The sequence below is a fragment of the Poecilia mexicana genome, unplaced genomic scaffold, assembly GCF_051168715.1.
Source record: "Poecilia mexicana isolate PSO_F unplaced genomic scaffold, ASM5116871v1 scaffold_13, whole genome shotgun sequence".
NCBI classification, from domain to species: Eukaryota; Metazoa; Chordata; class Actinopteri; order Cyprinodontiformes; family Poeciliidae; genus Poecilia; species Poecilia mexicana.
The window spans coordinates 15,298,608-15,536,937 of record NW_028263382.1 but is presented as its reverse complement, the minus strand read 5'-3'; the positions used below and the strand labels follow the sequence as shown (position 1 = coordinate 15,536,937).

Sequence of the window (238,330 nt, the reverse complement as noted above, 5' to 3'; positions counted from 1 at the left end):
TGACTTTAAATGTGCTACCAAAGTTACAATCAAAAAATGAAAACATCTCTCTTAAATGTTAAAAAATACCAGTGTCAGGAGGAAGCCTTTGTTCTAAATCCTGGAAAATTAACTCAGTAGTTTATTTCCTACATGTTTTTGATGCCTGAACTTCAGTATTACCCAGTTAGCTAATGAGAAATTGTTCATTATGAGCACTGATGTATCTGTCTCTTTTCTTTGTGTGAACTTTTCTGTGGAGACAAGAAGACTGGTACTGTTTGTGATAGAAAAAAATGTAAAAGAGGTTTTGATGTCTGCGGGTCCAGAGTCGAGCAAAATGCTTCCAAACTAATTGTACATTCAGTTGTTTTTGCTAAAGCCTGCAGAGAAAAGAAGGGAAACAAAAAGGACTGAGATGAACAGTTTCATTTCCTCTTGTTTGAAGTTTATTGTGAAAGTACTAAAAAACTGGATTATCAACTAGAAACTTTAGAATACACACTACAAAATATATATGTATATATTATTCTCAAAACAAGTTAAAAAAATATATAAAATCAATATATATCATATATCAACATAGTGCTTGAAGCTATTTCATCTGGCTGGATGTAATATCAAAATTTTCACCTGAAAAATATTGTGAAAAGAAAAAGAACGAGGTAAACAAGAAAAACAAAATGCATATAAGCTATAAATGAATCTGTTTCTGAAAGAAACAAACTGTAACAGGCGATACCTTTGAGTTTTAAACAGTCATAATGGTGCTTAATTGTTTTTATTTATTTTTCTGTCAAATTATAAATGTGTTCATTTTGTATCCATCTGTGGTGGCTTATCAAACGAAAGCTCTTAACATGTTGTTTAATTTTTGTTACTTCTGTGTGTCGTTGAGCAGTTCTGCCTCTAGGTTGCACTGTTGAGTTATGATTTTGAGTTGAACCTTTGAATGAATTTTCAATGTGACCACTGTGGATTATTCTTCATCCCCCTGGAAAAGATTTAGCAGATGAACAATCCAGTGTCTGACTAGGTCTGACTTACTTTATCTGTACTCCAGCAGGTAAATTATAGACTTTTTTAAACTGAAACCATTTTTTAAAAAATCCTTCAATTTGAAGTTTGAAGAAGGAAAGACTGACAAGAGAAAGTATTAAGTATTTTTCTTTTTCTTCAAATGATCAATGTTTGGTTTTATTTCACTCCTGGAGTTTAGTGGACTGCTTCTTTAACATGGGAGACTGTGCTGTGTTGTCACTCTGAAAGATCACAAGGAGTCAGGGTCCCTGGGCACAGATTAAGCCTAATCCTCAACTCAAAAGCGTCTTCAGACTCTGTCTACAAATAAGAGGAAACTCGATTCAACAGGGAAAGTCTGTGTTTTTGAGAGAAGCAGTAGATCAGAAGAGAAGTCAGTCACTGAAAGCTGCTAAATGGAAACAGTATCCTGTGAACTTATTGCACTTCTGAGTTCAGGTGATCACATGCATTTATTCAAACTGGTAACAAATTCATCTAATTACATTCAGATGGTCTGGCAATGTTTGTGATTTCAATATTTATTATTTTTTTTAAATTGCTGACCCGACTTCATGTAGATGATGCAAAAGACTGTATTTAAAACAGGTCAAGAGATCCAGTGGTGCTGTAGTTGAGAGAAACGTCCAAAGATTTCGTATGAAAACAGCAGAAAAATGGTGTTTTTAAATGGAGAATTTCACAGAATAGGGAGCAAATCTAAATTATGGAATAATTTGTCAAATGATGTGGTGAAAATCATCAAACCTTTATATTTATTGAGCACTTCTCAAACACAAACCCAGAATATGGTTGCACAATGGAACACAAGCATTGGATTTTTACCCAGGGTGGCATGGTCTGGGGGGCAGCAGCAGGGAAAGTAAAATGAAAATAAATGGCCTGTCATTTCCCCAGTAAACCTTTTCCATTAGTGCGTCTCAGAATGTGTGGTTAATATGAATGTTTGTCTCTTCACATGGTGTAACTGCTGCTATCTTTTAATTTTAAAGTCAATGAAAAAATGTAGACCTCAGTCAATAAAAGTCCCAGGAATGATATTAAAATATCTGGATTTATAGATGACTGCAAATACTTTAATCTAATCTGGTGTGTTTGGATACTTTATCTGTTAACATAATTCAAATAAAGATGATGAAGAGTGGATCAAACCTCCATACCTACAACATCAAAGGGCCTTTTAGGAGCTGATCATCACACAGACATCCTGTACATTTATTTCACAATAAATCGAGGGTATAGTTTTTTAATATAAAATCTTCACGCTAATTTATCACCATAGGTTTACATCAGTAGTTTCTATTTTTATCTACAATAAGCTATGCTTGGATTTAGGAAAGTATGGAGTATTTGCACACTTTGAGGTTGAGACTTTCTTGCATGTTTTCCATCCCAGCCTGTGGCGATGGAGTGGAAATCCTAAAGAAGTTCCCGCACAGATCATCCACAGTGATCGCCAGAAGAACGAAAGGTGAGACTAACATCTTTTCCATGCACTTCCCTGCTCTCCAAGTAAAGATGGCCTGACAGAAACACTCCTCATCTCAGACAGAAAAAAAAGAAAGAATGGAATCCGCTCTCACACAATGGCTGCCCCCATCTTACCCCACAGAACCTATTCCAAACATCCTCTTCCCTCTTCCACTCCCCCCTTTGATCATTTTCCCTCACTTTTTTTTTGTTATATCTTTTTTTCAAAATCGCCTCATTTCAGATGCATTCATACATTTCCAATATCTTTATGTATGAGTCTCCCTCCTTCCTCCTCACCTCCCTTTGTCACCTCTCCCCTCCTCCCCCCATTCTCTCTCCTTCTCTCCTCCTCATCCTGCCATCCCTGCTTTCTTCTTTCTTCCTCCCCTCCTTCCCTATCTGTGCCCCTCTCCTCCCCTCCCTCCATCCCATTACTGTAATCCATCACTCCTCCATCAGCCACCATGCAAACAGGCCTCCTGGTTGCCACGGCAACCACCTCCGGCCCGGCAGTGCGCAGCCCCTCTCCGATTGGCTGGCAGGACCTAGGCAGTCTCAGTCTGTCTGGGAGATGTGGTAATTGGCTGGGAAGACACGCACACAGACACACACACACACACACGCACGCACACACGTTCACGCACAAATGACACACACAATTCAATATTCACACAATATTAAGCACACATTTAAACACTTGTATTAAGTCTGGGCCTTCGATGAATATACAAACATATTCTGCTGGATATTAAAACACACATACACACCGCATAAACATCCTCAGAGATATGAAAGCGAGACTGGGGTCAGAGTAATGAAGCTCAGAAGAAGATGGGCTCTAGGCTCTGTGTGCGTGCGTGCGTGCGCGTATGTGTGCGTGTCTTTGTGTGTGTGCAAAGTGATTTTGTGTGAAAGTGCACACATGTCTGAATTCGAGGCATTTTTGTGTGGGTTTCTCTATGAACATGATGGCTGGAGTTGGGGGTGGTGTGCAAGATTTTGGATAAGGTTGGAGCTCTGCCAAAGGATGGATGGAGGATTTTCTTTTTTTTTTTGTTCTTTTTTGGAGAGCATAGTTAAAAATACCTATATGCTCTCCCTGGTATGAAGTGCATAGTATTTTTTTTTGTCTGTTCTGTCTACTGGGAGGCAGCAGGAAGGATAAAAATGAAACTGTTGATGGGCTTGACTTCACCATGCCGCCGTTGTACAGCCAAGTCTGGCCAACACGGCAACAGTGATGAATGTCTCATCTTCAGGAATACATCACAAATAAAAGCTGTACCTGCTCTGAATAGCAAAGCATAGTTGGCTCTGCTGGGCTTGAAAACAATAGAGGACAATAGGGCTGCTTTGTCTCCTATTCTTAGATTATAAGGTAATCTCAGTGAAACATTTTCGTTCCTTTTTGTTGTGAGTTAATAACCAATTAAATTTTTTTTCAAGAGCATGAAGAGAAAAAGGAAAGCAGAGTTCTGTTTAATGTGTTTTAGCAGAAGAGTGTTTAATTTAAATAAGAAATTATCATTTGTTATTCAGTGTTGAGAGCTGACTTTGAACAGACTGCTTTGATAGATTGTGATCTGCAAAGTGGAAAGAGGGGGAAAAAAATAGATGCTTGTTGACCTCGGATTTGAGTCCAGACCTGTGGCTGTGTGCGAGACAATAACTGGGTGAACTTACCTAAATAAAAACGTCGGTAGAAAATGGAAAATAAGAAATTAACAGGCTTGAATACCAGAGATGATGATTTTCATGCTATTGTTGTGCAGGCAACAATATGTATAAAATGATTTAATTGCTCTTATTTACGTGAATAAAATAAGAAACCAGAGGATCTCAATTTTTTCAACATTTTATCTGTCTCATTTAAGAAATGTGTAAAAAATAAAATAATAATAATAACAAAAGTTATATATTGCAGCTTAAATAAAGGTGATCAGTTCACCTTTAGTTTCTGATCTGGTGGGTGCCAATCCATGGCTTTCTAGACGGAAAGGAAAGGAAAGGAAAGGAAAGGAAAGGAAAGGAAAGGAAAGGAAAGGAAAGGAAAGGGTAAGGGTTATTTGTCTTTGAACATGAATCTATTTTTATATTTCTAATGCATTTTATAATTTCACCTTATAACTTTCCAAGATAATTTAAAACAACTAGTTTTTGAATATTGATTAAAATGTTGAAAGAAACATAATTGTTGTTAAATTGCAAAATACTAAATGACATTTGATTAAAAAAAAAACATGTAGGAATTAATTTGGCATAAAGACAAACTGTGCAAATTTTGAATTTCTATCATTTAGTAACAGCTGACTAGAGGCCAAGCACGAAAAAAGGTTTATCATCAGAAATTTGACTTTCAGTTGGAAAAAATGACTTGAAATATCTCATCCATATGAGAGAAGAACTGACTTTTCATCTGAAAATCTGACTTCTGGGTACACAGGAGCAAACAAAATGGATACAAAGTAATGAAGAAAACAAATAGTTAAACAATTAGAAAAAAAAGAGTATGTAAAGCATAACATAAGCATAAACACACAATTACACAACAAAGGTTTGAGGCTCATTTTTCAATTGCAATTTTTAATGGAAAAAAAGAGTCAAGGGAAGAGAAAAAACTGGGTAAATTGAGAAAGCCAAATGAATTCACAGAGAATGACTGACAGCAACGATGGCAGCAATGCAGTCACAGTCCACACCTCAAAGCATTCCCAGCTACCAGACAGAGAAAGAGACCGGGAGCTGGAAGGGTGAAAGGGGGGGGGTTAAAAAATGTCCAAGAAGATTTCATCTTCCTTCCCAGGTAGAAAATACAAATTAAAAATTGCTCTGCATCTAGTGTTGATAACAACATACAATCACATTTTTTTTTTTAAAAATGGCAAGAATAAAAATAAAAAGTGCAATCGCACCCACACACTTACATACTTACAATTAGTTTCAGGGTTTTTGAGAAAGGAAACAAAAAAGTGCAAGCAAGATCACAGAAGAACAACAATTTACAAGAAAGTCAGACAGTGGCCCAAAGTCTCGTCGTCCAGCAGCCAAAGACCAGGCCGAACCGTGGGCCCTGTGGATCCGGGTGTGGCTCCTGTCGCCCCCACCCCTCACATCTCCTTCACATTGGTTTGTCCGTTTTGTACAAAGTGAAGGCTCACATTTTATCAGACAATCACAGTCCAACATGGCTTCCACACCCTCCCTAGAGAGTACAATCAAAATGAGTTTGACTCCACCACGCTTATCCCAGTGCCGAGAAAGCTCCCAGTAAAAAGGCTGTTTACTCCCCCCTGACATTGTCTTTACTCACCATTCAGAAGACAAACATTTTCCAGCTAAGGCTTATCAAGAAACATTTTCACTCAAGCACACTTCAAGTCTAAATGTTAGCTCTGACTTGTTGATGATGATGAAAGAATAGGCTATTGGACAGCACGTTTGTGAAAATGTTCATCCGGTTTTAACGACATGAAAGAGAGCTATTCAAGTGCAAGGTGTGAATTCTGTAAGTACACTGAGGTGAATGTAACCCCGGTGCAGCTTTCTGAGCGCTAGGTCAGTTTGCCCTTTCTACAATTCATCATTCTTTTTTTTTTATGAATACATGCTGCCATTTCATCCCAACTTTTGTCCGTTTTATGCCCATTGTATAGCAACCTTTTCTCAAGCATATGGAATGGCTCTTTTGGGGGCAAAATGAATGTGCGTAGATGGACATAGACAACAACATCGGTAGCCTACAGGCTACTTGTTAAGCTTAAGTTGATGTATTGATATTAGCTAGCTAGTCATCTTTTAGCTAACTTTACATGCATCCAACAGCTTTACTCAACTCAGTCGGTTAGTTTGGGGGAAAAATTGTGAAAAGTTATTTCCATTTTGCTGGTTTGCTGCCATGATTCTAACACACCTGTGTAGCTCTGCGCAGCAGCAGCAGGTCTCCTTCACTGCCGCACAGGCGTAAACCCGGCGCGCGCGGTAGCGCTCATGTTGCGTTTAAAGGCGGCTCGGAAAAACAGGTTACCACATGTTAGCAAGGGATTAAACAGTTTTAACTGCTGATAAAAGTGACAGAGGACACAGATATGGGAAGTGTGGAAGCCCGTACTGTATCAAATTGACACAGGAGTAACAGAAAGTTGGCCATTCTATGGTAAAAACCCAGCGCATACAGTGTTCATGTTTGTTTATTTTTTTATTTTATTTTATTTTTTTTCATCTAGACGACTTCCCACGCCCCAACCCCACCCCGCAATAGCACGGCGCGCCCCACAGTTTGGGGACCTCTGCATTAAACTATTATTAGATCACAGAATGTTACTTTTAATCATCTGTCACAATGGGAACAAAATGCCTTCAGGATGGGTAAGAATCGACATTTTCCGGAAAACTAAACCTTTCCTAGATATGAAACCATACACTCATAAGGATGAAATAGAGATGGGATGAAATGACCAGCATTGCATAATATGGTGCCATGCAACTGGTTCATCTTAGAAACTTGTTTTTCTTTAAAATAATAATAATAATAATAATAATAATAATAATAATAATAATAATAATAATAATAATAATAATAATAATAATAATAATAAACAGCTATTTTGGTTCAGTTTGCATTTTCACTAATTCTGAGTCATGGGTAGGATTCCCACTACCACACAAAAACACTCCTGAGGACCAAATGTGTCCACACTGTGTAATATCCAACAACACAAAAGAGGAAAACAAAAACTCTAAACATAATGATAATGAATGAAAGCTTAAGTAGTATCTTAATGTGTCATTCATGCACCACTGGATTTTACTCTGATCTGAAGTGGTGGCATAACCTTTCACCTGCAATCCTACAGTTTGGGTAAAACTTGCACAAGCTGATGATTTAATCAAGATCAACTTTAATTAAAGCCAGCAAATTTGAGTGGTATGGATTTATACATAAGCATGGAAAATATTGCGTGAAATGGTAATTTGCCGACCTGAAGATATTCTCACATTTACAGCTATTGTTTCCGAGCTTAAAGCTATCAGACAAATCAATGTGGTTCTGCTCCGTTACAGCAAATGATTTGGAAATGCTGAGCGACTCTTTCTCACTCAGCACTTTGCCCATCAAGAGTGGCCATTAAAGTGGCTTTTAAAAAATCCAGTTAAACTGTTTATAGATAAAAACAATAGGACCTTAAATTAGAGGAGAGCTGTTTAGTGCAAGCTTAAAAAAAAAGCTTGTTAAGGATACTGAGGTCATGATGAACATGGTTAGCATACCAACATATTTTGGCCTACTTCAGGGATGTAAAATATATCACAATATATATTGTCATTTTATTCTCAGTGTGTACAATATTAACATTGGGAAGGACTCATTAAGTAGCCAAGTTTGCTAGCTATTATATTCCAAGATAAATTGACTCCAGTTAATACATTCAGCCTGTTGGATGGGGCTTTAGTGCACAGTTCACAGTGTCCAAGATGTTAAAGAGCTCAGAAGGTATTGGAAAAATCAGAACGTCAGGAAGAGTGAATTAATACTGTAGCTGCATGGTTTCCTATTTATGAAGTCTTAGTCAATATGGCTTTCTAAGCCAAAAACATAATAGAAAATAACATGTTAATGTATTGTGGTATGTGAATGTTATACCCAGGCCAACCTACTCTGGATCTATTATTTATTTTTAATAGCACAATGCCTTATAAAATTAACACACCATCCTGGTCTCACTACACCTTTGGTAATGTAGCACACATAATTTGATCACCACATAAGCCAGAAAGCCATGTTTGTTTAGGATATCTCATACTGGCAACAAGTATGGAATAATAACATTACTTATTGTCATACTAGGCTTCTAGACACTGATATCCAAATTGTACTGATGAAGATTCACTCACCATAGCATTCTGAAGGCTTGAAACTGAAAGTGAAACTCATAGCTTGACCTATGCTCTGACTGATTTGGCTAATAATTATCTGACCACTCGGATTTACTCATAAAACCTTGAGATTTGCTTCCCATTTAGTCAGCTGATCCTTAAATATAATAAAAAATAATAAAATGGTGACATCATGGCAAAATGTACCCTGTCTTGTCACAGTGGAACACCGTGAACTTCACACTTTTTGAATTTCCATGCACTACTGAGAGCAGGAATCCATCAGAAGTGCAACATGTACTTCGATTCATGAAAATGGATTTTCTGCTTTGGTCTATTAAGTGACTGAGTAGTCACTGAAAAATCTTTCTTAGAAACCGTAATAAAATACATATAAGTACTGCACTTTGGAGAATTCTGACTGGCTTTAGAGTTTTTAGAGAAAAAAAAAACTCTTAAAACTTTGGTTTAAAATGTTGTTTTTACACTTTTTATTCCTATTAACAATTTGTAGTGAGAAAGTCCCAAACGTCTGATATCTTCTTAGCTAGCTTAAAGTTGAAAGTGATGTAATAATTTGGTACACTTTTGAACATTAATTTATTCCTTCAGTGAATGAAGAACTAAATGAATCTGTTCTCTCCAATATTCAACCTTATAGCAGATGACCATGACCAGCTACGTAACACCACAGCCATACTGCGCTAATTCATATGCATGTTTACATCAAGGGCTTGCTTAAATTGCATTTGTAATCACTTGTAATAACTTTATACTTCTTTCACTTAATCTACATTGTCACAGCTACAAGGAAAGATGCATCAGTCGTTCAAAAGAGGCCTGGCTGTTTTTACCTAACCATTAAACTGGTACTTAACAGCTCTGAAAAACAAGCCATAAAGCCACAGCCAACAGATGGTCAAGAATTGCTCTTCCAGTACAGTGGAGGGGCGGGGGGGTATTTTAAAGCAACATAATGATACAAAAGATGTCTCAAATTCACTATGGAGTCTTCTAAGAGGGTGCAGGACAAGAGCAGTGCAGCTAAAACAGTTAAAAAAAACCATGGCACAAAAATGAGCAAAGGTCACCTTAATGACAACTGAACAATTAAAAAATGTAGGTAGTAACCATGTATCATGTAAAACAGTTTTTTGTTCTGCTCCCGATTTGTTTAAGTTAAATAATACATCTTGAAAATATGGCTAAGCTATCCACGATGGGAAAAAACAGAAGTGTTAACTTCTTTAATAGGTAAATAACCTACAACCGACAAGTTTGTTTCCATTACATTACCCTAAACCTTCATACTTCAGAACCTAACTACCTTGACGGCTGTTTGTCATGTACGTTTCAGTTGTTTAGGTAAATTAGACTCACGGATGCTGCGAGTCTCGTTCATCCTCTACAGGCTACTGTCAGTGTTGCTGCTTTATACAGAAAAAAAATTAATAATCTTTTGAAGAAGTGCACTGCAGCCACTGTAGTGTTGTTTATTTACCATTCAGGCTCAATAGTCTATTACTGGATTGAACTGAACTGAATAAGTGCTATGACTATGACAGACAAGTTGTCAGGACTACTCCTTGCACCGGGGGAGGCAGATCTTCAAAGGAACAAAAACAGTGAAATCAGAATAACGAAGCATTAAATTCATAGTTTTGTAGCAGTTTAAGTCTAACATATTATCAAAAAAAAAAAAAAAGAAAAAACAGTGAAAGTTTCTGGAAGTCAGAAGTTGTAGATGATTTTAAGTTGACTGTGACAACCCTGATGTCCTATAACCAATGACATCTCCTCCCTTTTACTTGAGACGAAAAGACTGAAAAGATGATGACTGTGTGGGCGACTGTGGCTCAGTAGGAAGAGTAGATAGTTGCAATCTGAAAGTTTTTGATTCCAGCTTCCTCCTGGAAGGCACTTAACCCCAAGTTGCCAAGCGATATGTGTGTTGGTGCATGAAAGTGTGTGTTAGTGAGTGTGGCGCTAATGTAAAGCGCTATGCTTGGCGAGTTTGGCTAGAAAACAAAAATATAGAAAACATAATAAAAAAAAGATGATAAAAATTCAGTCCATTAACTGTCTGGTGACCAGAATCTGTTCATTTCCAGCTTTACAGGCCCTGACCAGTGCTCAGATTCTTGGAGTCTCAAAAAGCCATTTTTTCCGCATTCAGTGAACGCATCTTGTCCAAACCCTATGTCACCCTTACAAAAACACTCTTCAATGTGGGAGTTGTCACTCAGTCAGAAAGTCAGAGAAAGCACAAAGGACTCATTTAAAAAGAAAATCAGCCTGCTAAACCTGATGTCAACAAAAATAAATAAATACATAAATAAAACAACAAGGATCAAAAATCAGTTTGTCCTAATTAAGTAAACTTCAAACTGTGTGGAAAGATATAACTGTGCAATCTTTGTCAAATTCAGATTTTCTGTAATCATTGCATTTGTTAAAGATGAGATAAAAAGGATCTACACACTTTAAAACAAATTAAAATTCAGCCTAAATTCAGAAGAAACATATAACAGCTGATGTATAAAAACAAAAAAGCTAGTGCAACGTCACCCAAAAGAGGGCTGTAAACACAGCTACGTGCTGACAATACGCAGTTATGATATGAAATATACCTTGACTGGAGGATTTAGTGTCCCAAATATGTCGCAAAACATGAGGGAACTCATTAAAGTTTACAGAAAAAAATTGCGTATTTAGCAATTTAATCTGTGATGAGTGGAACGGTGTGAATAGTCAACTAATTTCAAAATGTTTGGCATCTTCCCTTTACTGCACTCCAAACCAAAAGCTCAGGGTTAATGTCAAAAGTGTCCTACCAAGGTTCATGTCTGGGATAGATTTCTACCCAGGGTATGCAGTTTCAGAACATAGCTTGTCTTGAATAAGCTACTAGGCTGTTTTACAGCTATAAAGCTTTAAAGGGAAACATATTTGTTTTCGTATACAGTGTATTGTGCGCCAGACGATGTCCACATGTGTAACACTGTGAAATGTTGCACAATGAAATGTGAATTTTTGAACTTTACTCTGTACTTCAGACTTACAGCGGGACTTGCATCTCAGTCAGTCTGCCTACGGTGTTAAATCTTCCGTTTCTACATTCAGATCACTCGGTCTTTGACCTCTTCATAGATCTAACTGATATTTGACTGGCCACAGTCACTGGCTGCACTGCTCAAAGAAATCCACTAAGACACAGGCACAAACAGAACAAAGTTACAATGGGCGGCTAAAGAGTTTGTATCACAAACACATTATTGCGAATTAAGTGTGCTTTCCTTTCCATTTCAATTAAAAGTCCTTTTTTTTAAAAAAAAAAAATAAAATAATAATAACATGCAAATGAACACAAATAAATAAAAGGAATCATAGAAAATGTGTTTTCGGGCCTCGGCATGAGAGCTGCATATTTCCACACACCAGTCCTACATTCTGAGATCATAGACAACACACCAATCACCAGAAGTCTTACAGTCTTGCACTGGCTTCACAGTCACGGTTTCATGGGAGGAAAGGTTATATGCAGGTCAGGTAAGGGCTCGCCAGAGATGCTAAGCCAAAACTGTTATTTTTTTTCAAATACACAGTTTGATTTGAATGGAGGGGCGGGGGGGCGGGGGGGATTGGGGTAGATCCTTCTCTCCATTCATCCAGGAGCCAAAACCATGCACTAAAAACCTTCAGTGTCAATTTCCAAAATGCACCATTAAGTTGTGGGAACCTCATGCACAGAAAGAAGAAAGGGTGAGGTCAAAGGTGGTCTGAGTTTCCTGACCGGATGCCTCTTATTTACCACTGAGCCGAGTCTTTTCATGAGTGTGTGGTTCAATAATCAAATCAGATTAAATTCTGTACAATTTACTCCCTGGTTGAAAAAGACATCCAGACAAATACCAGAGGAGAGTTCAGCGTCTCTGCAGCTCTGCCGTACACAAAGGAGGACAGAGAGAAGAAAATAAAATTTTGGTTGAATGTACATTTCACAGTTGGAAAAACACTGAGACGCACTGCTCCATGGCTCTCCACTGCTTCATCCTCTCTCGAACATGTCACCGTTTTATTAATTTTCACTCACTACTTGAGAGAGTCACAGCTGAAGATCATTAGGGCTCATCCGAGGGCCCTTATGAGGGTTCCTGTGGAGTAGTATGCCTCAGAAGTGCCCTTGGCGGGCTGAAGTGTGTGTCTTGCTGACAAACTTATTGCCGGCTGATGAATTCCTCTGCTGAGACAGAGGAGAGGGACGCTGGAGTTCGGGTCAAGCACAAAAGGGAATTTCAGGGGGCAAAAGAGGACGGAGTGTGGCTTCGCTCTGGAGAGTCGCTCGAGAGCAGGCGTAGCGCTGTGGGTAATCTGCGTGCTCCAAAGGTCACAGGGGCAGATTGCGAAGACTCTGCCGACGAGCAGATCAGTAAAACGGGAGAGGTGGAGATGCTGAAGAACACGGGAGGAGCGACAGAGAGGTGGTTTGGGAGAGGGCCAGGGGCCACGAGGACGTGCTCTGCAGATTAAGTCAGGGTGATGTAGGCTGAGGCCTTCTCCTTCAGTTGTCTCAAACACAGATGACAGCTCCAGCTCCCTGTAAGGCACACAGATCAGCGACATCACAGATCAGACGTTCAATCACTGCGATCGTAAAGCCTGCTGGATTAATCTCTTGTTTCACACAGAGAGCCGAGTAACACTGTAAATTAAAGCTCGGCGAAGAGACGTGCACACGCTGCGTCTGTGATTTTGTAGATGCGGGGGATTTAACAAATAGTTTGGTTTGCAGTGACATTCGAGACTTTGTGACGTCTCTTAAAGACCTTGCAGGCCAGAGCTAAATTTTACCTCAACTTTAATACTTCCAAGTGGCTGGTAATCCTGCCTGAAGACGCAGAGAGCACTGAACGCAGCGCAGATGCTGAAGCGTGCACCATGTAAGTTCGCCATCCGTGAGACGGAAGCCTCGAGTGTTCACCTCCAGCAAGAGGCTGGCTTTCAGAACTTGCTTCTTCTAAATTAAAAGGCATCGCATGTGTGTGGGCAGAGCTTGACACTGTTACCAAGCGTTAAACACAAGTGGCACTGCTGGTGTATCTTCAGCCACTTTTACCATGGAAACAGGTTATCTTTCCACGACTCATTTCCATGACAACGCCATCAAACATCCTGAGGCAGCCATCTTATGTAGAAAAAAATGACAGTTTGATTTAAATAGATGTTCCTGCACCATTAATGGGATCATAGACACAGTGCCAAGTCTCTCTCTCTCCCGCTTTTTCTCTCTGTCTATCTTTCTCTTTCCCCTCTCTTCCTGTCTGGTGCATTCAGATTAAGACGATCCAGCAAAGAGTTGCTGCTTCCTCGCTGTTATATTTTCCCCTTCGTATGAAAGCATAAGACAAAACATGGCTGTTCTCCTGAGAGCAAAAAAAAAAAAAAAAAAGACAAGACGTTTATTCTGCACTGATGGCTAAAATGTTCTCAGATGACGGCTCTGGTTGGTGCAGTGTGACCAAAACCAGGCCTGTGAACTCCTTCGTAAGCAGCAACACTCGACTACAAGACTGTTTTAATGAACCAACTGTTAGCGCGTACCCTCTGGTGGTTCAGACATGGGAGGACTCAGACAGTACATGTGGTAGCCTCTGTCGCAATCGTCACAGAACAACAGCTGGTCCTACAACACAACAGAACAACAGATGTTAACATTAGTAACATGAACAACTTCGAAACGATAGCTGCAGGACTCAACAGCACAGATTTAAGTGTGTTGGGTTATTTGGGAATTGTAAATTTGGGTTGATTTTAATAAGCACTGGAAACAGTGTGGGCTTCAAGGAGGGAGTTAAAGTGAAAAATTAAGAAATGGCTAATTTCCTGAGTTTGTTTTTTAAATCCTGCACTCCAGCAACACACTGGAAAATATCTGCATTTAGACTCCTGTCTTAATTATTTCTTTGTATGTGCAATTAATGCTTAGGAAACTGTATCTGTCCTGGATCAAACACTATTAACATCAGCAGCTACAAGCTGATAAATTTGTTTTCTTACAGGCTATTGAAGCAACATTTACATCCACTTAAAAACTGATTCTATGGAAAGCAGAAACAGAATGTTTACCTGAATGTCTTTAATATGTGGTAGAAATTTAATTAATTAGTAAAACTGTGAAAAAAAAAAAAGATTTGTAATTTATTTTACAAACACAAGTACATCTTTAAAAAAATCAATTCTAAACAGTTTCTCGCTCTGGGTCAGTAGGCTAAACAACCATGTGGAAAAACACTGAGTTGACATTAACAGCCTGCACAAGGGGGTAAGCTACAAAACGTCATGGCTAAAGAAGCTGACTGTTCAGACCTCTGTCCTAGTGTGTTCACAGAAAGTTGAGTGGAAGAACAACGTGTGAGAGGGATGACTGCATGAGAAGATTGTCAAGATTTTGTGGGGAGTTTCAACAAGATTGCTCTGATTGGAGTCAGCACAGTAAGAGCGATTATGCACAGATGACTCTTAAACATGAGCTACATTTTTGCATTTCTTGTGTAAAGTGACCCCTGACCCAGACACATTGTAAACGTTTTATTTGGACTACGGAGGAAAAAAAAAACTGCATTGTTTATCAGCAGTCCAAAGTCTGCTTTTCAGAGAAAACTAAAATATGGTTTTCATTTGGAAATCAGGAGTTTGAAGTAAGAGTGAAGCGACACAGAACCCATGATGCTTGAAGTCCAAAGTGACGTTTCCAAAGTCAGTGATGGTTCTGGAAGTTATGTCGTCTGCTGGTTCTGGTACACTGGGTTGTCTGAAGTCCACACCATCTACCAGAAAAGCTTAGAGCTTCTTGTTCCTGACCGGTTTAGTGTAGATACTGATTTTATTGCCCAGCTGTTCGTACCTCCATACCTCATCGCATTGAAGCAGTAATTTATGCACAACCAAGTGTTGAGTTCATAGAATTGAACATACTTTTCAGAAGCCTGATATTTTCTATTAAAAATATATATTTTGTGTTGTTTATATGTAATATTCAGATTCTCTAAGGCACTAGACTTTGAGTTTCACTATCTGTAAGCCATAATCATCAAAATTGCAAGAAACAAGAGTTGAAATATTACATTCTGTGAGTAATTTATGGAATGCATTAGTTTTACCTTCCATTCCAAAGATAAAACTAATATTTAAATTAATTGCACAATGTTGTGGCACATGTGTTGTGACTCAAAACTTATGTTTTGGAAGGTTTATACTAAGGATTATGACTCCAAATATAGATTTTAGTAAAATATAAATATTACATAATACCAATTTTTAATAAAGAAGTCTCATGGGAAACTGTACCAAGTCACAGAAAAGACTGCTGACTTGAAATCTATATATAAAAAAAAAAAATCTTGATGTCCAAAGAATGCTGTGTCCTTCCATACTCCATGTTAACAGAAAGTTAAGGAAGAAAAAAGCATGGTGTGGTTTTAAAAAAGTACACAAGCAACTGGGACCACAGCCGTGGGAGGACTGTGAAGCAAAACTCATTTAAGAGTTTCAGGGAGATTTACAAGATGTGGACCAAAGCTGAAGTCAGAATTTCAAGACGCAGTGATGCATCCAGGAGACGAGCTGCAGCTGCAGCATTACTTGTTTTAAGTCACTCCTGAATCAAAGGCTTCAGAAGCATCTTACCTGAGGGACAGAAGAACTGGACCGGTGCTCAGGGGCCCAAAGTCACCTTTTCAGATGAAAGTATGTTTTGCTTTTCATTTCCAAATCAAGATGCCAGAGTCTGGATGAAGAGTGGAGGGCCGCAGAAGTTTCCACAGTCAGTGATGTTTAGGTGAGCCACGTCATCAACTGATTTTGGTCCACTGTGATTAATCCAAGTCCAAATCAATCAGAGCAGAGCCCCTCATGGTTTCTGCTGCTGACAAGCTTTTTGAAGATGCTTTTTGGACTGCCAAAGTACTGTCGCCTGCTTTAGTGGCCATAGTGGAACTGTGCTGGATCAGACAGCAAACTGACCTGACCCTACGTAAAAGCTGTGTAGGTGAGACAAGAAGAAGAGGAGAGACACAAAACCCAACTAAATATTTTAACTGCAGGCTGCCATCAAAACGACCTGAGCTTAATTTACACCTCAGCAGAGCTAAGGTGGTTGTCACACTATATTGATGCAATAATTGGAGCACGTATTGAACGCATTTAGCTTACACTACCTCAGTATAATTTTTAGTCAATTTTTATTTGTTTTTCAGCAATATTTTAACAGTACTAATTCATTATGTGTAAACTATTACTATCAACAGAATAAATGATTGAAATATTTCACTCTGTGTGTAATGAATCTATATATAGGCTACAAAAATTAATTAACTTTTAAGGGTCTCTAATTAATTCAGATGTGCTTGTACACTGAGTGTACAGTGTGCATGACTGTGTATTATGTGTGCATGCGTGCGTGTGTGTGTGTGTGTGTGTGTGTGTGCAGCCACATGTGTTTATGTAGCATAATGAAGGGATCCTACGTCATTCTCAGAGGTGCCACACAGGCTGCAGGACTTGCACTCGATGCACTGCCAGCGATAAGTCCTCACCGCAGCCGTCATGTTCACTGTGAACTGCAGACAGGACGGGTGGCCTGGGTGCACACACACACACACACGCACACACACACACACACGCGTACACACACGCACATACAAAAACATAACACGTGCACACAAGCACATGACCACACAGTTTTTACTGTCATTGCTTCTGTGTTTCTAGGAGAATCATTCACCATCTATATTATTTGTGCAATCTCGATTGTGTCATAGAAGAGAAATTGCATTCAATATAATAATGAAATAATGAAATAGCCAGTGTTTAACTTAGAAAGTTATGCATTCAGAAAGTAAATTTTAAAAAAAAAAGTCATTTCAGCAAAAGTAATGCATTTTTCCAGTACTCTAAAGCTTATTGCCCACATTTTATCCTTTCACTTCACAGGCAGATCCCAAAATACTTGAATATGATGAAAATCTCTGCGCTTGCTGTCACTCATTCCAGAAAGCGAAACTCATTCTGTATAGATTCATCACACATAGAGTGAATTCTTCAAGTCTTCATTTCTTGTAGTTTTGATGATTATGGCTTACATAAAAACCCAAAATTCTGTGTGTCACGAATTTAAATACTGTGAAAAAGTTCATTATTGGAAACTCATTGTGTCTCAGCATAATCAGCTAATTAACTCAAAACACCTGCAAAAGGATTCTTGAGTCTTTAGACGGTCTCTCACTCTGGGTCATCTGATGACACAATCATGGGGAAGACTGCTGACTGGACAAATGTCCTGACGACAGTCATTGACACCCTCTGCAAAAGGTCATTGATAAAGATAAAGAAGAGTTCTTTATTCAAGCATATTCATCAGCAGTTGGGTGTCATAGAAAAAGGTGCACCAGGAAAAGGGATAACAGAAGCCTTGAGAGGATTGCCAACCAAAATCAATGTAAGAATTTGGGGTAATTTTCCAAGGAGTGTATTGAGGCTGGAGGCAGAGCATAAGAAGCCACTACACACAGTCAAATCCTACACATAGGTTACCGTGTCTTACCTGGACTAAGGAGAAAAGTAACTGGACTTTTGCATAATGGTCCAACTTCCTCTTTTCAGATGAAAGTAAATTCTGCATTTGATTTCAAAATCAATGTCCCAGAATCTGGAGGAAGAGTGGAGACGGACATAATTCACGTTGCTTGAAGTTCAGCGTATGTTCTCCCCCATTAGTGATGGTTTGGGTGCCATGTCATCTGCTGGTGTTGGTCCACTTTGTTTTCTGAAGTCCACAGTAAAGAGCCACCATCTACCAGAAAAGCTTAGAGCACTTCATGCTTCGTTTTCCTGACCAGCTTTGTGTAGATGCTGATTTTATTTCCCAGCTGGACATCATACCTTCCCACAATGCCAAAGCTGAGCTTGACTGGCCAGGAATTTAGTCTGACCTGAACTCCACAGAAAATCTAGGGAGTATTGTCAAGAGGAAGATGAGACTCACCAGACCCAACAATGCAGATGTCCTGAATGCGGCTATCAAAACAACCTGTGCTTCCATTACAGCTCAGCTTTAGGTTTCAAGTTTGACTTGTAAGCCATAATCATCAAAATTAGAAACTCAGGCTTGAAATAATTGGCTTTATGTACAATTACAGTATAACAATTTCTAAAATGAGTGACAAAATTTTTTTGATTTTTCTCACAGCATTCAAATTTTTTAGATGCACCTGTGTTTTTCTTGGTTAACTACAACAGACATGGACACATTTTTTGGCATCCCTGGTAAACATTTGAAAAAAGGCTTTAAAAGTAAGTCATCTTTTATTACAACGGAAAAATATATAGATTTTTAGAAAAATGTAACTTCCAATGACAGTACTTTTAAGACTGAGGAATAATAGTTTTTAGCCAAATTGCCTGTGGTACAGTTATTGGCACACCTCACTATGTATATAAATGAAATAGAACTGAAGTGTTTTTATGTTCATACTACAGTCATTTGAACAACAGACCACAAGCGGAGCTCAGTGTTGGAGAACTGCAACAAAAGCATCTCTGTCATCTAAATGCCAACCACTGGGAATCATGCCTCCTACCATCACAAATGTAACTTTGTGGAGTCAACTAAACTGTACTGGGACTTTGAACTGAAACCATTTTCTCTTATTTTCTGAGCAGAGACTAAAATTTAGATTTTTGACAACAAACAGTAGAGAGTTCAAGTAAAACAAAATAAAACTATGTAGACGTAACCCTCACCCTCACAGTACTGCATGGTGGAGGAGCCATGATGCTGTGGGTCTGTTTCAATCTTGTTAAGAGTACAGGGTATTGTGAAGTCGTTGAAAACCAGGACACTTTCGCAAAAAAATCTGGTAACTTCTCCCAGTAAACTCAATGTGGGTCATCAATGGGTCTTTCAACAAGGTATTGAACCTAAAATATGGCAAAAGTTACACACAAATGGTTCAGGAGGTGGTACAGGCAATTGGCAACTGTGTCATTTTCTCAAAAACAATTAGTTGCTTGGGTGGGATTTTTCTCCCAAGTGAATAAATTCTCATTTAAGTGGAATTTTCTAAATGTTTGAGTTTAAGATTACACTCTTACAACAAAACATAATTTTTTAAGGCTTTTTACACAATATTACCAGGAGTGCCAAGAAATGTGGCCAGTGCTGTAAACTTTTAATAAATTTTACAACTCCTTAAGCTGCCATGACCTTCCATGTTAGCGGTTTTACAGAAAAGGGACCATACCAATGCTTTTTCATTAGCCCATTCACTACAGTTCACAGAAGTAATGTTTGTTCACTGATTTTTTATTTTTCAGAATAATAAAATGATGGACGGAATAAATATATATGTCTTTATACAGTACATGCAGTCAGAGATAGATACAAAAGTTCTGCACCAATTACACAACATTTTGTGGTTTTACATGCAAGCAAAATATACAATAACTTTCAGTTGCAAAACATGTTTGATGATGGGAAAATAACACAATCATTTATTATAAAAGCATCAGTCATGAGCAAATGGAAACATCCACTCTCAGAGATGTCAGTAGACTTATGTAACAGTCAGTTATTATAAAATGACAACTAGGGAAATTTGTTGTATTGTACAAGGTTGTTCAAATATGGCATTTCACTGGATCTATTTATATAAAATAATCTAAAAGTATTTCCCTCTTAGTACTAGGGAGCAGGATGTTTTCAAGGTTTCTAGCTGAACATAAGTCTACTAGCCCATATCCACGTATGAAACTATAGTTAGGCAGCTTTTTGGCAGCTTTGTTATTGACTGCATTGTTAGATCCTCATTTGTAAGTCGCTTTGGATAAAAACGACTGCCAAATGCATGAACATGAACATGAAAAGTTAAGCCTGAAATGATTCGTACATCTGGCAGATTTAGACGTAAAATCATTTTCAATCAATCAGAAAGTTTGTTTCTGACACAAATTGAGACATAAATCTCTAAAATGTTAATACAGCAATCAAACCTTTCTTACAACATCCTTTTTACATGTCTTAGCTGGTATTTTTTGTCTGGTGATGAGCTCCAAGTCTTTGAGACAGAAGGCCCTTCTTACCATCATCTAATCTCCAGCACAAAATCTCAAATCGGGATATTTGCTGGGCCACCATGAAACATTAATATTACTTCCAGTCAGAAGAAACATTAACTTTAAATCTAAATCTGTCAGTTGTATGGATACATTTGTATGTAATTTGAGTTTTTAAATGATAATTTGATCAGGGGTGTGTGATGTTAAAAACCCCTCATTTGTAGGACGGTTACACTAAAAACAATCACCTCACATTCTCAATAATTTCCAATAAAAACTCTGACTTGCCGTAACTGGGTAATTGTGACTTCATAGCCTTTCAGCCAGTACGGCAGTGTAATTTGTATATTGTGTTCTGGGAATTTATATGTGATATTTTAGAGCATGCGCACCTTGTTTGTAGAAAACAAAACCAAACAAAAGAACAGCAAAACAGAATAAAAAACTTTTGTTTATGTTTTAGCTTTCTTTCAAGCAATCTGATTTCACACTGTAGAAGAATCAGATATGTAATCACTAGAAATAGCGCGGTCACAAAAAACGCCTCAGAAGATTGAAAACATTACACTATAAAGTTATCAGAGACTCGATGTTCTGACTTTTATTTAAAGGGCTAAAATACAAAAAACAATGGCATGGTCCTTTAGTTTTTAAAGGGATAGTTCAGATCTTTTTGTTGAGGTTCCATAAGGTTATTTTCTATAATAGATCCCTCACCTGGACCAGGCAAATACCAAAATATAGAACAGTATTTGTAGTAGGTTTTAGTTAACTTTTTTTTTTCAATAGACTGTTGTTAACTTTGTTGCTGTTTGTCTATGCTAAAGTTAAGTTATTAAGACCAAGAATGGCAGAGGAACATATTATCCTCATTGCACAAACAATGGCCAAACACAAACTTTACTTCTCTCTTGGTGGAGTTAGAGCACTTTGACGAATTGATACGTCCCACATCTTCAAACCATTAAAAGAAAAAAACTTAATCTCTTGTAAACGTGATTAATATCAGCTGACTTAGTGCTGCATCCCACAAGTATAATTATTTTTACTTTCACATGTTTTATTTTCTAAAATCATCTGTCTGACATATGACATCTGTGTAGGACAGATGTCATATGTCAGACAACAGGGGAACTGATGATAACTTCACAGAACCTCACTTTTAAAAATCCAAGCTAACCCTTTAAGATCAAATTGGCTAAATCTCGTACTAGACGAAATACACATTTTTGGAAATCAAACATCTCCAAACTGTGGGTCATCAGATGGCTGCCTTCCTCCTGCCAATCATTCCCTTCTGCGGTGTCCTACCTGAGCGTCCACAGTCCGCACAGGAGATTAGGTCTTCGGGACAGCCCGTCTTCTTTGAGCCTCCAAGGCAAAAGTCGCAGTAGCCATTGGCAATCACTGAGCCGTCCGGTGCTTTCTTAGCTGAAAAAAGAAGAAAAAGCAGGCACTCTAGGTTAACTGCTCTCCGGAGAAAAAGGCGATGAAGAGCAAACTGTAAACTCATAAGTTAGAAATATGAAACGTTGTCCTGGGACAGGGACCCTGTGTCAGTCTCTCGACAGTAAGACAGATTGAAGACAGGTGAAAAACTAAAAGAGATCCACACAGCAGCCATCAGCGGGATGTGACAAAGGGTACCATGGAGTGTTACTGAAAGACTGTGATTACAGACAAAATGCTGAGATGTAAGACAAAAGAGAAGAAAAGAGACAAGCCACTAAGCCTCTGCTGTCCCGATTGTCTCGTTATGTTTGCTTAAAACAAATGTAAGTCTTCACAGGAACCAGGGACTCTCCAAACCAAAACTCATCCAGGAAGTGGTGCCTCCTGGGGGGAGGGGGGGAGCAGGTAAATAATGTTGGAAACAAAGACGAGGATGAGCAAGAAATGTAAAAACAGAAGGCTGAAGAGAACCGAGTGTATTTATTCCTGACGGAAAGATGCAGCGACAGACCTGGCAACACGCTGAGCACAGGAAACAAGTGCTCTGTGTGAATCTGTTTCATAATAATTATTAACAAGAGAGAGATTCCCCCTGCCTGCCAGACTGCTGTGCATGTACAGTATGTGGGCATGTCTGTGTGTATGTGTTCCACATGTAACCCCCAACCATCTCGCTTCCTGTCTCTCTGATGCTGATTGCATAATCCCTTTAATGGAAGCAATCACATAACTGCACTCTGTTGTGTATGGAGGCTTTCTTCTCCAAGATGTAATGCAGTGTACTGGCCCTTTAACAATGAGTCACCAAGCAGGATGGAGTCAAAACGCAATAGATTTCACATTTGTCAAGTTAAAAGCAGAAACTTCAGCCTGGTGAGCCTCTAATACCGAACCCTCTGATTCAGTACTTTGTAGAACCACCTTTTGTCTTCAGTCTTTTGGGCCTTGCACAACAACCGTAGTAAACTGATCTGAGCACAGACACGCAGTTGATTTTAAATCTGAAGACTTTCTTTCAGTGATCACTATCCTGTTGCTACTTTTTAATTTCCCTTGAGTTGTTCAAAGCTATGGATATTGTTTTACAACCTAACTTAGCTTTAAATTGCTCCACAACTTTCTCCGTGACCGTGCTGTGTTCCTTGGTCTCTGTGATGCTATTTGTTCACTACAAATCTTAGCCATCTCAACAAAAGAGCCTAATTTATAGATATTAAATTACACAAAGGTGGACTCTATTTACTGATTTTGTTTATTCTGAAGGCCATTGTTTAACTTTAGGTCCATCAGAGTAAATGTGTACCACACAATTATCTATTCTCAAATAAAATGAAGTTGCGATCGCAACTTTTAATGCAAATTCAAACATCATTCACAAATTTTGCACGGACTTGCAGCAGTTATAGCAACTACTCTGCAAATCTGACCAACCATGGAAGTGGACTTCAGCATTTTCTGTATTTCCTTCTTTTCTGACCAATCACTGCAACTCAGCTGAATTTTGACCAACCCTGTTAGCCTCCTAATTGAACTTCCTGTTTTAAATGCTGAACCTGCAAGATGAGAGCATGAATGATAGATACTAAATGGTAACATTTGCCTTTTTTTTGGCATTTTGAGATGTTCTGTAGAATTTTCTTATGTATACGGTACATGTTAACTTTAATAACCAATATGGGATTCTTTTTTTGCGCTTTGAAACCTCCTCAGGATATGATTTTATTTGTGTTAGGGGTGCTATTTCAAGACAGTACCTGAAAATGTCATTTTCACTTTAAATACTAACCATGTTAAAATCCTCTTTTTTGGGGAAGTTTATGTGAAGCAGTTTAAACTTTTTTGTAATATAATGTTATGGCAATAATAAACTTTTTTTTTTTTTAAGGTGCCACAACATTAGTAATTTAAGGAACAATAATCACAAAAAAGCACCTCGGCATTCTGGAGGGACTGATTATATACAATACTGCGTAACGATATTGATAAATGTCTCAATAAAATGTGATGAATGACTAAATATAGTCAGTGAAATGTGCTGACAGAAATGTTGTGGGTTATCCATTTCAGGATGGAGTCATGCTGAGGAGAAACAAACCATAAGACTGAAACACTCCAACACCTGCATGTCAACAAAACTACATTTTTGGTTGGTCCACAACATACCTTACCAGTCTTGAAGATTAGCAGATTATTCTAAGAATAAAATGCACACCTTAAAAGAGTAATTCTATTAGTCAACCCAAACATATGCTGAATTTGTCTCATACTTTCAGTGCTGAATAATTTGTAATTCTGAATGTAACACATACAGGAGGTTTTCCCCCTTTTAGCCTCTTTCAGGCCTGTTCCAATTACCTGAAGGAAACTGATCATGTCAGCTGTGTGTCTAAATGAGCACCCCAGTGCTTGTCTCTAATAAACTCTGACAACATGTCACCGATCCCTGCTGTATACAGTCACAGTAATGGATAGGCAACCACTGGCGTTTGTTTGCCATACGCTCTGCTTCCCCCCAGAGAAATCCCACATTTCTTGTCAACATAAATAAATAAAGAATTGTGCTGTCCAAACTTTCCTGCACTGTATGTTTTTTTTTTTGTTTTTTTTTAAATCATTAGTTGATTCAGCTGCAATACAGGGGACAAAGCAAGCAGGAAATGCTCTTCCTGATTTGCAGCTGCAGCTTCTCTCCAGGACATGAACACACTAGGATCTGGTCAAAAAGTCATTTTTAAGGAAGGTTCCTCGCTGAGTGAAATGACCCAGAAGTACTAAAGTGGTAGCCATGATGAGTGCTGTTCAAACTATCCAAATACTGAGGAAATGAGCTCCAGTGCTCCCTTTATTATCTCCTTCAGCAATGCATTCACTGGCCAACACTTTCTGAAAGCAAAAAGGGTGTTTCTGTCCCACAATGCTTTGCAGCTGCATCATTTAAATCCTCTGAAGAAATCTTGTAATGCAGTCAGACTATATGGGCAACAAATAGGTAAACAAATATGAATACAGTGAAGCGTGAAGCATCAGCCTATTGTATTGTATTTCATTTGCAGCTTCTTTGCAAATGTTTAATTTTTAATGATTACTATATTTTGCAGTAGCTGTAAATGACCATGTTTCATATCTTACACACTGAAAATTAAGATACTTGACGTTCACAGATTTTATTAAACATGACAATTTCAGCGCTGCCAATAAAAATCAGATGAGGTTGAATTTTGTCCATGTTGCTTTACAATTTTTCCAACAAAAAAAAAAAAAAAAAGAAAGGCTACAAAAAGGAAGTCTCAGCATTGTTACATCTGACCTGGTGTTCAACATAAGAGATTATACTCAATAAATTCACAGGCACTTTGTTCCCAATCTGCTGACTGCTTCACTTATATATAAATTAGCAGAGAGGATCCAGATAGTTCATATTTGTGCATTTTACCCGAAGAAGTAATTTACAACGTGGTGGTGACAGCAAAAGGAAATAATCTAAATACAGGAGAGAAAAAGATTATGTACATCTAGAGATGATGGTATAAAGTCGTAACCTGATCAAGAGTCATAAAACTGGCTAGCATTCTATTAGCATTGCTGTGATAATTGAGTAGTTTGTGACAGCACCGACCCAACAGTTCTTGCCTTTATGTGTGCGTGTGTGTATGTGTGTGTGTTTTTGTGACCTTTTCACTGAAAATCAAAGGTGTGTGTCAGGTGCTGTACTCTTAATTTGTGAACAGCGCCCGGGAGCAGTCCTTCAATGATCAAAGAGGAAAAAAAAGAAAAAAGATTGCCTGTAGACTACCATGTTCAAAGTGTTGGCTAGCGAAATCAAAGGAATACTGCATGTAAGAGTCACACTGGGACAATATATCTTCCTTGCATAATATCTGCATATTTTTTAATAAGCTCATTTAAAAGAAATACATAAAACATGTATTTTCTTTATCATGAACAGCTATTTATATTCTAGACTTCAAATAAAGTGTACAAATCTGAAAACAGTATGTGATTATTGTTCTTAGAAGTCTATTTTTTTTTTCACCAGGGGAAACGTTTACATGCTGGTAATCATATTACCACCAGGTGGCGGTAATATTGCTTGCCTAACAACATAATCCTTTTCTGAGCATTTTTGTGCGACAAAAACAAAGGAGGAAAAACAAACAAATACTACATTTACTGCCATCTTAGATTTATTGGGAACATTTTTGAAAGTGCAACAGAACGTTACGACAAAGCACACAACTACCCCAGTGACGGACCAGTGAAAAAATGGTCTGTCAGTGGAATGGCTCTGCACCCAGGGCAAAGTTTTATCAGGGGGCAGAATGAATGTGTGGGGAAAACCTTTCTGTTGCTCATCAAAATTTCTATATCAGGACTTTAGCAACACTGGGAAGCATTGGGAAATCAACTTTATTAACAGACCAATATGTTAACGACTTGAGTCTGTGTTAATTTTGGTGACAACATTTTCACAATAGCCATTTTTACATATAAAAGCAAGTTACAAATAAAACATCCTTAATCCATTCTCTATCCATTGTCTTTACTAACATTTCCATGTAGTTTCTCTAGGGGGTAGGAAGGTTTTATTAGCTCCTCCTGCTCAGTTCTGGAGGGAATAAATGACTGTAATGCCTAATTGCCATCTTTGGGTTTGGGGCCGTATGCTGAACTGGTCGCCAATGAGACTGAGTCTGTCTGAGGTGAATGGCTGTAAGCGTTCGATGCCAGGTGTGGAGTCGTGTGAGTGAGTCAATACTTTTGCTTTGCAATTTAGCATAATGTGTAATCTTAGGGAGCTGTAAAGGCGAATGGATCTTCGTCCTTCAGATCAGACAATAATAATAACATGTAGTCTTTCACTTAATGTCACTGACATCTTTTAAATTAACTTACAGTCACAGCAATACGTTTCACAAGACCTAAGAGTAAACAGATCAATGCTTCTATAGCTCTTAATAGTACTAATAAGATGCAGTTTTTTATCTAAATGGGATTTATTTCCATTTTTATGCATGGAGGCTGGAGGTGCAACAACATTAAATGCACCGAGGCTAAAGGAGCTGCTTATGAAAGGGTTTCACTCCTGGGGTCTTATGAGGACAGGTTTGCGCAGAGTGTACCGCAGCCACTGCAACACAAAGTGATTTTATGTTTCTCTCAACGCTTGAGAGAAACATTAAATTTACCACAAGACTTGAGTTCAGTATTTTATTTTGGAGCTATTTATTAGCCCCATGTGAGTAAAGTTCCTTATAACTGAATTATTAAAAGGATGGATCACTGTGGCCCTCTCTTTATATGTGCATGCTGCGTATGCGTGGGGCAATGGGAGGGGGCAATATTGAGAAAAAAAAGTGTTTTTGATTTTGAAGCAGCATATAAGTATTTCAAGACAAAAAGTATTAGTTTTTTTTTTTCCAATTTTCTTTTTTTCTAACTTTTTGTACTTCCACCCTACATTGAATATTAAATTGTTCATTTTGTATAGACAAATAAAACTTAACGTTGCACCAGAATAGAATGCTGCAATTAAATAAGAATCCCTCCAATGGATCCAATCAGAAACAATCAAACTTAATATAACTGAAAGAAAAACCTTCTTTTGAGGCACAAATCTACGTAAAAACATGGAACCACTCCTGCCAGGGCCACAGAAGAACTGTGATCAAATTTCTTTTTAAAAAAGCTGCAAAAATGGTTCCAGTGGAGACTTCATGCATGAATGTGTGTTTATTTATTAATAAACCAACAGAACCAGACGTTGACTGAGAGTAGCAGGAGGATGCGTAAAGCTGCAGGCAGGGCTGAGGTACGCAGGCCTGAGGTCAGTATAAACATATTTCTGTCTTCTTGCTGTGGTCAAGTACATTTCTTTCATCTTACTGTTTTATTTGGACTCATTGCTGTTGATTGGAGCTCAGATTCCCTGGTGGAATAAAACAGACACACACACCCATGCACACACACACACATCTAAAACACATTCCGTCTGCTTTCTGTCTTTTTTATCTGTCTGTGTGTATCTTTGTTTGCTTTGCCTCTCCCTATGTGTGCATGCTTTCAAGGCCCCTAGAGAGTGAATCAGCAGGTCCTGACGTACGTGAGTGAGTCGGGGCTGCCCGCTGGCCTGCCTGCGCGAAAGGGGGAAAAGAAAAAGAAAAAAAAAACAACTCCCATCAATGATTAAACGCTTGTGGCCATGTTTCAGAAGCCGCCTGCAACCACAGACACACTAGTGCTGCCAAAGAGAGGGAGGGGAGGAGAAAGAAGGGTGGAAAACAGTAACAGAGGGAGACAATATAGAGGAGTGGAAACGAGGGGGGAAAATAGAGACGATACACATGGCAAGAAGAAAAAAGAAATAAAGTGACCAAGAGAAAAAAAGAGTTGAATCTGTACTCTTTTTTATATATATATATATATATATATATATATATATATATATATATATATATATATATATATATATATATATATATATATATATATATATATATATATATATATATATATATATATATATATCTCCTGACAATTCCTTCCTGCTTTACCCCCATCTCCAAATTTTTCTCCTCCTTTACCTGACCATCTTCTCCTCTCTCTCTCCCCTCCTCTGCTCTCCTCTCTCTTCTTCCAATTACCAGGAGGAGTACGAGCAGAACCGCACACTTCACAGCTTTCAAGTGTTGGAGAGAAATCCTCCTGGGAATTATCCAGCAAGAGATGAATTCTCAAATGGTCCCTTCGACTCCCCAACACCAACCCTTCTCCCCATCAGCCTCCCCCCGCCCCAACAACTGTCTCATTTTCTCCTCTTTTCCTCCTCCTTGCTGCTCCTTCATTACAATCTGCTGTTATTTTGCTTTCGAGCTCTTGTCCCTGAATCCTTTTGTTTTCACTCGTGTCTCATCTCTTTCACTGAAACAAGTGTTTTCTCCTGTTTTATCTTTGTCAAATTACAAACAATATCATAATTGATGAGCATAGTGCAGAATATTACTTTAACAAAGTCTTTATGAATATAGCTTAGAGGAGTGCTAATTTCCCTGCTGTCTGACCTAATTCATTAAAATATTGCCGTCCTTTCAAAGACTTTCAGTAGGAAGGAATCCATTTAAAATAGCCCAAATTATCAGATCTATTTGACTTGAAGCTTTTATTATCTCACTCTTTAGTTCAACAGGTTCATTTGTGAGTCGTGCAGCTAATGCTGTTCTACTAGACCACCGAATGGGAGTCACACCAAAACTGCTGTGCAGAGACAAAATAGTGCATGAACAACACAAAGAAGTCATTATCCTGTGTCAATATGTTTAACCTCAGAAATTAACCCTGATTTTGCTGATAATCAGTTTTTTTTTCCCTCCAACATCTCTCTGACCTAATATTTAAAACTCATGAGGTCAAGAGCAAATTAGAGGAAGAATCTCAGAAATATTAAATCAGATCCGCATTTGCAATACAGAGCATGTGCAGTTCAGGGGCAACTCTGAAAAATCTACTTATTTCAAATAATGTTAATAAACATGAATATATTCTCAATGAAACCCTATTAGTACAAGATGCTGTGGATCAGAACGTGCCCCTCATTAACCAAGGTCCTGTTTGTGGTTTGTTTTAAGCCGCAGGAGATGTAGCAAACATGAGGAAGAAGATGACGTAGTCAGAGGAAACCAAAAGTAAATTATGACCATGGTGAGACATGGTGATGGGAGCATCATGCTGTGGGCTTTTCTCTATCAATGACAAGGTGGTCAGGCTTGATGGGAAGATGTGTGAAGCTAAATACGAGGTACGTCTGGAAGAAAGGCTGAAACGATTTGGTGCTGGAGCAGAGGTTTACCGTAATGACAGTACACATGAAACAACATTATGATCGACAACCTTATTCCCTTATACCATTACTCTCATTATTTGTTTTCTTCTTGAGTGATAAAAGCTTTATGGCCCTTTGAAAAAATATAATTGAGCAAATTATCTAAATGTGTTCTATAAATTGAACCTTTTCATGATCAAAAAGCTAAATTTTATTCCTAAATTAACCTTTTACAAAGTGAATATGCATTTTATAGAATAAAGATTTGCATTTATGGAAGGGATTATAAGGAAAAGCATAAGGCTTGTGGCCTAAAGAGAAAAAAGAGACTCCTTGTTCCATAAAAGTTTCATTCTGCTTGAAAACTCACAGCCTATAATTTTTCACCACTTTCAGACTTAAATACAGTTTTATGTTATTTAAGTTATTAAGAGCCAATGAAGCCTAAATAGTCCCATGTCAAATAATAATCTGATGATGAACTTTCTTTTGCCAATAAACCAACAGCGTGACAGGACTGTTAGTATCCAAGTCAAGGGTTATTCTTTTCTATTCACACTTTTTTACCCTTAACGTTAGATATTATTCAATTTCACCTATTTTGGGTTGATATGGCTTGTAAACCTCAACCATGATGAGTCATATTGATCCCAAAACTTGTTAAGCAAAACAATCTAAAATTTGGCAGATTTGTTCCCCCCTGAAGGCTGTAACATTTCTTTGGACTTATTATTGTCTTATGACTTTTGTACTTCCACTGAAGAAGTGTTAGCTTTGACCTTTCTGCTTGAATGCGTTGATGTTTCTCACTGTCTTCTAAATTACTTTTTTTTATAATTCATTTCAGTTTTTTTCCATCTCTGTGTCTGCTGCTTGATTTTACCTATAATGCATAATATCTTAATGGCATTTGCGACTCTAATGGACTGACTAAAGTAATTGAATATTTTTTTGTGTGTGTTTTCTTTCTTTCTTTTTTGGTTCTCTGCAGTTATCCAAAAGTAAGCAAAGCCATTACTGATTGTAGCCATTTTGTTCTAGCTGTTCTTTGGACTCAGGACTGCAGGGCTTCCAGTTTGGCAGGTGGAGATGGAAGAAAGAAATGAGGATGAGGAGTAAGAGGGGGGAAATGGCAGAAGCCAAGGTAAGGGTTTGAGTGAAAGTGAAAAAACGAGGAGGAAGACAATGAGGAAACAAACGGGAGCGAAGGAAAGGAAACAGGAAAAAAAAACTGTCTCCATGTTGTGTCGAAGCAGCAGTGTGTGAAAACACACACTCTGCACTCCTGTCGCCTCGCTGCTTAATGAGGAAAGCCTCTGAGGGGTAGCGCACGCAGACACAATGAGAGCACACACATGCACGGCCAAAATCACACACATACAGTAGGGAGCACACGTGCACACACAGAGATTTACAGCGATGCCTTTGCATAATAACTTTGGCTGTCCAGTTTTACTTCCGTCCCCTCCCCCCCACCGCTGCTGCTTGCTCTTTTTAACATCTCTAACCCCCTCTGCAGCCACACACACACATACATATACACTGTATACATGTAAAGTTGAGGATGTTGTTGAGAGGACAACAAGGGCTGAACGGATGCAGAGGAAACCAGCAGCACATACTTCACATTCACACTGACACTATCCCAAATGCTTAGGGAGACATTTCCAGATTTTTTTTATGCAGACAAGGAGACATAGATGCAGTCAGATGGAAACCGTCAGTCACAGATGAAAAGTCACTGGCTTCCTTCCTCCCTCTCGCTCTCTCTCTCTCCCTCTGCTTCTGTCTTCTTCCCATCCTCTTCCTCTTTCTTCCTCCTCACAGTTTCTCATTATTGCTTCTCCTCTCTCTGTTTCTGATTCCATCTCTTCTACGCTTCATTGTGCTTCTGTTTTTTTCTTTACTTTTCATGTTTCATCTCTTTCTTCGTTGGGTTTTTTTTGTTTTTTTTGCCTGCTCCTGCTTCACTCTTGGAGAGGAAATTGGAACTCTTTGCTGCAATCCATCTGTTGTCACACTAATGCTTGCGCCAGTGCCACCCCCCCATACCCGTCCTCTGTTTTTCCCTAAAAACCTGCTCCTTTTATTCCCCATCTCTGTCTTCACCACACCCATCCCAACCTTCAGCCTTTCACATGCGCCGCACAAAGACACAAGTATTACCTCCACTCGTGTCCACTCAGCAGCTTGCGTAACTCTCGGTGCATTGTGGGACTGGATGTGTGCGTTTGTGTGTGCAACGTGAGTCGGTGTGCCGAGATGACATTGCAAAGTAAAGAGGACGGAGGCTGTTTTGGTGCATAGTAAAAACTTGATATATGGCTGCACTGTAATCACACTGACCCAAGACAACACACGCCTACACACACATGCATACACACCATCTATCTATCAGGCTCTACAGCCTCCTGAATGTGTGCGCATACAGTAAACAGACGCACGTGCAAATAAATGGCCCACGCACACAGTCACACAACCTCCCCATAAATCATGCATGTAAAGAAATCAGCCTTACAGTGGGACTATGTGTCTGTGTGTGATTATTTTGTGCAAATGTGCTCACATTTGCAAACTCTCAGAAAGAGCCACTTAGCCAGCACAGACCAGTGTCCCCGTCGATAAAGAGTTAAAATGCAAATTATTAATCCTATTTGGTTCCAGGGGAGAGAACCGGCTGGGAATGCGACTGTGAAATCTTGTTTGAATTGCGCCCAGCCTCTCATGGTCCACTGTTCAGCGTGTCGGCCCTGCACCATCATGTGGAAATGTCAGAAATTACCACTTGGGACAAAGCAGAGTGCATAAAAGGGGGAGAATTTCAGACAAAAAAAAAAAAAAACTGGAGGTTGAGGGGGTGAATCACTGCATCCCATTTTTGAGAATATTCTGCTCGGAAATATGGAGTTTTTGTCAGTGGAGCAGGTTTCTTTGGTTTGCTTCCATTCATGTGTTTATTTCAAACAGATTTTAAATGCAAGTGGCAACAGTTCCTGCACCAGGTTTGGCAAGTTTCCCAGGAAGAACCAAATTATTACTCCACTGTGAAAAAAATGTTTTGAAAAAATAATCCCCATCAGACCAATTTTCTGTGCTCTAGTAGAGATAATTTGACCGGTAACCAAGGTAGTGCTGATTCTTATCTCTTTCAGAAGGTTTACACCAATTTCTTTCATTCGCAGACAGTAACAAAACAAGAAACAGATGTAAAGTACGGCTAGATTAGGTTGGAGGCTGGCCGGCTGTGGTTGTGCGAGCTGAGGGCTTTTCCAAACACGGCCAAGACAACTAAAGAACCGCAGAACAACCAGCCGGCAAGCCACAGCACCACATCATGAGACAGAATACCAAATGAAGCAGACTCCAATATTACGCTGCCTTTACCAGTCGGAGTGTCAGGGGGGATCTATATGATGAATCATGAAGAGATTTTTCCTGGTCCTCAACTCTGTGCGCCTCGCTCTGCTTCCCTCTTTGTCTGCTTTCCCTCACTCCTCCCATTCTTTATGTTATTTTTAATGAACTCCTCTGAGCGCCTCTCTCGCTCTTGTCTGCTCTTGAACTTCTCAGATTCTGCTTTTCTTTATTTCTTCTTCTCACTATTTCTGATCTTCCCATAACTCTCCTCTCTTGCCCCTCTCCTCCTCCTCGTCCTCCCTTTTTTTCTCAATCTGTCTCTCTTTTCAATGTACATAGCTGTGTACTCTTTAGGAGGGAGCCCTGGCGGTATCTATGGCAACCGGATTGCTAGGCAACAGCCATTTCTCCCCTTCCTCTCTCTCGGCACTGTGTGGCAGCAGCAACAATTAACCAATCAAAAGCGCAGAGGGAATGTCAGAGTAAGTGAAAAGTTCAAAACAAATCCATGTCTGAGCATGGGCTACAAGTACGCATCCAATCAATAAGTATCGGCTGTTAAGGTTATCATGTCTGACTTTACAGAGTTCTTTTGAATGTATCCCAGGCCTTTTATTTAAACGTAATCAAAATACCCAAAAGATGTCTTGTAGATCCTTTCAAGGATAAGTTGTGACTATTTGTCACAGATAAATGGATACTAAATTGTGGCACATAAATGACAGTTGAACAAGTTTTACCTTGGTTTATTCTCAATCAGGAAGAGTTGAATGTTTACAAAAATATGCTGGCTGGAAACAAGAGAGACATGTTGAGAAATTGTTGATTTTCAGCTTGATCAACCATGACTGGCTGGTCGGAAACCCAATTTCACAATTGATCAGTGAACCCACCACATTTGAGCGCATTCAACAACACTCTTAGGTGAGGATGTTGTTACAGAAGAATCAAAATATTTGTTTTCATCGTCAGTGAGCTGTTTAAAAATGAAGCCATTTAAAAGAAAACTGTATTTTGTACAACACACACACACATATATATATATATATATATATATATATATATATATATATATATATATATATATATATATATATATATATATATATAGCAAAGTTGCTCAGCTCTAAGCTTTCAACTTCTGCCTGTTGTGGATTATACTGGATTTGGAAACATAAGCAGTCTTTTGTAAAGGTCTACATACACTTGAAGTCAAAGTTTTAGTAATTCCACCCCTGGCAACTTGCACTAATACCTAAAATAAAATGTTAAAGACACTTTTAAAAGCACACATTTGTTTTAAATTATTGGCAAAACCCTCTTTCAGATCAACTTCTCCTTCAAACAGTGCCGCGACGAACTCTCTGCTCATAGTGTAAATAATAAATAACCCTCAGGAAGGCAGAGAGGCTAGAAAAAATATAGAAAATATTGTGAATGTTGGTGAATTTTAAGTCAGAAGATTATATCCACTTGTTAAAAAAAATTTTTCCTCCCTCTCTATTTACAAATCAGACTGTTTGCCTGTTTTTGATCTCTTAGGATTAGATTCATTATTATTTAGTGATCGCCATAATAATCAGAGAGGGAGTTTTTTTAGTTATACATTCCTGAAGTCACATTTTATAAAACAGGTTAACAGTCATTTGGATTTTAAATTAAATAAATAAAATTTTACTGTAAAATATATATAAAATCCATTTTTATGGTCACAGTACATCACATAGTCCATACATATTCTTTATACTGTGTGAGGTATTATACAGTATATTACTCCAAGTGTTCAATCATTTGCCTTTACCTTAACATAAACTTTAATGCTTCCCCATTCTGACAAAATCTTTTATAAATGTGTTGAACTGCTTCAGCCACAACAGCAACATCTTCTTCTAGAGGAGCATTTCTGTGGTCAGACACTGATGTTGGACGAGGATACCTGGCTCATTGTCTCAGTTACATTTAATTCATATGATGTTCTGTCAGGCTGAGGCCACGACTCTGCACAGACCGGTCAGGTTTTTTTACACTGATGAATGATGGATGACCATCATTCATCCATGATGGTCATTCATCCAACATGTCATGTTGGAGCTGAATTTGTTATCTATCCCAAACTGCTCCCACAGTGTCAGGATCATTAATAAAATGTGCTGGTATACTTCTGTCATTGAAAATACAGCATCCAAGCCAAATTCCCAAAATTTACACTTTACACATAAAAGCGCTTTTCTTCTGGCAACTTTTCTCCTGACTCATCCATTTGATTGCTAGTAAGAGGCATGATTCAAGCAGTGGCAGCACACTTTTCACCACCACATCCAATGCTCTGCATTGTGCTTGACAACATAAGGTTTGCGTGTTGCTGCTCAGCCATGGAAACCTGCTGACTGCAGAAGGTTGGTGACGTCCGTGCAAATTGTTCCTCAGTATCGAAAAATGTCCTCTGTTTGACTGTTTGTAGACAGCTGGTAGAGGACAGGGACGCCATTTTAAAAACACAAGGCAGAAAAGTGAAAAGGAGGGGGGACATAATAACCCTCAATGTTGAGAAGGTACAGAGGGAAACTGACCTTCAAAGGGCTCAATTACATGTCGCACACACACAGATAGGCACTGGAAGTTGGGCATGATTGGCCGTATGGTACGTTTGCACAACTAGCTGGCAGAATCACACACACAAAGATGCTAATGCATGTGTATGCAGAGTGTGTGTGTTTTCCAAAGCTCACATGCAAATAAACACACAAGAATTCAGAGTGTCCCTGCTGCTCCACACTGTAGGACCGTCTGTCCGTCCAGATAAAGTGGGCTCTGAATCTCAGTTCTGATTTGAGAAAGGGAGGGGGGTATTTAATGACAACTGCACCCCCAGCCTCCTCTTCCTCTTTCCTATCCTCCCGCCATTTTTGTTTTCAATATACTTTGGTCTCAGTCACACCAGGATGTCTCTCAGTTTGTAACCTTTTCCTGAGATTTCCCTAACATTCCGATCCATACCTATAAAACCAATTTACAGGTGTGGCGCTGCAGGTCCGACCTCGAGCAGAAGCACCCCCCGCCACCGCCACTACTACATCTCCACAGACACCTCCTCTTTGTCTTCTACCCCCACCCCTCCCAACATCACATCAATGCCAAAAGAGACCTCCACACCTCCACCTTACCCTCTCTCCCTCCCTCTACACCTCCAACCTCTTCTTCTCCTGTTTGGGAGCAAAAGGAAAAAAACACTATATGTGGTGCAGTCATGAATTTTAATGCCACTGCTCAGTCTGAGTAAACACTACATTGGCTCGCATTCAGATATATATATGGGCGATGTTCATAATGGTGGATGATTTCAGAGACATTAGACGCGAAACAAAGAAGAAAATAATTGTGAGGGGAGCCAAAGCTGATTGATGAAGCAAAACACGGGGAGACAAAATGGAAAATGGGAGAGGCAGGAAGGGAAGGAGGAAGGGGAGAAGAAAGTAGTGAAAGATGGACCAAGAGAATGAAGGAAAATCTCATCTCCTTGTGGAATAATCCGCCATTTATCACACTGATGGTAAGGAACAGGAAGGGAACGCTTCAGAAACGATCTCACAGCTTCTGTGATAAGTTTCTGTAAGTAGCAGCTCACACTCCTGTTGTGGTAGCTGCATACATGCTATAGCGTCTAGACAGCCAGGATATAGCATAAATTATGCATGCAGGTTTTGCTCTGAACTAACAGATATATTAATATTATTACACGTGTGGCGATATATAAAAGGGTGGACCGCTCAGCAGATTGGGTTAATGCATATTGACGCATACACATTCACATCAGCGCATACACACTCAATCGCACGCGCACACGCCTTGCAAGTAAATGTGCACGCACACACACACACTGCCACCCTCCAAAAATGGCTAAGCTTCCTTTTTCATTTCAGCAGAGAAGATTGCATTTTCTGAAGCAGTGTGTGTGCGCGTGTGTATTTCTGTGTCAGGAGGGAGTGTGTGTGTGCGTGTGTGTAGGTGTGTGTGTGTGTGTGTTGGAGGGGAGCACATTAAGTGATTCAAATGCTGTCTCTCTTGCACTCCTCCAGTGAAGAGACCCAGAACTCCAGCCTGACCATATAAATATATATTTATATAGCCAGGGTCAGTTTGTTGTTTAGGACAGGCCAATTTAAAAGCACACTGCCAATTAAATAACAGGCAGCACAGCTTCAGCCTGGACAATGTTGCAGTGCAGCATACATAGAACAGATAGGGTGAGTGTGTGTGCTTGTGCACTGTGCGTTTATCAGCTCTGAGCAAATTGCTTGCTTTTTAAGACCTTGCAGAACAAAGAAAAGAGATACTCCTTTTTTCAAAATGTCTGCAACTATTTCTGTTGCCTTTCCGCAAAAGAAAACTGTAGCAATTTCACTAAACATTACCAACCAAAGCACAACTTCTCTCCGGATTAATAGATTCTGTTTCCCTTAAAGGAGTGATCAAAAACCAACAAAGCATAAAGACACAAGGTACCGTAATGGTGAACACAATCCACAAACCGACCCAGAAAACGAAACATTCTGAAAGATAAAGATTGTGTGCCGATTTAAGCCTGCAGCTGACATAAATGGACTTTAGGGTTTGATTCTAGACTTCAGCATTTAGCAGAATCTGTGTTCTTGTACGTCACCAGAAACATTTCATAGTCTAAATCAGTCAGTACAGAAAAAAACTGCTAATTTCCATACATCTCTGAGTTCTACTCAACAGAATACAAAGTTCTGTGAATTCTAAGTAAATTTAAAGAGATGGTTCCAGATATACATCGTTGGCAACATTTATTGGCATCCCTGGTTAAAACATGCACAAAAACCTTATAGCAGCACAATAATCCCACCATTAAAAATTTTATTTGATTGGAATCTTAATAATGAGTGAGATTTCTAAAAAAAAAAAAAAAAAAAAAAAAAAAGCTAAAACTAAAACATCAGGTGCATCCTACAAGATTCTTAATGCTGTGTGATATTCAGTATGTTTAGCTACAAGCATGCTAGGAACCTACTAGTACGACCATAATAGTGTGGTAAAAATAATTTTCAACAGGACTGTAAATTACAAGAAATTAAACTCAGCTCAACACCACAAACATAAGAGTTTTTATCCTGTTGACAGCGCCAGAACAATATCTCTATCACGTTAGCCTAAAACTGGCCTAAGGGGAAGAAAGCATTAGTAAACAATATGGTGGATATTCGTTTACAACCTCATGATATTATGCACCAGTGAACTAATGGACACTTTGTAAGCTATTGAGCCATGCTGAGAGCGGTAAATGAAAACATACACACACTCAGGGTTTAACTATAAAGAGCGCTATGGATTAAGAGGTCTGTGACAGTATTACTGGTGTTTGTTCTTTAGAGCTGGTGAATGTTGTGTGAAGAGTCATTTGTTCTCTCATTAAGCCGGTATGTAACCTTGCAGCTGATTCAACAAGGTTAAAGCATGTTGCATTGATTAGAGTCTTTTTTAAATTACTTGAGGCATTACACTTTAGATGCATCTGGAGATACATCTATGATTTTGTTTCTGTGCTAATCCAGAAACTGAAGAAAAAAAAAAAAAAGCAAATATGAGCTTCAAAATATTTGAAGTTGGTAAATCTAACCCTAGAGAATATGCCTGGCTCCCGGTGTGCTGAATGCTATCTTACGATAACACACCAGGTGCTCAGCCATAGAGCTGTAAGTAGTGAAAATGTTTCGTTGTTTAAATATCTTGGTATTTGATGATACATTCACTTGTAATCTTTTGAAAGCCTGGTGATTATTTTTGTTCACAAAAATGCATCTGTTTTTGTGCTTGGAAAACATACAGCCAGAGCTCGTTGTTATCGTCGTCATGTTCTTTAAAAAAAAAAAAAAAAAACTGGTAACAGTATATAATACTGCTCTGTGTTTTGTAAAAGGGCCAAAAGCAAATTTTATGAGCTGGTCAATTGGACCAGAAGAAATTACAAGAACATTTCAGATTTTAGATACATTTGGCATTATTTCTAAAGAGTCTTTAGAGTCTAAAACATTTAACGAGCAAAAACATTAAGAAATTGTGATTCTGGCAATAATATTCTTCCAGAGCTTCAGTTGCCCAGACAGTGGAAACTGCCACAAAGAGAGAAAAGTCTAGTTATTCTTGCTTTAAAGTGGCTTCAGAGCAATTATGTCAAGAATCAATCAATCAATCGGTAACGGATGTTTCAATGTGTCCTTTAATACGGATTAATTCCATGCTTGCTTAACTTGTGAATTTAAAAGAAAATCAAAGTTAAAAACTCAACTAAGTAGACAGAAAGACGTCTTAGGAGAATGAAACTAAGCTAAAAAATAAACGCTGAAAAAGCTGCCTATGAAATTGTCGGCTCAGTCGATCTAAATATAATGTATTTATTCTGAGTCATTGTGGTTCAACGGTCATTAAGGTACATTATTGTTCATTTAAATGAATTAAAGATACTTTGTACTCATGCAAATTCCAGTTATTAAAAGATGTATGCCACAGTGCCTTGCAGAAGTTTAATATCAATTATTGATACATCTTAAACTTTTCCAGATGTACTAAGTTCAGTTCAAATAAGTACGGATGATTTCTGAAGGCAACTGGGAGCTGAATTTTATTTAGTGCTACCAGATTAAAATTGTCGAAATATGTAAGCCACACTCTTCAGATTTCTATTGTAAACATTTTTGAATGTCATCTTTCAATTTCATTTCACTTCACAGTCAGGCGTTATTTTGTGTTGGTCCATCAGATAAGACCCAGACGGAATATGTTTGTGGTCGTAGCACGACGGAGGAAGAACATTAAAAAAAAATCAATACGTTTGCAAAGCACCATATGTGAAGAGATTAGATTTTAAATATGAATTTTTGGATGCTCAGTAACAATAAATAGCATGACACAAAAAGCTGAATTTAAAGTCATACTAATGACAAACAATTGTTTGAAATAAACTTGGCTGCAATTCACTTTGAACGTCTTTGAGGCAATTGCATCTAAGACATTCATTTGATCTTGACTTGCTGTTAAGGAATACTGTGTGAATTGATAACCTTCAATGTCCAAATAATAAAGGACATTACATCTCCTACCTACAAACAAAATGCAGCTATAGGACTGACTATAACCAGGCAACACTGAATTTGATCAGAGTTGCTGAAATCTAGAGTGAAGAATCGTATTTTTCATCTTCTTTACACCAGATAAAAGGCATGATTTTTTTTATGTCTGTAATTTATTCATAAATGGTAGTTGTTGCAGACATTGTTGTTTCAGTGAGCGCTGTCTCAGAGGGTTACTATTGCCATCTCTCAGCAAGCCGGTTGCTTGAATGGCTTTTCTCCAGGTATTTTGGCTTCCTCTTACAGTTTTCTACACCTTTGTTGCCCTGTAATGGACAACGGCTTGTGTATGCGTTGCTGTGTTAATGGTGGAAAAACAAATTACTGTTCTAGGAAGACTGTTTATCCTCCGTTGGTGGCCATGTTAACTAGCCTGAGCATTCATGACGTTAGTTAGCATTAGTATAGCAGAGAGCAAGGGGAGAGGGTGTGAGCAGCACATACACAAAGTTGATTGACGGCGCTAAGACATTCTTCCTGCCTCTGATTGATTGTTTCTGACCAACAACACATTTCTGTATGTCAGGAGAACCACGAAGAGGAGCTTAATTTTTCACAGATTAAGTGTCTCATGTTATGCTGCCAGAGCAGTAATAATTTAACAAATATGTAAAAAAACATTTTTTTTTTATAAAAGTTACATACTGCAGTTTTAACAGGTACTTCTCTCTGTTGCCCACTGACCTAATCAACAAAGAGAAGCCTCTGCGAATGAAAAATTATCTGGTTAACACCTAACATGGCATAGAAAGAACTGAGGATGCATACACTGAGGATTTGAGTGAGCACTGTACTCAACCAAAACACTTCTTCAGGAGAATCATTGGGTCATAATATTCTGATTTGGAGACATTGTTAGAACTAGAGTGAAATCTCCTGAACCAGAACTTCTTATACATTGATTCTTAATCCTTTATTCACATGACGTGAATAATGGACAAGGACGGACATATTCAGACGGCAGACTCACGCTTGTGGTTGCTCTTGCGTTGGAAGGGAAGTGTGTGTCGCTCTGAGTCCTCTTCACCCTCCTCATCTGCCAGGTGTGTGTGAGTGTAATGGTAGCTCAGCCCAGGACGGTTCTTATATCGCTTGCCACAGACTGCAACACACCCATATGATTTGTGTAAGCTTTGTTTCGAATAATGTCAAAGTTGGAAAGAAACCATGCATTTTCAAAAAATTTTATTTTTAGGACATAAACAAGTCTTCATTATTGGTAAAAGTTAATATTTTTTAGTAGTCAGTATGCATCAATGTAGCCACAGACAGATGTGAAGCGTGATCAGCAGAGCTGATTTTACAACAAGATAAAAATGACACTACAAGGTTTTTGCCCGAAAGCAAGAATATGTACAATGACATTCTTTTAAAACAGTAACAAGGGGTGGAAGGACAACTCATGCTACAAAATCCTCACCAAAGAGAAGTTTTTCTCATAAAAACCCTATGCAGAAGTTATATCATCATGTGAACATTTCTGGCGAGAGAAGCTCAAGTTATTATAAAGGATTTAAAGTGAAGTGCTTTAAGCTTGACAACCTGTTGTATCTGTGTTAGACATTCTCATTTTGAGGTGAGAAAGAAGGACGTTCTTGAGTTGCAGTGTTGTGTCGACACACTCGGCTGGCAAAGAGTTCTTGCCTATTGGCTCATTTACATTATCATTAAAGAAACCTCAGCGTTTTGGATATTCCGTAAAAAAAATAGAAATGTTCACAGAGTGACAAATGAGATGCAAATGAATCCATAAACCATATTGTGAGCTGTGACAACAAAAGATGGGAATTATGTTTCCCAAAAATAAGCTAAATCTAATCTTGTCTCAGGAACAAGAAATGTCCTTACACCCCTAAAAATAATGTAAAATAATAATAATAATGTGTGTGTTTACAAAGCTGTGTTAATATGTGTTATGGTTGCTAATTTTTTTCCTCAAAAGCTCTTTTATTAGTTACTTCAAGGCTGGACTACCACAGCTATTTTCTATACAGAAGTTCACAAAATGCAACTGAAAGCCTTCATCTGATGCAAACCACTGCAGCAAGATAAAAATGAAAGGGATCATATTTCTCCTAGTTTAGCTTCCCTTCATTGGCTTCCTGTTAAATTCAGAATAGAGTTTAAGATTCTCATTGTCGCATCTAAGCCCTTAATAATCAGCTCCATCATACATCAGAGATCTGATTGTTCCATATGTTCCTAACAGAGAACTTCGCTCTCAGACTGCAGGTTTACTGATGGTTTCTAGAGTTTCTCAAAGCACAACGGGAGGCAGATCCTCCTCTCCTGCGGAACCAGCTCCCAATTTAAGTGCTTGAGACTGTAGGCTTAAAACTTTTCTTTTTGATAAAGCTTACAGCAATGTTTACCCAGTCAACTGAGGTGAGGTAGATCTTTTGGCCAGATCCGGCAGGAGAGAATCCAGTCTTTCAGGGCAGTCCTCTACGGCTCTCTCATGCCTCGTTCACACAGATAATTATCTTGAACAATCTCTGTAGTTATGCTGTGGCCACTTTCCCTCACTTTCTTCTTCTACTCTCCAATTCGCATTATTTGATGTTATTGCAATTGCTAAATTGTTGTTTTCTCTCAGTTATTTTTTTCTCTCTCCATAGACGCTCCACCTTGTCTGGCATTCTGTTTGGCGGTGGTGCCTTCCTGGAGGACAGCATAGGTTGAGACAATGCTGTCAACAACTAGACATCCTGCCTTTTCTGCTGTAAACTTTTAATATTACATTAACACAGAAAGTACTCTTATATCATTTATTCCGTTTCTTTTTGGTGCATTCTGCTCTGTCTTCTCAAACCCCTGTGTCAGATGTCCGCTTGTACTGAGTCGGGTTCTGCTGGAGGTTTCTTCCTGTTAAAGGACAGCATTTCCTCTCCACTGTCACTACATGCATGCTCAGTATGAGAGGTTGCTCTAAAATCAACCTGACACAAGAAATTGTCTGCTGTCACTACATGCTCATCCAGGAGAAGTGAATGCTGCAAGTCAATGACTCGATGCAGTGTACTGGATTAGATAAAAACTATTTTAATTAGATTAATAAACTGATCTTAATGCACTGTTTGATCACTAGGATAAACCAGAACGCATGTGTGATTGAATTGTAGTGCCTCGAGATGACATTTGTTGTGAATTGGCATTATGTAAACAAACTGAATTGGATAAAAGACCCAACGCTCACTGTCACAGACGTAAGGCTTATCTCTGTCTTCAATGGCAGGCAGCTCTTGTCTTTTCCTCATTCCTCCAACACCATAGGCCTGTAAATAAACACCCACACAAACACACAAGTAAGAACTCTCATGCAAACACATGCAAAGGTAGACACATAAATGTTTGAACTTCCACACTCTTCACATGTGGCTTGTATGAATGAAAAAAAAATATTTCGAAAGAACATAACAGCACAACCCTCACGAGTGTGTTCAAGTGTCTCTACACGCAAACACACACACGCACACACACACGTTAGGATTCTAATCATCTGCTCTCAGTGCAAAGCTACACTTCCAGCAGGAGGGGGCTGATGACACCTAGCAGGGGAGCAACAGTTCCAATTAGCAACCCTGGTGTCTGTGTGTGTGTGTGAGAGAGAGAGAGAAACAGAGTCTGTGTGTATGTGCTGCATGTGTGTGGGATGATTTTCAGAATACATTGTTAACACTTGATTATCCTCCCATAGGATGCGCAAAAAGAGTGGGAAAATAAGACCTCCGTGCTCTAATCAAAGTTGTAAAAAAACAGAAGAAAAAAAAAAAAAGAGGTCATCCCAGCGTGATTTAATCTCTAGATCTGTTTGCTTTTAATCGGGCCAAGTCCTGCGTTGTCAGAGGAAATCTCATTACATTAGTGTGGTATGCAGAGAACTGACAAATGATTACATGTCACACTGTGAGAACGAAGACTCCAGTGTACTCCAGTTTAGAGCCTGGAAACACAGAGGTCACTGTTTGTCTCATCACTGTTTAACTCTGAGCTCTGGCTGGCCTATTTCTCTTATGTTGACCTCACTTTCTCACACAGACAGCCAACCAGGCGCTCTGTAATCACATGAAAACTGACCACGATGTGGAAACTTGGAGAAAAAAAAATAGTCTGAAATCATTGCTGTCCTACCCGTGCTTTGGTACGGTTCTTGCGCTTCGGTACGTCTTCCTCCATGTCGTCCACCTCCAGCTCATGAGGAAAATCCCCAACAAGCAGCTTCTATAAAAAGAGAGAAAGGTGGACTATCATGAAGGACTCTTATCCTCGCTGCATCAACAGAGCTGCAGCACAGGTCAGATCAACCTACACAGAACAAAGAAATGACAAAGTGTAAATTACTGCTTTACTGCAAGTACACTGCTGCCTCCTTTCTACAGCAGATATGCAGCATTCAAATCTGCAAAAAGCCTTAAAATACATGTATATATTTTATCACACAGGTATACCCTCACACTGGTACAAAAAAAAGGAAAATGTATACATTTCATTATTTGTACATTGAAAAATGCCTTAAAAATAAATGTACTAAAAAATTTTTTTCCCCAATTTATATTATTTTCATTTACTTTTTCAAATGGATTTAAGTTTTTAGAAATTTCGAATTAGTAATTATAATTTCCGGCTTCACTGGAGTATAAATATGACATGAAACTTGGGTCCATTTCTTTTAGCCACTGGCAGTTCTTCTGGCAGAACTCCCCGATTTATCATGTACAAGATGGTAAGGAAGGTAAGAAATTTTTTTAAGTCTCCAAAGCTCACTGAAATAGATCTGCAGCAGAAAGAGGTTTCTTTAAAAACCACTATCTAGATTCCAGAAAATTTACTACATGCCACAACTAGAACCATGCAATTTGATTAGATGAGACTATAAGTTAATTTCACTTCACTTTGGTCGAAAACTATAGAACAAATAAGTGGATCTGTGATGCTGTTGTCCAGTGGGCGACGGAGGTTGCTACAATCGATAGTAGCCACACAGGCACACCCACTAAAAGGAAACAAACGCACCCAGTATAACACTTTCATTCTGTTGGCTGAGAGGTTGCCAGGCGACGGTACTTTTTTGTTCCAATCGCTTGCAGAAAAGAATTTGGAAGCGAAGCAAGCGGAGATTTGCTCTGAGGAAAGACAAGTTTTGAGTGTGAGGAGAAAGGTTTGAGAAAGCACAGCGAGTATTAGAAAGAGAGCAGAAGTTTTGAGTACAAGCACTGCAAGTTTTGAGAAGACATGAAGTCCTGCTTTCAAGCTGAAAATGTAAGCACAAGTATTAAAAGTTTTGAGTAGAAAACACATGAAACTAACTGATGGGATCACCATTGAGTCTCTCAACAAGAAAATAGACTCAATTGATCAAATCAGCACAGAAATATTACTTCAGACAGAAAATCAACCTTTCCTCTGTGTTCATCTGAACACCTAAACCTAAACCATACAGAAAATGTAGATGAGCTGAAGAGAAGTGAGCGAAAGAGGGGATCCAGGGTTGTATTTGCTTTGTGTCATATCACTTCATCCCACTCTTCCTGCTACATGTGCTACACCTCACAGTTCAGTTTAAAGTTCAGTCCCAGGTTTGCTTTTATCTACTGAGTTGGATCAAGGTCAAAATGTTGGAGGGACAAACTCAGCCTCCTTGGTGTGAAACAAAAGATGAATATGTGGAAAAGAACCTCATGTCCATTATTATAGGATCTGTGATGCTGTGGGCATGTTTCTCTTCAGAAAACCATTAAAGATGGCATCCTTAAAAATGGCAACATTAACTATTTAAAATACCAGGATATTGGGCCTTTCATCATGAGTGATCTAATACATGGCAAATTCAACACAGAATTGGTTCAACAGACAAAAAAAAAAAAAATCAACGTTCGTTCATTGTTACAATATTTAACAGATGTACATCTTGTTTCCTCTCTGCTTATCTTTTTTTTTTAAATCATGTTTATTCATTAAGTTCCTTCCATTCTCATGATTTGGTGTTGATTAACACCAAAACATGAAGAAGGCAATAAAATAAGGAAGCCTGCTTGAGCTTTTTTCACTCTTAGTTTGTTCTTTTTTAATTGTGATATTGCGTGTAGCTGCCTGATGATCAAGAAAAGAATGAGGTGTGAATTAAATGTTTTGAGACATTAATATTGATGCACTATAAAATGTGATTTTTTGTTTTCAAACTATTGTGGAGATACAACACAGGATCACTGAGAGAGGAAAGTACAGATATTAATTATAATTTAGCAATTTCACCAACTTCAGGTAAAAAAAAAAAAAACATTCTCAACTTTCCCTTTTCTATAACTATTTCATGTTTAGATGGAAGGCAGTGGCATGTTGCTGAATGAAAAACATTCGGGGTAAACCACTGGTTCTGTGACTTGGCTTCACTTCAGTGAACTAGAGCCAGCTGGTGCTGGGAGCTCACCTTGACCCTAGTTTCTCAAAAAAAAACCTTCCTGCAGTTAAACTGGAGAACTCAAAAACAAGTTTAAGTACAGAAACATTAAGTGTAACATCATGAAATCAAGTGATGCCACCTTCTCTCACGTTTGATATCTGTTGTCGTGTGCCCTCAGTTAAACGGACTCAGAATTGGGTTGCAGATTATCTAGTGTAAAACGAGGGTAGTTGCTCCATAAAAAGAAGGATAAAACCAAGCTCCAGATGCAGACACATCCTGTTTTAGGTCAAGCTCCAAAAACATGAGTTCTTACGCCTGCTGTAAAAGAAATTGATGGCCTCTTTTATCAGACTCCTGTGCGTCCTAAATATCCACCGTCTGTGTAGGGCCCATTCCGCGAATAATCCCAGCATTGGGTGTAAAAATAGTTGAGTGGCCCTTTTCAGATGTGTGATTTCTGTCACCACTTTGGAACAATACTGGCTCATGATCTCATGATCAGTAAAGTAAATGTGATAAATGAACAATCTGTTAATGTCAGACTCCTTATAAATGGAGAACAATCGTAATGGAGGAGGAGTAAAGCGTGGACATGGAGCTTGTGGAGGGCACAGGGTAGTGCCAGCCTGGAGACAGGGGAAGCCCTGGATTAGAGGCCTTAAACACAGAACCAACACTCAAAGGGGCAATGCAAGCTTTTATCTCTAAAGTCCTAATCAATTAGCCCTTCATCTGGGCTACTTCATAAGGCTATGGGAAATATTCTAGAGTTTATTCTAGGTATAAACAAATAGATTTTTTTAATGGGTGTTTCGTACGGAGATTTTCAGACTTCTCACCGAGTGGAAGTCTGAAGCACGTGCCTGCACACAGAGAGCCCGCAGGGAGCGATCAGAGCCACAGGAGGCTGTGTCAGCACCAGAACACATTCTCCAGGAAACAAAGGCAATAACAGACAAAGACGCACAAACATAGCCAGATAAAAAGACAGAGATGCTGTACTATCAGAAACAACACAGCAAAATACAAAGAACAAAACAGAAAAGGAGAAAAACTTAGAAAAGGAAGGAAAAGGACGCAGAGCCCCACCTGACATTCACTCATTGGCTCCTCTTCCTTGGTCTCCACCTTCTTGTCCAGCGTCTCCCCAGCAAGCAGCGACTCCAGGACAGGGCCGTCTGGGATGCCCCCCTCCTTCTTTAGAGAGGTCTCATAGTCTGGACATTTGTCAGACAATCAATGTTAGTTAGCATATTTCAAATAAAAGTGAATGTGAACAGGTGAGCTGATGGAAACTGGAGTTAGCTGGTTCAGGAAACAAGGAACGTTACTTCTGCACTGTGCAGGCATTAAAAACAATTAACTGCATTCTGAAATTATAAAGGCGGCTTGTGGATTCTCTACTACAGAAATGTCAGTTCCTTCTCAAAAACAGGCAGCAGATCAGTGAGGATTTGGGTTTTTACTGTGTGTTTATTTTGGCTTCTGTTTCTTGTGAGTCTCTGTGTTGTCCCATCAGCCCCTGATTGTTCCCAGGTGTGTCTCGTTCCCTTGATTATGCAATATGGAAAAGAGTGTAAAAGTGAAATCAAGTCATGATATTGTGTAAAGAGGTATATGAGGGTGATTTATTGTTTTTGGTTAGTGTAATAAATCCTGAAAATGCGCTGCCCTGTCTCTTACTCACCAATTTTGAATTCGATAGGTAGAAGCCGTGGGTCCTCCAAGATGTTTAGCCGTCTCTTCTTGCGCCAGCAGCGAGCAGGATACGTGTACAGCTGACCTGGAGCATGACCTGAAACACAGGATGTTTCACAGCAGGTTAGAAAAAAGTAGCATAAACCTAATTTAACTTTTAAAACATGACTGAAATAAAAGTTTAACTGTAAGTGCTAAACTCTCAAAGCACAAGTTTCTAGTGGCAGCCAACAAACACATGCACATAACAGTATTCCTCCTAAGAGTAGTTGGTGCCAACGGCGCATCGTTGCCTACAGGGGTGTCTGAATTGCTGCCAAAATACATTGACTTTACAGAAAAAGAAGAAGCGCCGAGGAAATACCCTTTGGGGAAAGCTGGAAACTTGTGAGAGGGAGGGAAAAGAGAAAACGCCTTGGAAGAAAAAGGTACCACAGAGGGTTGAACGTAAGAAAGAGAAATGGGAGAAGGACGGAAAAAATTGGGAGACAAATGAGTGGAGAGCTGTAAACACACCAGGGGTCTGCACTTTTGACCAACAATTATATGTAAGGCGATGGTTTTAAAATTAATTGCTAGTTTTTGTATTTCCTCTGTTGTTTTTTATGGATTCTTTGTGGGATGAAAAATTAATCATGATTTATCAATTATGAAAATAATTGTCAACTAATTGAATATTCAATTAACTGTTGACTGAAATGTACAGACTCAAAAAAAAATCCAAGAAATTTGCTGAAAGAACAACACAGTCAGAGCAGCAATTATGCTAGCCTGGTTTAAAAAAAAAAAAAAAAAAAACTGCCCTTTGTTTCACGGCATTTGCTTCATACAGAAGGTCTGGATTCTCAGAGCTGAGAAACGATTACTTCTGGAGGTGTGGACTGTGTTGATGTTTTAAACGTTACCCAGTTCCTAACATACAGCTATGACGTATGTAATACACCAGTTGAACAGCATGAAGTTTACAGAAAATTGCCTGCGTTGCAAATAACCATCCTCCACTGTTGGAAAGAAGTCCTGGTCCGATCAAGGCAGCTGTTGTTGTTAATTCAATATTTGAAAGCATGTCCAACACGCACTGAATGGCTTTGTTTACTTCCTCCACTGCTATTGGTAAAACTACAGGCAGACTACAATTATAAACCATCGCAGCAAATAGATGTCATCATTCACAATTTCTCCTTCTGTTCATTGGTTGGTCCGCTCAAAACTCTAGAGGAGGGAATCCAAGTTAATGTGTGAAAGTCCAGACTGTGCTGCAAGTTACTTTTTTTTAGCAGAGTTGGACAAGAAGGCAATGTCCAAGCTACAATTATGTCAAAGCTACACAAAAAATGTATACATTTTCCATTTAAGTAAAAAATCTTTTTGTCTGTAAATGTGTTTTACCTTGAACTCCTCAATTAGCAGGTTTAGCTTCACCTGGTTCAAATTCACTTTTTCATACCAGGCCATAAGGTTTGGATTTTTTTTCCTCCCTTAATAATTAATACTTTCATTTGAAAACTGCATATTGTGTTTACATATGTTGACTAAGATTTAAATTGGTTTGATATTCTGAAATAATGAAGTGTGACAAACATGCAAAAAAATTAGGAAATCGGGAAGGGACATAAAAATCAGGAAGCTATAGATAATCAAATTTGTTTGGAGAAAAATAAAACAAAACTTAAAGGCTGAAATAAAATAGCTGCGTAAGGGTGCACAGACCTTTTCAAAATGCTCTCTCTATTTGTATATTAGTGCATAAATACATATACATCCCTGGAATCTATGGCCCTCAATAGTAATTAAGCTCTAAAGCTGGTATATATAAAAATGCTCAAGTAAGTTTTTTGAGGTTTAGGGCAACTTTATTTTGTCAGAATCAATACAGAGACGTCTGGACTGTAAAGGTTGCGAACATCTGCACACAAACAGATAATACCTGTAAAGAACAGTGTGGAGGGGCACACACACAACCACACACACCCATGCACACACACCTGGTCCACGGTGGTTCTTCTCCATCCAGATATAGCAGTTGCTCTGGGCCACGCCGGTCTGCGAGTCCAGGAAGGGCAGCCGCATGGAGCGCTCCGCACACAGGCGGGCATTGTAGCTGCGACAGTGTTCAATGGCCTCCTTATAAAACTCCTCTCCAAGACTGAGAGTCAACACAGAGAGAGGGAGAGAGCAGGAGGAAGCCCACAGACAGGCGGCAGCGGAGGAAAAACCAAACAGGGAGAGTTTCATCATGACTTTCAGGAACATGTAGAGGGCATGGTTTTTATATCGGGGTGTGTGTGTGTGTGTTCAGGCTTCATGTTGCACTTACAGGGGACACGTGTGTGTAAGTCAAAAGGGGCAGTGGATACACACACAGCATATATGCGTGTGTGTGTGTGTGTATGTGTTGCCGTGGAGATGCCCACAGTCCTATCAGCGGATGAGCTGGCATCTACTCTCACATGCTCAAGCTGTACAGTAAAACAATACTTCCTCGCTGGAGTGCTGTCTGCACTGTATTTTCCACACCCGTAGAAGTGAGAGTTTGATTAACATTCAGCGTAATATTCACTCCCAGCCTCCCCTCCCAGCCACCTACCTGTTTTTGATGACTGCACCTCCAGATTGCCTGCAGGGGGAAGCAGAAGAAGAGAAAGAAGAAGGGGGGAAAAAAAACAACAGATGTGTGGTGAGTCACTCGTTCACCCCACCCCAATTTTCTCCACATTTTGTTCAGCTTTCCAACACTTCACTTTCACTTTTTTTTTCTGCTCATTGAAATGTCTCTTTCCATGTTTAACTTTCACACTCTGCCTCTATCTGTACGTCTTTCCTCTTTTTTTAAATTTTATTTCATTATTCTTCGCACTTCTCTCTCTGGTTTTCTCTCTCCTGTTAATCACTCCTCTCCAGTGTCTTCCTGCTGAGTGCAGACATCAAGGTCACTCAGCTACACAGACTGTAGATACAGGACACACAAAACCATACACACACACACACACACCCCCACACACACACACACACACACACGCACACGCACACACACACACTGAGTTACAGTGCAGAGCCAACAGCGGCTTCACAAAAATAGTGCAGAGTAGCTGCTGGTAGTGATTTGTTCGATTTTTTTGTGTGTTTTTTTTCTATGTGCCATCGCCAAAGAACAAGACTGACTGATTTCTACACAAAGAGAGCTTGCTGCAGATGTGGATGTGTGAAAAATTTGGTGTTTGGCTGAAAAGGGTGTGGTAAAAGTCGTAAAAGTAAAGAGAACCTGAAACAAACGAGGATAAGGCATCTTTTGTGTTCAGATGCACTGAAGCTTAAACGTTTAAAATCCTCAAACATGATTTGTAAAGGTTTTCTTGTGGCAGTATCGGCTTTCGTGGAGAAGAAATGAGCAGAGAGAAAAAGGGGAGACACATGTTGGGAATCTAACCCCAGACCTGAGTTTATGACTAACAGCCTCTATTTATCGAGTCCCTGCTTCAACGCTACAGCACACGCTGTCCCTCAAATAATTTTTTTTTTATCTAACAAAGATAACCTGAGTAAATGCAAAGAGCCGTTTCCAAATGATGATTTAATTTATTAGGAACAGAGAAGCTATCCAAACCATGCTGGCTGGGCCAATGTGAAAAAGTAATTGCTCCCTTAATCTAATAACTGGTTGTTGTACCCTTAGCAACAACAACTGACATCAAGTGTAAGCAATAACGGGCTATATTTTGCATCACTGTTGCTAAGCCAGGTTGGTTTTGAAAGCTTTGTCCTCTTACTAAATTAAAACATTATTTCAAAACTACATTTTGTATTTCCTCTGGTTTTCTGCGTCCGATAATTAAATTGCTTTGATATCCTGAAACGTTTTGAGTATGACAAACCAAAACAGAGACAAAAGAAATGAGCAAGGGGCAAAACTATTTTCCACACCACTGTATCATGAGGAGGGAAATAAACTCAACTAATTTCTATTCTTTAAGGGAGCAAGTCAGAAGAAGGTGTTGTTGACACCAACACACAGCCCAAGGTTATTAAAAGCCCGTAACGGGACTCTTAATGTTACGAACATCATCACGAACAAAGTTTCAATGCAGGTTTGGTGGAATCCGGTGGAAGCGGACAGGTTTAATTGGCCAAGCTTAAAAGCAATCACTAATAATTGGTTATTATTTACTGGGATGTATTTGTGAATAAACCAAGCTAAAACACAAAGTTTGGTTCTAAGCACAACACAACAATCAAACAACGAAGATTACTCTTCGCACTTTTACGCAGTTAATTTGCCAGTTCGATTAGATCTTAAACTTAAATGTTAAACAATTTAAAATGTTTGAATTTATCTTTGTTAAAACTGTTGATTCAGATTTAAAATCCTTAGTTTTTTTGTGTCTTAGGCTGGCTCTGTGATATATACACCAGATCAGTGTTAAAGGTATAAAGAATTCAAGAAATATTTCAATGTAGTAATAAACGAAGTCTCAGTTATTGTCAGATGAACCTTATCAGAGTAACTGTCTGCACTTCATCCCTGATACTTGTCATCGATCTACTCCAGGTTTTACATCAGCTGCACCACAGAAGCTGCAAATATGAATTTAAAGTTATTTTTAATTAAACAAAGAAGTTTATTTCTGCAAACAAATTAAACATTTCCCAAAAGATAGTAAAATAATGTACAGGGTCTATGACTCAGGTAATGACAAATATCTACATTATAGCTAAATCTTAGGCTGGAAATTCTTATTATTTTTATTGTTACTTTTATTATTATTATTACACGGAGATTATAAAATATATAGGCTTGAACTTGTCTTAGCAACAGAAACATTTTTGCCCTGAAGCAACTAAAAACTATAATATTGTTAATTTATTTATTGACTAAAATCTAATATCCTCCCTTCTAGCTCAAAGCTCCAAATTTCTGCAAAATTACACAGAAACACATTAAATATTTTTAGATCCTCTCTAATTAACAGATAAAAAGCAACTCAAAACCAACTCAGAGACTTACAAAGTCTCACTGGCACAGATAATTATTTCAGTCTGATTCAGTTTAGTGCCACGCTGCAAACCAGAGCATATAATTACAACCAGTAAGGAATAAAAGCTAAACTGACTAACAAAAACATTTTTTTTTTTTTAAATCATTAAGAAAGCTTGTGACACTGTTGAATAAAATCAGCAGTCCTGTGTGGAAGTACAGCTCAGCCGTCACACCGAACAGATGCTGGAGCGGCCTGACAGCCTGAGCGTGGCAACATCACAATCTCACGAACCCGATCTGCAACCTGGAGGGTCATCACTGACCACACGCATTAAAGGATGTGACTGGACCTCAATATGCTGAGCTGAGGTCCACTAAGGGGCCACAACACCTTTTGCTGAGGTGAATGCACTTTTTGACAAAAATGTTACCACTCAGCTCTCAGAAATGAACTTTAAGCATCACATTTTTTTGGCCAGGTTGGAGGCCCATAACGGAAACGTTTCTTTTTTTTTTCTCACTCACTCCAGTGAGGCACCAGGGTTGGTTTTTCCCAGCCAATCAGACATTATTTTGCAGAATTAGTATTAAAACTTATGGATAACCAGCACCCTCCAAATGCCTGAATGTATAGTAGGTATGAACAATCATTCAAATTAAATGTATAGAGTGCAAATATAGAGTGCCTGCTGTTTGCATGTAAATAACAATAAGTATGAAGAGAGAAGTCCAACAGACATGCAGATGTGCTCAAAAAGTCCCATAAGCATGAGCCCAAAAATTTGGAAGTACAAAGAGAACCCTCATGAATGAGAGACATGGACTTCAAGGTTGCTCTAGTGACCAAATGGAAATACCAGACAGAGTTAAAAGGGAGGGGGAAAAGGAGAAATATTCCAAATGCAAAACCGCTCACCCCTAAGCTCCTGATGCTTCCCTCCTCCCTCCGCATCCTTCTTCCAGTCCTCCTTCACCTCCATCTCTCCCCCCCTGCTGCCTTCAGAGAAACTGGCATAACTCAACCACCCCACACCCACCCAAGCCCAACTCAATAATAAGGTGACAGCTGAAGAAAATGGCGTCTTTCAATTTGAGTCCCTCCAATCTCATTATATTGAGATAGGGAAGTTGCATGACTGCCTGTGAGGAGGCTTCAATAGGAGCCGGCGAGGCAGACGTGCAAAGAGGGCAGAGAAAGTTAAGAGACAAGGCAGAGGAGGGAATCTAATCTAATCTAACCTGACTATTGAGCAAATAGCAGGAAGAGTTCATCAGAGTTTGAATACCGGTTTAAAAAAATAATCATCTCAAGCTTTTAGAGTTAGTTCAAATATTCAGCCAGGTCTGTGTCCGAACAGCTGAAAGAGCAAGATCAGCAAACATTCCCTCGAATGCAGTCCCTTGTTGTGTTGGCTGGCTTGCTAAGTAGCTTTAACCTGAATTGCAGAGGCATAAAGCTATTCTTAGAGCAACAAGGGGGCAGCCTGATCCCTAAAGGGGCTGCAGGTGCAACACAAATAATGCTTTAAAAAATGCTCATGGCAGAAGGGGTTGTTTGTTATGTGAATTTGCAGCCAGAAGATTTCCGGCTTAGCGTACTACTGTCTGAAAACAAGGTGAACTGGAAAAGTCTGTTCTGCACAAATGTGGGAAAATATAAGAGCTGTGTTCCCCCAACAAATACTCTGCAGAGTTCCCTGAAAATGCAGTCATACCCCTTACATTTTGTCTTACCCCTGAATTCAAATCTATTTTGGGAACTTAATGTGTTTTGTCATCATAAGGTAACATAAATATGGAGAAAAAGTTAATTAGAAAACAGTCAACAGACCCATGTTGGGGCGATGCAGAGATCAGGTGTCAGAATCTGTTTACAAGACAAGTGTTGGTCATGCACTTCACAAATCTGGCCTGTATGGAAGGGCAGCAAGAAGAAAGTCGTTGTTTTATCTGTGATCTTGTTCTTTTGGTCTCTACCTAAAGCTTTTAACTATAGATGTACTCATCACTGTTCCTCATCCTGGTCACTTCACACTCAGCTGCAAACTTTCCCCCCAAAATCTGGAGATCACGATCTGATGAAGCCAAAAGGATCACATTATCTGCAAAAGGCAGAGACGCAATCCTCAACCCATAAAAGTCATGAACAGAATCGGTGACAAAGGGTAAAATTGTCCAACTCCCACCAAAAAAAAGAGCCTGACTTACTACTGGCAATGCAGACCAAGCTCTGACACAGACATCCAGGGACCTAACAGGGCCCAGAGGGATGCGGTCAGACACCTTCCCATGCATCCTGCAGGACCCTGCTGAGCTGGTCCGGTGTTCCACGACCAGGACGAAAACCACATTGTTCTTCTTGAATCTGAGGTTTGACTATTCTACAGATGCTCCTCTCTAGAACCCCGAATAGACCTGACCAGGGAAGCTGAAGAATGTGATCCCCCTTTAGTTGGAACACACTCTCCAGAACCCCCTTTTTGAATATGGGAACCACCAACCAGGTCTCCCAATAAAGGGGAACTGTCCCTGATGTCAACATAATAATTGCAGAGTCGTGTCAACCAACACAACCCCACAACATTCTGAGAAACTCTGGTTTCCTTGTGAACTTGCCACTGAGGAACCCACTACAACACAACAAGACCCAGTGGCAGCAACGCAGTGAATGGCAGCAAGTGAATGGAAGGGAATGGTAGACCTGAGGCCTAGATGAAAGCATATCTGCGTCATAGTGGCTCAGTCAAAGTCTAGACTTAAATCTAGACAAAAAAAAAAAACAAACTGATAGACGTTCTCCATCAAATGTTACTGAGTTTGGGTTATTTTGAAAACAAGACTTGCGGGTGATGGGGAGGCTAAAAACAAAAGCATGCCACACTTTTCAGATTTCTCTTTTTATTTTATTTCCATAAAATGCATAGAAGTCTCAATTGGAATTTGACATAACATTTAGTGGTAGATATATATTTTTGCCCAGGACTGTATAAAGAGGAAGAAATTCACAAAATATGGAAACATTTATTTGACATTAACCAAGCCAGAAAATGCAAGTTGATTAAAACGAGAAGGTGACTGGGGAAGTGAACATAGAAACTCCCACAGCTGCAGCCTGCTGGCTTGTGGCCACTGTGGTCCTACATGCAGAGCACTTGCTGAAAACACAGACCACAGAGAGCGCCACTGAGAAACCAAACTGCCTATCATCAAACCACACAGCTGATGGAGGAAAGCCAAGACCGGATTTTAGACCCAGGCACACACAGAAACGGCTAGCTGATCCCTCCGTCTGCATGAAAACTCCTTCTTTACAACGCCGAATCACTGAGAGGGTTAACGAGAAAACTAAAAAGTAATCTTAAAAGAACATATTGTTAGTTTTTTCTTTTTTTCCCCTGATGGTGGAAGCTTGGATTAACAATAACAGATACAACTTAACTACTCCCAGACAGAGAGAGGTTTAGGTGCAGCGGCTTTAGTAATGAACTGGCAAAGAGCCAAATCTCCAACAAACTGGAGCTGACTACCAAAAATGTCCAGGCAGACATGACACACATGACAATTATGTGGCTCCGCACTTTGCAAGGACACAAAAACACAAAGGACACCTGCACACGCGTGCATGATTGCACAGAGTGACGTCCAAAAAGTAAAGCATCCCACCAAATACTTGTAGGAGGAGGCATGCAGATACAGTACAGATATGAACCTCTGAGCACATCCACACATGCCAACTCAAGATTAGATGTGGAAAAGGAATGAGAGAGCCTGGAGCATGCAGACTGTGTGTGCGTGTGTGTGAGGATGAATCCTGAGCCCACACTGAGCTGTCTGCCTCAGCCTCCACTGAGCAAACAGCGGGGAGGGAGAGGCCTACGCTACAGCACTGAGGAAACTGGTATGACTGGGAACACACACTCACACACACACACACGCATACACATAAATAAACGTGCCTCGTGCAGCTGACAGTCACCAGCAGACACAGAGCCATCCTAGAAAGCACAGCCAACCCACCAGGCCCACCGAGCGTAAGCCATTGTCTGAATCTCTAGGTGATCCCTCAAGTCCCATCCAGGAGAAGCAGCCCACTTCAGCTCACACTGAGTTACATCCACATACGCATACACACGCACACACGCACTCAAGGAGCAACAGTTTCTCACTGTGCTGAAATTAACCATACCAATTAGCTGCCTCTTTGACCAATAGGGATACAAAGGGCTCCCCCTAGAGGTAAAATCGCATCATTGGAAGACTCAAAAGAGAAATATAAGAGAATTGGGAAAATTAGTGCCCAATTACGAGAAACGTCCGAGCCAACAAAGGATTTCACTTTAGTGCGGGGAAATGAGGTGATTAAACTGGAAGTGAATGAAGTGCTGCACATGTAAAATAGGCTTTATGAGGGCTGAGGACAGATTGCGTACTGATTTGTTGCTCCGACTGGTCTTTTCCTTGAAAATGTGTGTGTTTGGGTTTTGTTCCAGTCAGACCAGTAAAAACACTTAAGTCTGTACACCTGGCCCACACACCTGTTTCGTCCACTATTGTCCATCTGTGTAGTCACTCATGCAGACACACACACACACACACACGCACACACACACACACACACACACACACACGCACGCATGCATTTCGGCCCCTTCAGAGCTTTATGTGAGCATGCACAGAGGAGGGCTGATATCAGGCATCCCACCACCACTCTGGTGCTCCCCTCCCCCATCCCCGGCCTTTCCACGGCTGAACTTAACAGATTAAACTATGCAATATCACCCATACCAAGTCACCCCCCCCACCCCACCCCAATTCAATTTCTTCTCCACTCTCCTCCTCTCTCAGTCAAATGATTTCTCTTTTTTTTCCCCCTCTCTCTCTCCTTGTCCACTTTCAGAGAGAGAGAGAGAGAGAATGTGTGTGTGTGTGTGTGTGTGTGTGTGTGTGTGTGTGTGTGTGTGTGTGCGTGCGTGTGTGTGTGTGTGTGTGTGTGTGTACACGTGTGTGCGAGCAAACACATTCCCCTGCTCCTCTGATGCTGGGCTCAAACTGGCACACGGAGGGAAACGGTGGCTTAAAATGTTCAAACGTGCACTAATAAAGCTCCTGTGTGAGCGTGTGTCTGTCAGAGGGAGACAAAGAGGCCACACACTCGGTTTGACAGTGACAGACAGACAGATGGACGGACAGGAGCGGGTGTCTGTGCAGGAACGAAACGTCTGCCACAATACCAGCTGGAAAACGTCAGTTTCCTCGAATCGCTGTCACGGCACCGGGTCGGCCTGTTTGCGTGTGTAAATGTGTGTGTGCATATTTAAACTCAAGAGCAGTGACAGAGAGTAGCAGGCCAGACATATGTGCAGAGTTGGGCCACAGATCATGTCATTTCTGTCAGGGCTTTGTGTTACCTGCAGAATGGGGTTTTAATGAGAGGTGTAGGGTTTCCCACATGGACCTCCTTCTTTGTCCACTGGGTGTGGCTTCTCTGGGAGTCCCTAAATCACAGGGTCTGTTTGTGCATAAATCCACATGCAGGCTACTGTTGGCGCACACCTCTTTATGCGTCCTGTGTGCAATGCTCTCCTGGTCTGAGCGTGTGGGTGTGTTTGCTGTAGCCCATGGCTGGCTGCAGAGTGTGCCGAGGGTAGTACATCAGGGTAAGGCAATCTGCCTCTGAACAGCTCCTTCAGGTGAGATTTATCACCACTGCACTTGGCCTCTTATTATAGCGATGGATTCCCAACCTCTGATTCTGTGCGTGCACCTCTCTGTGCTGGCAATGTGTGTGGGTGCGTGGGTGTGTGTATGTGTAGGTGTGTGCGTGTGCGTGTGCGTGTGTGTGTGTGGTACCCTACCAAAACCCACCCCCACCTCTTCACCTCAGTCTGCATCCCTATTAAAGCGCTGCAGAGAAAATCAGCCTTTTTTTTTTGACTCCACCCTCATAAACTCCTCAAATGGACCCAAAAGAAGCACAGAGGAAATAAGAGATGCTCCAGTTTTATAGAGCGACTAGATTCACATGTTTACATTTAAATATAGAATTTCTAATTCTACACACTTTTTATCATTCAGCGTAGTTTTTGGTATGCCGGTATGCCAGTTGGTTTAAGTACCGAGTATAAAAATATTATAGATTTTCAGCATTTACACATTTAAAACTAACAACAAGCTTATTGCTTGTTGTTACTGAACTGATAAATCAGTGATTCTTGAGAATAGGGACAAAATGGGTTTTAATTTTCCCATATTTTTTTTTTATTATTTCTCAACCTTATGTATGCAAATATGACAAATAATGTTTAGAAAATATGAAGATGCTAAGGTACAGGCTCCCAGTTGCGAATTTTTTTTTTAAAAATTACATTTTTAATCGACCTGACCCAGAACTTTGTCATCACCATCTGACAAAAATAAATCTAAAATGATTTTTAAAATACCCCATTAGTGATATTTTTACTCAATTTACAGACAAATGCTTCTCAAGAAATAAAATAAATATTATTTAAAACAAAAAACAAGAAAAAGTCCATCTGATGGAGTTGACAGTGCATGACGGAGTTGACACAGAACTGAAGGTGGTGACAAACTAGTGAGTAAAATGAAAAACTTGGTACATGTGAAGTAATGCAATTCATGTAAAATACATTAAAATGAATTAGTTGCACAATTAAGTGAGATTTGACAACAATTTCACTGAAAGAGTCAGAAAAACTCTGACGGAGTTGACATCTGACGGAGTTGACGAAATGCCAAACTACCTCAATTTATATGATGTTATTCTGAAGGAGGCCATATTGTAGCTCGTCAGGTCCATGAAATCTTTACAGTTTACCAAAATTAAGCTTTTATTTCGCAAAATTTCATCAAAGTTTTGTAAATTGTCAGTTATGGAGTTGACACATCATGGTTGTGACAAACAACTTAGGAATAAAACAGAAGAAAAAACTAAAGAATAACTTAAGCTAACCGGAGCTAACTAGCCCTCCTAGCAAAGGAAGAGAAAAGACAACGTCATGGGGTCCTCAGAAGTTCTGGTGCCCCCCAATAATGCCTGATTTTTTTACATTCTTTTCATTTCTGACGGTGTTGACAAAAACTAAGGACAAATTTCAACGGAGTTGGAAAATATCTAAAAATTATTTTTAATTCAATTTATCGATACTTTTATAATTATTTATATGACTACTTATACTTAATTGTCATAATATATAATTTTAGTATTTCTTTAATTGTTTTAAACTATAAGAATGTGTTGAGTTCTGCTCCTGGACAAGGGCTTTTACAGGCATCATCCACCGACTACAATGTTTAAAATAAAAAAATATTCAGCAAAAAAGAAAAATATACATTGTTGTGCTCACATGACCCAGGTTAGTTTAGTTAGATATTTGAAAAAAATATATTTTGTGTATATTTTATTCAAATTTCATGCTTTATCCATAGGACCTGTTTTGTCCCTATTCTCAAGAATCACTGAAATATTAGTTATGTACTAATGAAATTACATGAAATAATATGTGGAAACATTTTACATCTTGATTTGGTTCATTTTCAGGCTGAACTTTCAAAAAGTGAACCAAACAATAGAGAGAATGCCATGCAGAGGCGCTGACGTGAAGTGTAAGCTGTGTCTCTGCACGAGATGCATGAAGTGGTTTTACCTCCTATCCGTGGCTCTAGATGGATTTGTATTTTCACCTGTTTTTGCAAACTGCCCCAGGGTTCACTTGCAAGCAAATCAAGACCCACTCCAAAGTTCAGAGGACCTTTCACATTTCCCCCAAACACAGCAAACTATCCAAAGAAATACATTTCAATATATTTTTAATGGACCAAACGTTTCAGTGTTAAAAGGCCAAAATACACCAGCAAAAACATTTAATATAACCCTACCTAAATTTGAAGGACAAGTGTTTTATTGAGCAGGATATTATCAATCTAGCTGTTCTTATTTGCTAAGAACTGTTTATTTTAAACCAGCTAATCGGCAGTGCACAGCAACACTTTTGTGGAGAGGAGGCTTTGTCTTTGCACCATACAGCTTGAGGAACCTCTGCATACTCCCATCTTTTTCTCTGGCATCTCATTAAAAAGTATTTAAGCTTTCAAACATTTCAGGCAGTTTTGAAACTGTAACTTTTAAAATTCTTGGTATATCTCAATATGAGTAATTCACCCCTTCCTTAAGCTAGTGTGAATAAACCTCACAGGCACCGTCAGTTAAATCGTTGCAATTTTGCCCTTGACTTCAGTTGCACTTATATTTACAAGAGTGATGATTGCATAAAAAGCTTCAGAGGTACACTTCCTTTTCCATACTTCAATTATTATAAGCTGCGGAGCTGCTCAACCCGATCTACAGACTGCTGGAGGGGACGGGGGGTAGGAGCAATATGGACCTCAGAGTGTGATGGTAGTTTTTTAAAAAGCTGTCACTGTAAACTCTTTTTGGAGAAACATGCTGATGTGACAGTCTGTTAAAGGTGTTAAATCCAGAAAATGAAGTAATGATACACTAGGTGTGCATGTGAGATCCTAACAGAAATAAGATTTTAAGCATTTCCTGCATTATGACCCAGTCTTCCAGCAGACCGCCAACATTTTCAGGCTCCACTTATTCCGTGTGAGATCGAGTCTGGAACCTCAAACAGATCAGACAAACCAGCTTCCTGTAATCCAGTTAACCTTCCTGTTTGTGCTGAAGCACCTCGCTGCTCCTCCATGTCGCTGCATGTCGACATGGCGGAGCGGCAAACTGACCAGATTAGATACTCCTTGATGTTGGATTCACGAAAACAAGACCTCTAAAAAAAGAATAAATAAATAAATAATCTGTATCTTTGTTTTTCACCAAAGCAGGAAGTAGTTAGATTTAGTCGGTTACGTTAACTTAAGTAACTTATTAGAAAAATTTTATTTTTAGGACTGGTTTTACTTCACTATACATTTTACTTGTACTTGTAAATGTACAGTGAATAGTATATTCTCTGTCACTGCAAGTACTTTAACCTGTTCTATCACTACTTTTACTTAAGTAAAAATATGGTAAAGTATTGCTACCATCCTCTGACTTTCACATGTAAAAAGATTTCACAAATCATAAACTTTGTTTTAAGAAATTTAGAACTTTGGTAGATTATTCCAGTACAGGTTTAACTCAACCATATAAATTATATTTTTATTCTTCTCCAAGGTGATTCTAAAGTGCTCCCTCTTTTGAGCTGTAACAAACAAAATGAAGATTTGATGATGTCAATTTAGATTTTAAAAATGCTTAGGATCATCCATGTCAGCTTTGGTCACTAGAGACAATCAAATGCAGCTCAGACTTTTTAAAGATTGCCCCGAAAGTTTATACTCAATGGGAAGCTCAGAAGCAGATGCTAATTTTAGTATTAATAGCAATTAGAAACAGAGATTACAGATCATTCCAATTGTGTCGCTGCAGCAATGTTTCTTTTTGCTTCTGAATCGGCACATTTCTGTGCGTTTGGAGCAAACATCCTGGAAATTTGGAAGAGTATTTCCAGGGGAGGAAACAAAGACAGTAGAGGAAAGTAGTTGATAAGTCATGTTCTTTATATTTTAGTTTACCAAAAGTAAATAAAGTCGTTTTGTGGCGTTGTTAGACGTCTAAATGTGGACTGATTTTAGCCTAGTGCCCAAAAAAATGTTAAATAGAAGGAACGGTAGCCAGCTTTAAACTCATGACCCTTCAGCTAGCTGCCTGTGTTTTTGTAACAAAGCTATGTGTCAGGATAGATACTCTAGAACAAATGATATATAAATCAAGGGCATGAGTGTATTGTTAGCAGTTATTTTTTTTGAAACTCTGTTCCTCTTTCCTGCCGTGGCTACATTCTGTCAGAGCTGCATCCTCGCTGTTACAAACAACTTTTCCACGGTGGTGTGTGGTGTGTTCTGCTTGGAAATCACAATTCTTCATGCACAACCCCAACAAACGTGAACATGGACTCTGATGATGATATCATGGAAGCATCTCATAGTGCAGCTGAATTGTTTCACAACACTGTAGACTAAATGGCGTGCTTCATGCTTTCTGACATTTTTGCATTTTTCTCTGTCTTTTTGAGGACCTTATGAATTTTTTATTTAAATTCTAAGTTTAGACCACTTTGGCTTGGCCTAAACCTGGCATAACTTAATAGGTTTTAATCAACTATGACTATTTATAAATCTATTATTGACTCATGTCTTATGTATAGATTAGATATTGAAATTGGGTCTAATGCTCACTTGGAAAATGTTTAATTTTAATTCATCTTGTGGTGTAAGCTTAAACAAGAATAACAATCCAAAATAAACAAGCCAAAATATGACCTACAGCAACACAGCGCCGTGGAGCAACAGCCACGCTGATCCAGAAATAACGTCAGTATCAGGTCTGGTGATGGCATTTAACTAGATCGGACCCAGTTCTCTAGGAATGAATCAAGAAACTGTTTGGTGCAGACTGAGAACAAAATAGATTTGGTTTGAGCTATCCCCATCTTCTCCCACCACACACTCCTCTTCAGATTTACACGAACATTCATGCTGAATTTTCCTAAATTTGCTGGCTGGAAAGCACGCAAGGTCCCTAAGCAGTGGAGCTGACTGACAGTCAGTTAGGTAGCACTGGAGAAATAGGTCATAGCGCTATAAATACTTATCTATGCTTCGCTCTTTCTCCCTCTCTCAGCTTCTTTCGCTCTTACCTTCCTAAAAAAAAAAAAAAAAAAAAAGGGCAACTACAACATATAGAAAGTCTAAGTAATGGAGATGATGAAAGGAGAAACTCGGAAAAAGTAACCCTCTTAAAAACATCAGACCTCAGGCTCGCTCCCATAAGATTACAGAAAAAGAAAACTCGGAGAGGAGAAATGAGTGCAACAGTGTGTGTGTGCGTGTGTGTGTGCGTGTGCGTGCGTGTGTACCGGAGGCAGAGTAGAAATGAGCGAGTGAGGGAATGAGAGGGTGAGACTGGGAAGGGGAAAGAAAGCTCTAGAACTGGCAGGCTGCGGCCTGAGCCATCACACTGGGCTGTTTGCACACAGAGCCGGTTATTACATGGAACTCATTTAGCTGGGCTCAGTCAGGCAGGGCACAAGTAATATTATATAGGCCCTGCTGCAACTGCCTCCAATACAGCAGCACGCGCTTATCTGCATCTGCCCCTTCTAACCAGCACAAAGAAGTAATATCGCCGAGAGACACCGCGCATCCCCACATTCTGAGTTCTGGCTGCTGTGAAGCCGTAGAAATGAATTTAATTGCGCTTTGTTCCATTTTTAAAGATTTTAGTCATTTTCTAATCCGAATATATTGAGACGGGATATTTATATCCCATCTCAGAATGTGAAACATTATATAATAATTTGGTAACAGTAGACTATAAACCTTTCCTGTCAATAGATTTGAGTCTAAATCCCCCTAAAAAGCTCTTAAGTATAAGCTTTCTAAAAGGAATTACAGGGATCTAAAAAAAATGGATATAAACTGTCCTCAGTTATAGTTTCTGCTGAATATCAACACAGACATTGATCCAGGATGGGGAGGAGTGATTTGGAAGTGGTGGGGGTTTAATGATTTGAGCCAAAGAAGGAGGTAGAGAGGAGGGGACCATGGAAAGGAAGTGGCTGAACAAAAGGAAAACAAGTGATGAGGAAGAAGGGAGGTAAAGATGCAGATAGGGCAGCGACGTTGATGTGAGGAAGAGAGGAAATCGGATGGAGAGAGAAGCAGAGGGAAAAAGATAGAAAGAGAGATTAAACGTTTCTCTAATCCAGCCGAGCGACAGACTGGTAGGGAAATGCTCAGTGGATCCACTCATCAGCCGCTGACAGACTCGGCCCAAGATTGTTTAGGACCCTAAGCACACACTGATTTGGGAGGCCCTCCTCCATTTAAACCCATCTTCCACCGCCACTGAAATCATGCAAACAGAGTAAATTAATCACCAGGTTAGACTAGTCCACATGTTATTTTAAGCTTTCATGTTTGTCTAAAAAGCAACAAAATGACTCTTTGTTGAGTTTTTGTAAAAAGTACATAGGTTTTATGAAGCTCGTGTTTTAAAGGAAGTGTAGAAAGAACCTGTTGAACAAGTAATTAAAGCTTTTGTTTAATCCGACAAAACACTCAAAAACAGATGCTAACTTTAGCGTCATCAGTGGCTAACGGTTAGCGGATCATGGCATTTCCACATTTATTTTTTCATTTTATACCTGCAAATAAACTATTTAATATCCATCTACTTAAACTACTGTGCATGTTGACATGTTGATTTTTCCATGAAGTCCAGTATTTTCATGAAACATGTTGGTAAAAAAAAATCAAATATCAATTATTCCACATACTTGTGTTATTTTATTTATTTTTTTTAACTTCCCGAAGGTTTGGTTTTAGTTTATTTGGGCAAGGTGATTCTTTTGAATCTGACAGACTCAGATCACTCCTCAAATAAAAGTGAATAATTTTTGCCGGAACCATGTTTCACCACAATAAACTGTAGTCAAACATAGTAAACGACTAGAAATCACAAACTGTCCAATGCTAACTTTAGCAGGTACAAAACTTTCTGAACCAGATGGCTCCATTTTGTATCTGAGGACGTAATGTGCGACATGATCAAAACTGCAAAGGTCCAAAACAGAGAATGGAAGAAAGACCCACTCCCCCTCTCTACAGTTTCACAGATCAGTAGTACAATCATGTTGACCATATAAGAGATTATGCTCTGTTTGAGCCTTACATCAATCATTTCACATGGTTTGTTAAAGAAATATGCCATTAAACAAACTACGGAGACACAATTATTGACTTACTCATTTGGTCTGACGGTCTTGTCTAATATGCAGCTTTTCAATACAGACTTGATAGAGTGGGCAATAATTTTAAATTGCTTTATAATTGATATTTAGGAACTTCACACCCCTGTCAGACCATCATGTATCTGCCTTTCATTTCAGCAGTGTTGGAAGCCATGATGCAAAATTACGCCTGACTACACACTGAGTCTGTGGCATGCACAGCTTGAAAACTAGCCAGCCAGGCTGCCATAAATTTGTTTTGGCAAGTTGAAACATTTCAAGAGAGCTGCAGCTCCCACACGCGCTGTTTATGTCCACCACTGCTACAGAAGAGACGTATTTTCAATTCAAATGCTGCAGTAAGACCTGTCCAGGGTGTATCCCGCCTCTCGCTAAAAATGTCTCGCTGTAGGCAGGCACCAGCACCCCTCCTGACCTCTCTAGGGACAAGGGTGTACAGAAAATGGACAGACGGACGGACGGACGGACGGACGGACGGGCGGGCGGATGTTGCAGTAAGGACACAATAAAAGCAATGCTCAATCTCGCACAACAGTAACGCATCTACACTTATGAAGAAGCTCCCAGCTCAGCATGTCAGATGCTTGAAAGTGAAAGAGAAACTAAAGCTTGACTTACGTTGTGACTAATACTTTATTTATCTCACCAAATACGGACACTCATTCAAATGTCTCTACAGTTGAGCCTTGAATGTGAAATAAATCAGTTAAAAAAATTAAATGAGACGTTGACATCATGGCAGACGTATGATGTCTGCCATGATGTCAACGTGGCATCACGCTTAGCACACATTTGAAAGTGTGCTAAGCTCATCTTGATGGAGCAGAATGTGGTGGCTTCCCAATATGCATGCACTACTTGGAAGGGGAAGACATCAATTTTAATATTGTTTTTGGTACAATTGAACTACTTTACGTAGCTCATGTACTAAAGCAGCATAGATATGGTGAGGTTGTGGCTCTGGCTAGAGACTATGTTGTTCTGTACACTGCAAAACCTGTTTATCTGGCATCAATAAGACATTTTATCAGTGAATTTATTCCTGAGCCTGAACAATCTTTAAAGAAATTTAGGGACCGAAGAGGCATTGTTTCCGCCCCAGGCTCGCAGCCAGCCACCCTATTAGAGCTGACTTTGAACCCAATCTCGCTGGTTGTTTGGCCCATTTTTAGCAGGATAGGCCTCTAATTTGTGAGCCTCTTGTAGCAAGTTTGTTTGGGGACGTGCTAATTAAAAGGGTTTGTTTAAAAGCCCATTTCAGTGTTGTAACTGGAACGTACTTAAAGCCATACTGGGTAACGATGGCATTTATATAGCCAAGGAGATGTTAAAAGGGGCTTCGATTGCTGCGGCTGAGTTGTCTAATACATACATTCAGCTTTGCAGTTTCACAGAGCCCACACTGATTCAGTGATCTAACATCTCTGCAGAGCTGATACTGGCTGACAGCTTGTGCTGCCTTGTTTTGTGCCTCGTTTTTACCTCCTTTGTCTAACTTAAAGCACTTAAAAATCAATATAGGACCACCATTTGAAAGTGTGCTGTTGTTCATTAGTCACTGGCCCTCAGTCTGGCATTTACTCTGCATTCCCTGTGCACCTTTTTTTTTTAACCAACCCTATTCTCCTTCTTTTCTGCTCAACCTCTGCTCCCCCTTTGACTCCATGCAAATCAGTCAATTTAATCCCCTGACATGGTCTCACCGAGGGCCTCTGGGAGCAATCTGGCCACACTTCTGCTTTGCTTGAACGAGCATACCATGGACCAAAGACGACTTAGAGGAGGATGGCCGAGGAGAAGACGAAATGTTTCGTGTGCTACTTCCCACCCCCTTTCCCTCCTCGTTTATGTCCAAATCCTGGTGCAAGATTATCATAAACAGTTTTATTTATGACGCTGGTGTTAGTTCTGGCATAAATAATGCCCAGGGTGAGCTCCTTTTTCTGCAACCCCTCAAGCAATATTGTATCCCAAAAAATAGATATTGAACAAAAGGGTTATACAAGTTGGGTCATATGTTCGACAACGTGAAGAGAAACCTAAGAATCCAGTTTTTACATGTAGATTAGAGGTTTAATAAACAGGGAATTTGAATTAAAGCACCTATAATCACTGTAGAATAATTCAATGCATGTCAGACTAGTCAATATATTGTGCTTTTCACACTCTCTTATATATGCTGCTGGCATAATTGTGTAATGGCTTCAAAAATTGCATATGTTCATTGTAAAATAACAAATTTCTGCAGCAGATTAAACGCAGTTCAGAGTCTTAAAAATCAATCTTGAATCAGATAGTAACTTTTGCATCAGCTTTAGTCTCTTTTGTACCCCATTTTTAGGGAATATAGTGGACAGTGGACATATTGGGTGAAGGCAATACTTCCACTATCAAGATTCTCTGCAGCCTCAATTTATAAGATGTGAATCAAACACCAACTTCCGCAAGAGCAGCAACTCGGCGGGAACAACACATTTCAACAACTGAGCACACCGCTGACTGGCAAAAATAAAAAATTAACAACTTGTTCAGCTAAGCCGGTGGTGCCCCCCAGTGCCATCCTGAACATAAAGTTATACTCCCAATATTACAAAACAAACCACTGTATGGCATTTCTTTGGCGTTTCACCAAAGAAGTCATCTTGTTTTCTGAACAGTGAGACTGTTGTGTTTGATCGGCCCTGACTACCAGCTGGTCATAAACTCTAAACTTTGATCTTTTTCCAAACATGTCATACTTTAGAGCTCTTAGGCTGTTGACTGAAGAATACTCAAGGAATACTCCAAGTTGTATTTTGCCACTTCAAAGTAAGCCACAGCTGTGAAAAGCTCTTTGAAAGGAAGCTCTACTTGTTTAAAACACGTCTAGATGAAGTTAATTCCTGCTGCAAGAGAGCGAGAGAGAGCAACACTTTCCGCAGGGAGGAAGAACAGAGGAAGGCAAGGTTCCTGTTTAAGTCCTTTGAGTTTTAAAATTGTCTAGTATGTTGAATTTTAAAATGTTCTTTGTGGAATTTTTAATGATAAATAATGAGCTACATTCTCCATTCAAAACAATCAGACTGCAGTTTTGGGAATGCTAAGCTAATTGCTAATACAAGATGCAGTGGAAAATTTAAAATGTGAATTGTGTAACCGTTGTGTCTTTGCTTTAAAATATTTCTAAAACCCTCCTTTAGAGTGAATTTTACACATCCAGTTTGATGTCTTTGATCTTGATATGAATAATTTATCACTGCTCAAGGCAGGCAGGAAGGCTACAAAAATATTTAAAATGCTGTTCATACATTTGTCTTCTTATATTATAGCTTTTAAAGAAAAAAAAAAAGAAATTTGCCTGAATCTCTACAGGTGGAGATTCTGGAGTTAAAATTATTCTAGTGAAGAGGGAATATTTTATTTCTGGGGACTGGCTGGTGTTTAATTACAATAGCAATCAACCAAAAACACTAAAATACCCTGACAGCCAATCAGAGCAGCCCTCCAATCAGCACCATAGCACCCAGGTTTCCTGCCTGCTGTGAAGTGATATTCAAAGCAGCCACATGTAGGCTGGCCGCGCGCTGGATCGCACGAAATGTCTCGTGTCTGCACATCAGAGTGAAAAGCAGAGCGACTATCCATATGTGTAATCTGGTCTCAGGTAGTTACGGAACTGGCACATGCGTCCGATGTCAGTCCCTGCTGCCGCACACAGCTCTGCTTCCCGAGACTTTTCTTTGTTTCAAACTGCTTAAAGCCGGAGCGGCTTGGAGCGCTCCAGCACATCACGGTTGGCTCGTATCGGAGCCATTGTGGAATATTTTGGCTGGATTAGTGTAAGCACCCACTGACAGGAGCACATCCGCTAACCTTTTTGGCCGGGAGCCCATAAGGCGGGCAACCTCTGCATTTCTCTGAGATAAACCTCATCATCATCATAATAATAATAAAAAAAGAAGTAGAACCACTAAAAACCGATGCGCAAAGCGGATCTCCATAAAGAAGCAAACGTGATGCTGTATGCATACAAGGTTAGTGTAAATGCGGCTTAAACGCGCGTAGGATGAGCGCAGCTCTCTGACCGGCGTATTTATCCCGCCTGTCCATCTCCGAGGCGTCCGGAAGGTAAAGCTGCATCCTAAAACCAGCAGCTGTGTTTACCTCCTCTTGGTCTAGAAACAGTGCTCAGTTCAAGCTGCTTTAAAGCCATCCAGAACTGCGGCCAGCCCGCCTCCACAGCCTGACTGACCGTGATCTTGGCTGGTTACACTGGCAAGGGACATGCCGGGTCACCCAAACCTACCTCCAGCATTCCTCCATATCCCTGCACACACACACGCCGCTGTTGGATCAGGGGAATGGTTTTATGAACTGCACCGGAGCGCACATACAAAACACTTCCATCCCCAAACCGAGATCCTTAAAATGCAACTTTTCTGCTCACTCGCATCCCCTGACATTATCCCAGTGTCTGCTGTGTGCATTGTATGTATATAGACATGCTGATGATCATGCTGAGAATTATCTGTGATTTATTATTTTTTTCCAAAAGCGCCGAGGTTGCGCTGACAGCATGCACAAACACACACGAAAAAGGCGCAAAAGCCCACAAGATGCCCGGTACTTACGATTTGAGGGGGTTCTGCACCGCTGTGGCCATTTTGGTATAGTATGATAGAATGCAACACCGCAGAGCCCGGTATTGTACATGTAATGTAGCAGCTATTTCAATTTCATTCATTCTCTGGGGCTGCGGCTGGACCGAGCCAGCCAATGGGAGACGGGAGCGCTCAGTGACAGCTTCGGGGAAGTGTAGTTTTTTGCGCATGTCTGCTTGTCACACGGCGAAGCGGTGGGCACTACAAGTACCAGAGGGGATAGCGGTGCCAGTGGACCACAAGCCCGCCTCGGACCTGTAAGGGCAAAGCCATCCCCCATCCCAATTTACAGAGAAAGGGGGGAGGGAGGGTGATCGTTTATAGAGTTATGTTGCATGGATGACTATGAATCTATTACTGTCTAATCTGGTGATAAATTAGATTACTAGAATACTTTTAGCTTCCAATGTAAGTTTTAATTAAAGAGGTGGTAGGAGTGTATATGCAAATGAAGGAAATTATCTATCTGAAAGGTTCAGCCTGGAAACTCCTATTACACATATTAAAGTGTTAAATAATACTCTGCGGTTTACAGATAATTAAGACATTTATTGGCACCCATTATAAAAAAGGGGGATATGCCTTAAAATTAAATCTTTTATTTCAGTAGCATAAGAAAATTATAAAAGTCCAGCATTTAATTTGAGTCCATTTCCTTTCAGGAGTAAGATAATTCTCTCTAAATTTATTTTTATAAAATCACCTGTGGCTGTGCTGGCTCTTCCGTCTGTTGCAACCTAACATCCCGCTTTGACATGCATAAAAGCTTTAGAAATTAAGTCGTGGACACAGCACATAGATGTTAGATTTATAATCTGGTGCAACCCTCTGTAATGCTGCCCTGGGCAACTGCCCTTATAGCCCATATTAAAACCCACCACAATTGTTGGTTCCCTTGATGTTTATAACAGATTCCTGTTGTGTTTTGACAACAAAACAGAAATCTTCTTCGAAAGCATGTGATCTTTGACCTTTCCACTGGGCACAGCCACTTTACACAATCCAGAGTCCCCAGTCCTTTCTTATGCTCTTTACTCTCCAGCTCACTCTTCATAGCGAATTAGATATCTGTGTTAGATGGTTGATGTTAGTCTGATGAACCATTTCTTTGTCGATCTCATGATATATTTTGGATCATAATCCATCTGAAATTTCCAGTGATCCACAATCAAATTACTGGTGGGGTCCACTAGATTTTCTTTTCAAATTTATCTGTTTGTCATGGTTTATGTACTTTAATAAGTTCCCCGTGGCATTTTGAAGCAAAACTGCCCAACAGCATAATAGATCCTCCACTGTACCTAACATTGTGCAAAATGTCATTTTCCACATATTCACTCTTTGTTTTGAACCAAATTCACCTGGAAAGTTTGTTGCGCAGACATCAATCTTCAGTATCATGTGAGTTTATGTAGCTATGAGCAAACTTTAAATGTTTATATTTGGGATGGTAGGACAGAAAAGCAATTTTTCTGGTATGATTCCCAAAAAACAGTTGGCCAGATGATGTCTAGTAGCAGCTATGGGGACTAGGTGATTCCAAAATATTACATTTTGCTCTTATTCTCTAACAGTGACATTTTTAAGATCCCATACAATTCATACCAACTGATAATTTAGTAATAGAAAATAATAAAAAAAAACATTATGTGTCTGCTGTAAAAGATAAAAAAAACAAAACAAAAAAACATTTTATACAAGTATGCCAGGAGTACCGATAAAGATAGCTGACCGGTGTATATTAAGTGATGACACATGAATTGACCATGCTTTATCTCATTATCTATGAAGCCTGGCATAGGAGCATCCTAAATTATTAACTAATCAGAGGTGATGGCTCGGGTCTAGATCTGTAATTGATTCTTTCAGACATGTGTCTGCACTGGATGAGCCCCAAGCAAAACTCTCTTCAAGCTCTTCACTTGATCCATATTCTTCCTTGTATGAGACATCGTTTTTTTGTTTTCTGGCCTCTTGATGGATCTGAACAATTTCATTTCATGAAAATTGCAAAGCAATGTGTTAGATGTGTAATAAAGAGGAAAGAAGGAAGGAACGGAGACCTGACATAGTGTCGATGTTAGATTTTTCTTTTTTTTTTACTGTATGTGTCATGTTCGCAGCAGTGGCGCCGCTCTGAAGCCATTCGGTGACATGCGATATTTATAGATCTGTGCTAACAAATATTTAATGAACATTAGCAACCAGTTCTAACATGGCGGCACTGCTCCAGTAAAATAGTCTTTGACAGCTAAATGAAAACTTAGATTTTGCTTTGGTAGCTATAATTGTGGGGGAAGGTTTTTGTGAAGCATTCATGTTTGAAATTGTAAATCAAACATTACAACTTAAATTGTATTTTGTCGCCATTGATAATTAATTTACTTTTATGAATAGATGTCAGAGGAGTAAACATGTGGACCATCTTTTTCTAAATTTACATGTTGCCATAACTTGGTGTCTACAGTTTTGTGAATGGCAAAGTTGCCTGCTTTACTACATTTGTCCACAAGGTGGTGCTCAAAAACCGTGCACAAATGTATCAATGACGCTGTATAAGGCATATCTTTGAGGGATTTTTTTCCTTCAAACCTCTTTATGGCAGGTTGATGTAGCATTAAATTAAACAGCACTCTGGGCGTTCAATTTTCTATACAATCACTATTACTATACTATATTTATGTCCGTACAATTACGGATACAAATCGCGTTCTAAGTGGCTACGGCTGTAATTCTTACTTACGAGAACAGCTTATCACTGAACATCTACCAGTTTACCAAGCCTCTTACTATATGATCATTTTGCTTACCATACCGTACGGCGCTTCACTCTCTGTGGCTCTTGTTGTGATTGACAGTCATGCTGAACTTTCGCTTTGCGTTTTGGTGTCTCCGCTATGTTTTGAATGTTTAAAGGACGATGTCGGAAATACTGATGAAGGAAATGGATAGTCTGTCGGTCGGCCCAAAGAAGTCAGAGGAGTTGAGGGAGGGGGCCCGGAGCTTCCTGCTGGTGGACGAACAGGAAAACCTGAAGGTAAAGTTAGCCGGGCTAAAGCTAACAGCTAGCTGTTTGGCTAAAGCGGAGCTAACACTCCCTCTAATGGAGGCCCATGCCTCAAGCTGCATACAGGGAAATATTTCTCTCTCTCTTTTTTTTAATACATCTTTTCGAACATAAACAGTTCTCTTTAAATTTGCGAAGTTAGCTCCTTTTAACGATTCGCTGTTTCCAGCCATTTATCTAAACATGTAGCAGCGTTAAGATGTCTACTTTTAACGTGTAAGTTTTGATAATGCTCCAGAAATGTTTAGAGTGGTTTTAACTGCAGAAGGAAACAGAGCAGCATGTTGTCTTGTCATCTGGGAAAGCACCTAGTGAGTCATACTCTTCTGACCCACAGGGAGGCACTCTCACTTTGTTTTTATTACGTGATCAAAGTGCAGCTAGATAAGGACTTTCTTTACTTCTCTAAACATGTTAAAGCTCATCAAGACATCGATTGGAAATGCAACTGCTCTGACCCCACAACGGGATGAATTGGTTTCTTATTATGTTTTGTCCTGATGATTCTGTCATCCTCATCCAGACTCATTCTAATTGAGTAATAACTGGAGTCAGTGATCTCATGCTTCGACCTCACAGATACAGCTTTCTGCCTCATCCTGTCTTTCCTCTCCCAGGTGAAAAATGACGCTGAGTTTGTGGAGAGGCTCGGCTGTGCGGACGTCACTGGGGTCAAGGTCCTCTCCATCTTTGGCAACACCGGAGATGGCAAGTCCCACACGCTCAACCACATCCTGTTTGGGGGTGAGAGCGTGTTCTACACCTCCAAGTCCCCCAGCTCCTGCACAGTGGGGGTGTGGGCCGCTTACAATCCCTCCCTGGGCCTCATCGCCCTGGACACAGAGGGTCTGTTGGGAGCAGCAGCCAATCAAAACCAGAGAATGCGTCTTCTTCTAAAGGTGATTTTAAAGTTTTCTGATTGGTCTTAATACTTTAAATCTATAAACTTATCTATTTCTGCATGGCTAAGGACAGGCAGCACTACAGCTTGTTGTCATGTTGAGGTGTTTCCAGTAGCCATTACTTAGCTGGCTTTATTTGTGTCTGCCCACAAGCAGGTGCATCCTTTGCTACAGATAATCAAATGTACACTTTAGGAGTAATATGTCATTGCATTCTAGGGAATAAATATTTATTTTCTTATTTAAATAATTACATTAATTGAATTATTTATTTTCATATTTTAATGTGTTTCTTATATGTTGTAAAGGGCTTTTGTGGTCAAATAAAACCAATCTCTTTATCCGATTAAAAGAATAATCATCATAATAATCGATTAGAAAAATAATTGTTCAGAAGTTGCCTTGCAAGAGTTTGCTGTCCTCACTCAACAGTTTCAGTTTGGAGAACGTCTGCTGAAAATATTAATATCAGGGAAAACTAGCACTTGTAGGACTCCTGCACAAACTGACGTAGAAAATAAATTATTTATTGCTGTTTAGTTTGTGACACTAAAGTCCTGCACTACAATTCCTTGCAAAAAATATTCATACTCCTTGAACTTTTTCACATCTCTTCTTGTTGAAATAAAGAAAATTCAATGTGTTTACCATAATTTTATGACCCGGACCTACATGACTGCGCATAATTGTGAAGTCAAAGGAAAGTGCTGTTTTCATAAAATCTTCAAAAAGTACCCTTTATTTGTATTAACCCGCTTTCACTCTGATACACAAAATTAAAATCCAGTACAACTAATTGCTTGCAGAATTTAGTTTACTTGTAAAAAGAGTCAGTCTGTGTTATTTTATCCCATAGCTCCAGCAGAGCCAGCTATGGATTAAAACTGAGTTTGAGCTCAGAGGTTTGCTCTTAGAGAGAAAAATAGTCGGATGATGATGATACACGGTTATAACATTTTATCACCTTTATTGTCTGGTAGTGGGGACAGTGTGTTCTGGGGTCCCTGCTGGTTCTGTTTCACTAAAAATCAGTGTGGCTGACCAATAACTTATTAGTTTATTGTTTTATTACCTGATTTTCTTTTCAGCTGGTGCTATGCTATGAGTTCTGTTTTATATGTAAGGTAGGTAATTTTATTTATATAGCAGATTTTCAGCAACAAGGCAATTCAAAGTTCTTTACATGAATTAGAGGAAATACAACCAAAATAACAAAAGAAAGCAAAACAAAAACTACTCCACAATTTATAAGCTAATAGGAGTTTCTCTGGATAAACTAATAGAAAAAAGTATAAAAATACATATTGGTTCCCCATGTTTAATAAAAATAAGAATAAGTAAGTTATGAACTAGTAGAGGTTTCTCTGGATTCTTGTTCTGACTTTCTACGTTTGTTCTAGTAGTTTCACTAGGTCTTGCTCCGATATTAAAAATTTAATGCTAAGTGTTGATCTAAGATAATGAATAGATTCTCTAGATACACTAATAGGAGTTTCTCTGGATTTTAAGTTTGTTCTCATTCCTGCTCTGGATTGGGTGAAGTTTACAACTAAATGTTCCTGTTCTAAGCAGAATAAGAATAGATATACCAGGAGTTTCTCTGGATCTTTCTGTTCTTGTGATGTGATATTGTGATGCCTGCATTACAATAATCTTCTGCCATTCTCTCAGTAAGTGAACACACACGTTCTCTCGTCTTTGGCAGGTTTTGGCCGTGTCCGATATCGTCGTCTATCGCACGAGGGCAGAGCGTCTCCACAATGACATGTTCCAGTTCCTGAGCAGCGCGTCCAGGGCCTACCTGAAGCACTTCACCCGAGAGCTGAAGGCTCTGTCCACTCGGTGCGGTCTGGACGTCCCTCTGTCCTCTCTCGGACCCGCAGTCATCGTCTTTCAGGAGACAACACACACGCAGCTGCTGGGCCAGGGTATGAAAAACACAGTACAGAGCCTTGGAAAAATATTCATACCGCTTGAATGTTTTCGCATGTTGTCATAACCACAAACTTCAGGATTTTATGTGTGTGTTATTGTGAAGTGGAAGGGAAGGACACATGGTTTTCTACACTGCAAAAACACAAAATCTTACAAAGTATTTTAGGTCTGGTTTATAGCTTGAAAATGTTTTAGTGCGGCTTGAAATCATACAAAACTAACTTACAAGTAACTTTTCAGCAACAGATAGGAGCTTGTTTAAAGTTAATAATTACTTAATATTGATGAAAAAGTTCTAGTTCCGCAGATTATTTCACTTATAGACTTTTCCCATGTTATAAATAAAATAATATTCAAGTGGAACTAGTACTTTTTCATCAATTTTAAGAAATTGTTTACTTGAAACAAGCTGCTATATGTTGCTGAAAAGTTACTTGTAAGTTGGTTTTGTTTTATCTCAAGTGTACTAAGATATATTTTTTTTAAAATCCACTCCTTTAGACTCGGAGGGGCCCGGTTTTGCTGACACTCTCCTTCAGAAGCGTTTCCATGACTTGGGTTTGGGGACAGAGGCCTTCAGCTCGGTCCAGTACGTCGGCACTCAGACCATCACCCCCCCCACTGACTACAGCAAGCTGCTGGAGGCCGTCAGGCAGCAAGTGAATAACACTCACACGCGCTCCCCCCGCCAGCCTGGGATCGTGTTTCATGCTCTGGAGGTAAGTGGTCTTAGCGAGCTTTAGCAGATGAATCGGAAAGTGTGCAGTTCTTAGTTTTAATTGGTCCTCTGGGTTGATTCTCCTTACCTTCTGTTTAGCTTTCATCCCACTTTAAGTTCCACTTTTCCTCCCTCTAAGCTCTCGGCCTCTCTGCTTGTCAGGCTCTGAGCGAGCGTTTCAGTGGAGAACTATTAGACGATAAAATGACGCTGTACTCCTTCTTCCCTGATGAGTACTTCACCTGCTCCTCTGTGTGCCTCAGCTGCAAGTAAGTTGGTCCAACAGTCTGCAGACTTTACTGGAACACTTTTTGTCAAATGCTTCTGAAATGTAATGTTCAGGCATTTCTTTGGCTTGGAATACAGGATTTTTTATTTTTTTATTTTTTTGCTGCTCGTGGTGGTAGCATGCTGGAGTCTCTCTGTCATGTTAGTTCTTATTTGTTCATTTTGTAAACATTTGTTCGTAATTGTTTTGGTTGACATGCTGCATGTTTGGACAAATGTCCCGTCTGATCGTTGTTTTAGATGCCGTGCATCTGGAAGGATTCTTCCTGTTACTTTTTTGCTTTTGCACAATTATTATGATGCCAATCTGGGGCAACAAGGCATTGCTTTAAAACTGGGAGCAGCTGATTAGCATCTTAAAAACCCCAATAATGTCTGAACTACGACCCCAAATCCCAGAGAGGTTTCATGGTCCCATGTTCTCTTCCTTGGAGAAAAATGTCCTGTTGCCCTATCAACCCCACGCCAGCATCCAAAAGTCACCCAACACTCCATTACTTAGCAAGCTCTGCCCTGGTGGCAATTCCCGAGCATAATCTTTAGGAGAAAGCTTTGGTCACATAAAACATGCAATCAAGGTTTATCTTTATAAATCTCATATGTTTTTTGTTTTTTTATTTTATTTTATGATTTTTTTTTCTTTTGCCATTCCCTTCTAAAACCGTAATATTGAGTTGAAAATAAAATAACGGGTTGAATAGAATGAAACATTTCATCAGATCTGCCCTCATAATTTCCTCTAATCTTCTGTCTCTGCGCCTTCCAGCATCCGTTGTAAAAACGGCATGAATCACCTCAGAGACCGGTTCCCCCACATGGCGGATGGACTCTGCCAGTTTGCTCACCAGTTCAACAACAAGGTCCTCATCTGTAAAGTAAGTCAGCAGCACCACAGCGAGTCACTGCTCTCCCAGTTTCTGTTGGAAGGCCCAGTTAATTTACCGACTTTCTGTTTGACTTGGTTCTGTCTCCAGCGGTGCTACGAAGGAGGCAGGGAGGTGATCGTCGTGCCCAAAACCTCAGCTTCTTCTGACAACCCGTGGTTTGGGCTGGCCAAGTACGCCTGGTCAGGGTAAGACGACACACACACACGTGTTCTTCTCTGTTTCATATATAGCTTCTGATTATTTCTTCCTGTTCTTAACTCAGATACGTGCTGGAGTGCGCCAGCTGCGGCGTGATCTACCGGAGCAGGCAGTACTGGATGGGCAACCAGGACCCTGAAAGCGGCGTGGTCCGCTCCGAGGTCAAGCACGTCTGGGAGGATGTGAGGCAACAATATTACAGCACCTATAAATAAAATGACAGAACCTCCCCAGTTTATTTTCAACATACTTTAATCATGTTGTAGGTTTAACAGTCCAGACATGATCGGAATACGTTGATGTGATTCTCTTCCTCTCTGTTGGATCCCTCTGTCTTCTTTTAGTCCGACATGTTCCTGACCAGCCACCAGAACGCGGCTCAGAGGGTTCTGGACGGGATGAATTACGTGATCCAGTCGGTGTCTGAATATGGAACCGGACCCACCAAAGCCGTCACCGCCTGGCTCACCGACCAGGTGGCTCCGCCGTACTGGAGACCCAACGCAGAGATCATTGTGAGTCCCAAGAACTAAAGCAGAGATTCAAAACTGGCTCAGAAACAGGAACACAGCAACAGAGACCTTCTGCCATTTAGTCGCATCTCTCTGCTTCACACCACCTGGTGGAGCTTGCTTTGTCAGCTCGACTGTACCGAGCTGCGATCCCCAATGTTTCTTCAAATGTTGTAATGTTGTTGTTCTTGATATAGTATTTTTGTTGTTAGATGGTTTGGAAAGTTTGAAATTTATTATTATACTCCCAAAAGCAGTAGTAAAAATTTATTTCATTTCTGTGTTGACATTAAAAAATGGGTTTAGAATAAATATGAATTCATATTAGTCAACAGAAACCTGCCCCCCAAAAATGTAAACGCAATAAGAAAATTTATGTATTTATTTTTCATGTTTATGTCATTTTATTAAATGAAATCAGGCTCTATTCATCAGAAATCAGTTGATATTCTGGGATCGACTGGTAGTACTTCCATCCTCCACTAGGGGACTTTTGCCCTCTCTCCTTATTGCATTAAACTGCTGCATGAGAGATGTGGAGGAAATCACTCGTTATTCGGTCTCCTCTGCATTTAAGGGTGCAACAACAACACTTTGTTGACAACATGCCTTCATATTGTCATCCGTAGCTGACACAAACTCAAAATAGATCTTGTATTTTCAGCTAAAAAAATGCTAATCTCTCTCCTCCCTCCATTGTTTACGTTTGTGTTGCTGCCTGGTATTAAACATGGGACGTCTCTCCTGGAGGCACAAGAGGAAAGAAACAGTAGATCTTTCTACTAAGTAAATGGATAACGATAGTAGACTTGGATAACTAACTTTAATCTGATTACTGGATTAGAAATAAGACGTTAGATTAGTCATTACTGAAAGAATTGGAGAGATTAGAGCTACTGACATCCCTGCTCACAAAGCTTTTGCACTGATATTATTGAAACTTGTCCATCCACGTCTCCCTCCCTCCCTTCAGGCCTGTCATGGATGCAAGACGGAGTTCAAGGAGGCTGATCGGAAGCATCACTGTCGATCATGCGGCGAGGGTTTCTGTCATCCCTGCTCCAAATACAGGATGCCGGTGCCACAGCGGGGCTGGGGAAGCAGTCCTGTCCGGGTGTGTCAGCCCTGCCACGAGGGGCGAGGACCCACCGACACCAACAGCCAGGGTAAGACCCACGCAGCCAATCAGTGAGTCTAACACTATGATATGAGGGGCCGTTTAGGACAAAATTTACGTTTTGTCTCTCACACACTACCAAAAACTCTCGCACACTCAAAAAAATTACGTTTTGTCTCTCACACACTACCAAAAACTCTCGCATACTCCTAAAAAGTTGCCTCGCATACTCAAAAAAATTACGTTTTGTCTCTCACACACTACCAAAAAGTCTCGCATACTCCAAAAAAGTAGCCTCGCATACTCAAAAAAATTATGTTTCGTCTCTCACACACTACCAAAAAGTCTCGCATACTCCAAAAAAGTAGCCTCGCATACTCAAAAAAATTACGTTTCGTCTCTCACACACTACCAGAAACTCTCGCATACTCCAAAAAAGTTGCCTCGCATACTCAAAAAAAATACGTTTCGTCTCTCACACACTACCAGAAACTCTCGCACACTCTAAAAATTACGTTTTGTCTCTCACACACTACCAAAAAGTCTCGCATACTCCAAAAAAGTAGCCTCGCATACTCAAAAAAATTATGTTTCGTCTCTCACACACTACCAAAAAGTCTCGCATACTCCAAAAAAGTAGCCTCGCATACTCAAAAAAATTACGTTTCGTCTCTCACACACTACCAGAAACTCTCGCATACTCCAAAAAAGTTGCCTCGCATACTCAAAAAAAATACGTTTCGTCTCTCACACACTACCAGAAACTCTCGCACACTCTAAAAATTACGTTTTGTCTCTCACACACTACCAGAAACTCTCGCATACTCCAAAAAAGTAGCCACGCACACTAAAAAAATACGTTTCGTCTCTCACACACTACCAGAAACTCTCGCACACTCTAAAAATTACGTTTTGTCTCTCACACACTACCAGAAACTCTCGCACACTCTAAAAATTACGTTTTGTCTCTCACACACTACCAGAAACTCTCGCATACTCCAAAAAAGTTGCCTCGCATACTCAAAAAAAATACGTTTCGTCTCTCACACACTACCAGAAACTCTCGCACACTCTAAAAATTACGTTTTGTCTCTCACACACTACCAGAAACTCTCGCACACTCCAAAAAATAGCCACGCACACTAAAAAAATACTAAAATGTCACACACACACAAACGTTAACTTTCTCGCACACATACACTAACAGCTCGCACATTCACAAACGTTAACTGTCTCGCACACATACACTGCTACCAGCTCGCACATTCACAAACGTTAACTGTCTCGCACACATACACTAACAGCTCGCACATTCACAAACGTTAACTGTCTCGCACACATACACTAACAGCTCGCACATTCACAAACGTTAACTGTCTCGCACACATACACTACTAACAGCTCGCACATTCACAAACGTTAACTGTCTCGCACACATACACTAACAGCTCGCACATTCACAAACGTTAACTGTCTCGCACACATACACTAACAGCTCGCACATTCACAAACGTTAACTGTCTCGCACACATACACTACTAACAGCTCGCACATTCACAAACGTTAACTGTCTCGCACACATACACTAACAGCTCGCACATTCACAAACGTTAACTGTCTCGCACACATACACTACTAACAGCTCGCACATTCACAAACGTTAACTGTCTCGCACACATACACTAACAGCTCGCACATTCACAAACGTTAACTGTCTCGCACACATACACTGCTACCAGCTCGCACATTCACAAACGTTAACTGTCTCGCACACATACACTGCTACCAGCTCGCACATTCACAAACGTTAACTGTCTCGCACACATACACTAACAGCTCGCACATTCACAAACGTTAACTGTCTCGCACACATACACTAACAGCTCGCACATTCACAAACGTTAACTGTCTCGCTCACATACACTACTAACAGCTCGCACATTCACAAACGTTAACTGTCTCGCTCACATACACTACTAACAGCTCGCACATTCACAAACGTTAACTGTCTCGCACACATACACTAACAGCTCGCACATTCACAAACGTTAACTGTCTCGCACACATACACTAACAGCTCGCACATTCACAAACGTTAACTGTCTCGCACACATACACTAACAGCTCGCACATTCACAAACGTTAACTGTCTCGCACACATACACTAACAGCTCGCACATTCACAAACGTTAACTGTCTCGCACACATACACTACTAACAGCTCGCACATTCACAAACGTTAACTGTCTCGCACACATACACTAACAGCTCGCACATTCACAAACGTTAACTGTCTCGCTCACATACACTGGTACCAGCTCGCACACACACACACACAGACGTTTATCTCTCACATACACAAGACTAAAGTTGAACACACACACACAGTACTAAGACTCGTTTTTTGAATGTGTGAGAGCGAGACTTTTTTTGAATGTGTGAGAGCGAGACTCTTTTTGAATGTGTGAGAGCGAGACTTTTTTTGAATGTGTGAGAGCGAAACTCTTTTTGAATGTGTGAGAGCGAGACTTTTTTGAATGTGTGAAAGTTGTCACGGAAGAGGCGGGGCATAATTTTTGGATCAAACTGCGCATGCGTAGATCCTAAACCTTAAGTTTCGATTGTTGACTCACTGTATGTTCTATTACTTAGTATATTTGTGCTATATATATTTTAAATATATATAGAACGTTTAATTTTCTTGTAGATTAAATGTGCTATAGAAATAAATGAATCTGATTGATTGATTAAAAATAGCAAAATCGCTGTATTACAATCTGTCCACTGGGTGCCAGCATTACAGGAATTATTAAGAGGTCTTGTGAGAAATTCTGTTCCCCCGTGAAAATCTGTTCCCCCTGTGACGGGAGCGCGCATTGCAGCCAGAGACGTGGATCCGGTGAATCTGACCATTTTCACGGCGCTTCTGATCGATTTCTCGGTAAAAACTACTCATATGATCATATCAATGTGTAACTTTCAGTTTAATCGGCAGCTATCAAAATAAAAATACATACATAAATAAACGAGGTCCGGTGTGGAGGTCTTTTTTCGCTGTTTTGTGTTATTTTGAAAGCGAAGAAAATCGATCTTTTTTCAGCTTTTGTCTCGTAAGCCTGACAAATAAAAGTCAGTCAACAAACACAGGCTCCCAACACATAGTGTGCATTTATAATTTTTCATTTCTGATGAAGGAGGAAGGAGATTAATATACCTGCAAGATCTTTTACTTTGTTTTCAAAATATTTGCACTATCTTTGACATTTGTCCTTAACATAGTTTAATATAAGGTAGCTATTGAAAGATAGTTTCAATATATTTATATATATTTAAAAACACAAATATACTAAATGATACAACATACAGTGAGTCAAAAATGGAAAATTATAGTTTAGGATCTACGCATGCGCAGTTTGATCCAAAAATTATGCCCCGCCTCTTCCGTGACAACTCTCACACATTCAAAAAAAGTCTCGCTCTCACACATTCAAAAAACGAGTCTTAGTACTGTGTGTGTGTGTTCAACTTTAGTCTTGTGTATGTGAGAGATAAACGTCTGTGTGTGTGTGCGAGCTGTTAGTAGTGTATGTGAGCGAGAAAGTTAACGTTTGTGAATGTGCGAGCTGGTAGCAGTGTATGTGTGCGAGACAGTGAACGTTTGTGAATGTGCGAGCTGGTAGCAGTGTATGTGTGCGAGACAGTGAACGTTTGTGAATGTGCGAGCTGTTAGTGTATGTGAGCGAGAAAGTTAACGTTTGTGTGTATGTGCGCGAGCTGGTAGTGTATGTGAGCGAGCTGGTACTGGTGTATGTGAGCGAGAAAGTTAACGTTTGTGTGTGCGTGGCTATTTTTTTGGAGTATGCGAGAGTTTTTGGTAGTGTGTGAGAGACAAAACGTAATTTTTTTGAGTGTGCGTGGCTACTTTTTTGGAGTATGCGAGAGTTTTTGGTAGTGTGTGAGAGACAAAACGTAATTTTTTTGAGTGTGCGAGAGTTTTTGGTAGTGTGTGAGAGACAAAACGTAAATTTTGTCCTAAACGGCCCCTCATACTATGAGGTGATGTTTGTGACACTTTGCTTGTACTTTTCTTTCCGATAGTGAGTAACGTGGAGTCTCACGGTCTGATGGCTCGCAGGGTGACGGAGGTGGCTCAGTCCACAGTGGACATGGTCACCACGGCGTTGGACTACCCCCGCTGTGAGTCCTGCTATATCAGACAAAACAGATCAGTAAAACCTCATGTTTTCATGTAAATTTTTGCATTGCCAGGGAGCCAATATCTCACAACTTGTCAATATCCTTAAATAATGACAGCTAAAATATTTTATTATTTGTTTTTGTTTCTTTCTCTCTGATCAGCTTTCGTGAAGGACGTGGCTCGGCCAGACTACTGGGTCCCGGACCACAGCATCACCCAGTGCCATGAATGCAAAAAGGCCTTCACCCTGACCATGTCCAAGCACCACTGCAGGGCCTGTGGTCAGGGGGTGTGTGGCCCCTGCTCCACCCACATCAAGGCCGTTCCTTCCCGAGGCTGGGACCACCCGGTCAGGGTGTGCGACGGCTGCTTCGCTCGCACCGACACCCTGTGACCCCCCCCCGCCACGTTCGGAACAACTTCCCAGTCTTCCTCAGATGGTCCCTCTCAGCGCTGTGAATCCCAACGCTGCTGCTCCAGGAACCTGAGAGGGATCAACCCAACGGCACTAAGAAACTGAACTGGAATCAGCTTTGAGGAGCCTCAAAATGTGAGGAGCCTCAAAGGCCTGATATCATCACTAGGAGGGGTGCTAACTGTCAGCTCTGATGAAGTATCTGCTTCACTCTTATCTGCCTTTACTTTACAAACTGGTTCTGCATCAGACGTCCAATCCAGCCGGAGATCACTTTTTCTGCAGCCTCTCAGCATCAAGCAACGTTGAAACAAACTGGACAAGAAAACAAGCTGCACATTTAACTTTTAACAGACAGTTTTCATCATGTCTGATGTTTATCTCCTCAGTTCTCATGAAGTTGCAGCAGAACTTAAACTCTTAGACTGACGTTTAGATTATTGTTTCCTCCCTTCCTGCAGCTGGCTGCTCATACCTACCCGGAATTACTAACTAGTTAATTTAAAGTAAAAGGGAATTGTTTGGATTTTCTTAATTCCCCCAAGCCATAGGAAGCATCTTTTTTGGTCTCTCATTGCACAGAGAGCAGAGACTGAAAACCTTGGAGTTATAAAAACAAAGTTTGAGGTGTTCCTGTGGTTCACGAGGTTCACCTGCAGCAGCGTGTGCCTTCATGGGTATATTTCTACTCAATTAAACATATCATTAATTATGAATTTCTTTCACTTATTGCCTTGACCATCATTTACAGTTATATTTGCTATATAGCGAAAGCAATGAGAATAAAATCAATATCTTAGCACATTCCAGTGGGTTAAAAACCTTGAGTATTAGGGTAGATTTACTTTTCAGAAAGCTAATGCAGCTGCACTAAACCAGAAATGCAGTCTCACTTAGTCACATGTAAATACAACATTGAAAGTCTGGTTTAAAAACTAATCACTTTTCTTTGTGACAGATTCCTGCTCTAGTTTATTTTTCTGTGTAAAATGCAGTTTTTATTCAATTCTGGTAATTGAAACTCTTGACTTTGATCTTAAATAAAATAACTGACCAAATAAAGAAAAGAAACTAATTTTCTTTGTGTGACTGAATTTCTTTGCTTCGCAGATGAACAATATACCAGCATTTTAATCGCCTCTAAAATGTGAGATGATCAGAAAGTCTTAATATTGGTGAGAATCTTCAGCTTTTCAGCCTTTCAGCCCACGATACCAGGAATTTACTGCAATTCAATTTATTTTCTTAGTTTTGGTTATGATGCATGGCTCCCAGTATGATTCCCATCTTGGCAGAATAAAACTTTTCAAATGAACAGATTCTGTGTTTATATAACAGACAGCTGATTTGTTCACAACAATTACAGTGTTAGCCAGAACTGTGTTTTCTTCTGGTGACATTCTGTAAGTGTTAATGTTCAGACAATGATCTGCAGTAATCATTATTGTGAGTCAGCTCTGTATGTGACTCGCTTGTATTTGTAAAAAGTTTTGGCTGTGTGTCTAATTCACTTTTAATTAAGGGCTGCAGAGCTGCCTTTTCCTAAAACAGCATCCAGGTGACCTTTAAAGGCACCGATACACACATTATGCCACAAGGAAAACATTATCCAATTTGTGGTTTAAAAAAGTTGTAAACATTTTATGTTGTTTTTTTTTCCTAAAAGCATAACCTTTATCTCGTCCTTGAAAGCAGACAGACCCTTGTAAGAGTTGGATTCGTTTTACTAACTTTTACGCGTTATTAAACTTTTTTTAGATGTCATACAGCGTGATCTTGGTTTGTAGTACATTATCTGTACACAGGAGGGCGCTCCATGAACATCAGCAGCTCAACAACACAGGAGTAAATTTCACATGAGACCACCTGCTCCTGACTGTTCAGACTGTCTCGGTGGGTGGGTTACTACTAAGCCGTCCTAGTTAGAAGCCGGAAAAAGCCGCTTCTCTGCAGCAACGTGGTTCCAAAAGTTTATGCTCCCTTTAACAGTTACTTTGCTTTCTTTGAACAGACTCATTTGGAAATATGTGTCCACTCTACATTGCTGAGGTTCCTTATATCTATCTAACAATGAGGACATTTCTGGTCCACATCCCTCTTCAGGTGACTCTACAGATGTGTCAGATTAAATTTTGCACTCGGACAATCCAAAAGTTTCATTTTGTTCTTTTGAAACTACAGTTGATGTGAACTCACTATGATGCTATGATGATCTTCAACTTGCCTGGTATTTTGGACTGTACAAAACTTAATCCACCTTTATAAAAAAAAAAAACAGTTGCATGAGAAGAAAAGCCCACAGGAAAATTCAGTTGAACTGTGTGTAACAAATGTCACATCAAAGGCAGAAAAGTTTTTGAAATGATTCGTCATTGTTTTATTTTTAAGTTTTGAAAACCTGCTTATTTCGTTTGTGGACTTATGAGGATTGCTGTAGGAAATTTGGAAACATATACTAATGAAAAATAAAAAATAAATAAATGAAGAAAAGAAAAAGAATGATTTACTCAGATAGAAAATGTTTCAAAGAATCATCAAGAACAGCCTTTATTTTTAGGAGAACTGATCTCATTCTGATTTGAAAGGGGAAAACCCCCTCTGCTTGTAATAAACAGGTGATTTATATCAGTGCTGGGAGAATTTCAGCAGAAAGAACAATAGGTGGCGCACTTTCCCTCTGAGTGGCAGCTCAGCTGGATCCAGCCTGGTGTGTATTGGTCTTTTGGATCTGGCATAGCTATTTTTATGAATGCCTTTAAATTTAGCCTTTCTGATGTTGTGTTTATGTATAAATAGCATTTTTTGTGTATTTGAGACATCAAGAGATTATGTGTGTGCGTGCTTTCTTGTCCATATTCATCCCACTTTACTGTGAAACCTTAAATGTATTGAAATATCTCCAGTAAACATCAAATTATTATTATTAAATTTGACTAAAAGTGTATGTGTGAGAATGGCCTAGTCAAAGTCCAGAGCTAAATCCAATTCAGAATCTGAAGCAAGGCTTGAAAATTGATGTTCGCAGTTTCTCTCTATCTAATGAGGTTGGAATTTTTTTTTATTTTTTTTTTTTTTTGCAAAAAGGAGTGGAAAACATGAAGCTCCAATAAATTACACAGATGACTGTAGCTGTGATTGGACAAAATGTGACATATTCAAAAGGTGGTGAATACAGCAGAGCATGTTGTGCTGTAGCAGCCAGCTGTGCACCACGCACTTCAAGCTGCACTCATCGATAGTTCACATATGCAATTAATCAGAGTAATTACTTCTTTCAAGCTTGACGGATTGCAGGGTCACGTGGCTGTGGTTTTATGCGTTACAATTAGCCGTGTGGTCATGTAGCCATGGGGGAGGGGTTGTGTTCATTAATAGTGAAGAATTACCTACAGACGTCGCTACAAACGCTACAAAAATGTGTGTAAATTTAGCAATTTATACAAAATAAGTGTATTTGAGGGAAATGTAACAGTAAATGAGTGTGGGTCTATCAGTAAAGAGCATGGTTGCATTATATTCTGCTTATCAGACAATCTAGCCACAGTCCATTATGCAAACAGAATTACAGACTCTGTTCTTGTGCTGATGCCCTCAGACAGACACAAGCAAGCGGCCACTAAAAGCAGCTTGGAGAGTGGATGTGAGACTTTCCATTTAAAATACAACCGTGCTGCACAGAATTACACAGAGTCTCTGTTCTGATCATTTTAAAAACAATGTGCTTTGGGTGTTTACGCACACTGTGCAACAAAAATAACCTCCACTATCCCCCAGCACACACACACACACACACACGCACACAACAAATACGCTGTTTTCCTTGAAAATCCACAGGGATGATTTTTGTATTTTCATCTGTTATCGCTGTAATGAATTGTGTGTGAATGTGTAGCGGTTTTTGTTGATTATAGCACTTTTTCCTAGGACATAAATCTTTTACTGTGTCACCATGACAACCAGGTCTTTTCTTCTCCCTTAAAAAGGCCCACAGAGTGCTTTGCATTAGCATTTATATCTACTGAACTTTGGCATGTTGTGTCAGACTGTAGCCACAAACTTGAATGTTGGTGGAACAGTTGGTGCCAAAACTGCCACCAGCAGATATCAACATCTGAGGAGGATTATTTTTTTGTCCATCTTCTTTGCAAAATAACTCATAAAGCTCATAAATCACACAAATCATGTTTGCTAGTATCCCAGTGAATTACAATTCATACAATATAATCAATAATATGATAATTGTTCATCCCTACTCTAAACATCAATTTTCAAGTCAGAGATTTTCATTTGTATTTAGGTCTGAACTTTGACTGGACCATTCTTACACATTAGCATCACTTTGATCTATGTCTAGAGCCGAGTTATGACCAGCATCACTGTCCCTTATGAAAAAATGCAACCCCACAGCATGATGCTGTTACCACCATGTTTTATCAAGGAGACAATGTGTTCCAGATAATGAATAACAATGGTTTTCCAACAAACATAGATTTGTTTTGTAGGCTAAAATGTTCAATTTGGGTCTCACCTGACCAGAGATCCTTCTTCCACATGTTTTCTGTGCCAGTACTATAACTTCTGTCAAAATGGATTCGTTTTGGCTTCATGTTTTTCTTTTTACCTGCTTCTATGTTGAACCAGTCAGTTAACAGATGTGTGTTTTAAGGAACAACAAACTAATCTCTTTCTTAGTTTTATCATGCAAGTTTTCAAAATTGGGTTAAAATACTTTGTAAGAATCCAAAACAATATGTTGTTCTAGATAACTGAGCCAACAGCTGGAATATTTACTAATAAAAGCCCCACAATAAGATTGTGTTAACAGCTGGTATGCGATTATTAACATGAAGATGAATGGCGCCATCTTTACTGCATTAATCATCGTTCTGGTGTATTCCTGGTAGTGTTTGCCTAAATCTGAGACCATATTGCAGTGATGCAGGAATAAAACTAGCCCGAGGAGGCACAGATTGCTGCTAGTTAGGTACAGTTGTAAAACAAGCCCCATCAAAGCTCATTTAAATGATGACACACTGTAATAAAAATTTTACTGGAAGGCTCGTTGAATCAGTAAGAGTAAAACAAACACACACACACAAAAAAAGATCCAGTGCTCTGTAGCCTGCCCCTTTGTTACACTTTGGCAGCTCACACTCTTTCGCTGACCTGAGATCAGAGGCCGGCGGTCCGCTGAGAGTTAGTGCAGTAGAAAAAGAAGAAAAGGGTGCTTGTCTGGTTTCATTAGCGATCCGAGCTGCTGCAGCAGAACCACTCAGCCGAGGCGGACTGGAGGAGAGCCCCGATAAGACCGCGGTGCATTCAGGTGCTGTCGGGGCACACAGGAAGGAGCTGAATGAGTTGCTGTTGACAGATTCAGCCTGTCATCACTTGCAGTTTCTAGAATGCACCAGATTAATAATCGAGTGATCTTGCTGATCTTGCTTTTCTAGGCTATTTTAAAGACTGTTTGCAGATATGCTGTGTAAAACAGTTTTTTTGTCTTCACAGGGAGATTTTTAATTCACTGCCCTTCATTTGAAGAATATGCGAGTTCCTCTGTCTGTTGCAATACATTGCAAAACATTTGTTGTAAGTTAACTTAAGAAATGCAGAGTTCTGATCCTTGTTCTATCTGCAGTCTTTGTGTGTTTTTGTTAAAAAGTGTGACTTTCCTATTCATAGTATCTTTAACAATAAATATTCATTTACAGTGTGCATAAAACGCCTTTAAAAGCAGTTTTGCTCATGTTAAAGAAACAGCTTTGTGATATGGGGTTCTGTTGAGGGGTTATGACTCGCCAATATTTGAGTTCATATTAAAAATATTTAGCATCTTTAATTAGATATTTTGCACACCTGCAAAGATAAATAGGATGATGACCAATGAACAGTTAGTGAGTAAATTAATGAATGAATAAATATACTTGATTAAATGATTGTTGCAGAAAAATATGGTTGGCTTTGGCTAGCTGCCCATGAGGGAATGCCCAGGGATTCCAGTGAACACATACATTTTTATGACATAAATACTTACCGTACTACATACCAAGTAGATTTTCTGTAGCTTATTCTGCAGTCATTTATACACCAGTTAAAAAACTAATAATTCAGGAACAAATAAGATCAGATGCAAGCTTGAAAGTAGCATGAAAAGGTGAATGGAAATAAGTAATGTTTGGGTCATTGACACATAAGCAGGGATGATATTATATTACTTTATTTATCTTTTGTACAATGTAATTACAATACAAATATGTTGGTTTAAATACAAAAACTTCTGTAAATAAAGATTAAAAATAAACTCCACTGGTTCGCTTTGTTACCATCACTAAGCTAAGGTTTTACAATCAAGTTGATGAGGTCATTTAGTTTGCTTTGACGGAGAACACAATTAGCCTACATTTATAATTTGGAGGGCGTGCAAACAAGAGTCAAGGGCAAAAAATGGTCTCTGAGTGGACTAAAAGCATCTACTTTATGGACCAATCAATCAACCAATCAGATTGGCTTAATAAAGAAAGGAAGGTAGAGAAAGCAGTTTGCTCAGATTGGAAGAAATATTGATTGAAACCAAATTGGCCGAAGCCTGGGAGGAGATAAAATGGTACAAATTAGGTCAGTCGCCTATAAATTTGGATGATGGAAAAAGTCAGGCGGTCAGCCGCAGGAAGAGAGACGTTAAGTTCATTAAAACAAGGAGCAGATAATGATAAAAGTGGCAGTCCGTATTCATGGAGTGAAGCAGGAGCATCTCTGGTCGGATCATAGCTAGTAGAAGAGAGAAACCACCTGCAGAAAGCCCTTTGATTATAAACATTTCTGCTTTTTATTTAATGCTGGATCTTCTCAGTGGGACCCAACCTTACCACACTCAAAGCGTTACCTACTTGGTTGAAGTTCGAACTGCATCACGAGTTGCACAGTTTGAAAAATTAAAAAGGAACATTTATGACATTGCAGTCAGACAGCTGACATTTTGTTTTAAACTGATCAGAGAGGTGGCTCCACAGTGTTTGAAGCTGCAGAGTGTAAAGACACCAGAGACGCTGCTTGTGGTTGTGGACGTAATGATGAGTATGTCTTAGCTCTGAACCAAACCTGCCTCTTGCTTTTACATCCTACTCAACCTGTTTTATCTGCGTTTCTTCCATCAGACTTCCTTTTCCTTACTCCCTAAAGGAGCGACTCTGTTTCCTCTCCCTCAGTTCCTCACATACAGCTCGTTCTCCATGGCAGCAACATGTGCAGTCGTCCCTGTTTATGCGTCAGCTGAAACTTTGTTTTACATTCACTCAACATGATTATTTCCCGAGTCCCAAGCTCTCTGTTCACCCTGAAATCTGTTCAACAATACCTTGCAAAAGTATTTAAACCCCTTTGAACTTTTCCACATTGCGTGCCATTCAAACCACAGACATCAGTGCATTTTATTGGGATTTTATGTGATATGCCAAACAAAGCAGTACATATTTTTTAAAGATAACAGCTAAGATCAAAGCCTATTTGTGGGCTAGAATGTCCTAGTCAAAGTCCAGATCTAAAGAGAAGGTTGAGAAGCACTCTTTTAAAGAGGTGGTATTCTGTATTTTTCCAGGCACATGGTGCCATTTTATAGCACATTCAAGTAATTCTGTTACAAAAATGACATGCCGGTCTGGAAAAAATGAAGAGCCCACTGCAGTGAACCCCATTGAAAACCTCCTGGTTATTCCACCAAATATTGATTTCTGAACTCCTCCTGAGTTAAAACATTATCGTTGCTGTTTCTAAATGAATATGAACTTGTTTTCATTGCATTATTAGAGGTCGGAAAGCACTGCATCTTTTCATTATTTTGAACATTTCTCATTTTTTTGCAAATAAATACTACATTTTTGCTTGGAATTTGGGAGACATTGTCAGTAGTTCATAGAATAAATGAACAATGTTCATTTTACTTAAACATATATTAATAAAGAGTAAACACAGAGAAACAGATTATTTTAAGAGGTTTCTTAATTTTTTTTCCCCCCCCAGAGCTGTAAATATAATAAAATAACTTTTAAAATAATTTAACTTCACAATTTGGTGCTTTGAAATTGGGCTCCTACTCTTTCACTTTCCTTTCAGGATGTCGTCTCAACAATGCTCCTCTATTCCACCGTAAACAGCTGTTCTTAGGAGAGTCGGACTGAGTAGTTTGTACAATGAGCTCAGCAGACAGAAAGTTCCACCAGGTAGTTGATAATCGCTGCCGCCACTAGTTTAGAGGAGCTGAGTGGGACGTTTAGGCATCTAGGCAACCAAGAATGGCTGCCACAGGAGATCCAAGGATTTCTTTAACATGCATGGAAGAATCAAAGCAACTCTCCAGCTGTGTTTCTGACTCGGAAGTAACATTATAACATGATATAAAGCTAAAAAAAAAGCAAAATTTTACATAATACTGCTCTTTTGTAATTTTTGATGATATTTTGAAGAAATTTCCTACTTGGAATCTGCACTACTTTGTTTCGGTCCATCACATGCAACATGGCAAAAAGGTTCATGGGGGTGGGAATACTTTTGCAGCGCACTGTGAGTGTAGCACTACCATGATACGCAAAGAGGTGCGTACACAATCATTATTGTACATGAGGAGCGTATACCCTGTGTCAGCAGACATATGAGGATTTGTGAAATCTGGAATGTAGTGCATTGTTTCTCCATAGTTGCACAGTGAGGAGGAGCATTTTTCTTTTTTTCCACTGAGTTGTTAAAGTTCCTTGGGTTCGTTTGGTGAAGACAGACTGCTTGTGTGCTCTACTGTATGTGCTGGTTATCCTGAAGTGTCTCATGCCCTTGTTGTTAGGTGATTATAAAAGTAACAAGCTACACATCCAAGTGACACCGTCTTGATTTATCAGGCCTCAGCAGCAGTGAGGTGGAAGAAGCATGCGGCTATATACACCAGTCTGACTCATCCCAGTATGCAGCTGTAGTGGAAGTTGTGGTTATTTGGTTCCTGCTATATGATCAGGATTCCCACAGTGCTTTCCTTTCTCTGCTGTCATAAATCAAACACGTTGGGATAAATAACATAAACATGCTTCTGAAACTCGGCTTCAACTTACGGGTTTCAAGGTACATAAAACATGTTAAACTCAGAATACAATAAATAAAGCAATTTTGGCCATAAATCTGTACTAGTGGTCAGTAAGTCGTTTGGACTCTTCCTTTCAGGCATCCAGACTTCTGCCCCACTCGGCTGAGATCAGCATCGGTGTGTTACTTGAATCTTCTACACCTTCGTCCACGATGTTGCCAGACACCATAAAACCGCCAGGATAAAAAAAAATATAACAAGCAAACGTCCAAAAATATCTTTTTGGGTTGGAATGCATCCAAGTTGAGTCCTCTTTAAAAAAAAAAAAAAGAAACCACCGAGCCGCGTCCTCCCCACAGTGCTTTCAGTAGGACGAACATGCAGTAAATCTAGGGACTTGCAGCAGGGAAAACAAAGCCAGAGTGGAGAAGCGATAGCAGGAAGGAGAGAATGTTGACGGTTGGACTGAATGGATTCAGTTTGTGAAGTTCAGACAGCTGGAAACCTGATTCTCTCAGACTGCAGCCCAGCCGACTGCTGAGTTTGTCTCTATCTCACATGGGATTATGAAGAAAGAAATTAAGATCGTAGTAGCACTGACTCCAAGGCTGCCATAGGCTGGATGCTAGGCCGTCTGAAAGGTCCTGTATACCAATTAAGCAAAAATTCCTGGAATAGGTTCCCGTCTTCCTCGGGCTTTAACCCCAGAGCAAGATCTACATCGTTAAGAGACAGAGTCCAACTCAGAGCTCAATCTCAAAGGTTTTTTGCAGACTGTTGGAGAATGGGTTGGCTGTGGCAGCCGGTGCCTTGTTCCCTGTCGGTTGCGTCGCTCCTTTTGTCTCCAGTGCCGCCCACTTGGCTTCAAAACGATCATCGTCTTGGGAGTCGCTAACCCCTGGAGCGGTTAGTTGGCTGCCCTCTGGAGGCCAGCTCTCTCCACTGCCACCACTGACCGAAGTCCCGTTCTGGAGGTTCATTGCGGCTGCACTGCTGTGGGGTGGGAGGCCGTTAATGGCTGACGACAGAGGTGGAGTGGAGGAAAACGTAGCTGTGTTAAACCCTGAGGGGTGTCCGGTTGTGCCGGCCGCTCCTGGATAGGAGTGGTGATGCCCGACAGTGCCCAAGGGCCCCACTTTGGACCCTCCAGCAGCTGAGCCCATAGTCGGACCTGTGCCTGATGAGCCTGTGGCGGTGCAAAAGGCATTGGCCACCATTTGTGACGGTGTGATGCCTACCACTGGCACGCTGGCGTTGGGGTAAGTCATGCTGCTAGCCAGACCAGGCATGTAGGTCTGCATGGGCATGAAGGCAGGTTGGACTGGCTGGTTGGCAAACATCCCAACAGGGGCTGGAGTGGCATCAAAAGCAAGGGGGAATGGTTGCATTGCACTTGGAAGGGAGCCAGGGGGCCCGGGCAGAGAGCCCTGCATCATGGGGGCTCCGGACATGCTCGGGCCCGTCATAGTTGGGATGGACATGGACGGGAGAGACATTGGGGGGCCTGACACTGGAGGACCTGGTATTAGAGGAACAGATGATATTGACATGGGTGGGAGAGGCATTTGGGTTTGACACGGAAGGGCAGAAGGGCCAGAGATAAGAGATTTGGGCAAAGTACCGAGGGGCAACGGGACAGTAGATACTGGGACAGAGGACAATGTCGCCTGTGTGGATATATGATGACTGGTTACGGAAGGGGGTCCAGGGATGGTGGGTATGATGGGCCCAGAGGGAGGCGTCTGCTGGGCTTTGACAGCCTTAGAGACCTCCTCCAGCCATCGCTCAGCCTCTGAGGGGGTGCGCTTGTGGCCGCTCTGCAGTGCAGCAGAAACCGGAGGAGGGGAGTGGAGAGAAGGTTCTGGCTGCACCCAGGATGAGGTGGCTGGAAACACACACAAAAAGAGCTTCAGACAGTGGGAACAATCCATCTACAGCTATCAATCTTCTGCATTCCTTCTTACCCTGGACAGGTGCAGGCGGAGGAGGCAAAATTGGGGGCACAGTGCAGGTCGGAGGGCAATTTGCAGACATAGATGGGTTGGAGAAGAGCTCGTCTGATGGCTTGGCGAAGGATGTGTTGATCTGGCAACACAGTGCATTTATACTACTGTCACCCTCACAAGGCAACCCCATGTCCATCTCTGGCACCGGCAGGAAAGGGATACATAGGAAGCAGAGAGAACAAAAGGAAAAACATGCAGATGAGACAAGAAGAAGCTTGAGAAATGAAACAAATACTTGGGTTAATGATTCATTTTGCATGTTCAGGGATTAATAATTGTTGGTTACTAATGTAAAAGATATCAAAAGCACAAGATTTTTAATTGTGTATTTTCAAAACTGATCAGCTACAAATAAAAGCTATGAGGATTTTCAAATGTATTTACACCACTTGAACATTTTTTCCCATTTTGTCACATGCCAACCACAAATTTTATTGAAATTTTGTGTGATAGACCAGCACATAGTGATGCATTATGATAAAGTGTGTGTGGATACGGCTTTCGGCACATTTAATCTTTTAAGACAATTGCATTCAGCCCACCTTAGTCAGTGCATGGTAGAAGCACTTTTTTGCTGCTGAAAATTCTAACCCCAGTTTAAAATAGTTCACAGCCTCCAACAAGTTTCATTTCAGAATTACTTAGAGGATGTAATTTGACGCATGCATTTGCATGAACTGTATATTATTTGTGCTTTCATTCCTCACCTACAGAATGTGTTTAAACAGTGAGAATTGTACAGCTGCAGGCCCTGGATTACAATGGAGAATACCAATGGGTATTGGCGTCATATCTACCTTTCAGGTTTTCTTTTTGCTTTGTTTTGCATAAACCAAGGATATGTAAGTCTTCATCCTGCAGAGTTCAGAGGCTCCTATAGACTTCACATGTATAGGTGTGGAGTAAAAGTGCATGTTTTTTTTGTTATACCCCTGGCAATAGGAGGTTTCTGACTGGCTAGTTTGGTTAGCTGACTGACTGTACAGATCAATACTTGATATGTTTGGAGCGTCACCAGGGAGCAAATAAGCAATGTAATTGCCTTCTACCATTTAAGTGAGTATGAATGTGTGTGGGAGCACTTTGAAGGTAATATACGTTCAGAGCCTCCACCACTGTATCCATACATACTGTGAGCCATGGACTAAAGGTTTCTACTGCTGACGAGGGTCTCTCTGTGTCAATCAATTAAACAAATTATCTATCACTGAGTGCATATTTGAAACCATAAATAAATGGATAAAACGAATGGAGATGTCAAATGTCATTAATTCAGGGCTAAACAAGATTAAACTGAAAAGCTGCAGGAATATGCCACAGTAACTTTATATTTTTACACCCTTTCATTTAAACCATTTTTTTAAAAGTCAGTTTCTTTATGTTCAGCAGGTCACATGTTACTGATGTCAAGGTTAGGAGGAGACTCTACAAGTGGGCTTGGTAGAGCATTATTGCCTCGATGTTTTTATGAAACTGAATCAGACACAAATCTTTTGATTCCAACCAGCACATAAAAAGCAGATAAATATGGAAACAAAAAGTTCAAAGTTCCTATTTCTGAGGTGCCTTGAATGCTGCATTTCACACAAACAAACAAATAAGCCTCCACTCCACCGACTCAATAAAGGACATATTTTATACAAAGTTACTCTTCAATTACACCAGAAAAGCTTACTTATGTATGTAATAATATAAACACTGAAATGTAACCTAACTGGACCAGCAACACAAATGTTAAAGAAATTTGTCATAAAAATTGTGAAATAAATCAACATAAAGTGAAACTTTATGTATGTAATCATATGAATATAATTAATCCTCAGTTAATTTAAGATGGAAAGATCTTAATTAGATTATTGGTAAAATGTAACTAGTAAACCTGTGAAATATAATTCACAGGTTTGTCCGTAGTTATATTATCTGCAAAACTGAATTCTTTGAGATGCAGAAAACTAGGAAGATCAAAATCCAATCAGTACATTTGTAAAATATTTTCACAAAATCCATCGGTTTTGTCAACCCGTCTAGATGAAATAACATTAAAATATTACTGAGCTGAAATGGATTCTCTGGCTTCGTCCCACAGTCCAAAAACATGGCTGTTCTTTTTGTCTCCATGTGTGTTTGTGCATGGTTGTTTGTCCTGTGTGTCTCTATGTTGCCCTATGATAGACTGGTGACCTGGCCAGGGTGTACCTCACTTCTCAACCAATGGAAGCTAAAGCTATAGACAACAGATGAGTATAATAATGTAATGATACAAGAAGCCTAAATCATGTAGCATTTTCTAAAAGCTTAACCTAAAGAAAATCAGTTTTGAAGTGACAAATCTTCTGTTTCCAAGGTCACTGAGAATAGAATGTCAGCGGGTGTCTACGTTTGTCAACATTTGCAAGCCAATCTACAAAAATGTCCCAACTCACCAGGGTTCTTGGCCTCAAAGTCTGTTTTGCGCTGCAGAGTGGACGGCAGGTCATTGAGGCGAAGCGACAGCTGTCTCTTAAAGGGAGAGTTCTTCTGACTGAGAGCTGGAAATCCCCTGAACGAGCCTTGGCGAACCAGCTGTTCGATGGGTGCGTGGCGGCGAGGGATGGCATGGGGCCCACCTGGTTCTGGACGCTCCATCTGGGACGCCGTCCCCTCGGGTGGAGAGGCCGAGCCAGGAGGGAGAGCTGGGACGGCAGAGGGCTGATCTGAAGGAAACAACAACCTGTGCTCAGTGATGTATGAGACTCAAACATGCATTCCTGCAATATTTTCCAAATAAATACATTTGACAGGATTTTGAAGTGACTTTGAATTTATGGTGAGTGGTGAGGACTTGGAGTGGTCTGCTACCTTTCTTTTTATCCTGCATCTTCTCATCTCGCTCACTGCTGCTGCCCTGCTGGCTGGAGGATGAATTGATGCGGAAGGAGCCCTCGCGCACAAAGGAGGTGCGACTGGCATCGAAAGAAGCCGTCACGCCACACTCCTTCTCTCTGCGCTGCTTTCTCTCCAGACAGGCAGCGAAGGCACAGCCGACTGCATGGCTCAGTCTCTCGCCCTGGTAGGAAACATTTGAAGAAAAAAAAAACAAACATTGTACTGTGTATTAAGTCAAACGTTGTTTTGGAAGCTTTGTGGTTCATTCAGTCAACTCTGCAAACCAAAGTCATTAACTCTACGTCTTTTTCAGGAGAAGCTGCTTCCTCCTGGCATCCCTTTGCAGATAAACTGTACATGTTAAGTTTTCTTATCAGTGTAATGTAATAAATTATGTCCTTTTAAGGGCTGCAGCACAGTGTGTGCTTTTGGAAATTTCTCTTAACATGAATTTGAGGTTAATTTCCTTAAGGCTCCTCCCAGATTAACGGGAAGAAACAGTTGCTTCTGTCAGGTCGTTGGTTAATCCTGCAGACCAGTGTTGCTCATTTAAACCTTGAGCTACAGCTTCACATATCCACATACATCCTTCAGAAAGAACATCAGCTGTTTCTTTTTCCAACTTACTCAAGATAAATATATATTTTAGGAGGAAAAAAGCCAACACATTATTTAAAAGTTGACAAAAAATATCTGATATTTAAAAATAGGACATCAAACTTGATTATTTATTTATTATTGATTGTACCCTGAGACATTGTAGGTGAAAACTAGTCTACAGGGCTAACTTTGCAATATTTTGAGGTGTACATTGTCGCTTTTGAAATGAATAAACAACAACAAACACGGGAACTGTTTCTGATTATTTAGTCTAATGAAGTATAAAACGTTTCTGTCTTGCTTCCAGAGCTTGACAGTTTGATTCGTCAGATAATACATAGCACTTATTTGTTTGTAATTAGCATAGATGTAAAGGACCGGGTTGCATTCCCATTTGTGTCTAATTAAGGTAATTGGGATTAGGTTGTAAATCCCTCATGTTGTCAAACATGAACATGAATTAACGACATTTCAAAGAAACCAGTTCTATAGCATTTTCTCCACAAAAATGCCGGGTGTCTGTCGCCTCAGCAGCTTCGCCGTGCAGAAAGAAAGGAGACAGAAGAGGTAGTTTATCTGAAGATGGATGGGTAGAGATATAAAACCAATATGTGATGGAATCAGAGACAGAGACAGATAACCACAAAGGCTTCTGGTTAATCCCGTCCCCTAATCCTGCAGGTCTGTGCTCTGTCCTTCTCTGTGCAGATTATTAATCCTCTCAAACAATTTAAAGCTCATAAAAAAAAACCCACAAAGAAACACAGCTTCTCAAGAGATTTGAATTACGTAAGTCAGCATTGGCTTCATGCACTTTAAAAACAATCGTACTTTTAGATGTCGGCGCTACGGATGAATTGGGCGACTTTTCATAGCAACATTAGAGAATCCATCCTAAAATTCGTCTAATTTGCCCTTTAATATGACTTGATCAAAATATTGGAAAATAAACAATACAGTAAAAGAATAACCAAAACGTCTTGGTAAATAAAATAGTCCTACATTTCTACCAGGGCTATTTTCTAGGCTAAATTTATACCCTAGTAATTTGTTTTTTAACCAGAACTGTATTCGTTAACACCGACTACAGATTCTCTAAAGTCCAGTTTGTGATTTATGAAAACTTTGATTTGTAAAATGAAAGCTGAATATACGTTTTCAAAAAGTGTTTCTACAAATCCAATCTTGTGAACGCAATGTTGGCACCTCATCACGTCAGCTCGACGCATCAATAAATCCTGAGTGTAACCATCAATTTTCAACAGTGGTTACAAATATGATGTAGACTGGAGCAGCAATCTAAAATCAGTAGAATTTATATTTAAAGAAAAGTAAAGCAGGTTGGAAGAATTGCAGGTGTTTGACGCTGAGCAGCCTCACCGAGTCCTTCAGAGCCATGAAGCAGTGGCACATCCACCGTCTGGTGGTTCCATCTCTGCAGATGTAGGAGAAGGCCTTGTCGTAGTTCCGGTCGGGAGCGCAGAAGGAAACCTTCTCGATGGTCTGGTCCACAATGAGGTCCTGACAGAGGAAGTCAGAGGAAGTCAGGAGAGAGAGGCGGCAGGAATCAAACGGGACGTTCCACAGTAAAAACCAGTCAGTAGGCACCGTTTCATTGGATTGTGTGAGGCCTGAAGAAGGAGAAAGAGAAAATCCTGGGCCAAACTTGCCCTCTGACTGATCCCGATTACTTGACCTACTGCTTTAGGTCAATGCTTAACTCCATGAAGCTTCATCCTCTCTCATTGCAGAATATTTGCAAACCCGCTGATGACAGAAAAGACCACTAACCACCAACTAATGACACTGACCCTCTTTGAATCTTTGGGTCGTCTCCACTGCTTGCCCTTCTTTCTCTGAAAGGGTTATTCAGCTGCTTTCAGTCTACAGTCACTATAGATGAAACTAAGAGGGGGGCCCCTGTCTTTCTCTGTGTACATTAAGAGGCCCCCAGCTCAGCGCTTTGACTCGCACTCAAACACAGAAAGAGAAAGAAAACAAGAGGCGAAGGGGAGAAGAAAGGGAGCAGGGTTCACACACTCATCCACACACTTCCTTCCTCTCTTTCAGAGTCGGCGAGAAAATAAGAAGGGTAGAGCACAAGGAGAGAGGGAGAGAGAGGGAAGGAAGACTGGAAAAGAGGAGAAAAGGAAGGAGGGATGTGGAGAGAAAGAAGTGGAAGAATAGGAGTCCATTCAATATGGGCCAATTAGTGAATCAAAGGGGATGCTGATACCAAGGTGAAAGGCTGGGGAAAGACCAGTGTTTATGTGGTAGCGTGTGTGTGTGTGTGTGTGTGTGTGTGTGTGTGTGTGTGTGTGTGTATGCGTGTGTGTGTGTGGGTGTGTGTGTGTGTGTGTGTGTGTGTGTGTGTGTGTGTGTGTGTGTGTCTGTCTTTCTTCCTCAGCACACATCCAAAACAATCTGATGATGTTTTTTGTAAGAATTCATATTAGAAGAAGGAAAAAACTGATGTCTGGTTAGGAACAGCACTGCAGCCCATGACTCAGACTGTGTCATCGAGAAACAACTTTGTGATTGAAACCCAACATGCTGCTGAACAAGCTGAAAAACATAACAATGTTTCTGTTTCTTTGTATTAACTCACTGGGAAGGTGCTGCAGAAGTGCTGCGTGTTGCACACATGCATAAACGAGCTTTTTAGATTTGTTTAGATGTAGGTTTTAAAAAAATAGTTCAGACTGAGAAAAGATGATGAAGAGATACTGAGAGCAGGGCGAGGAGGAGAGCATGAGTAGTGATTGTTACTGCATGGTTTTAATAGGACACATTAATTGGTAAGAATTTATCCGTCACTGAGTGAAGAATTACTGTCTGCTTCTATTTTCATTTGCACAAGAAGAGAATCTCCTCATATTTACACTGCTAAAAGCTTTGAGCTGAAAGACATCATAAATCTAATATCGATTGACAAACATTATTCATATTTATGCATCAACATCTTTTGGTAACACTTTATGTGACGGGGTGTGCATAAGACTGACATAACACCTGTCATGATGAGGAAGGGGTTTTCATGAATGTTTACGACTGTTGTCACGAAGTGACATTCTGTAAATATTGACACTTTTAATGCAAAGTGGACAATTTTAATGGACTTTTAATGGAAGTTTTAATGCATCCTTGAATTAAAAGTGTCATCTTTTTTACTGAAAAATGCAAGGTTGATACTTTTAATGCACTTTTAATGCAAATTTGCATTAAAGGTGTCATTATTTATTGAATGACACGGTAACAGAATAACAACTGTCGTAAACAGCTTTACAACTATGCAGTCCAAGTCGTCTATAGGTTCAGTCTACTCCAGTTTAATTCAGTTCACTACAGTTTAATTCAAACTAATTATAATCCAACCCAACTACCTTTAGGTTAGATATATTAGTATATTAGTAAATGTCAGATTCCCTGTTATTATGCAAGTTGACAGTTTCCATTAAATCAAGATAATCATAAACTCCATTTGGAAATGATTGTGCTCTAGTCGGCAGTAACTCTTACATACCGTTCCTTTAAATGGCTCAAGCAACTGAGGTGTTCAACATTAACATTATTCCAACACTTAGCCTGGACAGGAAGAGAGATATTATCAAAACAATGCAAAGTGTAAGAAGAAATATAGTCCCCATCTTTGAGGAAACAAGAGCTGAACTCCAGTGTCACAACATTTAATAGCCTCTGCAGACACACACCGAGAGCCAGATCAAGTTTAAAAGTGATATGCTATATGGCTGAAAAAGATAAAGGAGGAGGGACACGGGAGCAAAAAGGAGAAAAGTGTGATGAGGGAGAAGGGGAAGTGAGGCCAACGTGTGTGGTGTCCAAACAAAAATAGAAAAGCGAGGAAACAGAAGTGGCTTCAACAGGCTTTGTTTTTCCTTTCTCTGCTGCTCTTCATCCCGCTTAGCATTCAATAGAGCCGCAGCTATCTGTACTCACTGCTGGAGACCTGCCTCGCTACATAACACCCCCCACACGGGTGCTTGTGTGTCCGTGTGCTTCCTACCAGACATTTATGACACAAACTTTTACACAAACAATCGTTTGGGAAACTGATGGAGGATCCGATTTCAAGTTTTTATATATAAGAATCTGAAAAAAAAGGGGGGGGGTTGCAGTGGTACATAAAGACACTTAAGTCAATAATTTGACCTAGAGTATGCCCAAGTATGTCTCTACCAGCACTGCTAAAAAAAGAAATTTCAGTTCATCCTACTTTGCAAGACAGGTCAAACTGAGTCGTACTGCACTGCATTAGTGAACATCAATTTTCAAATTTTGCCATAGATTCTGGTCTAATCTCATTTTATGCCATTCCACTGTGGCTCTGGCTGGATTTAGGGTCATGGCTGTGCTTGAAGGTCAACCTTCACTCCAGTTTCATGTCTTCTGCAGCTTCTACAAGGTTTTCTGCAAGAATTAACTCCATCCGTCCATCTGACCTAATTCCCTGTCCCTGCTGAAGACACACATCAACTATGGGGAATGCACATTTAGGGTGATGTGCAGGGTTAATTTTCCACCAACATGTTTCATTTAGCATGAAGGACAATAACTTCACTTTTCATCTCATCTGGCATCTGAAGATGCAAAGAAAGAACGGGAGGAAACAAGAAGGATGGAACTAGCAGATTCAGGTCAGAGACGAAAGAAAGAAATGTCATCTTACCTTAGTTTTGTCATCAACCACCCTGAGTCCATCAGCTGAAACCCACAGTACTGCTTTTACCGTCTTTTTGCCACTCTGCAAGGGCAAAGAAGAGGCGAAAGAGAATTAATGAAAACTGAATTTGATGGAAGCTAATCTAAATGTTTCATACAGATACCAAATTATCACTACATCCTTAGGGTAGGTGAAGTGGTACAAATGTTTGAGCAGAGTAAAGACTGTTCCAGCTACTATTTTCCATAACCGGACATGCTTAAACAGCACAAATCATTGTATAAGAGCATGAAACATGCAAGCAAGAGATGGAGTGAGAGAAACTGTGCAAGTGAGGGATATGGTTATCTGGAGAACAGCATGGAGTCGGCTTTGAGACTCCGTTTCAACACAATCAGATTGATGCGAGCGAGGATGGGAAAGGAGAACATAGGCAAGCAATGAGAGAGCAGAAAATGGGAGGAGAGCTGAATGCAGAGGTGGAACGGAGAGTCAAAGGGAAAAGACGAATCCGAATGACTGAAAACAGAACATATGTGACTCCGTTTTCCACAATGTGCTCCTTTGAGTTCTTTGGTTACAGAGAAAAACCACGTATGGATTTTGAACAAAGTGACTCCTGTTGTACGCTGCCTTTCCACTATTGCTGTCTGACAGCGACCATTCTGTGTCACCGTTTTCACACGCTCCCTGTTTGAGTCCAGCCTCCCAGGAGGGGGGTAAACTCAGTGTGTGTCATTGTGTTTATGTGTGTGTGTGTGTGTGTGTGTGTGTGTGTGTGTGTGTGTGTGTTGTGTTACAGTTCACTTTCTGTTGTCTTTTCCAGCATCGGACTTTATAAAAGCAAACACAAATAAACGTGGACTCAGACCCACCGGGGAGAGTGAAAGCAGCATTGTAAAGTAAACAACAGTAAGGGAAAATACTGGGCCAGGTTACGTCTCCAAGCTTCATGTGTGGTGTGCGTCTGTATTCAGCAGCCCTGAGCCAATACTTTGTAAAACCAGCTTTCACTGCAATTACAGCTGCAAGCCTTTTTTTTTTTTTTTTTTTGCAAGTTTCAACAAATTTGCAAAATAGCTCGAGTTCAGTCAGATTGTGTGAACAGTATTTACGGAGAACTATTTTCAAATCTTACAATATATTCCTAATTGAATTTCCATCTGAACTTTGACCGTGCAATTTAATCACACAAACATGATTCGATGTCAACTATTTCATTGCAGTTCTGGCACCTTTACTTTTCTTTTCTGCCTTCCACTTCACAAATATGCCCTACTTTGTGTCGATCTGTCGCTAAAAATCCCAATAAAACCCATTGAAGTTTGCTGTTATAAGAAAATTTGTAAAAGATGACTGGGTGGGCATACTTTGGGAAGGCGTATGAGCAACGGCAAATTCCTCAGGGGTGAACATGCAACTTTGTCTGCACGACAAACTGGAGCTGCAGAATAAATGTGCCAGGATGTGTTTTAAGTGTGAGAGCGTACTTACAACTTTCAGCTTTTTCACAGCTTCCTCACAAACATGCATTCCTCTCGACTCCTCCACCTCGACGAGCCCCAGGTACTGCAGCACAGACAGACAGAAAATTAACATCGTGAGAGGACGTCTACTGTTCCTGAGGACATTTCATCACATGAAGGAGACGGGGTGACGGAAACATGTCAGAATAAAAATGAGTCCAAAAAAAAGCTACTAAAACCTCATTACTTCCAATCAGTATTTTGGTAATTGCGCTGAAATTGTCACATGAGCAGCAAATCTGCATTCACTGTTGGGTTTCCAGATGTATGAGGGTCCTGATAATGAGGGCAGGAAGAGAGCGTGAGAGGAGAACTGAAGTCGGTTATAGCATGTATTCCTCTTTTGTTGTCTCTCCAGTTCTCTGCTCTGTGGTACACTCGGCGCCCATGGGGGCACAATTAAAGTTCTCACAGCTCTGCTGGAGTCAGAAGCCAAGTGTAAGAGGAAGACAGGTTTTAAAATATCTAAGGACAGGGTTTGAAGAAATCTGGTTGCTGAACTGAAGAAGCATGTGCTGAAAAACATGCAGCCAAGTCGAGGAGTCTTTTGGGCAACTTCTCTGCTCTAGTTTTGTTGATTGCTTCCTGTCTTATTTTTGACAAGTGATGAAAATTAGAAAGTTTAGTCACAAATCGATGCAGAAAAGGCATGGTTGATAACAATCAAGCAGCACTTTCACCCTTTCCAATTGAAATTAATTTTAATTAAACCAAACGTCAACGTGCATCCAAGTTGTACATGTCGGAATGACCTCTGCAGAATCTTATAAAAGCTCAATAAGGTATTTCTGGTCCAACAGCAAACAATATAGGATGGATGATGGTTCACATAAACCACATGCAAAAGTTAATCGAGTTCACCGGCTCCTGGGGAGGCATTAATAGTTCATGACTTGGGAATAAATTTAGAATCAGAGAAAGAAAAAGATGTCTGACGGAACATAAAAGATTATTGTGCTGCCGGCTTTATGCTGCAAACCCTCCACATCTCATCATTAGCCATTCAGGAAATTAAGCTCAGCTCAAACTTTGCTCTTCTCCTCTCCTATCTTGTCCAGTGTCTCCCTCTGTTTGCCATTTCCATTCCCAGGACGTGTCTTTGTCCCCTCTGTGTGCCTATTTCATTCCCCCTGTCATTTCCTGTGGTCTCTGTAATCTGTAAAGCCACCTTGCTGTCACAGCTCCCGCTCTGCCCTCCATCTTTTTCTGTCACTATCTCTTCAGTCCGTCTACAAATCAGCTCTCATACGGCACACGCAGGCTCTGAGGAAGGTCGGTCGTAAAATCTGCCCTTTAATAACGCTGCTGTTTGCTTCTGCTCCTATCGAGGTATTCACCTGCAGAGCTGAAGTACGAGGCTGTGTGTTACAACACAACACGTAATGTAAGTATGTGTGACAACGGCAAGCCTCACACAGAAGCAGTTTTATTGAAGCTTCAGCCAGCACAATGTTAGCCATTTTCAAATTCACATACATATGTGACATTTATAATGTAACAAAACCTTAAGCCCTTTTAAAGATTTGTTTTACATTTTATCGGAAGACACACTTTTATAATCTTCCTATTCATCTTTTCCAGCAATTCATACATTTGAGGTTTAGCTGAAAATGGAGAAGCTGGTACATTAAAATGTATGAATTAATCATACATTTTAAACCCATTTATGACTTGGTTATTCATCCAGCCATAAAATTTGCCATGGGTCATTTAACCTATATTTTGGGTTTAAGCGCTGGATCTATTGCATCCATCTGCTGATGACTAGGGCTTTTAGTAGCTTTTCTTTAAAAAAAAAAAAAAAAAAAAAAAAGATCTGCATTAAATATAAATCAATATCTGGATTTCTGCAGGCTTCACCTGCAGCCCTGAAACTATGATGATTCCCCCCAAAGGCACAATTAGAACAGAAAAGCCAAAAGACCCCTTATTAAAACAGCTAGCTTGCAGAAACCTGGAGCATGTCAATGCAATACATCCACTTTCTACACCTGTTTAATAATATTTAAGGTTGCTGCAGGTAGTTTGTGTCTATCAGCAGACAAAATGCCAGAAACCCTATGGCTGCTGATAGGGTAAATCCTGGACAGGTAGCAAGTCCACCACAACCAAACACACACTTATACATAAGGGGAACTTAATTTAACCAGCGAACCTAATTATCATGTCTTTGGACAGTGGAAGAAGTATTCCGATTTTGATTTGGTTATTCATACAGGTAATTCCTTTCATCTACTCTTACATAGTATTAAAATTTGACACTTTAACATATGTTTTGGGTTTGTATACTAACTCAGTTCTTTATCTATCAATATTTGAACTATATTTAAGACTCTGTGAACCCTATTTCTCATTTAAGTTAACGGCAAACTATCATATGATATATTCCATACTGTAGAAAAAAGGGATGTACAAAAACAAACACATGGAAATAAATTAAATATCTACCAACACCTACCCTAACAGCAAAGTTACATTTGCCCTTGCGTACAGCCTCCTCGTCCGCCTGCCACTGATGCGGTCTGCTGGCCTCTGGCACATAGGTGGGCTTCTTCCTCCTCAGACTCTGACGAAGCTTGTTCATCTCCGGGGTCACGTGCTCCCTGGAACTGCAGACACACAGAGCGCACACAGGATCAGCTGCACAGCACAGCGCTGGGTGGCAGTTGATTATCTCCACTTTGGAAGAGAAAACGGTCATCTGACTCGTTTTTATGACTAAAACAGACATTAAAAAGTGGGATGAGCTTCATTGATTAGCTTGAGCTCGTTATGGGTGTAACCTTCCCTAACGACGCAGTCAATAAATCAACAGCAAAACACTTTCCATCGTGTTGCTCTGTTCAGATCCAGAGACAGGCTGGAAAAGTCCCACGGGTGACACAGATGTAGGAGCTGGCTTTCATCTATCACAAAAAAAAATCATCAAGAGCGCTGATCAGCAGATCAACCCCCTCACACGCACACACATGTGAACGTACGCTTCGGTCTCTAGTTGAACGATCCTCTTTCCTCTCCCTAATTAAAGCATTCAGCCCGCTGGCCTGCTCAGCTATGCTAATTTTCCCTCCATAATGAAACAACACCATCAAAACATGACCTGTTTCAAAGTAATAATTACCGTTTTCATTCCCCCAAAGTCACATCCCCCTCTGCTAGGAAATCTAGAGTCCAAAAACAACATCTGTTTTACATACACCAGCTATTCTCATTGAGACTCTCTTAAATGGATCTCCTATGTTGTTGGTCAGAAGTCAGTGCTCTTTTCTCCCTGTGTGTAACAAAAATATTTAGACTTTTTTTTATCATTTACAAGACTACAACAAAATTAAGGATGTTTTCACACTTGATAGTCTGGTAGACTCAGTTAGATCGTGGAACGAACTTGCAACATTTACATTTTCAGTTGTTTGGACTGAGTCAAATGAACTACACCCTTAAAAAAAACCTGTTGCATTTACCCAGAATTCCCTGCGCTATAATCTGCTTCCTGCTTCTGGAGTGGTCTCCGATCCAGTTGGTATTTACATACATTTAATCCGCACCAGAGTTCAGTTCAACCAAACAGAAAAGTTCGATTGTGCATTCACACTTCCCCAAACGAATCTGACTTTTTAGGCAAACAAACTAGAGCGCAATTAAATAGGGCTAGTATAAATGCACCTAAGTCTTTGTGCCGAAAACGTGAACAAAGCTTTTACTTTGGATATACAAGGACTGGCCAGTCACTCCAAAAAGTCCTTACAATGAGCCCAAAGGAACACAGGCATAAGCTTTAATCAAACTCATAAAGAGATGTTAATCGGACAACCAAACTCTCATGATTCCTCTAGTAATTCTTCAAAGGCAAAGGGTTTTGTAAGGTACAACAAGAGACACAGAAAGGCAACTTGACAAAATAGCTACTAGCCATAACCACTCAATATACATAGGAAAACCAAGATAGGATGGAAGGCATGTCACGTTTTAGGTCGTCAAGACAGAACTGCTGAATTCCTCAGTGGTACACGCAGTACTTCACAATGTTAATTAACTCATTCTAAGCAATCATATAATTTTCTTACCGTTTAGTTGCTCCATAAATCGGCATTCTGGACTTTGTCGACAGTGTCGGCACAACCATCATACAGTGAGGGCAAATCAGACTCATTGTAAACTCTTGATCTGTACTCTGCTGAGCTATACACACAGCAGGGTTGACATGCAAATATATATACACACACAGGGGCTCATCACTTCTCATAATCGCCCCCATCCTGCTGGTAATGTTTCTTATGTTCGTGATCAGATGTGTGAGCAATGTAAAGCATTTGAATTCAGCAGCTCAAGTGGCTTTACTCATTCCTGGCATGTAGGGCGCAAGTCCTCTGCCAAGAGGAGGCGCAATCACACATCTATGCTTAGACACAAGCACAGCCCTTCTGTGGCTCACCGTGCACACATGTTGAGGCTTGTGCCAGTCATTACTGGGCGGAGAGCCATCTGACTGGCACCTGGCCGACACCAGCACTGCTGCAGCAGGTGTGAATGGGTGTGTGTGTGTCAGGACGTATAAGCAAAGCGACACATTAAACCCCACACGGGGTGTCAGAGAGATGTTTGGTGGTGGGAGTTGAAAGGGCTGGTTAGGGAGCGCACGATGCCCAACAACGCCTGTATATGGATTGAGACAGGAAGCGGAGGAGGAGCAAGAAGACATGAATGGCCTCTGATGTCAGGCCACTGGGAAAAGATGAACAAGTGCAAATAAAACAATGAATACCTGGGGTTAGGACAGGCATTTGTAATATATGTATATACACAGTAAGTTAATAAATAAACTGGATTTCTTCATTTCAAAATTTATATATATATATATACATATATATATATGTATATATATATATATATATATATATATATATATATATATATATATATATATATATATATATATACATACATATATATATATATATATATATGTATATATATATATATATATATATATATATATATACAAACACGCTGCTGCTCCTGCTGCTATTTCAATCAAAACACTCGTGTCGCATTTGTAGGTGGTGATTATGTAAGTGTTTGTAACACTCAACGTTTCCAAAACTCGGAAGAAGATCCTGAGTGTTGCCATAGCAGTGCAAAGCAAAACGTTCCCTGAAATGCTTGCTACAGTTCTTCTCGGTCATTTACATCTTTCACATATGTCTGAAGCTTAGCACAAGCAGAATAGGAACAAAGGGAGACAGAATTTTAAAAAATGGGTCTGGTGTTCTGGGAGGTTCCTGATAAAAAAAATAAATAAATCAAAAGTCTCTAAAAGAAGCAATGAATGAAGAGATTATGGGCTAGGATAAGACAATTTAAACTTTTAAAAACCTCGGCACAAAAAAGGGAAGAAAGTTGTTGTTCTTAGAACCAAAGAAGTCAAATTCAAAGTTTCCACAGACGGTGTACATGGCGCAGAGAACCTGGACGAATGTGCTCTGGTCAGTAAAACCAACAAACTAAATTTTTGACTTGCATGTAAACTACTTTCTGCTTGGGAACCTCTAGCAAACAATTACTTGGCTGGAGACAAAATTAGATTTGGGTAAAAACAAAAGTCTTAAACATGCAGCCAGAGTGAGAAAGAATAGTTTTAAATCAAAAGCATATTGATCATCAATATGCTTTTGATTGGAAGTTTTGTGATCCAATCTGCTGAAACTTGGCCTATTTTGCAAAGAATGTTGAAAAAAAAAAACAGTCAGTAATCAGGATGCATGATTTTAGAAAAAAAAAAAAATCTCATTATTGGATACTGCAATGATGATTTTGTTTGTAATCAACGTACATTTTCAATCATCCTTTTCATCTTTTCCACCACTATCCCTGGGCTTTTTGCAGTAGATTGTTTCTATGATTTCCAAAAAGAGTTGCAGAAAAGGATTCATCAAAGCATTGATTCAAGGAAAACGGATATAAACTTCAATAAAAAAAATACTAACTGATAAGATGCATAACATATTTTATATGTGCAAGCATGTCATCTTTCTAGTGAGACACTAATAAAATCCGCAGATTAAAGTCTTGTTGTTGAGCTCCAAAGTTTAAAATGCATTACAGTCTGATTCCAAATACCTTATTGTGGAAGCGAGACAAGAGGGGAGAGTGCAAAAGGCCTTGTTCAGCTGTGACCTCACTTTGCAGAACATCTGCAGAAGTAAAAAACAGACTGCAGTGAGACAGACGGGGTGGGCTGGCAGGCAGACAGACAGGCCAGGATACGCGACATCAAAATAAATCTATAAATCAGCAGCACAAATGAACTGGAGCTTTACAAACCCACGCTAAAAATCCGAACTGCTTCACTGCAGACTACACAAACAGGAGGATCTGAGCCAAAAAGCACATTCTTGTTCCACATCCAGTGTTTGACTTGCAGCCATCTGGGCTTTATTGTTGCTCTGGAGATGGCAGCAGCCACCATACACATGACGTCGTACGGTAGAAATTCAAACGAGTTCACGCGGAAGGACGCCGCGTCTCCTCTTCCTCGACTCGTTGATCTTCTTCATATTCTTCTTTGCGTCTCTTCTTTGTCACATCCGAAGAGGAGCAAACTTATGTCTGGAGCTGAATGTCTTCTGATGGGAATGTAGGGAAATGGATTTCACAAGAATGAATTCAGTGTGAGAAGCTCGCCCACATGCACAGACGCATAAAATGGAAAAAAAGAAGAAAAAAAAATGCACATTTTGTCCCAGCTTGTAAAGTTGGTATTTTTACTGTTGAAGCACCTAAACTGTTGCTAACACGTTTGTGAGTTTGAAAATATCATCCTAGAAGTCAATGTAAGCATATTTGTCCCGAATTTCCAAACACTGTGAATTCCTATTGTCTGTCACCTCCGTGTTCACACCGTATAAGCTCGGGTTAAACAGCCTGTGTGTCCGGCTGCAGCCAGTACTTGCCAGATGTGAGCTTGATTTGATATTTTTGGCTCTCCACCCCTGTTTCGCACTCACAATAACCCTCCCCGATCCAGATGTTCCGTGTTTAGCTCAGAGACTCAAATTGGACGCGGTCCTCCCTTACACGTCCTCACGACTGCAAAACACTGAGCACAAAGGGGGAGGGGAAAAGGAGCTGGAGGAGAATAAGGGGTGACTTTCCTGCAAATCCACTGAATGAGTCAGTGACACCTCACATTACGGTAAACCACATGTCTGCGAGGCTCCAGAGGGAAGAGGGGAGAGAGCAGAACGAGGTGGAGCAAGTGTCCAGGAGTCTGTGGTAACGGTTTGAGATGAGTCATTGCCGAGCTGAGTGCTCCATGCAGCCACCTGTTTCCACTCTCTCACACTGCTTCCAATCCTCTCTGTGTCTCAGCAGAGGAGCTGTGATTTCCCAAAAGGTGAATTAAAGTCCCAACTGAGGAAAAACCAAACCCCAAAGATCACTGTTACAACCTGTGAGCTCTAGAGAATAACGGGTATTTTATTCTTCCTGAGAAGGTTAGTGTTCCAAATAAAGCGTCGTACAGGTGGAATGAATTATTCACAAGTGGAAAACATTTTAAATAGTTTCCAATCTTACCAGGATTTGATGTTTCAGCTAATTCAATCCAAAGTCGGACCTCTCAGCATTCAAATAGGTTGCGTGGCAACCTATCAGACTTTACAAGCTTCTTGTTAAATGTTAAAGTCAATCACAGTGCAGTTAGAAAAAAAGTCGAGTAAACGTGGCTTGCAGAGTTGCATCTGAACCAAAAGTAATGTCTCTTTAGAGAGATGATGGGTGGAGATGTTTGGCCATGACGCACAGCATTTGGAGAGAGAAATATCTCATATAAAGTAGGGGTGTTACTATATTTAAAAAAAAAAAAAAAAAAAAAAAAAATTACATCAAGACCATGCACAAAAAATAACAGCTGAAATACGATAAAAAGCTGAAACTCTGCAAAAAATGTTATGAAACTGCTGGTCGTATTAATGGTTGCAATAAAAGTCTGGTGGTTGACTTGTAGTATTTATTCAGTCTGAAGGTCAACATTTAGAGACTATTCTGTCCAAAATGATGATAACTAAATGAAACATGTGAGTAAAGTCCTAAAATTATGATCTAAATTATAAATTATATTCACCAATCAAGCAATCGGAGCAAAAACGCCAGCCGCAGGCTCGCTGGTAACAATATACCTGCACCAAGTGTTAAGTCTGATGGTGGAAGGGTGAGGATTTCTGAAACCACAGGATCTGGGCACCATGTTGTCATTGGACTCCGTGAACCCCACAGTGAACCCGACAATGCTAGAGGATAATCTGTCCATCAACTAAAGCTTGGCCCAGACTGAATCATCGAGCGGACAATAATTCCAGACACTGGAGCAAAAAACAACAAAACAGCGGAAAATAATTAAGAGTTGCAATGGCCTAGTCAAGGTCCAGACATGACTAATTTGCTGTGACGGCACAAGCTTATCTCTTCAATAAACTTGAATAAACTGAAGCAAAATTGTAAAGAAGAGTTCTTAAAATAATGATGTGAGAGATTAATAATGTCACATAAAACACAAATACAGAGTTATTCCCGTTATATGTCATTTGACAAACTCCTGGATCAAGGAGTGTACTTAATTTTCCTTATGGCTTTCATAAACAAGACCATATATTAATACGCACCATCTAATGTGATCTTAAAAAGAATAAACTTCTTTTTTTTTTTTTTTTACCATATTACCAGGAGATCCTGTGGGTCCAGTGGGTTTCATGGTGGAGTCTCATGGTGGGAGTAATGGAAAAATTGTCAGGTGCTCAATGACATGAAGCTCTTAAGATAATTAAGATTGAAACAATGTTTAGCCTTGCATCACTAAAGCTGTTTGTGTTTGTTTCTCTGTGGTAAGTCAAATAACCCTGTCATCTAAAAGTCTTAAAGGGGAAGGATGATAAAGTGTGATGAAACAACGTCAGCAGCGGTCCAAACAGGGAAGGGAATGTGCCATCATCCATTGTATCTGACCAATTTCAACCAGTCGGATACAACTCCTCCCACTCTGTCCTGAATTAAAAAAGGGAAACGGCTACAGGGACAATGGAGAGCTTGAACCTGTCACTCTTCATATTAGGAAGTCTGAGCCGAGAGGCAGAAAGTAGAAACTTGAATTCGGAATATAAAGGTTGGGAGCGGTCAGGAAGAATGAAATCAGTCTTAATGATAATCTGTCTACTGAACAGCTCTGTAAGTGTGAACTGTTCAACTCTCTGAATCGTTTTACTTGTCTTTATCCATCTGATTAGTAAATTTGTCGGCCTGATGCTAAGGCTGCCAAACCAGCAGAGTGGAAAAAAGGTCAGCACAGAGTCAATGTAGAGTATGATCTACATTGATCGCATCGATCTGAAACTGAGAGTTTTCTCAGACGAGACAGTCGCTCATGACACGTAAAATATTATTTATTATCCAGACTAGTCCCGAGGTAACAGTAATTTCCAACAATGTCTGCTCACCGGCCTTTGCTTACTCCAAACTCAACGTCCCTCTCTTCAAATTTGCAAACTTGTGACCCTCAGTGTAGCGTATATAAATACGTGTACGCGCATGCCAAGGCCCGACCCAGTTTCTGGGCCCTGCAGACTTCAGCTGACACTGCGTGACCCACATAAGGACACCGACACTTGTCATCCCAAACTTACCGCCTTTCTTCCACCATCCCACACACACAGAAAACCACAAATGGTCCGCATACATGTGTGTCCATGTGTGTGATTAGCGAATAAAGGAGCAAAACATAGCAGAGATAAAACGGCGGCCTTGTGTTTAGGCTGTAGTCTGACCCAGAACAGGATGGCCTTATTCATCACAGAGGCTTATGAGGCGGTGTGGGCGAGCACCAGGAGCAGGTAAAATGGTTGAAGAGCAAAGCATTTCCGGGTAAACATCAACATGCAAGCGCCACTAACAATCCTAGATGAAACACACTGAGGCTGACAGCAAAGCCTCTCTATCAGCACAATGCAGCAGAGAGCTGTAAACAGTACAGTGTGTAGGTGGCCTGTGAATCCTACTTGTCTGGGAGTGAGGAGGCTGCATCAGCGATGGCTCTTCTGTTGAGGCTGTGCAGACCCATAAATGGCAGCAACAGAAGTGGATCCATGTGTACAGCTGTAAGGCTGACGCTCACCGTCACTATAGTCCAGGTCAATACCTCTAACGGCAACAAACTCCACATCCGTCAGAGTTCTTTTGTACTTTGAAATACCTGACTTATAATATCATAATGAAGAAAAGGCAGAAGAAAGTAGGAGTTTGAATCCCCGCTCTGTCTGTCTCAGTCATTGTGTCCAATTCAGGGCACCATTTCATCGAAGAGGGAAAATAAAAGAGAATCCATCATGACGACGCTCATCCAGCTGACCTAGGATTACCGGCAGTCCCTGACAAGTTAATGAACTTTTTCTCCAGTAAAAACTGAGTGGCAGGCATTCATTTATCCTCGGTATGTTTGTTAAACAGGTCAGCTTTGCTTTTGAAAAATTCACCATCGCAATTTTTAAGCCTCCAGTAGTTCCTACAGCATAATCTAGTATTCAGCCTGGAAACTGTGGCATGTGTTTAACTATCATCATTGTTGTTTATTCATTTAGAAATTGACTGATGGCGTGCTTGGCGACTGCGTCTGAACACCTGCACTTCTGTTTAGCGAAGCTGTCACAGATTCGGCTCCTGGAGATTAACATAGTGTGGAAATTATTAGGTTATGATAAACAGAATGACATAAAACTACTAAAGGTGGAGAGAAATGTAGCCAAGAGCCTTCAAAACCAATAAAATGTTAAATTAGATTCAAAACTTCATGCTCGGACAAAAAGAAAAAGACATCATGACTGAAACTATGTCACTATAAAAGAAAGTAAGTGCCGCAGCAGGTAAGAATCTACAGTTTCTTCTTAATAAAATAAAATAAACAACTGCATCTGTTGTTTTGACCTGAAGAATAGAAACCGCAAGCTAATATAAATTGCTCAAATCTGTCAGACCTGCGACGAACCAGGTGCAAAAATGAAGGAAATTGCACTGCTTTGTGTATTTCCCACTTTGTTTTCCCAATGGAATATGTTAATTTTTCCCTTTACGCAAATTTTATTACCGTTTCATCTGCATAGATGGACCAAAAGTCCTGACTGACAGATTTTACCTGTCTGCAGAACAACTATGGGCTCAATCTCAACCTGCGTGGGGTGACTTACATCCAGACTAACACTGAAACTTAACTAAAGTATTCCAGGAAGCACTAATCACCTGAAGCTACAGTCCGTCCAATCACAGAGTATAATAGAGGATGTATGCATAAGTTTGTTTTCTGGGATGATGAATTCAACATCAACTCTGTTTCTCTCAGAGCAGTAATGAAAAACTTGATTAGATTTAATGAATAGTCATTGTTTACCGATGTCAGAGGAATTTGTTTTTAAAGTCAAGGGTTGAACAAAATGAATTAAAAAAATAAAAAATTAGAGATAAAAAAAACGGTCACATTTAAAAAAAAAAAACTATTTTCTTTGTAACACTGAACAGTAATAGATGTGCACTGCATCTAAAAATAACTTCAGACTAATTATCAATCAGGACTGGGTGGATCCAGGAAACTGCTGGTTTCCAGTGAACTCCATCACTGTCAAATAGGATTTACTAATATCCGCACCCACCATCTCCTAATAGATGCTAACAAACACACTACACTTCTCAAATACATACATGAGCATTTCCAAACATATTCTCTTGCACTTCATAGTGTTTTTAAAATTTGTCTGAAAATAAATATAAAAGTCAATAGAAGCGATGACAAGAAAACAGCTAAAGCAGAGAGCCACATGCACTGGAGCGATCTATTCCCCCGGTCCTGCAGCTGAGTGAGGTCAGTCTGGGAGTCGGAGAAAACAAAATGATCTGCTTCTCTGTCTTCACCGGCAAATAGGATTTAACTGGAAATTTTAAATTGCATTATGGAAGACTTGCAGCAAGATGCAGAGGGGAGCAGAGCAAACATTCATATGAGTACTGGTGCTTGCTCTGCCTCTACCACCCCAGATCACTGGTTTACAGGCCATATTGTTTTACTTTCAGTGTTTCAATTCAAAACAGGCGTGGGGGCAGGAGGCAATACAGCTCACGATCCAGGGCGCCACAGTTGAGAGGAAGCCACAAGATAACTTTTCAATCAGTCACGACAACAATAACTGAGAGGCTTGGCACCGAAGCGCATTAAAGATCTGCTGTTGTTGTATCAACTTCCCAGACCACTGAGGTTTTCCGGTTCTGGTTCTGCTATCCCCAGAACCTGAACCAAACATGGAGAAGCAGCATTCAGCAGAAGGCTGTTTGGTTCTGGTTCCTATAACTCAGCGCAACTTTAAAATCACCTGTTTAAAGTTCCATTTGATTAGTCGTAATTCAATCATGTTATAATATTTTTTAATAAAATTATATTACTTGTTTCATAAGTGATGACTGTGTGTTTTTATTATGAAAAGTACTTTGAACTGCCTTGTTGCTGAAAATAAACTGGACTTAAATCGATTGTGTTTTTGGGTTTTTGCTATCTTGCATAGACATATTTCTTAATTCAACATTTGTACACATAATTTTTTTTAATCAACTGATTAAATTAATTAAACTGATCAAATATGTAATAAAAAAGCTCAGCAAGATATAAAGCTTCATTTTTACCTTCTTGTGTTTTGCATCATCCCGGTTGCTAGGCAACAGACATAGGTAAGGTTGGGAATAAACCTGAAGCTAAAAGAAGGTAGTTTACATCCTTAATTGCATGTGTGTTGGGAAATTTTTCCAATATGTATGTGTGTTTTTGTCTCCTAAAACACACACACACATGACTTCATACCTGTGTATGTGCGGCTGTGCTAGTCTGTTTATCTGAATGTGTTCCAAGAAGCCAAATAGAGGGAGATTAACGTAACAATATCCAAATCCCCTCTGCCCTTGGACAGCAGGCAAAGAGGCTACAGACCAGGCGTGCATTGTGTCCTTTGTCGCCGTGTGCATTCTTGTTTGTTCGTTTAGATAAATAGATTCCTGTCTGCGTCAGCGCCAGCGCATACACATGCATGCACACACGTCCATGCACGCACACACACATACACACACACACACACACACACACACACACACACACATGCACAGACGTCTGCATGCCAGCATGTCTGGGGCTGTGAAAACTGTGCGCCCATGTGTGCACCAGCAAGTTAATCTAAACATAGTGTAGCGAGGCGTGAAGTGGAGCGTCCCGGTCGATACGCTCCAGCATGATATTGTCGTGTCGTGTTCCCACTTTGTATTCCCCCGCTATCATTATAAACTGGACCCCTCCAGGCTGGTGTATCTCATGTACTACAACTCAGCAAAGCAGGCTGTAAAAGTTTCAGCTCCAGGCAAAGAGATCATCCTCCTAAATTGAGGAAATAATAAAATAAAGTCGACAATATCACGTTCTGATATCAGATTCAACCCAATTAAAAAATAAAAAATGAAAAAAATCAATCACGATGCAAACTTTCCCAAAATGAGGGACCCTTTATTGAGGCTGCAACACATTAGACTCTTGACAACCCCACCCTTATGATTTATTTGAACGGATTTACGTCACACTCCCCTGTCAGAGAAGACTGCCAAGGGGCCTGGTGCGCTTCTGATGACTCGATTTGAGAAGGTTCTGTGAATAGCAAACACTTCTACACTTAAAACGGATTTTATTTGTCTTCTCTGAACTCTCGAATCATTTCGGAGACCAAATAAATCCCTCAGTTAATTATTGCCTCTTGCTTCCTTTGCTGACAAAAGGAGGAAATTGATATTTCCTCCACAATGACTCCTCTTTACATTGACTTTGCCCTTACCCACAATGCATCGCTTTTGTGTAAAAACATAATGCTTTTTAAGCTCCTAAGATTCGGCTTTTGCTGTCGCACCCTTTGTCTTATCCTCTGGCTCTGATTTGCTGGTTTTCATTTGTCCTCGTTTCACCCATCAAACCGTCTCTGTTGCATGCACTACTCTCACTCTTCAAGCCTGTTCTCCTTCCTTTTTGTAACACGCCTGGGATCTGGCTTCCTCAGCAATCCAACCGTGAGGGCAGGGAGTGAAAATCAGAAAAGGAACCACTAGATGTGAGAGGCAGTGCATTTGTTCAAGAGAATTCAAAGGGTCTTTCACAAATGTTTCAAAACCTTTTCACAAAATTCTGCTTCATTTGCTTCATCCAAACAATAAGAAAGTGTTTGTTTTCCTCCATGAAAGACTTGGGGAGAGAATACAGGAGGAGCTTGGTTATGTTTGGCCACACCTGTAACACTGAGTTTACATGCAATATCAAATATACGAGAAATCTTCATGCTAAAGGTTTAGAGTTTTTCCAGTGGCAATAAACCCAGTAGTCTCTATCCTGCATGATTTACATGTTTCCCTGGTTCAACACATCATATTCCAATAAATGGTTCACTCTCAGGCCTTTGCAGAACTCAACACCTTGAGGAGATAGTTCAGCTATTTAAACACGCAATAATGGAGTAGAATTGAGCACCGCAGTTCTGCAGAAGGGTGGGCGTCTCTCGTTCTCATTTGGCCAATGTCCTGCATGCTTTAGATGTTTTCTTGCTTGAACACATCAGAGTTAAATGGCTCTGTTGTTAACAAGCCCCTGAAAAGCCAGCTGACAGGCTGAGGAGATCATTCAACTATTTAAATCAGCCATGTTGGAGCATCTAGAACATGCAGGACCCCAGTTCTCAGCAACCAGAAATGCGCACCTTGGTTCTAATACTTTACAACTGCAAGAAAATTCAACGGGAAGACTGGTTGAGGCCTGGAATACGACAGATATGCTTAAAACAACCGACATTAACAGCATTGCCTTTTTAACTATGTGACTCTGCCAGCATTAAAAGAGTCATCACCAACAACAAGTTCCCATGGATTTATAAGCCTCATTAAAATTTGTGGTATGACCTCAGCCAACTCTTTCTGGAAAATGTAACTCACATTAATAATGTTACACAATTTCATGCTTTTAATGGACTGGAAACCTACCCAAGTTGCTCCAACTCTTGTGCAGTGAGATAAGCACCAAAGCACAGTGCAACCATCACCATCAGCAGGCATATAGATTAATGCAATGTCATGACAGGCCTTCCAAACATTATGTCTTCCGCGAGACAAGAAATGGCACAGGACTTTATCCCTGACATCTATTTTTCTCATCATCACTGCTTCTGCTGCAGGTTTGTGGTTCAGAGTCAGACTGTCTCTGAATGTTGGACACCTCGCACGTCCAACGAGTACGTATGAGGTGTCCACACTGGACAATGTCCTTGTCATTGTTGTAAATGCTGACATGTTTTTGTGCAATGACAGGGTATTGCTCGTTTCATTGCTGCCTCTGGAATGAATCACATTGAACTCAATATGGACTTCCTCTTTACACCCAATTATGAGAGCTTCACAATGGCCTCACAATTAAGAAGATAAGTACACAATCGTCACACTGGCTAACATTTTGCCACCGAGACAAAAGCCGCCTTTATAAATACTGCAGATTTCCCAGTCTTTATCACACAAGGCAACATGGAAGCTATACATTCTGTGCTACATGTCACAGCACAGACTACACTATTTTGACTACAACACATGACATCAAGAGAGAAATGAGAGCATTAAAACATATTCACGTTCCATCTTCTGCTCTGTTGCCCAATCGATGCCGGGCCAGTGTGATATCATCTTACATCATCAGTACCGTTTTTCAACAGGTCCTGAGTGTTTTATGGCAGCGTGACCATCTGCACCGACAACACGTCTGTGTTTGGTGATAAAACTCCAACTCGAAAGGTTTCTCTGATTAGCTTTAGGACAGACAGCTGACAAATTAGAGCCCCAACGTCAGCGAGTTGAACACTGTGGCGCAGTTTACCCAAAAACAGCATAAATTAAAGATCCCATGCCTTAGCAGCTTAGTGGTGGTGGACACAAAATCCCTGTCCAAGCCATGACAACTCAAGTCTTTTATTTATCCACTTACTTTTAGCATGCACAATTTTGATTCTTTATTTAACTGAATCTCCCTTTACTCACTTAACAACTAACGTTTTCAACCAAAACCTTTGAACGCTAGCGTGTGACACACAAATATGAGAACTCAATCTCCACTGATGCTTGCCCAGAATGTGCAGCCATGACCTCTGAGCAAAAAAGGAAAACATGTTGGGTGTTAGTATCAATTTAGCAGGTTTAATCTCTTCCATATGGGCATGGGGTCTAATGCATCTGCTAAGGCTGTAAGCTGCTATGAGCTCTGTGGATACCAGCTAGACCTATTAACAGTTTGGCGGAGACTCAAAATGTCACAGAGCCTGGTACCTCAAGAAAAACTTCAACACCAAAAAAGAAAAAGAGACATCACTTTTGCAAACGCTACAGGTCTTTTAAAGTTTGATAGAGGCTGCAGGTTGCACCCTTTTGCTGGATTAGGGTCAAGGTTACAGACTCAGAGCAAGATGAGGCTCCAAGTGCTGTCTGCAACTGCAGCAGCTGATCAAGTTTGACACAGAGATCCATGCATAAGCAGAAAACACGCAAGAGTATGTTTGGCCATAAGCCGTCAGCAGACCTCCTGCTCTGAAGCCGACTCACCTGAGTTCAATGGCCTCCCCCATGTCGCTCTGAAAACTCATCAAACACAAGATCCACAGGCAGATGAGGAACGATGCAGAGATGACGAGCCAACCGAGAGAAGAGAGGAAGAACTCCCTTGGACCAGCGGCCACAGCAATAATAGCGCAGGGAAAGGATGAGAGAGAAGAAGAGAGCGGCGAGAGAACATGTGATGATATTGTGAGTGAGATAGAGAAACAGAGAGAGAGAGAGAGAGAGAGAGCCACACCTCTTCTTAAGGGATTAACTTTGTGAAAAAGAAAGTCCTGACACACGCAGAGACACACACAATAGGACGCGCACCCAAACACAGTCAAATTGCCCACGTGTTGGCATGGAGGAGCGTCTGATTTACAGGCACACACAGATACTGTACACACACGCACGCATGCTCACAGCTGCTCTAAAAATAAATACAGATCAATGTTTGACGATCCCAATCCTGGGAGCGACGAAAGATGGGAGTGGGAGGATTGAGAAAAGAGAGAGAGAGAGAGAGAGAGAGGAGGAGGAGGAGTGATTAAACGAGTCATGGCGGGAGGTGACACAGTTTTCTTTGCTCTCTATCGGCACTGGTCAAGAGTGCACTGGGGGAGAGGGCGAGAACTGAGGCTGGAAGCAGGGGAATAGATGCAAGATGTGCTCAGAGTGAGAACTGAAGCCGCGGTTAGCTAATATAGCGATGTATTACCAGGGGCACATGGTACTCCTCTGGTGTCGGATGCTAAAGGGCAGGTCACAGCTGTGCGCCAGGCAGGGCTCCAAACAGATGAAGCTGTGCAGAATGAAACCAACAGGCCACACCCAGACAAACAAATGGCTGAATGATTAGCGTTCGTCATGTTTGGGGTGCAGTGGTTTCTGCTCCAGATTGTCCAGCCAGGAAAACATGTGCTGGCAGAACTGGAGAAACATATGGAGCATCTTAAAAATGTCAGAGCCTGTTCAGGTGAGATGCTGAAACAGGAACTGGTGTGTGCACAGCTGTAATCCATCTGCTTACAGTTCCAGGAGGTTTGTGGGTCAAGTGTTTAGGCTTTGATTTATAAAGCTATTAGGATTAACTTTTTTTTTTGTATTTTTACTTTATTATGTTTTGTGATAGACCGGCACTAGTAGAGGAAATTGAATACGGCTTCGCAAATTGGCGAAATGTGAAAAGTGTGTTATGTATTTGTGCTGCAGCAACTCCATCTGGCTGCAGTTACAGCCACAGTTGTTTAGTTTTAGGTCTCTTCTTGTTTTGCACATCTACACACTTAGCTCCAGCTCCAGTAAGACTGAATAAAAAACACAACTTTCGATAGTAAATTTAGAATTTTTCCACAGACTATCAGTTGGAGTCAGGGCTGCACTTTGACTAGGACATTCTAACATAAATATGCTTCAGGTTTTTTATTTATTGTGCTGTATGTCCAATAGCGACTTTGGCTATGTAGGAAGAGTAGTCGTCTTGTGATCAGAAGGTTGTAGGTTTGATTCCAGCTTCCTCATGTCAATGTGCCCTTGGGTAAGGCGCTTAACCCCAAATTGCCTACTGATCTGCATATGGGTGTATAAATGTATGGGTGAATGTGACTCCAGTGTAAAGTGCTTTGAGTGGTCAAAAATGATTGGAAAAGCACCATATAAGTTCAGTCCATTTAGTGATGTTCTCCTGCTATGAGGTGAACTTTCACTGCAGTTTCAAACAGGTTTTCTGCCAGAAATAGTGGAAACAAAACTATCCCCCCAGCATGATTCTGTCACCACCATAGCTTCTGGCTAAAACGTCAGAAAATGCAAACAGTTTTATGGGGTAAAAATTATTTTTGCAAGGCACTGGAAACATATACAAGTCATTTACTGATTTATCTCCTGGTATTTGTATTCATATTCATGTAAAATGTGTATAATCATGCAGGATATTGTAAAATGAATCTCTTAACTATCCTCACTGTCTAATTAGCATTTAACTTGCTTTATTTTGTGTCTGACACATTTGAACTCTTTTTTTTTTCATGTTCCTAAGTATAAGCACAGAAACTGCCTTGTTTAAGTTTATGTCATACAAGAAAAACAACTTAAATACATCAGACCATCATCTAACACTGACTTCTGCTTAAGCCTACATTTTCTAAACAGCCACCTCTACTGCTAGGAGAACACACACAGAACAAGCATGTGGTTGTAATTGTAGATGGAAATATGCTTATTTTGAAGTCAGGCTAAAGGTTTGTTTAAGACCACCGTGATATTTATTCTAAACCCTGTGGTCCAATATGAACTCAACTTCAACAACGTAATCAGAGTTCTTACAGCTTCAAATGAGCTCAGTTACCGCTGAATATGAAAAGCTTGTTTTCTTTAGTAAGTGACACAAATTAAAGAGTAAGCACCACCTCACAGTGACCCCCACTCTTCTTCATTGTTCCATAAAATGTCCTGCACAACATTCTGCCAGCTGATAAGCTGATTTGTTGCTTGATGTGAACAACCCGAATGGCCGCCATCGGATATTCAGAGATTCCTCAAACATGCAGGAAATAATCAAAGCCACACTCCAGGTATGGTAAATGGTAACTGGACTGAACTTATATAGTTCTTTTCCAATGCTTTTGATGAGGGAATAACATTATAAAATTATATAAAGCTCAAAAAAGTCAATTTTACATAATACCTCCCCCCCTTTAAGAAAGGTAGACATCAAAAAGAGAGAGGTTCAGACGGATAAAACTTACATCACTTATTAAGGACTAACTGGAAAAGGAAGAGTTTGCATGTAAAGACTTGGGATAAGAAGGAGGGTTAGTGGAAAATGAACTAAACCAAAGCCAGAGTAGGAATCTTATATGTTACTGTTGAGCTACACACTGCAGATGGAGAAGGCCTCAACGCATTCAGTTATTCAGAACAGCCAGACCACCCAAAAGCACAACCAGCAGCTGGACTATCTACTTACTGCAGGTTTTACAACATCAACATTCATAAAGTCAGGAAGCAAATAGTACATCTCAGTTCTGAAGGCTTGTCCTGTCTGCAAAACAACATAAATATGTTGAAATGTCTCAGACTAAGAAAGTGCTGAGCCTAAAGATGTGGTGCTGGAGACACAACAGCAGTCATGTTGGCTCCTTTTGCTCCACAAGCTCCTCAGCCACCATGACTCCATCACATCCCCTAAGCTGTTTACACATCAACACCCAGAGCCAGGAATCAATGAGGGATGGGATCTAGAGGGATCAAAACATCCTTGTTGGACTCTGGTTCTGTTTGTGGGGTTTGCTAAAGACACAGCACTCCAGCTTATGTCTAACTGGCAACTACAAGAACCGTCTGTCGATATTCGTATTGTCAGACGTTTTTTTCCTTTCAGCATTTATTGTCACTTCTGCTTAAAGAAGTGACAATAAATGCTGAAAGGGCAAACACTGGTGGGATTCTGAAGTACTTAAATGCTCCCCCCATGAGGAAAATGTGTCTTACTACTCATCATGTTAAACCAGACCACATGTAAGTTGATGTAGATCCTCTGCAGCTAATAAAATGTGTGTAGAAAGACAAAAAATAATCACATATAATCCTTTTATTATGTTTGCACATGCCGTTATTGGTGCCTTTGAATACACAATGGCTAGAGAAAATAACTGCTGCGGCCTGTCAACCTGGTAAAAGAAATGCATCACATGAAAATCATAGAAATGAACAAATCTGCTCAAGAAGCTTTTTTTATTCAGTCTCACAGAAACACACCAAGGTCTGTCTTTAAAGAAAATTACGAGCAGAAACCAGAACTGGCAGATTTTCAGTTTGACCAGCAGAAAACTGGTCATTCTAAACACAAGAGTGGACATAGTTACAGCTGCTATAGTTAGTCATTATCATAAAACACTTATAGGTGGGATTAAGATGCCTTTTTGCTGTTTCTAGTGTATTTTTGAAACACTGTTACTCCCCTGAATCACCAACTGATCTAGTCACAACCCTTTATCAGCTGACAGGTGAAAGGGAAACTCGGCAATGCAGCTTGAATGTATGATGCAGCAAATACAGGTGGTCTGTGTGACCAGCTGGGTAAGATTTAGGGCAAAAACACGCAGAGGAAAATATCTGCAGCTTTAACACACACCATTTCTCAGCATTAAAACATATTGGATAAGTCACATGGAGGAACTCTGAGACAAGGTGCCATGCTCCATAGATTTAGCCTTTTAGGAGTTTCCTAGCATGTGTAACACTCTAGTCTATTTTATCCTTTGGAGCTTCTTGAACTTCCTCCTCTGTCATGGAACCTGCTGGATTTAGAAATGTTTACAGTAATTAATTATATGGTTTAAGAGACTTAAAAATGTACACTCCAAATAGATTTGTCTTTATTTTAAGGAAGCAAAACCCTGTCTAAGAGTAATGGCTCTTATGCGCACACAGTGTGACATCACCTCTGATCCTAATATAAATATCAAACAAGCATAGTAGGCAAGACGAGTGAAAAAAAAAATATTTCTAATGCTGTTAAATATGACTTCCAAAAAGATCAGCTAGCTAAACTTGGTTTTGGAAAGTTTTGAGCTCTTTCCACTGCCTACTCTAAAGTCTAATGATCTTGATCAAGATGACTTTGTCCTCCTACGCCTATTCTCTTTTCTATAGGACTCTTTCAGCAGCGAGATGCACAGAAGGAGGAGGGAGGAGAGCGAGGGCGAAAGGGGGTCTAAAAATAAGTGGAAGACAAAACCACAGAAGAAGACAAAGACAGTTGGAGTCTGTTGGGAAAGGTGCAGCACATGAACATCCGCAGAGGTTCAGGTTTTCGATGGTGGCAAATGTGAGAATTTAAGTCTGTGGGCATCTGTTGGTGGATATTAATCAACAACCCTGTTAATGAATAGGTTTCCCCCCAGGACAGATGCTAATATAAACCTATTAAAACTGCTGTATGGTTATGAAACATGCTGACGTCACCAGTCAGGTCATAGTAGACCCACAACTTGTTCATGGGGAGTCTTCTACCATGTGGTTCCACTTACAGCAGATGGGTCTCTGTGTTTGTGAACGTGTTAAATCTGACTATGTGCCCTTATTACCACCTTGGCTCAGCGACTCCCTAACAGCCTGTTATTTTTACCCCACCACATCTGAGCGTAAATTAGCCACTGCTCACAGAACACCCGGCCTCCGTTAATTATCTGTGCAGCAACAAACAATCATCGAAATCTGTGTAAATGAGCAATCAGGACGTAGTAATCAGTCTTAACCAATTTTCCCTTCATCTTCTCAGAACTGAAAACTCGTAAACTTATCAACAACCTGCGACTTGTTGGGAATCTGGTAAATATTAGGTATAGCAGTTGTGGTGTAATTTTTATTTTTTTTATTTTTTATTTTTTGCCAAAACCGGCACACTCAAACAACTGGTGGGCCACAAAATTCATTAATTTAAAAATTAGTTTGTGAGTTATATTTTTAGCCTTACCTGTTCAACAATAAACATTTCATGTTTTCAACTGTTGCCTTGTTAAAAGAAAAACAGATAATTTTTACATTGTTTGTGTCATCAATTTTTTATATATATTTTGATGGCCAAATTTTTTTTTACCATTCTTGACTTATTAGGGGATGAAGAAAGTAATTTCAAAGGCAACAAATGGTCCCAGGCCTACACTGAGTTGAAGGTGCCAAAGGTGTACACAGCCTCGTTATGTTTCCAGGTTTATCACTTTTAAAGTCTCACTTATCCTGATTAATTTAACTGAAAAACAAATATCTGCTAGATTTGCTAATCTGCATGATTCCTCCAAAGCCATACTTTACAGAGAGGTGGCAAAGAATCAAAAATACTGTTATTGTTCACAGTTGCCACAGTAAAACATAGTAGTGGAAGCATTATGGTCTGCAGCTATTTTTCTTCTAATGATACTGGTGAGTTTTCTTCTAATGTCAAGGTGAATGAAGTAATGAAAAATTCAAAATAATAGCTGCCACACCATCTCGTTTTGAATTTAAAATTAAGTTAGGTCTCTGTAACTAAAAACATCACACATATTAAAAAGCTGTTGTTGTTGCTAGTGTTTGCACTCTTATGAACACATTTCTAAGCCATCTGCAAACTTCCTCCGGCTTTATTGAATTAAACGCTAATGACGGAGCCATTAGCTCAATGGAAAGATCTGCTTCCAGACGTCTTTACCTCCAGCTGTAAGCAGGCTGCTTTTTCCACTTCACTTATCAGGGCTAGATCCAACACCATAAGATCACTTTTAAGCAATTAGTAAACACTGCTTTGTTTTCCTGTTGTTACAGAAACCAAGCCAAAGGCAGAATGTTGAAATTCAACCACTTTACTATAACATCATTTCCTACAACACACCAAATGGTCCAAGAATGCTCTCTAAACCTCAATATGTGTTTATGCATGTGGCGAGCAACATGATTTTACTCCTCTGTAATTCAGAGACAAAAAAACAGAGATTCTGGAGAGAATGAAGCTTGAAAAAAAAATTTTTTTTCAGCAATGACAAACCCCCCGTAAGAGGAGGCTGACTGGTATTCACATTTAGACTTTTTTTTTTTTTCCCCCAAAACGACCACGAGGATATAAAAGCTGCTTAAAATTCCTGGCGGTCTCCTTTGAATAAAGAGTAAAAGCTGGGACATTGTAGTCTGTAGTGAAAACTGACACGATTGCAAAATACGATCAATAACTATGTCGTCACACAGCACAAACTTCAGTGGCTTTTATTAATATTTTATGTTTTGCATCAAGTGCAAACTTTTTGCGACCCTTGGATTGATTTTGTGTGACCCTGACTGCAGTTCAAGAATCGTACAAATTTGGCCTCATCAAAACATGTCCATGTACTAGGATGGTCCGGTCCAAGTCCAGACTCAAGTCCAATTGGGAATTTGTTGCAAAGCATGAAATGTTCTGCTTACAGAGATTCTCCATCCAATCTGACTAAACTTTGAGCTTCTTCACAAAGAAGAATGGGCGGGAAAAAAAACTCAGATGTTCTACCAAGTATTAACTCAAAAGAGCAGAATACAGATGTATCGCACACTTCCCAGATATTTATAGTTAAAAAAAGAAACATGTAACACCACTCATCCACTTCAATCTATGCACCACTTTGTGCTGCAAGAAACATTAACATTTGTGGTTTTAACTTCACGACAGGTGAACAAGTTCAAGGCCCATGAATGCTTCTGCAGAGCACTGCAGCAAAGGCTGATTCATCTTGACGGACTAAAAATTGCCTTTTTCATGCAGGTTAAAATCCATCCAGACGAGCAGGCTGTCTAAAAGCAGAGCCAGTTACTCTGCTGTAACCTGACAGGCTGACCTGTCCACTCCTACCTCTAGTCAATACTGCTCTCTCTTTTCCTTCTCTCTCTGTCTCTTCCCTCTGTGACTCTCCATCACCATATATCTCCATTATCCTGACTAAACTCCCTCTACAGACCATCACACTGCCTGCAGTTAAAGACAGCTAGTGTAACTAGAACAGACATGCACACAACAACGTGGTCAAGACTTCACAGGAAGAGAACCACTCAGACTTATAAGGTGTACATGCATGTTGGTTTTGTTACGCATAAATAATGTGAGGCTAAATGTTAAGTAGTAGTTCCCATATCCTGTTCCCTGTCAGCATGGCACCCTAACTCCATCACGCTACAGCGCACACACACGTACACACACACACACACACACACACACACACACGCACACACACACAAGCAAAGACCACGTGAAGACTCGGCTGCTGCATGGCAACCAGATGTCATAGCAACCAACGTTCTTCTTTTTCCTTTTTTTTGTAGGATTAAAAAGGAGAATGAGGGGGGGAAGAAAACAAAAACAGGAAGAGAAAGGACTGAAGAAGCAACATGAGTAAACAAACATGACTGAGATCAGATGAGACGTAGAAAACAACAGGCCTCTATTCTCCCTGATCAAAACCAGGTGAGACAAAACAGAAGCAGTCACTCTTCTAGTCATCTGCTGACATGTTAATGTACAGCGTATTACAGACATGAGAGGGCCCTAGAAGCTACTTTGTAATTACACTGGAAGAGAAGGAAACGTGAGTACTTCATTTCACGGCCCGCTGCGATGCCACCACTCGCTCCTTCAGGTTTAATTTCCAAACATAATGGCACTGAGCTATTAAAAAAAAACACATGGAAATGAAAACAACGGGGAACTTCCATGATATGCATTCTCACAAAAACCTGTGTTGAAGAGCCTGTCTCACGCTTGTTCACGTCACAACATTCTGTGAACAAATCCGACATACCACATTTTTACAGTGCAAGAAGCATTAAACCCAACTAGTTGTCAGACGTAACCAAGTAAGAAAATCAAGATTACTTTTACTTCTCCAATCATATAAAAAATAGACAAGAGTATTTATAATAGAGTATTGTAACTGTAAACCTACTAAGACATGATCGTCCAATTAAACAGGGCAGGCAACAATAAGTTTAGTTAACGAAGCAGCCAGGAGGCCTACAGCAACTCTGGAGGAGTCAACAGCTCAGGTGGAAGCATCTATTGACGTAACAACAAGTTTGACACTCAACAAATCTGGTCTTTAAGCAGGAGTGACAAAAAGAAGCAACTTTTGAAGCTGTTAGGGAGAAGGCCATGTGCTCTCCGTCAACGTGTTCGAGGTTGAACTACTTTACAAAGAATTAGCCAAAAGTTTCAGTCTGTGTAAGTGAAAGGCTGGTAGAAACCTACCCCATCAAATCTGCACCTGCAACTGCAGCAAAAGAGCATTGTATTGTCTCCAAGGGTGCAGGACACTCATCCATATCAGATCTTTATCTGCAAAACATTTTGAAATTTGCGAATTATTTTCCTTTCACTTCTCACAGTTAAGCACAACCCTGTATTGTTCTATCATAACTAAAACACACAGAAGCTTAAAGCAGTGAAACAACAAAATGTAAAACAAGTAGAAAGTGGTGTGGATGTTCGCAAGGCTCTGCAGTAGCAAACCAAAAACATGACCCGGTACTTACCTTTGTTGCATTTATCTTATAAAAGTTTGCTTATCTAATGTTTTCTTCCTGTGAAAATAACCTCTTGTCGTCTGGTTTTACTCTGATGGCTTACAGTTCTGTTTCTCTGTAGATAGCACACACAATGGTGGATGGTGCTCTCAGGGTAATTCACAGAGGAGAGCAGGGAAAGTGAGAGGCTTTTGTTGCCTGTGTAGCAGCGTCCCTGCTGGATATCAGGAGTATCGCCGTCATGGCAACAGAGCAGCTGTCTGTGTGCATGCAGCTGATCTCCATGATCCAGGTCACATCAGCCAACATCTCACCTCTGACCTCCAATTCAGACAGCGAGAGCTACTTCCTCCCTTTTCCTTCTTTTTTTTTTTTAACCAACTTTCTAAATCGTGCTTTAAGAGCCGTAAACATTCATTTGTATTCATGAGCTGACTGTCACCACAGTGCAATCATGCATAATGCATACTTCTGCATGTAAAGGATAAACCTACAAGGCTCAAAAAGTATACAATCAATAGAGCTTTTAAAGCTTTTAGCGACTCACTCCGACACTCTCAGGCTTCCTGTCTGGTGAGCTTCTACGTTGTTTGATGCATTCCTGAAACAAGATAACTCCATGTTCTTATAACTGCATATCTTCCGAAATGTTTTTACAACAGGTCAGACGTTGGCTCAATATAAATGTTGACCCATATGTCATTCTCTTTTCATATGAGTAACCCCAACCATCTGTCTGGCTGTGCTCAAATTTGTCGTCTGAGAATCCATCTTGCGTTTTTTTTTTTTTTTTTTTTTTTCTGGGTCACAAAGAGACAGTTACATCTTCACCACTTCTTCTAAATTACAATAATCCTTACAGCAACATCTTGCAATGCAACATGTTTCAAGAGAGAAGAAAATATCTCCAGTAGGACAAAGCCCTTCAGAGGAAAATTGTGGGTCATGATTGTGGCCTGCTTTGCTGTGGTTTGGGAGTTTTGGTTTCTGTGGAGAGGCGAGACAGGATGACCTTCACGGGGTGGTCGTGTCTTATCGACCAGCACTAAAAGCCAAACGCATGGAAGAGGAAAGGGTTTTAAAATTCCAGCCATGGATTGTGGTGGCGCTGCAGCACTCACCCGCTGTGGACTGCTGAGAGGGGGGTCAATACACTTACTGACCAGAAAACGTGGGCTCACACATGCAGTAACAGAGATGAGTCCAGCCAACTAAATTAAATAAAACATGATTTAAATAAAAGCAGGGATGATATAATGGTCAATATTTCAATCAGTCAATTCAAACTGCGGTACCAAAAGCCCAGCAGATGGAGAAAACTGAAAGCCAGAAGATGAGCAGAAGAAGAAGAACAACAGCTGATTTTGGAAATACAATATCATATTTCAATAATCTGTATCGGAATCAGCATCTGCAGCATTAGGCCAGCACACCTCTGTCGGCTGCCAACATAAGCCTCATTTTAAGTATCAGACTCGTACGTTAAAAGAAATTATTAATATCAGCCAATACTGATGTTAATGCCGATACGTTCTGCTCACAGAGAGACGGGCGTTAAGGCCTTAAATTTGGGTTCACAGTCGCAGACTTGGATGCAGCAGAAACGCAACAGCCCACCAAATACGCAGTTTTTGTGATTTTGATGCAGCACAAACAGATTTTAAAATGTCGACTGCAAATCAATAAATAGTGCAGATGTAGCAAGGGAAGACAAAACAAGATTTCCTGTTGGTGAAAACATCCTATTGTGATTTCTAGAGAAATGTGGGAGCATTCAGGTCCTGCAGAAAAGAAGAAGGAAGTTAAGAGAGACTGTAATGAGTAAACAGAGGCGAGGTGAAGACTCTCTGGCAGAGAGACCAGCCGGGAGAAGGAGACAGAGGACAAAGACAAGTGGACTGGTGTTTAGGCCTGTTGCTAGAAAACAGACCCTCAACAATGGCCACTTTGACACAGAGCCGAGGAGCACATGAGAGGAGAAAAGGAAGAGAGAGAGATGAGTTAGGACATTCTTACAGTCACTTTCTCCCCCCATTCCAAGCTCCAAATCCTCCTTGAAAGCGACACAGCATCTCATTAGGAGCAAAGGGAAGATACCTCAATTGGCACCATGTGCCCTGGTGAAGCATGGCTCAACAAAAAGGGATTTTTTTTTTTTCTAGAAAGTGAGGAGTATCGCTCTACGAGTGCGTAGTCAACACCCACCCACCCCTTTCCTGCCAATACAGATTACAGACATGCACCACAGATGGCCAGCGTGTCTCGTCTTTTCACCGCCACCACGGCCGAGAATAATGCCCAGCGGTGGCCCCTCCTCCTCCTCCTGCGCTGCCTTTCTCTTTTGTCAGCACGTGTGTCCGTCAAATGGAAGCGTGTGTCTGGGACAATAGCAGCCAGACAAAGAGCCCGCCCACCCCCCCCCCACCAGGATGCTGAATAGGGGGGCACGTGGGGCTTGTCATCGAGGGAACAATGGCGCTGGGAGAGGGAGGGCGTGGCACCCCAGCACCGAGGGCGAGGTGAAGCCTGGGTGGCCCTGAGGTCATGTTCCAGCTTGAAGGGTTTCGCTCGTTTCAGCACAGCCAAAATTAGAGCAGGAAATGACGCATGTGAGAGTTCTGCTAAAATTTCAAGATTCTAATCTTACTTTTTATTTGGAGCTAAATTATCCCTCAAAGTTTCCGTTTCAGGATTGGAACGTAATACAAGAAGTTTCATGTGTCGACCAATTAACTCAGCATTGTTCGTGATACATGAGCACCTACTGCACACTTCTAATGTGATGAGAGACAATAAGAGTACGCAGAGTCACCTTGTGTTGGTGTTTTCTAACTCTTGTGTTACGTCAGGAAGATTCCTATATCCATCTTGGAATGTAATATTTCAGTATAACTGTCACTACTAGGCAATAACCATCCTAATTCATTTCAAAACACTGTAAAATCTCTGAGATTACAGGAAAATATATCTGAAGTACAAAATCAATCTTTTCTATTTAGAGGTATAGTAACATGCTTTTACAGTGTAGGTTTGCATTTGCAAACTGCAATTTTTTTTTCTTGGTTTTGAAGTAATTTTTCTCACATCTCTTCCTGAGGTTGAACCAGACTTTTCAAAATCCAAAATTTTCTTCCTGACATTTTTGCAGATTTTTTCCCCCCATAAAGTCACACAGGAAGCAGAATAAGTGAGACGCTGCCTTAAAATAAATGCGCCTCAGTTTAAGATAGCTGCTGTTAATTAAACAAACGGTACAAAGCATCACTTGGGATTTCCCAAAATGTTTAAATTTAAAGTGGTCAAGTTGTATGTGTAACAGGGTTTTATTTTAACAATACTATAGTTCGTCAAAATCATTTTATTTTGTCAAAGTTATCTATATAAGTTATGTCATGTTGGTCTTTACAGTTGGTGGTTACCATAGCAACCAATAACTGTCAACTACTCCCCTTTTCCTGTTGTCTTCTGCAACTGTGAGACAGACGTTTCTGGGCTGATGCTAACCAGCAACTTGATTTTTTTCTCTCTCTCTCTCTTATTAGAATAAATGCAGTGAGTGTGTCTGTTGTGAACTGAACCTACTGGACCTGAAATTAACAAAGAAGGGTCACATCAACTTCTGAATGTGAAGAAATGATAAACTGGGTCTAAAATTGGTGCTACTCTGACATGTAGCAGACAGGTTTTATTCATGCTTGCTAAAAGGGTCTAGTAAAAGTCAGTGGGAATATTTAAATATCTGTAAGTAGTGAGAGATGCCAGTGGTTTATCGTTCAAGCCTGACCGGAGCACAGATGGTGAGTCGAACAAGATGCTCGCTGACGCTGCACCTGATACAGATGGAGATACTTTGGCGCATGATGAAGCTGATGCCCATGAGCAAACATTAAACCAAATGGCCCAGCCCCAGCTGTTTGTTCTGCAGCCCGAGGGGCCGGTTTTCTCCAACGGGCGACCCGTGGATGCATCACACCTCCTGGGACACCTTTGATGTGGCTTATTGGATTAAGCCCCGGACAGAAGGGAAGTCTCAAGGTGCCCGTGTTTATGTGTACGCTCATAAGATCACGCGTGCTTGTTTGTAAGCGTAGCTCCGTTTTGTGGGGGTCAGAGCGCATTGTGAATTGGGCGGAGGGACGGATGCTTGGAACAGCTGGGCTAAGTCTGCAGGGGGACACACCGACAGGAGAGCTTCGAGGGGGGGGGATAAGAAAGGGGCAGACACGTACATCCAGGCAGGCAGGCTGTTGACTGGCTCTTTTGAAGCAGCAGCTGGTTAGACTGGGGGTCCTACCAGCTGTGCCTCCACTGACCTCTCCGCACAGCTCTCCACCTCCTCTTCCTCCCCAAATTCTGCTTCCCTTCCCCCCGGCAGGACAGATTCCTCCCCAAATGCATGCAGAAACACACACATGCGGCCATCTGTCAGGAGTGGGACAGTTGTCTCCCTGATTGCTCCATAACAGGGCGTCTGCATGGGGAAAAACCCCTGAGATATGCATCGCTATTCTCAAGCACGCGTCTGGACAAGTGTCTTCGGACATCAGAGGCGGCCATCACTAACACGGTTTGGCAAAAAAGTATTTACATGTCTTTAAATTTCTCCACATTTTACCAAGCTGCAGCAACAATTTTCTGTGGTTTCTATTTGGGCATTAAGTGTGGTGCAAAATTAAATCCAGCCCTCTTTACACTAAATAAAATCCTGCAAAATCAATTGACTTAAGAATTCATGAACATATTTATACACAGGGTTTGTTTTTTTTTTACTTGAATCCTGAATTATTATATTTTTTGTATTGCTTCTCTGTGGCTCCTTTTGAATCTGTATACTCTTTTTAAAAATTAATCCATGGCTAAATTAGTGAACAATTATTTCAATAATTGATTCATCTGATTAATCATTTCAGCCTTAATCCACAGCTTATACGGGATAATTTGTTGATGTGGCACACTTTAAGTTGTGCCCTTCACAAATGTGCCTTTTTGGAAAACTGGTAAGAAAAATGGCAGCCATAGAGAAAAAGCCACAAGAAATGTGTTTGCACTTTCCCACAAGTCACGCAAAGGACACAACAAACACATGAAAGACGATCTTCTGGTCAGATGAGCCCAAAACTGAACCTTTCGCCATGGGCTATAGTTGTTATTTGTGGAGGAAACTCATTCTTTTCTTTCCAGCATTTCACCCTGATTGTTCAAACCAAACAACGAAACATGTTGGCGGCCCCATCAAGCTGCGGAAAATACGACTAATAAACCTCCAAGAGAAAAATATTCCATGGATAATTAATAAAAACTAAACTTTATGCACTGTCATAAAGAAGCAGGAACATGAGGTTGTGTTCATATTGTTTCCTTGTGTTGGTTGAAAAACAAAAAAACAACTAAAAATGGCTGCTCTGTGAAAAGTATTGTCCCCCATCATCATCTTTAAAAAGATGCTACCCTGACAGTATGTCTCACATTTCCCAAATCCACCTTTTTGTTAAAGAGGCTGAGTCACACATCTCGCCGCCTGCCTGTCGCTGCTGCTTTCTTCGTTACGATCATCCGGCCCGACAGCAGATCAGCACCAATTAGCACTGATTTATACAAAAACAAAAAAGTTGCCTCTGCTCTAATGCGGGCAGCATCACTTCAGAGGAGCTCGTTTAGAATCAAGCGCGTCCACAGAGTAATTGATTCAAGCTCTGTTCTTGTTTTGTTGTTGTTTGTAGCTGGCAGGAGCAAATCCACTGGAACTCAAGAAAACAAGGAGGCAGAAGGGAGAGATAGAGAGAGAGAGAGAGAGAGAGAGGACCGAAGCCAAAGAAATGTTTGTTTTGGAGAGCAAAAAGAAACCATATTAGATTGATGCTCAGGGAGCAGAGGAGTGGGAGAAGTCTTCTTCTTATTTTTAGTGTCTTGTTTCAGACAATCTGTTGTTTAATTGGCCTTTTTGAATGGACACTAACTGGCAGCAGAAAGGGAATAGAAACAACCTCCTCAAAAACAATCTAATGAAACAATTCACAGGCAATTCTGTTTTTGAACAAATGTTCAGAACTAGAAACAAAACTATGCAACTGCCCAACCGCAACCATGCAACATCATCTCCCTCCAGCTAAGCCCAGCTGATGAGGCCAAGTAGAAGAGATGGGGAAGTCTCTGAAGGAATGTAGGCCTCCTGACTAAGGTTGGTGTTCAGGTGGGATGCAGCTGCATTTAGTGGGATGCTGATAAAAGGACGTGGCTTTTAGAGCTCTAGTACCTGGAGGCATCTTCAGAGTATCTGCATTAAACTTGCACTCTGCTACTAACGCAAAGCCAATATCATCTATTTCCTTCTCCTGGAAGGGTTAACAGAGTTAATATTAGATGGGGACAGATTGCATTAGATAACACAGACCCAGATAGAGGCTAAAAAGAGAATCACAAACGGGAAGATTTATGACTTACGGATGCACAGATGGCAATGAGGTGAGTGCTGCGTTTCACAGCTTCAGGATGCTTCATGTTTAGATGGCCTACGTTGTGCCACTGATTCGTCTTTATTTATAATCAGTTTTTGTCTCCTGACATTACAGCACTTTAAAAGAAAACTCAATAAAATTAGAATCTGAAGGCTCTGATGTCATCCTCACTGAGTTTGCCTTCTGCCTTGAGATGATTTGCCTTTCCCTATTTCTGTCTTCTCATTATTATTTTAGCTTCAACGCTGTCTAAATATTTATAACCCCTTGATCCTTTTATAGATTTTGTCACGTTACAAATTTCAATGTGTTTCAGTCTGATCAGTGGCGCAAAAAGTGGGTATGCACGGAATGCAACGCATAGGGGCGCTGAACTAGAGGGGACGCAGTAATGCCAGAATTAATAATAAAACAAAGATTTTGTGGCATTCTCATTTAGTGACGTAATTGTATTAGTTGTGCTACCACCCCCACGCCACTAGAGGCAGTAGCAGGCCCGAAAAGGTGCAACTAAGGGGCAGATTTATAAGTACGCAGAAAGCTATGGAATTTGTTAAAAACTGTGAGCTGCGCTGAAGTAAGTAAAAGAGAGAAGTTCAAATACATGCTCCTTCTTAAAGATGTAGCTATATCCCAGATTTCAAAAGAAAATAAAAACGAGAGACCGCGGATAATGTAGGGAAATAGCGCCCCCCTTCAATTCCGGAGTGCAATGTGAAAGTAAATCTGCTGGGCCTCACCTTGACCCTCACACAACAATACAGGACAGGACAGGTTAAAAAAAAAACACACAAAAAGAACATCAATTTTCAAGTCTTGGCAAGGAATCTCAGTTACACTAAGGTCTAGACATTTGGCTATGCCTCTGCAACTTCCTCACACACTACATAACAGTTTGTCTTTGTTACTAAAAACTACAAACATATTCAATAAATTATAACGCGTTTATATGATGCCTGCTCGTCAGGCTGAAAGTACATTTTGAAAATGACAGCCTGGTAATAAACACACTTTTCATTAAAGTTTGTATTTTATTGGTCTGAAGTATTATTCTAATTTTAAATGTCATGTTTTTATTCGTTGTAAGTGGAAGGCTTTCAAACAATAATGTGTTTCACTTCGCAATAAAATTCCTGAAGTAAACAGGTTTTTCAGGAGTCTGTAAATGTTTTCATTGTTTTCATAGTAGGAGTTATCATCACTTCATTGTTAATGTTGTTTTACAGAGCTTCAGCAATTTGGATAACAGTAAATACATTTTGAATGGAGGCAAAAGCCAACACAATAGGACTCCATCCATTTCCAATCTCAGTACCTGGTGACAATGATGCCTCTGGGGTTTTTTTTCCTCATTTTTTGTTTTATGCAGGTGGAGCATATCAGAAAACCAGGCTTGTGCACAGCAGAAATTGTATCGAATCCTAGTTTTTGAAAGAAATAAGCACCAAGCCCTGCAGAGTGCTCTATAATAGGGTTGTGAAAGAGTATACATAATGCATGCTGAGCTTTTTTTTGTTCCTCACTGGGCCTCTGAACATCTGTTTTCGCGAAACATGGGTGCGCGCACATCTTCATCACACAGCTACATAATTTTAAAAAAAGGTAACATGGAGATCCGGCAGGAGGACACAGCGTGGCTGAGGGGCTATTGTGGGGCACAGCTATGCAGACAGCATGCATAAGCAGCCCTGCACTTCACAGGCAGGCGAGGTGCATGCAGCTGCTCTGTGGGCCGGAGATCTGTCCATCAAAAGCAGTCTCCAGGGAACAGGATGGGCAAGGAAAAAGAAAGCCACATCTCAAGCTGTTTTTCCTACCAGTGCTCACTACCAGCCGTCATTCAAGAGAGATGCACAATGCAGGCTGTGCACCTTGCAGCAGAGTCTACATTCACAGAATGAAAGCTACTGCATCCGCTCTGTGCGTGGAGAGCGCAAGAGCGTAAAAGCAGAAAGAGAGAGGAAAGAAGAAAAAAAAACACTTCAAAGCTGGTCTGCAGCTGCGTAAAGGGGTTAAAAAGGTGCTGAGATTTTCCACTATTTCTCAGGAATTCATGGCCTGAGCCAATAATACGCTCCCTGTGTGGACCGCAGTGAGCATCTCGGGATGGATGGTATGAAAACACAGTCACACAGACCAGAGTTGAGAGGATGCACTGTCTCGGCCCGTTCTCAAGCAGCCATCTGGAGAAGTCCAGAAACAACCCAGTCGGGCTGTCGTTCCGCCCTGCAGCCATTTAGATCGGTTCTCTCCTAAACACTACTAATGGCCAAAACAAGCTTCCCGTCTTCCTCTCGCAACATGCAGGCGACACAACTCTGTCATCCTAGAAGGCTGGTATTCACCAATGGATGCCATCATAAAGAGAATAGATAAGTGGCCAACTCCAGCTGCAATAATGCAGACAGGAAGGCCCTGCAGAGAGTAGTGAGCGGAGCTTTTTGCCAAAACAACATCACTTCCTGGCTCGAATTGCTCCACTGATGTCAAGACTGAGCATTTTATACTGTTGTGGACAAGTTATATCTCATCCATTTGTGTTTATTAAACAATTTGTTCCACTGTTACAGCTCACTGTAAAGATCGCAATATGGTAACCTTGAGTAAAACACAGTGCGGTATTTATACAATAATTTTAAACAAACCTATATAGATCTGAATACTTTTTCTATTTAACACAAAAACTCAAACATTTTCTTACTGCTGCTAAAAGATTTGTGACCAGATGGTAATTACACTTATAATATTTGTGATTAATTTGCTTTTGATGACACAAAATATACTTGTAAAACCTTTTAATGGATTTCAACTGCTTATTCTATCTTTGTATTACATAACGGAGCCCCAGTTATTTGCGGTTCAGTATTTGCAGATTTTTCTGTGGAACGTAACTTCAAATTATCCTCGGAAAATCCACCTATGCAGATTTTTTTTTTTTTTTTTTTTTTTGTAAAGCATATCTGAAATATGTTGCACTGAAACATCTAGGTAAAGTGCTAATGACACGCTACTGGCTGGCATTTGCAAAGCAGCCAATCCAGAAACGTCACTCCTTTTTCTTTGCACTGATTGGTTTTTCTGCCAAGAGAGGAGACTATTAGCTTCTGCAGTAGTGCTAAAAAAGTTTCCACTGTGTGTATTAATGCATACTAGGCATTTGTACTAATAAAATAGGGAATTGTGAGCATTTTCAGACAGGTGAAATATTTTCAGACTTTAGCTACCTGTGAGTCCACAGTAATCTCTTGCTTTTTTACAGAGAGCACCTCTCATCACTCCACTACGTCTCTGGCACCTGATTAAAGGGATTTTAAATGACAGGGATGGAAGGAAGGCCGTAACTTTTTGCTACTTGTTTATTAAACAGTAAATGAACCATTTCAATGCACTAAATGCTCACTTGTTCCAAAACATTTAGTCACACAGGGTGACAAATACGGGAAGAAAACAAGAACTAATCACACCAAAGTGTTCCCATCACATTACATCACTTCCACGCCTGCAGCGGGTTCTGTTCGCATTACAACAATATTTCTTTGGGATCCCAGGCTGGAGCGGATGCAGCCCATGGGAAATAATACTAAATATTGATTTTATTTTTAAGGCTGTTGGGGGGGTGAGAGCTCAGAGCCTAAAACAATAAAATATGACAGGATTAAACTCTAACAAGACAAAGTAATGTCATGCTTGTACATTTCATTTAGATGATCGTATCAGAGGAGCCCTGCTGTGTGAGAGATAGAGGGTTCACTTTTGATAAACGATGAGCAGCATCAGCATATATGTCTAATCTGCCTTTGTAAATGGGATTTTTTGGGGGGAAAAACTTCTTGCAGGAAACTAGAGGGAGGGTTTATGCAGAATAACTGGGATTACTTCCAGTGGTATTTGCCTCTTTTTGCTTCTTTTTCTTTTTTCAACAGCGTAAGAAGTTTTACACAGCTAAACCCAAGCAGACTGTGGAATTTCTGTTGCGTAACTATTCATATTTCCTGTCCTGTTCAGTTACCATAAAAGAGTTTGACGAGAAAATCATGACTCCTCATGTCTCTCTGTTGAGTGATATAAAATATCACCTTCCCTTAATTGCCTTGGCAAGCAGTTTGTCCGGGCGTGAATGCATAAAACATCTTGTAAATGTATGAGTAAACCTTCAAAGTGCCTAAAAGGACATTTGTGTGTCTATATAATTTTTATTCAATTCATAAAACAGCATATTTGTTTGAGAAAAAAGCAATTGCAGCACTATTACTGTAAAGAAATGAAGACACCAAACATCAGAAAAACCTACTTACAACCGTAAAACAAGGCTGGAGCTAAATATATTCAAAATGTTCAAATATTTACATGTTGTTTTTTTCACCAAATAAGGTTTTTTGTTGCTCTAGAAAGATAAAATAATTGGTGCACTGGAGCAAATATTATTTGTCCAAAAAAGGCAGTGTGTTTGTGCAGAAAAAAAACACAGATTTAATTGTATGTTTTTCCATGTGAAGCCTCCAGGATGCAGCAAATTCCAAATATGACAACTTGTAAAATCAGAGTTTAACCTCTTTTAGAAGCAAGTAATTTTCATCTACAACTTTCTTCCCAACAACTTCACCTTCTCAGTAGCGGTAATGTTATGGCAATAAATGGATGCTTTGCAGTTTCACTTTTTAGTAATGTGAATAGCAGCCTTCACATTGCAAAGTCATTGCACATTTTTGATTATGTCTGCATAGTTTTTAACCTGGTTCTGTCGCTCCTTTGTCTCTGTCTGCTCTCAGCTTTCTAGTCCATTCTTCCCAGGACTCCTGAGTGCCTAACATAATACATTAGAGGCTGTTAGGACCATAAAGGCCTGGCTTTAACTGCTGGCTGATTTACTGGCATTCTGGGTGGCAAACTTGCCACAGTGAATGCCTGAATTCCTACCGGACTTTTTGGGCTTACCAGGAAGACTGACTACTCATCTTCCTACAGTGCAGACAGACAAAGGCCCGTCTGTTCCTCTGGGAGCCAGCAGGGACCAAGACCACCACTTCCTCTGACTATAGAAGGCAGAGGGAATGTAGGGGATGTGAGTTGTGGGAATGAGAACGAGTAAAAATCCAAAGGAAGACAGATCGAAGGCAGAAAACAAGACGTGACAATAGGGAGCTGTATGACGGAGGTAAAATGTCAGAGGATTTGGAGCAGATTTAGAGAAAGATCTCTGTTCTCCGACAACGAGCAGAGTTGAGACATTAACAGTGTTCCTCTCAGCTTCCTTTTAAAAGTTGAAATAGTCCACTCTAGATGCTAACACCGTCAACAAGCTCCATCTCCTGCAAGCTTATTGCTTTCATTCTCTTGGGCATTTTACCGCAACTCGCCTGCGAAACGAGACACCTCTTCCTCCTCCATCTTGCCCTCCTTTCATCCCTCTGTTCATCTCACCAGCGCTTACAATGGCTCCTCACCTCTTTCCTCTTGGCCTGCAGCCTCATCCATCTGCTCCTGTAAATAGCTGCTGTCATGTGAAAAGCAGTGTGCAAGACTTAGATTCTCCAGGCCTCATTTTCCAGATTGCCGTCTTCCTTTGTTTTAATGCAAAGGAAGAACCTACAGAGAGCTTCACTGCTGACAGCCCATTTTTGCACACACACACATATGTATGTATATATATATATATATATATATATATATATATATATATATATATATATATATATATATATATATATATATATTTCAAATTAGAAATATATAAGAAATTCACATAATTAAATTCCTTTTTTTAAATAAGGAAATAAACTTCCTTGCTTTAGGCATTTTTTTTTGCCTAAAATTCAATAATGTAGTATTCCTTTTGTAACGTCTGATCATACGAATACTTCTAACTTCAACGTGAAAAGTTCAGTGTGGCAAAACGTGTTTAATAGGAGATTTTTTTTTTGTACAGAATTTGGTGAATTGGTGAACGAGTTGAAGCTAAATTGCTGTGTTTGAGTCAGTCTACTCCAGTTAACAATTAACTGATTTCTTTATTAATTGACGATTATTTAAAGCATTGACACATCACGATTAATCCAAGCGATTAATCCGAGTTGTAATCCTTTTCTCTACAAACAAAAAGAAGATGAATTCTTGTGAACCCAACATCATGCACCATCCCACCTCATGAGTTGGAAGTATTATCACATTCTTGGTCTGAATTTACTACAATAATTTTCACCCTTAGCATCATCAATCATGCATGTAAAGATTTGCATGAATTTCATCCCATATGACAAAATATAACGTTTTGTCATCATAAAACCAGATTTGTTTCCACAAGCAATTTCATCCTCGAAGCATTTTCAAACTTTCATCTGTCTTACATGCATTATAAGGATCCTATTCATCTTAGTTTTGTATTGTTCATGACAGAGATGCTAACATCTGAGGCTGCTGGTCACATCTGCTGTGCAGATGGGCTCCATGTATAAAGATATATAAAAACATAAAAAGGAGAGAAGAATGTGGGAATGTGAATGTGTAAGGAAAGATCAGCCAATATTAAATGAAAGGAACAGTTTTAAAAAGTAAAATGTGATTTTAAGGTGAAAAAGGGCAACAGGGAAAACGGAGAGGGCAGCCACAGAGCAGGAGGTGAACTGATGTGGGCAGAGATAGAGAAAGAGATGAAGGTAGAGGAGTCATGTGGAGTCAGATGCTCCTAATCAGCTGTGCTGCTGTCAGAGCTCCTCTCTATAGCAACCGTGACTCATGGCACCAGTGAGCAGTTTCATAAGCGGAAAGCAGCTCTGGCACATTTCTTAAGGGATCGCTCTATGCTGTAGAGGCAAGATGAGAAACAAACTGGATGACACATGAGCTGTGGTGAACTCAAAATGTACATGATAGCACATGCTGTCGGATGATATGTTATTAGATCAGAAATTGCAGGACTTCTTAGTTTTGACACATTAATCAGATTTTTAATGGCTTTCCCTGCCGATCACTGGTCAGGGTAGGTAGGTTAATCTATAAGCAGACAGCCAAGTCTGATTCACATTTCTTTCACATAACTGTCAATTATATAGCTGCTATTTTAATCTCACAATTTAGTTTTTTTAAAAAATCCCTTCTCTTTAAGTTTCAAATATTTGATTGTTATTAATTTTTTTCCTCTAAGAATCAAAATAGAATAAAAGCCATTAAGCATAAATGTATAAATAAAGAATCTGTGTTGTTAATTAAAGTGTTGAAGTCTGGTTTTCAGACGGGCCAGTTAGTTTTATACTGGAGCAGATGCAAAAAGCCCAGACTCCTCCATCATCCGGCACTGACCCGCACAACTTAAAGTAAATATCCGATCAATCTGAGACCAAGAGCTCCGATAAGTGGGAGCAATAGCCAGGCCTGAGTCCATTAGATGTTTTATATTCCAGAATTAATAACCTAAAATCAATCACAAAATGCTTACAGACTCGCATCACATTTAAGATAAACTTTCTGTACTGAAAGTCAGTTGTAATAGTCTGGCATTTTTATTAAGGGAAGTGTTTAATCAAAATAATGAATTAATATAATCGCTGGACTCACACAAATATGTCAGGCTGTATACATTTTTCAATATTTCTATCCATATTTGTCAGTTTCATAATTTTGTCAGGTTTTTTATTTTTAAGCTGAATCTTATGACATTACTGGACGGTCAGAGTTGCGATATTTACTGTGACTCATTCTTTTCATCAAGGTTGAACTTTTGCACTCTCACAAAATGCAGACACTCACAGAAACCTCTTTTTTTCCTTACGTGTCCTCCATCAGATGAATCAGCTGATGTCGCGCCACCATATGAGATAGGCTTTCTGTACGAGCGTTACCGGATACACCGAATACATGCACAGTGCGCCCTTCCCTCATACCACCAGGACACACACAACCTTCACCCTCTTTTTAGCTCCTCACACAGCTCAGTGAATTGTCCTCTGTGCAGTGGAAGATTTAGCTTGACTGCTGTCTGCTGCTTACAGTATCTCCCTCTGAATCACTCTGATATTGAGCAATCATTGTATCAGACCTCGTTCTTTCTTCGGTAGCCTGAAAGAAAAACTCCCTAAGGCGCACAGACACACACACACGCACATGTACACAATAGTCTACATAGATTATAAAGTACTGAACTGCATACATGGGGAGTGAATCTTCTAGCGCAGCTACACACATCTGATGTAAAATAGTGCAAACAGTCTTTTCAGGCTCGTTTTACTGTCTCTGTTATAGAAACAGCCATCATCCTAAATATATTTTTACAAACCTGGTAGGGTTTATAGAATAAGTGGTGGGACTCAAACAAATTTTTCATCAAATTGAGGATCTTAATCGCAATTAATCCCATTTTAATCTGAAATCACATAAAACAAAATGAGCATTTCAGTTCAAAAACCGTTTTTGCTGCACAATTATTGAATAAACAGATAAATGAGCTATACAACAAATTTATTTTGTATAGCATATGTTATATGTAATAGCAAAGTGCTATTATATGCATTCAGTTGTCAAGTCTATACTTCTTTAGAAATGTGGACTGTGGATGCGGACATTAGTGCTGGGGATGTCTGTGCTCGCTGCAACATGTTTTGCATTGAGATGCTATTTTAGGCTTGAATAGCTTCGATGACAGGCTAACTCCTTTTAGCACAACTTGCAAACAATACTAGTCTTTTGAAGCATGTCAGATCATTTTTAAAGCAAAACTTAACCCCCAGAGGCCAAGAGCAGCGGTTTTGTCTTCCATTGCTGTTCATGGATGTCTCTTTTGCGTTACCCGTGCACAAAAACAGTACAAAGCTTGTCCAGTCTATTTTGCTCTGACTGAGGTTATTAGTTTGCCAATATCAAACTAATAACCTAATTATCCATCCATTGAATGGCTGCAATGTTTTTGCAATCATTCCCAAACTTTTGAAGTTTTGGAAGCATTTCTCTTTGTTGTCTTGTCTTTTTAAAGAGTAGCAAAGAAGGATGGACCATTGTAAGATGTCGCATTGTTTTTCACAACTTAGGAAAAAGGAAGTCATTGACTACTTGTTAAAAGTCAGTTAAAATGCTGATGTAAAAAAGACATCTATTTAAAAATCCTTTTAGTTATATTTAATAGGAATTGTTAAATGTGTCACTTATTGTGTCGACAGTGGGTTCGATAAAGACAATTATTTCCTTAAGTAGAAAATGTTAAATTGGTTTAATAACATAAGTGATGTGTCAAACCCTTAATATTTTCCCTCTAAGACTATAAGGGCCAGTTTAAAGTTTTTGCACCCAGAGAGAAAACAGGTTCATGCTGAATAAGTAGGTTAAAGAACTCAACATTGTCTGGGTTTCAGCTCTGCGCTGTCTGAGCTGTGCATGCCATCAGCGGACAGAAAGTAAGCTGGAAGAAAGTTTCAGGAGCAGAAACAAAAAGCCTGTTAACTTGACCTGCCACCAAAGGAGATAGATGGAAAGTGTTCATTATTCCAAAGAGATCAAGGCCTTTTGCCAAAACACAGGAGACTGTAGCTCCGTGCCAATAAAAAGGCTGTCTGTCGTTCTGAGTCCCCGGCGGCAGATTCTCCGCAACATTCACTTCAATTATTTGATTCCGCGTAATAAAATTATTTCTTTTGCAGCGGCATGCAATATGAAATAAGAAAAACTAAAAGATATGTGAGTCAACATTTGATTTCTGTGTCATGATTTGCAGTTGGAGGTGGTGAGGGAAACACGGTGGACCCAGGTTGTTGAGAATGAACAATAAATTTAGTGAAGATGACAGAGATACAAAAGTCCAAAGTCCAGAATGAGCAAAGGATAAAAGCTCAAACTGGTAGCAACTGATGACAAAATAACTGACAGCAGAGAAGACAACTAGCAAGGACCCGACAAAGAACAAGGAACACAGCTGGGTTTAAATACACAAGGAGACAATCAGGGGAAATAAGGAACAGGTGTAACTAATCAAGGGGTAGCCAGGACAACGCAGAGACTCCACAGAACACAGAAACCTAAGTAAACACACAGAAAAGAAAACAAATCCTTACATTCTGAGATTTGATGAGTTCACTAATATTGCCACCACACTACAAACTTACAAGTTAACCTGTGCTAGTCTCTATAGCAGCTGATTTGTTTACGTCTCTACAGTTTAAAGGGGCATGATTGTTATTAAAGGTGACAGTTTGTAAGCATATCACGAACATAGCTCTTCACACTATTGCTATTTCACCCCTTCCTGCCTTCATTTTGCACGCATAAGCAGACAATCTTATAAGCATACAACAGGAAGACATCCATAGGGACAGTAATTACTTTCTTTTGCATTTTCCTTTTACCGGTACAAAGAGGTCCTCCATCATAGTGCTGCAGCTGTGTTTCCATTTTGTCAGTTAGACAGGCTACAACAGGTCATGATGAAATAAAATAAATAAATCAATACACACAGAGAGCAGAAAAATGCAACCAATTTCCACTTTCCTTGTTATAACCAGTGAAGCAAAGAGAGAAACTGCTGATCGCCCGGGTAAAATGCGTTGCAAATACACCCTCACACATCCAGCCCGCCCGCCCCGGCTCCCTGCACACATGCACGCTCTGTCACACCAAGCCAACACAAATTGTTGCCTTCACACATGACTGTTCACCAGACAGGCATTCAAGTCCATCGCTTCAATCATTTTCCAGTCTGAAATGGGGGCCTGTAAGGCTTTATGTGCAGAAGCAGGACTCTAAACCAAAACAACGCATCTGTCTTTATACTGGGACCATACCAGTAAAGTGTGCACTAATGGAAGTTTGTGGGAGCCAAGAGTGGTTGCATTTAACTAGCCTGCAAAAATCAGATATCTCTACTCAGCACATACTGGAGGCACTCAGGCAGTAGACAGCAGAGTGTGTGAAAATGTGAGTGTGTTTGACTGAGAGGGAATTAGGATGGAGGACGGATCTAAAACCAAGAAAACATGCATCACCAGGGTCAGAAGTTCTGTGCAGAAGAACGACAAAAAAGAGAGGCTCTGTTTGGTGGTTCACATGTTTCTGTCTTTCTGTTCATTTTTTCCCTCCTTTTTCATGTCTCCTATTTTCTCTGGTGCTTTCTAGCTGGTATGCAGTCATCACAGTGCAGTAAACTTGAGTAAAAATATTAAATGTTCAAAAATATATGATTTTTTTTTTCATTTCTTTTATTATAAACAGGTGTTTTTTGTCGGCAAACCTTGATATGGATAACCGATACCCATATCTATTCATCTTCACCTCCGCACCTCCTCTTCCTCAACTCATCTCTTTCCATCCAACTGAACATCTTTTATGGCATTTTCATCTTCTTAATAGTTTTAAAACGTCTCCACTGGCAGAATTGTGCGTCCAGCTTTAGGCTTTGAGCGTTCTTTTATTATGCTTTAACAACCACACATCTGCTGGGTAATTCTCATTGGATTAGAAGACCAAACTACTTTTAATAACTCACTTAGTGCATTTAGTTAATTTATTTATTTCTGTTAATACGGCTGACACTTCTAGATTAAACATTTTTGCGTTTTGGGCTTATGTTGCGGGGCTGCAAGATGGTGCAGTTTGTAGCGCAAAAGTCTTGGGTTCAAATCCCAAACTGGGGTCTTTCTGCATGGAGATTTCATGTTCTACTCTTTGATGCGTGACTTCCCTCATAGTCTAAAAATATTACTATTAGGTTAACTGGTTTCTCCAAATTGCCCTTAGATACCAGTTTGTGTGCCTTAATGGTTGTGTGTATCTGTGATGACAGCCGGCCTGTCCAGGGTGATCGCTGGACAAAGGCACCAGCTCTCCTGCGACACTTCAAGGACAAGCAGGTATGGAAAATGGACGGCTTATTATTATCAATATTTTCTAAGAAAATGAATTTTAGTGTGTCATTATATTCAAGCTATAATGTTTAAAATCACGAGACATAAAAGTTGGTAACTGAAGGAATCATCTGAGTGTAATAGAATTGCACTTAAATTACCGAAATAAATTTCTGCTGAAATTCTAATTGACTGAGATGCGCCTTTAAAGATGAAGCCAGCACAGAGCCCAGTGGCAACAACACGCTGTAAATCCTCAAAAACAAGATCAGTCAATGTGAAGCACTGCCATTATTTAGAAGAATAGCTCCGGGCCGACATGTCTTATAGTTTCTGTCATATATTTTTATGCCTGCAGTTCTTCACCTTCAAGTCTCCACAGTTCAAGCTTTAAAGAACCCAGTAGTTTCAAAAGCATTGCAAACTAGTCATAAAGCAGTAAAGCACTGTCTGCAAACTGGGAGAGAACTTGACCCCCGGTTTATTATAAGACTCCAGAGGTCGGTGTTTGTAATCCACAGAAAAGCAGTATGGAGACGGTAGCAGCAGCCAGGGCTGGAAACGGAGCTGACTGTTTAGTAGCCCCACCCTGCCCAACACCGAGGGGGGTGGGGGGGCACTCCCTTTCCACCAGACGGCTCCTTGATTGGCCAGCTGGATGACCTTTGATCCTCGTTGTATTGTGGTTTCAGCATAACCGACCCTCCCCCTTGTGTGTGTGTGTGTGTGTATGCGTGGGTGTGTGTGTGTGTGTGTGTGTGTGTGTGTGTGTGTGTGTGTGTGTGTGTGTGTGTGTGTGTGTGTGTGTGTGTGTGTGTGTGTGTGTGTGTGTGTGTGCAATGAACGACAGTCAAGACCTAATGTAGCAATCAGAGCAGTGGTAGAAAGGAAATGGTCTGAGGGGAAATGGAGAGTGTGTAGAGCTGACTGTGTGTGTGCTCTCGTGTGTGCGTGTGTGTGTGTGTGTGTGTGTGTGTGTGTGTGTGTGTGTGTGTGTGTGTGTGAATGTGGGCGGTGTAATTATATTTTGTTTTTGATGACTGAGTTCCAGTAGTGATGACTTGCACAGCTGCTAATTTATGTCTCTCATCATCTACCTGCATCTCCTGGTCTCCAGCTGACCAGAAGACATAGACTCCGACTCTGGATCCCAAGTCTGATCATCAGAAAACAAAGACAGTGTCTCCTTCACAATGTTGGCTCCACCAGAATCACGTAACCTGTGACTTTGGCTATGAGTTTACAAAAACAGTTAAGCCTTTGAAGAGTAGAGACCAAGGCGATGGCAATGGAGAGACTCAATGTGGCTGCAGTATGTTGCTACACCAAATGGGAACGTATTCTTCTGCATATAATGTCTTACAGAGCAAAACTAAGTTAAATATTGATATCAAATCTAAACACTGAGAAGCAGCTGAGTTCAACAGAGAAAATAATCTGACAATGAAGGTTTTAATCAAAAATAGTTACATAAAAATGACCGTCACATATCCTCCAAATTTAGATCTACGTCAGGCTTACATTTAATGTCTTAATCTACCAGTGCTAAGTTTCACAAATCAGTGACAATGCTCACTGGGGAGCTTTCCTTCTTCCCTGAACTTATTTTCTACCCAAGTTTTTCAGATCTGCAGGATGTTACGATGAAATATTTCGGTAGAATGCTGCAAGATATGCTATTGACTGGTGTTTGTGAAGCAGCTTTTAGTAACCAATATTTAGCCACTGAGAAAAGTAAATGGAAATTCAGTTGCTCAATACATGGGTACAGAATGTCTTGTTTAAATGTAAGAAATGACTACAAGTACAGCAGTGCAAACTGGGAAAGGAGCTGGAGGTAAGACTCGAACAAACACAAAGGTGTTAGATCCTACTGTGGAAAACAACATCTTGTCTTTCCTCCATTCAAACCCTTGAATGAACACAAGCGTAGACTCCTATCAAACACTGCATGACACTGTACAGCAGGTGAATCCTACCCAGACATTTCACCAACTCCAACTTCTTTCGGTCCAATAAATCTGAGATTTTCCAGATATGTTCGGTTATGGTTGCATGTAAGAAATCAACTGCAGCCAGTTACAAACTCCTCTTCTGGAAAAAGCAACCCCTCCCTTGCAATGAATGGAAATGAGTTAAACAAATCAAGTATCTTTTTCAATCTGCAATAAACAGCCCAGAGCATAGTCATATCATGTCTTTAGTTGTGCGTGTTTTTCTTGGAACCGCTCCAGAGAAATGTCAGTAGTGATAGTTCGCCTTTGGGCAGCTGTTGAGAAAATGTAGGTACACTACCCAGACATTCAAGTACTCAGACCTAAAAAGAAAAGAAAAAAAATGGACGCAAACAAGAACTTGATCTCACTTAAGACTGAGCTTTTCCTTCTGCCAAAAGCTTTCTTTCACTCAGAGCTAGAGAACAAACTCCAAACACACGCCGAACTTTCTGTCTTCCATCCCAACATGAGGCTAGAGATCAACTAAAAACCTTCCGTCTAATTCAAGTAGTCAAACCCTGAGAGGCTGGGACCCCTTCTCTGTTAATGCACCTCATGTGACTCTGACCTCCCTCTGAGCCCCTTGGTCAGAAGAACAGACCCCCCCCTCCCCAACCCCCGTTAGCGGCATGACTAGCTGTCTGAGGAATGAGGAATGCCTTGTCATGGAACAGATGGAGACCCCCAGACAATGGAGCCGCATGCGTTTACAACGCCCTGTATAGCAAGGCATGTGCCAATTGTCTAAGCGTGTGCATGTATATGTGTGTGTGTGCATTCTTAAAGCATACCACCACCCCCAATTCAGGAAATCACACTGGAGGTGGGTTCGAGGCCACATCAGAAAATCAGCACTGAATGGGATTCACTTATAGGCTCCAAAACATCATGATGCTTTAAGGAGGAATCATGGAGACAGCTATAGCTTGCTGATGATGTTTCAATCCCAAAGTGTCTCCTTGCATTTACTAGAAGAGAAAGCCACACACACGTTACAGCTAAATCGATATTTAATGATGTCATCCTCGCGACAATAATGACGCAATAAAACCCAGTATCACGGCAGGACTGCTGGAGCAGGGTTCATTAATGAAGCCCCGTATTTGTATAACAGCGCAGTAAAGTTGCAGCGTTTGACGGTCCATCCTTTGCGCTGCTGCTGCTGCTGTAGGATGCCCAAAGCCTTCCGGTAGCTGTGTGTAAGGGCAGATCTGAGTCTCTTCAGGAAGCGGGTCTGCTGCCTGACTGTGAATCAGGGCTGTGTACGATTGTAGCAGAGACTGAAGCGGCCGCATTTCATTCATTTTACACTATATGAGCCATATGGAGAGATGCGAATCGCGTTGCAGCACAGTCTGAAATGCATAATGACCTCTACACTCAATAATTCAAATCTCGTTCGCATCGTTATTTCTTGATTGTTAAGACATCAGCGGGTTTTAACACTGGAAATATCAGGGATGAGTGCCAGACTGAATCCCGTGAACTCACCCAAGAGATCGGCGGATGATCGGCTCCCCTCTGCTCCTCCTCTGAGTAAATCCAGGACCCCGGACGGTAAAATACTAATTCAATCGAGGAATCTGGGATAGGGAATTTCGCGAAATCGTTTTCATCCACACTAGGAAAGCGACGTGTGGAAGCGACGTGAAGCCGCAAACCGACCTGATCGATGCAAGCACTCCTTAAAATAATAATAGTAATGTTTGGTTGTTGTTGTTTTTGTTTTTGTTTTTTGTTTTTTAAAAAAAGGGTTAAAATCAGCGGTTCTCTCCAACTCATGCAACCAAAGCGAAATTATTAGAAGAAATAAACCAGAATGTGTGTTTTCGGAGGGTATTCTTTGGGAATTTGGTGCGGCTGTAGTAATCTCGGATGCTTTGGTTGTTGACTGTGCACTTACTGGGCCACTTCCCCCGGCTCCACCCGCTAACCCAACCTTCCCAGTGCGCCCATTGGCACAGGCAACCGGACATGCAAATCCAAGCTTCCCATTGATGTTTTCCAAAAAAAAAAAAAATTGAAGAAGAAAAAAAAAAAAGAAAGAAGGGGAATGGGTTCGCTTTCAGCTTCTCTACTGCGCCATCGTGTGGCGTAATACGTCTTACTGCAGGGAAGTCCACCTTCCTCCAAAAAAATACTGTATTATAGTGTACAAAGGTCCCAGATAGAGTGCGTTATATGCTTTTGATTATAATATATGTTATGTGACAGACTAAAAACTAAGAAAATAATGTACCTTTTTAACAATTTTTAAAACAAAAATCTGAAAAGTATGGCGTGCATGCACACAGATTCAGACAGACCAAAACCAATCTAGTGCAACCAATTGCCTTTAGAACTCACCAAACAAAAGAAAAAAAACTGCCCATGTGTAATTTAATCTAAGCATTTAATCGAAGCAGCCGTTGTGTGACAGAGAACATTCACCCAACAACAGGATCGTGAAGACCAAGAAACAGAGAAGACAGGTCAGGAAAATAAAGGTGTGGAGATGCTAAAAATAGAATTAGGATATAAAACACATCACTTTTTGGAGCATTGCTCAATGCAACATCTAAAAATGGAAAGATGGAATAACAGAAATTCCAATAGTGACAGACATCCAGAAAGCAAGTTTTCTCTTTTTTTATTTTGCAAAAAAATATAAGAAATGTTTTTTTTAGACATCTGCAAGAAGTCCTATTCAAAGATCGGAACAAGCCATACACAGGACACAGCACACAAGTGAGTGAAGATGCTTTGGTTAGGCCTACCTGGCATGGTCCATAGAAAATGTTATCTTTCAGTTCCCAATCTGAGTTTTTCCCATTCCCCAATGATCCTCTTTGCGCAATGTCAATGTTCATTAATACGCTGGTTTTTAGTGGAGCTGACTTCAAAGCGGTCGAGTTAAAGCACCAATAAAAAGCTCAGAGACAAAATTCAACAAAAAAAGAGCTGTTTCTGCTCCAATGAAGCGTGGCCAGCTGCCTCTCACACGCAAAGGAACGCTCCAACTTTCCATCGAAGGAAACTACACGAAAAGAAAGTGCTTTTTCTTCTCCCTCCTCAACATGTGCTGCACTCATTAACTGTGGCTGATTCCCAGAGCTTGAAAAAATAAACCTGTGATTTTGTTGCTGTGTAAGAACCTGACACACTGTAGGAACAGCTCAGCAGATGTTACTTCAGTGGAGCGAGGCTTACAGCGAGCACTAATAAGATGCAGTTAAGGAATGCATAAACTGAAACAAAAACAGGCTGTTACAGTTGAATCAATAAACTTTCAGTAGTTCAGTGTAATGCTGTTGACTTGCAGCAAGAAGTTCGAATCCACGTCTGAAATTTTTCTGCAGAGTTTGGACGTTCTCCCTGTAAATAGACTGGTTCTCTCTGGGTCCTCCTGGTTCCTCTCAAAGTCCAAAACTATGATTCGGATAATTGAGCTTTCCAAATCCCCCTTCCTCCCCAGACATGTACAAGTGAGACAGCCTACACACTTGACTCAGTTATACCAGTTCTGTCATGAGGAATGGAAGTTCTGCAAAATATAATGAGAAGCTTGTGAAAGGAAACCCAAAATGTTTGACCCAAGTCAAATAATACCAATTATTGAAGTAATACACTTAAACTTTTACATTTGAAGACATTAACAAATACATTTCTGACCTATTCTTTTATTATTGTGGAAGTTGGCAAATACAAATTTTGATAATCACGACTGACATAAATAAAACAAGAGAGTTTTGGTTTGATTTAACTTCAGACAGAAGAAAAAAAATGTATTTTCATTCAGTGTAAACTTCTGGTTTGAGCTGTAAGCAGTTTCCCTGACAACCACAGCTAGGATGTCTGATTCTTTTGCAACAGCTGCCTCGCTTGCTAGCATGTTGGACTTTAGCATCAGCATTGATTTTATTTTTTTTGGCATGTCCAGACTGGATGGGTTGCTACTGACATCTGGTGATAATTTAGTCTCAATTGCACTTAAAATATATTTATTTAGAACATTTCTGATGTGTTCAATCCTTATTTTACCCACAGCTTACATATGAAGTACATAATACCTAACTAGCACAAGATTTTTCTCAGATCTAAGGTCTGGTTTCCAATACAAATCAAACACACCAATAACATGCTCCAGTCCTCCTTTTTTAATAGTTTCTAATGGCCTGATTGGACAGTAAACTGGCAAGATTACCTTGGGGGTGGGGGGTGGGGTTAGCTTCTCTGAATATAGACCCATCAATGCCTCCATTATCTCAAGGCTTAAGTATCTAAGCCTGTAATTATGCTTGCATGTCGATGCAAGACAATTGCAGGAAACCATGGGGTCAAATATGGCCTCCAGTTAGTGACGTTTCCACAGTTGGGTTCTAAAAGCTGAAATGGAAAGATCAATCTGTGATCAAGAAAAACCTCGACTTTCGGCCGTTCAAGGTCAACAACAAAAAAAGGCAACCCTTAAATAGACACCTCAATAAGTCTTGCATTTTATTTATACAAAAAGAAAGCATACAAGGAAATAACATATTCTCCAGACACAATGTCACTAATGTGTTTAAAATAAGCACATTGGAGTTTTATGGCAAGTAGACTTTATAATGAAAGGCCATTATTCTGCAGGGTTCCATTAGACCGCCTAATTCCTCTGATAATCTGCTCATCCAGTCTGGCGGGCATCACATTTAGGTGAAAGCTTTGTTCACAGACTCATTCTCCAACAAAGGAAAGCCTTTGGCAGCATCAGATATCCTCTGCAGGGACTATTATTTGGAGGGCAGACATTTTCTTTTCAGGAATATGACTGGCCTTGCTGTCAATAGATTTTAAGTTGGATTCTTTTCTTTTTTTAAATCATGGCAAACACTTGAGGAGACGTGTTTGTTGTGTTAAATTAAATTTAAAACTGTTTCACCAGTAAAATGAATCATTTGCTTCAGTTTTTTTTACAGTAATTCAACAGAATATTATGACATTTTTACATTATCGTCTATATAGGAGCTCAGTTGCGCCTCAGATGGCTCATGTTGCAGGTTCACAATGCTGAAGATGTCCAGTCCAGAGTCTCCACCTCAGGCTAATTCTTTTAGCACAGCGATCCCTGCTTATTTAGGGCAAGAACAATGGTCCCTCAGCTTGTCTAGGCGCTGGCCGGTGCCATCCTCTCAGCCTGCCTCCTCTGCATGTAGGCGTTGTACACGTCCAGGAACATGTCCCTGCAGGGTATGTTGGCTTTCAGTTTGGAGCAGATCAGGAAGGAGCCGGCCATCTTGCGGTGGAGAGAGTAAGTCTCCTCGGGGGGCGGAGTGAGGCGATGGCGCAGCATGATGGGGACGAGGTTCTGGATGCGCTGCGTGGTGCTCTGTGTGCCAAAGTCAAAGGGCTCGGTGGACGCAAAGGCTTCGCCGAGGATCATCACAGCCTCAACGTGGGCATCCTTAAAGGTCTGATGACAAACAAGAAGCTACGTTAAGTTGTCTCTTCTTCATGCCCCGATCTACGGTGCCTTGCAAAAGCTTTAATGCCTGTTAAACGTTTTCACATTTTGCCACCTTACAGCCACAAATCTCAATGCAATTCACTGAATTTTAAGTGCAAGACCAACAACAAAAAAGGGCATTTTAAAGTGAGGTGCAAGCACATCCGCAAGTCTTTTGCACTGATTCTACATTTTTGTAGTTCTGAAGAAAATCTTTGCAAGTTAGTTTAACCTCAGTCAGAATGGATTGACAGCATGTGTGAACATCTTTTTTCAAGTTTGCCACAGATCCTTAAGATCCCCATTTACTTTGCCCTAAATCGAAGGCTAGTCGGTTTGCCTAGAAAGTTTGGTTCATTTGGGGAGGTGTGAATGTGTAATCTTACTCTGATGTGGACCAAAAACAGTGAACTTTGTTCTGTTTAAAAACCTAGGTCTTGGTTTGGTTGAAGTGAACTCTGGTGCGGTTTGAATATATATGTGAATGCCAAGTGGACTGGATATTATTCCATTCCAAAAGCAAGAACCAGACTACAGCGCATGCATTCTGGGTAAATACAACCAAAACAGTAGTGTGGGGCAGATCATGTTTTTTTTTTTTTTTTTTTTAAACCAGCGACACTAAACACTTCAGTGACACATTACACTTCATTTTTGTTGGGCTCAGCGCCTTCTCAGAGGTTTTTGTGTCACTTCCATCAGTGGTTTTTGGTGCAGTGCCACCACAGGCAAGGGGTGAAATGTTTTTTCAAAGGGTTTAGTTTGTTTGACAGTGCAGTATGAAAACCAAAGGCACAAGCTGAAAATGAAACAAATATTGCAATTTTGGTCTCAGGACTATCAGGTGTCAAAACACTGTATGTTGGATTTAAGTCTGGACTTTGACTGGGCCATCCAAACACATGATTATCCTTTGATCAAAATCATTCTACTGTAGCCCTAGCTATATGGTTAGAGTTGTTGTCTTATGAAAAGGTGAGCCTGCAGCTGGTTTCTTTCCATGACTGCAAATCATCCACACGGTGTGTTGAGGTTGGTGTGTAGTGGTAAATTCCACCACACTGGGTTTAATATTGAGTTCAATTTTGGTCTAAACTGTTCTGATCAGTAACATATGAAGGCAGTTGGAAAAGAGGATGGGAGGTATGAAATGACATCAAGCACAGAATGCAAACAACAAAGGTCAGATTAGGCTGAAGAAAACACTACATTAAAAATAAATGAGCAAAGCAGAAGCAGCAGATTTAATTAAAACAGCCCACCTTGGTCTCAAAGCCTGTCAGGAACTTCAGGTCTTTGGATTTGGACAGGACAGTGTCCCGATCACCAACAGAAGCTGCATAAACCACCTGGACACATGATGTGAGAGTCCTGACAAAACCATTATGTAGCTGCAGAAACTGCATTAGCGCCATTAGCAGCTGCAAAATGTCTACATGGATGAGTTTCCTTGGTAGTCAGATCCTCAGTGTTCAATTATTCAGAGAAAATCTTCCTTCATAAATCATGTATTGAGATTCACAACAGTCAGCATACCTGGATGTAGTCATCTGTGAAAGTTTCTGGGTAGCCTCTGCAAGCTCCAAAGTCTAAGAGGACGACCTGCAGACAAGGATCGGGGTTAGGATTCGTGCTGCATATCAGAGGAAGACGAGTTCAAAAGGTTCCATTGTGTTAAACACATTCTCCAAATGCAGATTCCTCACCTTGTTGGTTTCAGAGTTGTAAAAGAAGTTGGCCCAGTTTGGATCAGTCTGCATGAACCTGAACTCAAACAGCTCCCTCAGACATAAGTGCAGGATGTTGTAACAGATCTGCAAAGGAAACAAGACAAGGATTTTATTCCTAAATGCATCTGATGGTCATGTCATAAAGCTATGCAACAAAGTGGATCATCCTTGGGAAAAAAATCTATTTATATAAACAAAACAACAGTATTTAGATGACAAGATATTCAGATTACTTTTGTTTATATGCAAGATGCAGATATAGCGAAGCTTGTGATCACCGCATCCTTGCAAAAACAATTTTTGCAAATAAATATACAAATATTTCACTCCAACGCCTAAAACCCATGTGCTTCTTGAGTCAAACTGTACCTGGTTCCTCGTTTCCTGATCAAGGTCTATGCAGCGATCCAGAGGAACTCCTTGCACCAGCTCCATGGATATCACCCTGCGTGCGGACAACTCGCCGATTACCTCTGGGACCTGGAAATATGGGTCACCCTCCAGCAGTGACCTGCGGGCCAGACATGTGTTGTCCAATAACAGGAAAAAATAATACTAAAAAAAAAAAAAATCTTTAACAAGAGTTTGGAAAAAGTGGTTTTAATTTTGACATGATGCAAGTCAGTGCACTGACAAACCGCTTTGTGGCCAAGACGTATAAAATTACCTGAACTTCTTGGCGCTCTCTGCTTCCCTCTTATAGTCGCACTCCCACCCCAGCTCTCTCTGGAGAACCTCCAAGCTGCTGTCTGCAAACAGTCCTGTGGACAAATGGAGCAAAACTCAGCATGTAAAAACAACCAGAGCATAACCGTTCACTTCATTGTTGAATGTGGCATTTCAGATGATGTGTGTGGGAAAAAAGAAGGAGTTGAATCAGTAAGACTTTGTGCAGAAGATTTTGTCTTTAACCCTCGTCAACACCTGATGCCACAATAATGTTTCAGGCTAGACAACATTTCTAAAAGACACTTGTATATTATTAATTAAAGCAGAAATAGCCACCTGGAAAATGATCCTAACATTTAGTTTCCTGCAGTTTTATTCCTTCTATTTGCACTTTTTGGTTCTATCTGTTTAACAAAAATGTTAAAGTTGATAAAACCCAAAAGAACAATAGATAGTGTGGAACTGGAGAGCTGGTGCAACTGTAGCACCACCTCATGGTCAACTGCAGTGATGACACTGAATGAAAGAAAAAGATTAAAATTGAAATAATAATGTTTAATGTAATCAGCTAATAACTTCTGGAAATAAAACTAAACAGCATTAACTCAAGTTTATATCACATCCTCTGGTACACTTGCAGTATCGTTACAGGTAAAAAAAAAAAAAAAAAAGTAATCAAATGCAATCATTTTAAAATTCTTTTGCATTTGGTTACTACATTAGTTTTGCATTTCCCTTTAGTTGATCAAATAGAGCCAACAGAAGGAAGCTTTTCATCTTCACTTAGTGCGATGCTCTGTGTTCCTACACAGCATGCTGCTCAACACTCTGAATCTGCAGCTTTAGTCTCGTTATTAATATTCCTGGAGCAAGAAGGAACTTCTTTTTTTTTTTGGTTCTCATACATACTTCACAAACTGATAAATTTTAAGTTTTTTTTTTTTTTTTATCATTTAGTCACATTTCACAGTAAGGCAGGTGTGCACAAAGTATGGCCTGGGGGATTACTTCTTTTTTTTTAATCTATCATAAAATAACTAAAATCAAAACTCATTTTATAAACAGTTTAAAATGGAAGTTTGAAGGGATAAAATGGAAAGAACGGGTTAGAAAATCATTGTATAAACAAAGCCTCCCAAGTATGTGACTGACAGGATTATTTATTAAAAGATTTAGTCAGTGCCCATATGAGCTCATCTCTAATACACTTAATGTTGATTTTCAGGTCTAAGCCAACAAGTCAAACAGCATTTTCTACTTTTTTAATTCCTGGGACTTTGTGCAATTTACAGACAATAAAAAACAAATATGGTTAAGAGATGATTTTACTGCAGTTAGTTAAATAATACTAATAATAATAATAAAAACACACATTTATAAGTGTTGATAATGTTTAAAATACAAATACAGGATTTTGCAGTTTGTAATAATCTCCAGGAAATTAAAACAGTTTGTACCATTAACAATAGATGGAAATGGAAGTAGGATGTTGTATTTCAGAGGAATTATGGACTACAGTCTAGTCATTTTTAATGGAGAACGTGATTAGAGAACATTTGGCTGGAAACCTGTGTAAGTTTTTAATTTCACCAGTTGCACATATCAGGGTGTTCAAGTTTCTGAAAAAACTGGTGGTTGTAAGGAGGCTGATCATTTTCATAAATGTAGTTCCTGCTCAAAAATAACTGTGTTTTAGTGTGTAATCTGTAAGAATCTGTAAGTCTAACCAACTTATGTTTTAATTTTGTTTCTCTCATTAGCAAACTTGGTTAGTGAAACAATGTAGCTTTTGGAATATTAAGCATTGCAGCCAGAAATGCTATGAAAAGAAAATGCTGCAGTGATAAAGAGTGGTAAGCTATTATTAACGGCATTACCTTCTGGCAGAACCACACTCATCTTCAGTACCGACATCAGGTTGTCTATGTCACTCTGGATGCTCTCTGCTACTCCAGGGTACTGGGATGGAAATGAGAATAAAAAGATTAGAATTAAGACAAACATTGAGGGAAAGATGGCATGTCTGTTTGTGTGAACTGTTTTCTACCTGAATCTTCATGGCAATCTCTCTTCCATCCTTCAACACCCCATGATGCACCTGTCCGATGGAAGCCGCGGCAAACGGTTTATCCTCAAACGATGAGAGCTTCTCCCTCCATCCTGGCCCAAGCTCCTCCTGCAGGACTTTCTACTCAGACAGAAACACGCACACACACACTTTTCTGTGATTCATTCGATTCAGTCAGTCACTTTGCATCTGTCACAGACAGATCGTGCTTACGGTCATCTGCCATGTGGGCATGAAGTCTGCGCTCTGTCGGACTCTCTCAAAGATCTTCTGCAGCTGAGGGTTGATGAAGGAGTTGTCTGAGAAAAGGGAAAACATGCCAAGGTTGGAAAACAACTCTGACTGTGAGCAGATTTTCACATGAAGCCGTGAGAGTGGGTACCTTGTATGCTGAGCATCTGGCCTATTTTCAGAGCTGCTCCTCGAACCTTACACAGCGTGTTGACGATTCTTTCAGCGTTGGCCTCCGACAGGAAGGGCGAGTCCATCAGGGCATTCATCTCTGGAAACACCACATGAAAACAGACAAACATGCTACAAAATGCATTCTGAGAACATATGATACTCAATATTAAGATTATTCCTAAAAAAAAAGAAATTAGAGCAAGCTGTGATTCCCACAGAGCTCAACTCCTAAACCTTTCAAAGGCTCGTTAAACTGCTTGATCCAAAGCTAGCCCAACTTCTCAGAGTCCCAACAGCTTTCCATTAATCTGTTGAGTTTGTGAAATGTCTGACTGCAGCGAGAACACTAAACAGAGAAGTGAGAATGTCTTCACCTCCTTTTTGTTTCCCTCCTAGCGACTGCTTGGCCACCTCTGCGATGGCACCCATGCCCAGTCCGACAGCCAGTCCTGCAGGGGCCACACACACAAACATTTAATGCTGAGGCTTCTGTCGGAAGAGTTCAAGCGTTTTTCAAATGTTGTTTTTAAAATTCTGGCAATAAGGTTTGTTAGCATTTGGTTACCACTGCCAGCATTAGTAGCGCTTTTGACTATAAAAAATATACAATATATAGCAATACACTGTACATACTTGCAAGTGACATTAAAACCACCATGATTAATAATTTTAGTGTTGCGTTGAAATTGGTGGTTTTAATGTCACAAAATAGGAGAAGCATCAAGGGGTACGATTACTTTTGGAAGACACTAAAGAAATCTGGTATTTACATTTTAAAGGGAATATATTATGTAATTTTGACTTCTGAGTTTTATATCATAGCATTTGATTTACAGCATTTGGTTGTGCTATAAAATGGCACTGTGCCTGGAAAATACATAACACTGCCCTTGTTAACAAGAATTTTAACTCTGTAATGAATATTCAGAAAGAAAGAAAAAAAAAACTGTCTTTGAGCCAAAACAGAAACAAAACAAGTTATTCTCACCGCCAAAATTAACGAGCCGGCTGATTCTTGTGGAGGGAACCTTCCTCTCCTTGGCTCGCTCGCTCAGCTGAAGAAGGTGGAAAAAACTGTTATCACAAGTAATTCATAACAGTGCGAGTAAAGGAGAAAAAAAATGTGACTGAGTGGGTTTAAGAAACACAAGTAGAGTTCTGACTTTGCTTGCATTTCATCTAATACAGCACTACTCTGCTCCAACTGACACATCAGTACTTCCACATTACAAATTAAATGTACTAAAACACCCTGAGGTATTCATCTCCAAACCTCATTTTAAATAAAAACTAGCTCAGATCAAGATTTCTCTATACACAGTAAATATTGTATAATGTGCAGTGATATACAGCGCAGGCATTTCAAACCAACCTTCTGTCTGACTGGTTTTGCCTGGCCCTGTTTTGCCTCTCTGGCTTTCTTTATGTCCTCAGGCGTGAGCTTGGCCACCACCGTGTCGTGGACAGATCTGCTCTGGCAGTAGAAGCGCCGATGGCTGTGGACGGTGTGCAGGAAGCGAGAGTTCTGTCCTGGCCAGCCCGCTCCACCTGGAGCTGTGCCTGGATCAGAAAGAGTTCCAAGAATAAGAGGAAACAGGAAATGTTCGACAGCATAAAGACATGAAGGTGATAACTTCGATCACTCTGCTGGATCAGAGTGTAACACCTGTGTTTTGGTTGTGTATCACAGAGACTGAACGAGCAACACTGGTGCCATATTGACAGAGAAGGAATACGCTGAACTAAACATCGATGCTTGTTCTTCCGTAGCCTGACATTTAAAGGCTGCTAGAGACGAGCAACAGAGAGTTCATGTTTATTGAGCATTTGATGTCAGCAATATATTTCAAAACTTTTGGACCACAAAAACAAAGCTTGGGTTAAACATCAAGACAAGGACATCCTGGAAAGATGAATGTAAAACCACTGGAGAGCCAGAGTTTCAGCAGGAACGCCCACTACCAGTCTGAAGAAATAAGGTTTTGGTAATTAAGTGCAAACATTACTTTTTGTAGAGCAGACAAAGCTAAAAATTAGTGGTGGGACTTGCTTAAACCTTTTGAATCAAGTTAATTACAGAGCCAGTAATTAATCAATCATATTTTAATTGAAAGCTATATATCAACAACATAAGTAACATTTTCAATCCACAAACCTTTTTTGTTTGCGCTATTATACCCAATCAGCTTTCAAGTGTTTCAGGAATCCTTAATCATTCATTTTTGCTTCTAAAATCTGGCAAATCGAATCTGCAACCATTAAAATATATGTAAACATTTACATAAGGTTAATTTTTATCAAACCATTGGAAATTGTAAACTGGTCCATTCCTATTCTGAAGGGAGAAAATAATATTCAAAGAAACTTTGTTTAAAACCACAGCCAGTGGAAATACTAGTCAATGTATCCTGAAATACATCTAAAACATTGTGAGAGCTGTGAAAAGGAAAGCTGCCCTGAGATTTGTTGACTTCCAAAGTCAAATCTCCACTAAAGAGGAGAGGGTCAGACAGTTTGTATTTAATGGAGACCAAAGGGACAATTTATTTGGTACACTGTTGGTCAGTTATAATGAAAACATTATATTCATCCGCTTTGAAAGAGATTTAGACCAAGTTCAAAGATTTCTCAGTTTCTGCCTGAGTTTTCTCTTTCTTTTAAATATGAGGTTTAAATGGCTTGCAGGCATTTTTTTTTAGATTCCCTTGGTACCACAAGTTTGGTATTTTAATACCTGTGTGCATCCCTGAAGTCGGTCCTACTCCTTCTTGGCTTTGCTCTGCAGTTCCAGGGGAGAACTCGGATCCCACTGCCCATCTGGCTGCTTCATCTGGGTCCATATTCTCCCAGCCTTCTGCATCCGGAAACACATCTTCCTTTATAGACTACGATGCACACACACAAACATGACAGAAAGCATTTAGACAAAGATAGGAGCAGTGGAGCGAAACCTTTGGTGTGTCCCACAGTCACAGACAGCTTATTACACTCACTTCATTGGTGCTGCCCATAAAAGTGGCCAGCAGGCCTTCAGCCACATCCTGAGCAGCTTTGACTCCTGCACCCACAGATGAGTTGCAGGCCATTAATCTAAGCTGCTCTCCCTGGGTGGTGACCAGAGCAGAACCCACTTTACCAGCCCCACGCAGCACCTGCAGGACCTCTGACAGCATCACTTCAGACACACAGAAGGGAGCAAATGAAACAGGGTGGTCTGAAAATGGCCAAACACATCAGCCGCAGTTCTCCACCACGCTGAAACTACACTAGGAGGACAATACCGTTGTGAATACAACTGAAACGTTAATAATAATCCAAATTCAAGCTGCAGTTGGAGGTTTAACCTTGGATTTGTCTGGGTATAAAAGTTACCAGACATGAGCCAGAAACACGTGTTAACTCAAATCAGTGCGGGGAAAAAATATTCTCGAAATCATAGCAAACATTTAGAAACATAATAACAAGCTCTGTGTTTAGCTCCTGAATGTACTCAAGTCAACATACGGAGCTGCAGCTGAAACATGCTGAAAACGACGAGCTAGTGACTGCAAACTTAAACCCACGGTTCTAAAGTCTGGAAGACCAGCACCGGTCTAGGTTATACCCTAGCTAGGACTTACTTTTATTGAATAAAATCGTCTTCCAGTATTTGTTCAACGGATGCCCTTCCAGCAGCTCTTTATGGTCTGTTTTGCAACGGCACACAACACCCGGAAGTTAAAGCTCAACAGATTGAACTAACGTCCAATCATAGAAGTAGATGGGCGGGGTTTTGATTGCAAAACGACGGGTACGTTCTTTTGACCAACCGCAGCACTAAATAGTCGATGACGAAACTGCAACAGGAGTAAATCGACCAATGGTGTTTAACAAAAGGCGGGTCAAAGCAGAAAAAACCTCCAATGAGGGTTAAGAGGTGTTCCCGTGGAGGTGGGTTATTAAATACACGTGCTTTGAGGTACAGTTAGCAAACTTATGATTATTTTTCTCAAGGTTCCTGATGTAAGCATATCGTTTGCCATTCTTTGTTATTTGCAATAGTAATTGAATTATTTTTAGACACTTTTTTGCAGTAAATTGAAAAGACTATTTTTTGTGTGGATTAGCATGTTACCAACTATCATGGTAACGTGATAGTTTACCATGTTTTCACTGGTATATTATATTCCTACACAGCTGTAGGAATATAAACATGTGACACATTTAAACGTCATGTGAAATATAAGCTGCATTCCAAAATTATTTAAAAACAGCAATTTTCTTATAGAAAATGTATAGCATGAACTGTGAGAGTTGGAAAGTGATGCCAGAGATGCTCTCCAAGGGAGCTGACAGAGCTTGGGCAATATTGAAAAGAAAATGGACAAATGATTCAATGTTTAGATGCATAAATCTCTAAATGACATGCAGCTATACCTAGTTTTTAAAAAAGCATTGGCTCAGTGGGGCTTAATACAAATGCACACCACACTTTTCAGAACTTATTTGTAAAACTGTCATTTGTCACTTTAAATATTAATAAAATGCATTGAGTTTGATGAAATATGACAAAATGTCAAAGAATCTAAATAGTTTTGCAAGGCACTGGAAATTGTAAAATTATGTTTGCAGCATGGAATGAAATACAATTAAAGCACATAATAAGGTGGTATGTGGCCCTCTGCTGGACAGACATTAAGACTTTGGATTCTGTCCATCTCTTTGTGAAAAACAGTGCAAAACATACTGACCACTACTTGCATCCATCTCTAATCTGCCACAAGCCAAAGATAGAATTGATGAGGTAGATATAGATGGGTAATTCCCAGCTACTCCTGAAAGATTGCACTTACCAAGCTTAAAAGGAGGAGCTGGTGTCAAAATGTTTTGGGGGGAAATTTAGTGAAACATTAATGACGCTTGCTGTCTGCTTGATTGTTGTGGAACACAATGTGTGAAGAAGTGAAACAGGAGAAGCTTGGCTCTACAATGTTAGGTTCAGTGCCAGTAGGAAATAAAGGAGACGCATCATGTTTCAACTCAGTGAAGGAACAGGTTGCAAAAGGCAAATGATGAAAAACAAAAAAAATCATATTACTTTTCAGAAAAGCAAATACAGTGTGTCTAAGTCAGGACCAGAATAAATCATTTTAAAGCTTTTTCCACTTTTGACGTAGCACATACCCTGTTCAGCTGAAAAACAGATATGTTTGGGATGGGATATATTAAAATAAAAAAGGTGAAATATGGGCTATAATAAAGTGTAGGTAATAATCAAAAATTGCAGTGTATTGAGGGCCAATAGTGAAGAAATAGGATGTTTTTCTTACAATATTGATGAAGAAAGAAAAGAAACTAATTAAGGAGAGTACCAGGAGGCCCAAGATCACAGCAACACTGAAGGAGCTGCAGGAATTTCTGCCCAATGGTGACTGTGTTCAACATGACATCATTCTTCTGTATTCTTCAAATGTCTGAACTAAGCAGTAAAACATCCAGGCCTGGCTAAAATCTCCCAGAACCTAGTGAGATAATGTTGTATACAGTCTGATGTAGTCATACTTTAATTTTTAGCACCATAATTCTAAAAGGTTTTTCTTGGCAGAGAAGCAACTCTCTTCTCTGCATCACAAAAAATTACTGTGAAATAATGGTAGTGGCAGCATCATGTAGTGAGGTAACCGCATCAGATGGAACATTATTTTTAAATAAAATTATGGATTGCTTCAGAATCAGTTTGGATCCAAAACAGTCCGTTGTTTGCTACAAAGCTAGTGAGAAGGATCAATTTCATTTCTCAGCTTTGCTGTAAAATTAAAGAAAAATCATCAACAACAACAGGGTCTTTTCATCAGGAAAAAAAAAAGTTTTGGAATAAAATCTGACATAAAATTTGTGGATCTTTAGAGTTTTGTGCACAAAAGAAGTCTGCCATAATCTGATAATACTGGGAAACTTTAATAAGATAGACTGAGTTGCTATTACCAGAAAAATGAAAGGTGATTTTTTATTTTATTTTAAGTGCTCCAATAAAGTATCAGGTAAATAACTGTGGAGACTTGACAATGCAAATCACTGCAACTTTTTAAATTTTAACCTAACAGATTTGTTTATCTTTCAGTTAAATTGTGCAGGATTTATTACTGGTTGAAAAGTTTTTTAGTAACACAAACCTATAACGTTGATGAAACAATAAAAAGGAGTCTAATAAAGATGTTTCTCTCTCTAATAACGTGTGAATTTTATGGAGAACGAACGTACGCCATGTTAGTGTGGCTTTCAGTTTTCCCACCTGTTTTTGACACAGTGACCTTTAGATGCTGGGGTGTCACAGTGTGGCCGGTGTGGAGTCCGTGGGGCAGTGGAGAGGGAGGGCGCTGAGCACACACCATATATGGGCACACCACCGACTCTGAGCTGCTATTGGCTGATGGACTTATGCAGCTGCTTGTCAACAAGATGGCCTTCCTCCTCTCGCCGTTTTAACACAGATTATTTTGGTATCCCCGAGAACATACTGTGAAAGCCTGTGACACTTCTAGATAGACAGCGGAAGAGAGATTGCTGTGAGACCTGGTTTGACGTACGGTCAAGTGGATTCTCTTCAGGGAACTGACAGGCTGAAATGCTGCGATAGTGGCTAGTATTAAGCAAGGTTGATAAACCAGAAAGTAGCTGTGGGCTAATGTCGACGTTAGCCTGCTAGCTGGTTAGCCTAGCTACGTGGACTCGGATAGTCAACTCGTGTCACCTGTATTAGACTAGTTTGGTTGGAAGAAAACACGGCTAACAAGGACTTGTCACCGACCTTCTGCTCATCGTGGGCTTTCCGTGTAGAACAACCTACCAGGTATTTCTACTCCCACAGCATAAATTAAAGTCTTTTTTTAATCGAAGCTTGCTAGCAGAGGAAAGCTCTGTTATAATATTCTGCAGGTAAGTTGTGTTGTCCAGTTAGCTAGCTCGTTAGCTCAAGAGGGGTTTGTTTTTCTATAACTTCATCTTTGTCTACACCGAAGTGAATAATCGATTTAAAAAAGCTGACTTGAACAGATGTGTGTTAATTAAATACTGTAGTTCTCTAGTTTTTGTTTGACTTCTGGTCTGCTGGGTATTTATGTCCCAGCGACGCTCTGCTAGCTCACTGCTTAAATAGCTGGTAGTTGGTTAAAGACATTTAAATTTAATGTTGGGTAAAAATAATCTCCTTTGGCTTTGGTTTTGCTCGTCTTTGGTATTGTTGCCCCATCTCTCCTTATAACTGTCACGTCAGATGTAGATGTCGTTTCAACTTGTGTCCAATATATTTTGCAAAGTTAACACATTTACCCAAAGAGTGAGCTGCGGGCCTTCGTTTTTGACTAAGAAACTTTAGTCACAGTGAGGACAACAATCTGACATTTTTTGTGCATCGACTTTTTAACGTGCTCCTGTCACGATGTGTGGTTCTCTCCAAGAAAACAACTGCGATCCAATCTTTAGTGTTGTGCATGTTGGTTAAGATCTTGAAGAGGTCTTCTGTAATCAAACAGCTATTCAGGTGCTTTTTACAGCAAGTTAAAACTGCTTACTAGACATTCTGTAAAACTTGGATTCTGAAAAGATCACTTGTAGAACAACGCCCACTTGGTCAGTTCTTTCATTTTTTTGCTCTGAATAATAGTCTAATCGAGATAAAAACCTACCCTCCCAATCTTCCAAGCCCACATGCCTCAAGTGACATCTCATTACCCCAAAGACTCTTTTTAGTCTGTTCACTTTTTTCTTTTGTACACATAATTTATTTATGGTTTTAACAAAATTCCACTTTCTTTTGTGTTTGTTTACATTCCGTACAGTTGTCTTATGCCTAAATTTGGCAAAAAAAGATGTGAAAACAGTTTATGAATTAGCCTGAAGTTATTGACAATAAAGGGTTGGTCAGAACTTCTGACTCAGCTGCTGTTAACCGAAAACGACTGCCTGTCATCAGAGTCGTAGTCATTCCATTTGACAGCAGAATGAGGATGGGAGAGGAGAAAAATCCCATTACTCAACCGTAACAAAACGAGTTAATTTAAAGTATTATGATTTCACATTGCATGCAGTTCAACTGTGCTGCCAAATCATATTGTGATTTAATATGAAATAATCTCAGTTTGACATTTATCGTACTCATTTTCTGAGTGGCAAATATACATAGAAAACAATCGGATGATATAATTCTTGACATAATACAAAGGACTTTACATCATTTTGAGTTTCACCATCTGCCCATCATGACTTTGGGTTCATTTGTCAGAAATTGTGTCTGTGGTACTCGCGTGTTTCAGAGTGGGAGTGGCCGATGTGGTGATTTTATGTTCTTAAGAATTAGAAAATGTTGACAAACTGCCAAAAGAAGGAAGCTGTAAAATTATCTCCAAAAATATTCTATGGAGTTCCGGTTATGCTGCTGTTCAAACGCACAAGTTTCATTCATTTAACGGGAATATAAAATAACATATAGAAAGTATATTTTAATATATGAATATTTGTATTTGTTGTTCTAAAATGATGTTAAACACTGATGATCGGCCTATTTTGGGAAACAGACTAATACTCGGCTGTGTTTTATGATAAATTGTACTTGTACTGAGAGATTGTTTTCTACCCAAATGCTTGCCTACATAAATGAATGTATACTTTCAGGAAAATCAGTTTCTGTCCCAGTATTTGACCTTATTGCTTTCTTAGTGTAAGTATGTGTGGACGCAGCCCTCTCTCTGAGTGGTTTGATGTCATTTATTTAGACGGTGCGTGACTGAAGCTCCTCTCTGGAGGTCAATACAACAGATCACTGTGCTGACACAGAAGTGTTACTGGAGGACTTATCGAGGTTTGTGACGATATTTCTGAACGGACATGCTGCCACTCACTCTCACACACAGTCAGAGACGGCCGTGTAGGCTGGCGGTCACTCTTCCCAGGTGTCGTCTCCCGTTCCTGATCCGACTGCTGGAGCGACGCGCTCCACTCTATTGTTCTGTCACCGGTGAGCTAAACAAACGGCCTGCTGGGCGTTCATCTGCTGTTACATTGTCTTCAAAGACACACAGGCAGAGGGAAACTTTGTAAAGTTTTTTTTTTGTCTTTCTTTCTTTTTTGTGGGTCGTGCCAGCTTGATTGGTGGATTTATGGCTGCGGTCCGCACATTGACATGAATGAAATGCCTCAGAGCGTGACCGTCTAACGGACACAACTGAGAGTTATTCTTCAGCTTGTTTTCTTTTTTAACCATTTGGTTCTTATTAACTCGAGACGCCCTAAAATTATGATCAAACATGTAGAAATGATTGCTTGAATTCCTTATCCAACCTGCCAAGTTTTATAGGTGTTAAACAAGGATATAGTTGTCTGAACACACCCACCCAGCAAAGGAGGTAGCGAAGTGCAAATAAGGAGAGGGTGATTAAAGGAAGCGATGGTGTCCAGAGAAAAACCCGAGCCGAAAAAAATTAAAATTTCATGTTTCTAGTGTTTGTTTTTGAATAGGTGAAAACTATTTATCTTTCTTCTAATATTAGTCTGACTGAAACTGTATGTAGATCCAGACCATCAATCTCAGATTGACTGATCAATTTTCAGTTTGGAAAGATATGTTGTTTTAGGATCTAAACACTGGAAACCTGATTTAAATTAATATCCGGCACAGCTGTTACAATTGATATTTTCTGAATCGTTCATTGTGATGCTGGTGAAATTTCTAGAAAGATGCTAACAGTAACATCTTTGAAAATGTTGGAAGTTGAACAAAAAGCGGGCTTTCACCGTAGAACCTTTTGTGTTTTTGTGTCATCTGAAAGTTTCTGATGGTTTGAAGGAAGCTTCTGTGTGTGTCGTGGCTATTTTGCAATCAGAAGCTCCTCCTCAGTCTTCAGGACATTGGAGGAATGTTGCACTCTGTATTATCGATTAACTTTACTGACATAGGTTGGATAACAAATACCTTCTCTCTGATCCAATTAACACATCCCGTTTGAGGTGAATACACACTGTTAAGTTTGATTTGACCTATTATAGACATCTAACTGTAAACCAACCCCAGCCCTTGCTGAATAATGTGCCTCTGCATTTTGGGCTTTCCTGGTTGATGAGTCTGCAAACTTGGCAGACTGCATGCTTCCATGCGTCGGTGTGTGGAACCAGTTAATTGCTGGAAACGTACAGAAAAATCTTCATTCTCTCTTGACAGTCTGTCAGACAGGTTGGGTTTCTAACGATTAAGCCTGCAGAGTCGCTGTAGCTCTACTGGCTGCTGCTGAGCTTGGACAGGATTTGATGGATTAGGTTGTTGCAGAAAGCTTAATTCAAACCCAGACTCTTATTTGCAGAGATTCATTTGAGGAGTAAACGATGCATAAAGTACATGTGTAAAAGTCCCTCATCTGTTACTTGGGGTCTAACTTTAAATTGTGTGAAATATTAGAGACAAAAGATAAATATCCCTTCAGCTGTCTGGGTTTGAGGCACACTGCACAAAATGTCACAGTCCCTTTTCAGAACTTGGACTCATTTAGAAGAAACTTTCCTCATTTAATAAAGTCTATATGTCAAAGTCTATATGTCAGACTTGGGCCATTATTAGATTTTCACACTACAACCTATAGTAGACATTTCATGGTTTAAGAATATCACAGTAAATGTTGCAGATATGTATGACATGATCTAATTACTTTTTCCTACTGTGTCAAATTAATAACATATTTATTATTACACTTTTGTGTTTTAGCACTTGGATTTTAAGAAAATATTATAGAGTTAACATTGACTTAATTGAAAAAGTACTACCTACACCTGATATTGGCTGGTAATAATTCGTCTGAACATTCCTGCAGTTGGCTGCTGTACCATAATAAAAATGATAGGTGGCTCACTTTTTGTGCTTGTTTTCCCCAACTGGAAGTATTTCTAAGCAGCCTTATTAGTTTATGCTGCGTTCCATTTATCTTGGATCTGGGTTTGATCAGACCTGAGGTAACATCGTTCTATTTAAGTTGGAATTTCAAAAGGGCAACTTTCTGTAAGAGGATTATTGTACCTCTTATAATCATCATTTTGCTTTCTAGAACTACAATGTTCCAAAAATCACGTAACATTGAGTTTTAGATGCACTCTTACATGTGTAAAATAAACAAGTATCCACCACATTTTATTGGTATTTAAGCGAGGAGCGGCCATAATGACGTGCAAATTCGACCTTACAAGTTGTAAAGACCGTAGTCGGAGTTGCTCCCTGTTTTATAGTGGAAAATCCGACTTTAAAGGGCGTTCCAGATGATTTTTCCAACTCGGAATGTAATTTCCAAGTTCAGAGAGCAACTGGATCTAATCAGCCAGCTGACCAGCAGTATGTAGGAACACAATTATTCCTGCTGTCTGGAGTGAAATGGCTGCTTTGACTTTCTGCTGTTAATTAAAACAAACTTTAAACCATTAGAACTGTAGCGGTTACTTTTTTAAAACCTTGTATATCTTGATGCCAATAGACAGTCCATGCTTATTTCTAATGATGAGAATTAATATTCTGTACTGCTACCAGGCATTTCTATTTCTGTGGGTTCTTGTATTGTGCTAGCAGTCAAAGTGTTGCCTTTCACTCTTAAATGTTTATGTTGCCAGGTGACATTTAATTGCTGAAGCTAAAGTATTCTGTAATCCTAAATGTTTTAGAATTTTTTTGGCTTTTAAACTGTTGTACCCCTATTTAGTCATGTTTGCAGAGAGAAAGTTTTGAACCTTTTTCTCATTCAAAAGCAGATTATTTAATTTAAGAGGACGTGCCAATGTTTAAACAGAATACGGTTTGATTCCGTGCCAGATTCCTTTTAATTTTCATGTTGTCATCGAGATAATATCTCATCTACTGCCAAGTTCCCAGAAAAGCAAAAGCCAATAGTTCTCTTCTGGCTGTCTTTCATGATAGGACCAACATATTGCATGAATCTGTGGTTATCATGGTGGATAAGAAAGAGTTGGAGAATAAAACTAGTTGTGACTAGTCCAATCCCTGAAGAAAATGCAGTAAAAAAGCCTCTTCAGCCTCTTTGCTACAGTATAATCTGTCTGCTCTTAGATGAGTTGTTGCTGTGTGATTATAGAGGAAGCATTTATGTTGCTACACCACACTGTGTGGGAGGTGTTTGCTTTTTGCGCCTCTCTGAGCCAATCCATTAGTCCAACTGTATAACGCACCACCCATGCAGTGTGTTACACAGAAAAGAACAAGTGACCCTTACGCATACGTGTCAAATTAGCTCTAAAATGGCCCAAACAGGCGGCTCAAGTTTCCTCCTGAATGCGGGAATCGTTCATTAAATAGCCCAGCTGATCAACTTTTCATTTAGAGCAAGACTGTGTGAATTGTTTTTCTCATTTTGAGACTCTTTTTCACAGCATTGTATTGAGTCAGTGTTGAAGAATATTTTTTTTTCTTCCCGTTTACCTTAAGACTAAACTGTAATAGTTTCCTCATGAATAATGAACCCTTGTTCAGAGGGAGCAGTTAATACAAAAGGAAAGTTTCAGATCCAACAGAGCTAATAAAATTTATTGATCTCGATTTTTCCAGGTTTACTCTATACTAGGCATATTGGCACTAAAATCTGTCAGAACAGGGTGTTCAATACAGTCAGACTAACAGGTAGGGTTGGGGTTATATCTTGTGAAAAATCTTTTTATCGTAATGACAAAAAAAAAAATTCTGAATGTCTAAAGCCCCCAAAACTGACAGTATAGCCAGCTGCAGTCACCTTTTCTATTTCTCCACTGTTGATTACAAAAGAGCTTCAATAAATCTGTCAAAATGATTAAATGCAGGTGCTCTGTCTTGATTTAAAGATGAAAATGCCAATTATTTACATAACCGATGTCCTGAAGAAGCCCATTTTGATATATTTTTTTGTTTTTCTTAAGAGCTGTGTGTGTTTGTTGAGCTTTGACTGCTGTCAACCAACTAAACAGGCTCTTTACAAGTGAATTATCTTATCGCATGCCTTTTTAAGTGGTTAATCGTGACTTTTTCTCATTTAGGTTCAGTAAAGTTATTCTCTAAAATGGTCCTTTTACTTGTAGTAGAAAGTGGTCTTGTCTCTCTGAGCTTATTGAAGGTGTAAATCAAGTTTTTGAGGTGAAAGTTAAATCATAACCAGAGACCTGGCAGCTGTTTTAGCAGACTTCAGCATTTTAAAGCAGCTCAGACTAAAAATATTCATATCGGTGAGATTTAAGGCCATGTTGGCATGCAATGACTTGTCAGTTCACTGTCATGAACGGAGTAAATGTTTTGATTTTACAACATTTGTGCAGATGGTATGAAAACTACGGTGGCAGAATGTAGATCAGATGAGGCTCCACAGAGAAACGGGAGTTAACTAGTTAACCTCATTTACTTTTCCAGTGAACTCGCAGCAATATGACCTCGTTTTGCCAAAGATAATGGAGCCCACCAACAATAATTTAACCTCATTTGGAAAAATTCAAAGCTTTAAGAAGCGAACTACATTTTTTTAAAAATCTGATATTTGTTAATGTCATTTTTTAAAATTTTTTTTAGAAAAGTTGATCCAGATTTGGCTTTAATTATATAAATGGTAACTTTGAACTTTATTGTTTTTATTTTTAAGAGTTGTGGATCATCTTAGGGCAAATAGAGTAAGTGCAAACAGTTTACCAGCGTCGCTTCGTCTGTCCCCAAGTATGCTGGCCCGTCCCTGGCATACCCTGCAGCCGCCCTTGCTACAGAAGCAAATGATGCCGGGTGAACAGAAAAGCTCCACCTCGTTCTGTAGTATAGCCAGCAAGGAAGAGGTGAGGATAGCAACAACGGTTTCACTCCTATCCCCCCCCCCTGCCGCTGCTTTCTAAAAATAGGTCCAGCATATGCCTGGATGCTCCTCCCTGTGTTGCCTCCTATTAAGTCAAGACCTCTTTGAAATGCTGAGATGCAGAGAGAGGGTGAGGAGGATCCATTTGGTGCTTTTGTGCTCAATCGTTCATCCCTTTCATCTTGAAACCCGAAATGCAATCCCTTTAATTTAATCTGGAGACCATGGAGTGAGGGAGATGGTCTTGTTGCACAGAAGTGAATGCAACTACTGATTAAATTTGGCCAACGTCTGAAGCAGAGGATTTGTGACTGGCGTCTGTAAGAGTGTGATGTTGTCTCTTCTAAACACTAGTGGTTGCACTGGGGCTTGCAATGCTTTCAGACTGTTTGATTACTTGAGGACAACTATGCAGTAGAGCCTCGATTAGTTATTGATCATGTAATTTAATCCCTCTGCAGGTGAGCTTTTTTAATCTGCACTTTTAAATTGATAAAATGTGTAGTTTTCACAATCATTTCTGTCACTCCATCCCTTCATGTATTTACAGGGTGTCTATGCATCCTTAGAAAGTCTTAAAAAAAAAACGCCATGATTTGTAGATGTACTTTCAGTATTTAATATTTTTGTAGTTTGTTTTTAATTGTATTTTTTGTATTTCTGTTCAATTTTCATTTCATACAGGTCTTAAATTTCATGCATAATGCTTTTAAAATGGTCTTAAGTCTTTAATTTGAGTTAGTGGAAACTGCAGGATCCCTGATTTGACCTTTTTTCTGTTTTCTTGATGCAGGTTTTATGCCCGGTGTTGGTCTTGGTGCCAGTCTGGTGGCTACTGGAACAGAGACGAACGATGAGCGCTCCTGGTGTTTGCTGGCCAGCATAGATGCAGATATGCCACGGTGGTCCTCATCCTGATGGACCGAGACACCTTCTCCCACATCCGGCTGTGGTGCCCTCGCCCCTTCGGCACCTACTCCCAGAACAAAGCTCGGAGTCCAGGCTCGGGGGGCAACAGTGGAGGAGCCAGTGGGGCAGGTTCCCCCTCGGTCTGCAAGGCTGAGCTCTCGCAAGGTGCCAGGAGGACGCCAGAAGAAAGTGAAGATGTAGGGATGATAGTTGGCGGTAGGGAGGGAAAGGAGGAGGAGGATGTGGGGTCAGAGAACACGCCACCTGAACCTGAGCTTGAATCTGGCGCCATTACACAAGCCCAGGCCCCTCAGCCTCCTCCTGCTCCACCCTCGCCACCAACTACAGGGTCTCAGATGCAAGATGGGCGTGTGCTGTTGGACACCTGGTATGTTATCAAACCAGGGAACACAAAGGAGAAGATTGCCTTTTTTGTTGCACACCAGTTGAGTGGAGCAGGCCAGCCCAGACCGAGTGCCATGAAGGTGAGAACCTAACAGAGGGGTGCATGTCTCTCTTTTACATGTCTTCTTCAGAGATTTTCATGTAGTTTCCTTCAGTGGTCCTTGGTGTAGTGCCACCACAGGTGAGGAGAACAGGTTTTCCAGAGTGTTTAGTTCATTTGAAGCAAAACTGTTTATCAGGAAGAAACCTCCAGCAGATCCAGGATCAGTACCAGGAACATTTTCCACAACCGAAAGACAGAGCAGAATGCACTAAAAGAAACAGAACTGATGTAGGATTATGTTCTATGTTAATGAAAGTAAAAGGTTAATAGCAGAAAATGCACAACAATTAGTTGATGACAGCATTATTTCAGCTAGTGCCCTCCTCCAGGAAGGTGCCAAAGTCAGACAGAATGCCAGATCAGGAGTAGCTTCTATGGAGAGAAAAACATAAAATAAAACATTAATGTGCAAATTTAGTCTCTGCATCTTGCAATCACACAGGACTGCTTGTATTTCACAGACCACATGCATTCAAATATATTTGACTATATCTGTATGGCTTTCCACCATCCTTTGATTTATGAGTGACTACAGTTGAAGAGATATCATTCAAGGTTATTACAATGTATATAGACAGTACTGTAGCTAATGATCACCATCACACTATCTAGCGCTATCAGAATGTTGTGTAGCTATAAAATTGTGTGTGGCCTCTAATTAAATCATTTTCTGTTTCCACAGGTTAAAGGTAACTGGGCAACAGATTGCAGTAAAGCCAAAAGACGAAGGCGGTGCTCATCCTACGACCCTCCAACACGCTCCCAAGCGCCGACTCCTGACACCTCCATACGACCTCCAAGCCCTGATGAGCTACCATTAGGTGTGAATGAGACAGATCTGCTTTCTGTGGCTGAGATGGTTGCCTTGGTGGAGCAGAGGACCGCCATGGCCCTTCAGGGCATTGTGGCAGTTCATTCAAACCAGCACCACCACCAGTCGCTAACCACCACTCATAGTCAGGGCTTCCCCCCCAACCAACATACTCTGCTCCGAGGTACAGTCTCCGACCCTTCTCCCATGCTGTTTGAATCAAACAGCTCAGACAGTCAAGCCGCTAGCGAATCCCAAAAGCCATCATCTCCAATCCAGACGGACCAGGAGTTCGAGGAGGAGCAGGAGTCGTACAGGGTGGCTCAGGCCATCGCACACTTTGAATCTCAGACCCTTGAGAATCGCCTCCATCTGGGTTCTGGATCTGGAGTACCCTCAAATAATCAAAACGGAGATGGGGAGCTCAGAAGAGGGGACACTGTAACACCACCTCCACCACCCAACCACACCCATGGGGAGGTGAGGATAGCTTTCAGAGTGTCAAATATGGACCCGCGCTCACAACTGGAGCCAGCTGGCCGGTCCCGCTGTATGTTTATGAGCTGTGGTGGGGGGAGTAACCAGGCAGCTGCCAGGGCCAAAGAGAAAATCACCTGTGACTTGTACCAGCTCGTCAGTCCGTCTTCAAGAGATCCCAGTAGTCTGCTGCTTGCCGCCACAGCTTCCACCCCCAAACCAGACGGAGATCTCCATCAAGACAATCCGTCCTGCGGCACCCCGGACCTCAACCAGGAACTCTCCACAGGAGAGAAGAAAGGGGGTGTCGGGAGGGAACGAGTGACCGGGTTCCATGTGGAGGTTGTGGTGACGGGTGCTGTGGACCAGTGTGTCTTCTACGGCAAGGACAGCACAGAGAATGTGCAGGAGGAAACGGTGTGTTTCGCAATGCCTACAGCGGGAGGGGGTGGTGGTGGTGTTGGCAGCTCAACTGACCCATCATCAGACGATCCCCCTCCTGGACAGCTCTTTTTCCTTCAGTCCCCTAGGGGACCAGAGGACGATATAACTGCAAAGACATCTGGCAGTGGTGCAGGAATGTGCTCTTTGGACTGCGCCAACAACAACAGTCCTGGCACAGGGGTAACAGTGGGCTCAGTGGAGCGGGCGACACGTCCAGACTCCCCTGGTGTCAGGGAGGACTGCTCTGACCCTTCGCTGTGTCGCCTTTACCGCCATGTGTCCCACGACTTCCTGGAGATCCGGTTTCAGATCCAGCGGCTCCTCGAGCCAAGACAGTACATGTTGCTGCTCCCCGACCACATCATGGTGAACATCTTCAGCTACCTACCCACCCGCTCTCTAGCGGCCCTTAAGTGCACCTGCCACTACTTTAAGGCACTGATCGAAACCTACGGGGTGCACGCGGTGGACTCACGCTGGAACCAGGACCCCCTCTACAGAGACGACCCATGCAAACAGTGCAAGCGTCAGTATGAGCGTGGGGACGTTTCTTTGTGCCGCTGGCACCCCAAACCTTACCACCATGACCTGCCTTACGGACGTTCCTACTGGATGTGTTGCCGCCGTACGGACAAGGACACTCCGGGTTGCCGGGTTGGGCTCCATGACAACAACTGGGTGCAGCAGCCTGCCGACGGCTCCCAGCCCATCCGCACCAAGAGGGAAGAACGGAGAGAGGAGGCCAGGTAGAGGGTGCAAACCAAGACTCGTCTCATTGCATACCTCCTCCCGTCTCTCCATCACTGGTCTGAGAACTGGGGTACAGAGAGGGCAACGGGGGAGGAATCAGCACTCCAAGACTGTTTGCTTGTCTCCTCTTCTTTCTCCTTCTTTCTCTCAATAGAGAGAGGTTGAGATCTGAAGAAGAAAGCGAAGCATCACACTCCTTGCCTTTTTATTTCTCTTTCCAACTGCTCCAGAATCCTTCTCTCCCCCCTAGAGTGGCTAATAAAAGTTTGTACACCAGGGTTGGGGTCCTCTCCTGCTGCTATCAGTCTCGTCTCTGAGGGGGTTCTGTTTAAATATGCACATGGATGTTGCAGTAGGCGATTTTATGTAAAAACGTTGCAGTGTTTTGGATTGAGATTAGCATTCATAAAGTGACGTATAGAAATGTAATGCCCACCAGCGTGCTTTCAGCTCCCAACACGTGGCCCGCGTTGTTTTTCCCCAAGCATCCATGTTTAGCTGTACAGACGGGCTTCAAGGGACATGTAAAACCTTTCAGTGCAGAATGTTTTGAGTTATTACAGAAATGTGATTGTATAAAGCAAACTTGATTCTTTTTTTTTCCCGGTTGTACAAGATGCCATTTGTAGCTGTCCTGCACCATGCATTTCTCTGTTCTGAATGTGCTGTAATGATGTATTAAGTTGATCAGTCCCCTGCTGATGCTGCTGAACTTACTGCTCGTCACTGATGCTCATTCTGAGTCATTGGTGCCCCCCCCCTTCAAGTCCAGGTTTCGGAGAGCCGCCCGGTTGTTGTTGCGGAGCGGACCCTGACCTTGCTGACCAGCCATAAATGGGAGCCACTGTCTGGTTTACAGAGAATTGTGGGAGACAGACTTGAATGGGATTTAAAAAGAGAAACTAGATGTCACTTTGGAAAGGCCTGATGTCACTTTGTATGGTTTGATTGATTCTTTTTGCTTGTTTTGCCATTTTTTTTGTTTTTGTTTGTTTTTATTGGGTTTTTGTGTCTGAATGTTTGCTGTTGTATTTGCTTTTATTCATGAGGACTGTGTTCTTCGTGTATCAGTCTGTCATCCTACTGAAGTTTTTTTTTTTTTTTAAATATGCCATCTTTATTTTAACCCTCGCCCTCCAAAACCCTTCTTTTATCCTTCCCTCCACCTCAACAGAGCCATCATTCATACTTTGAAGTGTGTTCAACTATCCACCACAAACACCAGAAACTCTCTATACCAGCTTCCAGCCTTAAAAGCCCCCCTACCTCTTACCCCACCCTTCTGGAGACCGAGGCATCAGATACCTCACGGATGATCGGAACACAACAAAGTTGCACAGTTTTCCAATGTTTCACACACTCCATCCAGCTCCACTGGGTCCACTTAAATTATTGCGCGTACAAGAACAGTGCCTGGTGATGGCTCTGACTTTTCAATACTGGGGGAGGGGGCAATAAAAAATGGAATCTATTTATCTTTGCCCTCTCCTCCTTTGCTTTTAACCTCCCTCCCCATCCTTGCAAGCTGACAGACTGGACATTGAAGAACTGATGTGATGAATGATGCTGAAACTCTGCATGGAGATGAGAAGATGGTTGGGTAGTCATGGGAGAACTCTGTAGGTTGCAGATGTGTACAATGCTAATGGGAAGTATCTGCTTAAATAAAACAGAAGTGATGATTAAAACTGGAAATCTGAACCACTACCTGGTATGTCTGCTTTTTATACGCTGATCCACATTGCTCGTTTTCTAAGTTGTCATGGGTGGGTGCAGCTAGGTGGTTCCCAGCCACTTACAGTTCGCATTGATTTCTTGTAAACCAAAGTTTTAATGTGTGGGATAAACTTTATTAATGCATTTATGAGCTACTTAAACTTTCTCTCCTTCACACCTTTAGGAATGACTGATTGGATCAGAGTGTAACCAGATGCTTTAATGGCATTTGTATCTGATAACGGGTTCTGTTAAATCTGATCATTAAAGCTGCAGGGATGAAATTTATGTACCTCTGAAGCTGCAGTAAGCTTGTGAACTTTTCCCTGTGCTGTTTCAAAGATTTTACATATGGTGGCAACACAAAGTTGTATAAATAATCTGAAGTGCTTATGTGCAGCTCCCCTAAACCATTACGTTGTAGAACCGGTCTTTTTTGAGGTACGTCTCTACCACTTATGTAGACAAATGTTTTTTTGTTGTGCTTTATGAAATGGTTCATGTTCAGTCCAATTGGATGTAGAGTCTGAGACAATCAGATTTGGTCTGGACTGTGACTAGACCATTTTGACCCTTGAGTGAAATTTGATCTCAACCAGATCTGAGACCTTTCCAGATCTTTCCAACCTAAAGAACCGTTTTGACCCTCAGTCCCTACAGAATTTGTCAAGTTTACTTTCATCATCTTTCTTTCCTCAGAGGCACCAGTGAGGCTTCTTACATGACTAATATTCTTCCTTGTTTGCATTAGGTATGATAGGTATCATCAGAGCAACATTGCATACACATATGTATGTCCCACTTTTTAGGTTATTTTTTAAATAAACATAAACCTTGAAGGATTTGTTTGTTTTTCTTTTAGTCTTTACAATTAAAGTATAGACTGGAATGGACTTTAGTTTTCTGTTCACAAAGAAGCAGTTCGCAATCCAAAGTATTTGGACATGCATTTATGATCATCTGTCACTTTAATTCAGAAGCACATTTTTTCTCAGATTACTTTTATACATGTATTGATGTTACCATAATAGTAGATGTAAAAGCTAGAGCAGGTTACTTTAAAGCAAGAAAACCCTAAATTCCTTATTTGTGAAATTATATGTTAAGTATAACATATAATTATAGTCCATCACTACTGGTAGTAGTGATGGACTCTGACCTGAACCTTCAGAGCCACATTAGGACAGTCACAACGTCAGCCTTCTATCCCCTGAACAACATCTCCAGGATTAGAGGACTAATGTCTCAGCACGATCTAGAGAAACTCATCCATGCGTTTATCTTTAGCCGCATTGATTAATGCAACAGCGTTTTCACAGGTCTGACTAACAAATCAAACAGCTGCAGCTGATCCAGAACTATGCTGCTCGCGTTCTCACTAAAACCAGGTACCTAGAGCACACAACACTAGTTTTAAAGTCCCTACACTGGCTCCCTGTTGCTCAGAGAATAGACTTTGAAATACTGTTGTTAGTTTATAAATAACTGAACGGTTTAGCACCACAATACGTTAAAGATCTGTTATTGCTGTACCAACCGTCTAGACCCCTCAGATCTTCTGGTTCTGGCCTGCTCTGCATTCCCAGAACCAAACGAGGCTAAATCAGGGTTGGAGAGCATGACAGCAAAATGTCTTTGATGTCTTCGATGTTTTTAATGTTTTTCTCTTCACTTCTTATCTATTTATGTAAAACTGGCGAGTGATTGAGGGTCATTGCGCGCACAGAAAAAACCTGTAAATTCTAGACTCTAACAGGTAAAAATAGTGCACAAAAATCCGTGTAGGACGGCAAAGTCCTGGCGCAAAAATTCGCGTGATAGGTGGACGGGGCCTGGATAATACCCGTGTTAAACGGACGGCGGAGTCCGGCGACGACAGGCGCTTAAATTCCGTAACAAAAGTATGTTTTTGTTTTTGTTGTTTTTTTCCCCCAAAAAATCTCTTTCTTACTGTTTATTCAATGTCACATGCTGTTTTCATTTTGTTTTTTAATTATGTAAAGCACCTTGAAATGCCTTGCTGCTGAAATGTGCTATACAAAGAAAATTTCATTGATTGATTGACTGAAGTGACAATTTACATATTTTTTTTGTAAAGTATATTTTTTAACATCCGACGTTGCTTCCAAGAGTTTCAAAGAGCTCACTCTGGTGCAATAACAAAACACTGCCAGCAGATGGCGACAATGTTTTATTTGAATATTTACTCCAGTAAATAATAATCGCATCGGCAGCCGATGCGATCACACGGTAGCTACAACATTTTCAGCTCCGAACAAAATGATTCAGTCAAGCAAAGTATCCCCACATAAAAACTGCAACAGCCATCATGACCAGAGCGTTGGAGTCCACAATGTTCTTCCACACTGCTTTCTCACTGATGTCAGGCATCTGAGGCTCTGGATCCTCGGCTGCTTCCTCATCCTGAACCTGTTGGTCTCCGCTGAGTCCACAGAACCCACCAACCAGGCGACAGAATCCAGACTTTTTATCGTGCTCAGTTTCTAAAAGAAAGAATGTATGTTTGTAGATGATGGTTTTTTTTTCTTTCTTTGCGTTACTTCCTCACTGCCCACCTGTATCTACATTAGCCTTTGCTCTCATCCTCTCCTTTGCCTCTTTGCGGGCTCTTCTGGCTCTTTCTTCTTGCTCCCAGTCCAGATCTTCCCTCTCCTCTTTAGAGTGACGTAGACTGAATACCAGACGATGGAGCTGAAAGAAACAAAAGATTTTGACCTCTCCAGTCATTTTCTGCAGCCTGACCCATCCTTTAAATCTCTCACTTACATGTTTATCCTCAATGGGCTCTGTGCAGAAGCTGACCAGAAGCACCAGCACTGATGTGCAGGTAAACAGGATGATGGCAAAGTGTAAGTAGTGGATGCCACACACCAGGAAAGGGCATTGGGAGGGGAAAATACAGCTGCCGGTGCCAAACCAGAACTCGGGCAACATCCGACACAGACCCATCGCCAGACCACCAATCAGGCCCCAGAAAGCTCCCTGCAGGTTCATGGGAGAGAAAAACCAACATTGTGTTTGCGTTTAAAGGGTATGACCTAAAATAAACTAATATCAGAGTATCCTTTCGTACTGTTTCATTGACCCGTTTGACAAAAACAGCCAGCAGGAAGACGGACGCAATGGGTGGAGACAGATAGCTGGAGACTGACTGGATGTAGTCAAACAGCTGACCGCTCTGCGCTGCCTGAACAATGGGGATCCAGCAGATGCTGATGGCCACGATACACAGAACCCAGACACTGAAGAGCAGAGGAACAGCATATAGTTGTATGGATATAGGGCCCTGCAATAGTATTCATAACCAAGAGGGGTTTTTTTTTTTCACAGTTTGTGCATTCATGTGTCTGTGTTCCTTAATGTTACACCACATCCTCAAGTCAATCCTCTGTAGAGCCACTGAGTTACAGCTGCAAGGAATCTGGATCCTTTTCATTTACTCTGGCCAGTTTCCCTGTCCCATGATGCTGCCACCACCATGTTTCATCTTGCACATCATGCAGAGTGATTTCATCACAGTGAGCATTTTGCATTTAAAAAAAGTTCAGTTTTGGTATCGTCATTGAAAGCCGGGCATCGTTGGACCTTCCAGACCACTCAGGTCTACTGGTTCCAGTCTACTCCGCATTCCCAAAACGAAACATTTAGAAGCAGCATTCAGGTTTTTATTCTCCACTTCTCTGAAACAAACTTTGAGATAACTGCAAAACAGACGAGGCACTTTTAAATCAAGGCTAAAAACACATGTGGTAAGAGTTGATTCATAACAACAGGAACATTAATCAATATATTTGCTGTATATTTTCTTGATGACTTTGATGAAGTAATTTGACAAAATTTAATGTTTATTACTGCTTCATATTTGCTTACTGTACTATGTTTTAGGGTGTTAAGCACTTTGTCTTGCTTTGCTGCTGAAGTATGGTGTATGAATAAAATGGACTTGACTTTTAAGTTCAAAATTATGCTCTAATTGGTTAGTCTATGACCTCAAATCTTAAGCAAAACAGAGCAGTATGCGTTCCCTAAGTGGAAAACTTAAAGGCACATCTTTGCAAGGCACTGTAACTGGGCTTCTGTTGTTTGTATTATGATCCATTTACCGGCCTACAACAATGAGCTCCCGTTCAGTGGCCTGTGGTCTAATGCGGGTCCAGATGTCCATGGTGAACAGAGTGCTGCTGCTGTTAAAGATGGAGGCCAAAGAAGACATGAGAGCTGCCAGCATGACAGCCAGCATCAGCCCTCGCAAACCTGGACAGTAGAGACAGATGAACATTCAGCGTGAAACTTAAAAACGAAAACCTGATGAGAATTTCCAACCTGAAGTTTGAACACAGTCACTGGAGCATAAAGGTCCTGCTCATTTCTGACGCGTTAAAGAATGTTCAACATGTGCAACTTTTTAAAAACAAGTGCTGCACTTGAATTTTATTGTGGATTGCCTTAAACCTGGACAGTGACGCTGGAGTTCCAGCAGTTTCCACTTCAGGCTGAAGCCTTCCTGGTTCCTGGATTGTTCTTGAACGTCCTCACTAGTTGCTTTACATGTGACAGTTTGGGTCAGATAATGAATTGAATTGGACAGTAGATGTGTGGGAAACTACTCAAATATCCCGGAAACCTGGCTGATCTAGAGAAGATTTGTGTGGAAGTGTGTGCAAACCTGGTGAAAACCTACAGGAAACGATTGACCTTTGTGATTGCAAACAAAGGCTACTGTGCCAAATATTAACATTGATTTCCACAGGTGTTCAAATACTTAATTGCAGCAGTAACACACAAATAATATATATATATAAAAAATCATACATTGTGATTTCCTGATTCTTTTTTAGATTATGAAAATTTCAGACCCCTCCATGACTTCTAAGTGGGAGAACTTGCAAAGTCGCAGGGTGTTCAAATACTTATTTTAAGATTAGTGTATGTAAACTTCCAATCTGTATTTATTCTTACCACTGGGCATGACTGTAACCACCAGTTTAGGATAAGCTATGTTAGAGCAGCCCACTTCGGTTCCACAGACCTCCTTACAAATTTCTGGGACCACACAGCCAACCTCATCTGCAAAGAGACAGAAACACGATCACTTTTATGCTTTATGTCTATAGCTGAGATTGAAGTCATGTGTTTCATCAGCAAACTTCAGACATTTTCTGGGACACTGGCTGTAAACCTTTATTTCACCAAGCAAATCCCCCTGAGATTAAAAATCTCTTTTACAAGAGAACCCTGGCAGAGACTGGCAGCTTAACGTAAATTTAACACCATCATAAATAAGTTAGTAAAAAGAATCCTCAAGTAAAACATTTACAGACATGTGATGACTTCTTAAAATCACCCAGAACAGCCTTAAAACCAAGGAGTGCCAACAGCGCCTCATGTTTTTCTGGAACTGCTTCCAAGAAGACAAAGCACATTTAAATTAAGACTGTTTTCAAAACAAAAGCGGCCCAGAACTGAGCCCTGAGGAACTCCATCATGTATATGGACACCTGTTGGTCAGATGGTTGTCAAACCAATGAAGAGTTTGTTCAGACAAGCCAATTGTGGGAACCCCTCATAATAAAACCTTATGATTATCTGTACAGATAAAATAAAACTCCTAACTGGGAGCATTTTTATTTTGTCATCCCCTCAAAAACTAAAGTCTAGCCTTAAGGACTAGTCTAGAGTCAGAATTTATAGACTGAATCCATTCAGACAGGTTTTTATGGGTCTAACGATCATTTGCTTTGGGAACTTACTTGGGTAGAGGATCCTGCTGATCATGCCGGGGAACACCATGAGGAACATGGGAAGCAGTTTGAGGTAGCCACACACGATACAGCCAGCCTTCACATGGGTGAGACTACGAGCTGCCAGGCACCTCTGGACAATCACCTGGAGACGAGAACAAGCATAGAAAGGCATGGAAACCACTGATGGCTTTGTTACTGGAAAGTGAGAAAACAGGGGGTAAACAATTTCCAAAATGTATTTATGAATAAAAAACTCATTAAGATCAGATGCTGAACATAAATTCTCAAGTCTCTCCTCACAGTTTCCCCCAGAAAACTTGCTAAGCCGGCGGTAGGGCCACTGGGGCAGTCGTTCATTCAGTGGCCTGCTGTGTTTTTGAGTTAAAAAATGTTTACAGTCGACAGGAAATTTGAAAATATCACTTGATAATTATGTGTTATTGGAAGATTAATGCTTGAATACGACTATTAGGTCTTAAAAAAACGCAAACATAAAAAAAAACTAAAATAAATAAGCAATGCTTAGCTTGGTGGGGGCCCAAGTAACGCCTGGTGGCCCGCCAGGCTTAGAATAAACTGGGGGAAATCTTGGGCCTGTTATTTTTTCATAGGCTGCATGCCAGTTCTTTGGTGAGACAAAATTGAACCACAAGACTTTTGGGAATGTGACACAAGATTAGATGGACGTTCATCCAGAATGCACAGCACTACCTCTGTTGAAAACCAAACATCACGGCAAACCTCCTAAGGTGGAGAGTAGTTGTCTTTTTCAGCCTTTTTTTGCTGCCACAGTTTTCTGTGGTTATATTTTACAGCCTGTTCAGGATCAGATTACTTTAAAGTTTAACCACTCTGATCTGCAAAACCTAAGATCTAACAGAGGATGTAGGTTTTTTTTTCCACATGACCAATTTCCCTTAAGTGCTCATCCCTGAACCAATACATTTCACTGCCCTTTGCCCAAATCTTAAATCCAACAAATGTTTAACAGCAGAATGTGCTGCAGTGCATGAAACCCCTCAGGGTGCTTCATTTCCCTTTCCCTTCCATCTCTGGTTGTGTACATAGAGTTCGAAGAGACTTGGTTTGTTTCAGTTCAGCTCACATGGTGTTGCTCACCTGATCAGAGCACCAGTACCAGATCCCCCCTATCGTCATGCCGAACACCACACCAGGCCAGGGAAGGTCCCCCACGGTTGGGTCCCTCAGCAAGCTGAAGGCGTCCTGTCTCGGGGTGTAGCACTGGGAGGAGATGTTATAGCGCTGGGTGTCCAGGGAGGAGAAGTTACTCGGAATGGCAGAGTAGTATTTGGTAAGCAGGGCGCTGTAGCCGCCGATTTCACCAAAGGCTGAAGATGACAGGTGGGGGAAGAGAATCCCAGAGAAGCCATCTTGGTGTCAGTTTGATTACAGACTTCCTGTGGTTGTTGCTATCTTGCAGTGTCAGGCTGTCCTAACTGAAAGTGTGAATCATCTGCTTAATCAGAACAAACTGTTGATCGCCACTTTGCAAACATTTCTGTGTTTGTCTTCATTCTATACCAGGATGTATTTTCCACACTATGAACAATGTGTTCACCTTCTTACTTACAGAAACCAGAAAGAACACAGATGAGACCCTGGAACATTTTTACTCACAGAAGCCGGTGAGGACGAAAGCCCCAGCAATGATGACAAACGTCTGAAAAGTGTCTGTGTACATTAGAGCTGCGAGGCCACCTGGGAACAATGCATGATAAAAATTTTTAGAAAATTACAGAGACTTAAAGATGTAGACGATAAAGTGTTGAAGCCGTTTATTATCAGATGGTCAACAAAATGCAAGAAGTATGCACAGTTCCTTTTTATATTTAAATTACATTTAGAAAGCCATAAAACTTACGGTACTTAAATTCACTGAAAATTTTTGAAAAATCCACCCTTTAATTTGAGCACATTTATTTATTGGTGATAAAAAAAAAAATGAACCCAGAAACAATAAATAATAACTTTTCACAAAACCAGAGATGTCAGAATGGTAAGAATGGTCAAAACATCTCCAAAGCTCATTATTAAAGAACTGCAGCGAATGGTGGCATCCCTGGGTCGCTACGTTTCCATAACAACCATTGTATGTTATCATACCAACCAGTTATTTGGGAGTGATGAGTAAAATTAATGAATTTCACTATTAAGTATGGTGGTATATTTATAGCACAATCAAGTAGCTATGTTATATTCATATGTTATAAAAAAAAAAGCTGAATAGTCCAAACATAACTTCGCAATTTGACGCCTTGAAAGTTGCCTCTGTCTCTTTAAGAAGCTCCTGCTCTTTCCGTCATCATAATGCTTCTACATTATGCGGTTTATGACCGTTCTTAGTGTTAGAGTGCTGGACTCGATAGTAGTTTGTATGATGAGCTCATATGTGATTCCAACAGGCTGCCACTGGAGATTCAGGGATTCCTAAAACATGCATAAAAGAATCAAAGCAAAACTCCAAGTATGTTTGTGATAACATTATAATATGAATCAATTTGCAGTGTGGGATAATGTTGCTGAAAGATTTCACACATCTCTTCTAGGGGAAAAATAAATTGAAACCATATTACCTGTGATAGTGTACAAGGCTGTGATCAACAGAAGCGCGATGACAGACACATAAATATTCCAGCCTAACGCCTGCTGGATAAACACAGCTCCAGAAAACATATCCACCTGGAGGGAAGAAACAGATGGATCAGCGTAAGCAGCGCAACATGTGGAGTTTTTACTCACAGGACAACTTGACTCACTGAGATCTTGGTGAAAATGTACAGGAGGAGAGAGATGACGGACAGGTAGAGGCTGATCCTGGCCCCGCCGAACCTCTTCTTCAGGTACTGAGGCATCGTGATCACCTATGGGGGAATTTCAGCCCATCACAGCAGTGAACGGCGGGGTCATTCTGAGCAACTGAGAGCACAGACTGAAAGTCTTACCCCGGCTGTGAGGTAGACGGGTACGAACAGCCAGCCCAGCAGCAACACGATGAACAGAGCCTGATATAATGAAGCACAAAATCATATGTAACCCCAACTCACACAACCCCAACTCAACTCGGATGATTATTAGGATTAAAACTAAGTAGGGTATCAATAAATGAATGATTCATGACTTTCTATATTTTCTGTAAATAAAAGGTCCCTGTCAATGCTGAACGCAAACAAATCCACACGCACATGCATGATGATGGTTAAAACCAACACAATATGTTAGTTGTTTTTTTTTTTCACCTTTTCAATGAACAGTTCTGCACTATTTTGTGACGGTAAATCACACAAAATCCCGATAAAAAAAGATTACGCCAAAGAGTTTTATTGACAAAATGTGAAAACATTTCAGAGGTGTGAGGACTTTTTTTAATCTGCATGCCGTGCAACATCAGCATGTTTTCAGCTACGCTTGCTTACGTTCCACTCGAAGCCTCCCACAGCGATGCCCGCCGCTGCCCCGGTTCCTGCCAGGCCCACAAAGTGACCGCTCCCAATGTTACTGGCAAACAGGGACGCACCAACCTGCAACACAATCGAACTCAGCACCGCTAGGATTCATGGGAATGCAGTAAGATAAAGGTAGGAACGGAATCTTTTCTTTTGGGAAACTGATTCAGAGATACACTTCAAACAATTCTGTGTTCATAAACAGTGTGAAATACCGCAAATTTTGTTTTCACAGAACTTATCCTGAACAAAATACAAGGAAGTTTCTGTGGTAAAAAAAAAAAGAAAGAAAGAAAGAAAGAAAATTTCACACAAAAAGCAAAAATGGAAATCAGTTTGTGGAACTTGGTAAAAACAACAATTATGAGCATTCATAAAGAAACCTAGAGATGTTCTCCTTTTGACTCACAAAACTGGACATCTTACACTAAAATCATCCCTCAGCACCTCTGTGCTGCAATTCTTCATTATTTTTCTAACAAACCAGCTCATATTACTTTTGATCGAAGGTCCTGTTGCCTCCTAGACTCACCGACCACCAAGCCATGGACCGTCCTGCCAGGAAATATCCTCCCACCGTCCCACGATTGGTCCGAAGCATGGACTGAAGCACACAGAGTGGTCAAGAGTTTTCATGCTTATACCCACTTTATATATTTCTTCCCTAACTTCTTAATTATCAGGCACAAAGTCTGTGAAACTCACCCAAACGCCAACGCCGATGACCATCAGGAAGTATCCAGCGATGACAGCAATGTCGGCGGGATTGTTGATGGTGACTTTTCCTGATGAGGGTTCCGCCATCGTTCCTTTTAGTCAAACCTGAAACTTTTCTCAGTTCTCAGAGCATCTGCAGCTTCAAGTGAAGCCTGCTGGGTTTCAGGCACGTTGATGTAATGGAAAAGCTGGGTAGGACAGTTCGGGTTGGTCAGTTTAACTGGGAACTTTGATCAGATGGGGTAATATGCAGATTCAGCAGCTTATTTATTAGAGTAATTATTAACACCAAACCATAAAAAAAAAGTCAACAGGCAATCTGTTGTTTTTGGATACTTTTTATAGCTCTCTTAACTTTTTATGTCACATCAGCTCCTTTCCGTTGCCCATTGATAGAAAATAAAGGTGAAAGATGGGCGTTTTTTTTTTTTTTTGCTTTGACAGCCATTTTACCAACATTGACCTGCCTCAATGCCCATTTCCTCTTATAGTCATCAAGAGTTTGTTTTTACAAAAAGTAGGCTGGTCCTTTAATTGGATAATGCCACTGCTTTTAAACAAAAGCTACCCAGAAGCTGTTTGGATCATAAATACTATGTAGACCAGATGCTTACTAAGAACACAGAGTGCTGGGGAAAAGTTTCCATACCTGTGACCGTGGATGTTATATTTGTGTTATGCTTTTAAAATGCATGACTGCATTTGTCCAACTTCTTGGTGTCTTTGGTATTTGCTGTGTTGTTGCACTTAAATATTTCACGAGGAAAAATATTCAGTAGCTTATCAGAGGAAACAAACTACAGTTTCCAAAGGATGATTTCAAACCCACCTGGTTTGAAAAGAAACGATTGCAGCCCTTGTTAAATCTTAAATCTCGTGTACGTGGTACTCAATGTGCTAATCCCAGAGAAAAAACTGTTTATCCACCTTCATCAGTGGTCATGCTATCTAGTTTGGGCACTGGAGCAGTAGTGTAGCAGACAGCAAAGGATGGTGTAAGCAGTGTACATGAGCCTGATTGACAGCACTAAGACCCTCCTTCTGGCTCTGATTGGTTATTTCTGACAGAGCGTCGTATTTCTTCAAATGGCAGTAGAACCACAGGGAGGATGCAGAGGAGCTTGATTTTTCACAAATTATCTGCCTCATTTTATACTGTCAGGACATAGTGACAATGTTAAATATTTTAAATAAATATTTTATACAAAAATTACATACTGCAGCTTTAAAGGATGCTAAACTCATTGCAAGCCCAAATGTAGCTGTTTTACATCATACCCACCCAAACTCTACCAATGCAAATATTTATTTACAACCCTCCCTTGAACTGAATGTTGTCTGAATTAACAAAGGGCAAGAAAATGTGCTGAATGTAATATTTTCCTATGAAGTTTATTTGTGTAGCCCTTAACTGCAGTGTCACCGCACATCACAGGCCCAGATAGGACGTAAGATCAGTTTTAACACATCATAAAACATTTCAGTTTCTAAACAACGCAATGAGAAAAAGAAAATTCACAGCATTATTGATTTTTAAATAGCTTCAAAAATATAACAAGAGCAAAAAGCCAAAAATGTCACATTTTCTTCTTTGAAAGGAATTTATTTCCTTTGATAATTGGTGAACTAGGAAACATTCAGGTGCCCAACTCTCCTCTTTGACTATCAGAGATAATCCCTTTTACAGGATCTAATCTGTTATAGGCCTGCATGGTGGCTGCACACATGTAGAAAAGTAGATATTCTGCTTTAAATTAATTAAAACAACAACATTGCATGAGATCATTAAGCAGCCAAAGAAAGGCTGCCTCTGCCGGGGTTTTCTGTCGAGTTAGTCGTTGGGCTTCTTGCAGTTTTCTTTGGCTAGTCTCAGTCTGGACAGGATGTGCTTTTTGGGGAATTTAAGAGTGGTACACCCGAACTGACTGACCCCTCCAGTCTCTCCGGGAAGTTTTTCCCGCCTCTGCACCCAGCTGCGCCAGCCAGGCTTCCAGCAGTACACGCTGTCGTAGAAACGCGAGCCGTTTTCTCCGCCCAGCACGTAAATCCTCCTCTTCCACCGAGCGACGCCCCCTGCAGCTATCCGCCGCGGCAAACCGGGGAAGACGACAGGACTCGGAGCCCGGTCACTTCCACCGCAGGCGACCCCCCGTTGCTCTGCGCTGACCATCACCCCTCCTCCTGTCACCTCCCTTTCCACCCCTGTCCCCCTCCCCTCTCTGAAGAACAGGACGCGACCCGTTGCATCTAAAGTCTCCAGGTTGGTGTAATTCCCATCCAGGAACTTGGTGGTATCCCTCATGTATCCTCCGATGGCGCAGACCCCTCCTCTCACCGCCACGCCTCCAGCGAGGCATGTGGTGCCGGAGTCCAGCGCTACCCGTGTCCAGCAGTCGGTCAAGGTGTGATAAATGAGCACACCTGAGTGCACCACCGCCCTGTTCTGTTCAAGCGTGGTCCCGCCCAGGAGGTAGAGGCGTCCACGCAGAGCCGCGCAGGCAAACGCTCGCAGAGGGAGCGGGAGTCGCGGCCCGGGACCCCACTGCAGTGAAGTCAGGTCCAGTGCTTCACTGGAGTCCAGCAGGGCGGAGCGGTTACAGCCGCCCAAGGCGTAGAGCGACTCGCCGCAGCCCAGTAGGCCCAGCATGGCTCGGGGTTGGCCCATCGCAGGCCTTTCTATCCATCTGTCCAACACGGCGTCGTACTCGTGCACGGCGGCAGAGACGGAGCCGGTCCGGAGGATCCCCCCGGCTACAAACAACCTGTCCCCCACCGCCGTGCACCCCGGGCTCACCAGAGAACACAGCGCCGCTAACTTCTCCCACTTCCCTGTCCGAGGGTCAAAGCAGTCCACAGTGTACTCCTTCAGAGCCAAGTTCTCATCTTCCCGAGGTGTCAGATCCACGCAGACAATCTTTTTCTCAAACATGCCTTCCCTTGGTCTCAGAGGGCCCCCCAGGCCCTCTCCAGCTGCAGCGGGCCCCAGCTCCTGGCTCAGCCGTCGGGTCTCCTCCTGGGACAGCAGTCCCGGGCGCAGGTGGTGCAGCAGCGCCGGCATGTAGGCGTAGCGATCCAAAGGCTGGTGCTCCGCCCAGCGCCGAGCCGCGTCATAAACCTCGGCTTCGGAGTCCACTCCAAGGCGGTCAGAGCTCAGCAGGCTGCCCAGGGTGCCGTGGTCGAGCAGCAGGAAGTCCTTCTGCCGCGCCACCCGGGGGAAGTGCTGCGCAACCAGTCGCAGGGAGGCACGCAGCAGCAGCTGGTCGTGATGCGAGCGAGCCAGCGAGTACATGCCGAGGCAGTTCTCCACTGAGAGGTGCTCGAACAGAAACCTGGAGAGATTAAAAGGAGGATGGTGAAACCTCTGGATGACACCAACACAAAATGCCTTCAGCCTTCGATGGATTTTTTTTTTTTTTACATTATTTTTTCCATTGATACCATTCATACATTCATTACGCTCTTAATAATAGTGGAAATGCAAGGCGCACTTATGCAGTCTAAGTTTGTATGGACTCCAATTACACATATATATTTGTAAATGAATAAATACATGATCCAAACATTTAGGTCAGACTCAAATGACTGAACAGTTAAGTCCGGTAAGACAAATCAACAATTTAATCTTATTTGTCAGGGTCACACCTTTTATATTTTACTGGAATTTTAAGTGACCCACCAACAAAACCCCCAATAAAATACAGAAGTGAAATAACTGCAATGGCGTTAAAACTCCATTTAATTATTATTATTATTATTTTATTAAAAGGGGTGGTATTTTGTATTTTTCAGACACACAGACATTTTATAGCACAATCAAGTATATGTTACCTTCAGTTGTTATAAAATACTGTATATATCAAATATGACTTAAAAGAAATTTGACAATTTGAAATGTGGCCTCTGTCTCTTTAAGAAGCCTCTGCTCTTTCCGACACTCCGATTCAGCTAGTTATCACAAAAATGCTTCTAATTTTACCGTTTACAACTGTTCTTAGGAGCGTTGGACTAACAACTAGTATGTATGATCAACTCAGCAGACTCGCAGTTGCACCAGGTGTTTGTGGAAATAACATATCATTATAGCATGACATAGAGCTAAAAAAAAGTCTATTTTACATAATACTGCACCCCTTTCAAAAGCTAAAGCATAAAAACCTGAACCATAGAGGTTCAACCCTACCTGGAGCACAGGTCCTGAAGGGGCATGACCTGAAGTCGGTTGGCAGCCACAAACAAGTCCTCGGCCGTCTCCAGAGAGAGACCGGCCTCACCCGTGTAAACAAACTGGATGACAGTCTCCATGACAGACGGCGTCACTTCCTCCAGACGGATCTCGTTGAGGCGAGACTCCACCAGAGGGCTGGTGAACATTGCCCGGAAGTATGGACTCACAGCTGCTAACAGGACTCTGAGACGCAGAGGGACAGAGGACATGTCCATATTCATCACAAACAATATGCTTTGTTTGGTCTTAGTAATTACTATTTCTTATTACATTAATTAACCCATCAGTTGTGGGTGATTATTATGATTCCTAGGGTATGATAAACCACAAAATTTTTATTATTTCATGCGTTTACATCACAAAAGCAACAACCTTTTCCTACTGTTGCTAAACACGATAAAATATTGATTATTACACTCGGAATTTTGTTATTTCAATGATTTTCTAAATTTATATTGTGATTTTAATTCATGTTATTATTCATAATGGAATTGTTGCTATGCATTTTTCTGTTTGTGTCACCTCGCTTTCTGATTGGCTACATTCAGAGAACATCACACATGCTGTGATACCAAGACAATTCAACATGTTGAATATCCCCAATTTGAAGTCAGAGTGGTCCCGATCAAGCGGACTAGATCACTCTTAACGCCACACACAGAAGCAACGTCTCCTAAAATTATCTTTAGCACCTAGGCCTGTCACGATAACAAATTTTGCTGGACAATTAATTGTCTAAAATAATTATTGCGATAAACGATAATATTGCTTCAAGACCTTTTGACACTGATTTCATGGAAATGACAAAAATACATGCAATTTCCTGATAGATACACCTTATTTTCAAAGTAACACGTAACACTGGAACTGATAAACTAAAACAAAACAACGAAAAACAAAAATAAAATGGATTCTCAGTCTCCATTAACAGAAAAACGTACTTGAATAAAAACTAAACAATAAATAGTGCATTCAACCAAAAGAGTGCAGATTATGAAGTCTGTATTGCCCTTCAGTAATGTCTAGATTTAAATAGAAAAACAGGCACATCCAACTACCTAATGCAATAGTTCACAATACACAATTTTTTGCCCGTTTTCCCCTTATGACAATCTTAGATCGTTGGCCGATCTTAGCGATCGGCAGTGTGTGGTGTGATAGTCGTGGCCGCTCCGATCTAAATCAGGGGTTTTCCCCGACTGGGAGCTAAACGCTGAATGTGACAGGTAGCCAATCAGAAAGCCGGATTCTCCTCCTGCTTTCTGAGGGGAAATTATGGAGGGGAATCCCAAACAGCTGACACGGCGCAACCCGAAGTCCAGCGGACATCTGAGATGATATGTGGAAACAACATTAATATTTATTTATTTCGTGCAAAGAATATAGAAATGACAAGGGAAGGAGTTGAAGCCAAATTGCTACCGCAGTTGATAAACCCGGTAAGTTTTCAGCTGTTCTTCGTTAACGTGACTAAATAGGTTATAATGATTTTCATTCAGTCAGGACTTTACGCTGATTCTAGTAAAGCATTGATTAATGCCTGATATTAAAATTAGTTAATTGGACTTGCAGCCGTTATTTTGTGCCCATGTGGCTGGACAACACACGGCACGACGAACCCGATCGAACCATTATACCTAGGATTTCTGTGGCTAATGTGTCTCTCAGGTTTTGAAAATAGGCCGACAGTCGGCCAACAACTCGTGTAATGTGCGCTGGACATTAGACTAAGGAAATGAGGAAGGGAGGGTAAGTGGAGAGCACCGGAGTTGAGCCTTTTTTATTCAGTGTCATCAACAGAAAGAAAAAAAGGCAGGAAGAGACGATAAAGACGATAATTAAAATGAGGTCGATAGGTTTAATTTATCGTTCGATTAATTGATTTATCGTTTATCGCGACAGGCCTATTAGCACCATCACAATGATCAGAATGTCCTTAAGACTGTTGGAAGGATAAGGTCGTCATTAAAATCTTGTCATGTGAACCAGACAGTCACCATGAGGGTGTGATTTTCAGGATTGTAAATATTTCTAAAATTTATTTCCGAAGGAAAGTCTTCTTTGAGCCAGCTGACAGACAGTGTGCAGCAACAATTAGGGAGTGTTATGTACTCCATAATTCACTCAGCTGATGGAACTCTTTAAAAATACTTTAAAAAGAATTTAACATTTCTGTAATTTTGAAAGCACAGCTTTTAGGATATCTTGATACAGGTAACTGACGCATGCCTAGTTGCTATAGTAACCCACGGAACTATAAAGCAATGTTACCCAACTGCACCTGTGACACATGAACTTTTTTCCTTCAACAAGCAATGTAACATCACACAGCTGCTGAGCATCTAGGAGCTGCTTTAACCCTAAAACACAGAAAGAGACCGAAATTAGAACACAGGCAGGAATGGGAGGAGAGACAGACCGGCGAAGACAGAGACCTCCTCACCATGGGTAATGTAGTCCCCCAGTGGGGTGGTGCTATCATCTGGGAAGTCCTCCTCCTCTGAGTCGCTGTCTGAGAGAGGCTCCCCTCCTCCCCCGTCCCCGTCCTGCCATGGCTGGGGACGCCAGGTGACTGTGCCCCCGCGCACAGCGTTCATCTGAGGAGCAGACACAACATGAATTGAAAACATGGTCTTCTGCTAAAAGGAACGGAAAAAAGGATCACCTTAAATATTTTTACTGGGAAAAAATTAATGACTGATTTTTTACATGCATGTACATGTAGGTTCATATTGATTGTTCCAGCTTCTATGTTTATTTTTTATTAAATTCTGAGTGTGAAAGAGTTGAAAACCAAGCTCCAGTGGTAGCAACGGTTTACTGCTTTATATACCTTTGCTCTCCTTCTTGTTTCCACCGTGAAAGCTGGGTGGGCCTCTCTCAGCAGAAAAAAAATAATAAGTCCGTTTGGAGCAGACAAACTGTGAAAAAGCAACCGGGTTGTTAATGGAAACCTGGGAGCATTTGAATTTCCTCCGTCCTCTGGGCTCAACCGAATTGCTTGTACCCCGGCCTGTAGTGCTGCCTCGTTAGGCTAGTTTCTGCTCATGGAGCCCGGTGTAACACCATCCCTACCTACAGACCGACAGGGTAATCTCACAAGGAAACTCTTGGAGTCTTATCTAAAGATGCATATTTGCAACGCATATCTGTTTCCTGAAACAGAGAGCCACCAATACGCTCAGCTGGAGGGTGAAGCGGTAAAAAGTGGAGTTGTGGCCAGAAACCGAGCCCGGACTTGAGCTTCCGTCGGCCGCTCTTGTCATGTCTGAACCGGATTACCGCAACGTTCGATTGTCGCTCACTCTGATTGGCTGAGTTTGCCTCGTGACAATTGTTTGCTGATGATCCGTTTCCTGTCGAATAGAAAAAGTTATAATATATTTATATATAATATTTTGTAAAGGGGACCTGGGTGCAGTTATTTTGGTTTAAAACCACGGGATTTTCGTTAAAATCCTGTGATTTTATGTTTGTAACAGTAGCTATGGTAACAGAAACTGAGGAGGTTAACAGCAATGAATGAAATGGTTAACAACAAGGCACAAAAATGCATAAAAGCAACTTACATTTAGGTTCAGTCAATCAGGGAACAAGGTAATGGCGATTTAAGTATATTTGAATGTCTTAAATTGTTTATGAAAATTCCGATTGCTTGCATATTAAATGAATTGTACCAATGCTTAATAAATAGTAAAAACGATTGTATTTTTATTTTTTCTTGTTTATTTTTATTTTTTCTTTACTGTAGTTGATGAGAAATAAAAAAAATAAAATAATTTTCTTGTTTTTAATTTTTTTTTCACAATATTTGTTTCCCACCTGATTTCCGCATCCGTGGGGCATTCAAGGTAGATACCGAACAGTTTCAGTCAGGTCAATAAAACAGAAAAAAAATAAATAAATAGAGAGATCCATACTGGTCTATGAATGCTCTGGCAATTACAGGTTAACATAAGAAACCAGAAACATATATATATATATATATATATATATATAATACACATATGAAGCACAATTTCATAAAACTACACTGTCTATCTTCATGGTAAAAAGACAACAACAAAAGAGTGAACATTTAAATGATCATATATTTATTTAATAAACCAAACCATAACAAAAATCAAACAAACATAAATCACTGGAAAAGTGAAGCATACATATTTCTCCCATTGTAACACCCGCTGCACTCCAAGATAAAGCAAGATTAGATGCTTTTATTCAACCCATGATGTCACAGCTAAAAGTAGCAGGATAGAAAATTTTAAATACCGAGCTCACATGCATTAAAATGGCAACAATTAAAAATATTAATGTCATCACCTAAACTTAAAGAAGTAGAAATATATATATTTGATCATTTTGCATAAAGGCAGATTTCTTAGACCTGTATAAACCAGGTGTAAGCTTTTATGTCCAGCTTATGTGTGATCAGAAATTTTCCATGTGAAAACCCTTGGCTCCTGTTTTGTTCTTTATTTTTTTTGTCTTTTATTTATTAAGTTATTTATTTAGCGCATTTTTCATAGGTTTTTGAATGACAATTAATGCTAAACTGCAATGCTCTCTAATATATAAATAAAATAAAGAAAGCAATGTAAAGTTTGAATTTTAATTCATCCCACTTTTCTACATCCTATACGAACTCAATCACATAAGTGCTAAAACGTTCAGCGGGAGTCTCAACTGATGTGAATGAAGCTAAATATTCCGGGGTTCCTTGAATCCAGCATGCTCTGCATGAGAAACATGGCGACCTGCATCAGTTTGGTTGCAAGAGTTAGAGTCGTCACTCTGACAGTGTTACAACCTATAGGCAGACAGTTGTTTTCCAGGCGGAGGGGCTGCGGTGTTGTCCCGCATCGCCTCCGGCATGGGGTCCGCAGCAGTCTGTACGAGCATGTCCTGGAAGGCTACAGCGACAAGCCCGAGCTGGACATGGGAGCGGTGTGTGAGGAGACCGACAAAGTCATTGCTAATGTGGAGAACAGGAAGGGCGACCTTCGAGGCGACGATGTCAGGAAAATTGTAAGGCATTTAAACTGTCACAATGTCTTCTATGCAGCAAGTAGCTTTGTTTAAATGACACTGACTTACCTTCCCCCTCGTATTTGTATTGCTTCAGGTGAGTGTGTGGCAGGAGCTCCAAGCTGTGAGGACAGAAATCTCTAAGCTGGAAAAGGAGAAATTACGCATCAGTGAGACAGTCAGAACTCTTGTGGTGAGGTTTATTTTTCACCAGTTAGAAATTGAATCCACAAATCTTCATTTATACAGGTGCTGGTCATAAAATTAGAATATTGTGATAAAGTTCATTATTTTCCATAATGTCATGATAAAAATTAAATTGTCATATATTTTAGATTCATTGCACACCAACTGAAATATTTCAGGTCTTTTATTGTTTTAATTTTGATGATTTTGGCAAACAGCTCATGAAAACCCAAAATCCCTGTCTCAAAAAATTAGAATATTATGAAAAGGTTCTCTGAACGAGCAATAAAAATAATCATCTGAATCAACAAAGTAACTCTAAACACCTGAAAAAGATTCCTGAGGCCTTTAAAAGCTCCCAGCCTGGTTCATTACTCAAAACCGCAATCATGGGTCAGACTGCTGACCTGACTGCTGTCCAGAAGGCCATCACTGACATCCTCAAGCAAGAGGGTGAGAAACAGAAAGAAATTTCTGAACGAATCGGCTGTTTGCAGAGTGTTATATCAAGGCACCTCAGTGGGAAGTCAGTAGGAAGGAAAAAGTGTGGCAGAAAACGCTACACAACGAGAAGAGGTGACCGGACCCTGAGGAAGATTGTGGAGAAGGGCCGATTCCAGACCTTGGGGGAAGCAGTGGACTGAGTCTGGAGTAGAAACATCCAGAGCCACTGTGCACAGGCGTGTGCAGGAAATGAGCTACAGGTGCCGCATTCCCCAGGTCAAAGGTCAAGCCACTTTTGAACCAGAAACAGCGGCAGAAGCGCCTGACCTGGGCTACAGAGAAGCAGCACTTTGGACCACTGTTGTTCAGTGGTCCAAAGTACTTTTTTCGGATGAAAGCAAACTTTGCATGTCATTCGGAAATCAAAGTGCCAGACTCTGGAGGAAGACTGGGGAGAAGGAAATGCCAAAATGCCAGAAGTCCAGTGTCAAGTACCCACAGTCAGTGATGGTCTGGGTGCCATGTCAGCTGCTGGTGTTGGTCCACTGGGTTTTATCAAGGGCAGGATCAATGCAGCAGCTATCAGAAGATTTTGGAGCACTTCATGCTTCCATCTGCTGAAAAGTTTTATGGAGATGAAAATTTAATTTGGTCTGGAATCGGCCCTTCTCCACAATCTTCCTCAGGGTCCGGTCACCTCTTCTCGTTGTGTAGCGTTTTCTGCCACACTTTTTCCTTCCTACTGACTTCCCACTGAGGTGCCTTGATATAACACTCTGCAAACAGCCGATTCGTTCAGAAATTTCTGTTTCTCACCCTCTTGCTTGAGGATGTCAGTGATGGCCTTCTGGACAGCAGTCAGGTCAGCAGTCTGACCCATGATTGCGGTTTTGAGTAATGAACCAGGCTGGGAGTTTTTAAAGGCCTCAGGAATCTTTTTCAGGTGTTTAGAGTTACTTTGTTGATTCAGATGATTATTTTTATTGCTCGTTCAGAGAACCTTTTCATAATATTCTAATTTTTTGAGACAGGGATTTTGGGTTTTCATGAGCTGTTTGCCAAAATCATCAAAATTAAAACAATAAAAGACCTGAAATATTTCAGTTGGTGTGCAATGAATCTAAAATATATGACAATTTAATTTTTATCATGACATTATGGAAAATAATGAACTTTATCACAATATTCTAATTTTATGACCAGCACCTGTATATGCTCTGATCTGATTCAGCTTGACTTGATGCGACAAGATAAAGCAAAGAAATGACAAGTTTATGGAAAAGACACTCAATCGGATTAATCGTGATGAATTGATTATTGAAATAATTGTCAACTAATTAAGCAATCGATTAATCGCTAACTTTAATATATAGATTCTAAAATATACAATTTGCTGAAAGAACAACTCTGTCAGACCAACAATTAAGTCAAAAGTTTACAAAGAATATACATTAAAATTAATAACCTTTTTTGGGTGTAAATATGTTCTGTACAGAGGTCCTGAAGTGGCATAGTTTTAGCTTCAGCTAGTTCAATAACAATAATAATAATAAATCTCTTATTATGTAGTTTTTACTATCCAATATAAAATATGCTTAAGTAGTTAGATGAAAAATCTGCAGAATGTGCCTGTTTCTAAATATTCTTATAATTATTTCTACAGAAGCAAAAAGACAAGGACGTCCTCGCTAATGTAAGTGCAACCTCAGGACCCAGTTTCTCTTTTGGTTACTCCAAATGACCCAGTGAGGTTGAATGTATTGCATCTTTTATGTCTGACTGAGTTGTTTCTGCTGCAGCTTCCAGAGTACACCCAGGCCCTGCAGAAGGGCCGCGACGTCCGCAACAGACTGAACCAGCTCTACCTTAGAGATGCCGAACTGGACCAGGAGCACTACAGCCAAGCGCTCCGACTGCCCAACAACACACACCCTGATGTGGTGAGAACTTAACGAACTAATCCCAAGCGTTTCTAATGAGGTTTTGGTGTGCAGCAGAAGTTGTGGAAGTGAAGTTTCCCTTTTCGTCTTTTTTTTTTTTTTTTAAGCCGGTTGGAGATGAGAGCCAGGCTAGGGTGGTGGAGTTGGTTGGAAGGAAAGCAGGTGAGTGATGTTAATGGTAAATTAAAAAATGGCTTTAAAGGCTTTATCGTTATGCTTACCAAAGAAAACGGTCTTGCTTTGTTTGCAGAATTTGACTTCAAGCCTCGAGGCCACGTAGAGCTCGGTGAGGCGTTGGGCCTCATCAGGCAGAGGTAGGCTGAAATTCACCCAATGTGCTCAATACTTGTGTAGCACAAGTGAGAGTGTTCATAGTCTGTCTGTCGTCTGCTGCAGGCATTTGTCTCACGTCTCCGGTCACCGGTCCTACTATTTGAGAGGAGCGGGAGCCAAACTTCAAATCGCACTCCAGAACTTTGCTCTGGACACTTTGCAGCGACGGGTACGATTATGGTTTGGAGAAATCTTCTGCAATCGATGCGAAACAAGTAAAGTCATTGTCCTCGGACAGAAAAAGCAGTGACAGCTGAGTTTTTTTCCTCTGCTGTAGGGCTTCGTTCCCATGGTTGTGCCGGACATGCTGAAGGCGGTGGTGTTTGTGAGTATCACATATGTCAGCTACAGTAGTAAAATCTTACTGAATGCCAGCAGTACGGGCTTAAATTAAATGCTTGTCAGATTGAGCTCCAGCTAGTCGTATGAAGCCATTTTTTTTAAGTCTTAATCTATTTTTGTTTGCAGGGTTTGGAAACAGTTTCACAGGCTGAACACTTTATTTTGTGAACTTAATGAATCTGAGTTTTTCCTACCAGTTTTTCAAGACTGTTCGCAGCAAAACAGCCACTGTCTTGGCTGCGGCAACTTTCTACCTGTCAGTCATGTGACTTGTTCTGCAAACTGTTTCATTATTTCCTCATGTTATTTAAGTCAATTACAAATTACTCAAAGTACTTTTATAGTCTTGTTTTTTTACTTGAAAGATTTCGAGTCGGCTTGTGCTTTATTTTGATTTATACACGTAAACTTTGGATTAGTTTGTATAAAGAGCAGCTGAAAAACAAGTCATTAAATTTTACATTTACACATTTTGCATCTGCAGAATTAAGAAGTTAAGTGTGTTCTACCCAGAACTCTTCATGTGGCCTAGTTTTAGTTTCACCTGGTTTGAATTTTGTAAACAATAATAAAAATTAAAAAAAAACTGCTATTAATGGTTAATTGTCACATGTTTATGTTCAAGACATCCTGATTAGTCCATCTTGCCATCTTTTTTCTGTAATCAAGAACAGAATGTTTGAAACTTTGCCTCTAAAATATTTGGTTTTGTTTTGTTTTTTTGTCCTGCCTGCTTTGGTTTTCTGTCCAGGATTTCAGTAATGTCTCCTATCCTCTCCTGTCTTCCTCCCCAGGAGGGTTGTGGGATGCAGCCGAACGCCCACCTCTCTCAGGTCTATTCCCTGGACCCGGCACGTTTCCCAGACCTCAACCTGGCTGGGACAGGTGAGGTCGGGGTGGCAGGTGAGGCTTTGCTCTCCTTTACATTGTCACTACACACACACACACCTCTGTTCCTCATGCTATCGAATAAACATTATAGCTCTTTAAAGCAAAGCCGCTAATAAATACTGAACATTTGCATTCCCATTACTGCTAGAAGAAGGTTTGTGCATAAATCAGTGTTGTGTGCTTCATTTTTATGTGTATTCCCACAGGTTATTTCATGGATCATGCAGTAAACTGGAAGGACCTGCCAGTCAGGTTAGAAGCTCTCCTCACTCCTTCATCCTTCAGATGGAGCGACTCCTATCTGTAACCGTGGCAGCGTGTCGTCTCTCACTGCAGGACGGTGTGCAGCAGTACCTGCTACAGGGCCGAGACGGACACCGGCAGAGAGGCGTGGGGACTTTACAGAGTTCACCACTTCAATAAGGTCAAACACAAAGGAGGTCTTACCTGGGGGAAGATTTTAAATGATCCTGAGAGGGAAAAATCCAATTGAAACAAATTAATTTTATTAAGCTGAGAAGCTCTGTTACAGTTCCCTCGTGTTGTACTTCAGGTTGAGATGTTTGGAGTGACGGCTAATGAGACGGGACAGGAGAGCTCACAGCTGTTGGAGGAATATGTCTCCTTGCAGAAGGAGATGTTTTCTGCGCTGGAGCTTCACTACCGGTGAGGAAACAAACAACTGTGCAGCATCAGAGATGATCTGAGATCACAAATAAAATGCAACAAAAATGTTGAACTTTTCAAATTTAGTTCTTTTGGAGCCTTACCTGAAATAAAAATCATCTAAATATGTTAGAAAACATACTAAATCCATTCTAGCTTCACTGCAATTAACTGGATTAATAAATAACAGATTTTACTGATGATCCACATTAAGTTATTTAAGGTTAAAAGTTGGAATGTCCCAATCAGAATTTTTATTATTTATTAGATTTAACATTTTGTCAGTGTCTAATAATGTGACTAAAGCTGTCATAGATTTATCATCTGTTTTTAAAGATGTAATTGAGTGGATGAGACATTAATCTCACATTTTGCTCCTGCCGGTGATATTTTAATGCAGAGCATTTTTTTGCTAGCGCTAGGCTAAAGCTTGCAAGTTTACTCTCTACGTTGATTTGACTTGTTGATAATTCATCTCAGTGTTGTTGTAGACATCTATTTGAGTCATGAGTACTTTTGTTGATATTGCTGTCATTGGTTTGGTTTCAGAGTGCTGGACATGCCCACTGAGGAGCTAGGCCTTCCCGCCTACAGGAAGTATGACATCGAAGCGTGGATGCCAGGGAGGAACAGCTACGGAGAGGTCAGCCTCATTACTGTCCCTCAACAGTCCAGATACGTCAGACATCTTTAATCACATCTGCTGAGTTAAAAATAAGCAGCTGTTGCTCTGAACGACTGATCAGGTTGATTTCTGAAGAGCTCTCTCCTGTGTATCAGGTTTCCAGCGCGTCCAACTGCACGGACTATCAGAGCAGACGCCTCAACATCCTGTATGAGAGGGAGGACGGCAGTCTGCAGTACGCCCACACGGTAAGGCTGCAGACCACTGCTGTGTGCGCCTGCTGCTCCACATTACACCATAAATCTACAGACTACTATTTCTCTTCAACCCAGGTGAACGCTACAGCGTGTGCAATTCCTCGAATGATTATTTCCATCCTGGAGACTCATCAGACCAAAGTAAGGCAGAAACCGCTTACATGATAAAAATGACTAAAATGACTAAGTCATACAGTACACTTGAGTAATTTAATAAAAAAATTGCCCTGTTCTGTACGTAAGCCAATAGAAAAATATATGAAAGAAAAATGGTGATAAAACATTTTTTTCTTAAAATGTAATACATTTCAAATATTACTTAGTCTCAAGGTTTAAGTATGAAAAAGCTTTTGTGAAAGTGTAAAAACAGATGAGAAATAAAACATTTCATATTAACGTTTATCAATTTAGAAAGCTATTGGCATTAGTAATCACTGATGTGAAAAACTTTAAAAGAGATCTGCTTCTCCATACAGGAAAAATATTACTAAATAAAAAGGTGCCCACTACACTAAAACCTTGCATCAATTTGCTCTGTCATAATCCTGCACAAATTTGTGCTAATTAATTCCTAATTAACTACATTTTGTAGTTGTAACAGAATGCAACAGTATTCAAAGCATGTGAACACTTTTTTTGTGCAGTATGTTTACAGCTTATGAAAATAGTGTTCTGTACAAACTCTCATTTTTTGTCCTGTCCATGCAAATCTTTTCCTCCATCTTCAGTTTTTTGGTAACTGACTTGGTGACTGTATGTCTTCAGGATAGAACCGTGCGTGTTCCTCAAGCCCTGCAGCCTTATCTGGGTCTGGAAGTAATAGAGCGGCCAAAGTACGCTCCTCTGAAATATATTGGACCCAACCAGCACAGTCGGCCACCCAGGCCTGGTCCTAATGCCAGATGAAAACCCAACCAGTCGACGCTTCTCCACTCAAACGGAGAGAAAAACTTGAACACATCGTCTTTCTGGTGAAACAGAGCAGTGCTGCTGAATTATTAAAAGTGGAAATGCTGTATGTCCTTTTTAATAAAATGAAATAAATCACACGGGTATGGTGAATTGTTTATATTTCTTTCTGAAGAGAAGAAGTTTAGTTGGCTTTTAGAATAATACATCTTAATATAACCCTGATGGTTGGTCACTGTCAAGAGATAAGTGAAGAAAAAGCCATTGGTTGGCCTTCATGGTTTTCTGTTTTTCAAAAAATTGGGTTGCATTGGCATAAATCCAATATGGAGACCCAGATGTCCCTCATCCTGGAGTTTCCCAAGGTGTTCCCAGTCCAGGTGGGATATTATCCCTCCAGCGAGTGCTGCATCCTTCCCAAAAGTCGGATCTGCCCAGAAAACCTCCAAATATTTGCTTTTTTTTTTTTTTTTGCATCATCTTGCTCTGTAGGTGAGATAAATGGGCCTTTATGCCACCTCATATTAACACCACAGAGGAACACAAAGTCTTGACAAACGAATTCCAAGAAACTCTGACCAACAGCAAAGTGCAAGTAAAAAAAAATGCTTCAATAACATTGTTGTAGGACATTTTAGTTGTCTAAAACATTTACAGTAATGTGTAAAATTAAAGACTTTTGACAAATCTTTTCCAGAGATGAACTAGTCTAAATAACGAAAGAGAAATTGGTCATATTTCCAGACCAATACTGTAGTGATTTATTTTATAGTGTGTGCAGAATATAAGAAGAGCCAACAGGGTGAAGATGTGCTTGTCTGGTCATTGAATTGTATGAGATTTTTATTTTATTTTAATGTGTAGGTCTACTGTTAAGACCCTGACAGCAGAGCAACACTTGACTTTCTGGCAGCAGTGCTGGGCTCTGATCAGGGCTCGGTCACCTGATACACACACACACCGCTGCTCGGCTCCACCTCACACTCAGCGGGTGTGGGAGGAAGAGCCAGCCCAGCATTTTCAAGGTTATCTCCTGCAGGATACTCCTCTCACGGATCCTATGGGAATTCTGATAACCGCGATTTTTCTCTGGGCTGCTGTCGGAGGTAGGCGACCATCACATTTACAAGCTGCTCCGTGTTTATGTACATCTCTGCGTGAGGAGGCGGTGAGGCTGGAAAAGGCGGGTATGGGCTGATGTCTCAATGGATGAAAGCCTCCCGTTTCTCGCTCTGCTGCAGTGCTGCATCAGCTCAGCTGTTGCCGACAGGGCTACAAACAGAGAAATGTTGTTTATTGAACGAGAAGAAAACAGGTTCTCTCACCTATTGACGAAAACCCTGGAGGGTTTAGAGTTAATGCGCTTAACGAGCGACGTTACATAACCCGGTATGAACACGTCTAACCTTCTGTTTCAGTGTGTGTCGCTGGACTGGGATGTTAACATTAAATAGATAAAACGCAGTCACCTAAGCTCACCCGCACATTTAAAGAGCCAATTAAAACCCCGCACAGGTGCGCGTGCTGTAGCAACACGTGCCAGCGCCTTAGCTGTCCACCTTTGAAGTGCGCTAATTAAACAACATGTTAAAATATAAGCCACAAAATGAGCCTGAAGCGAGCTTACGTTCATTTACATCGCGTTTAATTAATACTTTTATTCAAAATTACGGGATTTTATGAAGAAAGCAAAACTGAAAACACATAAACAGACATATTAAAATGGGATTAATCTATTTAACTTATTTGTGATTAAAACAAATAGGAACACCCTGAGATTTTATATTCCCCAAGCAGATTTGGGGCCCCTTTTCCGGTTAAACCCATTAGCCACCGCTCGACCACTTATATCCCTTTTGAACACTTTAAGCTTTATTTGTTTTGAGAAGGTGAGTGAGTTTACTGGTAAACATGTACTGATTGATTAATATTCAGTAAAAATGTACATTAGATGTAAATCCAGCACATAAACAAGCAGTAAACATACCAGATGAAATAAGGAAGGCAAATAAATCTGTCAATAAAGTAAATACTTTCCCCTGTAGGTTTACGTTAAAGTCCTAAATACACACAGAAATGCTAAATTCTTTAAATCTGCTTTTCATGCACCTTAAAACCAATTTAAATGCAAGCTCCTGCTTCATAATTATAAATTGAAACTTTTGACATCTGTGGACTTTTTGAGACGTTTAGCATTCTCATGGGTCATCTTCTGGCCTTGAGGATCTTCGCAGCGACCTAGTTTGCCTATGCCATGGGCTGGCTAAGCATGGCATAGGCGGCCATGCTTAGCCGGCCTATTTTGTTCTGGTTTCGCCAGAACAAAATATTTTTACAATGTTTTTGGGAAAACAAAGATATTACGATAATTTGCTTTCAACAGGGAGCCACCAGCTGTAATCTTGAGGTTGCTTGCAAATTATCTATATTATGTCCATCATTTTGCAGCTATTTCTCTTTTTTCTACAGAAAACTGGGTAGAGCTGCTACTAAGTACCAATATAAACTATTAAATCACACCCTCTAAAGCAGCCTGTGCTAGTTGCACTGTGACTTATTCTGATATAATTCAAAATAAATTCAGGCATTAAGGGGTTAAATGCAGGTACTGGTGGTTTTTAAATACAAAAGTTAGTTATTTGAAACATATACAATTAAATTTTAAGAACAGTGTGATTTTCAAAGTGCTGTCAGCTAAAAATTAACAACAGATCAGACTTCACCTTCTGATACTGTTTATCTGTTAGAATATTAATTTTTTTCTGGACTTTTAGGGCACATTGTTGAGTCGTAGTAGAAAGACTCAAAAGAAATCTTGTTCAGGAGCAGCAGAGAAACTTTTTATCAAGACATTTTTAAAGACTACAGGAAAGTAGGGCTTTTTTGGACAAAGCATGTAAGCCTTGGATGCGGTTTGAGTCTTTTCACCTTGTATTAAAGTTCATGTTTTGGTTAAATTGTCTTCCTTTGAGAAAAGGCACAGAGGGAGCTGCTTAGTGTGCCTTTAATGGCACTGATTTAACTCTGGTGGGAAAACTTCCTGTGAGCTAAAGCCGCCTTCATCTCGGAGCGAGAGGGACGCAAAGTTAAGCGCCTTTGCAGTTTTGCTTTACTGGGGTAACTGCACTCACCTTAATGAGGGAACAGCTCCGCCCATGCAGGATTAAAGACATGCAGTCGCTCAGCTGCGGCGCTGTCAGGTGTTGTGATCACTAAATGATTGTTAGTATTTCTTGTAATTAACATTCGATCTTGTTCTCTGTTCCTGCTCTGTTTGCTCTGGTTTCGCAGTGGGAAGCCGACCAGTTACCTCACCCCTTAATGATGCAAAGGTCAGGAAGAAGCCTTCTGTATTTACATTGTTGTTCAGCTTTTCTCCTTCAGGCATTAACTGCTCTGTTTTTTGCCAACAGGTTGAATGTATAATTCAGGAGACACTGAATGAAGACGGGTCGCACCATGAGTGTGGATCCCAGCTTGCAGGTAGAAGAGACATGTTGTATTTTCTTAAATATCCACAATATCAGCTGAAGACCTGGGTAGAGTGGGAAAAAAAACTGAAGTCAAGTTTTGTTCGTCTCATCTAAATGTATCGCACAATAACAGTCTAATTGTTCCATACATGCCTGCTACAACCATGAACTTTGGTGTGTTTTACTTTGATTTTGTTAGCAATGCAAAAATAATGAATACATCTGAAATGGAAGGAAATAAAAATTTATTGTTTATATAATTTAAACTCTTTAAATTATACTTGAGGCAAACTTCACATTGTTTTCTTTGATCAATAACTTTCTTCTTGTCATTAAAAAAAAAGAAGACCAGAAGAAATAGTTCTGCACTTCACAAAAATATTATTTAATGTCCTTAAGATTAAATCTTAATTCAGCAGATTCTAAATGAAATTTGCAACACTGGATTTTATGTCTGGTCCAGTTGGAGTAAAGAGGGCTGAACATAAATGCACACCACACTTTTCAGGTTTTTATTCATAAAATCTTTTGAAAACCATGTAGTGTTGTTGTTCTACTTCCCAACTACGTAATACTTTGTGTTTATTAGAAAAAAAATCTCAAATACAATGCAATGAGGTTTGTAGCTAAAGTGTAACAAAATATGAAAAGACTCATGCAGTGTGAATATCTCTGCAAGGCACTGCTGCTTCTTCTTCATGTGCTCCACTGTTGTTGCAGAGGAACTTAACGAGGTGCAGAGACACCAGGGTCTTCTCAGGGAGCTGCAGAAGCTAGCTGATGACGGTAAGAACAGACTCCCACTGACAGCTGCTCATAAATGTAGCAAAACATGGAAGCGCTAATTTTATTTCTCATTGATTTTATTAAAGTCAGAATGGAACTGACACTGTCTCCCAATTTTTGCAGAGCGGGAGAAGGAGGAGAGGGACGAGTACAATCTGGCCGATGACGAGATCGAGTTTGAGCAGAGGGATGAGGAGGATGAGAGAGATATGAGAAGTGATGGAGAAAAGACAGAGGATGGAGAGACCAAGAGGAAGCCACAGACTGACGATAATGAAGAGGAGACATCCAAAAAGCTTGAGGAGTTGCTCGCCGACGAGATCACCAAGAAAAGTGAAGAGGAGAAGAATGATGAAGAGCTAGAAGAGCTGCTGAAGGAGCTCAAAACGAAGCGACACAAGGCTGCGAAGGAGAACCAGAAAGGCTCTGAAACAGAGGCAAGAAAAGAAGTGGAGGAGAAGATGAAGCAGAGCAACGAGGGAGAGGATAAAAGAGCAGAGGACTTAGAGAAGCAAAAGATGGAAGAAAGGAAGAAGAATGAAGTGGAGCTGATGGTGGAGAAGGAGAAGGTGGAGAAGGAGCTGAAGGAGCTACTCAGGGAGCAAAGCAACGGCAGCAAACCGGAGCAGGAGAGGGAGAGGAAGGAGAAGCAGGAGGAGCTGGAGGAGCTTGTCCGAAAGATGAAACGGGTGCAGGAGGAGGAAAAGCAGGAGTCGCAAGGCGGGAAGAGCGAGGGTGGTACAGACGAAAAGAACGAAGACAAGGAGGGCGGAGAGGTGGAAAAATCAGACGGGAAAGTCAAGAAGACGAGCGAAGCGGCGGAGCTGAAGGAGCCGCTGCAGAAGAGAGTGATGGAGAAAGCCAGCGATGAGGCCACACGGCAGTTTGAGAGGGAGAGGTACGAGGAAGAGGAGGAGGAAGAAAATGGAGAGGATGACGAGGAGGAGGAAGAGTTTGTTAGAGAGGATGAGGATGAAGATGGTGAGGATGAAGGGGATCATGAAGAAGATGAAGGGGAGGTGAGTTAGAGCAAATGGTATCAGTTACACTTTCAAACTATGATGGAGTTCAACTTTTCTTCTTTTTCATCTAATCCCAAAGGCAAAATGTCCAACGTAACCGGAAACTTAAAATAAATATAAACCATCTTTACTCTGTTACACACACGGACAAACATATTTACATCCCAGTTTAGACATGCAAAAGCCTTAAGATAAATTCATTTCTTATCGCAGCAGCAACTTCACTCTGAAAATGCTCAAAAATTGTTGAAAATGTGTCTTAATGCTTCATAAGATCTCTAGGTGTTTTAGTTTTATATTCATAACAAATGTATTGTTGAGGCATTTTACAAAGGGTCCAATCTGTATACAGAGATTTGCAACAGATCTACCCAATCATTTAGACAGGTTTGAGCATCTCCTAAGCAGTGGAACATATCAAGTTCCTTATGTTAGGTTCAGAAGATATTTGCTCTAAAAGTTAACTTTTTACACATCTTTACAGGTTTACTAGACATCTAAATCTTGACATATTTTAACAATGAATTACAACAAGAAAACAAAAAAAAATTACCTGGATATGAGATCAGGACTTCTTTTTCCTCAGAAATAATCTTAACATGATGAGCTACTTAGCTGCACACAACCAGATTGACTTTAAATTAAAATGTGTTTTATTTTCATTCACCATAAATATGAAAACATGTTGAAATATTTAACAGTACTCTATTGGTGGTTCTTTAAAAACGACCTCAAATTTACTGGAGTAGATATTTATCTAAAATTATAAGCTGTTTTTCAAATTTTCCCCCCAAAAACGTCATGTGACAGTTGTGGCTCTAAATAGGTTTTATTTGTTCTGACCTGAAAGCAGAAATAACTCTTTAGGTTGTAAAGGTTGTAGACTGGAGTTTTAAGGAGAGCTTAACATTTCGATCTTGCTTCATTTATGCCCACCTCCTGCAGGGATTATTCATATGTTTTCCTTCCTACCACCAGGAGCTCCTGGAGATTGAAGCGGAGCTGCGAAAAGTGGCAGCAGAGCTCAGGGAGCTTCGCAGAGGATGAGCAGCTCACCCAGGGAGCAGGCCGACTGGCAGGCCCCTTTCCTTCCCCTTCTGCTCCCTGTTCCAGTCGTGTATTACAATCACACAGTCATCACGGCACTCAGAGAAGCGTCTTTAAATGTGGATGTCAGTAGAAAGTGTGCGTAATGCTTTATCGTGTTAGATTGCCAGGATGGATCCGTCTCGGTTTCCTCAGCTGAATGAGGCGGCCGTCTGGAGATTCTGCAGGTTCGCGTCCATCTCTGGTTTCCCTGTCTGTGTGCTTGTAAATGCTGTTTGTAACAAAGACAGGGTACTTTTTCACTTAGTTGCACTTTCACAAGCTCATGCACTTTCATTCAAATGTTATTTTGAATGCACAATACTAGAAATCCCTGCTCTTCTAATCTTTGTTTGAATTGTGTTTTTCTGGGGAGACGACCAGCTTCCCTGTTGGTCATTTGTAGATATTTAGTGCAATAACTGATGACTAAGTTCATGCTATCTGACTGTTATCAGCAACAATGCTCTTATTAGGAATAAGTCATTACTTCCTCTTCATTTCTTTGATGGTCCAGTAGAAGCATGGATTAATTTGGCTCACGCACTGTTAAAACCAGACTGTTTGTGACGAACCCCAGTGGCACGAGCCAAATTCGGAGTTAACTATAATGTTGCACACCCGAGGCAGGTTTGTCATTAGTGTGATTGGTGGTGCGGTGACAGAATAGTGATGCACTCAGAGCTTAAAAGGTCTAAAAGTGTCACTCGGGGTTCTAATCCAGCTTTGCACTCTCAACACGCCAAGGAGCAGTCGAAGAAAGGTGGAGGGACACTTTAAAGCCATGTGTTGTCTTCTAGTAACAGCAACAGTAACAGTCCGTAGTTTTCACCCCATTTGTGTTAATATTACGTGTGCGCCTTCAGCCAACGTTTTATGAGATGTGGAGCAACAGCCCCCCCTGGAGGACGCTGGGTAGACATGCACAAAGAGCAGGGATTAACGGAGATAGCAATGGAGGCCCACTTGCTGCAATAATGCAATATAGATTATAGCACATGTGAATGCAATAACTAGCCAAGTGTATTTAATATGTAATCGAAACGCATCATTAGGTATTCCTTTAGCAAATATACGCCCTCCGTCTTTATAAAGCCAAGATTACGGCACATGCATGTGTTTAAACACTGGTAAAATAGTAGGCCAGGTTGTATGAACTTTTAAATAATAAGCTAATAATACTAATATAGTCTTCTCCAAAGAAATCCGTTTCCAAATGTGCAATGAATGTACTATATTTTTCTTTTTTATATAGAAGTGAAAAAATTTTTCCACAAAATGTAACCCTAGAAGCCAGCCAGCAAGAAAGCAAAAAAATAACTTTCGTTTTTAAAGTTGGGGAATGAGGGAGTACAGAGAATAATCTGAATGGATGAAGTAATCAGAAACTGATAATACCACATATATAAGTTGCAATATTACTGCTCAATCACAGTGCTGTATTTTGTGCCTGCTGTATCCTTCTCTATGATATCTGTCAATCAATAAACCATGTATCAGACCATTCTGTGTGACCTATTTATTTGAGTTTTTGTTTGTCCTGAACTCAAACATCTAATCTGTCATCAGTGTCTGAGATGGCTGTAGAAGAAGCTGCATTAACATGGCATATAATTGGACCGAGGAGATATGGATGTTTGTATTTCTGGACCTAAAGAAGACTTTTGACATAGTTAACCACAAAATTAATTCCTGGTATAAGCAAATCCCACGAGATGTTTTCTTTGAGGCACAGAGAATGAAACTCTCTGAAGAAATCTTAAGATGAGAGCTTTTTTATTTCAATAAAAGAATGGAGGTGGTCAAACCAAAAAATGGTCATATGGATGACTAAACGTTCATTGTCTGTGCCATTAAATATAAATCATGTGAAACCAACACTAGGTATTGTTAGAAAAAAGTTGAGTACTTTTAATAAGTTCTCAAATTTAATTCAATTGATCTCTAAAAGGCTCAGCAGATAGAAAATATATTTATTTGAACAAAGCTTGTGTAGAAACAATAAATCTTTGTAGGTTTGTGTCTGGTGCATCATTGGTTAAAATATGTTTCTAATAAAGTGAATAAACTTAACAAACGTCAGATACTCAACATGAGTAGAGTATCCAGAAATTTTACTGGAGTAACAGTATAATTAGAATAATACTACTGAACTAAGAATACGAAATGCAGTGTTGTAAAACATTTCCAAGCCTTTTTTTATTTCAAAAGAATTGCTAAAGAGTAACAACCTGTTTCTACAAAAAAAAAAAAACACTGTGCACAATTTCGTTTAATACAGCAATACTTTAGGATCTACACCTGTCATTCAATTATAGGTACTTTTTTTTCCCTTTGTATTTTGTCAAAATTGTACAGCTTAATATTTTTATATCCGTTCGTTGTCCTTCTTCTTCTTCTTATTATTATTATTATTATTATTATTATTATTATTAGTATTATTCCTTATACATGGAAATTTTCCCACTGAGGGGCAGAACATGGCCCCCCTTGGAAAACGTCGTGGATCCGCCCCTGGCGGAAAAAACCTGCGGACCCAGCAGCCCTCCAGAAAGAGTGGTTGGAGGCCTCAGGAGGAACGAGAGTCAACATTTCCCACCTTTAAGTGCATCTTTCGTGTTTGACCCTCCTAAAATGGCCACCTTTTAGTCAGGTGAAAAGCAGAGTGATTAACTTCCTTGTTTCCTTGTTGCTGCCGCCCAATGACAGAGAGAGGAACGGAGCGGCTCTGAAATGTAACTGAAAGAGAAAGTAAAAAAGAAAAAAACTCAGGGAAGTCACTCCATTATCCTGCTTTATCATTCAGCGACAGCGCAGCCATGCTGTTTCCTGACTGCTAGTTCCTAAAAGTTTTACATTTATCGACTATCCGAGGCGACGCAGGTCAAATCAGCCCCCCGCTGAGTTCATCTGAGGTGAGACCAGAGGAGGAAAATGTCCCGCGGCTCCAACGCTGGTTTTGACCGACACATCACCATTTTTTCACCAGAGGGCCGACTCTACCAAGTCGGTAAGGACCTGTTTCTGGTGCTCCAGCCGACACTAACACACCTGTGTGTGAGTGCTGTCTGTCAGAGGGACACTGCTGCGGCTGCACTTTGTAATAAAGTCACTGTTAACTTTTAGTAAGACATAAAGACGGTGTTGGCAGTTAGGTTAGCTGGTGTGTGTCTGAATGCTGTGTTAGCATCAAACTTTTACTTGTTTCATCTAAACTACACGCAGATTTTTTTATTTTTAAGTTTATTTGTAACACTTAATGTTACTGTCGGCACGTGTAACCGTAAACAGCAGCTTTTAAACATTAAAGAAGCACGCAGGCTGCCAGGTTTGGCCGCCTGACATCACGGTGTAAGGCACGGAGGCGTCAGTCAGCCCAAGAACAAGAGGCTGTGTGCCAAACGCTGCCTCCTGACCCTGAGTTCATGTGAATACATGCAGCCTTACCTGCTAAAATATAACAACCAGATACATTATTCAGTTAGAATTAGGTGGCACACAGTAATTTTAATTCTGCTCTTTCTCTCTGACTCATGGAATTTATTCTTATTATTACCCATGTGCATAAATTAGAGCGTTTTTATATTACACCCAGTCATCTGGAAAAGTATTCAAACCGCTTGAAAATAATACATGGTTTTAATTTAAAGTTTTACTGAAAAGTGTGGTGTGCATTTATTTTGTTCCCCTTAAATTAAATCAAGCACCATCAACTGCCTTCAAAACCCACCTACCATATGAGATTTGTGTGTGTTTAATATATTTTCAGCATGAACTTAGCTGTTATCTGAAGGCCTCAGAGGTTTTTTGAGAACATTAGTGAACAAACAGCATCATGAAGATAGGTCAGGGAGAAAGTTTAAAGCTGATTTAATTCATAAAACAACATGACAAGCTTTGAGCTTCTCACAGAGCAATGTTTAAGTCATCTGTCAGTGAAAGTTGTTTATTGGAACATAAATGGCGTAAAATACAGGGAAATAATGAAAGAAAACCTGCAACAGATAAAAAATAATGAGACTACATATATTTAACTTTCATATGAGGCGTGTAAACCTGTGTAGGGTGACTCTGAATTTTAATTATTTGGACACCAAGATCAGAAGACATATTTGACATAAACCAAAAGCAGCATTTCTGGAAAAAAGAAAAGAAAATCCTACAACTGTGAAGCATGGAGCTGGACGTGTGATGGTTTGGGGAAGATTTGCTGCAGCAGAACCTGAACAGGAATTTTACTTTATATTGGAGGAAAAAGTGAAACAATCTGTAAAGAATTAAAAGCTGGAGCAGAACTGGAGTCAAAGCCCAGATATTGAAGTCAGTTAGACAAGTTGGGATCTAATGTAAAGAAAAGGTTGACTTTTATATTTTTAAGTGCAAATAAATTACTTTTTTATTCAGAGAGAAAAAAAAATAGAGTAGATACTTGTGGGAAAATGTGTTAGTAAAAATCCTTGAAACAAACATTTGTATCTGTCTCTGATTCTGTCTCAAAGTTTCCCAATATTAATTTTCAGAACAATACTCTATATATGAACATTTCTTGATTAACAACTGAATACTTCAGCTAAAATGTTTTTGTTTCTATAGAACAAATCAAGGCATGATTATGGTCAAATGGCCTAGTCAAAACCTTGATCTGAATCTGGGTTTCAATAATTTGAGCAGCATCCATGTCTTATTTATACTGATGAGATCAATTTATTTCAAATATTTGTCCTTGACATGAAAATACCCCAAATATTGACTGAAAAACGTGAAAATTCACATGTGGAAAAAGTTTTCCATTTTAAAATGTGAAATGTTTACACACCCTGCCTTCTCTCCTCATTTTGTGTACTGGTGTGCTCCCATGCAGAGTATGCCTTCAAAGCCATCTCTCAGAGTGGGCTGACATCTGTCGGAATCCGAGGGTCGGACAGTGTGGTGGTGGTGACGCAAAAGAAAGTACCGGTAGGATATCTGACACAAACACACACATGAGCTAGAGCCAGTGAAGCTAGACACTGCTCAAGTCAGCAAAAAGCTGGAACACAACACTAGTTTATGAAGCTGATCAACAGGGTCACTCACATTACAACACCACAGAACCAGTTTTAGCTCATTTGGTCAGGTAATATGGTAGATTATTTAGCATACTTTCATATTTTTGAATTGATCTGATGTGTTTAACTCACATCTACAGAGAATTACCTGATTAAAGTGGATTTTTCTGGCTTTCCTTCGATTGCAGGACAAGCTGCTGGACTCCTCCACTGTGACCAACATGTTCCATCTAACCCCTCGCATCGGCTGTGTGATGACGGGCCACAACGGTGCGTACCAACGAGGGATGGTGCAATTAATCGAATTAACCGTGATGAATCTATTACTGAAATAGTCAAGTAATTTAGTAATCAATGAATTGCTAACTTGAGCACACAGACTCAAAAAGGGCCATTTTCTGAAAGAACAACATATTCAGAGCAGTAATTACACCAATACTGTACAAAAAGATTTTACATTTTGTATTTAAGATAAAAAAAATAAATAAAATTCAGTGAATGTGTTCTATCCAAACCTCCTCTATTGGCATAATTTTAGCTTCAGCTGCTTCATATTCTGTAAAAAAAAAAAAAAAAACTCCAATTAAGCACCAATTACTAATTGGTTAATCCAAAAAATAGTCAACAGCTTAGTCCGACACTCTTTCTGAACTTTTATCAAGCAGAAGCTGAACTTTTCACGTGTCGACTTTGGAAGTATTTATTTTAACCGCAGATGCTTAATTTGCAAAGTTATTGACATTTTAGTCAATAAAATGTTTATTTCTTATGTAAAAAGCAATTGTTTCATTTGTTTATTTCATATTCTAATGTATTTCCAATATTATATAAAAATAGGAACAGGTGGTTAAATAAAAAAACTCTGTAGAATGTGTAGAATTTTTTTATCTGCTTAATTGTCAGAATTGTCATCAGTTGCAGCCCTCGTACCATCCGTTACATGTCCCTGTGATCTTCTTTGCCATTGACTTTTATTTTAAAGATGCAGGGTTACAAACTTACTTGCTTGTTTTTTGTAGCGGACAGCCGCTCACAGGTTCACCGGGCCCGAGTGGAGGCTGGAGAATGGAAATATAAGTTTGGTTATGACATCACGGCAGACGTGTTGTGTCGCAGACTGGCGGATATTTCCCAGGTGTACACACAGAATGCAGAGATGAGACCGCTAGGCTGCTGTGAGTGAGGGCTTTTATTTCTCCTTAGCAGTGTTATCAACATAAAGTGTTTCAGAAAGACAGTTAAAAGTGTAAGAAACCATAAATAAAGTGGATAATGTTGTAGAATTTGTAGAAATGAAAGGTCATTTTGACAGTAAAGAGGTTTTTTTTTTTGTCAAAATAAGTCACATTTTCTTGATTATGATTGATTTGTGAATAAAAAGGCAAAAACAAACTGGATGAATAATATTTACAGGGACTGTGGTTTCATTTAAAGTCTCATTATTGTGTTTTATGTTTCTAAAATCTGTCCTGTGGATCCCTGTAGGTATGATCCTGGTGGCGATGGACCCCCAGCACGGCCCCGTCTTGTATAAATGTGACCCGGCAGGATACTACTGCGGCTTCAGAGCCACGGCGGTCGGGGCCAAACAGACGGAGGCCAACAGCTACTTAGAGAAGAAACTCAAGAAGAAGCCAGAGTTGAGCCATGACAGGGCGGTACAGGTACGTCTGAGGAAAGCTGGACATTTCGCCGGTCCATCACAGGACCATTATGGTCTTCAGTCTTTCTGTAAAAGATACCATCAGCAAAAACACTTTCATCGTTATGAAAGCTAAAACTTTTAATTTAAACTTTGAAATTGGGTCAAAAACCGATGGAGGAGTCTGTTAAGGATTGAGTTTGGTCATTGCAATGCGTCAGACCAGAAATCTGTCTCTAGAATAACATTAAAGTGCTGGGAACAATGTGAAGAGCTGATTGATTAACATGTTATTAATTCATAGTTTTCTAATGATTAATTTGTTTTATTAATTTTCTGTTCTTGCTGCAGATGGCCATATCTTGTCTGGCCTCTGTGCTGTCGATGGACTTCAAGGCCACTGAGCTGGAGATCGGTGTAGTGACCAAAGACAAGCCTAAGTTCAGGTAACGACTCTTTGATTATGACTGATTCTTTTTCTGCAAAGTACAATTTCTTTAAAAAAATATATATACTGACCCGTTTTGATTTCTAAACGTTATTTTGTCACAAAAGGTTAACATAATCACAGATGTTGCACAAAGGTATATTTAATGACCAACTTTTTAAAATGTTCAAACAGGCTAAGCTTAATAAATAGTGCTGCATTGGTAAAAAATAAATAAATAAATAAATAAAAATAAAATGACAGTGTTGATAGAATCAATTGTACTTTGAGTTTCTAAAACTTCCAGATTGCCTTACAAAAGCTCTTTGATTTTCTTCAGATTTAGTCACTTTATGATCATAAATGTTATGTATTTTATTGGGATTTTCTGTTGTGAACCAACACAAAAGAGCTTATAATATTATTATTTGAAAAACTATAATATTATGTTTAAATGTTATTTAAAATTATTATTATTATTATTAAATGTTAAATAATTAAATATTAACTAAGCCAATATAAATATTTGTTAATATTTATAATAATATTATATAATATTATTTCATTAATATTAATATTATAATTAATATGAGTTTACATTATTAGTTATTATTATAATATTATTATGTATTATTTTAAAAAAAATTTAATATAAATATTATTTTTATTTATTTAATTTTAAGTTTAGATTTTCTGTCAGTCATAATCATCAAAATTACAAAAGCAAATATAATAAAAATTGCTTGGAATGTTTCACTCTATGTGTGATGGATCTATACAATGTCTAAGTTTCACTTTCTGAAAATATGGAATTGTTTCACCGTAGTCTAATTATTCTGGAAGCACTGTTCACTTTCTAATTATATTCTACAGTCTGCTGGCAAATAAACTCCTAATAAAATATACACTATAGTTTTAATGTTACAACATGTAAACATGTTTATGATATATAAATGCTTAAGAAAGGCCCTGTGCATCTTATAAAACTGTTTCGTCCTCACCTTTCTGTAGGACCCTGTTGGAGGCTGAGATCGAAGCCCACCTGGTTGCCATAGCAGAGCGAGAGTAGAGGCGTCCTCACTGGCAGCAGTCAGCCATTCTTTAGCAGGGGTGTCAAACTCATTTTCATTTCGAGCCGCATCGAGATCATGAATGTCCTCAGAGGGCCGGTTGTGGCAGAATGTATTAATAAAACTACCCATTAGCAAACTGTTCACATTTGCAATTTACTTCTTAAAATGTAACAACTTTTTAACATTTTTCTCACATTGATGTAATTTGATCCCATATGAATGAAAACACATTTGACTTTACTGATAATATAATATTTAAACACACGTAGAGATAGCTACGGTGGGCCGGATTTGGCTTGCGAACCTCGAGTTTGACACCTGTGCTTTATGGCATTTCATGTTCAGTGCAGCTGCACCGCCGATCACAGTCCGAAAACAGCAAACAGCTTCCTTCTCTCTGGGTAGGATGGATCATGTGCATCTGATAGTGAAACGCTGTTGGAAAGGGTTGATAGATGCAGATTCAATTCAGTTGACAACTCCAGTGAGGTTTTAATGATAAAATCCACAGCAACAATCCAACAGCTTATTTGATACTTTTTCTTTAGACCCTTCTAAATTCATCAACCAGGGGACTTATTCCACCTCTGTAGCAACACTTCATAATAAAACAGGCTAGAAAACAGAATAATCAGTATCCTGTCTTTCTTTGTTATTGTAGATACTTTAATTATGAAAGTAGGGAAACTGTTCTTATGAATTAACAGATAACTGAAGTTTGTAAGCAATAAATACACATTAATTCCAGTTACTTAGAAACAGGACAGCATCGTTTGGGTATTTCAGCAGGAGCTGAACTACTTTACGCCACCACCGGGTGGCAGTGTTGTGCATAAAGTCACCTTCTTGACACTGTTTCATAATTCCTGTTTACTTGCCTATTTACAGAACTCTATTTGGACTCAGGTCAACATCTAAACTTCTTATCCTTCTAAATGTGTGTGTGTGCTTGTTTATGTTGCCCTTTTAGGACCTTTTCTGGTGTAATCTTGTTGCGACCAAAGCCCGTTCTTAGTGTGGTGGGCCACCATTTTTAGTGTTTGCATTGAAATGAGTTTAGGATTAGGCCAGGGTTAGGTGTACAGGTAATAGTTAGGTTCAGGGCAAGTATCAGAGTTAAGGTTGACTTAAATAATAAGGAAAGAAAAACAATCATTTTATACATGAACAAAATCCAGTGACAAAACAGAAATGTTGGAAAGCTTTTATTTAGCTAAAGGTACATGCTAACAACTTTGATGAATATCATACATGTTTAGTTTTACACAACCTTTAAAAAACAGGATTTAAAAACAGTCGAAGTTGCAAGTTAAACATCTTTATTATGCTTTTATATCTTACTTGTTTAAAAAGTCTTTAGCAAAGTTAATGTAGGAATTGCAAGAGAATGATTCTTCCATTTCATGATCTTTTCAAAACAAAATGTCAAACTAATATTGTCTAATAATATAAACCGTGATAGTAGGCACAATGAGGGATGAAGTGAATTTTCATTGATATTAGCTAATATTCAGCATTTATTATCCAATCAGAAAATGAAGAAAATCATATATCATAAGAATCTTCTGCTTCACTTTGTTAAATTTCACACTTTCTGCAATTAATAAATGACAACAATTGAGTAAAACATCATTTTTAACCTTGTTATCAACTTAGAGTTGCACAGACACCGCATCCCTTGTTGGAACCTGCTGTAGGAATAAGAGGAGGTGTATTCCAAGAGTGGATCATGATGTTGTTTGCAAACACAGGTGGGATTTAGTGCGACAGCCCTGCTTCTGTGAGCATCAGACAGCAGCCAGAAGACCTGCTGGTCTCACTGAACATGCAAAACTTTCTAATTGGATTCAGTGTCTCGCCTTACTTTTTTGTTTATTTATGTAAAAAAAAAAAAAAAAAGGAAATCTGGAAAAATAAAACAAGTCTGTTGTATGAAAATGCCCTGCTTTAATCTTATGCATCCAACTTGGCTACACAGTTTCAAATAAAGCAATACAGTGATCTTCACCTTTGGTTTTCTTACTGTTAGCCAAAAATGAAGTTGATGTTGAAGTTATTGCCATGCTCAACTCTTTATCCTCACTGTGTTAACGGAAACCTGAAAAAAAAAACACACATACAGACGAGAAGCTGTTAGACGTGTTTTCTTTTGCAGCAGCACAGAAAAACACAAAGAAAGAACCCAAGAAAGAAAATAATTCTTTCCGCTCAGGAGATTAATTGAATCAATCTTTCATATAAATTTCCTGCTTAATGATATGTTTTTCTCTGAAATGCTGAAGCCCATTTAAAATCCTTGTCACTTCAGGTGGTTTTTAAATCAGTTTCATATTTGCAGATTTCAATAAAAAATATTTTTTGGGGGGACTTACAACAAGAATTATTTAAAATCGGAAACGTTTTTGCATTTTTCAGTGAATTTATAAAAAAACAAAACTTCCATGTTATGGGAAAATGAAAATTACAACATCTTTTACAAATCCCGATTTTACACAAAATTGTACAACACAAAACTACTTTAGACAATCTATCCATACATTCATTCTTCCTTTATAAATAATGAATTGAAAACTCTAAGTACAAAATAAGCAGCATTTTCAATGAAAAAGTCCCTTTTGCAGCTAAAGTATTTAATAAGTATAAGAATGAGATCAGTACAAACATATTGTTTAATCTGTTGTTTAGATTTTTAAACCATCAGTTTGGTGCAAAGCGTTTCAGGAATCCCAACTTATTCATGTATCTTCTTTGAAAAGAATATTCCTTTAGAAATGTGGACTGTGGACGCTGACATTAGTCTTCGGGACATCTTTGCTTGCCACAAGATGTTTTACGTTAAGATGGTATTTCAGGCTTGAGTAGCTGCAGTGATAGGCTAACTCCTTTTTGCACAACTTGCACATAAAAATAGTCTTTTCCAGCGTTCAATCAGATTGTATCCAGAAGCTGAAATGTACCCTTAGCGGGCAAAGAGACCAGCTTCGTCATCCATTGCTGTTGCTCTCATGTCGTACCAGAACGGAAAAAAAACAATTACAAGCTACGTAATTAATTAACCCACTACAGTCGTGGCCCTAGTAAAACTACAGCAAGTCGAATGCCTGGTTTTGTCATTAATTCAACATGTCTGTTGCTTGACATTGTTTCATATTATGCTGTTAATGTCGCTAATTTTCATAAACTTATTTCAAGCTTGTTTTCTTTGCTCTATCTTTTTAACTCAGAGGTGTTCTCCTGCTTCAGCCCTCACTGTTGGGCCACAGACCTAGTTGCCCCTTAAAACCTCAACTCACAGTCTCTCCACTCCTCTGCCTGTTTCCAAATCCATCACTACCTCCACACGTCTCTTAACCCTTTGCTTGAACCTCTCCTGGTCCTGATACCCGGCCACACAGCACAACGCAGCCTTTCTGCCCTCTCCCTCCCACCCCTCTACATGAAATGTTGACCCTGTGGCTGGTGTCTCCTGGTACTGGGACAAGCTCGCCAAGCTGAGTGGGACCCAGAGCATTGGCCATGTGTGTGTCTGTGTCTGCATGTGTGTATGTGTTGGGTCACAGCGTGGGGATTAGGTGTGTGTGAGTGATTGCGGGCGACAGCGGCCCTTGCATTAGGTGCCCTGTGGCAGATTTTGAAGGCCTGTTTTAGACACACTAAGCTGGATTTACCAGCAGCAGTGTGTCAGCAGTGATGCAGCCTGGCTAGACCTCCTCCAGAACACACACACACACACACATACACATGCAGTCACACACACTCACAGAGACCCTAACTATCCATCTACCTGTAACCAGTCTGTCTGGTAATTCTTTTCTCTTTTGTGTGTTTGTTTTTGGTCTGCACTGGTGGGGCAGTTAAACCGCCGTTCTGTCACACTGACTCATGTTTCTGCAGGTTAGTTTACAGAGAACATGAAGAGACAGTGGGCAGCACTGCATGCCGACTTCAAAACAAACACCAGAAATCTTTTAGAGCAATAAAATTTTGATAATCTTCAACATAATTACTGTGAACTCCCTTAAAATCCACAAATGCACTTGTTATGCGCGTTATGTTACCTAATGGTTGAAAATTAGGAAGTAACAGAGACTAAACAGCTAATAACAGAAGAGTTTTCATTTATTCTGTTAAAGAGAACGACAGTTTTATCTTAGAGTTTAACACTTTAACCTGCACCATTGAATCCTACAACTTTCCAACTGCAAAACATCTTTTCTTCTTGTTCAATCATTTGAAGTTGTTTAGATTTTACCCTTCAATCAGAGGCCTCAGTGTCTGCATAAGTCACATCAGTCTACTGATGTAGTATGTGGACTACACACTGGTTCTGGTTTAGACCAACTTGTTGTGTTATTCTATAACCCCTTGTTGGACAGATCATTAACATATTTCATTATATATCGTATCGTTTTTACGCAGATGACATTCAGCTCTAGTGCTTCTTCATAAATTCTTAATTCTTCAAACTTTTGAATTTCTTGAGTCCCTAAAAAATACAAAATTATTTACTTTCAGCTGATCTCTGACAAAACCGCAATTCATGTGATCAAGCAAGAGTTTGACTTTTAAATTTTGCTGTCGATCCAAACTCAAGGAATTTGCTTTTGACCAATCAATGATGACAAAACATTAACTTGAAATATGCATTTATACTTTTATTTTCTCTCACCTAGGCTACTGTTACGTAGTTTTGATGTGATCAAAAAACTTTTGATTGCTGTTTTATTATGCCATCCTGTTATGTTAAGCTATGCTATGTCATGACACATGGTTAGAGGTGATACATTTATTAATTTTTTTCCTACAAATTTAATTAAGGTTTTGTAAATAAATTAGTGTTTCACTAACTCACTATTTAGTGTAGAGTACAGATGATTAAATGCAACTGAGATTTCCTCAAAAATTGAGACACAAAGTAACATAAGTCGTTGGAACAGCCCAAGTAGTACTTATTTCACTTCAAAATAAGACTGTCCAACATAAATACATGTTGCTCTTCACATTCAAGGCTCATAACAGTTGAGACTGACAGCACTTTGCAAGACAAGATTCACTTTAAAGAGACATGCTGATGCATTTTGAGCTTTCATTGTATCTTGTTACATCCCTAAAAAGTACTGGGTTTTATTGTCAGTTCACTCTAGAATTCATTTTGGATTATTTCACATTCAAAGTAGTTAAAATGCATGTTGGTACTCAAACAATGTGACCAATATTTCAAAGTAACTGGTGTGCTCAGAGTTAAAAAATTATTCCATTTACTGACAGTTGTTTTCCACAAAGTTCTTCTCCCTGCAGCAAGATGAGGTTTATTTAGAGTAGATCCAAAGAAGTCCAACCTTGGAACATCATCCCAGTTTGAAGCATATTGCAAAGCAGACAACCAGTTTCAACTAGTTTCTGTCTCAGTGTCTCACAGCAAAAAAGATCTTGCGAAATTAAAACAATAGAACATCCAACTTAGAATGTCCGACAACACTTGAAACTTACTCTTTTCACAGAGTCTGCGTGGCTGGTGGAATAAAAGACGTCAACAGACAATTTGTAACCACTGAGAATATGGTGACTAGCTAGCTGTTAGCAACAAGCAATTCTCAACTGTTATACAGTTTACCTAAAGGGAAATTTCACAGTTTTTATGGAGAACAAATGGATAGAAATTCCTTAAACTAAACAATTTACTATTTATGAAACTTTTATTTCAAATTGTGAAAACACAGGAACTAAACAAACCAAAGAAACCAATCAACCGCGACACAAATTAACCTCATTTCTCGCAGATTTGCCCTACCAAAGACCATAGCGACATCCTTAATGCTTTTAAGGACGTTGCATACTATTCAGTATTATTTGTATGATGGGTTAAATAAGGTTGTATCTAACTTGATATTAAGTTAAACAAAGTTTCATATTTAATCTGAAATAATAATTCATGTGTTTATATCTAATGTTTATTTAATCAAACTGTTATTAACCTGCACCTAGTAACATCTTTTACACTGTTGCCAGGCATCCATTTTGGAATTTGAGGTTAGGACTGATAATAAAACCCAGAAAACCTGACTTCTAAGTCACAAACAAACGCACCACTGCCATTCTATACAACTATACAGAAACCTCTTCAGGGTTTCTGTATAGTTGAGTTGGTTTTATGAGGCAGATTTCTGTGTGCATTCACTTTTTTGAGGCTATGATCAGAACTCTCTTGCCACTTTCAGCTCTACATGCAGCCACATTTATGTTCGACTCTGCATTTCTTTATGCAAATATTAATGTTGGCACTTATTTCTCTGCATGTGACTGCGTGCGCTGGTGTGTGTGCTCCATCACAGATCTCCGTTACAGCTCGCCTATTGTGGACGAGAGTGTTGAGCAAGATCCTGACCCACCACCAGGTTCTAATCACAAGCATTCCTCAGGATTAAGCAGCCAATTAACAATAAGAGAGCCATTGTGGCCCTGTCTCCTTGTGCGTCACAGTTAAAAGGTTGTGTGTGTGTGTGTGTGTGTGTGTGTGTGTGTGTGTGTGTGTGTGTGTGTGTGTGTGTGTGTGTGTGCGTGTGCGCGCGTGTGTGTGCGTGTGTGTGTGCGTGTGTGTGTGTGTGTGTGCGTGTGCGTGTGTGTGTGTGCATACATGACACAGTCAGTGCACAAGTGCAAGGTGCTCTCCAGTGGTCAATGAGGACTCATTGTGGTGTTGAATTGATGGGTGTGCTAGTTTTTATTTATTAAAGACAAGTTGGGTCAAAAATAAACAGCAAAAAGAGAATGGTGTAATTTGGGGACAACTTGGCGAATCGTGGCTGCAGATCAAACAAAGTGCATTTGGCACAGTGCTCTTAAAGAGGCAACTTGAAGCAGATCCTCTCCACCAACCAGCTGCAATTAAACCTGGTGTTACAATAAAACACTGCAGTCATTATCACTCTGCTCCGCTTATGAGTCATCTGCGATGTGCTTGCCAAATCTATTGTTTAGATGCGTGAGTGAGTATTAGAATCAGGTCCCTCAATTCAATAGCCATTTATGAGTGTGCGCAGGGCTAGCGAATGCATCAGTGTGGCACGTGTCGAAGTGTGGCCAGGGATTAGCGAGGCTCAGGGCCTGTTGCTCCACTTCCATGATTACTACTGCTGCCTCCTGCCATATGGGGTGATGAGGGTGCAGGTTGGGGGAAGGGCACTGCTGGTGCTGATGGGGTTCAAACTATTGGACATCATCTCACCTACAGCAACATTCCTGTTCTCTAATAGATAACACACACACACACACACACACACACACACACACACACACACACACACACACACACACACACACACACACATGCTCCTCAGACCTAGATTTCTCTCTTTCACACATATTGAGATTTTCATGATGCATTAGTGCCTGCACAACCTTTGGCCTCAACAACCTAATGGCTGTGTGTTTTTCTACGGGATAAATGTGTTCATACAGCCGCCTGTTTGCAGGATGTTTTCCTTTAAGTTTCTGCAGCATTTAGGCTGATATGAAGAGTTCATTAAAACTAATTTAATTGACAAAAATAATAAATGCTTTTATCCAATGCGATATATATATATATATATATATATATATATATATATATATATATATATATATATATATATCAGTGATTCTTGAGAATAGGGACAAAACAGGTCCTATGGATAAAGCATGAAATTTGAATAAAATATACACAAAATATATTTTTTTCAAATATCTAACTAAACTAACCTGGGTCATGTGAGCACAACAATGTATATTTTTCTTTTTTTTGCTGAATATTTTTTTATTTTAAACATTGTAGTCGGTGGATGATGCCTGTAAAAGCCCTTGTCCAGGAGCAGAAATCAACACATTCTTATAGTTTAAAACAATTAAAGAAATACTAAAATTATATATTATGACAATTAAGTATAAGTAGTCATATAAATAATTATAAAAGTATCAATAAATTGAATTAAAAATAATTTTTAGATATTTTCCAACTCCGTTGAAATTTGTCCTTAGTTTTTGTCAACACCGTCAGAAATGAAAAGAATGTAAAAAAATCAGGCATTATTGGGGGGCACCAGAACTTCTGAGGACCCCATGACGTTGTCTTTTCTCTTCCTTTGCTAAGAGGGCTAGTTAGCTCCGGTTAGCTTAAGTTATTCTTTAGTTTTTTCTTCTGTTTTATTCCTAAGTTGTTTGTCACAACCATGATGTGTCAACTCCATAACTGACAATTTACAAAACTTTGATGAAATTTTGCGAAATAAAAGCTTAATTTTGGTATAATGTAAAGATTTCATGGACCTGACGAGCTACAATATGGCCTCCTTCAGAATAACATCATATAAATTGAGGTAGTTTGGCATTTCGTCAACTCCGTCAGATGTCAACTCCGTCAGAGTTTTTCTGACTCTTTCAGTGAAATTGTTGTCAAATCTCACTTAATTGTGCAACTAATTCATTTTAATGTATTTTACATGAATTGCATTACTTCACATGTACCAAGTTTTTCATTTTACTCACTAGTTTGTCACCACCTTCAGTTCTGTGTCAACTCCGTCATGCACTGTCAACTCCATCAGATGGACTTTTTCTTGTTTTTTGTTTTAAATAATATTTATTTTATTTCTTGAGAAGCATTTGTCTGTAAATTGAGTAAAAATATCACTAATGGGGTATTTTAAAAATCATTTTAGATTTATTTTTGTCAGATGGTGATGACAAAGTTTTGGGTCAGGTCGATTAAAAATGTAATTTTTTAAAAAAAATTCGCAACTGGGAGCCTGTATCTTAGCATCTTCATATTTTCTAAACATTATTTGTCATATTTGCATACATAAGGTTGAGAAATAATTAAAAAAAAATATGGGAAAATTAAAACCCATTTTGTCCCTATTCTCAAGAATCACTGATATATATATATATATATATATATATATATAAAGTTTAATTTAAACTGTCTGGTTCTACAGATGCAGCAACAATTTCTTTAACTCCTTTATTGGAGTGTATGAGTATGACAGCATGAACAGGTGTTAACAAGCTAAAACCCCAGACACTGATCAAGGAGGGGGGTAAAATGATGTCAGTTAACAAACACACACGCACACACACAAACACACACACAGCGTGCAGACCCAACCTGCTGTTGTCTCTAGCGGATTAGAAATCTGTCTACCCTTAGAAGACAGCAGGACACACACATGCACACATCAGGGGGTCTGCAGTCTGTGAAATTGATCAAGATGCTTGCAAGTAATTATTTAGAGATGAAGCCGTTCTGGTATTGATCCCCAGCACCATCCTCTGTCCAGTACGCTCAGGACTCTGACATAACTCAAAGAAGACGTGTGGAAAGATGACCTGTCCTCTTTAGAAAGTCTCACAGAAATTCACATTAGCAGCTTTCAGCAAATAGGTGACATGTAGAGGCAATGCTGCGTTAAATTGGTCTGGGAACTGTTGAAGAGAAATGCTACAGGATGCTTGAGGTTTACAAGAATAAATGATCTGATTTTCTTTTCCAGAAACAAACCAGAAAAAAAAAAGTTTTTACTGTGACTTCAAATCTCCTAACAAAACCTTTAAAAAGAGACATCACACCATCGGGGTTTAACTTGAACAAAGTTCAAGACTAGATTAGTTTATTTCACAAATGTCAGAAAGATTTAAAAAATATGTAAAAAATTAAATAACTATATCCCATCCTATTACACTAAGACAAAAATTATGTCTTAGTGTAATCATATCATTAATATGATTTAATCATATCATTAATATATTTCTTATCCTTTGTGTTCTGGCATTATGAGTATAACGCATGTGGTTAAACTTTATAGAAATATGAAACATGAATGCATTTGCACTTTAGCAGACTATTCGTACTTTTAACCTCCTGAATATACATATCTTTGCTATTGAAAGATTCTTTCAACTAATTTCCACAATAATAATTTAATGAATAAAAAAGTGCCTTTCAAAATAATGACACACCTTGACTATTTGTTTTTTTACGTGGTGTCACATACCAACCACAAACTTCAATGTACTTTGTTTGATTTTATGCAGTAGAGCAACATTAAGTAGCCAAAGAGGGGGTCAGGAACTGCAGAGAAGTGAAATCTTGAGACCTCCTCCAAAAACGCTTACGACTGCCTGTTTTAAGAATTTAGACACCAATTATATGTTTATGTGCACCATGGAAACTGTGTTAGCACGACAGCAGACTTTAATGCCTACAGTCTTCCATATCTCCTCACTTGGGGTTCCAGCCAATCAGCACCGAGGAAAACTCCTGGTGCTCCTGGATTGGCTGCTTTGCAAACCAATAGAGTGCAGACAATAATTGTAGGTATTTTTATCTTCCCAAGCTGCATTTTCTTGCAAATATTTTATGTTCTATGGAAAAATCAGTGAAAAAGCTGATTTTCCAGGAATAAATTGGAGTTCTCTGTAGCAACCAAATTTCAAGCGAAATAAAAAATTTTTCATTGTTTGGAAAATATAAATCTGCAAGGTGTGCGCTGAGGTTCGCTCATGAGACTGAAATTGTTACTAATTCTTTGCCAAACAGCTCAAGGTCAGTCAGATTAGATGAAGACCAACATTAGCTTTAGGAGTGTACTTTGACTGTGCCCTTCCAACACATGAATAATCTTTAAAATGATTCCATTGTAGCTCCCGCTGCAGGTTTAAGGAGGCTGACCTGCTGGAAGACGAACCTCCGCCCCAGTTTCAAGTCTTATTCGGCTTCAGGTTATCTTCCAGGAACTGCTTCTACATCCGTCTTCCCATCAGCTCTAACTTGCTTCTCTGTCTGAAAGAAAAGCATCCCCACAGCATGACACTGCTACCACCATGTTTCACCAGGTTGAATGTGTTTAGGGTGATAGTTTTCCTCGGTACGTAGCATTTTTTATGTAAGCCAAAACATTCAAATGTTGTCTCAATAAGAACAGAGCAATTTCTTGACTTCCCATGACTTTTAGCAAATGGTAATGGGACTTGAATGGCTTCTCCCTTGCTATTTTTTCATGAAGATAAGATTTGTGGAAGGTAAAACTAATAGTTTTTGCCCACATGAGCCGTGCATCTCTGGAGCTCCTCCTGAGCTACCGTAGGCTCTGTATTTATTGGTCTATCACATAAAATCCTGATAAAATAATTTTTATTTTGTGACTGTAATGTGACAAAACATGAACAAAGCATCACCATCACTGTAGGAAATTTAACTTCTTTAATATTCCTACTAAATATTTAAAATATCAGATTCCTAATTGTACAGATTCTGACTTGTTCTTTCAGTTAATTTCCAGATTATCTGATTGTTGAAGGTGTGATGGTGAGTTTTACTGTATAGCACTTCTGCTGGTGAAATGGAGACAAAACTCAATTCTCACTGATCCTTCAGGCTCCATATAGACACCAAACTGTATACAGTCGGTTAGTTCCTCATTATATAAACGACCTGCAGTTTATCTTTAGCCCAGACTCATGCCAGATTGCTCATACCCTAAATCCCTCCAGATGGACGCGCACGTAAACAAAAGCCCATGCATATGCAGGTCTGTACTCCACAGGCATGCACTGTGCACTAACACGGCAGTATAACCTATAGGCAGCGTGAGAACCTCCATTTCATGTGGTTGCGTTGCTGTGGCTATAGGAGACGTAAGCGGTCCGGGTGCAGAGACACATGGCGCGGCCCGAACTCATGCTGCTTAATCCTCACATCTCCTAAATGAGGAGTTAACACACACTGACCTCAATACACACTCCAAACACACACAGACACACACAAATGCTGCAGCTTTCATAACTCAGTACAAGCTCAATGGCAGGATGACATTAGGAAACATAAATCATGTCAATTTAAATGAGTTTCTGTGTGAATGTTCTCTATGTGAATGCAGAGACCCTCAAAGAGCTCATGGTCCAGTCCCGACGCTCCTCCCATTCTACCCCCTTCACCCATTTGTCCCTCTCCCACTTACTTCTCCTGATTTATCATCATCACACGTCTCCACTTACTTCTACCCCACCCCGTACAACTCAACTTCCTCCAGGTAGCACTTCAACATCCACCTGCCCCCTCTCTGAGACCACACTGCTTCCCTCTCATCCAAGCATCAGTCTCCTGTCTACTCTTTCTCTCTCTCTCTCTCTCTCTCTCTCTCTCACACACACACACACACACACACACACACCACTACGGCCTGCTCCTTTCCCTCCCATCCCACCAAGCCCAGTTACCTTCTCAGTTCTGATCAATCCAGCCACCGAGCTAAAGGTCCAGCTCTTCGCTCCAGAGCAGCGAGCGCTCTGCTCAGCTCTGTCCGTTCACCCTTCCTCTGTCAATCTGGCCACAAACCCCTCTTTCCTCCCTTTATCCCGAGGTAAGATACTTACTTTTCAGATAAAGCATATTATGATAAATCGGCTGAACTCAGCGCACGAGTGTGTGTGTGTTTGTGTGCGTGAGCGCGTAAATGTCTCACACACTCCCACATGCAACATAAGCACACAGTGCGCACACAGACATACAAAAAAAACAACACTCTATCGAACAGCTGGGAATGGCTGTGTTAGGATTCAGATTCAGAAGGAGTTTCTGATCCATACCGGCACGCCTCATGGCGGCTGCTCTGCTGTTGTTCTTACAGTCAGAATCAAACTCAGGTATCAGAATGAATACTGAGCATCCAGCCATGTTGGCAGGGGGAATTCTGGGTAAATGTTCTCCAGGGATACTGGAAAACAAAGAAAATTGCATTTTCTGTTCAGGCTGGACGGAAGGATAATTTCATTAGCATGATTGTTCAGAAGCCATGACTTAGTCAAACTTCATTTTCATTTCAGCTTGAAATCCTTTTTTTCATTTGTCGACCCGACGCAGTGATTGTTCAGCTGATTCAACAGTGAAACAGGCAGATGAATCACTCAGACGCTCATTGGAAGGATAAGAAGGAAGCTTTCCTGTGTGTTTTTTTTTTTTGCTTTTCTGACTATAATTGTCTGCAACAAATGAGTTTGCTCCTGGCTTCTTAGTTCATCGAAGGCCGTCTGCTAATGAAATAGGATGAGAGGAGCAGAACAGCATCTGGGCAAAAGTTCTCCAACAATACGAGATGGAAGCTTAGGTCAGGAAAGGGGGAATAAAAGAGTTTGGAGAAAATGAAAAACTAAATGAAAACACAATGGCAACACTCGCCTTTGGGGACAGGAATGCGTGCTTGTTGCAAAATGGGATGTTTATGAAATACTGTGTGTGTGCCTGTGTCTGCGTGTGTGAGTCTGTGTGTGTAGCAATATAGATTAGATGCACTAAGCCTCTTATGTGATGCTTGTCCTTAATTTGCTTCTGCTCTGGGTCCTAGCGCGTCTGAACTGCCCAGCAGATCTTCATCTCGGAGCAATTTCCTTCAAACAACCCAGAAACACTTGTCATACAGCAGCCGCCTCAAATACACCGTCTTGATCAAAGAGCATTAATATTTAGCACTGGTCTTATGCCAAACTCCATACAGGATTAAAGTAAAATAAGCAAAGTAAATTAAAAAAAGGAAAGACTAACCTAACTAACTTTATCACTATTTATCTACTTGTGGCATCCAGAAATTGGTTAAGATTTTAACCTAAAATAAGAAGCATCTGCCCCTTTAATTTGACTTTTATCCCTATGTTGAAAACATATTTCAGTATTTTACATTACAAAATCCTTGTCGTTAATAAAGAAAAAAAAAGAAGATTTTCTGTGGTTTTAAAGAGCCTTGCTTTTTGCTTTCACTGACTTAAAAAGTCTACAGACTTAAAGAACATAAAATGTCCTTATGAAATGATATAAAATCCAACATGTTTCTTTACTTCCTCAAGCATAATTTTAAGTCACTCAATAGATGATTCAGCAGCCAAATTAGTGTCAGAAATATACAAACCACAAAGTCTTAAAACATTGTTAAAAAGCCACAGATCCAATCTGAGCCCGCACTACGTCAAATTGGGTTAAGTTTATTGATCATCACAGCACTTCTGTTTTTTTTTTTACTAAATAAAAATAATGTTATGTGTGAAACTTTAAGCATTACTCATTCATCCCAGCTTGTTTTAAAGTTATCTTGTAAACCAAAAACATTTTTTAAAACTGATTGTACAACAGAATGTATTTCAATTAGCATTTACATTTGTGCCTATATGTTTTTATTAATTATAGTACTCAGAGTGTCTGACCTAAAATGTGTTGAAAGGTGAGAGTAGCAAATTATTTGTTGAGATATAAATAATAACTGATGTTCAGCATTTTAATAGAGACTGTAAAGTCATAATGAAGGGGTTGAATGTGACTGGCTATGCTAGCTAGTTTAATTAACCCTTGCATGCACACATTCAGAACTAAGTGTCATTGGAACTTATTTTATATCTTTCGGTATTTTGAAACAATCAGAGTAAATTGAAAGATGGTTAATTTTTTATAGACAAATATGAGAACAACATTCTGTCTGACCCTTGCAGGCTTAGTTTGCTTATGCCTGGGGCTGACTGGGCCTAATGACAGAACAAGGCGTAGAACCACACATAAGTTCAATTGTAATCTTGCTTATTTATTTTTTAAAATATCCAACAGCAAATTTATTGTATTAGCAATAAATTTACTGTTACGTTTGATCTTAGACGGACGACTTTTGACCCGTGCTTCCGGTCAGACAGAGTGTAACAGAAACTACGTCAGAGGAGACTTAAAGAGTGTAGAGCGCGCGGACCACGGCAGTGCGCATGCACTTCCGTGGTCCGCGCGCTCCCTTGAGGTCTCTCAGTTCCCAAAGTGTTTTTTTCTTCTTCTTGTTCAGATTTTTCCAGACAGTTAGCTTAGTCCAACCTGCTGCTGTGTCAAAGCAGCACATGGGGGGAAAAATCTGACAAAGCGCAGCTTACCTGTGGACGAAGTGAAGCTTCCACTGGATGTTTCCCAGCGTCAGGAGGATGCAGGCCTCCAGAGTCAGCCAGCCACATACCCACTCTCAAGCACCAACACACCCTTCAGTGTCCACTCAAGGCATTTTCTTCCAGCATTGGGAACGTTCAAACACGCCTGTAGAATCTCCCCGCAGCTCTCGGTGTGTCTTTATATCTCCGCTTTGGCTTTACCCAGCTAGATAAACCCCTTATACAGTTTGGGCACTAGCTGCATGGGCCTATGTGGGTGTGTGTGTGTGAGTGTGTGTGGATTTTAAACTATAAGAAATCCGATTCAATTAACAAGCACGCAGAATCGGATTTGGACACTGGGAAAATTGTCTCGCCGCAGAGGATGATACAAGCAAAACCATAAAGGCCGAGGAGAGGAGGAGTAAACAGTAAACACGGAGCCCGAACGCAAATAAAACGACGAAAAAAAAAAAAGAAATCTCGTCTCAGTGTGATGCTTTAACGTGATCAACCTTATAAACTGACTGAGATTCATTCGTTTTAAATTAATCCAGTCATCATTTTTTTATTAAATTATAAGTATACATATATATATATATATATATATATATATATATATATATATATATATATATATATATATATATATATATATATATATATATATATATATATATATATATATATATATATATATATATATATATATATATATCAAATGGATGTCTGAAAGCCTTTAATTGTTTTTGTTATGAAGATGTTTAACTTACAGGTAATGAAAATATGTCATTTAAATTAGAATATACGTCAGACCAATAAAAAATGTTTTTAACAGAAGTGTAGCCTTAATGAAAAGTATGTTGAATACCATTTAAAAGATTTTAAACTTTTAAATAGCACCTTTAATCTGACAAATGAACCTCACTGGCATATCTAGATTTTTGGCGATATTTATAAAGGATGATGCAGAGGATTAGAGGTTTGGTTAGTGATGAGAAACAAAAGTAACTTTTTAAAAATTATTTTACTAAGACTTTATTTGCCTGTGGAAGTGCTGCCCTAAAAGATAACAAAAAAGTGACCAACTGTAATCTGCTTGCAGATCAGATTTTCTCCATTATGTTCCCTTGGTCATCCCTGGTCTAAAACATACAGCCAGAGCAAATCAAGGCTAAGCTAAACCAAATACCAAGACTGCCTGCTGCAGGGAGAGGCCACAGGTTTAAAGAGAAGCAGCATGGTTTACTGTCGGGAGCACTTGACTCCAAACCAGGAGTGTAACAAGAAATTCACGAAAATCTGGCCTATTCAAAACCTGTAAAGGGGGCTAGTTTGCTTTGGACAATTAATTAATTATTATTATTATTATTATTATTATTATTATTATTATTATTATTATTATTATTATTATTAAAGCTTAGGGTGAATGTATGAATGAAGGGGCCAAAAGGAGCATGTTGGGGATCAGGAAGGGATTTAAGCGCAGAACAACGTGGTCTTTGTGTTGCTTTTAATCCGGCCTGTACCCACT

The 238,330-nt window shown here is 40.1% G+C and overlaps 10 protein-coding genes across 11 annotated transcripts; 5 read left to right on the top strand and 5 right to left on the bottom strand.

The window, feature by feature from the left end:
- Window positions 1–12,543: 12,543 nt before the first annotated feature.
- dpf1 (double PHD fingers 1) lies at window positions 12,544–71,061 on the bottom strand. The gene is made up of 12 exons (XM_014980806.2): window positions 70,777–71,061; window positions 50,943–50,972; window positions 50,341–50,501; window positions 48,345–48,452; window positions 47,747–47,874; window positions 44,386–44,475; window positions 43,451–43,529; window positions 41,225–41,356; window positions 21,793–21,912; window positions 16,893–17,005; window positions 13,969–14,050; window positions 12,544–12,964 (listed from the first exon to the last, which is right to left on the bottom strand). Exons 1-12 carry the CDS (start codon window positions 70,974–70,976, stop codon window positions 12,894–12,896), a joined length of 1,314 nt encoding a protein of 437 aa, XP_014836292.2. The 5' UTR covers window positions 70,977–71,061; the 3' UTR covers window positions 12,544–12,893.
- Window positions 71,062–73,624: 2,563 nt separating this feature from the next.
- On the top strand, window positions 73,625–86,118 carry LOC106914181 (zinc finger FYVE domain-containing protein 1). Its single transcript, XM_014980807.2, has 12 exons — window positions 73,625–73,843; window positions 74,491–74,772; window positions 76,481–76,703; window positions 77,212–77,429; window positions 77,591–77,697; window positions 78,483–78,591; window positions 78,691–78,788; window positions 78,866–78,983; window positions 79,146–79,316; window positions 80,287–80,479; window positions 84,529–84,627; window positions 84,790–86,118. The coding sequence occupies exons 1-12, from the start codon at window positions 73,727–73,729 to the stop codon at window positions 85,020–85,022; spliced, it is 1,968 nt and encodes a 655-aa protein (XP_014836293.2). The 5' UTR covers window positions 73,625–73,726; the 3' UTR covers window positions 85,023–86,118.
- A 5,126-nt stretch (window positions 86,119–91,244) lies between these two features.
- numbl (NUMB like endocytic adaptor protein) lies at window positions 91,245–154,207 on the bottom strand. Its single transcript, XM_014980810.2, has 9 exons — window positions 153,249–154,207; window positions 108,244–108,394; window positions 105,754–105,828; window positions 104,266–104,340; window positions 100,959–101,099; window positions 98,952–99,159; window positions 98,537–98,806; window positions 96,072–96,251; window positions 91,245–95,992 (listed from the first exon to the last, which is right to left on the bottom strand). The coding sequence occupies exons 2-9, from the start codon at window positions 108,367–108,369 to the stop codon at window positions 94,851–94,853; spliced, it is 2,217 nt and encodes a 738-aa protein (XP_014836296.2). The 5' UTR covers window positions 108,370–108,394; window positions 153,249–154,207; the 3' UTR covers window positions 91,245–94,850.
- Window positions 154,208–156,208: 2,001 nt separating this feature from the next.
- Window positions 156,209–165,806, bottom strand: coq8b (coenzyme Q8B). 2 transcript variants are annotated; one of them, XM_014980811.2, is made up of 16 exons: window positions 165,714–165,806; window positions 165,087–165,268; window positions 164,828–164,978; window positions 163,466–163,653; window positions 163,082–163,148; window positions 162,468–162,542; window positions 162,071–162,190; window positions 161,902–161,987; window positions 161,668–161,808; window positions 161,498–161,579; window positions 159,619–159,712; window positions 159,321–159,462; window positions 158,928–159,035; window positions 158,758–158,823; window positions 158,484–158,570; window positions 156,209–157,188 (listed from the first exon to the last, which is right to left on the bottom strand). In XM_014980811.2, coding segments are annotated over exons 1-16 (1,896 nt in total). In that variant the 5' UTR covers window positions 165,715–165,806; the 3' UTR covers window positions 156,209–156,882. The 2 variants fall into 2 exon arrangements, with proteins under 2 accessions (XP_014836297.2, XP_087867878.1); XM_088011752.1 differs by lacking the exon at window positions 165,087–165,268 and having other exon boundaries at window positions 165,714–165,785.
- A 2,688-nt stretch (window positions 165,807–168,494) lies between these two features.
- On the top strand, window positions 168,495–181,519 carry fbxo46 (F-box protein 46). Its single transcript, XM_014980812.2, has 3 exons — window positions 168,495–168,922; window positions 176,710–177,310; window positions 178,016–181,519. Exons 2-3 carry the CDS (start codon window positions 176,834–176,836, stop codon window positions 179,813–179,815), a joined length of 2,277 nt encoding a protein of 758 aa, XP_014836298.2. The 5' UTR covers window positions 168,495–168,922; window positions 176,710–176,833; the 3' UTR covers window positions 179,816–181,519.
- Window positions 181,520–183,709: 2,190 nt separating this feature from the next.
- slc5a2 (solute carrier family 5 member 2) lies at window positions 183,710–192,701 on the bottom strand. The gene is made up of 15 exons (XM_014980813.2): window positions 191,466–192,701; window positions 191,293–191,364; window positions 190,731–190,835; window positions 190,260–190,319; window positions 190,074–190,178; window positions 189,891–189,996; window positions 188,935–189,015; window positions 188,416–188,645; window positions 187,303–187,438; window positions 186,512–186,619; window positions 185,656–185,806; window positions 184,626–184,794; window positions 184,319–184,534; window positions 184,108–184,243; window positions 183,710–184,035 (listed from the first exon to the last, which is right to left on the bottom strand). Exons 1-15 carry the CDS (start codon window positions 191,562–191,564, stop codon window positions 183,821–183,823), a joined length of 1,989 nt encoding a protein of 662 aa, XP_014836299.1. The 5' UTR covers window positions 191,565–192,701; the 3' UTR covers window positions 183,710–183,820.
- A 138-nt stretch (window positions 192,702–192,839) lies between these two features.
- LOC106914187 (kelch-like protein 12) lies at window positions 192,840–199,010 on the bottom strand. Its single transcript, XM_014980815.2, has 5 exons — window positions 198,536–199,010; window positions 198,146–198,299; window positions 197,984–198,062; window positions 195,658–195,885; window positions 192,840–194,806 (listed from the first exon to the last, which is right to left on the bottom strand). Exons 2-5 carry the CDS (start codon window positions 198,297–198,299, stop codon window positions 193,309–193,311), a joined length of 1,959 nt encoding a protein of 652 aa, XP_014836301.2. The 5' UTR covers window positions 198,536–199,010; the 3' UTR covers window positions 192,840–193,308.
- A 1,387-nt stretch (window positions 199,011–200,397) lies between these two features.
- On the top strand, window positions 200,398–207,463 carry sars2 (seryl-tRNA synthetase 2, mitochondrial). Its single transcript, XM_014980816.2, has 16 exons — window positions 200,398–200,730; window positions 200,828–200,923; window positions 203,024–203,053; window positions 203,160–203,300; window positions 203,408–203,462; window positions 203,551–203,614; window positions 203,697–203,802; window positions 203,911–203,958; window positions 204,770–204,878; window positions 205,073–205,118; window positions 205,203–205,290; window positions 205,420–205,532; window positions 206,082–206,175; window positions 206,313–206,405; window positions 206,490–206,555; window positions 207,180–207,463. Exons 1-16 carry the CDS (start codon window positions 200,398–200,400, stop codon window positions 207,318–207,320), a joined length of 1,623 nt encoding a protein of 540 aa, XP_014836302.2. The 3' UTR covers window positions 207,321–207,463.
- A 102-nt stretch (window positions 207,464–207,565) lies between these two features.
- LOC106914189 (uncharacterized) lies at window positions 207,566–215,194 on the top strand. The gene is made up of 6 exons (XM_014980817.2): window positions 207,566–208,429; window positions 210,615–210,655; window positions 210,737–210,806; window positions 211,517–211,582; window positions 211,706–212,601; window positions 213,583–215,194. The coding sequence occupies exons 1-6, from the start codon at window positions 208,180–208,182 to the stop codon at window positions 213,649–213,651; spliced, it is 1,392 nt and encodes a 463-aa protein (XP_014836303.2). The 5' UTR covers window positions 207,566–208,179; the 3' UTR covers window positions 213,652–215,194.
- Window positions 215,195–216,428: 1,234 nt separating this feature from the next.
- LOC106914191 (proteasome subunit alpha type-6-like) lies at window positions 216,429–223,887 on the top strand. The gene is made up of 7 exons (XM_014980819.2): window positions 216,429–216,700; window positions 218,552–218,646; window positions 218,927–219,008; window positions 219,758–219,913; window positions 220,224–220,402; window positions 220,732–220,826; window positions 221,819–223,887. Exons 1-7 carry the CDS (start codon window positions 216,625–216,627, stop codon window positions 221,874–221,876), a joined length of 741 nt encoding a protein of 246 aa, XP_014836305.1. The 5' UTR covers window positions 216,429–216,624; the 3' UTR covers window positions 221,877–223,887.
- Window positions 223,888–238,330: the final 14,443 nt, after the last annotated feature.

Excerpts from the sequence above, each read along its gene's own strand:
- coq8b (XM_014980811.2), bottom strand. Across the intron at positions 162,543-163,081 it reads CCGGCTCGTTAATTTTGGCG|GACTGGCTGTCGGACTGGGC; the intron begins GTGAGAATAACT and ends TGGCCCCTGCAG. Across the intron at positions 157,189-158,483 it reads TGACAGGCTTTGAGACCAAG|ACCTTTAAGGATGCCCACGT; the intron begins GTGGGCTGTTTT and ends GTTTGTCATCAG.
- LOC106914181 (XM_014980807.2), top strand. The coding sequence starts at position 73,727 with ATGTCGGAAATACTGATGAAGGAAATGGATAGTCTGTCGGTCGGCCCA. Across the intron at positions 73,844-74,490 it reads ACGAACAGGAAAACCTGAAG|GTGAAAAATGACGCTGAGTT; the intron begins GTAAAGTTAGCC and ends TTCCTCTCCCAG. Across the intron at positions 84,628-84,789 it reads GGCGTTGGACTACCCCCGCT|CTTTCGTGAAGGACGTGGCT; the intron begins GTGAGTCCTGCT and ends CTCTCTGATCAG.
- sars2 (XM_014980816.2), top strand. The coding sequence starts at position 200,398 with ATGAAGCTAAATATTCCGGGGTTCCTTGAATCCAGCATGCTCTGCATG. Across the intron at positions 203,615-203,696 it reads TTGGGCCTCATCAGGCAGAG|GCATTTGTCTCACGTCTCCG; the intron begins GTAGGCTGAAAT and ends CGTCTGCTGCAG. Across the intron at positions 206,556-207,179 it reads TGGAGACTCATCAGACCAAA|GATAGAACCGTGCGTGTTCC; the intron begins GTAAGGCAGAAA and ends GTATGTCTTCAG.
- dpf1 (XM_014980806.2), bottom strand. The coding sequence starts at position 70,976 with ATGCGCAAAAAACTACACTTCCCCGAAGCTGTCACTGAGCGCTCCCGT. Across the intron at positions 43,530-44,385 it reads AGAACCGTACCAAAGCACGG|GCCTATGGTGTTGGAGGAAT; the intron begins GTAGGACAGCAA and ends GTTTATTTACAG. Across the intron at positions 21,913-41,224 it reads ACGCAAGAGCAACCACAAGC|CTAAGAAAGCACCGGACGGC; the intron begins GTGAGTCTGCCG and ends TTCTTTTTTCAG.
- LOC106914189 (XM_014980817.2), top strand. The coding sequence starts at position 208,180 with ATGTGTAGGTCTACTGTTAAGACCCTGACAGCAGAGCAACACTTGACT. Across the intron at positions 210,807-211,516 it reads GTGTGGATCCCAGCTTGCAG|AGGAACTTAACGAGGTGCAG; the intron begins GTAGAAGAGACA and ends CTGTTGTTGCAG. Across the intron at positions 212,602-213,582 it reads ATGAAGAAGATGAAGGGGAG|GAGCTCCTGGAGATTGAAGC; the intron begins GTGAGTTAGAGC and ends TCCTACCACCAG.
- fbxo46 (XM_014980812.2), top strand. The coding sequence starts at position 176,834 with ATGGACCGAGACACCTTCTCCCACATCCGGCTGTGGTGCCCTCGCCCC. Across the intron at positions 177,311-178,015 it reads CCAGACCGAGTGCCATGAAG|GTTAAAGGTAACTGGGCAAC; the intron begins GTGAGAACCTAA and ends CTGTTTCCACAG.
- LOC106914191 (XM_014980819.2), top strand. The coding sequence starts at position 216,625 with ATGTCCCGCGGCTCCAACGCTGGTTTTGACCGACACATCACCATTTTT. Across the intron at positions 216,701-218,551 it reads GGGCCGACTCTACCAAGTCG|AGTATGCCTTCAAAGCCATC; the intron begins GTAAGGACCTGT and ends GCTCCCATGCAG. Across the intron at positions 219,914-220,223 it reads GATGAGACCGCTAGGCTGCT|GTATGATCCTGGTGGCGATG; the intron begins GTGAGTGAGGGC and ends GGATCCCTGTAG.
- numbl (XM_014980810.2), bottom strand. The coding sequence starts at position 108,369 with ATGAACAAGCTTCGTCAGAGTCTGAGGAGGAAGAAGCCCACCTATGTG. Across the intron at positions 99,160-100,958 it reads TCATGGCTCTGAAGGACTCG|GGCGAGAGACTGAGCCATGC; the intron begins GTGAGGCTGCTC and ends GTTTCCTACCAG. Across the intron at positions 98,807-98,951 it reads GATGCAGGATAAAAAGAAAG|ATCAGCCCTCTGCCGTCCCA; the intron begins GTAGCAGACCAC and ends TGTTTCCTTCAG.
- slc5a2 (XM_014980813.2), bottom strand. The coding sequence starts at position 191,564 with ATGGCGGAACCCTCATCAGGAAAAGTCACCATCAACAATCCCGCCGAC. Across the intron at positions 191,365-191,465 it reads TCATCGGCGTTGGCGTTTGG|TCCATGCTTCGGACCAATCG; the intron begins GTGAGTTTCACA and ends TGTGTGCTTCAG. Across the intron at positions 184,795-185,655 it reads GAGCTCATTGTTGTAGGCCG|TGTCTGGGTTCTGTGTATCG; the intron begins GTAAATGGATCA and ends TCTGCTCTTCAG.
- LOC106914187 (XM_014980815.2), bottom strand. The coding sequence starts at position 198,299 with ATGAACGCTGTGCGCGGGGGCACAGTCACCTGGCGTCCCCAGCCATGG. Across the intron at positions 195,886-197,983 it reads AAAAAGTTCATGTGTCACAG|AGTCCTGTTAGCAGCTGTGA; the intron begins GTGCAGTTGGGT and ends TCTGCGTCTCAG. Across the intron at positions 194,807-195,657 it reads CTTCAGGACCTGTGCTCCAG|GTTTCTGTTCGAGCACCTCT; the intron begins GTAGGGTTGAAC and ends TAATCTCTCCAG.